At 46.1% G+C, this 213,659-nt stretch overlaps 3 protein-coding genes and 1 pseudogene across 22 annotated transcripts; 2 read left to right on the plus strand and 2 right to left on the minus strand.

The window, feature by feature from the left end:
• Positions 1–67,516: 67,516 nt before the first annotated feature.
• Positions 67,517–75,020, minus strand: NEURL3 (neuralized E3 ubiquitin protein ligase 3). Its single transcript, XM_003941270.3, has 4 exons — positions 74,762–75,020; positions 70,321–70,806; positions 69,256–69,327; positions 67,517–68,310 (listed from the first exon to the last, which is right to left on the minus strand). Exons 1-4 carry the CDS (start codon positions 74,787–74,789, stop codon positions 68,108–68,110), a joined length of 789 nt encoding a protein of 262 aa, XP_003941319.2. The 5' UTR covers positions 74,790–75,020; the 3' UTR covers positions 67,517–68,107.
• Positions 75,021–93,043: 18,023 nt separating this feature from the next.
• ARID5A (AT-rich interaction domain 5A) lies at positions 93,044–119,779 on the plus strand. Of its 4 annotated transcripts, none has more exons than XM_010352021.3 (7): positions 93,044–93,147; positions 114,563–114,678; positions 116,512–116,656; positions 116,948–117,000; positions 117,367–117,464; positions 117,743–117,902; positions 118,251–119,779. In XM_010352021.3, exons 3-7 carry the CDS (start codon positions 116,602–116,604, stop codon positions 119,457–119,459), a joined length of 1,575 nt encoding a protein of 524 aa, XP_010350323.1. In that variant the 5' UTR covers positions 93,044–93,147; positions 114,563–114,678; positions 116,512–116,601; the 3' UTR covers positions 119,460–119,779. The 4 variants fall into 4 exon arrangements, with proteins under 4 accessions (XP_010350323.1, XP_074259623.1, XP_003941320.1 ...); XM_003941271.4 differs by lacking the exon at positions 93,044–93,147 and adding an exon at positions 103,305–103,412; XM_074403522.1 differs by lacking the exon at positions 116,512–116,656.
• Positions 103,530–107,635, plus strand: LOC141585310 (uncharacterized; annotated as a pseudogene).
• Positions 119,780–138,949: 19,170 nt separating the features above from the next.
• On the minus strand, positions 138,950–208,213 carry KANSL3 (KAT8 regulatory NSL complex subunit 3). 17 transcript variants are annotated; one of them, XM_074403573.1, is made up of 23 exons: positions 208,113–208,213; positions 206,725–206,989; positions 200,787–200,957; positions 188,350–188,442; positions 187,307–187,397; positions 186,993–187,178; positions 180,704–180,835; positions 180,041–180,157; positions 179,711–179,812; positions 179,533–179,604; positions 178,315–178,389; positions 177,986–178,143; positions 176,777–176,840; positions 176,141–176,341; positions 175,785–175,941; positions 174,212–174,289; positions 172,594–172,785; positions 172,052–172,130; positions 171,533–171,663; positions 170,064–170,173; positions 169,441–169,663; positions 168,969–169,102; positions 138,950–162,573 (listed from the first exon to the last, which is right to left on the minus strand). In XM_074403573.1, exons 2-23 carry the CDS (start codon positions 206,937–206,939, stop codon positions 162,553–162,555), a joined length of 2,802 nt encoding a protein of 933 aa, XP_074259674.1. In that variant the 5' UTR covers positions 206,940–206,989; positions 208,113–208,213; the 3' UTR covers positions 138,950–162,552. The 17 variants fall into 17 exon arrangements, with proteins under 17 accessions (XP_074259674.1, XP_074259637.1, XP_003941321.1 ...); XM_074403536.1 differs by having other exon boundaries at positions 138,950–166,907; XM_074403556.1 differs by lacking the exon at positions 138,950–162,573 and adding an exon at positions 166,816–167,346.
• Positions 208,214–213,659: the final 5,446 nt, after the last annotated feature.

Below are 213,659 nucleotides of genomic sequence, written 5' to 3' on the forward strand. Positions count from 1 at the left end.
CCATTGGTCTATATCTCTGTTTTGGTACCAGTACCATGCTGTTTTGATTACTGTAGCCTTGTAGTATAGTTTGAAGTCCGGTAGTGTGATGCCCCCTGCTTTGTTCTTTTTGCTTAGAATTGACTTGGCTATGCGGGCTCTCTTTTGGTTCCATATGAAGTTTAAGGTGTTTTTTTCCAGTTCTGTGAAGAAGGTCATTGGTAGCTTGATGGGAATAGCATTGAATCTGTAAATTACTTTGGGCAGTATGGCCATTTTCACGATGTTGATTCTTCCTAACCATGAACATGGAATGTTTCTCCATCTGTTTGTATCCTCTCTTATTTCGTTGAGCAATGGCTTGTAGTTCTCCTTGAAGAGGTCCTTTACGTTCCTTGTTAGTTGTATTCCTAGGTACTTTATTCTCTTTGTAGCAATTGTGAATGGCAATTCGTTCTTGATTTGGCTCTCTTGAAGTCTATTACTGGTGTATAGGAATGCTTGTGATTTTTGCACGTTGATTTTGTATCCTGAGACTTTGCTGAAGTTGTTAATCAGTTTCAGGAGATTTTGGGCTGAGATGATGGGGTCTTCCAGATATACAATCATGTCATCTGCAAATAGAGACAATTTGATTTCCTCCTTTCCAATTTGGATACCCTTTATTTCTTTTTCTTGCCTGCTATTTACGACAAACCAACAGCCAATATCATACTGAATGGGCAAAAACTGGAAGCATTCCCTTTGAAATCTGGCACTAGACAAGGATGCCCTCTCTCACCACTCCTATTCAATATAGTACGGGACTTCCCTTTCATACAGGTATGTTCCCTTCCCTGAGCACCTTTAGCTAATAAAGCTGTGTTTTCTCTCACAGCCATGGCTGGGGAGAGTGGGCAGCACCTGTGGGCCGGTAAATCACAAACAGATTTCTTACACTTCGCAGTTGCAGTTTTTTGTTGTTGTTGTTGTTGGTTTTTTTTTGTTTTTGTTTTTTTTTTTGCTTGTTTTGATTTTAGTTTTAGTTTAAAACTCTTCTGAGGCAGGGTGTGGTGGCTCAGGCCTGCAATCCCAGTACTTTGGGAGGCTGAGGCAGGAGGATCACTTGAACCGAAGAGTTTGAGACCAGCCTAGGCAACAGGCTGAGACAGAGTGAGACTCTGTCGCTGAAGAAAAAAACTTTTTTAGCCAGGCATGGTGGTACAAGCCTGTGGTCCCAGCTATTAGGGAGGCTGAGATACAAAGATGGCTTGAGCCCAGGAGGTCAAGGCTACACTAAGTTGAGATTGTGCCACTGCACTCCAGCCTGGGCAACAGAGCCAGACCCTGTCTCAAAAATCAAAAACCAAAAAACTGGCTGAGTGCAGTGGCTTATGCCTGTAATCCTAGTGCTTTGGGAGCTTGAGGCCAGAGGATTGCTTAAGCCCAAAAGTTTGAGACCAGCCTGGGCATTGTGGCAAGATCCCATCTCTACAAAAAATACAAAAGTTATCCAGATGTGGCAGCATGGGCCTATAGTCCAAGCTACTGAGGAGGCTGAGGTGAGAAGATCACCTAAGCCCACGAGGTCAAAGCTGCAATGAGCTTTGTGATTACACCAATTCATTCCAGCCTGGGCAACAGCAAGATCCTGTCTTGAAAAAATAAAAAATAAACACAACTCTTCTGGTTTCTGTCTTATTTCCAGTATCTTTAAGTTTGGGTTTGTTTTGTTTTGATTTGTTTTTTTATACACAGAGTCACACTCTGTTGCCCAGGCTGGAGTGTAGTGGAATGATCATAGCTCACTGTAATCTTGAACCTCTGGGCTCAAGTGATCTTCCTGACTCAGCCTCTGGAGTAGCTAGGACAACAGGCACATGCCACCATGCCCAGCTATGTGAAAAAAAAAAAAAAAAAAAAAAAAAAGGAGTCTCTATGTTGCCCAGACTGATGTTGTATTCCCAGCCTCAAGCAGTCCTCTTGCCTTGGCCTCCTAAAGTGTTGGGATTACAGGTGTTAGCCACCATACCTGGCCTTTAAGTATTTTTTTTAATCCAGTATTTTAGTGTTTTGAGAGCCCCCAGCTAAATCGGGGTTCCGGTACCACAGTGCCTACCAACATTGCCCTAACATGAAATAAACAGGAGTAGGATATGGGTGTTTACACTGTGCCTTTCGTGGGATACTTCTAACTGTGGACAGCGTACTGCCTAGTAGTCTGACCCATGACCAGGTGTCCCTCACTGGGAAACTTGTTTAAACTGGCAGACACCCTGTGGCTCTCTTGTCTGAGTCATGTCCAGTGACTTGCCTGCCTGTTGCTCTGGTGCTAAGAAGCCTGACTTTGTGTTCTCCCTGGCATCCTGGGGAAAACTTGGCCTGGGGTAGTCCCTGGTTCTTCAGATGGAGGGCGCAGTACTCCAGCACAATCAGAAACAAGCTCAAAGATTTATTACTTTCAGATCCTGGGCAGGGAAGGCACAGTGAGTCAGGAGGATGTCTCCTGTCCCTGGCTCACACAAAGCAGGAACAAAGGGTCAGGCAAAAAGAGACAGAGAGAGAGATAGTGTGTGTGAGAGAGAGAGGGGCAGGCAGCAACTGACAGTATGTATAACTGTCAGTATACAGTTACGGTATACAGTATAACTGTTAGTATACAGCAACTGATAGTATGTGTAAGGAGGCTCATTGGAGCCGCGAGTATAGATAAGGAAATAGGATGTGGGTCACCGTAAGTTCACACACAAATGCCTTAATGGCCCATTAAACAGAAGCAGCAGGAAAAGTGGGGAGCTCCCAGGTGAGCGAGCTGCTTCTAAGTTCTTACCTCTGGTCACCTGCCTGGACTGTTTTGGTGTGGTGTTCTAATGCCTAGGGAGCAGCCTTTGTTGTGTCATTCCCATGACATTTATCACTGTTTGGGGATTTGCATGCTCACTTCACTCCTGCCTCTACCAAATGGTCACTCTCCACCAGTTGTGTGTGTGCATTAGCCCTTGCATGTGTGTGTATTATCTTGCATTGCTGAAAAATAATACCTGAGACTGTAATTTATAAAGAGGTTTCATTGGTTCATGGTTCTGCAGTTTATAGGAAGCATGGCACAGGCATCTGTTTAGCTTCTGGGGAGACCTCAGGGAGCTTTTACTCACAGTGGAAGATGAAGCAGGAGCATACATCTCACATAGCAGAGCATGAGTAAGAGAAAGAGAGTTGGGAGCTGGGTGCAGTGGCTCACAGCTGGAATCCCAGCACTTTCGGAGGCCGAGGTGGGCAGATCACTTGAGGTCAGGAGTTCAAGACCAGCTTGGCCAACATGGTGAAACCCCGTCACTACAAAAAATACAAAAATTAGCTGGGTGTGATGGTGCCCACCTGTGGTCCCAGCTATTCGGGAGCCCGGGGCATGAGAATCACTTGACCCTGGAAGGTGGGGGTTGCAGTGTGCCAAGATCACGCCACTGCACTGTAACCTGGTGACAGAGCGAGACTCTGTCTTTAAAAAAAGAGAGAGAGAGTATAGTGTAGAGATGCCACACACTTTTAAATGACAAGATTTCGTGTGAACTCAGTCACTATTGCCATGACAGCATCAAGAAGATGGGGCTAAACCGCTCACGAGAATTCCACCCCATGGTCCAATCACATTTCATCAGGCCCCATCTTCAATATTGGAGATTACAATTCAACATGAGATTAGGTGGGGTCATGTATTAAAACCGTATCAGTGTGTGATTGTGTGTGTGTGTTTCCCACTGCACTCAGAATCCAAGCTCGGGTCGTTGACCCCCACAACATCAGGTGGTCTCCCCCGACCCTCTCCCCTCCTGTCTGCTACGCCTCCCAGCTCTTCATCCTTCTCCTGCACACTGACCTTTTATATCTGTCCCTGGAGCAAACCAAGCCCATTTCCGCCTGCTGTTCCCTCTGTATGGAACGCTGTGTTTCCAGGTTTTCATTTGTTGACTGGGAGAAAAGGCCACTCTGAGAAAGAGAGATCTTAAAAAACTCATCTTCATCATCACTTCCCAAGGTGGCCTTTCCTGACCTCCCAACATATCCCCCATGTCCCTCTTACCTCAGCCTCTTGTATTGCCTCCATGGCCTTATTGCTATAAAAAATGATCTCAGTCGTTAACTCCAGAATAGCAGCTCCCTAGGGGAGGGAGCTTGCCTACTGTACTGACCGATCTCTAGCCTCTAAAGCAGTACATAGTAGATACTCAATAAATGAGTAAGCGATCCCTTTTAAAACAAAAGACAAACTATGGCAATTAATTAGCGAGCAATCATATGACATAGGGTTGGAGGTGCGGGCTAAGTACTCTCAAAAGTGCCTAACAGTGCAGTGCTGGACCAGACCCCTAGCCACTGTACGCCTGTTTCCTCACCACCAGACAGACATAATCATCCCTGCCTTGCTTGCTTCACAGGCCTAATGTGTACTGGAGTGCTTTAGAGAAAGTTGAAACTGTACAGGTATCAAAAAATGTCTTCTAGAAGAGCTGCTCCAATAATTCTGTGGACATATGCTCTTTCTTAATCCCCTGCTGAAGCAAATCGGAAGTTCATTGCTTCCTACTAGTTTGCTACGAATTTGCTATTCTGTAAGACCAAGACCCCAGGATGCAAGACCATCTGATTCAAGATCAGAGTCCTGTGTCTCAGCGATGATTCTGTTTTTAAGCAAAGCAGAGCCCGTCTGCTCAGCTGCATGCCACGTGTGCTGGATGCACTGTGGATGTCTGACTAGAGACACAAGTGCTCCCCTCTGGGATCAACTGTCCCCAGAACCCTTGTCCTTGGATTCTTCAAACAGTCCTGAGTTCACCAAATTTTATATTTTCCATAAAAATGACTTATGGAATTAAAGGTTGTGATTTCATTTGTATATCTTTGTAAGATTTCTCACATGAGTAAATCCTCAAATCAGTGGAGAAAAACCTTTGTTAGATTAAATGGAACAATATCATGTTTGTATCTCCCTAGTGGAACTGCCAGGCAGTGACTCTGTCAATGGGTTGATATCTCAACACTCTGTTCATTCTAGACTCAAGCTCTCTTTTCATTCATGACATCCCACCACATCTCTGCTGTGACAATTCAGACTTTGTGTGGAGCGGCAGTGGGCAGTGATGGTCGCATTTCCAATGAACATAAACTTTCTTTGTTCCATAGGGATGGTAGCTGGAAACTTTCCTTCAGAGGTGCTGCTAAACAAGCTTATTTTATTTTTTCCCCCAGGAAGGGAATAGAACAGTCTCCCAAATTGCCCTGCTTTTTGGGAGGCTTGGGGACAAACTGTTCCAGGTTTTCTGACCCCAAGTTCATAGTAGCATTGTTCACAGTAGCATTGCCAAACAGTATTTTTTTTTTTTTTTAAAGGCAGGATCCTGCTCTGTCACCCAGTCTGGAGTGCAGTGGCACAATCATTGCTCACTGCAGCCTCAACCTCCTGGGCTCAAGCAGTCCTCCCACCTCATTCTCTCAAGTAGCTGGGACTACAGGCATGAGCCATCACGCCTGGCTAATATTTTCATTTGTAGAGATGGGGTTTTGTTTTGCCATGTTGACCAGGATGGTCTCAAACTCCTGGGCTCAAGCGATCCACCTGCCTCAGCCTCCTGAATTGCTGGGGTTACCGGTGTGAACCACTGTGCCCAGCCAAAATCTTTTTGCTGTCATCAGAGATGGTTTTCCCTGGATGAGGACAAGCAGGATTCATTTACAACTAGGGTTCCTCAAGTGAGATATAGTGACACTTCCTTAGAAATAAAAATATTGCAGGGCTGGGCATGGTGGCTTATGCCTGTAATCCCAGCAATTTGAGAGGCCGAGGCAGGCAGATCATCTGAGGTCTGGAGTTCAAGACCAGCCTGATCAACACGGTGAAACCTAGTCTTTACTAAAAATACAAAAATTAGGTGGATATGGTGGCGGCCACCTGTAATCCCAGCACCTGGGAGATTGAGGTAGTAGAATTGCTTGAACCTGGGAGGCAGAGGTTGCAGTGAGCTGAGATTGCTCCACTGCACTCCAGGCTGGGTGACAGAGCAAGACTCTGTCTAAAAAAAAAAAAAAAAAAAAAAAAAAGTTGCAGAACCAGAAAATGGACTGTCCTAGAAGAAAAAGGTGAAGGAACAGAGCTGACATCCCTCTTCTAGTTGAAGGATTTATTAGGAGGAAAGAATGTGAGACTCTCACAGTGCCCAGATGAAATGCGGCCACTGTGGAAGAAGAAACGAATCACTGAAGCTGAGACACTCTGCTACCCAGTGGATGTCACTGCCAAAACACATGAGAAGTGCTACTTTCTGTCAAAATGGAAGCTCAGTTAGGGGAATGATCTACCTCTGTTCTTACAGGTAAAATGAAGGTACTGAATGAATGACATTGCCTTAAAAGATTCTCTCTGGTCTCAGTCATCTCCTATCAGCTATGAGTCTAGTTAGGAGACAAGAACCTGTGATTTGAACAGATAATTAATTATAAAGAATTGTTTACAGGTACAGAGTTCTTGACCACCGAAAGGACAAAACGGGAAGTCTAAGGTTTCAGGGAAGTAGCAGTGGCTGGAAGAAACCACCACCTTTAGGACTGAGAAACTCAGAGAAGAGAAAGATTTGGAGACTTTCAAGAGAGGCTCCATAGGGCTGAAACACTGATCCCGCTGCTCAGCTGGTGCTAGTGTTTTCAAGGAGCACAATGAAGATGGTTCTGCGAGTGTTGGGAAATCTGCAAAGTGCTGCAGCAGGAAGGAACTGGCAATGCCAGGGTGAGGAAGTGTTGCAAGGGCACGCTCTCTGGGGTGGGAAGCAGACAGGAAGGGTCAAGTCCCTTTTCCTCCTGCCCCACAGTCTCAAATACCTCTTGGAGTAGCCTAACAGGGAGTGTCTGGCAAAACAGAAGAATGGTTTGCAGAGCCAGATCCAGCATCACCCAGTGGAGAAGAGTAACTGAGTTTGGAGCTGATCAAAAGTGACTTAATAGGTGGCACCAGAGAGGTCCCATCTGTAAGGCTGCCCCTGCTGTGGGCTTCTAAGACTCTTCCTGCTTTTTACTGTTTTTGAAACAGTATTTACTTATATTTGTTTACCTACTGTCTTGGTTCATTTGTGCTGCTATAACAGAATACCAGAGACTGAGTCATTTATAATAAATGGAAATGTATTTCTCACAGTTCTGGAGGCAGGCAAGTCCAAGCGGGTTTGGTATCTGGTGAGAGTCTGGTCTGTGCTTCCACAGTGATGTCTTCAATGCTGCATCCTCCAGAGGGGAGGAACACGTATCTTCAAACACAAAAGAGTCAAAGGTGTGTGGTAAACTTGCCCTGTTTTAATGACTCAGGATGACAGCATCACTCCATTCATGAGAGTGGAGCTCTCATGGCCTCATCACCTCTTCACCGGTCCACCTCTTAAGACTGTTACATTGCCAGCCTGGCCAGCTTGGCGAAACCCAGTCTCTGCTAAAAATACAAAAATTAGCCGGGAATGGTGGGGCACACTTCTAGTCTCAGCTACAGGGAGGACTGAGGCAGGAGAGTCACCTGAGCCTGGGAGGTGGGGGTTGGAGTGAGCTGAGATTGCACCACTGCACTCCAGCCTGGGTGGCAGAGCAAGTCTCTGTCAAACAACAACAACAGCTGTTACAATGGCAATTACATTTCCAACACATGCTTTTGGGGAGACACATTTAAACCATAGCATTGTCCCAGACCCCAAAATTCATGTCCTTCTCACATGCAAAAATACAAGTATTCCATTACAATATCTCCAAAGTCTTAACTAATTCCAACAACAATTCAAAAGGCCAGAATCGTGTCTAAATCATGTATGACAGAGACTCAAGGTGTGATTCATCCCGAGGCAAATTTCCTTCCAGCTGTGAATCTGTGAAATTAAACAACTTACCTACTTCCAAAATACATGGGACAGGTATTTCCATCCAAGAAGGGATAAACAGGCAAGGAAAAGGGGTAACTGGCCCCAAGAACATCCAAAACCCAACAGAGTGAACATCAAATCTTAAGGTTCAGTAGTGCTCCTTGACTATTTGTCCTATCTCCTAGACACACTGAGGTTAGGGGTTGGGCCTCCAAAGCCTCAGTCAGCCCTACCTCCGTGGTTTTGCTGGGCTCAGCCCATGCAGCAGCTCTCATCGGTCGAAGTATCCGGCCTGCAGCTCTCCCAGACTGGTGTGGCATGCTGGTCTCCCAGCTCTACAGTTCTGGGGTCCTGGGGTAGCCCCACCCCATGGCTCTTCTAGGCCTAGTAGGGGCTTTTTGTGGTGGCTCCACCGGAGCAGCCGTTCTCTGCATGGGCTCTGAGGCTCTCAGAGGCATCTTTTGCAATCTAGGTGGGAGATGCTGTAGCCCCACAGCCTGTGCACTCTGCCTGCACCACGCACATACCGCCCAGGCTTACAGGCTTGTGCCGTCTGGAGCAGCAGCATGAGCCACACCTGGGCCTGCTTGAACCACAGCGGGGGTGGCCAGGGGTGCTGTCCTGGATTGCATGGAGCGGAGACTTGAGGCAGTCCTGGGCAGCAAGCCCTTTCTGCCCTCAAGATCCTAACATTCTGAGTCTGACAGAATGGCAGCCAAGATCTCTGAAGTGTCTTTGGGGTCATTCTCCCAGTGTCGCTGAGCAGCACTGGCTATAGCACATACTAATCTCCTTGTCACTTGGCCATAACCCTGATAATCTTTCTTGAACGTGCTGCTTTAATCTTTAAATGACCATGTTGTGAATTTTGCACATCTGTCTGTTCAGCTTCCCTTTTAGTTATAAATTCTGCCTTTAAATCACTTCTCTTTTCTTGCATCTTACTACATGCGGTTACAAGAAGCCACACTGTACCCTGAATGCTTTGCTGCGTAGATATTTCTTCTGCCAGACACCCTAGTTCGTCTTTCTCTTTTCTTATTTTTTTGAGAAGGAATCTCACTGTCACCCAGGCTGGAGTGCAGTGGCACGATCTTGGCTCACTGCAACCTCCGCCTCCTGGGTGCAGCCAATTCTCCCTCTTCAGCCTCCGGACTAACTGGGACTACAGGCATGCACCACCATGCCTGGCTAATTTTTGTATATTTTGGTAGAGATGGGGTTTCACTATGTTGGCCAGGCTGGTCTCAAAGTCCTGACCTCAAGTGATTCACCTGCCTCAGCCTCTCAGATTGCTAGAATTACAGGTGTGAGCCACCATACCTGGCCATTATTTCTTTATTTTTGAGACAGTCTCCCTCTGTTGCCCAGGCTGGAGTGCCCTGCTGTCATCACAGCTCAGTGCAGCCTCTATCTCCTGGGCTTGGCCTCTTGAGTATTGGGACTGCAGGCACATGCCACCACACTTGGCTAACTTAAAAAAAATTTTTTTTGGTAGAAATGGGGTCTCATTATGTTGCCCAGGCTGATCTTGAACTCCTGTGCTCAAGTCATCCTGCCTTGGCCCCTGAAAGTCCTGGGATTACAAGCATGAGCCCTCATTCCCAGCTGAGTTCATCATTCTTAAATTCTGCCTTCCATCATGGTCTCAGGCATGAACAAAATCCAGCCAAAGTTATTTGTCACCTTATCACAAGAATGGCCTTTACTCCAGTCTCCAATACCTTGTTTTCATTTCTGTCCGATGCCTCATCAGAATTGCCTTTGCCCTCCGTATTTCTCCCAGCCTTCTGTTCACAAACACTTAAACAATCTCTTAAAAGTTTCACTTTCCCTACAGCTCTTTTCCTCTTCTGAGCCCTCACCAGAATTGCCGTCAACACTCTATTCATGACAGTGCTGCCTTTTCCCCGCATTCACTTCAAAACACTTCCAGCCTCTACTCATTACCTGCTTCTAAAGCTGTATCCACATTTTTGGGTATTTGTTATGGCAACACCCCACTTCTCTGGTATCACACACTCTCACTCACACACACCCTCACACAGACTCACACTCACCCTCACACATACTCATGCACACTCACGCACACCTTCACTCACACATTCTCACACTCACACACTCACATGCAAGCACACCATCCTTGCTGCGTCAGGTGCTGAGCTTTCCCAGGGGCCTGCTCTCCTGCCCCTTCCATCCTCCACTGGGCAGACCCTGCTCAAGGCTGGGGAGCCAGCCCCCCACTTGCATCTGCTGCTGTTGGAGGGAACTCTGCCCCTGAGACAGGCACAGGGATGCCTCCCCCTTCCCTGTCACCTACCATGGCCCATGAGCCCCTGCTTCTGACCTTCCTGAAATGCCACACTGTGAAGCACAGGGAAGGATGCTGGGGCAGAGGCTGCTATCAACTCATTACCAGCCCCCTTTCTTCCTCAGCATCAGAACTCTGGAATGTGCCCAGATAAAGACCGCACCGCCCAGATAACCTTGCAATTAGGTGTAGCCAGGTGATTCTGTTCTGACTTGTTCCAGTGACATGTCAGCAAGACTGAGAAAAGTACTTCAAAAGAGCCCATCCTTCCCCGCAAGGACTGTGTCCTTCCGGGGTCTAGGATGCGGGTTCCAGGTGGAGCCCCAGTGGCCAGCCCGCATGACAGCGAAGCAACCTCATGAAGGTGACCTCATGAAGCCATGTGCTACAGACACAGAAGATACAGAAAGAGAGAGTCTGGGTCCCTAACACCTATGAGCCACGGGGCCAGCCTTCCACTACCTATGACAGGATTCTTCCATATAAACAAAATAAGACAAACACATGTGTGATCAAACCAATGTAACTTCATCCTTTCTGTTAATGCAGCTGGTTTAATCCTCCCTGACACAGATGGAAACAGGCAGTTCACCCCAGGGGAAGGAGCAAGCGCTGCTCTCCAGGTAGGAGGCCATGCAGCAAAGGGAGAAGATTGTGGGTGAAGACAGATGACATCAGGGGGTGGCAAGGAGATGGGGAGACTGGTACTTGTCCCTCACCAACGCTGGTGGACAATTTGGTAATATTTATAATATAAATGCACACTCCCTCCAACCCATCAATTACATTTCTAGATTTTATTTTAGAGAAACATTCATCCAGATGCACAGAGAGGCTTGTAAAGAATGTTCTTGGCAGGGCACGCGGCTCACACCTGTAATCCCAGCACGTGGGGAGGCCAAGGTAAGAGGAACACTTGATTTTGAATATTTCAGACAATGCTGTGAAGCATATTCTTTTTTTTTTTATTCTTTAATTTTTTTGTACACTGAAGCCATATGTGAAGAACATTCTATATCTCTTTGGGGTTAGAACATCTCTTAGAATATTCTTTGCAGCATTGTTTGAAATACTCAAAATAGCTGAATGGTTACTGTTAGGGAATTGTTGAACAGCCATACTATGTATAATATGCAGCAGCTAAAAGCAAGCTCCTGAGGTGGAAAGGCCCCAAAACACACTATTTTTCCCTTTTTAAGTGAAAAAAACAAAAACAAAACAAAACAAAAAAACAGCTGTAGAAAGCATACCATTTATGTAAGAAAAACAATATACACACTATATACTTTTGTATATATATATAGGTTATGAGCTGAATCATGTTCCCAAAACCATGTTGATGTCCTAACTCCAGTACCTGGGAATGTAACCTTATTTGGAAATAGGGCCTTTGCAGATGATCAAGTTAACACAAGGTTATTAGGGTGAGCTTTAATCTAATATGATTGGTGTCCTTATAAAAAAGGGGAACATCTCACACCCATTAGGATGGCTACTATCAAAAAATTAGAAAACAAGGTTGGTGAGAATGTAGAGAAATCAAACCCCTGTGCAATGTTGATGAGAACAGAAAATGGTACAACCACTATGGAAAACAGAATGAAAGTTCTCCAAAAAATTAAAAATAAAACTACCATATGACCCAGCAATTCCACCTCTGAGTATGCATCCAAAGGAATGGAAAACAAGGTCTTGAAGAAATATTTGCACACCTGTGTTCACTGTAACAGTATTCACAATAGCCAAAATGTAGAAGCGACCCAAGTACCCACTGAGGGATGAATGAGCAAAATGTGGTCTATCCATATAATGAAATATCATTCAACCTTAAAAAGCAAGGAAATGTTGACACATGCTAAAACATGGATGACTCTTCAAGACATGTTGAGATAAGCTAGTCACAAAAAACAAATTCTGTGTGATTCCACTTATACGCAGTATCCAAAATAGTTAAATTCACAGAGACAGAAGAATGGCGGTTGCCAGAGGCTGGAGGGAAAAGGAAAATGGGGAGTTAGTGTCTCATGGATACAAAATTTCTGTTTTGAAGAAGAAAAGGGTTTTGCAGATGGATGTGGTGATGGCACAACAATGTGAATGTACTAAATGCCACTAAACTATACACAAAAATAGTCAAGGCCAGGCGAAGTGGCTCGCGCCTGTAATCCCAGCACTTTGGAAGGCTGAGGTGGATGGATGACGAGGTCAAGAGATCAAGACCATTCTGGCCAGCATGGTGAAACCCCGTCTCTGCTAAAAATACAAAAGTTAGCTGGGTGTGGTGGTGCACACCTGTAATCCCAGCTACTTGGGAGGCTGAGGCAGGAGAATCGCTGGAACCCAGGAGGCGGAGGTTGCAGTGAGCCAGGATCATGCCACTGCGTTCCAGCCTGGTGACAGAGAGATATTCTGTCTAAAAAAAAAAAAAAAAAAAAAAAGTTAAGGTGGTAAATATTATGTTACTCAAATTTTATCATAATTAAACCATAAATTTTAAATGGGGAAGTTTGGACACAGAGACAGAGACACACACAGATGGAAGACAATGTGAAGACACAGGAAGAACACCATCCACAGGCAAGGAAGGCCGGAGGCATCCAGAGGCTGGAGGCTGGCCTGGAACAGATCCTTTTTTTTGCGACAGCATCTTGCTCTTTCACCCAGGCTACCATGTAATGGCATGATCTCGGCTCACTGAAACCTCTGCCTCCCGGGTTCAAGTGATTCTCTTGTCTCAGCCTTCCGAGTAGCTGAGACTACAGGCACCCACCACAACACCCAACTAATCTTTGTATTTTTAGTACAGATGAGGTTTTACCATGTTGGCCAACCTGTTTTCAAACTCGTGACCTCAAATGATCCACCCACCTCAGCCTCCCAAAGTGCTGGGATTACAGGTGTGAGCCACCGCACCCAGAAGGAACAGATCTTTTGCTCAGAGGCCTCAGAAGGAACCAACCTTGCTGCCACCTTGACCTTGGACTTCAGCCTTGTAAACTGTGAGACAATGAATGGTAAGAAAATGTATTTTTGTTATTAAAGTCCTCAGGCTGTGGTCCTTTGTTACAGCAGCCCAAGCAAATGAACACAATTTGTATGGATATACATAGGTTCCTCCCAAACAGCCAGGACTGCAGGCATGATCCATGGCTCCCAGCCCTATATATTTCTTTTATTTATTTATTTATTTATTTTTTATAAGAGATGGGGTCTTGCTATGTTGCCCAGGCTGGAGTGCAGTGGCTATTCACAGGCATGATCCCACTACTGATCAGCACAGGAGTTTTGACCTGTTCCATTTCCGACCTGGGCAGTTTCACCCCTCCTTAGGCAACCTGGTGGTCCCCTGCTCCCTGGAGGTCACCATATTGATGCCGAACTTTGTGCAGACACCCGATCAGCATAGCGTACTACAGCCCAGAACTCCTGGGCTCAAGCGATTCTTCCGCCTCAGCCTCCTGAGTAGCTGGGACTACAGGCATGCCCCACCCCACCTGGTGGCCCTATATGCTTCTATACAGAGTGTGTCCATTTGCTTAGGCTGCTGTAACAGTGCCTTGCCTGAAATGCCTTTGATAACAAATCTTTGGCTCAGGAGTTTGAGACCAGCCTGGGCAACATGGTTGAACCCCACCTCTGCCAAAAAAAAAAAAAAAAAAAGATAGTCAAGCATGGCGGCACATGCCTGTAGTGCTGGCTTCTTAGGGGGTTGAGATGGTGTCACAGGATACTTAGGGTGTTGCTTTTCTGGCTGGAAACCTCTGTGGCTGGTGGAGCCTGGGCCTGAGTTTTGCTCAGGCTTGCTGAGCTTGTTCCACCCACAATGTCCTGGCAGGCTGTGCTCATCTCACACTACTGACTTGGATCCCATGTCTCCAAGGGCAAGCCAGGAATGGAGTAGCAATGGGTATGTGAGCGAGTGAGCATGGGGTCCAGCCTCTGCACACAGTCAGGCACACTGGCTGCTGCAATGGGGTGGGCAGCTCTAGGTGCCAGCATGGCCATGGCTGGGCCAGGTGCACCACAAACAGTTTCCATGACTGGCATTAGGCAATGTGGTGATGCCCAGAAGCTTGGAGACTCCAGGAATTGCAGGGCTCCAAAGAGGGAGTCACAGCCCTGGCTCAGGCAGCTCTCAGGTCTGGGCTCCCTGAAGGGCCACAGCTCTTCTCTCCTCTTCTCCCACAGAGTGGTGACCAAGGGATGTGTTTCAGTCCTGTTTGTGTTACAGCTCTTTCAGCCCTACCATTCAGCAGGTCCCAAGTTTTGTCCCACGCCCAGGAAAAATGAAGTGCATGGGCAAGTGGAGAGTGAGCAAGGCAAAGAGGAGATTTGTTGAGCAACAGAATAGCTCAGAGGAGACTCTGGAGTGAGTAGCTCCTCTCCACAGGCAAGTTGTCCTGTCAAGTGTTCAGCTCACAGCAGAGAGGAGACCCTAGGGTGGGTAGCTCCCTTCTGCAGGCAGGTTGCCCCATTGCCTCTGTAGCTCTCAGTAGAGAGGAGGCTTTGGAGTGGGTAGCTCTTCTCTGCAGGCAAGTCATCCTGTCATCTTCCCAAGTCTGGCTGAATCCGGAGGTTTTTATGGGCCTCAGAGGGGAGGAAGTGCATGTTAATTGGTCCATGGACATCATGGGCGGAAAAAGTGCCATTAAGTTCCCCTTCCTCCCCTTGGGACTGGCAGCCTGGCCCTCAGGCTTCAGGCCTTCCCCAGCCTGGAGGTGAGGCTTCACCAGGGACCCACCCTTTTCTGCCCTGGAGCCTGTCTGCCTCCTTCCGCTTTCTATGGTGCCCATGCTGTTTGTGCCAAGGGGCACTTACAGGCCAGAGCCCAGCTCCCCTCAGTGTCCCCTTGGCCTCCCTTCCCTACTCATCAACGCACAAAGTCCAGAGGGGGCTGAGGCACCAGGGGGTTGGTGTTTCAGTGCTGCCCCAAGCATGCGCACACCTGGCCAGGCTTCAACAGCACCCAGGCTCAGCCTCAACCTTGCTCTGAAATGAGAGTAGGCACTGGGAGCAGGGAGAGGCCAGGCTGTGGGAACAGACCCCTCCAAGCCTGTGGGGACAGCGGGGGCTTCCTGGGCCCCCAACAGTGCAGAGATGTCCAGGTCTGCAGCCACAGCTTGGGCATTTGCAACTGCACCCAGGAGGGTGGGGCTCCTGCCTGCTCCCAGCCCCCAAGAGCACAGGGAGGGCCAGGTCCACAGCTGAGACTTAGGCAGCTGTGGTTGTGCCCAGGGAGCTTCCACCCTGCTAACTCAGAAGGGGTGGGGCTCCCCCTTGTCCCCAGCTCCTGCTGGCTCCATGGAATGTGTAGCCCTGGCCACACCACCCCTCTGTAGCTGGCATCTTGGCAGCGGCTGATCCAGTGGGAGGATTGCCTAAGCCCAGGAGTCTGCAGAGAGCTGAGATCACACCACTGCACTCCATCCTGCGTAACAAAGTGAGATCTGGTCTCAGAAAAAAAAAAAAAAAAAAAGAAAGAAAGAAAGAAATATACAGAAAATGGCTGCAAGACTGGATCCCTTTGAGGGGGACCTGGATGAGTTTAATAAGAAGGGAGAAGGCCTTAATAAGAATGTCTTATTTGTATAACTAAAAAGAAAATGTTAAGACACATTTTTAAAAGAAACGAGATTCTTCATCTAATTTAATCCCCATCTCATCCCTCACAACCAAAGCAAGAAAACTGTGGCCACATAGCAATTTCTCTCTCTTTTCATTTTTATTTTTTGTCAGAATAAAAGGTGTCAGCATTGCTCTGGCCACTGCTCTTGGTTAACACATGCGAATTCCATGCCTGTAGTGTCTCTGATAGGAATCCTGCTTTCCAGGATATGCCCCCTGCTCCATCCAGGGAGGAGTTCCGCCTATTGTTTAAGACCCTCCCTTTGTTTAAATTCCTGGAGATTTTGCTGGAAGGAGTTGAAGGCAGGTTTCCTTTTGTAAGAGGCCATCCAGGCCACAATCTCAGACACCCCAGCAGAGGCCGTATCTCCCCCACTCCCTGCCCACCGAGATCCAAGAGGCTTGGACTGCCAAAGATGCCATTTCAACAAGGGGAGCATCTGAATACCATGTGGGCTTTGACAGGGAATAAAACAGGGTGTGAAACCCTTTTGTCCAACCCTGACTTTGGCAGGTTCTAAAACAGGTAGGTAAGCGTTGTAAAACTGCTGGCTCTCCTCAGGCAGCCTCCTCTTCCTTCTTTGCCCATCTGGTCCACAGGCTCAGGGAAGGTAACCAGAGTCCCCGCTCCAGCTCAGCCCAATCTGATTGGCCAAGCCAGTCACAGTGGCCCCATTCCCCTTGTCCATGATTGGTTTACAAATGGGCATGTGATACAGCTCTGGCCAATGAGATGTACAGAAATGTCTGCTGGGGATAGTTTCTTAAAGAAACTCACAGTGAATCTTTCCCGGGGAGCTGGCTGTCTGCGTGGGCCTGCAGCTGCCATCTGGCAGGCATGGGAGGTGGGGCCAGGCTGCATGCTGAGGATAGCCACGGGGAAAGGACCCTTTTTTTCCCTCCTGTTTTTTGTTTTGTTTTGTTTTTTTCTTTTACTGTACATTGATAATTTATAATTGTATAAATTGTTGGGGTACAAGGTGATGTTATGATTTATGATTCTCTTTTTAGAGTTGGGGGGGTGTCTTGCTCTGTCACCCGGGCTGGATTTCAGTGCCATGATCATAGCTCACTGCAGCCTCAAACTCCTGGCCTTAAGCGATCCTCTTGCCTCAGTCTCTCAAGTAGCTGGGAGTACAGGCATGTGCTACCATGCCTGGCTAATTTTTTATACATTTTTTTTTTTTGTACATAAAGGGTCTTAGTATGTTGCCCAGGCTGGTATTCTGACCTCAAGTGATGCTCCCACTTCAGTTCCCCAAAGTGCTGGGATTATAGGCATGAGCCTCCGTGCCCATCCATGATTTACGATTCTTTTTTTTTTTTTTTGAGACCGAGTTTTGCCCTTGTTACCCAGGCTGGAGTGCAATGGCGCGATCTTGGCTCACCACAACCTCCGCCTCCTGGGCTCAGGCAATTCTCCTGCCTCAGCCTCCTGAGTAGCTGGGATTACAGGCGCGTGCCACCATGCCCAGCTAATTTTTTGCACTTTTAGTAGAGACGGGGTTTCACCATGTTGACCAGGATGGTCTCGATCTCTCAACCTCGTGATCCACCCGCCTCGGCCTCCCAAAGTGCTGGGATTACAGGCTTGAGCCACAGCGCCCGGCGCGATTTATGATTCTTAATGGTACCAAATTGAGCTACTAAAGTTGCCCTGCCTCGGGGCTGCCAGTGATGTGGGATGACAAAGCCTCCTTGTTTAGGACATTGGAACTGGGTTTCCTGTTGCTAATGGCTGCAAACGTCTTAACAGATATGTGAGGAGACCACCTCCAGCTCACCAAATCCACCCCTCTTCTTTCTTCTCAATAATCAATGTGCATTTGCTATTTCGTGCATGCTGTGCTTCCTACCCACCAGCTCTTGCTCCTGCTTAGGTGGGGTGAGCCTCCTCCCAGCCAGTTACTGGAAACTGCCAAGGAGCGAATTGGAGCCTCTCACCCAGTTCTCATCAAACACAGGCACTTCTTCTGAGAGGACGGCAGAGGGCGCATATTTAGATTCTGTCCTGTGAATGAAGCTCGCAGCACAAGGTTCCAAACTGCAAGTCAACAGTTGGCATGAAGTAGCTGCACTGGCAGCAGGGGTCCCTGCCGCCTGGGGCTGTGGGCTGCCATCCTCTGGCAAGCGCTGGCTTTGCTGCCAGCTCTGGTGACATGGGCAAGTCACTTCCTGTCGTCTTGGCCCCTGGCTCCTCACTTGTAAACACTGGGGTTGAATGGGCCTCTTCCAACTGGCTGGGTTTCATTTGTTGACAGAAAACAATGGTCCCAGTGTGCCAGCCAAGAGCAAGCCTTTCACACCCAGACTCAGCCTCAGGCACTGCAGGGGCCGGCTGCCCCAGAGTGGCCTGGGAACAATGATGTCAAATCTGTGACATCAACACCCACGCGGAAAGGACCCAGTCCTTTCAGCCTCTCTGTCTCTCTCAAGCTGTAATGAAATGGTTGGGGTTTTGTTTTGTTTTGTTTTTGTTTGTTTGTTTGACACAGAATATTGCACCATCATCCAGGCTGGAGTGGAGTGGCTCGATCTCAGCTCAGTGCAACTTCTGCCTTCCAGGTTCAAACGATTCTCTTGTCTCAGCCTCCCGAGTAGCTGGGATTACAGGTGCCTGTAACCTTGCCCAGCTAGTTTTTATATTTTTAATAGAGATGGGGTTTTACCATGTTAGCCAGGCTGGTCTCGAACTCCTGACCTCAAGTGGTCTGCCCACCTTGGCCTCCCAAAGTTCTGGGATTACAAGTGTGAGCCTCTGTGCCTGGCAGGAAATGGTTATTTGGAAGGATACAAGTGGTGTAACCACAGGACCAGACCAAACTGACTCTACTCTGTTGATAAGAGAATGTCAAGTTACCTTGTAGGTACAACTGAGCCAAAATCGCAAGTCATATAGCCTGGGCATGCACAAGAGAAAAAGCTTTGACCTCAAACAACACAGGAACAAATGATTCCTTCCTGCAGAGCCAGCAGGACTGGGGCACGCCCCGAACCTGAACACTGGAACCCTTTCAAAAGCAAGGGGTCCGTGGGCCTGGAAAATCTGGGGCTAAAATCTACCTCAACAGACCTTACCGTAAATGGTCAAATTTGAAGCCCTCCAATCAGACCCTGCCAAGCCAACATTCCTAAATACTTCCCCTTGCCCTCTGAACCCTTAGAATATGCCCCACACCCTAAATTGGAAAAGGAGATTTGAGCTGTGCCGCCTGTTTCCTTGCTAGTCTGCCTCACAATGAAGCCTTTCTTTTCTCAAAGCTGGAGCATAGTGTTGGCTTTTGTGCAGTTAGGCAGCAAGCCCATTTGCTGGGTAGCTGGAGTGAGTGTACTGAGACAGTAGAGACAAGACATGGCTTCAGCTCACTCCCACTACAGCATTCCCACGGATCACAAAACCCACAAGACCACCTTGCTGATGCCGTAATTTTAACCATGCCATTTACTTAAAGAACTCTAGCCAGGTACAGTGGCTCATGTCTGTAATCCTAGCATTTTGGGAGGTCAAGGTAGGATTGCTTGAGTCCACAAGTTTTAGACCAGCATTGGCAACATGATGAAACCCTGTCTCTCCAAAAAAAAAAAAAAAATTACAAAAATTAGCTGCACATAGTGACAGACACCTGTAGTCCCAGCTACACTGGAGTCTGAAGTGAGAGGATCACTTGAGCCCAGGGAGGTCAAGTCTGCAGTGAGCCATGTTGGTGCCATTGTACACCAGTCTGGGAAACAGAGCAAGATCCTGTCTCAAAAAAAAAAAAAAAAAAAAAATTCTAGGAGCTGGTCTTAGGAGATAACCAAGGTTGCACAGCATCCTATCCCAGGAAGGAATTCTGAACAATGGATTTAAAGTCTTGTTGCTGCCAGCCAGACCACCAGGTGGCCCACTGTTATTAGTGGGTCATGATTATCCTGACCCTGATAGCCATGGCAATCAGATATGCTGACCCGCATATCCTACCCCTTGTGAGCTTTGACCAGCGTAGCCTGCACCCCCTACCTCTGATGTCAATTCCTATGCTTTGTCTAATAAAAACATCTCTACTGGCTCTTTTTGGAGAGTCAGTCAGGAAATTCTCTTTCTGTCTTTGTCTTTCTCTGTCTCTGTCTCTGTCTTTCTCTGTCTCTGTCTCTTTCTCTGTCTCTCTCTTTGTCTCTCTCTCTCTCTCTTTGTCTCTCTCTGTCTCTCTCTCTCTTCTCTCTAGTGCTGCCTCCCTTATGTCCAGGCATAAGCTCTAATAAAGTCTCATCTGGGAAAACTCTTTTGGCCTCATCTTAATTTCTATTGCATTGAGAACCCAATAACCTGTGGTAGGTAATCGTCCCTTCTCCAGCTTAAAGCAGGCCCTGCCAGTGGGAGTCCTGCCTGCACCCCCCGCCCCCGCTTGGGTGTATGTCCTCAGCTCAGCTAGCCCAGACAGGTGTCCTGGGGACTCCCTGCTAGGCAGGCACTGGCCTCCTGCAGTCCAGCTGCCTCCTGCTCTCAGGGATGCCCCAGCCAGATCCCAGCCCAGCAATCCGGGGTCCCCAGCCTGCCACCACACCCTGGGCTGCCTCCCACTGTCTGGCGTGCTCCTGGTTGTTAACGCATGGCATTGACAGGGATTGTCTCTGTTACGGGTTGAATGTTTGTGTTCTCCTTGAAGGAAATGAGAATATTTCATCCCAAAATATACCTTTTTGGCTTATTTTGAGATGGCTATTCAGAGAGGCTGCAAATACAAGAAGAGCTTTGAAAAACTGCCTTTTTTTTTTTGTGAGGGAGAGTTGTACCTGTAGAGAAAGTCTACGTTAGTGAAATCAACGGCCAGGCTTTCTCTCAGTCACCTGTAAGCAAATGGGTTCCGAGGTGAGAGTGCTGAGGGAGCGCCAGGGATTATAGGAATTTAATCAGCTTAAGCAATCAGCCTGTTTTTCGTTTGTTTGTTTGTTTGTTTTTTGCGACAGAGTCTCGCTCTGTCACCCAGGCTGGAGTGCTGTGGCATTACCTTGGCTCACTGCAACCTGTGCCTCCCAGGTTCCAGTGATTCTCCTGTCTCAGCCTCCTGAGTAGCTGGGACTACAGGTGTGCGCAACCACGCCTGGCTAACTTCTGTATTTTTAGTAGAGACAGGGTTTTGCCATGTTGGCCAGGCTGGTCTTGAACTCTTGATCTCAGGTGATCCACCCACCTCGGCCTCCCAAAGTTCTGGGATTACAGGCGTGAGCACCACACCCAGCCTGTTTTACAGCCTCCTGCCCTGCAGCCTGTTCCTTCCAAGCCCTGTTTAAAATGCAGTCACCTACTTGGTTCAAACCGGCTCCCGACAGACCCTAGCAACTTAGATGAACCCAAGTGGCCTTTCTTGTTACCATGCTAAAGTCTCCATCCTGGCAGGGACTACAGCTCCATCACCATCATATGCAACCTATGTGCTGGCATGAGGCTCACTACATCTGTGATGCTGGGACCTCTCCTCCACATGCAAGGACGCATCCTCTCCCCTCTGCATCGCCCTGTGAAACCCTCCTGTCACTTTCCCTCATGGGACACTGCCTTGGGGAAGACTCCCAGGGTCCTCCCTACTTGGGCCAGGTAATAAAACTTCAATTGATCAAAACCTGCATTTTCATGGAGTCATTTGTTACTTGCCAGGCAAAGGAACCCAGTCTTGGGGGTAACACCTCCCTTATCTGAACCTAGGAAAGACTGACTCATAGGAAAAGGACACTAAACTCTGACCCTTTTAAAAACCTCATAGAGGCCGGGCGCGGTGGCTCAATCCCAGCACTTTGGGAGGCCGAGGCGGGTGGATCACGAGGTCAAGAGATCGAGACCATCCTGGTCAGCATGGTGAAACCCTGTCTCTATTAAAAATACAAAAAAATCAGCTGGGCATGGTGGTGTGTGCCTGTAATCCCAGCTACTCAGGAGGCTGAGGCAGGAGAATTGCCTGAACCCAGGAGGCGGAGGTTGTGGTGAGCCGAGATCGCACCATTGCACTCCAGCCTGGGTAACAAGAGCAAAACTCCATCTCAAAAAAAAAAAACAAAACCTCATAGAGAATATTTTACTAAAGGCCACTATGTATTCTTTCTGAGGGCAGCTCTGAGATTACCTGGGATATTTATCTTTTTTTTTAATTTTTTGAGACAGGGTCTTGCTCTGTTGCCCAGCCTGGAGTGCAGTAGTACAATGAGAGCTCACTGCAGCCTCAAATTCCCAGGCTCTCAGGATCCTCCCACCTTAGCTTCCCGAGTAGCTGGGACTACAGGTGTACACCACCATGCCCAGCTAATTTTTAAAAAGTTGTTTTCAGAGATGGAGTCTTGCTATGTTGCCAGGGACCTGGGTTCAAGCGATTCTCCTGCTTCAGCCTCCAAAGTGTTGGGATTACAGGCATAAGCCACCATGTCCAGCTGAGGGATATTTTCATCCACACCACAAGACAGCCTTTGACACACTTTCCTATAACCTGTGATTCCACCTCTGTAACCTCAGGATGATGTAAAAACTTCAGTCACCTGGCCCCTCCTTTGAGTCTTATATTTTGAGTATGTCTCTTGTATTCATACACATGTCAATAAATTTGTATATGCACACCAAAAAAAAAATAGTATTCCTTTTTTTTTTTTTTTTTTTGACAGTCTTGCTCTATCACCCAGGCTGGAGTGCAGTGGTGCAATCTTGACTCAATGTGACCTCTGCCTCCCGAGTTCAAACGATTCTCCCACCTCAGCCTCCCGAGTAGCTGGGATTCCACACCCGGCTAATTATTGTATTTTTAGTACAGACAGGGTTTTACAATGTTGGCCAGTCTGGTCTTAAACTCCTGACCTCAAGTGATCCATCCACCTTGGCCTCCCAAAGTGCTAGGATTACAGGCATGAGCCACTGTGTCTGGCCCTTTTTTCCTATTGGCTGTCTTTTGTTACAGAGGTGTTCCAGCTAAGAACTTCTGAAGGTTGAGAAAATAAATTATACATTGTTTTCTCCCCTTCACCTCCAAATTCCTATGTTGATGCCTTCACCACCAATGTGACTGTATTTGGAACTAAGGCCTATAAGAAAGTAATCAAATGAGGTGAGGTCATGAGGGTGGGGCCCTGTTCTGCAGGATTAGTGACCTTGTAAAAAGAGACACCATGAACTGGGCACAGTGGCTCTCGCCTTTAATCCAACACTTTGGGAGGCCAAGGCAGGAAGATTGCTTGAGTCCAGGAATTTGAGGCTAACCTGGGCAACATGGTGAAACCTCACCTCTACTAAAAAGTACAAAAATTAGATGGGTGTGGTGGCATACATCTGTAATCCCAGCTACTCAAGAGTTGAGGCACAAGAATCGTTTGAACCCAGGAGGTAGAGGCTGCAGTGAGCTGAGATTGCACCACTGTGTCAGAGGGGTGTGAACCAGAGCAACTCCATCTTGAACAGGAGCAGGGTGAAATTAGGCGGAACCCTACTGGGCTGCATACCCAGGCATTCTAAGTCACAGGAGGAGATAGGAGGTTGGCACAAGATACAGGTCATAAAGACCTTGCCAATAAAACAGGTTGCAGTAAAGAAGTCAGCTAAATCCTACCAAAGATGGCCACAAGAGTGACCTCTGGTCGTCCTGCCTCACTGCTACACTCCCACCAGTGCCATGACAGTTTACAGATGCCATGGCAACGTCAGGAAGTTACCCTATATGGTCTTAAAAGGGGAAGCATGAATAATCCACCCCTTGTTTAGCATATCATCAAGAAATAACCATAAAAATGGGCAACCAGGAGCCCTTGAGGCTGTACTGTCTATGGAGTAGTTGTTCTTTTATTCCTTTAGTTTCTTAATAAACTTGCTTTCACTTTGCACTGCCACTCACCCTGAATTCTTTCTTGCACAAGATCTAAGAACCCTCTCTTGGGGTCTGGACTGGGCTGCCTTTCCTGTAACAACTGCAGTCCAGCCTGGGTGACGGAATAAGCCCCTGTCTCTAAATAAGTAAGAATTAAGAAAAGAATAAGCTTCTTTTATTCCTTTTTGCATTTCTGCTTTAAGAGTACCACTTTTAGAGGACAAGAGCCAGAGGCCTGGTTTGGACAGGGTGTGTAGTTGGTGAAAATCAAGGGACAGGCTCTGACTGGAATGGGGTGGGTGGTTGGGCCCAAGCCCAACACTTTATTCCTTAAGATACGATACTCACTGGCTCCAAGTGCTGGGTGCTGTATACCCAGCAGACACACGGGTCCAGAAGACAGAGTTACAGGGAGGTTTAGAGGAGCAAGTAGACAGGGGAATGGGGCAATGTCCGGGGCTGGGGGTCAGGGGGGCCATTCCACTGAAGCAAACATAGTCCCGCTGATTGTTCCCCTAGGATTGGCCAGAGCAGCCCAATCTTAGCATTCTCTTCCTGTGACCCCATTAAGAACTTGTATAGTGGTTATAACACATGTATTAGATGAGAGACTAAGTATGCCACCCCAAAATATACTTCTTTGACATATTTCAAGATGGATATTCACAGGGCCTGCAGGCACAGGGATAGCTGTGAAAAGCTGTCCTTTTGTAAAAGAAATTTGCATCTCTAAAACAAATCTACATTAGTCAACAGCGGATGCAAGCAGTGGCTTTCTCTCTCTCTTTTTTTTTTTAATTGCATTTTAGGTTTGGGGGTACATGTGAAGAACATGCAAGATTGTTGCATAGGTACACACATGGCAGTGTGGTTTGCTGCCTTCCTTCCCCTCATCTGTATCTGTCATTTCTCCCCATGCTATCTCGTCCCACCTCCCCACCTCCCCGTCCCTCCCCCATTTCCCCCCAACAGACCCCAGCGTGTAGTGCTCCCTTTCTCTAAGGTCCGCTTATCTGTCTCAAGTCAGAGCTAGGAAGGATCATATCACAGAGAGAGACTAGGTGCCTCCCCAGAGACTGTCGTCACAGGCCATCACTATTCTGCAGGCTCTTTGAGATTACCTGAGACTTTAGCTGCATAATAAGACTTTTGGGTTTTTTTTTTTTTTTTCAGACAGAATCTTGCTCTGTCACCCAGGCTGGAATGCAGTGGCATGATCACAGCTCATGAACTCCTGTGATGTCAATGTTCCAAACTCAGAAATGAATCTACCCAGTAGCCAGCGATAGCTACCACTAGTTTGGCTTGATTCTATCCCTGGTCTTAGAATGTTCACATGTATTAACTCATTGTGTTAGTCCATTCTGTGTTGCTATAAAGGAATACCTGAGACTTGGTGCTTTATGAAGAAAAGAGGTTTATTTGGCATATGATTCTGCAGGCTGTACAAGCAGGGCATCAGCATCTGCTTGGCTCCTGGTGGGGCTTCAGGAAGCTTTTACTCATAGCAGAGGGCGAAGGGGAGCAGGAGTGTCACATGGCAAGAGAGAGAGCAAGAAAGAGAAAGGAGGTGCTAAGCTCCTTTAAATAACTAGCCCCCATGTGAACAATAGAGAACCCACTTATCACCAAGAGGATGGCACGAAACCATTTATAAATGGTCCACCTCCATGATCCAACATCTCCCACCAGGCCCCACCTCCAGCACTAGAGATCACATTTCAACATGAAGAGCTGCAAGGACAAATATCCAAACTATTATCACCCATGAACTCACAATATTCCCAAGATGCAGGTGCTGTTATTGTATTTATTTTCGGTTGAGAACCCTGAGCCTCAGAGGGGCTAAGTAACATGATGGAGGTTGCATGGCCAGCAACCCCGGATATGCCACTTCCTAACTATGTGCCCTTAGCTGCAACAGGGTATGTATGTCATAAGCCTGTGAGGATAAGGCTAATTCAGTGCCTAGCCCATAGTTGGTGCTCGCTAAATGCTAGTTATATCATTATTGCAGGTGGCTGCAGGATCAAGTTCAATAGGTGGACTGTGAGAGCAGGGGACTTTTGGACTATCTGTTTCAAAGAGGCCTACTAAGGCTTGCAGGTTGGGCAGGTCATTTTCCTCTGGGCACCTTCCACTGGGCTTTAAAGACCACCTCTGTTTGCACCTTTTCACTCTCTCCTCTTTCTCATGCCCCTAAGGGCTCAGCCTCCCAGCTCCAGCCCAGAGCCCAGCCCATGCTACTTCCCATCACCTCACTACACTGCTCCTGAACCTGACAGCCTTGACCTCACCTTCTGGAACAGCTGCTCCCCAGGGTTTCCACCTTTTTGTATCTTTTCTCTGCTTAACCTCCCTCTGGCAGAGTTCCAGTTTCAGGCATTCTTGCTGCCCAGCTCCTGGCATGCCACGGGTAGCCTTAATAACAGCTTCATTGGGTGAGTAATTGGGAACATGTGCACTGAGAAGTCAAGCCTTCCCACCACTGAGGACAGTTCAACCCTCATGCACGCTGAGATTTCCACTTCCCTGAGATCCCACCTCCCTGAGGGCCCCAACCTCTGGCTGACATTTCCTCTGTGGCCAGAGCACTTGACAGCACAGCCTGAGAGTGGGCACCATGTGCTTCTCTGAACATTGTGCTGCACACACAGTAGGCACTAAATGAGTGTATGCTGCAGGGACTGAAATGTAATTGGATTATAGAGAGCATAAGCTTCCTTAAGCCTCTGATACGAGTCAATTGCTAGGACTCTGGCCGTTGGCTGTCGTGTTCTAGGAGGAGGTTGCTGAGAAGTGCGGATGTACAAGGAGCTTGACCCTGGAGTGGGGGCCGGGCAGGGAGGGGACCCAGTGGAAAGAAAGGAAAATGCCATGGCACAGCTGCCACTTACCTAGGAGCCTGCGCTGCTTCTTCAAACTCCTCTAGGATCTGTCTTGACTTCACCAGCAGCTGTGGCATGACCTGTGCATTACCCATTAACAGATAGGAGATTGTTAATGTCAATTACCCACTAACAATTACTCAGCCCAAACTGCTAATGGGTTGGGAGCACACATGCCTGGTACCTAGTGGCCTGAAAGGGCACTCAGTCCACGCAGAAGTGGCATTACCACCTCAGACCACTCAGCCAAGCTTCAGAGGCCCCATCTCTATTAGCTACATTGCAGGGATAAGGAGACATGTCTGGGGGGTTGGGGGTCAGGGGTTGTGGGCTGGCCTTCCTGATATAATTTGGCTCTGTCCCCACCCAAATCTCATCTTGAATTGTATGTAGTTCCCACAATCCCCATGTTTTGGGAGGGACCAGGTGGAGATAACAGAATCATGGGGGCAGTTTTTCCCATACTGTTCCCTTGATAGTGAGTGAGTTCTCTAGAGATCTGATGGTTTTATAAGGGGCTTCCCCCTTTTGCTCAGTTCTCATTATTTTTCCTGCTACCCTGTAAAGAGGTGCCTTCTGCTGCAATTGTATGTTTTCTGGGTCCTCACCAGCCATGCAGGACTGTAAGTCAATTAAACCTCTTTCCTTTGTAAATCACCCAGTCTCAGGCAGATGCTTATAGCAGTATGAAAACAAACTAATACACTCCCCAACACTGGAAGCTCATGCTCAGACACCCCCACCAGCACTTCTAGGCACTTGTAGACTTCTATTCAGCATCCATCCTCCAACAGTGACTGTGCTGTGGGTGGACATGTCCCTGAGCACAGGGACACTTTTTGCAGGGTGTCTGCTGCATGGATGCATGGACTAGGGTGGTCAGGCATTTTCTTGTGAAGCCCTTTGTGGTACAGGACATAGTGTAGACTGGGATAGGCCATGGGCGAGGGCTGGAGCCAGCTTGCCCCACCCCACCAGTTTCCCGAAAGGAAATCCAAGGAGTCCAAGAACTCCAAGATTTGACTCAGCCTTCCAGGCCAGATAATGGCATATTTGTCAAGGTGGAAGGAGACAAACATATTTCAATAACTCGTTAGGTAGATAGAACACTTTTCAATGCCTAGACCTAGAATGTGTGGGCCTGGGCCCCACAAACATTAGGAGCAGGGATGAATAATTGTGTGACTACCAGCTAGGTAAACAGTAACCGGTGCAGGCAAGTTACTGCTCTTTCCTGTACCTCAGCAGCCTCTTCTGTGAGTGGGGTTTGTTGAAAGGATCAAGTTTATCTTTGTGAAGTACTTAGCACAGTTCCTGGCACAAAGTACATGCTTGGTGAATGTTTATTATTGTTATCACAGTGGATGCTGAGATCAGCCCAACACCCGACTTCTAGGGACTCCACATGGTGGATATGGGACTCTGGCCTTGAGTCTACCTCACTGCGAGCCCAGGTTACCAGAAAAGTCCTGCATATGGGAGAGATGAGAGATGGGGACCACAGGGAGGTAGATTGGAAACCCTCTAGGACAATGAGGCCAATACAGAAAAGTAGATTTGATAGGATTGTTTACTTCTTATTTCTATCCCCCATGATGTGATGAGTTGGGGGTTTGCCTCTCTGCAAAATGACATCCTTGGTGATGCCCTGATCCCAGCACAGTACTCAGCAGCACTCCACCGACAGCCTCTGCCACCTGGGGGCTTGGAGGTTGTGACAGTGGGAGGCACTGGTTCCCCTGGGCTGGGACAGTCCTGCCCAGGACTGAGGCTAACGCAGTGCTTTATGATCTCTGAAGGAGATGCTAGCAGAAGGTATTCTGTACCAATAAATTATAGCTGTAAGGCCGGTTGCCTCGCCGGGAGTCAAACGGACACATCCATCCCTCTTCACGCCTGATAACTACGTCATCACCCAAGCTCGTTATCTGGCCTCACCACATGGCTTCACCTGCACCTGCCTCTGCATACCATGCCCAAGCTTACACTCAGCACTAAACTATGCATCCAACCCCCAGCCCGCTACTGAAAAACCCTGCAGAAAAATTTTTAAAGAAGCCCACCAAACCCTGCCCGGTAGCAATCTGCCCTGTACGCCCCCTGCTGGCCCACTTACCCTAGGTCCCTCCCGCCTACCAATGGCAACTAGCCCCATGTATTTCCTGCTTCTCAACAGCCAATGGAATTGCTTTCGTCTTGTCTCCCCAGTCACCAATCAATTGCCTTCCCTCCCCATAAAACCCCATGCCCTGAACAGCTGGGCATGACTTCTTTGGCCCCTTCCTGGACCACAAAACCTCACTCGGGAGCTGAATAAATTAGCTTCTCATTTTCTTATACTTGCCTCAGTTTCCTCATTTTACCTCGGCAATAAACCTTACAATAGCCATGCCTAATTACAAGTCATAGTTCCATTGTATAAAGTCATGTCAACCACTGAATTAGCAAATACAGAGCCATCACTCCTAGGGGAAATACAGAGGTAGGTTCCTGCAAGCCTCTGGTCACATTTTTGTCAACTGATTAACACAAAATCTTGTTTTACGTGTGTTTCTGTTGAAACACACCTTATTTACTATGTATTGTTGATTTATTAACATTGAGCTCAATAGCCAACAGTACTATAAATCAGGCCTGAATGAAGTTTACTTAAGAGATGTATTTCAGGGGTTCTGGCAAGATGGCCAAATAGGAACAGCTCCAGTCTGTAGCTTCCAGCAAGACCAATGAAGAAGGTGAGTGATTTCTGCTTTTTCAACTGAGGTACCCTATTTATCTCATTGGAACTGGTTAGGCAGTGGGTGTAGCCCATGGAGGGCAAGCAGAAGCAGGGTGGGGGGCGTCACCTCACCTGGGAAGTGCAAAGAGCAGGGGGCTTCCCTTTCCCAACCAAGGGAAGCCGTGAAGGGCTAAGGGGCTGTGCTATCTAGGCCAGATACTACACTTTTCCCACAGTTTTTGCAATCCACAGACCAAGAGATTCCCTCATGTGCCTGCACCACCACAGCCCTCAGTTTCAAGCAAAAAAATGGGCGGCTGTTCAGGCAGACACTGAGCTAATTGCAGGAGTGTTTTTTTCATACCCCAGGGGCACCTGGAACCCCAGCAAGACAGAACTGTTCACACCCCTGGAAAGTGGGCTGAAGGCAGAGAATCAAGTGGTCTCACTCAGCAGGTCCTACTCCCATGGAGCCCAGGTAGCTAAGAACCACTGGCTCAAAATTCTTGCTGCCAGCCCAGCAGTCTGAAGTCGACCTGGGACGATCATGTTTGGTGGACGAGGGGCATCCAACTACCTCTGTAGATTTCTCTTCACTGAGCAGAGCATCTCTGAAAGAAAGGCAGCAGCCCTAGTCAGGGGCTTATAGATAAAACTCCCATCTCACTGGGACAGAGCACCTGGGGAAAGCAGTGGCTGTGGGCACAGCTTTAGCAAACTTACACATTCCTGCCTTTCTGCTCTGAAGACAGCAGCAGATCCTGACAAGGAGGGTTCTCCCAGCACAGTGTTTGAGCTCTGTTGGGGACAGACTGCCTCCTCACGCGGGTCCCTGACCCCCATGACTTCTGACTGGGAGACACCTCTGAACAGGGGTTGACAGATACCTCATACAGGAGAGCTCTGGATGGTATCAGGCTGGTGCCCCTCTGAGATGAACCTTCCAGAGGAAGGAGCAGGTGGCAATCTTTGCTGTTCTGCAGCCTTTGCTGGTGATACCCAGGCAAATAGGGTCTTGAGTGGACCTCAGCAAACTGGAGCAGACCCACAGCAGAGGGGCCTGTTAGAAGAAAAACTAACAAACAGAAAGCAATAACATCAACATCAACAAAAAAAGGACCGCAACACAGAAACCCTCTCCAAAGGTTATTAGCCTCAAAGATCAAAGGTACATAAATCCAGGAAGATGAGAAAAAAACAGCAAAAAAAATGCTGTTCTCCTCCAAATGATTGCAACTCCTCTCCAGCAAGGACACAAAACTGGAGAGAGAATGAGTTTGACAAATTGACAGAAGTAGGCTTCAGAAGGTGGGTAATAACAAACTCCTCCAAGCTAAAGGAGCATGTTTTAACCCAATGCAAGGAATCTAAGAACCTTGAAAAAAGGTTAGAGAAATTGCTCACTAGAATAACCAGTTTAGAGCAGAATATAAATGACCTGATGGAGTTCAAAAACACAGCAAGAGAATGTCATGAAGCATACACAAGTGTCAATAGCTGAATGAATAGAGCAGAAGAAAGGATATCAGAGAATGAAGAACAACTTACTGAAATAAAGGGTGAAGACAAGATTCGAGAAAAAAGATTGAAAAGGAAAGAACAGAGCCTCCAAGAAATATGAGGCTATGCAAAAAGACCAAACGTACGATTGATTGGGGTCCCTGAAAGTGACAAGGAGAATGAAACCAAGTTGGAAAACACACTTCAGGATATATTCCAGGAGAATGCCCTCAATGTAGCAAGACAGGCCGCCATTCAAATGTAGGAAATAGAACACCTCTAAGATGCTCCTTGAGAAAAGCAACCCCAAGACACAGAATCATCAGATTCTCCAAGGTTGAAGCAAAGGAAGAAATGTTAAGGGCAGCCAGAGAGAAAGGCCAGGTTACCTACAAAGGGAAGCCAATCAGACTAACAGTGGAACTCTCTGCAGAAACCCTACAAGCCAGAAAAGAGTGGGGGTCAATAGTCAACATTTTTAAAGAAAAGAATGTTCAGGCTGGGCATGGTGGCTCACACCTGTAATCCCAGCACTTTGGGAGGCTGAGACAGGAGGATCACCTGAGGTCTGGAGTTCAAGACTAGCCTGACCAACATGAAGAAACCTCATCTATACTAAAAATACAAAATTAGCCAGGCATGGTGGCACATGTCTATAATCCCAGCTATCGGGATTATATAGCTAATTGGGAGACTGAGGCAGAAGACTCACTTGAACGTGGGAGGTGGAGGTTGCAGTGAGCTGAGATTGCACCATTGCACTCAAGCCTGGGCAACAAGAGTGAAATTCTGTCTCAAAATAAATAAACAAAAATTTTCAACCCAGAAATTTTCCAGCCAAACTAAGTTTCATGAGTGAAGGAGAAATAAAATTCTTTACAGACAAGCAAATGCTCAGGGATTTTGTCACCACCAGACATGCCTTACAAGAGCTCCTGAAGAAAGCACTAAATATGGAAAGGAAAAACCAGTACCAGACACTACAAAAATACACCAAAATATAAAGACCAATGACACTACGAAGAAACTGCATCAACTAATGGGCAAAACAGCTAGCATCATGATGACAGAATCAAATTCACACATGACAATATTAACTTTAAATGTAAATGGGCTAACTGCCCCAATTAAAAGACACAGACTGGCAGAGAGATCCAAGATGGCTGATCACTAGCAGCTCGGGATTGTAGCTCCCAGTGAAAGTGCAAAGAACGAGAGGATGCCACACCTTCACATGAATTCTTGTTGCTCTGGCACCAGGAGATTCCCAGCGGAGGAGCCCCACGGGTTGCTAGCACGACTCTTGTGATTGGCGAGGCGGTTTTGCCGGCGCCTCGGAGCGTCGTTTCTTGGTGCAGAGTCAGAAAAGCACCATCAATCTTAACACCACTGATTTAGTCGGCGCTGTAGGTTGCTCAGATTTCGGCGCTGAGAATCAATAAGTTGGACGTCCACTCAGAAACCCCATTACAAAGATGGTAATTATAAAGACCACAGATGGATAAATCTACAATGAAAGGAAGAAAACAGCCAAAAAAGGCTGAGAATACCCAAGATCAGAATGCCTCTCCCTCAGCAGAGGATCACAGTTCCTCATCAGCAACGAAACAAGGCTTGATGGAGAATGAGTGTGTTCCAATTACAGAAGCAGTCTTCAAAATGTGGATAATAAGAAACTTCTGTGAATTAAAAGAACTTGTTCTAACCCAATCCAAAGAAACTAAGGACTTTGAAAAAAGGTTTGATGAAATGTTAACAAGAATACACAATTTAGAGAGGAATATAAGTGAATTGATGGAGCTGAAAAACACAATAGGAGAACTTTGTGAAGTATGCACAAGTTTTAACAGCCGAATTGATCAAGCAGAAGAAAGGATATCAGAGGTCAAAGACCAACTCAATGAAATAAAACAAGAAGACAAGTTTAGAGAAAAAAGGATAAAAAGGAACAAGCAAAGTCTCCAAGAAATATGGGACTATGTGAAAAGACCTAATCTACGCTTGATAGGTGTACCTGAATGTGATGAAGAGAATGAATCCAAGCTGGAAAATACGCTTCAGGATATTACTCAGGAAAATTTTCCCAACCTAGTAATGCAGGATAATATTCAACTCCAGGTAATACAGAGAACACCACAAAGATATTCCTCAAGAAGAGCAACTCCAAGGCACATGATCGTCAGATTCACCAGGGTTGAAATGAAGGAGAAAATACTAAGGGCAGCCAGAAAGAAAGGTCAGGTTACCCACAAAGGGAAGCCTATCAGACTTACAGCAGATAGCTCAGCAGAAACCCTACGAGCCAGAAGAGAGTGGGGACCAATATTCAACATCCTTAAAGAAAAGAACTTTCAACCAAGAATTTCACATCCAGCCAAACTAAGCTTCATAAGTGAAGGAAAAATAAAGTTTTTTGTGAACAAGCAAGCACTCAGAGATTTCATCACCACCAGGCCTGCTTTACAAGAGCTTCTGAAAGAACCACTACACATAGAAAGGAACAAACAGTATCAGCCTTTCTAAAAAATACCAAAAAGTAAAGAGCATCAATATAATGAAGAACTTACATCAACTAATGGGCAAAATAGCCAGCTAATATTAAATGGCAGTATTAAACTCACATATATCATTATTAATTCTAAATTTAAATTGACTAAATTCCCCAATCCAAAGACAGACAGGCAATTTGGATAAAAAACTAAAACCCATCGGTATGCTGCATCCAGACCCATCTCACATTCAAGGATACATAAAGACTCAAAACAAGGGATGGAGAAAGATTTACCAACCAAACAGAGAGCAAAAATAAATAAATAAAAAGCAGAAGTTACAATTTTTGCCTCTGATAAAATAATCGTTAAAGCAACAAAGGTCAAAAGAAGCAAAGAAGGACATTATATAATGATAAAAGGATCAGTGCAACAACAAGAAGAGCTAAAGATCCTAAATACATACGCAGCCAATACAGGAATACCCAGACATACAAGACTTATAAAGAGACTTAGACTCCCACACAATAATAGTGGGAGACTTCAACATTAATATTAGACAGATCAATGAGACAGAAAATTAACAACGATATCCAGGACTTGAACTCAGATCTGGAACAAGTAAACGTAATTAACATTTATAGAACTCTCCACTTTAAATAGACAAAATATACACTCTTATCAGTACCACATCATATCAACTTAGAAGTTAAAACAAAATGTTGGTTGGCTCCTTGTTTGTTATTCTCTTCCCTCATTTTCTTTCATGTCTTCATTATTAAGGACAATTATAGGCATACCCATATTTAGATTGCATTCTAGCCCGGACGATAAAGCAATACCCCCATTCTCTCTCCCTCTTCCTCTTTCTCTTTCTTCTTCTTCTTTATTCTTTTTCTTATTATTCTTTTTTCTTTCTCAAAAAAAAAAAAAAAAAAGACACAGACTGGCAAATTGGACAAAGAGTCAAGACCAATTGGTGTGCTGTATTCAGGAGACCCATCTCATATGCAAAGACACACATAGGCTCAAAATAAACGAATGGAAGATGATTTACCAAGCAAAAGGAAACAACAACAACAACAAAAAGCAGGGGTTGCAATCCTAGTCTCTGATACAACAGACTTCAAACCAACAAAGATGAACAAAGATCATAATGGTAAAGAGATCAGTATAACAAGAAAAGCTGATTATCCTAAGTATATATGCACCCAGTACAGGAGCACCCAGATTCATAAAACAAGTTTTTAGAGACCTACAAAGAGACTTAGATTCCCACACAATAATAGTGAGAGACTTTAATACCCCACTGTCAATATTAGACCTATCAAGACAGAAAATTAACAAGGATATTCAGGACTTGAACTCATTTCTGAAACAAGTGGACCTAATAGATATCTACAGAACTCTCCACCCCAAATCAACAGAATATACATTCTTCTCAGCAACACATAGCACTTATGCTAAAATCGACCACAAAATTGGAAGTAAAACACTCCTCAGCAAATGCAAAAGAAGGGAAATCATAACAAATAACCTCTCAGACCACAGTGCAATCAAATTAGAACTCAGGATTAAGAAACTCACTCAAAACTGCATAACTACATGGAAACTGAACAACCTGCTCCTAAATGACTACTGGATAAATAACGAAATTAAGGCAGAAATAACAAAGTTCTTTGAAACCAAGGAGAACCAAGAGGCAATGTGCCAGAATCTCTGAGACACAGCTAAAACAGTGTTTACAGGGAAATTTATAGCACTAAATGCCCACATCAGAAAGCAGAAAAGATCTAAAATCAACACCCTAACATAACTATTAAAAGAACCAGAGAAGCAAGAGTAAACAAATTCAAAAGCTAGCAGAAGACAAGAAATAACTAAGATCAGAGTAGAAATGAAGGAGATAAAAACACAAAAAAACCTTCAAAAAATAAATGAATCCAGGAGCTGGTCTTTTGAAAAGATTAACAAAATAGACCGCTAGCCTGACTAATAAAGAAGACAAGAGAGAATAATCAAATAGACACAAAACAAAATAATAAAGGGGATATCACTACTGATCCCAAAGAAATACAAACTACCATCAGAGATTACTACAAACACTTCTATACAAATAAACTAAAAAATCAGGAAGAAATGAATAAATTTCTGGACACACGCACCCTTCCAAGACTAAACCAGGAAGAAGTCGAATCCCTGAATAGACCAATAACAAGTTCTGAAATTGAGGCAGTAATTAATAGCCTACCAACCAAAGAAATCCCAAGACCAGACAGATTCACAGCCAAATTTCACCAGAGGTACAAAGAGGAGTTGGTACCATTCCTTCTGAAACTATTCCAAACAATAGAAAAAGAGCGACTCTTTCCTAACTCATTTTATGAGGCCAGCATCATCCTGATTCCAAAACCTGGCAGAGACACAACAAAAAAAGAAATATCCAGGCCAATATCCCTGATGAACATTGATGTGAAAATCCTTAACTAGATACTGGAAAACCAAATTCAGCAGCATTTCAAAAAACGTATCCACCACGATCAAGTTGGCTTCATCCCTGGGTTGTAAGCCTGGTTCAACATACACAAATCAATAAACATAATCCATCACATAAACAGAACCAATGACAAAAACCATATGATTATCTCAATATGTGGGTGGGAGACCCCATAAGTGTCCAGGCAGGAGTCACAAGTCTCAGCCTGTTCCCATATAAATGATGAAGAAGAAAATAACTAGATATATAACTATAGTAGTTATTCATAGGTGATTTTAGTTATTCATAGGTAACCATTAAGATATATGTACTCAGCATAATCTTTTACTAATGCCTCTCAGATCTTGAAGTGTGAACCTAAGGTGACATTGTGAAAGAAGTGACCTAAGGCAAGACGCTCTAAGCCCTCTGTCACCCGCATGTAAGGGCTGCTGGAGTGCACCTTGGCTGTGCGGCTGCGCCAGCACTGGGAAGGTGCCTGCTGTTTAGCCAGCTGTGGAAGGAGTTGTCCAACATGCCTCCTTCCCTGGAGGAGCTAGGAGAAAACTCTGCTCCCCCAAGCTCTTGCAGTAGGCCTGATGGCTGTCAGGGAGGCCCACAGACATCCGGGGGCTTAATTGTCTCTATGTGGTTCTGTGCTTCAGGGGTTACGTTCCACATCCACTTTCCGGTTCTGCTTCTGCACCTGGTTCCTTTTTTCTTAGAAGAGATAATCAGCAAAAGTAACATAAATCTGAATGTCTTTGTTCTTTCTTGACAAGTATGGAAAAAGTGCTGATGCATTATGCTCCTTACCTCATCTCGGCTACCTGAAAGTCCTGGGCCCCCATCCCTATGACACATGATGTATAATTTACCCTATCACTGGCCACCATTACCTCACCCTACCTACCCTGCCCTGCCCCCTGCTGGCTCAATAAAACACTCTGACACTCAAAAGTCAGAGTGTTCAGGCACTCGGGGGCGACTGCTGGACTCTACGCTTTGGTTGGCTGTGGACCCTTGGGCCCAAACTCTTTTATCCCTATCTCTGTGTCTTGTGTCTTTTATTTCTGCAGTTTCTCGTCTCCCCAGCAGTAGAGAGGGGCTCACAGGACACGGTAGGGCTGGACACTACATCAATAGACGCAGAAAAAGCCTTTGTTAAAATTCAACACCCCTTCATACTAAAAATTCTCAATAAACTAGGTATTCATGGAACATATCTCAAAATAATAAGAGCTATTTATGACAAACCTATAGCCAATGTCACACAGAATGGGCAAAATCTGGAAGCATTCCCTCTGAAAACCAGCACAAGACGAAGATGCCCTCTCTCACCACTCCTATTCAAAATAGTATTAAAAGTTCTGGCCAGGCCGGGCGCGGTGGCTCACGCCTGTAATCCCAGCACTTTGGGAGGCCGAGGCGGGTGGATCACGAGGTCGAGAGATCAAGACCATCCTGGTCAACATGGTGAAACCCCGTCTCTACTAAACATACAAAAAATCAGCTGGGCATGGTGGCGTGTGCCTGTAATCCCAGCTACTCAGGAGGCTGAGGCAGGAGAATTGCCTGAACCCAGGAGGCGGAGGTTGCGGTGAGCCGAGATCGCGCCATTGCACTCCAGCCTGGGTAACAAGAGTGAAACTCCATCTCAAAAAAAAAAAAAAAGTTCTGGCCAGAGCAATCAGACAAGAGAAAGAAATAAAGAGAAATAAAGGGTATTCAAATAGGAAGGATATCAAATTATCTCTGTTTGCAGATGACATAATTGTATTTTTAGAAAACCCCATTGTCTCAGCTCCAAAACTCCTTAAGCTGATAAACAACTTCAGCAAAGTCTCAGGATACAAAATTAATGTGCAAAAATCACAAGCATTCCTATACAACAATAATAGACAGGCAGAGAACCAAATCATGAGTGAACTCCCATTCCCAATTGCTACAAAGAAAATAAAATACCTAGGAATACAACTAACAAGACACATGAAGGACCTCTTCAAGGAGAACTACAAACCGCTGCTCAAGGAGATAAGAGAGGACACAAACAAATGGATATTCCATGCTCATGGATAGGAAGAATCTGTATTGTGAAAAATGGCCATACTTCCCAAAGTAATTGATTCAATGCTATTCCCATCAAGCTACCATTGACTTTCTTCACAGAACTAGAAAAAACTACTTTAAATTTCATATGGGCTGGGCGCGGTGGCTCAAGCCTGTAATCCCAGCACTTTGGGAGGCCAAGGCGGGTGGATCACGAGGTCAAGAGATCGAGACCATCCTGGTCAACACGGTGAAACCCTGTCTCTACTAAAAATACAAAAAATTAGCTGGGCATGGCGGCACGTGCCTGTAATCCCAGCTACTCAGGAGGCTGAGGCAGGAGAATTGCCTGAACCCAGGAGGCGGAGGTTGCGGTGAGCCGAGATCGCGCCATTGCACTCCAGCCTGGGTAACAAGAGCGAAACTCTGTCTCAAAAAAATAAATAAATAAAATAAATAAATAAGTTTCATATGGAACCAAAAAAAGAACCCATATAGCCAAGCCAATCCTAAGCAAAAAGAACAAAGCTGGAGGCATCACACTATCTGACTTCAAACTATACTACAAGACTACTGTAACAAAAACAGCATGGTACTGGTACCAAAACAGAGATATAGACCAGTGAAACAGAACAGAGGCCTCAGAAATAACACCACACATCTACAACCATCTGATCTTCAACAAACCTGACAAAAACAAACAATGGTAAAAGGATTCCCTATAAATGGTGCTGGCAAAACCGGTAGCCATATGCAGAAAACAGAAATTGTACCCCTTCTTTACACCTGTTACAAAAATTTACTCAAGATGGATTAAAGGTTTAAATGTAAAACCTAAAACCTTAAGAACCCTGGAAGAAAACCTAGGCAATAACCTGCAGGACATAGGCATGGGCAAAGACTGCATGAATAAAACACCAAAAGCAATTGCAATGAAAGCCAGAATGACAAATGGGATCTAATTAAACTAAAGTGCTTCTGCTCAGCAAAAGAAACTATCATCGTAGTGAACAGATAACCTACAGAATGGGAGAAAATTTTGCAATCTATCTAAATGACAAAGGGCTAATACCCAGAATCTACAAGGAACTTAAACAAACATACGAGAATAAAAACAAACAACCCCATCAAACAGTGAGTGAGGGATAGGAACAGACACATCTCAAAAGAAGACATTCATGTGGCCAACAAACATATGAAAAAATGCTCATCATCACAGGTCATTAGAGAAATGCAAATGCAAACCACAATGAGATACCATCTCACACCAGTTAGAATGGCGATCATTAGAAAGTCTGGAAACAGCAGATGATGGTGAGGATGTGGAGAAATAGGAACACCTTGCACTGTTGGTGGGAGTGTAAATTAGTTCAATCATTGTGGAAGACAGTGTGGTGATTTCTCAGGATCTAGAACCAGAAATACCATTTGACTCAGCAATCTCGTTACTGGGTATGTGCCCAGAGAATTATAAATCATGCTACTATAAAGACACATGCACACGTATGTTTATTGCGCACTATTTACAATAGCAAAGACTTGGCACCAACGCAAATGCCCATCAATGATAGACTGGATAAAGAAAATGTGGCATATATACCATGCAATACTTGCAGCCATTTAAAAAAAATGAATTCATGCCCTTTGCAGGGACACGGATGAAGCTAGAAACCATCATCCTCAGCAAACTAACACAAGAACAGAAAATCAAACACCACACTTCTCAGTCTTAAGTGGAAGTTGAACAACGAGAACACATGGACACAGGGAGGGGAACAACACACACCAGGGCCTGTTGCGTGGTGGGGGTAAGGGGAGGGAGAGCATTAGGATAAATAACTAATGCATGTGGGGCTTAAAACCTAAAACACTGGTTGATGCTTGCAGCAGACCACCATAGCACATGTATACCTATGTAACAAACCTATGTTCAGCAAATGTGTCCAGAACTTAAAGTAAGAAAAAAAAAAAAAAAAAAAAAAAAAAAAAAAAAAAAAGACACGTATTTCATCCCAGATTTCCTGCATGTAACAATATTAGATAGAACTTCAGCACTGTGCTTAGGGGACTTCTTTATCCTTTTTTTTTTTTTTTCACTTTTTTGTAACAAGGTCTCACTCTGTTATCCAGACTGGCCTTGAACTCCTGGGCTCAGGTGATCTTCCCATCAGATTACAGGCATGAGCCACCATGCCTGACCTTTATGGGCCATTTTTAAACAGTAAATCACAAAAAAAAAAAAAAAAAGCAGAAACGTGAGTAAATATGACACTGACTAAATCAGGAAAAGCCACTTTACTGTATGAGCTGAAAGAAGATGACGGAGAGGGACGCCTAGTTTGACTTCAGCTGGGAATGGCAATGAATTCAGATTTTTCTCTGCTATGCTAATGGCCATGATAGTGCCATGATTATTGATTTGGGGTAACAAATTTTGTTGAGTAGGCATATTTACAATTATGGAATCTGTGAATGATGAGGACTGACTATGTATTCCCTTCCTCAAATCTCTGTAACCACATGCACACTCCCTTAAAGGAGTCTTCCAAGAGTTTTCAGAGAGGAGGCTGTGTGCTGGAGGTGAGGACATGAGGCTGCCCTCCAGGAGGGGTGTCTGGGGGAAGCAGAAGCAAGACTGGACCATGATGAAATTTCGCAGACAGGATAGGAGGTATTGTGCCTAAGGGAAATTAGCAAAAGCAGACAAGGAAGGGAGCCTAGCTTTACTGAACATAAGCTTGCTATAAAGAAATTAAAACAGTGTGATATTGGCAGAGGAATAGACAGACAGGGGGATAGAGCAGAGAACAGAAATAGATCTAGTCCCTAAAGTAATTTGACAGATAACAAAAGATTTTGGGTTCAGGCTCCTCGGTCAGCCCAGAGCCTGCAGAGGCCAGGCCGAGGAACCAGGGTCGACTCAGTACTGGAGGCAGGTTCTCCCCAGCCTCAGGGGCTGATCTGTGTGTACTAATCAATGGTCATCCCTCCCACTGTAGCTCAGGAAGGCTCTGAAGGGTTGCTTCAGCTTCAGAGCTCCCTGTGTAGCCGCTGAGGCCTCCAGGGAAGAGAACCCAGCCTGACTTCTCCCTCTGCACAGTCCTGTCCCTGCCTCCTCCTACGACCAGTGTGCGTCCCCAGAATGCTCTCTAATAAACCTTTACACACTAATCCCTTTCCCAGTCTATTTTTCCAGAAAACCAAACCTATGACAGGCTCAGTCTAGGGTTTTTTGTGTGTGTGTGTGTACCCTTCATGTATTAGTGACCTATTGCTGTGTAACAAATTACCCTAAAACTCAAAGGTTTAAAACAATAAATATTTATTATCTTGCACAGCTTCTGTGAGTCAAGAATTTGGGAGCAATTTAGCCGGGTGCTTCTGGGTAGGGGCCTTGCATGAGAATGCAGTTGAGATATGGCTGGGGCTACAGTCTTCTCTCTGAAGACTTGATCAGGATCTGTGGGCTCACTAACATGTCTGTTGGCAGGAGGCTTCAGCTTCTCTTCATGTGGCCCTCTTCACAGGGCTGCTTGAGTTTTCTCATAATATGACAGCTGGCTTCCCCAAGGGCAGGTAATCCACGAGACAGTGGGGAGGAAGCATCCATGCCTTTATTGACCTAGTCTTGGAATTTATGCCCTGCCAATTCCCTCTGGTTGATGGAGCCAATGCTCTTCATTGATGCTTTTTAAATTCCAAAATTGAAAACATCCTAGTAGCCAGTGAAACCAACCCAAAATGTACAGAGCCAAAGCCCATCACCTCCATCGAGGCTGGAGTGTAGTGGTGTGATCACAGTTCACTGCAGCCTCTACCTCCCGGGCTCAAGCAATTCTCCCACCTCAGCTCCCGAGTAGTTGATGCTACAGGTGTGTACCACCACACCTGTTTAATTTTCTTTTTAAGTTTTTTTTTTCCTTTTTTTTTTTAACTCGCAGAGCCCCAGCTCTGCTCTGAAGAGATAAGTTCTCATTATGTTGCCGTGGCTGGTCTCCAGCACCTGAGTTCAAATAATCCACCCGTCTCAGCCTCCTACAAACCTTTTGGATAAGGCTTTCTCTCCTGTGGACTTCTGCTGGGCTTGTAGCCATAGTTTTGCATGAATAGTTTTCCAAGGCACAACCTTTAACCACCTAAAAAAGTAGTTCCAGCATATCCTCGTTTGCTTTCTTTTAGAGACAGGGTCATGCTATGTTGCCCAGGCTGGCCTTGAACTCCTGGTCTCAAGCAATCCTCAGGCCTCAGCCTCCTGAGGGAGTTATAGGCACATGCCATCACACCTGGCTTCCAGAGTCTTTTTTTGTTTCAATGCAGTTTAGCTCTGCGAATATCTTCTGGGGTCTCTAGCAAATATCCCATGTGTTCAAAGAACTGGAAATTCGAATGGTTCCTGGCTCTATGGAAGATTTGAGAATTATTTGGCATGCAGTCATTGTTCTTTCCCAGGCAGTTGGTTTTTTTTTTTTTTTTTTTTTTTTTTTTTTTTTTTTTTTTTTGGTCTGGCTTTGTGGAGTTTTCACCTTACGCAGTCACATACTGATATTCAGCCAAAAGCTTAGGTGACCCCTATTAGTATTTCTGGAGCTTTTTCTCCATCTGGATTCTTTGTCTCTGGTACTCTGCTTCCCAAATTCTGACCTCCCACAACCTCGCAAAGCCCGATTCCATTATCCTCTACTCAGCAAGACTGCCGCACTTTGCTGGGGTTGCCCTTTCCATACTACGCTCTAGAAACTGCCTCCAGGTTGGAAATCGGAGGTCGCAAAGCTCACCCCATTTGCTTTCTTTCTCTTCTGCCCGGTGTTGCTCAGCCTCTGCAGTTGTCCTGTGTATTTTATCCAATTTTCCGACTGTGCATTTCTATTGAAAAAATTACCAAAGTGTCCATTGAGATATGGGTCAGGACTTTTCTATGTACTTATGTCAAAGGACCTGGTCCAATGACAGAAGTGGTAAGTGGGAGGGTTTTCCCATGGCCTGAAATAGAACTTGCTTTTGGACAGAGAGGCAGATTTGGGTTCAAGCCCCAGCTCTGCTCTGTAAAGAGTTTGTGGCTGAGGGCAGTGGAAGAGACTCTCTGAGCCCTCCCCTTGGTCCTGAGGTCAGCTCTGGCCCCACTCTAGAGTGCTGGGCCATGGCGCTTCAGCCAGCACTGGGTTGGGCTGCTCCTCTGTCCCTAGTCACTGGGTGAGAAGGAGGCAGTTCTGCAGTCGCTAGAACCTCCATGATTTTTTTTTTTTTATTTTTTAGATAGAGATGGGGTTTCTCCCTGTTGGCCAGGCTGGTCTCGAACTCCTGACCTCAGGTGATCTGCCCACCTTGGCCTCCCAAAGTGCTGGGATTACAGGGGTGAGCCAACGCACCCAGCGGGTATTTTTGTTTGTTTGTTTTTAAGATGGGGTTTCACCATGTTGGTCAGTCTGGTCTTGAACTCCTGACCTCAGGTGATCCGCCTGCCTTGGCCTCCAAAATGCTTGGATTATTAGTTTAGTTTTGTTTTGTTTTGAGATTGAGTCTTGCTCTATTACCCAGGCTGGAGTGCAGTGGTGCAATCTCGGCTCACTGCAACCTCCACCTCCTGTGTTCAAGTAATTCTCATGCCTCAGCCTCCCAAGTACCTGAGATTACAGGCACCCGTGATCATACCTGGCTAATTTTTGCAGTTTTAGTAGAGACAGAGTTTTACTATGTTGGCCAGGCTGGTCTCGAACTCCTGACCTCAGGTGATATGCCTGCCTCAGCCTCCCAAAGTGCTGGGATTACAGGTATGAGCCGCCACACCCAGCTGGAAAAAAAAAAGTTCTTTATTGATGCCTTTTAAATTCCAAAAATGAAAGCATCCTAGTAGCCAGTGAAACCAATCCAAAATGCACAGAGCCAAAGCCCATCACCTCCACTGAAGCCAATGCCTGACCCCACTCCCCAAGTGTTGTCTGCACTTGGTGGCAGACAACATTGGCAGCCAAGGCTGTAGGACCTTTCTCCTCACTCACCTACATGCAGAGAACTCTCGACACCTGTGGGATGGTGAACGGCTGCTTTAACCAAAATTGTGTGTACACATATGGGTGTGAGTGTGTGGTGTGTACACATATGTAGGCACGTGTATGTATAAAACTGCCCCTTGCCCATGCCACTGGACAGTGTGTGCCATGGGCTTTGCTACCATTAGTAGATATAAAGTCATATATTTTTATTTCTCTGAGCTTATGTTTACTACATGATTTTACAGAAATTAAAATATATGATGTATACTTTGATCTGTCAACCGTGAAGTCTTTTTCTTTTTACCTGCCCGCCCCTTTCCTTTCAAGCCTCCCCTTCCCTCCCAGCTCCCACTCCCCTTCCTTCTTCCCACCCTCTCTCTTTTTTTTCTTTTTCTTTTCTCTTTTTTTTTATATGTCTCATGAGATCTGATCCACCTTCTCTCTTTTATAATTTTTCTTTTCTTTTTATTTTTAGCAGAAACGTGGTCTTGCTGTGTTGCCCAAGCTGGTCTTGAACTCCTGAGTTCAAGCAATCCTCCTGCCTCAGCCTCCCAAAGTGCTGAGATTACAGGCATGAGTCACCTCACCCAGCCCCCCCCTTCTCTCCACTTCCTTCCTCTCTCTTCCATTTCTCCCACCCACATTGCCTCACTCGACACATGTAACCTTGCCCATATTCTTCTAGAACCCACTCCATACTGATATAATCATGTGAGACTTATATGCCCGCATGGATGTGTGTGTGTGTGCTTGTGTGTGTACACAGACATACATAGGAAATTTTGGCCCTTATTTGTTTTACAAAAGAGGAATTCTATCAAACACACGTCTTTGCAAATACCTGATGGAAAGCCTACAAGTTAAAAGCAGAGCTCCAATTGTTTCATCTCATGGCTGCCTGCTGCTCCCTGTGAGGATGCATTTCCATCCACCCAGCTCCTCACGGAGGAGCACTCCCTCTGTGCTCAGCCTCTATTCACAGTGCTGCCTTTGACAACTTTTTTCGTGTGTTCTGATATGCTGGTGTGTTTGTTTCTAGAATTACAACAGTGAGGAGTATGAGTATTTTTTATTTTAGTACAGGTTGCCAAATTGCTGTTTACCACAACCTGAAGCAGTGCCATGTAAGGGGACAAGTCCAGCCAAGTGCTCATGGCTGCCCTCCATAATAAGTGATGCGGGAGCCGGGCGCGGTGGCTCAAGCCTGTAATCCCAGCACTTTGGGAGGCCGAGGCGGGTGGATCACGAGGTCGAGAGATCGAGACCATCCTGGTCAACATAGTGAAACCCCGTCTCTACTAAAAATACAAAAAACTAGCTGGGCGTGGTGGCGCGTGCCTGTAATCCCAGCTACTTAGGAGGCTGAGGCAGGAGAATTGCCTGAGCCCAGGAGGCAGAGGTTGCGGTGAGCCGAGATCGCGCCATTGCACTCCAGCCTGGGTAACAAGAGCGAAACTCCATCTCAAAAAAAAAAAAAAAAAAAAAAAAGTGATACGGTATTGTGACTTTAATTTGCATTTGTCCAACCACCAATACATTTGAGAATGTTTTTATAGTTCAGTGGCCATTTGAATTGCTCTTCTGTAAATTTTCTATTTGTGATATTTGCCCACTTTTTAAAATTGTGTTGTCTTTTCTTGCAAATTTGTAAGAGTTCTTTGTATACTACACACTATATTCTAGAAGATGATCCTTTGTCCTCTGGATTATGAGATAGTATTATTAGATGGTATTTTCCCTATCTGTTTCTTTATTAACTTTGCTGATGGTATTCTTTACCATGCAATGTTTTAAAATTATTATATAATCAAACATGTCTGTCTTTTCTTTTATAACTTCTGAATTTCCTATTTGGGCTTTTCTTCGGTTTTGCTTTGGTTTTGTCTGTTTTAACATTTATAACGTTATCTAGAATTCAGTTTGGAATTGTGGGGTGTGACAGGGTCCAGTTTATTACCTTCTGATGGAGAGACAGGTTGGCCAGGCCCATTGAGAGGACACACTAGCTTTTCCCTCTTACTTGTAACACTTCTTTTTTAATACGTTGATCTAGCATGTACTGGAATCCCTTCCTGAACTGTTTCATCTGGTCCAGAATCTAGTTGTCTCTTCCCACATAGACACTATATTTGTTGGTTACAAAATGTCCTCATTTGGTTCCCCTGGCTGCTGTTTTTCATGTGTATCTTGCAGACCTTGGTCATTTATTCACCCATGCAAAAATATTCCTATGCAAGACTGTGATATGCCTTCCATCTATCTGTTCAGATTTTCTTTGATGTCCTAAGGCTGGTTTGATAGTTTTCTTCCTAGGGTCCTTTCCTTTCAGACAAATGTCCGCTGTCTACAATTTCTTTCCTTAAATCACTTCAATAAACTTTTATTGAACACAAATAGTCAGATGGAGCCCAAAGTTGCAGCGACTGCGATGCTATGAGCCTGCAGGCTGGAGGGAAGGGGCAGAAGAAAACTGGGGAGGCAGGATGGGAAAGGGCAGGGCACAGGAGACTCCCTGAGGGGCCTGCGCAGAGTTCCAGTCCCGAGACCCACCGTCAGAGGGCGGTACTAAGAAGGGTCTGTGCGGGCTTCCAGGTCCCTGGCAACCGGCTGGTCACTGTCTTCGAAGATGGGTAGAGGGCGGCCTTGGGTCACTGTAGACCGGGGGCAGGAGACAGAGGCCTGACCACCTCGCCCCAGGCAGCTGTGCCGCACCCAGTGTGGCCCAGAGCAGAGGTGCCAGCGGTGCCCGTCTGAACGCAGGGAGTGTGGGAACCGGGTCCAGGCGCCAGGAGAAAGCGCTTCCCTCCAGCCGCGGGCCAGGAATCCAAAGTCGGGTGCCCAGGAATCTGGGGCCGCGGCCTGAGTTCAAAAGGCCCCTCCGCTTATTCCTGTGGAGCAGCTAAAGTCAGACCCCAGGGAGTACATGGATTGGCAAAATCGTATCATTCAAAAGGAATAGAAAGGGTGCACAGTGCCCCCTGCCCCCATTCCATCAACTCAGAAGTAAAAATTGTTTCTGACCTTTGTCAGTCTTATAGATGAAAATGACTACGGGAGTTTTAATTCTCATTTTCTCTTACGAGTGAGTTCTGGCATCATTTCATGTTAAAGTCCTTCGTAATTATCATATGATCCAGCAACTCCACTTCTAAGTATATAGACATCCAAAAGAATTGAAAGCAGGGACTCGAGCAGATATTTGTACACTCATGTTCACAGCAGCATCATTCATAATAGGCCAAACAAATGTGGACGTGACCCAAGGGTCTGTCTGCAGATAAACGGGTAAACAAAACGCGGTACAGTAGTCCACCTTACTCGCTCACGACAGTTCCGTGGCCCCCGTGGATGCCCCAAACCATGGATAGCATTGAACCCTATCTACATACCCAAGGTGTTTTTTTTTTTTTTTTTCCTTTTTTATGTGTGTGTGTATGTCTCTGTGTGTGTAGAAACGGGGTTCTTACTTTGTTGCCCAGACTGGTCTCAAACTCCTGGGCTCAAGAGATCCTCCCACCTCTGCCTCCTAGAGCACTTTTCAGGATTAGATGCCTGAGCTACAACAGCTCTGTTTATTTTGTATACATACATCCCTATGATAAAGTTTAATTTATGAATTAGGCAGAGTAAGGCATTAACAATAATGAATCTTAAGTAGAACGGTTAAGTAAAACAAGGATTGCTTGAACACAAATGCTGCAGTACTGAGATTGCCAATACGGTAACCAAGCCCAGTACTAAGTGACTAACAGGCAGTGGCGTGGACATGGGAAATTTTGTCACACTACTCAGAGCAGCGAGAAATTTAAAACTCATGAATTGTTTGTTTCTGGAGTTTTCTGTTTAATATTTTCAGACTGCAGTTGACCTCAGGTAACTTAAACCATGGGAAAAGAAACCCCAAAAAGTGGGTAACTGTTGTATATACATACATGGAGTGTTTTTCAGCCTTAAAAACAAATGAAATTCTGAAACATGCTGCAAACATGGACGGACCCTGAAGACATTGTACTAAACAATAAGCCAGACACTAAAGAATAAATATTGTATGGCTTCATGTATATGAAATATCTAGAATAGGCAAATTCACAGAGACAGATTCATGGTTGCTAGGGATTGAGGGTTTGGGGGTATAGGGAATTGTCATTTAATGGATACAGAGTTTCAGTTTGGGGAGATGAAAAGTTCTAGAAATGGATAGCAGTGAAATGCAATATTAATATATTTGTACTACAGTATGGATATATTTAATGCCACTGAATTTTATACTTAGAAATTGTTAAAATGGTAATTTTACATTATATATATTTTACCACAATAGAAAAGAAAATTAGCTATTTAAATAAAAATATTAACAGATTAGGCATGGTGGCTCACATCTGTAATCCCAGCACTGGGGAGGCTGAGACAGATGGATTGCTTGAGCTCAGGAGTTTGAGCCCAACCTGGGCAATATAGTAAGACCTGTCTCTACTAAAAATAAAAATTAAAACATTAGCCAGGCATGTATGTGCCTGTAGTCCTAGCTTGTGGAGCAGGGGTGAACGTGTACACAGTGCCCAGGGCTGCCACCTACAAAGCTCCTGTCGTGCAGCTGGCTGCCACCTGAGGGTGCACACACGCAGCAGTGGATCCCACCAATTGTATCAGGCGATGGTGTCATAGTCAGTGGGTTGAATATTATGAACTGTAGCAATTATAGTTAACTCCAAAATACAAACAGTTTTCTATAACATGTTAACCCTTATCATTTCCTTTGACAAACCTACATTGTAAACACCTTAAGATAACTTTTGGGTTAAGGGTATCAAAAGACAAAATTACAACTAATTTAGCTATGGATTTAATTGGCTTTTTGAGATTCATAAATTGGAGCAGCCTGCATTCTGCAAACTAGTATGGGAGTTCCCACTGGGTGATGAGAAGTAGAATAGTGGGTCTTGTAAGATGGGAACAAGGAAATAGGATTTTAAAAAGCTGATTGATTAACATTGGGTTTTTTGTAAGAGTTAAAACAGAGGAGACTCCTTTATTAGGCTGGCTCAGGTAGACTGAAATCTGCTTTCAGGAAAAGCTGTTCTGTTTGGGGATCTATCAGTCTGCTTTCTTAAAGTTTCATTTAGATTATGTGACATTTAACATGAGTGACTCCATTTTGGTTAAGTGTGGCCTGTTGGGGCCTAGCACAGGAGCTCAGTCCAAAACAGGCTCCCATAATTTTTGTTTAACAGGATTACATCTGATAAGAGAGTAACAATAAATCCTTCTTATTGACTGATTTATCATTGTCCCATGCAAAGTTCTTCCTTTGTTTTATTTATTAAAATATAAATATGTGTTTTTTGAGTAGTGCAATCATGGCTCACTGCAGTCTCTGCCTCTTGGGTTCCAGCAATCCTCCCACGTCAGCCTCACGAGGAGGTAGGACTACAGGCGTCCACCACCACACCAGGCCAATTTTTTATTTCTTGTAGAGATTTTGCCATGTGGCCCAGGCTGGTCTTGAGTCCCTGGGCTCAAGCGATTTATCCTCCTCAGCCTCCAAAGTCTTGGGATTATAGGCATGAGCCACCATGCCTGGCCCTTTATTAATATATTTATTTGCATTTACCCCAAATCCTTTTTCATTCTCTCCATAGACAACCGCTCCAGTGTCTTTAATGTGTATCCTTTGGCATGTTTTCTGGTCAATGTTTTGTGTACATGCATTTTTAATTTATGACAATAACATTGTGCTATGTATTTAACTCTGCTTCTTATTTTTTCTTTTTTTCCCTCCAGCAGCATGTTTTCAAGATCCATTTATGTTGTTCTGTGCATATCTAACCTGGGGGCTGTCCACCTTCCCCCAGCAATGCCTGGATATTCCTACATCCCCACAACCCCAACAATAATTTCATTATTCAGCTTTCTAATTTTTGCCAGTTTGTAGGTGTCAGGTAATTTCCTCATTGCTCTTTTAATTTGCCTTTTTGTGGCTGGGCCCAGTAGCTCTCGCCTATATTTTCCAGCACCTAGGGAGCTGAGGTGGATGGATCACCTGAGGTCAGGAGTTCAAGACCAGCCTGGCCAACATAGCAAAACCCTGTCTCTACTAAAAATACAAAAATTTACTGGGTGTGATAGCATGCGTCTGTAATCCCAGATTCTCAGGAGGCTGAGGCAGAATAATTGCTTGAACCCAGAAGGCAGAGGTTGCAGTAAGCCAAGATTGCGCCATTGCACTCCAGCCTGGGCAACAAGAGTGAAACTCTGTTTCCAAAAAAAAAAAAAAAAAAAAAAAAAAAATGAAGAAGGAGAAGAGGAGGAAGATGAGGAGGAGAAAAAGAAGGAGGAGGAGGAGGAAGAAGAAAAGGAGGAGGAGGAGAAAAGAACAAAAGGAAGAGGAAGAAGAAGGGAAATTATTTGCCCTTTTCATATTAAACTAATGAGTTTCATCATATCTTTTTATGTTTACTAGTCTTTAGGGTTTTCACTTGGACACCTGAATATATCCTTTGCCTATCTTTCTGTTGTGATTTCTATCTTGTTCTTGATGATTTGTAAGAGTTCCTTTTTGTTCTAGACCTGCACTGTCCAATAGGGTAATCACTAGACAAATATTTAAGGTAGACTAGGCTAGGATATGATATTCAGGAGGTTGGGTGTATTAAATGCATATTTTCAAGTTACAATGGGTTTATAAGGACATAATCCCAGCATAAGTCAGGGAGCATCTGCAAATGTCTTTTATTAAAATTTTAAAGTATTTTATATACACATCTAATATATTCTTAGTTAATTTTTTGGTACTTCATGGTTTTGCAAATGTTGAAAATTGTATCTTATTTTTTATTAAAACTTTTAATTGACTATCACCAGCACTAGTTGATCTTGAATGCAGCAAACTTGCTGAAGAGTCTTCCTGATTTTAAAAGTTTGTCTGTTGATTTTTTTTCCCCTAGGGACATGTCATATCATTTACAAATAATGATAGTTTATTCTCTTTCCTTTCAATTCTTATCAATTTTATTTCTTTTATTTTCTTATTAATGCTGTTGGTTAAAATTATTTCTGATCTTTATGAAAATCCACGTAAAATTTCTCTACTAAGTATATTATGTGCTGTAGGTTTTGACATTACAGCTTTTATAAAGTTTAAAACAGTCTTTTTTTATTCTTAGTTTGCTCAGAGTTTTTAATAATGAAGTGTATTGAACTTTATTAAATGATTTTTCTATACTGATATATTAGCACTTTCTATTTTATTTTACATTTTTTCAGATAGAGTCTGACTCTGTCAGTGGCATGAAATCGGCACACCCATTTGCTTCAAAGGTATGGAACAAATATCCTTCCTCACAAATATTTTAAGTGAAATGGCACCCAATACACCTGTGTCCCTGCTGAGGTTCCACCAAGCTTCGTTTATATTTTATCAGAACTTGGTTAAGGTTGGATCTGGAAATTCCTAGAGATAAGGACATAAAACAAATAATGTTTTTACTCTAAAGTAGCATGTTAACTTTCTGTTATTCCAGAGTGAGCAAACAGACCCAGGAAGCCTTATGGATGTGGCCCTGCTGATTTCCAGAAGATAGCCTTCTGCCTGGTCCTTCTAGTCAGTGCAGCAGATTCGATCAAGAAGGACTGTCGTGAAGGTCCCCAAGGAGTACCCCAAAGACAGATGGCCTGGTTTCTAGTCACCAGGCAGGAATCAAAATTTCATCTGGAAGCCTGGGCACACTGACTCACACCTGTGATCTCAGCATTTTGGGAGGCCATGGTGAGCAGATCACTTGAGCCCAGGAGTTCAAGACCAGCCTAGCTAACATGGTGAAACCCCACCTCTAGGCCAGGCACCGTGGCTCACACCTGTAATCCCAGCACTTTGGGAGACCAAGACAGACAGATCACTTGAGGTCAGGAGTTTGAGACCAGCCTGATTAACATGGTGAAACTCTGTCTCTACAAAAGATAAAAAAAATTAGCTGGGTGGGATGGTGCATGCCTGTAATCCCAGCTACTTGGGAGGCTGAGGAAAGAGAATTGCTTGAACCTACGAGGCAGGGGATGCAGTGAGCCAAGATTGCACCGCTGCACTTCAGCCTGGGCAACTCCTTCTCAAAAGAAAAGAAACCCCATCTCTACTAAAAATACAAAAATTAGCTGGGTGTGGTGGCATAGACCTGTAGTCCCACCTACTCAGGAGGTGGCTGAGGCACAAGAATCACTTGAACCAGGTGGGCAGAGGTTGCAGTGAGCTGAGATCGCACCACTGCACTCCAGCTCAGGTGACAGAGTGAGACTCAGTCTCAAAAAAAAAAAAAAATTCACATGGAGCCAGATGGGCCTGAGTTTTGTGGTGGCTCCTCCTCTTACAGTCATGTCAATTTTCCTCCAGAATAGGGGACAGTTGTGAGGATGAAATGAGAGTTTGAATGGAAAAGGCTCAGCACACAATAGGCACCGTGTTCCCATTTCTTCCTTCCTGTTGGCTCCTAGCCTCGGAGACAGGCACAGGTGGTCCCCAGCCCACCTGGCAGCCTCGCCCCTGCCCCTGGGGAGCCCCTTCTTTCCCTACCCAGAAAGCACACAAATAAGCCCTCCTGGCCTGGTGCCTCTGACGTGACTCAGCTGAAGAATTCATGACTAGGTCATGCCCCTCCCAAATACCCCATCTTCTCCCATGACCCTTTTCCAGGTTTTGTTGGCATGAAGGACCTTAAAGCCAGAGAAAACCACAAGAGAGACACAGACACTGCAACAACAGCAATTAAATATCTAAGGAAGATGTGGCCTTCCAGATGGCAAAATAGAATTAATCAGCAAATACAAAAAATGGTGTTGGAAGAAGCTAGCGATACAGCAGGAACGACACTCAATGTTTTGCACTTGTTTAATGCTCACAGTGTCATCAATGAAGGAGGTATTATTGTCATCCCCATCTTACAGATGAGGAAATCAAGCCGCAGTGAGGTGACTTACCTCGATACTTTAACCTGTACAGTGGGGATGATGCTGAGTGTGGGTGTGAGCATCAGATGCGTAACTACACGTAAAGGGCTTAGAGCAGCTGGTGGGCTGGAGCAGGGATCTATCTGAAGCACCCTTCTGTGATGTGTGCTTTCCAGTTAACATGATATTTCTGAGATTTGTCTATGTGACACTCATAACTCTAGCTCATTCACTGTGTGACCACATGGCAGTTTATCCATTCTCTTGTTGGACACTGTAGGAGTCGGGTCTTCCCAGAAGCAGATACCAAAGCAAAGTTACAAGACTGACGGGAGGAAATGCCTGTGAAGGATACCAGGGAGTGAGCTGGAGAATGCTGCATTCAGATGCCTGGGAAAGAGAGGGGAAGGAAGGAGGTGGATAGGAAGAGTCTAGGACTGTGGAGCCGTTCTAGGAATGGCTGAGTCCTCTAGACAATGTCACCATTAGAGGCATCTCACATCCCCCAGGAAAGGGAATGCCCCAGTACTGCCACCCTGCACGTGGCACTTCTACCTGGTACTCCCATGTCAAAGACTAGGAGCAGTACTGGGAAGCATAGCATCAGGAAGGATGAGGCAGCAGGAAGCTCAGGCAGGCTGGCTCTGTCAACTGCGCTCCTTACAGCAGGAGTCTGAGCAGGGCCTTTCTAAAGTGGCCATGGGCATTTGGACTGTTTCACACTTCTCTCGGCTTTACCCCAAAGAGTAGGGGTGACAGCTGCTCTCACTGTGTGCTGACAGAATCGAATTTCTGTCATACATTCACTAGGGGTGAAAAATCATACATTCATTAGGGGTGAAATAGCTAGCCTCAGGCCTCCAAGAGGCCAGCCCCCAGCCCATTCCCCTAAGAGGTCCCACACTTCCTGACATCTTCTTGTGCCTGGGAGAACACCCATTTGCTACTCAGGTATGGGACCCTCCCTCCTCACAAATATTTTACCTTACGGTAACCCAAGGGCCTCCCCGCTTTTAGCCAACAGTCATATCCTCTTAGTCCCCATTAAGGGAAAGGATGGGCAGTCTGTTTCCTCCAATGTAATACTTGGTGCTATGGTTGAATGTCCCCTCCAAAACTCATGTTAAAATTTATAAACATTGTGGAGACCTTAAGAGGTGGGTGATTAGGTCATGAAGACTCTGCCCTCAAGAGTGGAATAATATTGTTATTGCAGGAGAGGGCTAGTTATTGAGGGGGTGGGTTCCTGACAAAAGGGTGAAGTTCGGTCCCCATCTCTCCTACCCTCCACCTTGCACCTTGAGATAACGCAATATGAAGGTCTTTGCTAGATGTCAGTGCCATGCTCTTGGACTTCACAGCCTCCAGAGCCATGAGCCAAATAAACACCTTTCCTTTATAAATTGCCCAGTCTGTGGTGTTCTAACAGCAAAAAATGGAGTAAGACACTTGGACTCCTCCTTTCAAGTCTTGTCAGCCCAGCACTGCACATGGTCTAGGGGGACAGGCAAGCCACCAAAATGTATTTGATCCTTTAAGTCAGCAGGATCCAAGAGTATTGGAGGGAGTCAGTAGGGCTCCTGAACAGAAAGCCAGGGAGATATTTTGGGCCAGAAATGGGAATTAGGAAGTGCCCTCCTCTCGTGGTCAGTCTCCATCTCAGTCACTTTTTGTGTCCAAGTTGGCCTTTCTTTTGTTGGGAACTTTGTGGGGGATGGGGACCACCCCAGTGATCTCCCTTCATGTCAAGCCATAAATGGCTCTGCTCCAGAGAGAAGGGAGTCTTGGCTGGGATTCAATGATTCCACGTCTGGTCCCACCCATACCATGGGCCGCTGTATGGCTGCAGGCAAGTCATACAAAGCCTCTGAGCCCATTTTCTGGCTATAAAATGAAAATGTCACCACCTGCTGTGCCCTTCCCACTTCAAGCAGATCTGAGAGAAACAGGCTGGCTGTGCCAGAAAACCACAGAGGCACCACCTCCAGATTCACATGGGGACCCCACCACCCATTCCTTCAAAGGAAGGGACTGGGGAGCAGGGCAGCTGGCAGCAGACGCTGATCGAGTGTGCAGGTCTGTGGAGGAAGGGACGGTGCACAGTTCTCTTCCCCCTGCTTCCAGGCTTGGAGTCATCCCCAGCAGTGGGGACCCCCCCGCACCCCCCACCGTAGACTTCTTCCAAGCGGAATTTCTTAAACAATTGATCAGCAGGCAGGAGGTCAGGGCGTGAAGGGCAGGGGTAGGGAGGGCAAAAGGAGTGCCAGTCAGGGCGTAATGCTGGGGAGGCCCCATGAAGACAGCACACTGCGGCCCTGTGTGTGATGGGGGCGGGGGCGGGGAAGGTGACATGGTGGACCCGGTCTCCCCTCCCTCCTCCGGCTGATCCAACAGAAAGCCTGATGTGAAAGTCTGGACAAGGGAATTTTCCCACGTCTCCAGGAAAGCCCCGCAGCAGAGCCAGCCCGGGCAGGCTTCCGCTTGCTGCGCGCTGAGGATCCTGAGGATCCCTGGTTGCAGTTCTACTTTCCTTTTACTGCGTGTATGCTGCCCTCGTGGTAATGATTCATTACACACTCCCTCCATTGTTTTACCCCAGTGACCTCGCGTCGAGGGAACTTGTGAATCTCAGGCTTCTAGGAAAGAGAAACTTAGCCGCAGCCTGCCTCTCTCCCATCCTGCGTTACAAGCACTGTGCTGACGGGGCCCCCGGCAGATCAGCCCTCCTGCAGCCACAGGGGTGTCACGGGCACTGCCACCCACCCGGCCGGCAGAGCGCTCCTGGGGCAGGCCCGCCTCGCTCCCCCCTCGTCTCTCCCCGCCCCTTTTGCTTGGGCCAATCTGGCCTCCTCGTAGTCCCCCCAGCACACCCTGCCTTTGCCATCTGCATGCAAGTGCGGCGCCTGCTGTCTGCAAGACCCGCGTTCATTCCCGTCTGCCTTCCGAGGTCCTCTGCAGGACCAGCCCAAAGGCATCTCCTCTGCAGCTGTTTCTGCTCCCAGGGCTAATATCCCCTTCCTCTTTTTTCCCCACCCACCAGCACTTCTTTGCCTATTTTGGAGAGATTTTGTTTTGGATAAATTTTAAATTGAGATGTAACTCACATTATCATAATATTCATCTTTTTTAAATGCACAGTTCAATGGTTTTTAGTACTCTGTTCACAAATATGTGCAACCATCAGCATAATTAATTTTAGAATATTTTTTTTTACCCTAAAAAGAAACTCCATATCCCTTAGTTGTCACTCCCCGTTTCTGCCTCTCCCCAGCCCCTGGAAACCACAAATCTGCTTTCTGTTTCTGGACTTGCCTATCCTGGACGTTTTATACGGATGGAATTGTGCATATCTGGCCTTTGGTGACTAACTTCCGTCTCTTAGCCTAATGTTTTCCAGGCTCATCATGATGTAGCCTGAATAAGTATTTCATTCCTTCTTAAGAACCAAATAATATTCATTTCCACTTTGGGGCCATTACGAATAATTCTATCAACACTTGTGTACAAATTTTGTGTGGAATTGTGTTTTCAATTGCCTTGGGAATATATGTAGGCGTGGAATCGCTGGCTCATGTAGTCCTTCTGTGCTTGGGTTTTTGAGGAGCCACCGGTGTTTTCCAAATGAACTATTCTTGGCTTTTTAGTCAATATATTAACTCATTCTCTTTGTTAAAAAAAAAAAAAAGAAGAAGAAGAAGAAGAAGAAGAAGTCCCCAACATGCCAGTGAAATGTAAAAGTCCTCTCAATCACATCCATCCCACTCCTTTTCCAGGGTCACTTCTCTTACCCTCCTGTACCCTTTGCCATTTATATGCCAACACACACACACACACACACACACACACACACACACACACATTATTTGATGCATTTTTATACTCACAATGTTTACTGTAGGCTACATTCTGTGTGTCAGAAATAGAGTGATATCATATTCCTTGGGCTGGATGCAATGGCTCACACCTGTCATCCCAGCACTTCGGGAGGCTGAGGTAGGAAGATTTCTTGAGCCCAAGGAGTTCAAGACCAGCCTGGGCAACACAGCAAGACCCTGTCTCTATGAAAAGTTTTAAAAATGAGCTGGGTGTGGTGGTGCCCACCTGTGGTCTCAGCTACTTGAGAGGCTGAAGTGGGAGGATTGCATGAGCCCAGGAGGTGGAGGCTACAGTGAGCTATAATCACAACACTGCACTCTAGTCTGGGCGACAGAGTGAGACCCTAGTTCCAAACAAGCTAAAGTACAAATACCAAAAAATAAAAACTTATTCCTTGAAACCACAGCACAGTGGTCTACAATATGAATAAACCATGGTCGATATAACCACTTTCCTACTGGTGAATATTATAAAGTTTGTTCCCAAGTGTTTTCCTGTCATGAGAACTGCTGCCAGGTCATTCTAGCAAGCAGCGAGTGGCTTCCTGGAGTAGACACTGGTGAGCAATGGTGTATGAATAGTTTACATTTTAGTAAATAATGCCTCCAATATTTGTTTAATCAGTTTCTTTTTGTTTGCTTTTATTTTTGTTTTGAACAGAGTCTCTCACTCTGCCACCCAGGCTGGAGTGCAGTGGCATGATCATAGCTCTCTGCAGCCTCAAACTCAGGGGATCCTCCCACCTCAACCTCCCAAGTAACTGGGACCACAGGCATAGGCCACCACATCTGGCCAATTTTTTAATTTTTTGTAGAAACAAGGTCTCCCTATGTTGCCCAGACTGGACTTGAACTCCTGGGCTTAAGTGATTCTCCTGCCTCAGCCTCCCAGAGTGCTGGGATTACAGGCCTGTGCCACCTTGCCCAGCAGTGGAAAAGCTTTCTAGCTGAAACTTTATACCCTTTCACCATTTCACCATTCAGCCAACTTCTATTTTGTTGGTATCTTTTTGCTTTCTTAATTTGTTCTTCCTAGGTTCTAGCAAAGTTTATTCCCCATGTTTATTGACCCCATATGTGGTTGGACTGATTTCCCCATATGTGATCTTGGACACTCACTGCGAGCTATTTGTGCTTTTCTTATTGATTGTAGGAGTATGTGTTTTGTAAGTTTCAACATCACTCCATTCTATTATAAGTATTGAAAGGTCTCTACTTCCCACCTATTATCTTCCTTCTTGGTTTTATTTGTGGTATCTTTTGTCACACAGAAGCTTTTAAAAAATTTCTGTGTAATTGAATTTATCAATCTCTCCTTTATGGCTTTTAAAAATACATGTGGCTGGTCGCTCACACCTGTAATCCTGTAATACTAGGATTTTGGGAGGCTGGGACAGGAGAATTACCTGAGATCAGAAGTTCGAGATCAGCTTGGCCAACACAGTGAAACACTGTCTCTATTAAAAATACAAAAAATTGAGCTACAGAGAAAAAAAATATTTAAATTTAAAAAAAAAAAGCCCTTGCTAAGAGTTACAAAAAAAAAAAAGATTTAAATTAAAAATACAAAAATTAGCAGGTGTGGTGGCAGGTGCCTACAATCCCAGCTACTCAGGAGGCTGAGGCAGCAGGACAATTGCTTGAACCCAAGAGACAGAGATTGCAGTGAGCCAAGATCACGCCACTATACTCCAGCCTGAGCAACAGAGCAACACTCTGACTCAAAAAAAAAATATATATATATATATATATATATATATATATGTACATATATATAGTCTTTATTCTGCTCCATTGAGCTATGATTGATGCATAAAATTGTATAAACAGGTATACAATATATATAGTGAAGTGATTACCATAATCAAGCTAATTAACATATCCATCACCTCATATAGTTACTTACCATTTTGGGAGTGTAGTGAGAACATTTAAGATCCACTATTGTAGCAAATTTCAAGTATACAATACCTTATTATTATTAACTATGGTGGCCATGTTGTACATTTAGGTATTCAGAACTTACTCATCTTGTATCTGAAAGTTTGTGCCCTTTGACCAACATCTCCCCATTTTCCCCACTCCCATCTCCTGGTAGCCACCCTTTTACTCTCTGTTTCTATGAGTTCAGCTTTTTCTGTGTCTGGCTTATTTCACTTAGCACAATGTCCTCCAGGTTCAACCATGTTGTTGTAAGTAAAGGGATATATATATACATATACACACATATATATATGTATTTGTTTTATATATATTATATATAAATATATATATTTATTTAATAATATATATTTAACATATAAATATATATTTATATAATATATAAAATAATATATGCATGTATAATATATATTTATTTTATATATTATTTTCATATATAAGATATATATTGTAATATATAATATATATTCTATACAATATATATTTATTGTGTGTGTGTATATATATATATATATATATAACATTTTCTTCTTCCAGTCATCTATCAATGGACACTTAAGCTGTTTTCATATCTTGACTATTGTGAGTAATGCTGGAGTGAACATAGCAGGGCAGCTGTCTCTTCAATATCCTGCTTCTCTATCTCCTTTAGACACATACTCAGAAGTGAGACTGTTGGATCATATGATAGTTCTATTCTTAATTTTTTGAGGAACCTCCATACTTTTTTTCTATTTTTTTAAGGCATGCAATTGGAATGCACTGTTTTTCATAATGACTGTAGCAGTCTGTATCCCCACCAGCAGTATATAAGGGTTCCTGTTTCTCCTTATCCTCACAACCATTTATCTTTTGACTTTATGGCATTAGACATTCTAACCGCTGTGAGGTGGTATCTCATTGTGGTTTTTATTTGCAATTTTCCTGATGATTAGTGATATTGAACACCTTTTAATATATGTATTTGCCATCGTTATGTCTTCTTCGGAGAAATGCCTATTTGGGTCTTTCACCGAGTTTTAAATCAGGATATTTGTTTTTCTAATACTGACTTCTATGAGTCCCTTATATATTTTGGACATTAATCCCTTATTGAATATATGGCTTGCAAATATTTCTACTGTTGCCTTTTCATTTTGTTGATTGTTTCCTTGTTATGCAGAAGCTTTTTATTTTGATGCAGTCCCACTTGTTTTTGCTTTTGTTACCTGTGGTTTGGATGTCATATTCAAAAAATCTATTCTTCTAGGAGTTTTACAGTTTTGGGACTTGCATTTAAGTCTAATCTATTTTCAGTTGATTTTTGTGCATGGTGTAAGATAGGGTGCAATTTTGTTCTTTTTCATGTGGATATCTAGTTTTCTCCATGCCATTGATTGAAGAGACTGTCGTTTCCCTATTGTGTATTCTTGGTGCTTTGTTGAAGATAAGTTGGTCATATATTCATGGGTTTATTTCTGGGCTCTTTATTATGTTTTGTGGGTCTATTTTTCTGTTTTTATGCTAGTATCATACTGTATTGATTACTATACCTTTGTAGTATAATTGAAAATTAGAAAGTGTATTATCTCAGCAGGTGCAGTGGCTTACATCTGTAATCCCAGCTATCTGGGAGGTTCAAGTCAGAGGATTTCTTGAGATTAAGCATTTGAGACCAGCCTAGGCAACATATTGAGACTGCATCGCTACAAAATAATAATAATAATAATAATAATAATAATAAAGTAAAGTAAAGTAAAAAGCCAGGCATGGTAGCACATGCCTGGAGTACCAGCTACTTGGGAGGCTGAGGCAGGAGGATGGCTTGAGCCCAGGAATTTGAGGCTGCAGTGAGCTCAGCCTCAAATGGTTGTGCCAGCCTAGATGACAGGGTTAGACTATGTACTTTTTTTTTTTTTTTTTTTTTTTGAGACGGAGTTTCGCTGTTGTTACCCAGGCTGGAGTGCAATGGCGCGATCTCGGCTCACCGCAACCTCCGCCTCCTGGGTTCAAGCAATTCTCCTGCCCCAGCCTCCTGAGTAGCTGGGATTACAGGCACGCACCACCATGCCCAGCTAATTTTTTGTATTTTTAGTAGAGACGGGGTTTCACCATGTTGACCAGGATGGTCTCGATCTCTCGACCTTGTGATCCACCCGCCTCGGCCTCCCAAAGTGCTGGGATTACAGGCTTGAGCCACCGCGCCCGGCCGACTATGTACATTTTTAAAAATCCTTTTATCTACTGGTTGCTTAGAGAGGAAAAATAAATGAATAAATAAATAAAAGTTTTAAAATTGAAAAAAATCCTTTTATCCCCTTTCCTGACTTGTTGGACTGTGGGAATTGAAATTCTATTATTTTTCACATGATTCAGAATTTATATATTCTATTTGTAGTTCTACATTTTGTTTGTATGTTCTTCACCATACAAATTAAACTTATTTTTTTTTCTTTCACTTCTATTGTTAAAAATAACCTGTTCCAGGCCGGGCTCGGTGGCTCACGTCTGTAATCCCAGCACTTTGGGAGGCCGAGGAGGGTGGATCACAAGGTCGAGAGATCGAGACCATCCTGGTCAACATGGTGAAACCCCGTCTCTACTAAAAATAGAAAAATTAGCTGGGCATGGTGGCGCATGCCTGTAGTCCCAGCTACTCAGGAGGCTGAGGCAGGAGAATTGCTTGAACCCAGGAGGTGGAGGTTGCAGTGAGCCGAGATCGTGCCATTGCACTCCAACCTGGGTAACAAAGAGAAACTCCATCTCAAAAAATAATAATAGTAATAAATAAATAAAATAACCTGTTCCTGGCCAGGCATGGTAGCTCACATCTATAATCCCAGCACCTTGAGAGTCCGAGGTGGATGAATCACCTGAGGTCAAGAGTTTGAGACCAGCCTGGCCAACACGACGAAACCTTGTCTCTACTAAAAATACAAACATTAGCTTGACGTGGTGGCGGCCACCTATAATCCTAGCTACTTGGTAGGCTGAGGCAGCAGAATCCCTTAAACCCAGGAGGCGGAGGGTACAGTGAGCCAAGAGTGCTCCATTGCACTCCAGCCTGGGCAACAAGAGCAAGACTCTGTCTCAGAAAAATTTTTAAAAATTTAAAAACCCTCTTCCTGATAAGAAAAGAACCTTATCATGCTTTTTATTCCCGCCACTCCACCCATGTTGATATCATCTGTGGTTTTCATTTCAAATTATTATTAATTTTTTACAATTAACTTTTATTAAGATTCAACTTTTTTGCTTTCAATGCTTACAATCATACTACTTTTTCTTCTTTTTTTTCTTTTTTTCTGAAGTGATTCCTTCAATAATTTGTATATAAAGTATCTGTTAAATGGTAAACTTTGACTCTTTTTATACCTGAATATTTCTTCATTTTACTCTAACATTTGAATAACAGAATCGCTACTTGTAGAATTTTACATTTCAAAATTATTTCCTCATCAAAATTGAGACTTAGATCTGTGCATAGGCCAAAGACAGTGGCTCATGCCTGTATGATTTCGGCACTTTGGGAAGCCAACACAAGTGGTTTACTTGAGCCCAGGAGTTCAAGACCAGCCTGAGCAACATAGCAAGATCCCATCTCTACTAAATATTTAAAAATTAGTCAGATGTGGCAGCATGTGCCTATAGTCCCAGCTTACTCTGGAGGCTGAGGTGGGAGGATCACCTGAGGCCAGGGAGGTAGAGGCTGCAGTGAGCCATGATCATGCCACTGCACTCCAGTCTGGACGACAGAGTGAGACCCTGTCTCAAAAAGAAAAAAAAAAAAAAGATATGTGCATATTATTATAGTAAATATGCTTCAGTTAAAGAAAATCCCCCTGAATTTTGAAGGTATTGTTCTATTGTCATTCTGTATCTAGAATTGCTGAGAAAGAGCCTGCTGATAATGTGATTCTAATTCTTTTGTATGTGATCTGTTTTGGGTGTTTTTTTCTTCTTGGGCTTTCTGTTTATCCCTCGTGCTCTGAAATGTCACCAGTATATGTCAAAATGAAAGTCTTTTTTTCACTTATTCTGCTCTGCAACTGGTGGGCTTTTTCAATCTGAAAAGTGGTGTCTTTCTTTAATTCTGAGAAATTCTTCTCTTATCCTTATTTTCATTTTTGGTAGAGATGAGTGATTTATATGTTGGCCAGGCTGGTCTTGAACTCCTGGCACAAATGATCCTCCCACCTTGGCCTCCCAAAGTGCTGGGAATAATCCCAGTTAGGCACAAGCTACCGTGCCTAACTCTAATCTTTCTTTGAATATTCTCTTTTGTCCATTTTCTCTATTTTCTTCTTCTGGAATTCCTATTGGTTGGTTATTTGAACTTCATCTATTCTCTTTATCCTCTTTTTTATATATTTCATCTCTTGTTAATTTTGGAATGCATTCTGGTTGATTGCAAATTGTTAATGCATTTTTCAGCTACTTACTTTCTGCTACTCCCTCTATCAAAGTTATTTTTATTTTAATGATCAAGCTTCTAATTCCAAAGGTATCTAGATTTTTCATTGCAATATCCTTTTGTATCTGATTATAGTTATCCTAAAACCAAGTTTGTATGCTTTATTAACCCTATTTTTTCAGGTATAAACTTTTTTTGTCAGTCATTTCCCCCATGATATTCCCTTTTTTCAAATATTTGGCTTTTCTTGGCTCTGAGTTTACCTTTGGATCTGAAATTTCTTGTTAGCCTAAGTGGCCTGCTTGCAGAAAGGGGTAGGACATGCAGCCATGACTTGGTGCACTTGTGTGAAATGGAATGAAGAAGGGACAGGATGTGCTGCTGGAAGGATGAGCCAACGGTTAGCCTTCCAGATTTGGAAGCTTCCTGTTATCATTGGGAGCTGTTAGTCCCTGGGGCTTCATCTTGCCTCATACCCAAGTGTTCACCTCTCACTGCTCCTGCCCATGGAAAGACACCTCTGTGACTCACTGTGTGGCCTAAGGTGAACATTCATGGCTGTCCATTCTGTGAGTCTCAACCAGTCATGGTCAGTAGGTCATGGACCACCTCCTGCTCCCGGTTCACAGTTCTGAGTTTGAAGCATTCCTAGAGCTGCTCTCACCTTTATGGCAGTCCTCTCCCCAGCATGATTTCCATATTTAATCTGATCCCACCCGTTTTCCATCTTTTATTGTGGTTTGTTCACTAGGTGTTCCCTATATTGTTTTATAGGAAAGAAATATGTTTGTTTAAATCATTCTGAGCAATTTATAGAGACTTGGAACAAAAGGAAACAACTACATGTGCTCAGTCTATCATCTTGAAATGGAAGTTGAAAAGCTCTTAGTATAGACTATCCTAACACTTACTACATTGAATATAATTATTTGTTCCCCAATGTTGCTCCCAAGGACATAGCCAAGTCTGTGATCATACTAGGATATCTCCTAGAGTCAGATGTTTCATTGTTCTTGGAATTAATTTGATGAATGAAGAAATGATAGCTCAGTGTAGTTATAATGAGAATCTTAGCCTATCATTTATAAGATGATTTCTTCTACCTGCCCCTCAGTTTTCCGATCTATAAAATTAGAGAAATGTTAGAGATCATTCCTTTCACTTCAGTCTTAAGGAATCCTGCATTTCTTGTAGAGCACATGTACTAGCAATTAATTCTTTGTTTTTGTTTATCGGGGAATATCTTAATTTCTTCTTCACTTTTGAAGGACAGTTTTGCTGGATACAGAATTTTCGGTTCACAGTCCTTTTCCTCCAGTACTTATATCATTTCACTGTCTTCTGGTCCCCATGATTTCTGATGAGAAGTCAGTTGTTATTGAGGATAACTTGTATGCAATTAAGTGATTTTTTCCTCGCAGCTTTAAAGATCTCATTGTCTTTGGTTTTTGGCAATTTGACTATGATATATCTCAGTGTGGATCTCTTTCAGTTTATTCGTCTTAGGATGGAGGCAGAGTAACACATTAGAGTGAGAACAAGCTTTTAAGTAATCTAACTTGTAATTTATCGAGCTTTTTGGATGTATAGATTAATATTTTCAGAAAATTGGCCAGGTGCAGTGGCTCACGCCTGTAATTCCAGCACTTTGTGAGGTTGAGGTGGGTGAATTACCTGAAGTCAAGAGTTTGAGACCAGCCAGGTCAACAAGGTAAAACCCTGTCTCTACTAATATAATAATATATTATATTTGTATAATATAATATATATATCTCCTTCTAGAAAATTTGAAGATTCAGGCCGGGCGCAGTGGCTCAAGCCTGTAATCCCAGCACTTTGGGAGGCTGAGGCGGGTGGATCACGAGGTCGAGAGATCGAGACCATCCTGGTCAACATGGTGAAACCCCGTCTCTACTAAAAATACAAAAAACTAGCTGGGCGTGGTGGCGCGTGCCTGTAATCCTAGCTACTTAGGAGGCTGAGGCAGGAGAATTGCCTGAGCCCAGAAGGCGGAGGTTGCGGTGAGCCGAGATCGCGCCATTGCACTCCAGCCTGGGTAACAAGAGCGAAACTCCGTCTCAAAAAAAAAAAAAAAAAAAAAAAAATTTGAAGACTCTTTGGACTTTATAATTTCTTTCTTCCCCTTTATCTCCCTCTTCTTTGGTGCATTTGACAGTGTCCCATAGGTCTTCGGGGCTTTGTTTATTCTTTTTTCCTTCTGTACCTCAGACTAAATCATAATTATCTCTATTAACCTGTCTTCAAGTTCATTGATCCTTTCTCCTGCCAGCCTAAATCTGCTATTGGACCCCTCTAGTGAATTTTTTACTTCAAGTATTATACTTTCCAACTCCAGATTTTCTATTTGGTTGGTTTTTAAATAACTTTTTGTCTTTCTGATAGATTGATATTCTGTATTTGGTGAGACATTATTGACACACTTAAAAAAATTTTTAGACATGGCTTCTTTTAGCTCACAGAACATATTCATAATAGCTAACTTAAAGGTTTTGTCTAGAAAATCCAGTATCAAGGCTCTCTCAGGGACAGTTTCTAGTGACTGATTTTTTTTTTTCCTGTGCATAGGCCATACTTTCCTATTTCTTTGCAGATCTCATAATTTTTCTTAAAAATACTAGAGTTTTTTAGGTAATATAATATAATTTGGAAGCCCTAAAAATCAGACACTCACCCCTCTAGGGCTTGTTGTCATTGCCAGTTTGTTGCTGCTGTTTCTGTGGGGGTTTTGTTGGTGGTGGTGTTGCTGTTGTTTTCCGCTCCCCCCCCCGCCCCACTTTCCTGGACTAATTCTGTAAAGTCTATATTCCCTGAAGTCTCTGTTCAGTTAGCTTAGTGGTCAGTTAACGATTGGACAGAGATTTCCTTAAATGCCTGAGCTAGCAAACCTGTTGACAAGGAACTCTGTTTGTGGGTTCAGGCACACCTTCAATGCTCAGGCAGTTTCTAACTTGGTCTTACTCTTCACTTCCTACTTGTACAGGGCCTCAAGGTCAGCCAAAGTGAGAAATTGGAGCCCTCTTAGGTCTTTCCTGAGCAAGTGGACAGCCTTGTATAGATCCCCTGGAGTATATCATAACTTTCAAAGTTCTCTGTGGACATCTCACTTCACAGATCTCCTTTTAAATCTCTGGCCAGCCTCTTGTTTGCCTCAGCTAGTGTCACAGACTTAGGCAGCTGTGATGTAAAACAATTGAAACTGATTATGTTTGGCAAATGTCCCAGGGATAGGGATTTCTCATGGAGAGGGTCCCAAGTAGGGTTAAAGAATGACACGCCCTGTAAATGAAACTTTTCCAGACAATGAAGATGTAGGTCAGATAGTGACAATAGTCTAGGGATGGAGCTTTCTGAGGAGCTCCCAACTCAGTCTGTCGATCCACCCTGAGAGGCTTCAAGGCTGCTGGTTTTCAAGGCGACTGTGGAGCTGGAGGCAGAGGGACGGGAAAAGCTAACACCACAAACCCCGTTGTTCTTGCCAAAGCACAGGAGTTCATCTTGGATAAGCATCCTTCGGATTATCAGTAGCCTCTGGTTAATTTCTAGAGTTCTAAAAAAGTTGATTTTGGTAATTTGCCAGTATTTTTGTTGTTTTATGGGAGAACGGGTTTACAGAGGTCCTTACCCCTCCATTCCAGAAGGCCCACCTCTGGTTAGAGATCTTTTCTAAAATCAGTCTTGCTAGATGTTACCTAATAAGGTAGTATTCACTGGAATTGGGATTAAAGTACTGCCCTCACACTGAAGCTATCTGGGCACAGAAGGGAAAAAGAAGACACTTAAAAGATGAAAAAACTTGCTTTAGGACCCACAGAATTATTCCAAAGTATCGGGGTGATTGGACCCCCTTGGTAAACGCCAATGGGCTGCCAGGTCTCACATGAGGTCCTTGACAACAGATCCAGTACACTCTTGGGACCTTCCCCTGGGAGAGGCCTTTTCCAGGGAAAGGGTGCTGCCATTTTTTGGTCTTTCTTCCAAGTTACAAGTTGCATATTCATGCTCCTCACAACTTACCAACCAGAAAATTATCCATTTTACAGATGAAACTGAGGCTCACAGAGGTCAACTCACATGCCCCAAGTCAGAGCATTTGTGAATGGTAGTGAGGGGATCCTACTCCAGAGTGAAAAGTACTCAGGTGTCATCAAATCCAGCCTCCTGACCCCCTGTTTGGCTATGCGGTGGGCAGAAAGGCAGTCTGTGGAGGTGCCCGCACCTTCGGTTTTGAGCACAATAGGTTCAGACCCCTTCATATATTCCTCTCCTTCAGGAGTTGCCTCCCCACCGGCACAGAGCAGGGAACAAGAGCAAAGTTACAGGCACAGCTTTCCCCTGCCAGACACCTGCTGAGGTGGGCTCCCAGGTCAACTCCTGCCTTCAGTCAGGGGCCAGAGTCTCCAGACAGTGCCCCAAAATTAAAGGTGGCAAGGGAAACAGTGGTCGGGACTTGAGGATTGGGATTATAAGACTACCCCCTTCATGTGCTTGGTCTATGGTCTTGAGTGCCCAGAGCCCCACCCAGGCCACCTACAAGCCCAGTGTGGGGACGAAAGAACAGCATGTCCCCAAATGCTGCATCATCCTGAGCAGCCTACTGCTCCTATCCCACTCCCAGACCGCAAGCAAGGGGACATAGTCACTACAAAATCATTTAGGAAAGACAAACTTTATTTTGATGTCTCAGAAATTGGCAAGGCAATTACCACAGTGACAATACACTTTCATGTTTTAAATCATCTTCAGATGCCTGGTCTCACTGAGACCTCACGACAACCCTGAAAGGCAGGCAACTACACATCCACCCTACTGGGGACTTGCGGGAGGCAACCCAGCTTCCACATGGAACTTTACACATTCCACGTAGATACCTCCTGCTTCAGGTCCAGGTTCTTCAATACCCCAGGACGTACAGGACGTCACCAGACACAACAGATACCTGAACTCCCTCCGCTGTAAAGCACAGGATTGGGCCACCCCATCTCTAAATGAAGCACCCCATCAGAAGGATAGTTCTGGCATGGACAGAAAGGGGTTTTTCCTTGCTCTCCTGTTGGGAAACAGGTGGAGGGAGCAGCCCTCTCTCTGACGTCCGCTCTCTGACACACCTGTTGCTGATCAGCCCTTCTGACTCTTCCCCAGAAAGAAGGCAGAGCTGCGCCTCCTCCCTCTGCAGGGGCTGGACTCAGATCTAGTCCCAGGCAGCCACTCACACCGGGAAGCCTCCTTCTCTCATGAGCCCTCCTCAGTCCTCAGAGCAGGAGGACCCCGTGCAGGGGCTACCGCCTCTATCTGCCAGCGGCACACAGGGCACTTGGCCGTATCCCTGAAGACCCGCCAGGCACAGTAGCTGCAGAAGTGTGTGTGGCCACAGGGCACAAGGCAGGTGTTGGCAGCGTGACAGAAGCAGATGGCACACTCCTCTCCTGGTGTGGCTGGGAGAGAAGATAACATAGGTCAGGGCACGTGGGGGAAGGGGTGGGCAACCCACTCACAATGTGACCACAGAGAATGACAGAGAAACATGCAGCTGTATTTTGAAGAATATCGCCTAGTGAGAAAATGCTTACAGTGTAATCAAGTGAAAAAAAGGGGGAAGAAAGCCATAATGTGTGTGTGTGTGTGTGTGTGTGTGTGTGTGTGTGTGTGTGTATAAAATCAAATTCCAATTAGAGAAAAGGAAAACAGAGCACAGACAAGTACCCATGTATACACATGTCTGTATCAATGACCAAAAATACTGGGAAGAAATCCACCAAAGAGTTAATGGGTGACTTCTTTTTTTTTACTTTCCTCTTTATTCTTTAATTTTTTATTTTATTTTTTTGAGACAGTCTCACTCTGTCACCCAGGCTGGACTGATCACAGCTTGCTGCAGCCTCAACCAGCTGGGCTGAAGTGATCCTTCCACCTCAGCATCCCAAGTAGCTGGGAACACAGGCATGCACGACCGCACCCAGCTAATTTTTGTACTTTTTATAGAGACGGAGTTTTGCCATGTTGTCCAGGCTGGTCTCAAACTCCTGGGCTCAAGCCATCCTCCTGCCTCAGCCTCCCAAAGTATAGGAGCCACTGCACCCCACCTATCCTTTCATCTTGATTTCCATCAGCAAAGCATTTACGATGAACGTGGATGACTTTTTAAAGTAAGAACAAAATAACACTGTCTGTTCCTGAATGTGCTCTTGTAACTCATAGAATGGGCCAGTGCTCTTGAAGGTAGACCTGCCAGGTTGCTTTTAGCTTTCTAGTAGGCAAAGCCAGATCTTTTGACCCAAAGCCTATGAGAGACTGGAATGAACAACCAGGGCATGGGGCTTCTCCCCCTACTCCAGGTGCTGGATTCCTGGGGAGTCCTTGGTACTTGGGAAGGCACTCACCTTCTGGCTCAGGCACAGTCTTGTTGCTGAGGTCCCACAGCATGGCTGTCAGGAGCCGGCTGTCTGTGGAATCTGAGACAGAGGGAGACACTTACGTCCAGGACGGCAACCCCAGGTGCCCCATCCCACTCCTGGCCCCACAGCAAAGTGTCCAGTCTCCCTTCTTTCCTGGGTTACAAGGCTGAGCCCCTATCCCCAAATTTTAAGACTCTGTCCTGGTCATCCCTTCCCCAGCTTAACCCAGCTGAGAATCTGAGAATCCGTGGGGCTGCAGATTATTTCTCCTGAGCCACCCTTCCTCCAGGCCCTTCTTCTTTGCCCTCCAGCTGCTGCCTGAATGGAGACTCTTGGCTGAGCCACATTCCCAACCCAGATGGGCATCACCATCCCCCAAGAGCCTGGACAAACACAGGTTCTGGGGGCCCACTCCAGACCCAGCAAATCGGGTGCTCCAGGTGTGAAGGGCTGGCAGCTGTGGCAAATAAATGATTTTAACAAATCTGCTTGCAGGAGGGAGGGAGCGGACCACCACCCAGACAAGGAATGTCAATATTTCTTGTTATGGGTATTATTGCTTCTCTGCGCTTCCCTGAAATCTACTTGCCTATGGGGTGGCTAGAGGGACAGCTCTCCTTTCCCCACCCACTGACTGAGAAACTCAGCTTTCTCCCTGCAGGCACTCTCCATGCACACCTCTAGACCCACCTGTGTGTTCCCTTTGCTTGCCACCTTTGTCTCTAGTGAACTCCTATTTAGACTGCAAAGCCCAGCCCAAGTGTTTCTTTCTTTGTAAAAGGAGGTGGGCACTTTAGCAGATGTTTGGGTTAACAGATGTTAGGAGTGCTGGTCCTATCTACTCACCGTTCTTAGGGACAAGACTGCCCTCCCTACGACTGAGCCTTGTCTATCTGATGTCTCCAGTGCCCATCTTCACAGCTAACACTGGATAGCGGCTGATGGAATAACTGGATGTGAACCTTCTTCCCGTGGCTCTAGATTGGTGTGGGGTGCCACTGGAGCCCCCATCTCCCCACCTCCCCTGCAGGGTCCCCACGGTCGCCTCACCCAGCAGCTCGATGGCCTTGGTGGTCCCGTACACGTCCATCACGGCCCAGAGCGGGGCACCCACTGGCACACCCTCGCGCAATAGGAGCCGGCAGCCAGCGTTGACCTTGGCGAAGAGGCGGCCGCGGCGGTCCACCCAAAAGCGGACCACGTTCCCCGCAAGCGCGCAGCCCTCGGGCAGCACGGCCGCCCAAGTCGGGCTCTGCTCCTCCAGGTCTGGACACATGAAGGGTGGCAGACTGGGCACGGACACGCGCGCGGGGTCTAGGCGCGTGAAGCCCACGCGGAGGCCGCCGCACCAGCCTTGTTCCTCCTGCAGCACGCGCAGCGCCACGCGCTCGCCCAGGCGCACCGGCCGCTGGCTGAACACGATGCCATCATGGAACGTGGCTCCCCTGTGTGCGGTGCAGCCACTCGTGTCCAGACGCACTTGTGTGCCTTTGGCCTTGGCATGGAAGCGAAGTGCCTCTCGGGGAGCCTTGGCGTCTGTGGGTTGGGGATGGAGAGTGTCAGTGCTGACTGGGTCTAGACCCACCAGCTCCCCAGGGAGCCTCCAGTATCTCAGAGTCCCCCACACCTCGGAACCACCTTGACCTTCCCCTAGGGACAATTTCCACCTCTCTCTGTTCCTGTAGGGATATTGAGGAACTAATGCCTATTTGTGATCTGCCTGCAACCAATCTAGTAATGGTTATCATTGTTCAACAGAAAGAGGAGGGTTAGTCAGGCATACATATCTATATGTTTGTTATACACATTTTTGGGGTTTTTGTTTTTGTTTCAGAGATGAGTTCTTGCTGTGTCGCCCAGGCTGCTCTTGAATTCTTGGCCTCAAGTGATCCTCCTGCCTCTGCCTCCCAAAGTGCTAGGATTACAGGTATGAGCCACTGCGCCCAGCCCATACATTTATTCTACATGTTCCTAAAAATAACGGAAGAGGAGACAGACTGACTCGCTGACTGTGGTCCACCTTGGGAGACCATCTGCTGTTCCCTCTCTGTTTGTCTCTCTGGCTTTCCCATAGAGAACTGCATCACTTGTGAATGCCATGGCCCCCAGTAATGGAGTTGTCTTTGTCCTGGGAGAGAAAGGGGTCTGGCTGCTCCCCCAAGGTGTGGGTGTTGGCTCAAGAGGGAGTCCCAGGCTAGCCCCTCAGAATCCTAGGTGGGGTCCAGCCTGGCTCTGGTATGGGCTCTGAAACCAGGGGACTTCCCACACACAGGACTCTGCCTGGTGGTCAGACGGGGAAAGCACCTCACTGAGCAGCCTTTCCTCTCCACTCAGCCTGCAGGAAGCTGGCAGGGCTTCCTGCCCCACAACTGCCTTAGCCGGCCCTGCCCCTCCCTTCCTGGCCCTGCTCTTTCTGAGCTGGGGAAAGGAGACTGGCTGGCTGCTTGCTGTTGAAAATTAAAAGGTGAAATCTATTAGAACTTGAGCTAGAACCCAGCTTACAGGAGCAAGGCCACTATCCTCCCAGATCAGGTCACACTCCCCTGGCAAGCAGGCACTCTGACCACATATAGGTTTACACCCTCTATCGGAGCCCAGGGCCAGGAGGCTCCATCTGGTCAGGCACCAGGACACCTTTGTGGTGAGTGACTCTGTCCCTGACTTCCACAGGCCAAAGGTAAGACTACCTGAAGTGACCTTTCAGCAGCATTAAGGACCAGCTTTCACTGTGGCCTTGGGACTCTCTCAGAGCCCTGTGTATCCACATCCACCCCTCGCCCGTGCCCCACCCATGCCTTCCCGTGATGCACTCATCCTCCCCTGCCCCCTCCCATCCTGGCAGGCTTGCCCAGCTCCGGTGTCTCAAGGCTGCACCTACGCAAGGAGAAGTCCTGGAGCAACACCCATGGAGAGCCCGAGCCAGGCTGGGGGCCTGATGTCAGTGAACCTGTCCTTGTACCCATGGTTGAGGCTGCTCCATGGAGGGCAGTGGGGCACCAGCTGGGCCATGGCTGACACCCCCATTCCAGACCTGCCCTGCTGCTGGCCCAGGCAGGTTACTGCCCTCCGGTGCACAGCCTCCTCACCCACAAACAGCAGTGATGTGCATTTCCAGCAAGACCAGGCATCCTGGGACACCTGTCTGGAGTCCTGTTCACTGCCTGCCTGGCCAGGCATGGGGCTGGGTGCCAGGGCAGGTAGGGGCTCTTGGCATAACCTGCCACAATCTAGGAGGGCAGAGGCCAGCCCTTTGGCTGAGTCACGGCCTATCCCTGAGATGGGAACTGGAGAGAAGCCTTGGAGTAGGCTTCGCAAGAGACCCAAGCAATGGCCCTGGACAAGGGGCCATGCCAGAGAGGGTGGCTGGCATCCGAGACCTCTCCACAAACTGCCACACCCAATCCTGCTGCCATCCTGAGAGGCAGATGGTGGGCAAGCTGCCAGTCCCACCCCATAGCAATCAGGGGCAGAACTAGGGTCCATGAGTTCTCCCAGTCTCACCCAGTGCAGCTCCTACAGGGAAAGGGGCACCCATTGGGTCAGGAGAGCTGGAGCCCTGTCATCATGCTCTGCACCGTGGGCCACGATGGAACCAGCAGAGATGAGCCCGTCCTGGTTGAGGATGGAGTTTCCACCCCATCTTCTAGGCAGGTGCCTGGGACAGAGGCTGGCTCCATGCAGGACTGGCTCTGGGGGCAGGGAGGGGTGGAGGACAGGAGGTGACCTCACTGCTCCCTCTACTTCCTGGAGGGAGTAGGGAACTGGCTAGCTGGAGGCAGTCCAGGGAGGATGGGAACTCCCCCAGAATGGCCTTTAGGGTACCAGAGGCCTTGGGAGCCCTTGAGAAGCAGGCCTTGCCTTGGAGGAGAATTTGACAGTTTGCAAAGCTTCCCCACTCCCTGCCTCGGAAGCCTTTGCAGCAGCCCTGTGTGGAGCTAAGTCCTCATGTCACCAGGGCTGGTGGGTGCTGAGAGGACAGGGTGGCTGAGCAGATCACTAGAGGCCAGAACACCTGAGCAGTCTCCTCTGTGCTGCTCACTCAGGCTCCGCCCCCTATCTCTGGCGCCCCTTTCCCCTCCACCCCACCCCTACCTGGCAGAGGAGTGAAAGGCCCCTTAGGGCACAGCCTCTTGTCTTTGAAGACTCTTGGTCTGTCTATATGGTCACGTTGGCTATTCAATGTGCACCACCAAGGCTGAGTGGGGCTGAAACCCACCCTCACCCTGCCAGCTCGGCAAGGGCCTGGAGGACCATGTCTACCTACTTCAGGCAGGGCTCCGTGCCTGGGTCTGGAGCAGGATCTGGGTGGCCTGACAGGTGTAATCGACACCTCCACTCCGCCTGCCTCCTTCCATGAGGCCTGCAGGGGTCCTCCCACCCTTTGACCTGGGCAGCCTGGGATACCCCACTCCCAGGGTGGGGAGTGGTGGAGGTGGGCATAGGCCATGTGTGGCTCTCCAAGCAGGCCTCTCCCTAGCAGCTGGGCTAGCACAGGGTTCAGATCACCCCAGTGCTCAAGCACCCTCACACTCAGAGGCGGTTGCTCTTTCTATGGGTTCCATTTTCAGGCAGGACCCTGAGCTCAGAGAAGCAGAGTGCCCTGCCCATGGGGGATCTCTCCAATTACTCCACCTGCCCTGGGGTCCCCATTGCTGAGGGGTGAACTGCTGGCCAGCAAAAAAAGGCCTTTGGGGTGTCTCTACTCCAGGACATTCCAGATTCTCTAAGCTCTTGGAATTTGAGTGGGGCAGGGGCACCTCCTTGTTCAGCAAGAGCATTTAGGGATCTCCATCCTCACCACTCCTCCAGGCATCAAGCATTTTGGAGTGCCAGGCACCCCTAAGCACTTTGCAGCCTCTTTTCAGCCTCATTCCACCTTCGGGAAAGTCCTCAGAGCTTGGGAACGCTGTGCTAGTCATCCATGTTTTTGCAGCCAGAAAGTGGGGGATCCGCACTCCCACGCCAACCTCCTTTAAGGCTCGTCATTTCCCTGCCAAACACAGTTGCTGTGACAGCATCAGTGGCTCTGGGCACAGCCAGCTGCTGGTCTGTGAACCTGTGGTGCCCACCAGGGGACTGAGGGCCCTGAGCCCAGGCTTCCAGCTTTTTACCTGGGAAGGCAGGTCTAGAGATACACAATTCCAACCGCTGGTGCTCAAAGACCAGGTCCTCCATCTCCTGCCCGCACATGGTTCTTCCGCTAAGGGACACCTGTGGCTTCAGGTGAGGCTCACAGAGAAGCTTTGTGCCTGTCACTCTTTTGATTTGTGCATTTGATTTGATAAAGATCCCTATAAGCCAGCAGGCATCGTCCCAGACTGCAGATGTGGAAACTGAAGCCCGCAGCTCAACTAGGCAGAACTGGGACCCCGCCAGCCCCCTAAACTTTACACTGACCACACCTCTACTCCAGCAGTGACATAGAGCGCCCTGCACTACCTGTACCCCCGGTCCAGAGACCAAGCTCCAGCCTCGCAGGAGGTCTACTTACTGGCCTCGAAGCAGAGCTGGGCACCCATCAGTCCAGGGTCCTCGGGCACAGGTCCCCAAGTCTAGAAGGAACTGCCTGGAGAAGGCCAGTGGACAGGTTTCCAAAGATTCAGCAGGTCTGCTTTTTATGGCCAGAGATCATGTTACAAGTTTGATGATTAATTCAATGGTGCTGTCACGAGTTACTATATCCAGGGGATTTCCCGATGATTTCTCCTGACCTGCTGTAGCTGGCCAGCCTCAGAGAAGGAAACAGGGACTGGGGACATACCTGGGTATTTTTTATGGTAGCCTTCTCTTTCGCTTCTGACCAATGTCAAGCTGGCTGTGCATTGTAATGGTCCAAGGATGTTAATAAATACCTAGGCCCAGCCCCACCCCCAAAGACTCTGGCTCCACTGGCCTGGGTGGAACCCAGGTATGTGGAGTTTACAAAGCAACCCAGATGATTCTGATGTGCAGCCAGGGTGGAGATTCACTGCTGCAGAGACCCTGGCACACAGAAGATTGAGTAATCTATGTTGCTGAAGCAACTGAATTACATTTGCTGCATTCCAGGGCCTGCAAAGTTGTGACCCCCCAACAGAGAGGAGGGGTAAACCAGACAGAAGAGGAGAGGAACTGATGGTCCCTCCAGCCTTACTAGAGCTAGAATTCCATTTTCCCAGAACCACTACAAAATGCAAATAGGCCCACAGATGGTCACACCAAATGTCTAGCTCCCAATGTGTTAGCACTGGAAAGAAGGCAAAGATATTCTGGCTTCTCCATTTTTATTTTTGTTAGGGAAACTGAGGCTCATGGAGGGAAGGTGGCTTACTCTAACCTAGTGCTTCTCACTCACATCACAGTGTACTTTCAAATCTCCTGGGGATCATGTTAAAACGCATTGACTCAGAAAGCCTGGGGCCCTATCTGGGATATGTGGACTCAACTTTTTTTTTTGAAACAGGGTCTCAATGTCACTCAGGCTAGAGTGCAGTCGTATGATTATGGCTCACTACAACCTCAAACTCCCAGGCTCAAGCAATCCTTCCACCTCAGCCTCCTGAGTAGTTGGGACCACAGGTGCACCCCAACATGCCTGCCTAATATTTTTGATTTTGTAAAGACAGGGTCTAGCTATGTGGCTCGGGCTGGTTTCAATTTCCTGGCCTCAAGCAATCTTCCCATCTCAGCATCCCCAAATGCTGGGACTCCAGGTATGAGCCACCGCACCTGGCCAAGTGGACCTCACTTTAGGTGGCAAGTGCCTGGTGGGTTTGGAGCCTTGTGAGTGCCCTGACCCTCAACCTGTGGGCTAAGCCCTTCCCAAGACCCCAGATCAAGGCCACAGTCAGTGACTGCTCTGGACTCTGCTAAGGGATGGCTAGTGCCATGTGTGTGCTCCACGTTAGTGTGGGCTGCCTTGGGTGATTCCCCAGAGTGCTGGAGCGGCGCACCTTGTTGATAAACCACATTCTCTTAAGAGAGGTATGTTTGGCATCTCATCAGAGAAGTCAAGTCTGAGCCTTGGCCCAAAGCCAGCAGGCTGGGGTGGTGTAGTACCATCAGCGGGACCTTGGGCCATGAGGCAGCTCGGGGGAAAGGGGGTCATTCTGAGGAGCTAAAGCCTGCCTAAGGCCTCACACCCAAGGGGCAGGCATGCCTGCCACACACTCCATGTTTGTTTATTGAACAAACTGCCAGGGTTCAGGACATGCCACCCCAAAATATGTCACTTTGGCACTTGAGAAAACAGCAGAAGCAGGAAAGCCTCTCTCATCTTCCTTTCGCCCAAATTCCCCGAAGTAGGCTATGAGGTCATGAGGCCTATCCTTACCTCTGAGGATTCGGGGACAGAAAAAAATCTGAACAGGGCTGGCCAACTCTCCTCGGTTTATTACCCCTTCCCCCTTTAGCCAATCACTTCTTCATGATGCCCACTCTTCATGAAACCAACACACAAAAAAATACAGACATTCCCATTTCTTTGGGTCTTCATTTCTGAAGGTCCCGTGCCATGTAAAATTTGCATGAACTAAATTTGTGTGCTTTTCTCTTGTTGACCTGTCTTTTGTCATGGGGGTCCCAGCTATGAACCCAGCCACAGGTGAGGAAAGATTCTACTTTTCCTCCCGCAGAATGCTACCATTCTTTTTTTTCTTTGTTTTTTGAGACAGAGTCTTGCTCTGTCGCCCAGGCTGGAGTGCAATGGCACGACCTCGGCTCACTGCAACCTCCTCCTCCTGGGTTCAAGCGATTCTCCTGCCTCAGTCTCCTGAGTAACTGGGAGTACAGGCAGCAAGCCACCACACCCAGCTAATTTTTGTATTTTTAGTAGATACACACCATGTTGGCCAGGATAGTCTTGATCTCTTGACCTCGTGATCCACCTGCCTCGACCTCACAAAGTGCTGGGATTACAGGCAAACCGCTGCGCCCGGCCCAAATGCCACCATTCTAAGTCCAGAACTTACCTGATAGTCCTCATGGCAGCTCCTCAAAAAGGTTCTGTTTATTATAATCATTTCCATTATATACGTGGGGAAACTGAGGCACACGATAGTTAAGTGGCTTGGTCAGCTCACTAGGCAGGACATGACAAGCCCAGATTTGGCCCAGGCATTGTGGCTGGTGACCGTGTGCCTTGCCGGCTTCCAAGGCCCTCGCGGCGAGAACTCAGTCCCTTAGGAGCAGCCCCCCCATTAAGAATGTCTCCCCCACTGGACTGCGCGGGTGCAGAGCAGGAGCTTTGTAGACAGGCCTAACTGCCTGCTGAGTGCGAGGTGGAGGCTGCCTATCCTATCCTACACCACCCTACCACTCTGCCCCAACCACCGCCTCCCCCCTACTACCCCCTCTCCTTGCCACCACCTCCTCAGCTGCCACCCCCTCCCCACTGCCCTGTGTGGCCCCTCGGCGCCCTGGCCGACCGCCCACAGCTCCCGCAGCCCTGCTGTTCTGGGCTCCTACCACCCCCTCCTCCCTTACTACTACCCCTCCTGCTACCCTCTCCTCCCCTCCCCTACCCTCCAGTGCCTCCAGCCCTGGCGGCTGCCAACCTTTGCTCGGAGAGGGGCGGGCCTGTGCCCTGGAGCGCGGGGCGGCCTCGGCCGGGCCGGGACTGCGGCGGCCCCTACTGGCGGCGGTCGGTACTGCCTGGGAGCCCCCAAAGCCCGGCAAGGCGCCCCAGGGGAGGTCAGCGGCGCCGAGGCTCACAACACCGCAGCTCCCACACACCCCGCTCCCAGGGTGAGGGGTCGCCTCACCGGGACCCCTCCGCGGCAGTCGGCCTCGCTTGCCCAGAGTCCCATCACTACACACGCCTTCAAGCAGGTCATCTCTCAAGACGCCGGCCGCGCTCCGGGAAGAGCCGGGCAGACCAGGAAGCCACCGCTGCCCCGCGCCCGCGCCAGCCTGCGGCCCAGCGGGACCGGGAGCCCAGCCCAACCTGGGGCACTGTCAGGCAGCCCGGTCCCTCGTAGGCCCTGCCATTAAGGCCCTGGGAAGCCTACCTATGACACTTGCCTGCCCTCATCGGTTCCCCGCCGGGTGGAAATCTCAGAGGGCAGTGGCTGCCCTGCCTAGAAACCAGCCCCAGAACATCAGGGCCGCGGGCGTTGTGGGCTGTAGGCCAGGGCGTGGAGGGGCCACACGGGGAAGTGTTTTGGGAGCTTTTGCACAAGGCACCACTCCGCCAGCCTCACGGCCCAGCCACGCCACGCGCGTGAACCAGGTGTGCTGGCCCAGAGCAGCGCTCTGCGCAACAGCCCCAGCCTGGAAACAAGCGAATGTCCGCTGTCGGGGGTGGGGGAGAGGAGGGGCGGGATGGGGGAGGGCGCACCGCTCAGATCCCCTGGAATGCAGGGCCCATTCCCCAGAGGCAGCGGCCACTGTCCCCCCCACACACGGCAGCCCTGTCCGCGATCTCTGTCTCAGAGGCTGCTCCCGGCCCAACGTCCCACACGCATCAGCAGGTCCTAAACTGCCATAGATGCACGCCATTTAATACTGTGGCAATGAAAACAAATTACTGCTGCCTGCAACGACGTGGATAAACCTCACAGCCGTGAGGCTGATGTGAGGAAAGACGCAAAGAACACCGCGTGCTGCCATTCACAGAAGTTCCTGCAAAACCCATCCGTGGTGTTCGAAGCAGGACAAGCCTCCCTTTGGGAGTTAGTAACTGGCAGGGGAGCTGGAAATGTTCTTCACCTTGATTGGGTGGTGGTTACACAAGTATGTAGACGTACAAAAACATCCTTCCAGTCGGACCCTCAAATCATATGTAAATCTCATCTTCGTGGCATGTTAGCTAAGCCCTTCCAGCTCTAACAATGTCATTCTGACGGAGCTGGTGAGTCAGGGAACATCCACTCCGCCTGGGAAGACCGGCTCTGGAGGCCGGAGGGCTTGGCCAGCACTGCCGCCCAGTGGCCGGCAGCGGAACTGACCGCGGGCCTGATGCCAGGGCGGGAATAGGCCACAAAGGCTACTCCAGGGCTGCACCTGTGTCCTGGGCGCCGCCCTCAGCCACCAAGTCGGCACACACACACGCACACACACCCTGCCCACGAGCACCCAACAACTCTGGTGGTCCACCAAGCCACCAGAGTTGGCTTGGGTCAATAGCTGCAGCCCCCACGGGGCCTTGGGGGTGGGAGGGAGGAGAGGGAGGCCAGCCTGTAGCACAGTACCAGCCCAGAGTTATTAATAGGTCTGGGCTATCACTTCGGCCCTGTTCCGGTCCTCCTGGGTCCTAATTCTGCCGGGCCCCTCCATGGCCTTCGTCCCTCCGGGTCCTTTCCCACCAGCTCGGGAGCGTCCACTGGGCATGAATGGGGAGCCTGCCAGAGAGGTGAGCTGGGGAAGGAAGGCACAACTTCCAGGCCTGGCGTGGCTGCTCCTGCCTGTGTGTGAGGGAAGGGTCAAGGGAAAGGCATGCCCTCTCTTCTTTTGGTTTCCCGTTTTCTTTTTCCCTGCGCCCCCTCACCCCACACACAATTGTCAGGGTGTCTGTCCTGGGATGACAGCTGGTACCTGCCCTGGTGGTGGCTGCCCTGTGCGGGGCGTGTGTGCATGTATGTGTGCGTGTTCAACAGGAATTGGTTTGGCGCCTGCTATGTGCCAAGCACTGTCCCAGTTCTGCGTTACCAGAGAATGAAGGACACCCCATCCTCATCCCTCAGCCACTTCGTGCATGCCATGGAATTTATGTAAGTGCTACAAGAAGGCTGAACTGAGGGCTGGGAAAACCAGGGGTGTTGTGGGGTTGTTATGCCAAGGGAATGGGAGGTTTTGTGGAAGAAGTGATATTAAAATTAAGCCCTGAAAGGTAAATAAGATATCAACAGTCAAGAAAGGCATGAGAGACATTTCAGGGAGAAGTAATGCACGTGCAAAAGCACAGGAATGGAGACATGACCATGCTGTATGGTTGTATCAGGTAGGATTACGATTGCTTGCATGTAAGAGAATGTCCAAAAGGTATGTTCCTTTCTTTTTCACATAAAATAAGCTGAAGATAGGCAGTCCAGCTGGTCATGATGCCTCTGCAGCCATAGGGGACCCAGGCTTTCTCCACCCTTCAGTTCCACCATTCTAGCACTGGCCTCAAGGTCACTTCATGGACCAAAAGGGCTGCTGGAGCTCCAGCCAGTACATCAGAGCTCCAAGTGTCAGGGGATAGAAAGACCCAAACGGGCGCTCCTCTAAGCTAAGCCAGCTTGCAATTAAGCTGATTTACTGAAGGCCTATGTAATGCTTTCATTTATAGCTTATTGGCCAGAACCTTGTCACATGGCCACAGCTAGCTGCAAGGGAAACTGAGAAATGCAGTCTTTATTGGGAAGAGCAGCTAAAAATTGGGATTCTGTCATTACAGAAGAAGAAGGAACTGGATGTTGGTGGGCAGCCAGCATTGCCTAGTCCAGGGTAGAGGGGAGCAGTGGTCTTTCAGCGTGTGGGGAGGGGGCAGCAAGGCAGCCCAATCACAGGGGCTGTGCTGAAGAGGGGCTGAACTCTTCTGTAGCAAATAGGGGATTGCTGAAAGATTCTGAGCAGGAGCCAAGGGTCGAGGAACCTGGAGCTGTCTGCTTGGGAGAAAGAACCATCGGGCAAAAATGGAAGGGTGCATGGAGGGGAAGGGAAGTGTAAGGAGGTGATAAGGGCATGAGGCAGGGAAGGGCACTCCAAGAGAGCCAAGGCCAAGCCTGGCGACAGTGGGAGGATGCCAGGGCGCTGGGGAGGGACACAGATCTGCTGAGGATAGTTTGGGAGGAACACAGGAAGCACCAGATAGTTGTGTCTGAGGCCGTTGGTAGCCATCAAGTCAGGTGGCTCAAAGGCAACTGAGAATCCAAGTGGAAGCTCAGGCAAGAGAACAGCACGGGGACATAGATCTGGGAGTGACTGGTCGTGCAGTGGTGGCTGGGATCAGCCAGGCCGGGATCCAGTCGTCCAGCCAGAGGACTCTGATGGACCTTTCGGGAAGGAGAACAATGGAGTGACTAAGTGCATACATTTTTGAAGCCGGAGCTGGGTTCAAATCCAGACTTCACCACTTAATAGCCATAAGCCCATGGGCTGGCTGACAGCACTTTCTAAGCCTTAATTTTCTCATGTGCAAAATGAGAATGAAGAGGCTTGCTGTGCGTGCTGACAGGAGGGCTGAATGAGTAATAAGTAGTACATTTCCACACAGGAAACTTCCACTAACCAGTAAATACCCGCTCTTACCAGTAAAACTCCCCCTACTGAAGAGGACATCAGTGCCTTTCTTGGGGCCATCACTGTTCCTGACAGTCCTCTCACTGCTCAGGCGAGATCACAAGCACTATGCCAGGGCCCTGAGCCCTCCAACCCAGCATGGCTAGGGCAGCCCCTGGCTCAGCCTCCTGCACAGGGGCACCTGCAGCCGCAGACAGGTGGGCCAAGAGAAGTGTTATGCCTCCTGCCAGCAGGGAAAAGGGGCCATAGAGGGCCATGGCATGCCCTTTCCCTTGAAGGGCACAGTCAGGAAGAGCACGCATGCTCCAAACTTCAGCTCAAATCCCATTGGCCAAAGCTTAGTTGTGTGGCCACACCCAGCTGCAAGGAACTGGGAAGTGTAGGCTTTATTCTGGGCGATCATGTGCCCAGCTAGATAGAAATTAGAGTGGTCCAATATTACAATAGAGAAGGAGAGAATGGATATTGAGGGAAACAGCAGCTGTAGGGTGCAGGGAAAGAGAAAGGGCATGACATCACGGGTGCAGGGTGGAGGGAGGCTCTGAGCGCTGGAAGACCCCATGCTCTTGGGACTCGTGTGCTGTGTGCTCATCATCTGGCACTCAGCCTGCAGGAACTCCGTTATGGAGGCACTGGAGGGTGGGCAGGGAAACTGTGGTAGCTGAGAACCAGCTCTGCTGGCCAGGAGGACAAATTGCCAACTTCTCCAGTAGAATTTTTCCAGATCCCTGGACGTTCTTCTGGTTCCTCACCAGAGTCAAAATAGCGCAGAGAGGAAGAAAATATCTTCCTTCCACTCCTCTGAGTTTTGCCTATTGTCAAAGCTCATTGCATTGTCATTGTCTCTACTGCCCAGGCCTTAGACATAGTCCTTCCTCCACAGGCAGGGAGTGACCATTCCCTAGGTCTCCTGACACCCCCTCCACCCTGGCAGAGCTAGGGCCAGATGTCCCCTGCCGGAGTGGACTCCAACCCCTTCTGTCTCCTGAGAAGCCTCTCTTCTCCCCACTTGATTTTTTTTCTTTTTTTGAGATGGGGTCTCGCTCTGTCACCCAGGCTGGAGTGTGGTGGCATGATCTCGGTTCACTGCAACCTGCAACCTCTGCCTCCAGGGTTCAAGTGACCTGTGCAAGTCACTCAGTCTTTCTGAGCCCAAGTTCCCCATCTGCAATGCACCTAAGTCCCCCAGCCAGTGAGTGGCAGAGACCCCACTGTGTTGCTGACTGTGCTAGGCTATTTCTTGGTACTTGCAAAGGCCTGGCACATCATGAGCTCCCAGTGTGTGCTGACTGTCTGGCTGAAAGGATCAATGAGGCACTGAAGTCCCCTGTCAAGGCACAAACCAGGAGGTAAGTGCTTGTCCAGTCACAATGGAAGGAATGAATTGCTTGATATCACTGCAGAATCACTTGAACCCAGGAGGCGGAGGTTGCAGTGAGCCAAGATCAGGCCACTGCACTCCAGCCTGGGTGACAGAGACTTCATCTTAAAAATAAGATAAAATAAAGATCAGGCTCCTGAGTGAAATCTCACAAGTCCTTTGAAAATGTGCAAAACAGCAGTACATATACTGGACAACATGTATCATTTTTAATCCACACTGCCTTGTTCTCAGGTTTGTTCTAGATCATCCAGGTAGTTAAGTCAGAGGCTACTGGATGAGTATGGGGCTGCAGGCTTTGGACGAAACTGCAGATGCAGCATGCATGTGTTTGCGGGAGTCACTCCAAGTGGAGCCTGCAGGGGAGTGCATTAATCGAGTGGAGTGTGCTATTTTTGAGCTGAAATAAGGAGACTTCCTGGATCCTCTGGATCCTCTTTCTTAATTCGGAGAGAAGCCCACTGCCTCCTCTTCAAGGGCTCCAGGGACTCCAGGGTGGGTGGGGTCAGTAAGGCTCCCTGTATTAGTTCATTTTCATGCTGCTGATAAAGACATATCCAAGACTGGGCAATTTACAAAAGAAAGAGGTTTTTGGACTTACAATTCCACATGGCTGGAGAGGCCCCACAATCATGGTGGAAGGGAAGGAGGAGCAAGTCACATCTTACATGGTCACTAAGGTCACTAAGGTCATCCCAAATTCAAAAGAAGAAGAATTAGATTCCATTTCTTGATAGGGAGGTATCAAGGTCATACTGCAGAAGAGCGTGTGAAATGGGAGATACAGTTGCTTCTATCTTTAAAAAATACAAATTGCCAGCCGGGTGCGGTTGTTCACACCTGTAATCCCAGCACTTTGGGAGGCCAAGGCCGGGAGATCACAAGGTCAGCAATTTGAGACCAGCCTGGCCAACATGGTGAAACCCCATCTCTACTGAAAATACAAAAATTAGCTGGGCGAGGTGGCAGATGCCTGTAATCCCAGCTAGTCAGCGACTGAGGCAAGAGAATCACTTGAAACAGGAAGGCAAAGGTTGCAGTGAGCCAAGATCATGCCACTGCACTCCAGCTTGGGTAACAAGAGCAAAACTCTGTCACCAAAAACAAGCAAACTGCCACAGTAAACAAAACAAATTATTATAAACCTGAGTAGTCGTTGATCTGGGCCTGATGACTTGAACCTGTAATCTCAACTATTCAGGAGGCTGATGCTGGGGATTACTTGAGGGCAGGAGTTTGAGACCAACCTGGGCAACATGGCAAGACCCTGGATCCTACAAAAACATTTAAAAAAATAATAAGCTGGGCCTGGTGGCATGTGCCTGCAGTCCTAGGAGGCTGTGGTGGGAGAATCCTTTGAGTGCAGGAGCTGGAGGCTGCAGTGAACTATCATCGTGCCACTGCACTCCAGCCTGGGCGACAGAGAGAGAACCCCAACTCCAAAAAGAAAAAAAAGTCATGATTTACACCAATAACCACAATAATGAATAATTTGGAATGTTAAAAATAAGATGAAAATAAAACATTAGATGATAATACATGGAAAATGGGAGGTGTGTGATTGGAGTTGAAGCTTTTAAGATCCTTGCTTGGGAGGGCCATAATGATATAGGCCAGGTAGAATGGCTCATGCTTGTAATCCATCACTTGGAAGGCTGAGACAGGAGAATCTCTTGAGGTGAAGAGTTCCAGACCAGGCTGAGCAACGTAGCAAGACTCTGTCTCCACAAAAAAATTTTCTCTAAACTTAGCCAGGCATGGAGGTATGCACCTATAGTCCTAGCTACTTGGGAGGCTGAGATGGCAGGATCCCTTGAGCCCAAGAGTTTGAGGCTGCAGTGAGTTATGATCATGCCACTGTACTCCAGCCTGAGTGATGGAGTAAGTCCTATCCCTTACAAAATAAAATTATATTAATTAAATATATTCATTAAATATAAATAAATATATTCATTAAATATATTGATTAATTTATCCTTTGTTAAATTAAATACACATGACAGAAATATAAGTTAGCTACTAAAAGAATCAAAATATGATGTATAATTTTCAGAGCAGTATAAGGAAAAGGGGTAGAGATAAAGAAAATTCGATCAATATAATAGACACTAGCAGGCCGGGCATGGAGGCTCTCCCTATAATGCCAGTACTTTGGGAGGCCAAGGCGGGTGGATCATCTGAGGTAAGGAGTGCAAGACCAGCCTGGCCAAAATGGTGAAACCCCATCTCTACTAAAAATACGAAAATTAGCTGGGTGTGGTGGTATGCAACTGTAGTCCCAGCTACTCCAGAGGCTGAGGCACAAGAATTGCTTGAACCCGGGAGGAGGAGGCTGCAGTGAGCCAAGATTGCATGGCTCTCTCAGCCACTCAAGCCTGGTTGAGAGAGCGAGAATCTGTCAACAACAGCAACAAAAAAGACACTAACAAAGGGAGGAAAAAAGCAAAGCAAAAACATGATAAATATAGACTGGGCACAGTGGCTCATGTCTGTAATCCCAGCACTTTGGGAGGCCAAGATGGGTGGATTACTTGAGGCCAGGAGTTCGAGACCAGCCTGGGCAACATGGCAAAAGCCTGTCTCCATCAAAAATAAAAAATTAGCCAGATGTGATGGCATATACCTATAGTCCCAGCTACTCGGGAGGCTGAGGCAGGGGAATCACTTGAACCCAGGAAGCAGAAATGCACTCCAGCCTAGGCAACAGAGTAAGACTGTCTCAAAAAAAAAAAAAAAAGAAAAGAAAAAGAAAAAAAAAGAAAAGAAAAGAAAAAAAAGAAAGAAAGAAAGAAATCGAAATATAAAAATAACGAAAACTGCAGAATTCAATACAAATATATAAATAATACATGTAAATTGACTGGATTTTTCATTTAAATAACAGCTTCTCAGATTGTATTTCTTAAATTCTAGCTATATGCTATATGTAAAAGATACACCTAAAACATAATGACACAGAAATATTGGGAGTATTTATATACTAAGCAGATACTAACCAAAAGAAAGCTGGCCGGGCGCGGTGGCTCAAGCCTGTAATCCCAGCACTTTGGGAGGCCGAGGCGGGTGGATCACAAGGTCGAGAGATTGAGACCAACCTGATCAACGTGGTGAAACCCCGTCTCTACTAAAAATACAAAAAATAGCTGGGCATGGTGGCGCGTGCCTATAATCCCAGCTACTCAGGAGGCTGAGGCAGGAGAATTGCCTGAACCCAGGAGGCGGAGGTTGCGGTGAGCCGAGATCGCGCCATTGCACTCCAGCCTGGGTAACAAGAGCGAAACTCCGTCTCAAAAAAAAAAAAAAAAGAAAGTTGGTGTAGCAATATTAGTATTAGGCAAAATAAACTTTAAGGCAAAAGTCATCCCTAAGAAAAAGGTCTCATTATATAATGATAAAAAGAATAAGTCACCAATAGGATAAAACAATGTTGAACCTGCTTGCAACTAATAACTCTAAAATATATACAGCAAACAGGTACAGAACCACAAGAAAAAAAAACTGTCAAAGTCACCATCATACTGAGAGACTTTAAACAAAGGGTTATCAACTCCAGACCTTCACGTTAGAATCACAGATGCTTTAAGATTATAATCGGTCCTTTAACGTGATCTAATTCTAGACATAATTTCTTCATCTGCCAGTCTGTGTAAACTGAAGGAGGCAGTACAGAGCTTTGTCCTCATGCTGGCTGAAGAACTGCACACTTGTTAGGCAGCAGAATGTGCATGGCCAGATGTTTTTTACTAACATAGTCATTTTTTTTTCTGCCACAAATACATGAGCCTCAAAGAGTGGCAGCTGTCCTAAACAGATTTCTTTTAAATCTGCTGGAGCCCCTACTTTACACTTAGCTCCTTAAGATACTATATTGCAGTAATCTGAGTTTTTTTCAATGAAATCGTATTTCTCAACCCATTCACAGATGCTTGTATGTGTATTATATGTTCACATATTATAAATTAGCAAAGGTGAATGCTTAAAAAATGTTTTATCTCATTCGACCTGTGGTTTACAGATAAGGAAACAGATCCAGAGAGAGTAATGAGTTTCCCAGAGCCTTAAGGCTCCTGTAGTGATTGAGAGGCATCAGCACCTGTCCCCTGATTCCACCTCAGCCTTACTCCACCTCCCCAGAAGAAAAACAGGAAGTGACAACAAGGAAGGGGTGAGGTTTACACCAGGAAATTCAAACTCCCGAAAATCCCCAGCTGATTTCTACTTACACCTCATTGTCCGGTACTAGGTCCTAAGCCTACCCCTAATTCCTGCGTCAGCCTCCCGAACAACTGGGACTACAGGCACGTGCCACCATGCCCAGCTAATTTTTTGCATTTTTAGTAGAGATGAGTTTCACCATATTGACCAGGCTGGTCTTGAGCTCCTGACCTCGAGATCCAACCACCTCGGACTCCCAAAGTGCTGGGATTACAGGCATGAGCCACTGCACCTGGCCACAAAGTGATATTTTCAATACGAATAGCAAGAATGCTTTTTGCACAACCTCCTCCACCCTGGCTGCTATAGTTTGGATGTGTTCCCCCAAAATTCATATGTTGGAAGCTTGTCCTCATTGTGGTTATATTAAGAGGTGAAACCTTTAAGAGGTAATTAGGTCATGAGGGCTCTGCCCTCCGGAATGGATTAATGGTATTGCACAAGAAAGAGTGAGGAGTTATCACCAGGGTGGGCTCCTAACAAAAATGATGAATTCAGCCGATTTCCTCTCTTTGTCTCTCCTGCCCTTGCTTTCACCTCTGCCTTCTGTCACAGAATGGCCCTCACCAGATGCTGGCACCATGCTCTTGAATTTCCCAACCTCCAGAACAGTGAGCCGAATAGATTTCCATTCTTTATTAAGTTACCCAGTCTGTGGCATTCTGTTACAGCAGCAAAAAAAGAACTAAGTGACCAGTGACACTGTCTCTGCACACAGTACGTGCTCAGCGTGTGTGTACTCTATCAAACAATACAACATTTGTGCATCCCGCTCCGTTCTCTCGCACCCTCCAGCTTCTGGGTGTGCAGGAGCTCGGGCACCACGGTGGACCTCTATGTGCCCCAGGATGCTGGCTCTGAGTGGACAAAAGTGAGTCTAAGGGGAGTGGGACACCTTATACTACTGCAGGCCCTGTCCCAGTGTGGCAGGCCTCCATATGAAGGCTGCATGGGGGCCTGGGGTCGGCTGTGGGGAGGAAGAAAGAGAAACGGAGAGGCAGGACTGACTGAACTGGAGGGAGAAAGAAGAGGGACTGAATACTGATGAAGTCTAGACATAGCCTTTGTCCTCATCCCAGAAACCAAAGCCTACAGTGCTCTGCCCTCAGTCTGCAGGGCTCTGCTCAGCACGGCACTGGCTGCTTCTCTCAGCAGCCCTGAGCAAAGGGCAGGAGGCAGGTTGTAAGCCTAGGAACTGCACCAGGCTGACTTTTCACACACTAGTCTCATTGCAGCTTCACATCATCACCAAAAGGTAAGTAATTCCATTTTACAGGTAAGGTGAGTAAGGCCCAGAGATCGAAGTGGCTTACCCAAGGCCATCTAGTAAGGGACAGAGCTGCGGGTTGATCTGACTGAACTCCATGCTCTTTCACAGGACTGTGCCTCTGACACAGGGAACCGGTAGGCACCCAGGCCTCATCTCTGAGCAGACAGCACTGCATCTGTGGGGGCAAGGCAGGGGCCCTGCAAGGGGAGGTGCCTGGTTGCCACCCTCCCCATCTGTGGAGGCCTCCTCCGCCTCCACAGCCAGCAGGAGCAGTTTCATGGAGCTGGGGGATCCTATGGGCTCCCACTTCCAGGCAGCTCCTCAACTCTTCAATTTAGACAGATTTGGGGGCAGGTCAAGAAAAAGCTGCCTAGCAGGCTGGGGGCAGCAGCTCACACCTGTAATTCCAACACTTTGGGAGGCCAAGGCGGGCAGATCACTTGAGGTCAGGAGTTTGAGACCAGCCTGGCCAACATGGTAAAACCCTGTCTCTACTAATTAAAATACAAAAAAAAAAAAAAAAATTAACTGGGTGTGGTGCATGCTTCTGCAATCCCAGCTACCTGGGAGGCTGAGGCACAAGGGTCGCTTAAACCCAGGAGGCAGAGGTTGCAGTGAGCCAAGATCGCACCACTGTACTCCAGCCTGAGTGACAGAGCAAGACTCTGTAAAAAAAAAAAAAAAAAAAAAAAAAAAAAGGAGGCCAGGAGCAGTGGCTCACACCTATAATCCCAGCACTTTGGGAGGTCGAGGTGGGTGTATCACCTGATGTCAGGAGTTCAAGACCAGCCTGATCAACATGGAGAAATCCCATCTCTACTAAAAATACAAAATTAGCGGACTGTGGTGGTGCATGCCTGTAATCCCAGCTACCTGGGAGGTTGAGGCAGAATAGCTTGAACTGGGGAGGTGGTGGTTGAGTGAGCCAGGATCATGCCATTGCACTCTAGCCTGAGCAGCAAGAGTGAAACTGTCTCAAAAATGAGAGCGAGAGAAAGAGAGAGAGAGAGAGAGAGAGAGAGCGAGCAAGCGAGAGAGAGAAGAAAGAAAGAAAGAAAGAAAGAAAGAAAGAAAGAAAGAAAGAAAGAAAGAAAAGAAAGAAAGAAAGAAAGAAAGAAAGAAAAAGAAAGAAAAGAAAAGAGAGCGGGCTTCCTAGAATGCACCAGGATTGCTTGAACCCAAGAAGCAGAGGTTACAGTGAGCCAAGATCGCACCACTGCACTCCAGCCTGGGCAACAGAGCAAGACTCTGTTGAAAGAAGAAAAGGAAGAAGAAGAAAAGAAAAGAACAGAACTTCCTAGAATGCACCAGGCCAAGACTAAGATCTAGACGCCTCCCCAGCACTCCCAATCCCCCTATAGTTGCTGGGGATCCAGAGCCTGTCCTGCTCTACCCTGGACCAGGATGCCCTGCCTGACTTCTCAGTTGCCAGGGTGCCCCCTTCCCTGTCTCTTTCCTGGCTGGCCCTCTGGCAACAGAGTGGGTCCTGTGCTGTGCAGGAGGTATGCGTGACACAGTGTGGGGTGAAACAGAATCCCAGGAAGGCTGAGCCCAGGCACTGCCATTTATCTGCTAACCCTTTCCCAGATGAAGCACAACAAACTCAAAGAGAATGTATGGGCTCCAGACCAAAGGTCCTTGGTTCATTGCATGCAGCTCTCATGGCTGCAACGGCTTTTATGAGAAAGCAGCAAATCATAAGAAAACTATCTCCTTGGGAGGACTCAATTGGGACAGAAACTGCAGATGGATGCCAGATGTGCAATGGCATCCAAACCAGAGTCCCAAATCCCCACGAAAATCCTTGGTTGACTCTCCTGTTCCTTTGACCAGGTAATAGGAGTCCTAACAGCGGTAGTGATGGCTCTATTTCTAAAGCACGCACGGTATGCTATGCACTGCTTTTATTTCTAGCTCCTTTCATTACCTAGAGAGGCATTGCTCTGCACATTTCACAGATAAGGAAACTGAGGTTACTGAGGTTAGGTAGCTCGACCAAGGTCACGTATTTAGAAAGTGGTGGAACTTTTCAAAACACTAAGTTGGGGAAATGCTCATCATTTGTAGAAAAATTTTCAATAAGGCATAAGAACACAGGTTTCCAGTTAACCCTCAGTTACCCAGAAAAGTGAATTCCCCAGAACGCCCTGCACATCGCGTATGCCTGTGTATGTGCATGCAGTTGAATATTCTGATTAGCAGAGCTCATGATAAACAGGACAGACTACAGGGGGAAAAAAATATTCAGAAACCAGCAACCAAATTCTCTGAATTCATCGCGTGCTTGGAGATCCCCAGGTAAAAGATTAGCAAAACATACCTTGTTCCAAGTAACTGGCCAGGGATGGAGTGTGAAGCAGCCGCCACCACTACTAGGGGAACGGGCATCCATTGAAGTCCCCTCCCCACCCCTAACGCCCTCGGGCAGCAGATCCAGGGTTGCCAGGCCACCACCCTCCCCTGACTGCAGTGCAGGCACCAGACCCTGCCCCACCCCTGATCTGCAGTGTGGCCTCGAGCACACCACTTTCCTCTCTGGGCCTTGGCTTTCCTGTCTGTAAAATCAGGGCACAGTGATAAAGGGCTCGGAGGGAAATCTGATGGATTGGTTGATGATCCCAGGCTCCCGCCCCTTAGGAGGGCTCCTCCCTCCAGAGGGCTCTTGGACCTTAGGGATCCCAGGTGGGGGCCTTCATGGGAAGCAGAAATGATCTCTGAGACCTCTGCAGGCTTCTGTCCTCCCGCCGCAAAGCTGAGCAGGCAGCCTGATGTCTCAGCCACCCCTCATTTCCCTACACCCTTCAACAGGGTTAGAGCTCCTGTCAAAGCTTCACTGCTATGCAAGAAGGCAGGATGCTCTCCCACATGGAGGTGCGCCGAGACAGTCCACGGGACACGTGCGCACAAGCCCAAGTGTGATCAAGCCTCTCCACACCACCATCATGGCATTCTAAACAGGAGCTCAGAGACCTTCTGGGCCAGATCTAGGACAGCCCTTGCCAATCCTCGGTGACAGACTGGTGTCAGGGTACCAGGGCAGTGAGGACTCCCAGAATGTACACAGTATGGCAGGACCCACTCGGCTCCCTGTCCTTCCTCCAAGTTCCCACTTGGCATCTTAAAATGGAGATGGAGCCAGACACAGTGACTCACACCTGTAATCCCAGCACTTCAGGAGGCTAAAGTGGGTGGATCACTTGAGCCCAGGCATTCAAGACCAGCCTGGACAACATAACGAGATCCTATCTCCATGAACAATTTTAAAAGATTACACAGGTGTGGTGGTGCATGCTTATGATCGTGGCTGCTCAGGAGGCTGAGGTAGGTGAATCACTTGAGCCCAGAGGTCCAAGGCTGCAGTGAACTGAGATTGCACCATTGCGCTCCAGCCTGGGTGACAGGGCAAGACTCTGTCTCAAAAAAAAAAAAAAAAAAAAAGAGAGAGAGTGAGAGATGCTCCCAGCTTTCTTCTGGGAGCGAGGTGCTCCCTCACCCCTTGGGATTAACAGTCAATACAGCCCCCTCTAAGCCACTTATGATATTGACATACTTCAGTATCAGTGCTAGTGACTGCTCCAAGCCCCAGCATGGCTGGGACCACCCTGGTGCCTTCCTCCTCTTAAGACTCCCCAGCAATGTGACAACTGAGGGACGGGTGACAGTAGGTCAGGAGCTGTGATGACCCAGCTCTGCCAGCCCACTCCGTAGCATCACGCTGTGCCAGGGAGGCAGGGATTGCAGGCACCTGCATCCTCCTCACATGCTCAGCTGACCCTGAAGGTCTCGGAGCTTAGCTGTGTTCGGTGCCTGTCCTTGTGTGTGGTGGCAGCAGCCAGGCTGTGTGCAGGGCTGTGTCACAACGTCTCACTGTCTGCAGGATTGTTGCCTGTGACAGCAGCTGTGTGCCTGGCCCTGCCTGGGAGCTCAGGGGGGTCCTGCTTACAGGGCGAATTTTGTGCTGAGACAGCGTGCTGGGCTGAGAGGCCAGGTGTTCTGGGCAGCCCAGGAAACCAGCCCAGCTGTCAGCATCTCCTGCCCACACCTGTCCTGAGGTCAGAACGAACTTGAGTCCAGCAGGCTCCCAGAACCATACAGCTTCTGTGCCTGCAAAGCCTGGGTCCCTGCTTCAGATTGAGGGGAGTAGGGACCTGAAGAGAATGCATATGGGCACCTAAGACTGGACTCGGGGATTGGGGGGGCAGATGGGAGCCCCTGGGCCTGCCCCACCCATGCCACCCTGGTAATTCCGCCTGAAACAAATGATTAGCCTCTTTGTATGGACCAATGTTCTCTCTGGAGCATGTTCAGTAAAACCCTGTTCATTTGGGCCTTACTGTGACCTCTAGGATGCTGGCCAAAGGGCAGGCACCAATGGGGGCAGGTAACAGGGGTGTTGAATCTGCTGAAGTGGTTCTTTCTTTTCAAGTTAGTTTCAAGTTGGTCTCTAGAATGCAAGCTCCTCTAATGCGTGGCCCAAGAGCGGCCTGCGGCCCAACACAAATTGATAGGCTTTCTTAAAACATTGAGGTATTTTTGTGATTTTTTTTTTTAGCTCACCTGGCTATCGGTAGTGTTAGTGTATTTTACATATGATGCAAGACAATTGTTCAACTTCAAAAGACTGGACACCCCTGCAATAAGACGGCAGGCCCCTCTAAGAGTGGGTGGAGCCCCCAGCAGTGTCCAAATGATACGTCCGGAGAAACTTCACTTGCGGATGTGTGCAGGAATGTGCGTGCTGCTGGAGCAGGGGCCTGAGGGGTCAGCCCAGAGTCCTGAGAACCCGGGAGAGCAGGGCCCGCTGGGACAGGTAGGGGAAGGCCTAGGGGGGGCGGGGGGCGCGACGGTCGGGCTGGCAGAGCCTGCGGGACTGGAGGAGGCGCCCTCCTCTCAGCTGCTCTTCCTGCTCCTTTTGGTGGCGAGGCTGTGTGGGGCCTGGGGCTTTCGGCCGGCCCGAGGGGCCGGCGAGGCTGCGGCCGTGGAGCCCCCTGCCTGGCAGCCATTTGGGCCCCAGAGAAATATCGGCGCTTTGGCTAACCGAATTATTCTTTCGGTTTGAGCCAGCTCCCTTTTTTGAGTCAGATCCGGCGCCAGCGCCAGAAGACCGCTTTCTGAAACCCTAGCGCGTTCCTGGGTGGGGGTGGGGTGGGGTGGGGTGGGGGTGGGGTGGGGTGGGGTGGGGGTGGGGTGGGGGGACGAGGCTGAGGCGCTGTGAGCCCTCCCAGCCCTGCTTTCCCCCGCCCCCAGCCCGGTGCCGCCCCCTCCGCCCCCAGCCACAGCCCAGAAGCTGGAGCCGGTGCCCAGAAGGGCCAGGCAGCCCGCAGGGGTCGCTCAGGGCTGGGGCAGGGGCTTGGTCAGCTATGCTCGTGCTTAGAGCACCAAAATAGAAAAAGAATGCTTGGAAAGAATTTGGTTTCCCAACGAGCATCGAAAATCGCCGTTACGGGAAAAGTCAAACTCTTGAGGGACTTCCTTAACACTAATCTAATTGTCCCGGGTTGTTTTTATTTCTCATTATGCTGGGGGGATGAGCATAATGATCTTTTTCAGGGCTTAAAGCCCCCTCCACGGTCCCTGGGGGGCCTCCGGCCTTGGTGCCTCCCCAGGACACCCTGATGTCTCCGAGGCCCCATTTCAACTCCCTGGGGTCCCGGGCTGCCCAGCTGTTATTTTGCAGAATTTCTCTCCCACAGTGTCACCAGTAGTTCTGCTTATGGCTCCTGCCACTGAGTCACAAGGGGAGGAGGGGATTTCTGAGCTGTTTCAACACTTACCCAGAATATTAGGGGTTTCAGGCAGCCCTTGTTTATTTAAAAAAAAAAAAAAAAAAAAAGAAGAAGAAGAAGAAAAAGAAAGACCCAAAGCCAACAAAATATGACACACATGTACAGAAGGAGGGAAGGCCGTGGGGGTGGGGGCCTATCTGTTGAGCTGGGGCTGGAGCTGGAAGTCAGATTTCCTGTCTTTGCTCCCCCAGCCCAGGCCCACCCCATGCCTTCTGTTTCATCCAGGGCTGTAGAAACCAGCTAATGTTTATGGAGCACTTCCTCCCACCAGCGGGCACAGTTCTGAGCTCTTTGTGAGAAACAGCTCATCAAATGCCCGTAATCGCACCAGGAGGCTTGAGGGCTGTTACTGTGCCTGCGTTCGTTTCATAGATAGAAGACAGCACAGAGAGCTCAAGAGCGCTGGAGTACTTGGTTTTCCTGTGGAGAAAAATTTGTCCATCGCTTTGGCACAGAATCTGTACCAAGGCAGATTCTGTTCAGCCAAGGCAGGCCTCGAAGTCCCCAGAGTCCAGCTACGGGGTGCCCAGAACCTCCCTCCAGCTGAGACAAGCTGGCTATGGGCTTGGGGCCTCTGAGCTCCCTGGGGAGCTGAGGGTGTGCTGTCCTGGAATCTGAGACCCACACTGTGTTCACTGCCCCCCGCCAGGATCCAGCAGCAACAGGAATACCCAGGAAAGGGGCTGTGGTCTGAGATGCCAGCTTGCAGCCTGAGGGAGGGTGTGATTCCAGCAAGACTCCAGCAAGGGGCGCGTGTGAAGTCAAAGCGCAAGCATCCAGAATGTGCTGCCTTTGACAACTAGGAAATGCTAACCCCTGGAGAAGGAAAGGCAGTTGGTGCCTGGTGATAGAGGCAGACGTGGGATGGGGGTGGAGGTGGGTGCCTGCCTTCTTCCTCTTCCCTCTCACTTCTCGGTGCCCTTCATTCTCCTGTGGATCTTCATTGAGTACCTACTGTGCACCTGCCCTCAGTGGCCTCTCACTTTCTCCTCTTCCTTCTCAATTCCTTTACCAACTATGAAGCCTTTTGAAGCAACTGTGAGACCTTGGACAAGCCCCTTCCAACTTAGACCCTCCGTTTCCTCTTCTGGGGTAGCATTGGACAGGGCTCTGTGGCCCTGTCAGCAGTGTGGTGTGGGCAGACAGTAAAGACCACTTCTAGCTGGAGAAGAGAGGCTCGGGAGCTGCTAGCCAGTCACACATTGGCATGGGGCTGACCACAGGAGCACACGTGCCACGGCGGAGATGTGTGCTGAGACCCCTGGGTATCTATAGCCTCAGGCAGGCCCTTGAAGGATGAGCAGAAACTCACTAGGTAGATGCAGTGGGAACTGTCAAGCCCAGGAAGGCTCCTCCAGGCCTGGAGGGTACAGCCAATGCACACACGCAGCACCAGGAACAGCATGGGCACTGGGGCTCAACCCTCCCAGTGTGGCTATATTGCCAGATTTGCCAGAGAAGGGGGATGCCAAGCTACCTCCATGTCCAGAACTGTCCTCACCCAGGTCCAAGGCCCAGAGAAGCCCCTCCATGCAGCCGTCTGCCTTCAGCCGTGACCAGTACCACTCAGGCAGGTCTAGAAGAGCCTGCTGAGGCCAAGGCAGAGAAGGAAGGTAGTTTTAACAGAGCAAAGTTCCTTGGCCTGCTGAGGCCAAGGCAGAGAAGGAAGGTAGTTTTAACAGAGCAAAGGTAGTTTTAACAGAGCAAACATGGCTGAAGACACCATGGCACAGGTGGGCAGCTGGGGTGAGGGAGGAGGGCTGGATAACCATGTGTCCTCTTCTAGGAGTCCAAGGCAGGCCAGGGTGCCCCAGATGTGGGGAAGAAAGCCTCAGGGCTTCTTGCAGGCTCTCTGTTGAGTCACAGTGTATACATATGTTTGTGCAATCCAGTGTGTGAGCTGTGGGCTCCTGGCATGCAAGACCCATGCATAGATGGACAGGCGTGTGTACACAGGTTTGCACATTCACACCTAAGCCTGCAGCAGCAGAAAGGATGCACAGCAGGTGGGGGAGAATGAGAGCTCTTGGGGTGTAGACAGGACCACTTAAACCTGGGTTCACCTTGGGTTTTCCCTGTCAGCTGCTGTTTCCAACAAAGGCAGTTGGGATGTCAGGCAGGGAGAGCAGCCCTGCCGGTGGCAGGTGCAGGGTGGATGACACCAGTATGATGAAAGCAAGGACCTGGGCTTCAGGTCCAGGCTGTGGTGTGGGGAAGCCGCAGTGAGAGTATGAAACCTCTGAGGATCTGAGTTCTTGGAGCCAGCGGACCCCAGACTATTGCAAGGCTGAAAGCTTTAGTTTTCATATTCACCAGGTCCCATGAGTTCATCTGGGGAGGAGAAATTAGAGCAGTCCCTCCCCAAAACCCTAGGCTTCCAGTATCAAAAGGGTTAGTGGGGCCCACTCAGATGGGAGATGAGTCACTGTCCTCCCCCTCAATTCCCCGCTTCATGCTCAAATCCTGGCCAGAGCCTAGGACACTACCAGGGACCTGGAGGGACTTTGCAGCTGCTACCTGAAGACCTGGAAAACCAGAAGCGGAGCGGGCGGGGTCTCAGGGCCCAGCCCTGGGCCATCAGGGCAGCGCCTGAGGAACACAGACTCTACCTAGGAAGTTCCGATATCGCTGGTGGAGGAGGCTGTTTTCCTTGGGTAGCCTCCACAACAGAATGGCCACTTGTTGAACGCTTATGCTATTTCTCACCCTCATAGTAATCTTGCAAGTATTGCTAACACCGTTTCACACGGGAAAACTGAGGGTTGGAGACAGTGAATAACCCGTCCCAGGTCACACCACCTGCAAGGGAGGGTACCCAGATTGCAAAGCAGTCCCCTGGCTCCAGAGCCAGAAGGTTTCTGTTCTCTGGACTGGCTGAGAAGTTCCCGGGGAGGCATGGACCTCTCCTAACCTGTCACTGCAGGAGTCGGCATGTGGAAGGAGCCTGTCTCAAGTGTTCAGTGCCCGCCACCAGAAACCTGACTGATTCTATACTGCCTAGAGATGGCTGGGAGGCCATTGAGGAGTCTCCAGGCCTCTTTAGGGCTACAGAGGGTGAGATGGTGTCTGTGTCCTGCTCATAGCTGAGAGCCAATTTACACTGTGAGTCCTGGCTCAGAGGGTAGGCATTAAAACGAGGCTAAGGGCAGCTTTTTTTTTGAAGTCGGGGTCTCGATCTGTCACCCAGGCTGGAGTGCCCTGGTATGATCATAGCTCACTGCAGCCTCGAACTCCTGGCTCAAGAGATCACCCTCCCACCTCAGCCCCTGAGTCGCTGGGACCACAGTGCTGTGCCACTGCCTCCCACAAGGGTGAGCTTTGTGATCAGCCAGCTCTCCACAGGTCATCACAAGCCTGCCCACAGGACAAGGAAAGTGGCAGTCACCACTGCCCCTATAAGCCTGGCAGATTCCCAGTCTTGTGTTCTCCAAATACTGAAGGGAAAAGGGAGAGATGGAAATTAAGGCATCACCCCTTACGACGTTCCAGTTACTTTAGAGGGAAATTGGCACCTCTCCAGAGGTTTGGAGCCCCCTCTTTCCCCTCCCAGTGTCCCCAAGCCGGTCCCCAGCCTTTCACTCTGACGGTAGACCTGAAGCTGTCAAGATAGCAACTTGACATCTTAGGAGGGAGGAGGGACCCTGAAGAAAAAAAACAGCTGCCCCCAGTAGGAACAATGATTCTCCCAACAGCAGGCAGCACCAAACTTCCCACAGCACCCTGAACAACGAGGTAAATTGAGGCGTGGCGGGCCATGCCCCCTGCCCTCATTAGCTGGATGCCAGCCCCCACCTTGAACCCAGGGCTCAGCTGGCAGGGCCCCATGTGCAGCCCCCACCCGGGGCACGGCCCAGTGGTAGAGCATGCCAACCACACCCCTTCCTGGCCACGCTCCCGCCGGGGGCCCTGGAACCTGCTGCTCCCCCTCTGATGTAAGCTGATATTTTAATTCTCTTACAAGGAATGGTGTTTAGAGAAATGACTTAACCGGATTACTCATCGTCTCTAATGACTTGGCCCAACTCCAGCGCTATTCCTAGACTTGACGCTTGAGGCTTTGATTCTTTCTCTCTTTCCTTTTGCTCCTTTTTTTTTTTAATACCAAGAAATTACAGCTCAGCCTACACAGAGGCCCAGCCCCTACACGCCCTCCTTGCATGGCATCCTGGGAGATGGAGTTCTCTCCTGGCCCCAGGCACACCTCCGTCACCTGGGGACCCCACCCCCAGCCCAACCCCTCGCCCCTCTCCCGCCTCATCTTGGCCCAGTGAGGGAGTTGGGTAGGGTCTGGTTGGCGGAAGTCATTTCACTTCTACATGCTTCAGTTTACTCTTCTGTCAAGTGGGAGGGTCATCTGACATACAACAGAGAGTGGAAGGGTCGGCTTGAGACCTTATTTTAAGTAATAGTGCCACACAGACCCAAGGGTTTTTTTGTTGTTTGTTGTTTTGTTTGTTTGTTTGTTTTGAGACAGAGTCTCTCTCTGTCACCAGGCGCCAGGCTGGAGGGCAGTGGCATGAGCTCAGCTCACTGCAACCTCTGCCTCCTGGGTTCAAGCAATGCTCCTGCCTCAGCTTCCCGAATAGCTGGGATTACAGGCACGCACCACCATGCTCAGCTAATTTTTTTTTTTTTTTTTTTTTTTAAGTAGAGACGGGGTTTCACCATGTTGGCCAGGATGGTCTCAATCTCTTGACCTCGTGATCTGCCTGCCTTGGACTCCCAAAGTGCTGGGATTACAGGCGTGAGCCACACCACACCTGGCCAGACCCAACAGTTTTAAAAGATTCCTTGTCTGGTGCATTTTGTGCTGAGCTCCAGTCAAGACTCACATGGAGCTTAGTTACCTTGACCCTGGGACTTACCAGTGCCTGGCCCTCACCCAGTCCAAACTTACTCCTTCCTGTCTGTGGACAAGCCTGCACTGGTTCTCAATAGTAATAAGGGAATAGATATAGTTACAGTGCCCATTTCAGAGGGCTAGAGTGACATTGAATGAAATACTCCGTGCAAGATGCTTGGTGCAGCGTGTGTTAGGGTCAGCCCTGGTCCAAGGCATTTTCACCCCTTTCAGCACCAGGCCTTGGTGGAGTCACTGGAGCAGGGACTGATTCTTAGTAGCCTGTGAAGTTGGCAAGGGCTACATCTTCTGCTCCACAAGGACTGGGACTTTGTTCTGGTTGTGGCTACATCCCATGTCTAGCTTAGTGCTGGCACATAGTAGGACCACACGACGCATGTTGGATGAGTGGGTGACTGAAAAAAATGGAGTGTTAATCCCACTTTCCAGAATAGGGGACTGAGGCCGTGAGAGTTTTAAGTGACTTGTCCAAAGCCACACAACTGGGCTGTGTCTGAGAAGAGCTGAAAACCCCAATTTTCTCTCCTTGCCCTCCGTTCCCCTCCCCCAGGGGAATTCAGCTTCCATCCTTCAGGCTCAGGAAGTTCAGAACCATGAGTTTCTATCCTGCTGGGACGTGGCAGGGAGAAGTGAGGCAGAGAGGGGAACCCAGCCCAGCCCTGGCCCAACACAGGAAGTCGTTCCAGATTGGCTGGAGGTTGGAGGGAACCCAGAGCCAGGTGCAGATGCAGCTTCCCGTGTGGACAAAGCTTAGGAAGATGGTTTACACCAGCCCTGGGGTACAGTGGCCAAAGCTCTTTCAGGCCGTAAGTTGGCCCTTGATGATCTGGGACTCACCACCACCTCCTCAGTCCCTCATCCCCAGCAGTTCCCCAAAGGCCAAAAGCTATTCTTGTCTTTTTCTAAAAGAGACATTTGAAACCATGAGCCAATTTTTTCCATTCCTGAGCTTGGGTATCATCTATTTCGGGCATTTGTTGTTTTCCATGAGTTGCAAATGCTGCTGTGAAGCCAGCCTTTCCTGGACAGCTAGCACAGGGAATGAGGAGTCAGGCAAGCAGGGTGGGGCCGAGTTAAAAATACTTCCCTGCTTCATTTCTCCTTTGAAAACAAAGCCCTAGGGGCTTTTGGCAACTGCTGAGCCTGGGAACTGAGCTTCCCAGGGTAGAAGACTGGCTGTGCATTGTTTCCTGAGGGCACTGGATGGGTTTGCGGGTCCCAGAAGAAACAACAGCACTGATTTTGCTGTGTGACTTCGGGCTTAACTTCGAGTTTGCTTAACCTCTCTGGGCCTAGTGGCCTCCTTTTTAAAATGAGGCCAAGTGGACAGATGATCTTGAATGATCCCTACAGCTCTGAGAGCTTCAGGATGAGAACCACCCCCGGGGCCAGATTTTCTTCCTAGAAATGTGCCAAGAAGAGGTGCTAGGGCATAGAGGCGGGATTTAGATGGCAGCTTTTAGCTCAGTCTCTGGGAACACTTTGTGAGCTCCTTAACCCTGAAACTGTTCTAAGGAGGTCTATAATGTTCTCAGCAGGATTCATGTAATCACAAAAAGATTAAATGCTATCAAGAGGAGATTAAATACACTGTCTTGGGCACAAAGCCCAGCAGTTCCCAAAGAAGCAGATCTGTGTTCTAGCAAGGAATGTCTCTAAGATCTAGTGGTGATCGAAAAAGCAAGTTTCAGCCAGGCGCGGTGGCTCAAGCCTGTAATCTCAGCACTTTGGGAGGCCGAGGCGGGTGAATCATGAGGTCAAGAGGTCGAGACCATCCTGGTCAACATGGTGAAACCCCGTCTCTACTAAAAACACAAAAAATTAGCTGGGCATGGTGGTGCGTGCCTGTAATCCCAGCTACTCAGGAGGCTGAGGCAGAATTGCCTGAACCCAGGAGGCGGAGGTTGCGGTGAGCCGAGATCGTGCCATTGCACTCCAGCCTGGGTAACAAAAGCAAAACTCGGTCTCAAAAAAAAAAAAAAAAAAAAAAAAAAAAGCAAGTTTCAGAATGGAGCAATGCGAATTGTATTGTTTCTTTAAACACACACAAAAAACAAAGCTATGTTTTTCTATACCACGGATGCATATATATTTAAGAAAATGCATAGGGAAAGTTCTGGAAGACTTCACTCAATCTGATGGGTCCTTACCACTGGGGCAGGGAGGAAATTGGATTTGGGGTAGCCTCAGAGAGGGATTTACTTGCATGTTTTTACAGGAAGAATGTGTTTATTAATAAGTGGCTTGTTTTTCTTATTACTGAGACACACAAAGAGACACCAGGACATTGAGGGGCTAGGTGACCCTCTCTGTAGGCACAGGGGCATCCTGGCTTGGGATCCTGTGGTTGGAAGGTGCAGGAGGAGGGTGGCTGGAGTGGAAGTGTGTGACATGGAGACTTGAGCAATGCAAGTGTTTATGCTTTTAGCCAGATGAATGGAGATGTCTGTTTTCCGCAGGATTTATTGGCCGTTGTAAATTACTTTCTATTGCAAACAGTTGCCTCAGGAAGCAATTAAATTTAGATCCTATCATTCCCAGGCTGGCACAGGCAGGTGTTGACTTGCTGAGGCTTTGCATAACAGCCTCTGTCTGTCAGAATGTGCCCAGCTGCCCAGACAGCAGAATAACCCTACCTCATGGTGGGATGAGCTGCTGTCTTATAAGATAGTGAGTTCCTTGTCAGTAGGGGTATCCAAACCACGAGTGAGGGATTGGCCTAGATTGTGACCCCAGGGGCCACATCCAGACCTCCCTCTCCAACCTTGGACATAGTGCCTGTCAATCAATGCTTCTAGAATGGACAAAGGTCCTTCCTGATGGCATCCCATCATAGTGTCTTCGACCACAGCCTTAGCTCTCCTGGAGGGGAGAGTGGCTTGTAAACTTGGAAGTGGTATGCATTGTTATAATTACCATTATAATTGTTCTAGGCATCTATTACCAACTGTACAGCCAACCCATTACGAGGTAGACAGGGGATTTATCCTGAAGAGCTCACAGTGTTGTCTGCTGTGGACTAAGCCTGCAGACATCTTCCAGGCCAGGATTTCAGGTTCACCAAACTACATCCCTGGTCCACTCATTTAGTGTAAGGAGGAGCACCAGTATGACAAGTGGTCAGTAATGGGTGCAAAGAGGGTGGGGGGGATGCCTGAGTCTAACTCTGGCTCCAACACCTACCAGCTGAGTTACTTAAGTTAATCTATCAGACCACAGTTTTACCCTATAAAATGAGGACAGTGATGGTGTCAAGTGCATAGAGCTATCATGCATATTAAAATTCATCAACAGGCTGGGCGTGGTGGCTCATGCCTCTAATTCAAGCACTTTGGAGGCTAAGGCGGGCAGATCACCTGAGGTCGGGAGTTCAAGACCAGCCTGATCAACATGGTGAAACCCTGTCTTAAAAAAAAAAAAAAAAGAAAAAAATTCATCAACAAAGAATTTTGTGTAGCTTCTATGTGCTAGGAACAGGATTCACGTCCTAATTAGCCACCTGCTAAGACTGAAACCCTGACCTGCTGTTTCCTCCACTTTGGCCGCCACAGGTCCAAGTTACTGCTATAGCTGGCTGGGCACCTCCTCCTGCCTCCACTCATACTAGGCCTCATTTCCACCTCCCACAGCCTGAACTCATGCCCTCTCTTTGGACTGCTCAGCTTGTAGCTTCCACTCTCTGTCAGCATTACATATGTGGACATTGACTATTACTGGCCGGCCTAGGATTTACTAGTTTGGTCCTTGTCTAACTCACACTAACCACCTCTCCTGTTTGTTGTTGTTTTGAGTTTTTTTTTTTTTTTTTTTTTTTCTTTTTTGAGGCAGGGTCTCCATCTGTTGCTCAGGATAGGGTGCGGTGATGTGATCAAAACTCACTGCAGCCTCTACCTTCTGGGCTCAAGTGATCCGCCCGCCTCTGCCTCCGCCTCCCAAAGCGAAAGGATTCCAGGTGTGGGCCTCGCCTGGCCCTCTATGTTGGGCTGGGTGGGAAATGGGAAATGCACAGGGCCACTTTCAAATCAAAGTCAAAAGCACTTTGCTCACTCCACAGAGACCTCAGTGCTCTACTGAAAGCAAGTAGGATTTTTCCAAACTCTAGTTTTGCCTCCGGGAAAACTGAGGCACAAGGTAGCAATGATTCCTGGGAGTCCTGCCTCCGCCCCTCTAGGAAAGGAGCCCATTCTAGGGGCCCCACTTGGAAGAGAGGGCGTGCACTACAACTCCCAGAGGTCCCTGGGCTCAGGGGGCGGTCCCGGTACGAAGGAGCCGAGCCCACCAATGGGAGCCCACAGTGGGGCGGGGCGGGGCTGCCGGGAGGCGACCGGCGGGCGGCACCGTGAGCCAGTAGCTCCAGGAGCGTGAGGTCTGCACGGCTACGCGCTGAGGGTCTCGGGGCGGGCGCCGCTGGACCTCGCCGGGCCATGGGTAAGCGGCTCTGCGGGCGGCCTTGGCCGGGGCTCGGCGGCCCTGCAGGGAGGGCCAAGGTGCCGGCGCCGGGTCCCCCCAGTCCTCGTCGCCGTCGGTGGCGCCGTGGGGGGCGGATAGGGGCCCAGGGTGGGCTTCGGGGCGCGGGCCCAGGGGAGCAAGCCTGGCCCGTGGTTTCAACGCCGCTCGGCCGGCGCGGAAGGGATGAGGCTGGGCGTCCGCGCGCGCTTCGAGAAAAGGAAAGACAAAAAGTTTTGGCGGCCGGGGGCTTCCCGGGCGTTTATCTCGAAACTCTTTTCGCCGTCTCTTGCCTGAAATGTGCCGAGCCCGGTACGTCTCTGTCGTCCCACTTCCTGCTGCGGTTTCCACCTCGAGCTGGGCTCAGCTAATTTGTTGTGACAGCTGTCGGCAGCCGCCCCTCCGCCCCGTGACATCCCGCGGGTTTCAGAACCGCGGCGCCGCCGGGCACAGGCGCCGGGTCCAGGGCGCGCGGCGCTTTCCTCTGCGGCCGCCGTTTCCTGAAAGGGGCTGCGCGGGTGTGAAGAACTTGCTCAATGCGCTTTGAAGGCTCGACTGTTCCTCTTTCGACAGCGGGCTGCGCCGACGGTCCGGGGCGCCCGGCTTCTCGCCCCCTGTCTCTTCTCTCCCTTTCTCTCTTTTCCTCTCGGGTCTCTCCGCGCACCCACCGCAGCCCCTCAGGAGAGGGGTCGCTTCCCTGCTTGCTCTCCTCTCCTGTCCCTAGTGTGTCCCCTTCTCTTCCCTTGGTCTGAAAAGGGACGGGCTGGCGGCCGGGGAGCTCGAGGGGTAGGGGGAAGAGGGCAGGAGCGCAGGCTTCGAGCGTGCGGGAGGTTCCTGGCTTCGCGCTTGGCCCGAAGTGTCCAGGAGTCGCCCGGGCCAGGGTCGCGTCACCCTCCAATCCGCGCCGACGTGGTAGGGCTTTCGGGATGCAGGACTCCCGAGGACCCAGGGGGTCCCGAGGCACTGCGGGGCCAGTGCCCCTTTGCTTGCGGAGTCTTGGGCCAGCAAGGAGGGCTCTGCGAGCCCCAAGGGAGGACAACAGGTGCCTCGCCCCACCCAGGCACCATTGGTGGAAGCCCACACGCATGGTGGCGGCTCTGTGACTACAGGGAACGCCAGAGCACAGGAGGGGTGGGAGATGGGGGCTCGAGGGCTTCACCCCACAGCAGAGCTCAGAGCCCAATCTAGGCCGTAGGGACCCGCCTGGGTCTTAGAACTTGACGTGGCAGAGATGGAAAGGGCCTCTGAGAATCTGCCTCTACAGTAGGGAGACATCTTGGACAAGTCACCTGGCACTTCTGAGCTTCTGCCCCCAGTAGGTGCAATGGGAACACAGGAAACCACCTGGGGAGCTCTCACTGTCAGTCACCACCAAACGTGGCCCAGACTCCGTGGGGAGGGACAGTGAGGGTTGAGCCCCATCCTGGAATAGGGGCTTTTAGGACATCCCAGACCCCGGTAAGAGGGACAGGGAGAGTGGGGCTTGGAAGTTGGTAGCTTCACATTCAGCGTCCCCCGCACCCTCTTCCCTTTCTTTACCCTCTGGTGGCACTTGTGGCCTCAGCTGCCCCCAGACCCTGTCTCTCTCGCCCTCCCTCAAGCTGAGGTACTGAGGCTGGGATGTGGCTTGAGCTGCACCTGTGCCCTGGTGGGGATGGGGGTGGGCCCCAGGTCCATCGCGTTTCTCCTCATTGCTGGCTTCAGCTTAGCCGTTGGCAGGCCTCCCCTCCCCAAACTGCCAGAGCAAGCTCCGCGGAGACTTGGCCTGCCGCCCCTCCCGGGCCGCCGAGTGGACCCGCCGCTTCGCGGCTTCAAAGGCTGTCTTTGTTTCGCTCCAGCTCAAGCTCAGAGAAACTTAAGCCAACAACCTCAGCCGAGGGGGCGGGGCGGAGTCTGCCAGTTGTTATTGAGGCTGCTGTTACCATTATTGTGGTAATTGACGCAGTGTTCCCAGTCGGGTAACTTTTCATGAAAGGAAGTGTCACTTCCTTCCCATCACACCCTGGGTGAGTGGGGCGGGCAGCAGAAAGCGGGGAGGGAGAGATAGAAGGAAAGAGGTGTGTGCCTCCAGCAGACCCTTCAGCTTGAGAGCTGTGTGGCCTTGGACTAGTCACTGCCCTTCTCAGAGCAACAGGAGTCTGTAAGTCCAGTGCGCTCATCCTGCTGCACCAGGAGGCTGATGTTTCCAGAGCACTGGCTGGGCAGTGAGGTGCCTTGGGGAGGGAGCAGGACAGGCAGCCCTCTGATCTTCTCACTGAGCTTGGCTGTGGTTTGTGGGGGAAGCCTCCTTTCTCTTCTCGATTTCTTCTGCTGAGAACATTGGGTGCTTTGAGTCTAGCATGCCCATCTTGTAGATGGGGAAACTGACATACAGAAGCAGTGACCAAGAGGTGCAGCCATGAGATGCTACAGCCCCTTGGCCTATCTGTCCTCTTGGTCCACTCTCATCTGCTTCCAGCCTGATGTCGGCTAGGGCAGGGGACCAGCTGACTTCCCCACATCCACCCACTGCCCAGTCCCATAGCTACCTTCTAGTCCTGGCTAAGCCTCGAGAGACATCGTAAGTTTGTTTTCAGTGACTCTCACCCACTGCCCCCCACCTCCACTGCCTTCACCTTCCTGCCTTTGCATATTTCCCCTTTGCCAGGTTGACTGATCCCTGGCCAGAGCTGGCCCCCTACTCTCTCAGGTAACAGGTAGTAGTTTTTTAAAAGGAATCTCAGTAGGTATCAACAGGTCTTTCTTCCTCAAGATTATGGAGATAACATCCCTTATTCAAAGATGGTGGGGCCTCTGGGGCCCCCTACACCCAGGCCAGGGAAGTTGATTCACAGGGTGAGGGGGCTGTGCCTCCCACTGACCAGCTCTGACCAGCCCCCTCCCATCCCTGACCCTGGATGCCTTAGCAGTCAACACAGACCTGCGCTTGTTAGCAGAGTGACAGGGATGATGCTCTGGGAAACTGGGTATCTACTTGGGGGGGTGAGTTTGTACCCTCTGAACGTCGATAAGGAACTTGAGGTCGCCCTGCTCCCATTAGAAAGAAAAAAAAGCTTTGAAACTCAGGCATCAGCATCTCACAGGAGTCACACTACCCTAGTTCTGAATCCCAGCTCTGCCGTGGATTAGCTGCGTGGCTTCAGGCAAGTTACTCAACCTCTCTGAGCTTCAGGCATTATATCTGTTATGTTTGGATGGCTGGGAAGATTCAACAAAGCAGTGTTGTATGAGATGCCTAGCCCATGCCAGCCAGGGCACTGATTTTAGTCGGTGGAGCATGTAACTTGAGAACAAGTAGACCTATGGGAGCATCCTCTACTGGAGGGAGTGACAGACTCACCTCTTCACTCCTGTAGTTTTAGGGTCTGGAAGTTGAGCTTAACTCAGACAGGAGTCATTGAGTTGGAAAGAAATCAGACTCATAACACAGGAAGAGCCTCAGGCAATCCTCCTGTCCAGCACCCTGCCACACCCTCTCTCTGCGAAGTGAGGGACTGGGTCACTAAGAGCCCAGGCTCATTTTCTGGTGCAGCCACCTAGCCTGCCTACGCTCTCTTCCCAGCAGTGAAATGAGGAAATCGCAGGGGGCTTGTGGAATGAACTCCTACCATTATCAGGGCTTTTCTAACACCATTTTCTAACACAGCTGCACAAAACTCAAGGAACAAACTAGGAATAACCTCCCCAGGAAAGCATAGGGGCTTTTTAAGAAGGAGCTTCTGAGGACTGAAGAGGAAAACCTGAATTATGGAGACATACGGTCCTGAAAAGAAAGATGCAATGTTGTAAAGAGATTATTTCTCCTCAGAGTAGTTTCTAAATTTAAATGCAATCAAAGCCCTAGTAGTAGGGGTTGTTTGTGTTTTTGTTTTGGAGATGGAGTCTCACTCTGTTGCCCAGACTGGAGTGCAGTGGCCTGATCTCAGCTCACTGCAACCTCCATCTCCTGGGTTCAAGCAATTCTCCTGCCTCAGCCTCTTTAGTACCTGGGATGACAGGCTTGTGCCACCATGCCTTGCTAAGTTTTGTATTTTTAGTGGAGATGGGGTTTCACCACATTGGCCAAGCTGGTCTCAAACTCCTGATCTCAAGTGATCTGCCTGCCTTGGCCTCCCAAAGTGCCAGGATTACAGGAGTGAGCCACCACACCTGCCCACCCACCTCCTTTAAAAAAAAAAAAAAAAAAAAAAAAAAAAAAAAGAGAATGTAACAGAATTATCCCAAAGTAGATGGAATATTTTTAAAGGACAAGTAATAATATTGGGCAACTTGCCCTCTAGATCAGACATCCCCAAACTACAGCCTGCAGGCCACATGCGGCCCCCTGAGGCCATTTATCCAGCCCCCCGCCGCACTTCAGGAAGGGGCACCTCTTTCATTGGTGGTCAGTGAGAGGAGCACAGTATGTGGCGGCCCTCCAATGGTCTGAGGGACAGTGAACTGGCCCCCTGTGTAAAAAGTTTGGGGACGCCTGCTCTAGATAGTAAGTTGTTTTATAAATCTACATAAATTAAAACAGTGTGCACAGGTCCTAACATTCCACAGTGGATGAAACAGAATAGAAAGTCCAGAAATAGTCCCAGATGTGTTCCTTATAAGCATCGATGTTGTGAGGAAAGTAGCATTTCACACCACTGGGAGAGAAGGCCACCAAGCCATAACTGGGACCCCCTAACCAGTGGGGGGAAATATGGCTAGGATCCCTATCCATCCTGTAAACCAGAATAGATTTCAGATGTGTTACAAGTAAGTAATGAGACAATAATCGCCATCGTCATCGTCATCATTGCTTGCTGGATGGAGAAACTTGAAGTCTGGATGACATTCTTATGGGGAGCAGTTTCCTTTTTTGCATTTGATCCCCCACTCTGTTACACATAAAACCTGCAAGGCATTATGCCAGGAAGGGATCTGCACACCCAGGCTTGGAGCAAGACAGTAGTGCAGTGGGTCACGGCAGCGGCAGCAGCAGTGATCAGGGCAGTGGTTTCTCCTACCTCTGCGGGCTGAGTGGGGCTGGGAGATAGGGCCTTCAGCTCCATAAGTCTTTTACCTCCTCCGCAGAGCCAGGAGAGGGCCCACCCCACCGCACAGGTCCTACCTGGCTCCCAGCTCCCTACCTCCCAAGGCAGGACCTGCTTGGCCCAACATCTATGGCAGTGAGTGGTTTCAAGCTTTTTTTTTTTTTTTTTTTTTTTTTTTTTCCATAGCAAAACCTCTTTTACAAATGCAACCCTGATCTGTGAATGATCAGGAAAAGGGAGGGATTGGGGCAACCAGGGACAAGACAGAGGGCACCCTGGAGACCAAACAGGGAGAGGACTCTACCTTCTCGCTCATCTAATGCTGCAGAAGTTGGGGCCCAAACGCCTGCAACCCAGAGGGCCCTGGCAGCACAGAGTACTAACCCTCAGAATGGAGACCAAGTTCATCTGGGGACTTGGCTGGACACAGAGATAGAATGTTTCCCTTTGTGGCTTAAGGCAGCAGCTCTAATCCCTTTCCCATCTGGGGTTAAACAGCTTGGATTGGTGACCTCCTTTCCAGGTAACACGAGCGCCCGACGCCAGGAGATCACCATAAAGTGTGATCCCCAAGTGTGGTCCAGGCAGAGCTCACAAACTCTGAACCACACAAAAGGGACTAGGGCCCCTCTGGCCCCATGGCTCGCAACCGGGATGCCCTAGGGAGCTTTAAACTGTGCTGCCCTACCTTGGACCTTAAATCAGACTCTGGGAGTGGGGCCTGTGCATAAACATCTTTAAAAATGCTCCTCCAGCCGGGTGCGGTGGTTCATGCCTATAACCCCAGCACTTTGGGAGTCCGAGTCAGGTGGATCATGAGGTCAAGAGTTCAAGACCAGCTTGGCCAACATGGTAAAACCCTGCCTCTGCTAAAAATACAAAAATTAGCTGGACTTGATGGTGCGTGCCTGTAATCCCAGCTACTTGAGAGGCTGAGGCAGGAGAAGCTCTTGAACCCGGGAGGCAGAGGTTGCAGTGAGCCAAGATGGCAGAACTGCACTCCGGCCTGAGCGACCGAGCAAGACTTCGTCTCAGGGGGGCAAAAAATAGTAATAAAAATGTTTCTCCAGGTGATTCTGATGGGCCCTGTCTAACCACTGTATTTTTCTGAAGCCCAAGGGGCAGCGACTTGCCAGGGTCACATAGGAAGTCTGTGACTGAGAAGCCCCTGTCACACCAAGGAAGACATGGAGAGAGTCCTTCAATGCTGAGGATCTGGGGTGGCAGGAATGAGGGGAGGGATGTGTGAGCTGAGAGTGGCAGGCAGGAGGAGAAGAGCCAGTGGAGGAGGTGCTCCTAGACCTGGAAGACTTCAGGAATTCGTGGATAGCTAGCAAAAAACTCGAGGATCTTCCTCTCCCATTTCACAGCAGGGAAGACTGAGTCGCAGAGTCACAGAGGACTTGGTTGGAAAGGCATCAGTCTGATGGGTCACTTGTTAGTACCCAGGATTTCTGGAGACCGGTGTGTCAGAAGCCAGCCTAAGAGGGAGGGCCTGGTCTCTTTCTCTTTGACAAGTCTTAGGATTGGTTTCTCTCCAGGCTTACTTGGACTCTTCATGAAGGCTTTTCAAATGTTGATAACCACAGCGGTCACTGGACCAGAATCAGACCCTGTTTTGAATCCTGGTCCCCCAGAGTGGCAAGTGACTTAACCAAAACCATTATGGCTTCAGATATCCCCTCTTTAAAATGGAATTCCTCCAGGACTGAGCGAGAAAATGTACAGGCACACCTTGCTTTTTTGTGCTTTGCTTTATTGTACTTCACAGATACTCCTTTTTTCACTCATTGAAGGTTTGTGGCAACCCTGCATCAAGCAAGTCTATCGATGCCATTTTTTTCAACAGCATGTGCTCACTTTGTGTGTCTGTCACATTTTGGTAACTCTTAAAACATTTCAAACTTTTTAATTATTATTATATCTGTTATGGTGATCTGTGATCAGTGATCTTTCATGTTACTCTTGTCATTGTTTTGGGGTACCATGAACTCCACCCATAAAGACAGTGAACAAAATTGCTAAATATTGTTTGTTTCACCTGCTTCATCAACCAGCCATTCCCCATCTCTCTTCTTCTCTTTCTCTTTTCTGGCCTCCCCATTGCCTAAGGCACAACAATATTGAAACTGGGCTGATTAACAATCCTATAATGGCCTCTAGGTGTTCAAATGGAAGGAAGAGTTACAGGTCTTTATCTTTAAATAAAAAACTGAAAATGCTTAAGCTTAGTGAGGAAGGCGGGTCAAAAGCCCAGATAAGCCAAAAGCTAGGCCTCTTGCACCAGTTTGCCAAGTTGTGAATGCCAAGGAAAAGTTATTGAAGGGAATCAGAAATGCTATTCCAGTGAACACACATGGTTAAGAAAGTGAAACAGCCTTATTGCTGATAATGGAGAAAGTTTGAGAGGTCTGGATAGAAGCCATAACATTCCCTTAAGCCAAAGCCTAATCCTGACCAAGGCTCCAAATCTCCAATTCTGTGAAGGCTGAGAGAGATGCAGAAGAAAAGTTGGAAGCTAACAGAGGTTGATTCATGAGGTTTAAGGAAAGACGCCATCTCCAATGACATAAAAGTGCAAGGTAAAGCAACCAGTGCTGATGTAGAAGCTGCAGCAATTTATCCAGAAGATTCAGCTAAGATCATTGATGAAGGTGGCCATGCTAACCAGAGATTTTCCATGTAGATGAAATAGCTTTGTATCAGAAGAAGATGTCATCTAGGACTTTCATAGCTAAGGAGAAGTCAATGCTTGGCTTCAAAAGATTGGCTGACTCTCTTGTTAGGGGCTAATGCATCTGGTGGCTTTAAGTTACTCATTTATCATTCCAAAAACCCAAGAGCCTTTAAGAATTATGCTAAATCTACTCAGCCTGTGCTAAAAATGAAATAACAAAGCCCAGATGATAGCACATGTGTTTACAGCATGGTTTACTAGGTATTTTAAGCTTACTGGTGAAACCTACTGCTCAGAAAAAAGATTCCTTTCAAAATATTGCTGCTCATTGACAAGGCTACTGGTCACCCAAGAGCTGTGATGAAATGTGCAAGGAGATACATGTTGTTTTCATGCCTGCAAGCACAACATCCATTCTGTAGCCAAGGATCAAGAAGTAATTTCAAGTTTCAAGTCTTATTATTTAAGAAATACGTTTTGTGGCCGGGCGCGGTGGCTCAAGCCTGTAATCCCAGCACTTTGGGAGGCCGAGGCGGGTGGATCACAAGGTCGAGAGATCGAGACCAACCTGGTCAACATGGTGAAACCCCGTCTCTACTAAAAATACAAAAAATTAGCTGGGCATGGTGGCGCGTGCCTATAATCCCAGCTACTCAGGAGGCTGAGGCAGGAGAATTGCCTGAACCCAGGAGGCGGAGGTTGCGGTGAGCCGAGATCGTGCCATTGCACTCCAGCCTGGGTAACAAGAGCGAAACTCCGTCACAAAAAAAAAAAAAAAAAAAAAAAAGAAATACGTTTTGTAAGGCTATAGCTGCCATAAATAGTGATTCCTCTGATGGATTTGGGCAAAATACATTGAAAACCTCTGGAGAGCATTTAAGGAACATTTGTGATTTGTGGGAGGTCAAAATATCCAAGCATTTGGAAGAAGGTAATTCCAGCCTTCATGGATGACTTCAGGGGGTTCAAGACTTGAGTGGAGAACTCACTGCAGATGTGGTAGAACAAGCGAGAGAACTAGAGTTAGAAGTAGAGCTTGAGGATGAGACTGAATTTCCGCAATCTCATGATCAAACTTGCGTGGATGAGGAGTTGCTTTTTATGGATGGGCAAAGAAAGTGGCTTTTTTTTTTTTTTTTTTTTTTTCTTGATGCAGAGTCTTGCTTCATCACCCAGGCTAGAGTGCAGTGGTGAAATCTCAGCTCACTGCAGCCTCTGCCTCCTGGGTTCAAGGGATTCTCCTGCCTCAGCCTCCCAAGTAGCTGGGACTACTGACACTTGCCACCACAGCCAGCCAATTATTGTGTTTTTAGTAGAGACAGTGTTTCACCATGTTGGCCTGGCTGGTCTCAAACTCCTCACCTCAAGTTAGCTACCCACCTTGGCCTCCCAAAGTGCTGGCTTGGATTACAGGCATGAGCCACTGCACTCATCCTAAAGTGGCTTTTTGAGGTGGAATCTACTCATGGCAAAGATGCTGTGAACATTGTCAAAATGACAACAAAGGATTTAGAATGTTACATCAACTTAGTTGATAAAGGAGCAGCAGGGTTTTAGAGGATGAACATCAGTTTTGAAAGAAGTTTTGCTATGGATAAAATGCTGTCAAACAGCATCACGTGCCACAGAGAAATCCTTCATGAAAGGAAGAGTTGCCAGGTGCAGTGGCTCACGCCTGTAATCCCAGCACTTTGGGAGGCCAAGTTGAGTGGATCATGAGGTCAGGAGTTCAAAACCAGCCTGGCCAATATGGTGAACTCGGTCTCTACTAAAAATACAAAAATTACCCGGGTGTGGTGGTGTATGCCTGTAGTCCCAGCTATTTTGGAAACTGAGGCAGAAGAATCGCGTGAACCAGGGAGGCAGAGGTTACCCTGAGCCAAGGTCACAACACTGCACTTCAGCCTGGGCAACAGACCAAGATTCAGTCTGAAAAAAAAAAGGTGTGTGTGGAGGGGAGAGTTAATGAATATGGCAAACTTTATTGTTGTCTTATTTTAAGAAATTGCCACAGTCACCCCAGCCCCAGAAACCATCACTCTGATTAGTCAGCAGCCATCAACATGGAGGCAAGATATATGAGCACCTGTCAAAGTGGGACCACTCAATGGCCAGGGCTTCTACCCCGTGCCTCTGAGTACTGCTGGCCCCTGGCTCATGCTAGTATGGGTTTCTTCTTCCCAAGTAGATTCTTTTTCTCTCTGGATGGAAGGGAAATCTTACAGATTCCCAACAATAAGGATTTTCTGGGCCGGAGTGAACCAAGAGTATGGGACAGTTCATACTCAATTAACAAAAGGACAAAGGACAGAAAGAAAAGATTGTCAGACATGGGTTCCTGGTCTGGTATCTGCTGCCAGCCTGCCATGTGACGGGAGGCAGTTTCCAATGATTGTGTTTTTTGCAGTGGCGGAGGTGTTGCATTTTTGCAACCATCAGCACGTGGTGGCTCTTAGTAAAATAGAGCCCATGGCTTCTCCTGCCCACCACGCAGGGTTGTTGTGAGCCTTGCTCATTCCAGCTTGGCACCTGCTGTGTGGGGCATGGGAAGCCTCACTGAGCTATCAGGGAGCCCTGGGAGCCACAGGCAGATAAGCCAGGATGCCAGGATGGCTGTGAATAGCCAGGGGCAATGGAGGAGCTGCCTGTGGCCAGGGGCTGGAGGAGGCCACCTAGAGGAAAACACTTGTCAGCAGAGACATTAGAGGCCACCAGGACTCTTGCAGGTCAGGGGGGCATGTGGCCTAATTAGAGCAGTTAGAACTCTGCAGATTCTCAGGGAAAGGTCAGATGTTCCCGAGTATTCCTGGAGGAACTACTACCCAGAGACCCTCTGTGGTGGTTTGGGGCCACAGCCATGGGATCCTTTAGCTCTCCAGTGAGGCTGAGCTGCTTTGGAATTCTGTGTCTGAGCATGGTTTTTGGAGACAGGATTTCCCCAAGCACCACAGCCCAACAACCCCAGCCTCCTCTGACTTGACCTCAAGGTGGTTTTGCGTTTCCTTCAAAGATGTGGGGAGATAGCTGGAGCAGAGGAAAGAAAAGGGGTGTAGGGTGGATGCAGTGGTTTGGGGAGTGGGAAGGTGGGCGTGTGTGTGTGTGTGTGTGTGTGTGCGTGCACGTGCACGCGTGCAGGATAGCCTGTGTGCAGCTAGGGACACACCCCTTCCCCCTGGCCAATTTTTTTTTTTTTTTTTTAATAGAGACAGTCTCACTATGTTAGCCAGGCAGGTCTCGAACTCCTGACCTCAGGCAATTGCCTGCTTGGGCCCCCCAGAGTGCTGGGATCACAGGCATGAGCCCCTGCACCAGCACTCTCTGGCAACTCTGATTGGAGGTGGGGAGATTGCTGTTCCTCTCTGCCTACATCTCATGTGCTCTCTCCCCACCCCTTCCTCCTTCCTTCTTTCCTCTCCCCTCTCTTCTTGCAGCAGCCCCTGTCAAAGGGAACAAGAAGCAGTCCACGGAGGGTGATGCCCTAGACCCACCTGCATCCCCCAAACCTGCTGGTGAGCAGAACAGGAGCCAGAACCCCATCCTGCTGGAGGTGAGTTGAGTGACTCCCTGGGCACTCTTCCCTGCCACCCTCACCTGTGCTTCGCGTCCAGGTGAATCTGGACACTCCCCAAGCTCTCAGGAGTTGAGACATGTTCCTGTCCCGGCCCTGCCTGGCAGCCAGGGGACTCACTTGTCATCTGTGGCAGAGAGTTTCAATCTTGGTTTTTGTAGCAGAACCCTTTTTTCAAATGAAGATGACCCACCACCCTGATCCATCCATGAAACAGACAAAAGTTCCAGCCCATGTTGTAAAACCACATTCACATCTGTTCATCCCGATGCATAAAGTGAGCATATAAAGTCGCTCCATGAGACCAACAAGGCTGTTTCAAGGAGTACAGAATCTGAAGGGGGTGCTGCAGGCGGCTTTTTTGGAGCACAGTTGGGCTCAGCTTCCATTCTTTTCGGCCATTTGCTTTGGTGGCACAGTCTGGAAAAGTATCCCAATTCATGCAGAAAAATGGTTGCAAATGGTAGTCATCTTTAGCAGCTTGCCTGGAATTCAGAATAGAGGCCTGGAGGAGCAGATTGACTTGAGCAGTTGAGAGAGAGCCTTTCTTCTGAGGTCTGCACAGACCATCCCCGGGCCCCAGCATGCTACGATTTCATAGGTGACATGTGAGTTTGTATGTTGTTTCTTCTCAGAGGTCTTTAATACCTTAAAAACACTGCACTATTATAGAAGCTATTTACAACTAAAAAAATTAGTAAAAACACTGAAATAAACTTGAATCTATTTAATTAATTAATTAATTGAATTTTTTTTTTTTTAGACAGAGTCTTACTGTTACCCAGGCTGGAGTGCAATGGCACAATCTTGGCTCACTGCCACCTCTGCCTCCTGGGTTCAATGATTCTCCTGCCTCAGCCTCCCAAGTAGCTGGGATTACAGGCAGGCACCACCAGGCCCGGCTAATTTTTATATTTTTAGTACAAATGGGGTTTCAACATGGCCAGGCTGGTCTCGAACTCCTGACCTCACATGATGTGCCTATCTAACCTCCCAAAGTTCTGGGATTACAGGCATGAGCCACGTGCCCAGCTAGGTAAAATATTTTTGGAACACTTGGCTCTCTGCACTGTTCTAGTCCAGATGGTTTGTGTCCTGGAAGCCGTCTGTTCTCTGAGCAGGAGACTACCTTGTGCCAGGGTAGGGGTCCTGGGCTTTCAGCCCCAACCCACTGTACCCCTCTACCCTGAGCCACTTGCTGGATGAATGGCATCAGCAGAGATTGCCTCTCTGGGACCCACAACAAAAGTCCTGTGTTCCTGACACCAGTGTGCAGTAGAGGCCCAGAGCTTCACCTCCCCGTGCTCAGCATGGCAGTCAGGGGCCACGCAGAGGCTCTGGGAACGTGGGCCTGGCAGAGTGACCCCACAGCGCCAGAAAGCATCAAGCACCTCTGTTCCTTCAGCTTTTCCCTCAGGACGGCCCCAGGGACACTGAGCCCTGCCCTCCAGGAGCTCCTAGTCTGACAGAGGAGCTGACACAGATATGATAAATCAAGAGCAAGACAGAGAAGTGACCCTGGTCTGGAGAAGGCTGGAGACCGCTCCCTTGGCCTCTGGAGCCAGCTGCTCTGGGGTGCTCAGCCTCTGGGGAGGTCCTGGACTCCAGCCCCTGTCTTGAGGCACTGAGAACTGACACCTGTGCCTGCCGAACCCAGGAACAGTCACTCCCTCCCAGAACAGTGGCTAGGTGCTCTCTGGGAAACGGGTTGGGGCAGGTACTTTATTCCTCCTGCAACCAGTGGTTTCTGCACATCCCCAGCAGCCAGCCACCAACTGGAGCCCATCCCAATGCCTCCTATTCTCTTCCCAGGACTCCCCCGAGGCAGGCGGGGAGCGGGAGGAGGAGCAGGAGCAGGAGCGGGAGGAGGAGCAGGCCTTCCTGGTCAGCCTCTACAAGTTCATGAAGGAGCGACACACACCCATCGAGAGGGTGCCCCATCTCGGCTTCAAGCAGAGTGCGTCCCTGGGGTGCAGGCAGGGAGGGGGGCCCAGCAGGGGACCCCGCCCAGGCAGGGCATCAGGCAGGCACTCCCATTCTGGGTAACCCAGGTTGCAGACAGAAAGGAGGCTTCCCTCCGGGCCGCCACTGGGCCAGTGGTACACAGGGCATAGCCTGCCTGTCCGTTGCAGTGGCCCTGGCTGGTGTGTGCTGGTCTGTGCCTGCCTGACAGGGCCCTAGGAAGGGGTGGCAGGCTGCCCCCACTTCCCACAGAGACTGACTGCTGGCCTGCCCCTCTCTCCCCCAGTTAACCTGTGGAAGATCTACAAGGCCGTGGAGAAACTGGGAGCCTATGAGCTGGTAAGGAAGGTACCTCCCTATCCTCGTCAAACTCCATCTTCTTGGGGTGAGCCTGCAGCCTCTGGACAGAGGAAGAGCCAGGATCCCCTGTCCTGCCCCTGCCTCCCCACCTCTGCCACTGGTACTCTGCTGCTCAAAGCAGCTTTTCCAGCCTTCCCCATCTGTCCTGCCTGCCCTGTGTTGGGAAAACTGCTTCAGCCAGCAGTCTTTAGCCCTGGGAGGGAGAAAGGGCCGGCTGCTGCTGGAGCCACAGAGCAGCTGCCAAACTGCAGTCCTTGCTGGGTCCCTGCAAAGGGGGCCGGAACTGGGAGGATCCTGCCCTCAGGGGGCGCCCGCCAGCCACGCCCTCACGAGGTGCCCTTGCAGGTGACTGGGCGCCGCCTCTGGAAGAACGTGTACGACGAGCTGGGGGGCAGCCCGGGCAGCACCAGCGCGGCCACGTGCACACGCCGCCACTATGAGAGGTACAGTGGGGTGGGCCGGGTGCTGGAGGCCACCTGCCCTCTGGGGCCTTGGCTGAGCATGCCAGGAGTGCCAGGTGGACTCTGCCCAGAGCGGGCGGGGTGTGAGCCATCCTTAGCTTTTAGTGCTGCAGGAGGCCAAGCTGGCTGGGCACAATCACCGAGGGAGCTGAAGCTTTGGGGCCAGGAGAGGGCCTTCCTTGGTGCTTAGGGGAGGCCACAGAGGCCCGTGGAGGGAATGGGAGCCGGCCTCCTGGGGGACATGCCTGGCTCCTCCCCAGGCTGGTCCTGCCATACGTGCGGCACCTGAAGGGGGAGGATGACAAGCCGCTGCCCACCTCCAAGCCCAGGAAACAGTACAAGATGGCCAAGGAGAACAGGGGGGATGATGGGGCCACTGAGAGGCTGAAGAAGGCCAAGGAGGAGCGGCACGTGGACCAGGTAGGCCTACGGCTGGCTGGAGCCACCCTGTTCCCTGCCTCTTCCAGTCCCACCCCACAACTCCCTGCAGCCACAGGACTGTCTGCTCAGAACACACAGAACCTGCACCCAGGTCAGGACTTGCAGGGTTCCAGGTTCTCCACAGACGGTTGTGCAAATGGACTCTGAACTCCAGCCTGCGCCCACCCACCAGGCTCTGTGTCCTAACTCAAGGCTGTGTCCACTCAGAGGACAGGGCACCTTTGAAAAATTCTGCGCAGAGGCACTGCAGGAAAGTGCCGCCTCCTGCTCCCCAGGTCAGGATGCACAGATCATGCAGCCCTGAGGCATGGCTTTCTCTCATTCCAGATGATGCCAGGAAAGACCAAAGCAGATGTCGATAACCCAGCACCGCTTCCTAGCCAGGAGCCCCCCAGAAACATTACAGAACAGCAGGGCCAGGCCTCTGCATCTTCCATGTCCTTTGTGGGTGCCAGCGGCTGCCCTGAGGCCTACAAACGGCTCCTATCCAGTTTCTACTGCAAGGGGACACATGGCATCATGTCACCACTGGCCAAAAAGAAGCTTCTGGCCCAGGTGAGCAAGGTGGAGGCCTTGCAGTGCCAGGAGGAGGGCTGTCACCATGGGGCAGACCCCCAGGCATCCCCAGCTGTTCACTCCCCAGAGAGTCCTCAGAGCCCTGAAGGGCTGGCTGAGAACTCCAGGCACCGGCTGACCCCTCAGGAGGGACTGCAGGCCCCGGGTGGCAGCCTCGGGGAGGAGGCGCATACGGGACCCTGCCCGGCAGCCCCCATCTTCACGGGCTGCTTCCATACCCACCCCACTGAGGTGCTGAAGCCTGTCAGCCAGCACCCCAGGGTCTTTTTCTCCAGACTTAAAGATGGGGTGCTATTGGGGCCTTCTGGCAAAGAGGGGCTATCAGTGAAAGAGCCACAGCTGGTATGGGGCGGGGACACCAACCACCCTTCTGCATTCCACAAAGGTAGCTCCAGAAAGGGCAGCCTCTACCCCAAGCCAAAAGCCTGCTGGGTATCTCCTATGGCCAAGGTCCCGGCCAAGAGCCCCACGCCCCCATCCACATTCCTCAGTAGCCCAGGCCTTGGCAGCAAGCGCAGCCTGGAGGAAGAGGGTGCTGCCCACAGTGGGAAGAGACTGCGGGCTGTGTCTCCCTTTCTTAAGGAGGTGGACGCCAAGAAGTGTGGAGCCAAACTTGCGGGATCTGGCCTGGTCTCCTGCCTGCTGGGCCCAGCCCTGGGGCCTGTGCCCCCAGAGGCCTACAGGGGTACCATGCTGCACTGCCCGCTGAACTTCGCTGGCACCCCGGACCCTTTGAAGGGCCAGGCTGCACTGCCCTTCAGCCCCCTGGTCATCCCAGCCTTCCCAGCCCACTTCCTGGCCACTGCCGGCCCCTCACCCATGGCCACTGGCGTGATGCACTTCCCGCCCACGTCCTTCGACAGTGCCCTCCGCCACAGACTTTGCCCAGCCTCATCTGCCTGGCACGTACCGCCAGTCACAACCTATGCAGCACCCCACTTCTTCCACACCAAGCTGTAGGCCAGCCCATGGTGTTGCATGTACTGTGGAGTTGGCCAGAGCCCGTGATGGGTAGGTGCTGATGCCAGGGGGCTCTGGACTAGTGCCCACTACCCAGGACACCTAGGCCATGACCCTGGCTGGGCAGCCTGGCACAAGCAAAGAAGGAGGCAGTGGGAAAACTGGGTTTGTCTCAAGGCAGCAGCCTGAGCCCAGGAGCAGAGGACCCAGTTGTTGTAAGGCTCTGGGAGAGGGTGGGCAGCTCCCACTGCCCCAGAGTGGAGCTCAAAGCACCTAGGTTGCCCACAGAAAGTCCAATAAAAGACACAAATGTGAATCGACATACTCCTGAGGTGTGTGTGATGTGGACGTTTGCAACGGTAGGTGAGGCAGGGGTGAGCTTGTGCGTGGGGCTGCCGTTAGGGAGCCAAGGAAGTGGACCTGGACACCACCATCCAACTCAAGAGCAGGCCCAAAGCAAACCCCAGCCTCTGCCCACATTTAGTCAGCCTCTGACACCATCCTTTGCCTTCAGTCTGCTGTCCTAGCTGAGCCTCAGGACTGCTTGTTGCCTTCCTCATTGTGGAGCTGGGGATTGGAGGCCCTGGGAGGGTTGGTGACTTGCCCAGGTTCCCCTGGCAGGAGGGACAGGAGAGGGCTGTGCAAGGACTCCTGTGCTCCGAGCAGAACCCCAGGCTGTTACCAGTGCTCCCGGGGGGCTTTGGGGCATGACCAGGAAGCCTGAATTGGTCTGCCTTGGTGGGGGATTCAGACTTCTGGGGCTTGCAGCCGAGTCCTCTCTGCGGCCCCTACCCCACTTGCCTGACCTACACGGATGGATGGGCCAGAATGGCCACTGGATTGAAATCACTGGAGGCGCCTGGAGGGAAAGGGGAACAAAGGCGCTGGTCTGGGCGTCTGCATCAGTAACAAGCCCCTGCAGTTTCAGATGTGGTTGCCCCAGGGTAGTTACAGAACCGCTGTGGCCTGACACCCTCCTTCCCATAGACTAGATGGGAACAGGGCCTTGGCTCAGGAGGAGGGAGGGCAGGCTTCTTTCAGAGGCATCGTCCCCTCCCTCCACAAGCAGCCTATGCCCAAACAGCTTCACATGTAGTCCTGGAAAAACCTGTGCCACCAACCTCGGGTGGGACCCAGTGCTTCCCAGAGGCCCCAGTGCAGTGCCCTGGAAAAGCCGGGGCTGTTGCTGGCCAAGCAGAGGACAGATGTCAAGCTGCAGGTGTGAGCAGGTCAGCAGGTGCCTCCAACCTGCACCACTGGAACTTGTCCTGCCCTCTGGGACTGGGGCTGCTGGAATTGTGATCTCAGGCTGTGGGAGGGGCCCACATAGTTTGCAGGTAGGGAGGCTGAGGCCAGGAATGGGAAGGGTCTTCCTTGTCCAAGGCCACCATCCATGAGGACAGAACCCAGGCTAGGGAACGTGCAGCATGCCCAACACCAGGGTGTAGTTGGTCAGGCCAAAAGGGCACCCTATCCAGCTTCTGCCCCCAGCTGCCTCTTTCAGGAGCAGCCCGTGGAGGGGAGCTCAGGTGTCCTCCAAGCAAGGCTTGTGATGGGTGGAGGGCAGAGAGTGGTGGTCCCTGCTGTTGAGAGCACTCAGGCTCTGCAGGGACATCTGTCAGCCTTCTGCCACCTTCATTCTGAGAGATGCCAAGATGCCAGCCTGAGCACCTGCAGTGACCAGCTCTGAGCTCCTGACTGCCACATGTACTCATGTGCAGCTCACTCTCTGATCTGCAGAGGCTCAGTGACTGATAAAGAATGGGGAGGGACTGGCTGTGGTGGCTCATGCCTGTAATTCCACACTTTGGGAGGCCAAGATGGGTGGATCACCTGAGGTCAGGAGTTCGAGACCAGCCTGGACAACATGGTGAAACCCCATCTCTACTAAATGTATAAAAATTAGCCAGGCATAGTGGTGACTGCCTGTAATCCCAGCTACTTGGGAGGCTGAGGCAGGAGAATTGCTTGAACCCGGGAGGCAGGGGTTGCAGTGAGCCAAGCTCGAACCATTGCACTCTACCCTGGGCAACAAGAGCGAATCTGTCTCAAAAAAAAAAAAAAAAAAAAAAAAAAAAAGGAATGGGGAGGGGGCTGAGTTCTGCCCACCCTCCAGGCCCTGAGCGCTGAGCCACAGGTTATTGAGGTCAGATCCCCTGGATAAAGGGGAGGTGACCCTGTTGTGTGCAGGGTCCTGCCCAGGATGGGGCAGGGTCGCCTTCATCTGCAAAGTAACATTGGCCTGGCCCTGGCACAAAGATGGGCAGGCGGCCGGGAGGCAGGACTTGGGCGCAGACGGCTCGGAGCCGTGATCACGGCGCCCTCTTGAGTCCGATCTGGAGAATGCGCTTCGCGTGAGACGTCGGTCTTGGGCCGGTGGGCGCCCTGGGCAGGACGCAGGGGGCCCTGTTTTTGCACAGATGCTAAAGTAGGATGTAGTCATGCTTCCAGGAGACCCTGGGCCCAGTGTCCCACAGCCCTGTACTAGCTTTATCCGACTCTCTCCCCTCACGGTTCCAGAGGGTAGCGTCCCCGCTCACAACTGGCCTGAAAGGTGGGGTCCGGCTATTGAGCAGAGACTGAGGACAGGGACCAGGGCTGGAGACCTGAGGTAGGGAGGCGGGGAGGGGTTGAGAATGAGTGATCTCAGACTGAAGCACGACCCTGGGGCCTCTGGGAAGCACCGGGTCGACCTGAGGTTGGTGGAACGGGTTTCGGCAGAACCAGGCCGCCGGATGGGTGCAGATTCGGAGTCGGGGAGAGCGGGGTTCCACCGAGGAGGTGCTCCTCCAGGAGAGTCTGGCGCAGCAGAGTGGGACAGACAGCTGAGGCGAGTGCAGGGAGCGAGGGCAGTGGAGAGGTGACCTGGAGTCGAAGCTGGGTATGGTGGTGGGCCTGACGGACTGCAGTGGGCTCCAAGAACTGCAGGAGTCAAGGAGGTTGTCTGGGGATAAGAGGGCTGGCTGACATCCCTGCTGTACCTGGGTGCACTCGTGGGAGTGAGTGGAAGAGAAGAGGTCAAGGAACGAAGAGGCTGGGGCATGGGAAGCCTTGGAGTCACCTCCTTTGGGCCAGGGTTAGGCAAGGAGTGGGGAGGTGGGGCTGGAGTCCACAGCAAGGCCACGATGCAGGGGCAGCAACAGGGGCTGGCAGCACCCCCTACTTCGGGACAGCGTGGAGAAGCGGCCTGCACTGGAGGGAGCTGAGGGAGCAGTCTCAGGGTGGGCACAGCCATGGGCTGACAGGTGAGGGAGTAGAGGGGCAGCTGGGAGCACCCAGGCATGGAAGTGGGAGACCTCCGCTGCTCAGCAAAGGTTTGCACTCAAGATCAGCAGGTGGGCATGGTGCGATCTCTCATGCCTATAATCCCAGGACTTTGGGAAGCCAGGGCGGGTGGATCACCTGAGGTCAGGAGTTCAAGGCCAGACTGGCTAACATGGCGAAAACCCATCTCTACTAAAAATTCAAAAATTAGCCAGGCATTGTAGCACGTGCCCTGCAGTTCCAGCTACCTGGGAGGCTGAGGCAGGAGAATCACTTGAACCCAGGAGGTGGAGGTTGCAGTGAGCTGAGATTGTACTACTGCACTCCAGCCTGGGCTACAAGAGTGAAACTCTGTCTCAAGGAAAAAAAAAAAAATAGACCAGAGGCTGCTGACAGTGGCCTGAGATGTCTCTAAATGTTGATGGGTTTTTGTTTTTTGTTTTTTAAGAGATGCAGGTCTTGCAGTGTTACCCAGGCTGGAGTGGTGCTGTGGCTATTCACAGGCAAGACCAGCATGCATTGCAGCACCCAAACTCCTGGATTCAAGCAGTCGTCCCGCCTCAGCCTCCCGAACAGTTGGAACTACAGATGCACGCCATGGCAGCCAGCCAAATGTTTTTAAATAATTGCCAGAATTTAAAAATTAGATTTCACATAAAAAATGTGGCTATCAGGCTTCTCTTTAAAAACCAGAATTTCTAGCCGCATGGGAGCACTTCCTAGAGCTGAGTAGTTGCTGCTGCCCTTTGGACAGGGTGACCTGCCTGTTCACCACAGTTGCCCCAGCTCCTATGTCCACAAACCTGAGAGACCCAGCCCTTCACCAACTGCTCGGGCTCCCCTGTTCTAGCTAGAGTCCTGTTGCTGCTCAGACAATAGGTGGCAACTTTTGAGGTTCCTTCCCACCTTGGGGTTTCTTGGCTTCACACTCAAAATTGCCACCACCTGGTGGGCCTTGTCAGCCCTCAAAGGGTCAGTGGATACAGAGGGAAGCTCAAAGAGCTGAAGCCAGAACACAGGCCCTAAGGCCTGACTCCTCCATGGGATCAGTGTGTCTGTAACGGTTTTCAGGCCCCTTACTGGCAAGCAACAGAAACAAACCCCGATCCAGGCAGGAGGGAGCCTGAGTGACTGAGAACTGCAAGACGAGCAGAACCCCCAGACCACAGGGGGTGAGGGCAGCAGCCCTGCACCCCTTCTAACTGGCACTGCCATGGGTGAGCTGGAGCCAGCTCCTCCTGGCCCAGAGAGCGCACTGCAGGCATCATTTCCCAGCCCTCTATTGACACCTGCTGGGAGCTTGAACCAGCTGAGGCAGGAGTACCTACAACCCCCAGATACTAGCACATGCTGGCCAGGTGTGGTGGCTCACACCTGTAATCCCAGCACTTTGGCAGGCCAAGGTGGGTGGATCACCTGAGGTCGAGAGTTCAAGACCAGCCTGTCCAACATGGTGAAATCCCATCTCTACTAAGAATACAAAAAGCAGCCGGGTGTGGTGGCACGAACCTGTAATCCCAGCTACTCGGGAAGCTGAGGGAGGAGAATCGCTTGAACCCAGGAGATGGAGGTTGCAGTGAGCCGAGATTGTACCACTGCACTCCAGCCTGGGCCTCTGAGCGATACTCTGTCTTGAAAAGAAGAGAAAAGAAAGAAGAGAAAAGAAATCAGCATGTCATACATATCAAGGCTCTCCCCGCCCCCAGCCAGGGGTCAATCACCTAACAGTAGGCACTACAGATTCAGCTCCAACTGCCTTCCCTCCCTGGGGTCCTGCTCCAGGATACACTGTGAGGGGAGGATCTGATCGGAGGCCTCTGCTTACCCAGTAACCTCTGAGGCCGTTACGTCAGAGGAAGCATATCTTCCAGGTAGACAAAGACAGAAGCTGCCATGCTGGGTGACGCCAGGTGCGTATCTTTCTCTGGGCCTCCGTTCCCTCATCTGTGATATGAAAATGAGTCACTCCTACCTCAAGAGTGGTGGGCATTTAATGAAAGTGCTCTGTAAACTAAAGTTCTGATGAATGTGAATCATCACCTCCTTCCCCATCAGCAGCTCTGCTCTGCCAGCCTGACGGCCTGCACCCTGCCCTTTACCTCACTGCTTTTTAACATTCCTGACCTCCCACCTGGCTTCTGACTCACAGTCACACTGAACTTTGTATCCTGTCTGTGTCTGGATCAAGAATGGCAAGTCAGTTCCCCCCAGGTATCAACTTTGACTGATGGTGGCTGTCTGCCATTGGGGTTGACTCAGTGTGACAGTGATGCAATTAATTAGTAATGTCTGCCAAGGCCACAGGCAGTGGTGTGGAGGCTCACCTGCCACTTAGCTACCATCTGTGTCTGCATGCATGATGATCTAACCGTGCCTGATGATGGGCTGTCTGATGTAAATCCGACCTCACTGCCACATCTTAGCCACAGCTCCTGTGCTGAGCTGCCTAGTTTCTCTCCCACATGAGAGAGGGTTGTGGAGGAGGAGGTCTTGGGCTGGGCAGTCAAATCCTGGAAGTCTGGGTTGGAGACCCCTTGCCCTTGAGCTACAGAGTTTGATGCCTGGGTAGTCACTCAAGGAGGCTGCCCCTTGGTAGAAACCCAAGTAGGCTGTCCAAAAACCAGAAAGGTGTTTCCACAGCAGCTGGAGAGGGATGATCTAGGATCTGCACCAACAAGATAGAGTAAAAGTGGAACATTTCTGGTGTCATTTGTAGAGTAACTGCACTGCTTTTAGCTGGGCCCTTTGGCATTGAGTATGAGGATAATCAGTAGATATAAAATTTTTAAATCATTTCAAGGCCAGGCACAGTGGCTTATGCCTGCAATCCCAGCACTTTGGGAGGCTGAGATGAGCAGATTGCCTGAGGTCAGGAGTTCGAGAGTAGCCTGGCCAACATGGTAAAACTCCGTCTCTATTAAAAAGACAAAAATTAGCCAGGCGTGGTGGCAGGCGCCTGTAATTGCAGCTACTTGGGAGGCTGAGGCAGGAGAATCGCTTGAACCCAGGAGGCAGAGGTTACATGAGCCGAGATCACGCCACTGCACTCCAGCCTGCACAACAAGGTGAGACTCCATCGCAAAAAAAAAATAAAATAAAATAAAATCATTTCAAAATCCAGCTCTGATCAGCTCATCTCTCTGCATAAACCTGGTCCATGACCTTCCATTGCCCTCAAGTTAAAACCCAAATGCCTCAGTCAGGAAGCCTCTTCATGGATTCTGCTTCCTTCCCCAGGATCCTGGCTCACATCCATCCCACCCCCTCCCACCCACAGCATCCAAAGCCCTGCAGTTTCTGTCTGGGCTGATCAATGAGGCCCCACTCCAGCTCTTTGGCCTGCCTGACTGTCCCTCAGCTCTAGAAGGACATGCCACACCTTCTACCTGAAAAATATGTCACTGCTCCCACTTTTCATTCCAACCTCTCAGAAGTTTCTTCCTCCAGGAAGCTTTCCTGGCTTAGGTACCCATCCCGTGTGTCCCCACAGCACCCAGTGCTTCTCCATCTGCCACTGTGGACCCATGACTTTCTGCATCCCTGCCTCCCCTGACTGTCAACTCCCTGAGGGCAATTTGCAATCCCCGTTCACTATCAACCCCAAGTTATACTTAGTTCCATACAACAGGGGTCCCTTCCTTTTTTTTCTTTTTACCTAAATTTATTTTGGTACATGTGCCCACTAGTGACATTCAGAAACACCCTGGTATTCCTGCACATCCCAGTCGTTCCCAGAGGGTTCCTGCATGCTCAGGAGGCAGCCCTAGGCTCTTTCCTACTCCATCTGCCCAGATGTCTGTGGTCCTGGGGAGGAGCAGCTCTTCCCACCAATAACCTCGGCCACATTCCCATCTGCCTTTGGAGAAGAAAGAGAACCTGCCCCTGATTCTTCTTTCAGAAATACAGCCACGCCCCAACCCTTCCCTTCCGCACCCTGCACACACACATAGGACCAAGTAGGGACATTTAATAAGGTTTTATTAAAGTTTCTGGAAAGTGGTAGAAGGGACTCATAATGACACAACCTACAACTGCTTCTTGAAGCTGCCTCAACCCCACCCACACAGCACATGTCACACCCAGTTCCTGATGTGGGTCCGCATCAGGGTCTAGACCTCCAGACAAGACTTGCAGCTCCAGGAGGCTCCATGCCTTGGAACTCACTACTCAGAGCAAGGACAAAGGCTCATTTTCCTCCTCCACCTTCACTGGGGGGCTTTTCTCTAAATCCTCATTTCCAGGATGAACCTCCTTCCTAGCTGTTGGTTGGCAGCACTGGACCAATGGTGAAAATGCTTGAATATCTCCTCTGCTGAGAAGCAGCCATCCAATCCAAATGGTGGGTTTGGGCTGACATCTGCCACTCCCTCCCAAAACTTCCCAAAGTACGCTGAAGTCCTAACCCCCAGCACTTCAGAATGTGACCTTATTTGGGAATAGGTTTGTTACGGGTGTAATTAGTTAAGATGAGGTCACAGTGGAGTAGGGTGTACCCTCATCCACCATGACAAGCATCCTTGTAAGGAGACAGCCGTGTGAAGACATGGACACAGGGAGAGTGCCACATGAAGACAGGACTGGAGCAATGCAGCTGCAAGGAATGCCTGAGATTGCCAGCAAACCAGCCGCAGCCAGGAAGAGGTGAGGAAGGATTCCCTCACAGGAGCATAGCTCTGTCAACACCCTGGCCTCCAGAACTGGGAAGGAAGAAATATCTGTTGTTTTGTTTATTTAATTTTGAGACAGGGTCTCGCTCTGTTGCCCAGGCTGGAGTGCAGTGGTGTGATCTTGGCTCACCGCAGCCTCAACCTCATGGGCTCAGGTGATCCTCCCACCTTAGCCTCCCAAGTAGCTGGGACCACAGGCACGTGCCACTATACCTGGCTAATTTTGTGTATTTTTTTAGAGATGGATATCTTACTATGTTGCCCAGGCAGGTCTCAAACTTCTGAGCTCAAGCAATCCACCCACCTTGCCCTCCCGAAGTGCTGGGATTCCAGGCATGAGCTATGTAACTGCCTCTGTTGTTTTAAACCCCTGGTTTGAGGTACTTTGTCATAGCATCCCTAGGAAACAAATGCAGTGGTATTCAAGGGACAACATACCTGTTCAGGATGAACATGCATCACAATCAACACTGCTTTCCAGGAGGCAACGAGAATGCACGGAGGCAGGACAATAATGTTGGCAGCTTAATATTTATTTGGTACTAACTTTGTTCCAGGTTTGGTGCTATGCAAGTCCCAGGAGTTATTTCTTCTCACAACCTTCTATGAGAAAGTTCTGTTCTCATCCCTGGATTCCACAGGATGAGGCTAAGAGATTGAGCTGCCCAAGGTCACTGGCAAGAACAGGGGCAAGATCTGAACCCCGAGAGCCCAATGCTTCATGATGCTAAGATGCAGGGACCATGGGTCGAGGACAGTGGGATAGAAGGAGATATCAGAGAGGGACTTTGGATGGTCTGGCCATGGCTAGAGCCTTCGCTTTCCTCCAGTTTCAGTTTGTTGGCAGGATTTGCCCTTTTCAGTCTGTCTTCAGTTTCTCTATTCTGCTTCTCTGAGGAAGAGTTGAGGAGGGAACTGCTGGTGCGTGCAAGTGTGTGTGTGCTATGTGTGTGTGTGTGTGCATGCATGTGGCCCACACCTGTATCAGAATGTAGCTGTAGCATCAAATAAAAGATTGCTTCAGCAGGGCACTGTGGCTCATGCCTGTAATCCCAGCACTTTGGGAGGCCAAAGCAGGCAGATCACCTGAAGTCAGGAGTTTGAGACCAGTCTGGCCAACATGGCAAAACCCCATCTCTACTAAAACTACAAAAATTAGCCGGGAGTGGTGGGGCATGCCTGTAACCCCAGCTATTCAGGAGGCTGAGGCAGGAGAATTGCTTGAACCCAGGAGGCGGAGGTTGCAGTGAGCTGAGATCGCACCACTGCACTGCAGCCTGGGTGACACAGTGGGACTCCATCTCAAAAAAAAAAAATTGTTTCCCCCATTCCCCTTCTTACCACATCCTCATAGTTCCCAAACCAGAAAACTTGGGGACATGGTTTGACAGAAATTCTCTAGTTTAGGAATTGAGTGATGTGAAAATAAAAAGGAAATATTTTCTTTCTCTCTCTCTCTCTCTCTCCCTCTCTCTTTCTTTCTTTCTTTCTTTCTGAGACAGAGTCTTGCTCTGTTACCAGGCTGGAGCACAGTGGCACAGTCTCGGCTCACTGCAACCTCCATCTCCTAGGTTCAAGCGATTCTTCCATCTCAGCATCCCGAGTAGCTGGGACTACAGGTGTGTGACAAATGCCCGGCTAATTTTTGTATTTTTAGTAGAGATGGGGTTTCACCATATTGGCCAGGATGGTCTCAACCTTTTGACCTTACGATCCACCCACCTTGGCCTCCCAAAGTGCTGGGATTACAGGCGTGAGTCACTGCGTCCGGCTTACATTTCCTTTCTTTTTAAATTACAAATATATAGTGAGATGCAATTTAAAAAAAAACAGTGCTATACATTGCTGATGAGAGTATAATTTACAACAGGACTTATGTATATGTCAAGAGCTGTAAAAATATTCATCCCCAAACTATATTTATATCTTTGTCCTGGCTGGATGCGGTGGCTCACGCCGATAATCACAGCACTTTGGGAGGCCAAGGCAGATGGATCATGAGGTCAGGAGATCAAGACCATTGTGGCTAACATGATGAAACCCCCTCTCTACTAAAAATACAAAAAATTAGCTGGGTGTGGTGGCATGCACTTGTAGTCCCAGCTGCTTGGGAGGCTGAGGCAAGTAAATCATTTGAACCTGGGAGCAGAGGTTGCAGTGAGCCGAGATCACACCACTGCACTCCAGCCTGGGCCACAGAATGAGAATCCATCTCAAAACAAAACAAAACACACACACACACACACACACACACACACACACATTCATCCCATTTGATGGTGGTCCCATTTCTAGGAATTTACTGTAGAAAATGATTAGAGATGTTTAGCAATGGAAGAAGGAGTGCAGAGGTGACCACCAAGTCTCTGGTAAGAAGACTGCATTTGTGGTGTTGAAATTATGAACAGGAGGACTATGCAGGAAAATGGAAAAAAATATATGTATACACATTCACAGCATATATCATGTGTTATTTCTATTACTTTTAAAGTGAGCATTCAGTAGTATTCATTGAATGCAAGCAACAAGAACCATCTGAATAATTTAAGCTAGAAAAAGGGGATGTGTGGAGAGTACAAGGTGGCTCATGGTCTTGAAGGACTGAAGGAAGATCAGGCCTTGGAAAGCACAGGCCAGATCTGTGCATGGAGATGGAGGGGCAGGGATGGGGCCAGTCTCCTTGGGGAGGTGGGGTTAGTACAAATTGGCACACACCGCCTCTGCCCTGTGTCCCTAGGCTCACAGAGAGTAACTAGACATTTGCTCAGGAGCATTGCTGGGGACAGTGTGGCAGAGTCTGCCAACTGTCCATCTCACATCCATTTCCCACTTTGCCCTTGCTAACAGAATCCCAGCTTGGTTCAGAGCATCATCCCAGGTAACAGAAATGAGTGGTGGAGGCCTCATATGGTTTGGCCAATTATTAACAGTTCTGTCCCCCACTTCTCCTACCACCTTAGCAGCTAGGAGCCGCATGGCCCAGCTCCAGCCAGTGAGTTGTTATGGACCAAACTGCGTTCTTCACAGTCAGATGCTGAAGCCCTAACCCCTAATATGGCTGCATGTGGACATAGGGCCTTCGACAAGGCAATTACACTTACATGAGATCATAAATCAGGTTAAATGGGGCCAATTCTGATAGAAGTGGTGTCCTTATAAGAAGGGAAGACACCAGAACTCATTCTCTTGCACATGAGCAGAGGAAGAAGCAAGAAGGCATTTGTCTGCAAGCCCGGAAGACAAGCTTCCTCCAAAACCAACACTGACAGCATCTTGATTTTACATGTCCAACTTCCAAAACTCAAAAAATAAGTGTCTACTGTTTCAGTGTCTGGTATTCTATTTGGCAGCCTGAGCTATTAGTGCAAGATCTAGGAAAAAATTTCTGGGAGGGACTTCCGGGTTTCAGGGAGCTTTATCCCATGGAGAATCACTCCCTGGTGAGTGCAGGGGTGCATACATCCTAATCAAGGAACCTCCAACACTCACCCAACTGGATTTCAAAGCTGCCATGGACCAGTGGCACTAAGGTGCCTCTACATTCCCTTTTTTGAATCAGAATGCCCACTGCAGTTATGCTATGCCAGTCCCACCACTGTGGTTGAACATGTCAGGGACAGATGAAAATTCCTTTTAGTTCACAAGTCTTTGGATGTAGAATAACTATACTTGAGAAATCATGCCCAAGAAGACTCATCCACATCTAGTGACATCTTTAAATAAATGATGACATCCTGGATTTTAAGCCGATGCTATAAAAGGTAAGCCTTCTGATGAATCTTTAAACATGGTGAGTATATTCTGTAAATGGGACTGAAGGCAGAATAACAGCCTCCTAAAGATGTCCACATCCTAATCCCAAGGACCTATATTAGGGAACATGGCAAAAGGGAATTCCAGTAGCGGATGAAGTTATGGTTGCTGGATATGAACAGACTATCCTAGATTGCTAAGATAATAATGCGTGGACCCAATGTCACACAGGCTACGTAAGAGTGGAAGAACCAGGCAGGAGAAAGAGACTCAAAAGGCAGCAGACGAAGGACTTGACCCAGCGTTGCTGGCTTTGAAGACAGAAGAAGGAGCTACATGCCAGGGAATGTGGGCACCTCTAGAAGCTGGAAGTCAAGCAGATTCTCCCCTAGAGCGTCCAGAAGGAACACAGCCTTGCTGACACCTGATCCTAGCCCCGTGAGACCCATACTGGACTTTAGACCACCAGAACTGCTATATTATAAATTTGTGTTGTTTTAGGTCACTCGGCTTGTGGTAATTTAGTAAAGCAGAAATAAAACACTAATACAGAGAGGGATGTGAATAATCTGTGGCCAGAGGGCAGACTGTGGTAGCTGAAATATGCCCACAAATTCTTGTACTCCTTTCAGAAAGTGAAGCCTAATTCCCTTCCTCTTGAGTGTGGGCTGGAATTAGTAGCTCATCTAATGAACTGATTCCATAAGGCAGAAGTGATGGTGTGTGACTTCTGATACAGGTCACAAAAGGAGCAGCTTAATGAAACAGTCTGGACCAGCTCCCCAGTGCCACCATGGGTTCAGAAATGGATGTACTGACTTAAGGACAGTCATGTCAAACAAAGACCATACCAACAGCTTACAGAAACCAATGAGTGATTTAGAAATGCTCAGAGGGATCTGATGAACGGTTTGTTTTACAACTTATATCACTTGACAAGCAGCTTTATAAGGAATAGTTGTCCCTCAGTATATATAGGGAAATTGGTTCAGGGACTCCCCGCCTATACCAAAATCAATCCATGGTCAAGTCCAAAAGTTAGCCTTGCAGATCTCTGCTATATCAACAGTCTGTCCCCTGTAGAGGTAGGTTTTGCATCTTGAGAATGCTGTATCTTCCACCCGTATTTGGTTGCAGATAGGGAATCAGTAAATACCTAAAGCCAACTATATCTGTTGAAAAAAATAAAAATAGAAGTGGACCTGAGAAGTTCCAACTCATGTTGTTCAATGGCCAACTGTGTTTATATTATTCAGAAAATAAAAATATGCTGGGCGCGGTGGCTCAAGCCTGTAATCCCAGCACTTTGGGAGGCCGAGGCGGGTGGATCACAAGGTCAAGAGATCGAGACCAACCTTGGTCAACAAGGTGAAACCCCATCTCTACTAAAAATACAAAAAATTAGCTGGGCATGGTGGTGCATGCCTGTAATCCCAGCTACTCAGGAGGCTGAGACAGAATTGCCTGAACCCAGGAGGTGGAGGTTGCGGTGAGCCGAGATCGTGCCATTGCACTCCAGGCTGGGTAACAAGAGCGAAACTCCGTCTCAAAAAAAGAAAGAAAGAAAGAAAATAAAAATATATTTTCATATTTATATTATCGTTATTACATATTTGACCATCACTCTTGTATAAATATTTATTTGCCAAACTCCTTAATCCCCTTCCTTTCATTCTAAGCACTGGTCTCTGTGCACAGAATGCCAGGAACAGACCAACACAAGCTGTCGTGAGAAGCAGACAGAAAAGCTAGCTGTTTCTCAGTGCTAGACTGTGAGACAACACAGGACTAATGTAGGAATGGAATGGAATGGAGAATGGAAGAGAATGGAGAATGGAATGGAATGAAAAGGAATGGAATGAAGAATGGAATGGAATAGAATTGAATACAATGAAGAATGGAATGGAGAATAAAATGGAATGGAATGAAACTGAGAATGGACTGGAATGGAATAGAGGATGGAATGGAATGGAATGGAATAGAGAATGGAATGGAATTGAGAATAAAATGGAATGGAATGGGATGGAGAATGGAATGGAATGAAATGGAGAATGCAATGGAATGGAATGAAATAGAGAATGGAGTGGAATGGAATGGAATGGAATAGAGTGGAGAATGGAATGGAATAAAATAATGAATGGAATGAAGAATGGAATGGAATGGAATGGAAAATAGACTGGAATAGAATGGAATGGAGAAGGAATGGAATGGAATAAAGAATCGAATAGAAGGAAATGGAATGGAGAATGGAATGGAATGAAGAATGGAATGGAATGGAATGGAGAATGCAATGGAATGAAAAATGGAATGGAATGGAATCGAGAATGGAATGGAATGCAATGGAATGGAGAATGGAATGGAGAATAAAATGGAATGGAATAAAGAATGGGCCGGGTGCAGTGGCTCAAGCCTGTAATCCCAGCACTTTGGGAGGCCGAGGCGGGTGGATCACGAGGTCGAGAGATCGAGACCATCCTGGTCAACATGGTGAAACCCCGTCTCTACTAAAAATACAAAAAATTAGCTGGGCATGGTGGCTCGTGCCTGTAATCCCAGCTACTCAGGAGGCTGAGGCAGGAGAATTGCCTGAACCCAGGAGGCGGAGGTTGCGGTGAGCCGAGATTGCGCCATTGCACTCCAGCCTGGGTAACAAGAGCGAAACTCCGTCTCAAAAAAAAAAAAAAAAAAAAAAAAAAAAAAAAAAAAAAAAAAAAAAAAAAAGAATGGAAAGGAATGGAAAATGGAATGGAATGGAGAATGAAACGGAATGGAGAATGGAATAAAATGGAGAATGGTTTGGAATGGAATGGAATGGAGAATAGAATGGAATGGGATCGAGTGGAAAATGGAATTGAACTGAATGCAGAATGGAATAAAATGGAATGGAAAATAGAAAGTGGAACGAAATGGAATGGAGAATGGAATGGAGTGCAATGGAATGGAGAATAAAATGGAATGGAATGAAGAATGGAATTGAATGGAATGGAGAATGAAATGGAAGGCAGAATGGAAAGAAATGAAATAAAATGGAGAATGGAAAGAAATGAAATGAAATGAAATGGAGAATGGAATGAAATAAAATGGAATGAAGAATGGATTTGAATGGAATGGAATAGAGAATGGAATGGAATGGAGAATGGAATAAAAAATGGAATAAAATGGAGAATGAAATGAAATGGAGAATGGTATGGAATGGAATGGAGTGAAGAATAGAATGGAATAAAATCGAATGGAGAATGGAATGGAATGGAACTGAATGAAGAATGGAATGAAATAAAATGAAAAATGGAGAGTGGAATGGAATGGAATTGAGAATGGAGAGTGGAATGGAATAGAATGGAGAATGGAATGGAAAGAAAAGGATAATGGAATGGAATGGAATAAAGAATGGAATGAAAAAAGGAGTAGAATGAAATAAAATGGAGAATGGAATAGAATGAAATAGATGAAATAGAGAATGGAATGGAATGGAAAATGTAATGTAATCGAATGAAGAATGGAAGGGAATAAAATAAAAAATGGAATGGAATGAAATGGAATAGAATGAAATGGAATGGAATGAAAAGGAGAATGGAATAAAATGAAATGGAATGAAATCGAGTGGAGAATAGAATGGAATGGATTCTAATGGAAGGCAGAATGGAATGGAATGGAATCGAATCGAATGGAACAAAGAATGGAATGAAATGGAAGGGAGGAAGAAATGGAATAGAAAAGAATTGAAAATGGAATGAAACAGAGAATGGAATGGAGTGGAGAATGGAATGGAATGGAATGGAACGGAGAATGGAATGGAATGGAATGGAGAATGAAATGGAATAGAATGGAATTGAAAATGAAATGGAATGTAGAATAGAATGGAATGGAGAATGGAACGGAATGGAATAAAATGGAGATTTGAATGCAATTGACAATAAAATGTGATGGAAATGGAATGGAATGGAGAATGGAATGAAATAGAATGGAATGGAATGAAGGATGGAATGGAATGGAATGGAGAATGGAATGGAATGGAATGGAGAATGGAATGGAATGAAATGAAAAATGGAATTGAATGGAATGAGATGGAGAATGAAATGGAATGGCGGATGGAATGGAATGGAATGGAATGCAATGAAGAATGGAAAGAAATGGAAAGGAATGAATGGAGAATAAGATGGAATGGAATGGAGAATGGAATGGAATGCAGAATGGAATTGAATGGAACGAAATGGAGAATGAAATGGAATGAAATAAAAAATGGAATGGAGAATGAAATGGAAGATAGAATGGAATGCAATGGAATGGAGAACAGAATGAAATTGAATGAAATAAAGAATGAAATTGAATGGAATGAAGAATGGAATGGAATGGAGAATGGAAAGGAAGGGAATGGAATGGAGAATGGAATGGAATGGAGAATAAAATTGAATGGAAAAGAGAATGGAATGGATTGGAGAGTGGAATTTGAATGGAGAGTGGAATGTAATAGAATGGAGAATGGAATGGAATAAAATGAAATAAAAAATGGAATGGAAAATGGAATGAAATGCAATGGAATGGAGAATGGAATGGAATGAAATGGAGAATGGAATGGAATGCAATGGAATGGAGAATGGAATAAAATGGAATGAAATAAAGAATGTAATTGAAAGGAATGGAGAATGGAATGGAATGGAAAGGAATGAAGAATGCAATGGCATGGAATGGACAGTGGAACTGAATGAAATGGAATGGGAAATACAATGGAGAATGGAATGGAGAATAAAATGAAGAATGGAAAAAAGAATGGAATGGAGAATGGAAAAGTGAATAAAATGGAGAATGAAATGTAATGGAATGGAGAATAAAATGGAATGGAACAGAGAAAGAAATTGAATGGAGAATGGAATGGAATGGAAAATGGAATGGAAGAAAATGGAAAATGGAATGGAATGGAATATAGAATGGAGAATGGAATGGAATGGAACGGAATAAACAGTGGAATGGAATGGAGAATAGAATGGAATGGAATAGAGAATGGAATGGAAGAAAGAATGGAATGGAATGCAATGGAGAATGGAATTGAATGGAGAAAAATGAAGAATGCAATGGAATGGAACGGACAATGGAACTGAATGGAATGGAGAATGGAATGGAATGGAAAATACAATGAAGACTGGAATAGAGAATGAAATGGAGAATGGAATGGAATAGAATAGAGAATGGAACAGAATGGAGAATGGAATGCAATGGAACAGAATGAAAAATGGAATGGAATGGAACAAATTTTAGAACGGAAAGAAATGGAACAGAATGAAGAATGAAATGGAATGGAGAATGGAATGTAGAATGAAATGAAATGGAGAATAAAATGGAGAATGGAATGGAATGGAATGGATTTTTAACAAGAAATGGAATGGAATGAAGAATAAAAAGAAATGGAATGGAATGGAGAATGGAATGCAAGAGAATGAAGAAAAAAATGGAACGAAATGGAGAATAGAATTTAATGGAATGGAATGAAGAATGAAAAGGGAAAAAACGGAATGCAGAATAAAATGGAATAGACAAAAAAATGAAGAATGAAATAAAATGGAGAATGGAATGGAATGAGGAATGGAATGGAATGAAGAATGGAATGGAATGGAATGGAATGGAGAATGGAATGGAAACTGGAATAAAATGGAGAATGGAATGGAATGGAGAATGTAATGTAAAATGGAATGGAATGAAGAATGAAATAGAAAGGAGAATGGAATGGAGTGGAGAATGGTACGGAATGGACTGAAATGGAGAATGAAATAAAATGGGATGGAATGGAGAATGGAATTGAACAGAACGGAACTCAATGCAGAATGGAATGGACTGGAATGGAGAAAGGAAAGTGGAAAGGAATGGAATGAAGAATGGAGAGTGGAATGGAATAGAGTGGAATGGAGGAGGGAATGGAAAGGAAAAGAGAATGGAATGGAATATAGAATGGAATGGAATGCAATGGAAAAAAGAATGAAATAGAAAAAAATGAAGAATGAAATAGAATTGCATAGATGGAATAGAGAATAAAAAAATGGAATGGAGAATGGAATGAAATAGAATGGAAAATGGAATGGAAAAGAAATGGAATCGAATGAAATAAAATGGAGAATGGAATGGAATGAAAAGAAATGGAGAATGAAATGGAATGGAACGGAATGGATGGAGTGTAGAATGGAATGGAATGAAATCCAACAGAACACAGAACAAAATGGAGTGTAAAGGAATGGAATGGAAAATGGAACGGAATGGAATCGAATGGAACGAAGAATGGAATGGAATGGAATGCAGAATGGAATTGAATAGAATGGAATTGAAAATGGAATGGAATGAAGAATGGAATGGAATAAAGGATAAAATAAAATGGAGAATGGAATGGAATGGAGAATGGTATGGTATAGAATGGAATGGAATGGAGAATGGAATGGAATGAGATGGAATGGAGAATGGAATGGGATCGAATGGAACTGAATGCAGAATGGAATGGAATGAAATGGAGAATGGATAGTGGAATAAAATGGAATGGCGAATGGAGAGTGGAATGTAATAGAATGGAATGGAGAATGGAATGGAAACGAAAGGAGAATGAAACTGAATAGAATAAAGAATAAAATAGAAACAGGAATAAAAAGGATAATGGAATAGAATCAAATAGATGGAATATAGAATGGAATGGAATGGAATTGAGAATGGAAGGGAAAAGAGAAAGGAGAATGAAATGGAATAAAGAATGCAATGGAACAAAGAAGGGAATGGAGAATGGAATAGAAAATGGAATGCAAAGGAGAAGAAAATGAAGAATGGAATGGAATAGAGAATGGAATGGAAATTCGAATGGACTAGAATGTAGAATGGAATGGAATGGAGAATGGAATAAAATGAAATGTACATCCATTTAATCATTTAATTCCATTCTCCATTTCATTCCGTTTCATTCTTTATTCCATTCCATCCTCCATTCTATTCCAGTCCATTTCTTGTGCCATTACATTTCATTTCATTCTCCATTCCATTCCATTCCATTTTGCATGCCATTCCATTCCATTCTGCATTCCATTCTCCACTTCATTACACTCTCCAGTCCATTCTATTTCATTTTATTTTATTCTCCATTCCATACTAAATTCCATACCATTCTTCAGTCCCTTCCATTCCATTCTCTATTCCATTCCATTTCTTTCCATTCTCCATTCCATTCCATTTCATTTCTTTCTCCATTTCATTATTCATTTTTTTCTGCATTCCATTCCATTCTCCATTGTATTTTCCAATCCATTCCATTCTTCATTCCACTCGATTCCATTGCCCATTCCATGGCATTGCATTCTGCATTCCTTTCCATTCCATTCCATTCTTTCTTCCATTCACCATTCAACTCCATTCTCCATTCCATTCTGTGCCATTCTCCATTCCATTCTCCATTCCATTCCCTTTTATTCCATTCTCCAATTCATTTCATTCTTTTTTCCATTCAATTCCATTCTGCATTCCATTTTTTTCCGTTCCATTCTCCATTCCTTTCCATTTCTTTTCATTATCCTTTCCATTGCATTCTCCATTCCATTCAATTAAATTCTTCATTCCATTCCATCCTAACCCATTCTTTCCATTCCATTCCATTCCATTCTCCATTCCACTTTATTCTATTCCACTCCATTCTTCATTTCATTCCAATCAATTCCATTTCCATTGCATTCCATTGTGCATTCCATTGCATTCTGCATTCCATTCCATTCCGTTCCATTATTTGCTCCACTCCATTCCATTCCATCCTCCATTCCATTTTAGTCCATTCTCCATTCCATTCTACTCTTTATTTTATTCTGTTCCATTCCATTCCATTCTCCATTCCATTCCAGTCCATTCTTTGTCCCATTTCATTCCATTGATTCTTCCATTTCATTCCATTCCATTCTCCATTTCATTCCATTCTATTTCACTCCATTCTTGATTCCATTCCATTTTCATTGCATTCTATTGTTCATTTTATTCTGCATTCAATTTCATTCCATTCCATTTGATTCTTCATTTCATTCCACTCTCCATTCCATTCTATTCCATTCCATTCCATTCTTCATTTCGTAGTCCATTCCATTCCATTCTCCCTGTGATTTCATTCAATTCTCCATTTTGTTCCATTCCATTACATTCTATTCTTCATGCCATTCCTTTCCATTCTCCATTCCATTTCACTCTCCTTTCAATTCCATTCTCCATTGTGTTCCATTCCATTGTCCATTGCATTCCATTCGATTCCTTATTCCATTCTCCATGCCATTCCATTCCATTCTCCATTGTATTTTCCATTCCATTTTATTCTCCATTCCAATCAATTCGTGTCCATTCCATTTTATTACATTTGTCATTCCTTTCCATTAAATTCCATTCTCCATTCCATTCTCCTTTCAATTTCATCCTTCACTCCATTCTGTTTCATTCTTAATTCTGTTCCATTTTATTCTTTCTTTCATTCCATTCTCCATTCGATTCCATTCCATTCTCCAATCCTTTCCATTCTATTTTCCATTCAATTCCATGCTCCAGTCTATTCCATTCCATTCCATTCTCCATTCCATTTCATTCCATTCTCCATTCCATTTCATTCCATTCTCCATTCCATTCTTTATTCCATTTTATTTTTCATTCAATTCCATTCCATTCTCCATTTCATTCCATTCCATTCTCCATTTCATTCGATTCCATTGCATTCCATTCTCCATTTCATTCTATTCCATTCTGCATTCCATTCCATTCCATTTCATTCTCCAATCCATTCCATTCTCTTTTCCATTCAATTTTATGCTCCATTACATTCCATTCCTTTCCATTCTCCATTCCATTCTATTCTTCATTCCATTCAATTTCATTCTTCATTCCATTCCATTCTCCATTCCATTCTTTATTCCATTCCATTTTTCATTCCACTTTATTCCATTCTCTATTCTATTCCATTTCATTCTCCATTGCATTCCATTCCATTCTCCATTTCATTCCATTCCCATTCCATTTGATTTCATTTCATTCTCCATTCTATTGCATTCTATTCCATTCTCCATTCCTTTTCATTGCATTCTCCATTCTATTCCATTCCACTTCATTCTCAGTTCCATTCTCCATTTTATTTCATTCCATTCCATCCTATTCTCTCTTCCATTCCATTCCATTCCATTCCATTCTCCATTCTATTCCATTCTCTATTTCATTCCATTCCATTCTACATTCCATTCCATTCCATCTTCCATTCCTTTCCAGTCCTTTGTTCCGTTCCATTCTCCATTCCATTCTATTCTATTCCCTTGCATTCTCCATTCCATTCCATTTTATTTCCATTGCATTCCATTATCCATTCCTTTCCATTCTCTATTTCATTTCATTCCATTCCATTCTCTATTTCATTCCATTCCATTCTTAATTACATTGCATTCTCCATTCAATTCCATTTTCAATTCTATTCTATTTCTTTTCATTCTCCATTCTATTCCATTCCATTCACCATTCCATTCGATTTTATTACATTATATTTTTTGTTCCATTCCATTCCATTCTACATTTCATTCGATTTTATTCCATTCCATTCTTCACTCCATTCTATTCCATTCCATCCCATTCCACTTCATTCTCAGTTCCATTCTCCATTTCATTCCATTACATTCCATCCTATTCTCCATTCCATTCTCCATTCCATTTCATTCCATTCCATTCTCCTTTCCATTCTATTCTCTATTTCATTCCATTCCATTCTCCATTCCATTCCATTCCATCCTCCATTCCTTTCCAGTCCTTTGTTCCATTCCATTTTCCATTCTATTCTATTCCCTTGCATTCTCCGTTCCATTCCATTTTATTTCCATTCCATTCCATTATCCATTCCATTCCATTCTTTATTTCATTTCATTCCATTCCATTCTTTATTTCATTCCATTCTTCATTACATTCCATTCTCCATTCAATTCCATTCCATTTTTCATTCTCAATTCTATTTTATTCCATTCTCCATTCCATTAGATTTTATTCCATTAGACTTTTTGTTCCATTCCATTCTGAATTTCATTCGATTTTATTCCATTCCATTCTTCACTCCATTCTATTCCATTCCATTCCATTCCTTTCCATTCTATTTATTTCATTTCGTTTGATTCTATTTCACTCCATTCCATTTTCTACTAAATTCCATTGCATTCCATTTCATTCTCCATTCCATTTTATTCCATTCTTTATTCCATCTATTTGATTCTATTCCATTCTTCATTCCATTCCATTCCATTCCATTCCTTTTTCTATTCCATTCCATTCTGTTCTTTATTTCATTCATTTCCATTTTTTTCTTTCCATATTATTCTCCATTCCATTCCATTCCATTTCACTGTCCATTCTCCATTCCATTCCATTCTGCTCTCCATTCTCCATTCTGTTCCATCCCGTTAGGCATTCCATTCCATTCCATTCTCCATTTTATCCCATTCCATTTCATTCCATGCAGTTTATTTTCCATTCCATTCCATTTTCCATTCCATTCTTCATTCTGCTCCATTCTCCCTTCCATTCCATTCTCTGTTCCATTCCATTCCATTCTTCATTTCAATTTATTCCATTTTCTATACCTTTCTCCATTCCATTTCATTCCATTCTGCAGTCTATTCCATTCCATCCTTTATTCCGTTCCAGTCTAATCTCCATTCCATTGCATTTCATTTCATTCTCCATTCCATGCCATTCCATTCCAATCTCCATTTTATTTCATTATATTCCATTGCATTCTCCATTCCATTCCATTTCCATTGCATTCCATTGTCCCTTCCATTCCATTCTTCATTCCATTCCATTCCATTCTTTATTCCATTCCATTCTCCATTCCATTCCATTTTCAATTCCATTCCATTCCATTCCATTCTCCATTTTATTTCATTCTCGATTCCATTCAGTTCCATTTTATTCTCCATTCCATTCCATTCTTCATTCCATTCCATTCTCCATTTCATTCTTCATTGTATTTTCCATTCCATTCCATTCTCCATTCCTTTTCATTTCATTCCATTCTCCATTCCATTCCATTTCATTGCATTCTCCATTCCATTCTTCATTCCACTCTTCATTCCATTTTATTCTTCATTCCATTCTTCATTCCATTTCATTCTCTGTTCCATTTCATTCTCCATTCCATTCCATTCCATTCTCCATTCCATTCCATTCCATTCTTCATTCCATTCCATTCCATTCCATTCTCCATTCCATTGCATTCTCCGTTTCATTCCTTTCCATTCCATTCTCCATTCCACTCTCCATTCAATTCAATTCTCCATTGCATTCCATTCCATTCTCCATTCCATTTTATTCCTTTACATTCTCCATTTTATTCCATTCCATTTTATTCTTTCCATTCCATTCCATTTTTCATCCCATTTTATTATATTCTCCATTCCATTGCATTCTCCATTCCATTCAATTCCATTTCATTCTCCATTCCACTCTCCATTCAATTCTCCATTGCATTCCATTCCATTCCATTCTCCATTCCATTCCATTCTCCATTCCATTCCATTCCATTCTCCATTCCATTCCATTCCATTCTTCATTCCATTTTATTCCTTTACATTCTCCATTTTATTCCATTCCATTCCATTCCATTCTCCAGTCAATTTTATTCCATTCCATTCTCTGTTCCATTCCTTTCCATTCCATTCCATTGTCCATTCCATTCCATTCTCCACTTTATACCATTCCATTCTCCATTCCATTCCTTTCCATTCCAAACTCCATTCCATTCAATTCCATTCTCAATTCCAGTCCATTCCAATCCATTCTATTTTCCATTCCATTCCAATCTATTCTCCATTCCATCCCATTTCATTCCATTTTATTCATTTATCCATTTTATTCCATTCCATTCCTACCCATTCTCTGTTCCATTCTATTCTCAATTTCATTTCACTCCATTCTTTATTCCATTCCATTCCCTTCCATTCTACATTCCATTCCATTCTCCATTTTATACAATTCTCCATTTCATTCATTCTCCATTCCATTTCATTCTCCATTCCATTCTATTTTCCATTCCATTCTCCATTCCATTCCATTCTTCCTTCCATTTCATTCTCCATTCCATTCCATTTTCCACTCCATTCTCTATTCCATTCCATTCCATGCCATTCTCCATTTTATTCTTCATTCTGTTCCATTTTATTCCATTCTCCATTCCTTTTCTTTTCATTCTATTATGTTCCATCCCATTCTCCATTCCATTTCATTCTCGATTCCATTCTATTCCATTCTTAATTCCTTTCCATTCCATTCTCCACCCCACTGCATTCCATTCCATTCTCCATGCCATTCTTTCCCATTCTTCATTCTATTCCATTCCATTTCATTCTGCCCTCCATTCCACTCCAATTGTTTATTTTATTCCATTGCATTCTCCATCCATTCCATTCCTTTCCATTCTTCATTCCATTCCATTCTCCATTCCATTCCATTCCTTTCCATTCTCCATTCCATTCCTTTCTTCATTTCATTCCATTCCATTTAACTCTATTCTCCATTTCATTCTATTCTATTCCATTCCATTCTTCATTGCATTCCATTCTCCATACCATTCTATTCCATTCCATTCTCTATTTAATTTCATTCCATTCCATCCTCCATTCCAGTCCATTCCATTCTCCATTCCATTTCCATTGCTTTGCATTGTCCATTCCATTCCATTCCATTCTCCATTCCATTCCTTTCCATTCCATTCTCAATTCCGTTCCATTCTCCATTCCATTCCATTTTCAATTCTATTTTATTGTTCCATTCTCCATTCCATTGTTCATTCCATTCCATCCCATTCCATTCCTCGTTCCATTCCATTACATTCTGTATTCCGTTCGTTTCCATTCCATTCTTCACTTTTTTCCATTCCATTCCATTCTCCATTTAATTCCATTCCATTCTCCATTCCATTTTATTCTATCTTATTTCATTCCATTTTCCATTCCATTCTTCATTCCATTTTATTCCATTCTCCATTCCATCTATTCAATTCTATTCCATTCTCCAACCTATTCAATTTTTTTATTCCATTCCATTTGATTATTTATTCCATTCCATTCTCCTTTCCTTTCTATTTCATTCTCCATTCCATTCCATTCCGTTCCACTCTCCATTCTCCATCCATTCCATTCCACTTTCCATTCTTCATTCTATTCCATTCCATTATGCATTCAGATCCATTCCATTCTCCATTCCATCTCATTCCATTCCATTCTTTATTCCATTCCATTTCATTCTCCATTCCATTCCATTCTCCATTCCATTCCATTTTCCATTCCATTCCTCATTCCATTCTATTCTCCATTCCATTTTCTTCTGCATTCCATTCCATTCTCCATTCCATTCTCCATTCCATTCCATTCTCCACTCCATTCCATTCTTCATTTCTTTCCATTTCATTACATTCCATTCTCCATTCCATTCCAATCCATTCCACTTTCCATTCTTCATTCTATTCCATTCCATTATGCATTCAGATCCATTTCATTCTCCATTCCATTTCATTCTCCATTCCATTCCATTTTCCATTCCATTCCTCATTCCATTCTATCCTCCATTCCATTTTCTTCTCCATTCCATTCCATTTTCCATTCCATTCTCCATTCCATTCCATTCATTTCTTTCCATTTCATTACATTCCATTCTCCATTCCATTCCAATCCATTCCATTCCACTTAATTCCATTCCATTCTCCATTCCATTCCTTTCCATTCTCCATTCCATTCAGTTCCATTCTTCCTTCCATTCCATTCCATTCTTCATTCCATTGCATTCCATTCCATTCTCCATTTCATTCTTCATTCCATTCCATTCTATTCAATTTTTCATTCCATTCCATTCCATTCTATTCTCCATTCCATTCCATTCTTCATTCCATTCCATTTCATTGTCCATTCCATTCCTTTCTATTTTTCATTCTATTCCATCCCATTCTCCATTCCATTCTCCATCCCATTCCATTCCATTCTTCATTCCATTCCATTACATTCCATCCCATTCTCCATTCCATTCCATTCTCCCTTTCATTCTATTATATTCCATTCTCCATTCCATTCCATTCCATTCTCCACTCCATTCCATTCTCCATTCCGTTCCGTTCCATTCCATTCTCCATTCCATTTTTTTCCATTCCATTTCATTCCATTCCTTTCCATTCCATTCATTCAAGATGCTCAAATTCTGCCAAGCCTCCCACTATTTAGCCATAGCATCTCATAGTGGGGCTGTCCATCTTCTCAGAATTGAGGCTTTTAAGCTACCCAAGTCTCTTTTTTTTTTTTTTTTTTTTTTTTTTTTTGAGACGGAGTTTCGCTCTTGTTACCCAGGCTGGAGTGCAATGGCGCGATCTCGGCTCACCGCAACCTCCGCCCCCTGGGTTCAGGCAATTCTCCTGCCTCAGCCTCCTGAGTAGCTGGGATTACAGGCACGAGCCACCATGCCCAGCTAATTTTTTGTATTTTTAGTAGAGACGGGGTTTCACCATGTCGACCAGGATGGTCTCGAACTCTCGACCTCGTGATCCACCCGCCTCGGCCTCCCAAAGTGCTGGGATTACAGGCTTGAGCCACTGCGCCCGGCCGCTACCCAAGTCTCTTAACATCCATCCTCTACAAAGCACGTATCTATCTGTTGTGTTTTTTCAAGATCGTATTTCCTGCACTACAGTACCTTAACTCTCCTTCCTACCCTGCAGTGTAGTTGGGATCAGCTGATGTCCTCTTACATTACACTTCTACCTTCCCGAAATAAAATCCTAAATGTTTTCTTTCACACCTACAGTGTCCTTGAGATTTCCCGTAGGGTCCCTGGAAAATCACTTAGGGTTTGTTCTTTCATCTTTAAAAAAAATAAAAAAATAAAAAAATAAAAATAAAAAAAAGAGAGGTACTAGGAGTATTTCAGCTTAACAGATATGTTATTAATAAATTGTATGGGAAGGTTTTGAGTTAGGAGGCAGGATTAGACTCTGGAGGTGGAGACTTGGACAAGAACCAGATTGAGGACTAGCTAAAACAGGGCCAAGGTGAAGCAGCTCTCCCTAAGACATGCCCACTAATGTGCCACATCAGTTTATCACTTCCATGGCAACACTCAAGAGGTTACTGCCCCTTTCTGTGGCAACCACCCAATGACCCAGAAGTTACCACCCTTTTCTAGAAATTTCTGTATAACTCACCCCTTAATTTGCATATAATTAAAAGTGGATATAAATATGACTGTAGAAATGCCTGTGAGCTGCTACTCTGGCACACTGCCTATGGGGTAGCTCACTTTGTAAAAAGCAGCATTTCCACTGCTGCTGTGCACTGCTGCTTCTATAAAAGTTGCTATCTCACCCCAACGGCTCACCCTTGAATTCTTTCCTGGACAAGCCAACAACCTTCCTGGGCTAAGCCCCAATTTGGGGGCTCACTTGCCCTGCATCACTTTGTCAAATCAGAAGAGATGCTTTTATTTGGGTAGAGTATTTTTTATCTGTTTGTTTGAGACAGTCTTGCTCTGTCCCCCAGGCTGGAATGCAGTGGTGTGATCTCAGCTCACTGCAACCTCCACCTCCCAGGTTCAAGCAATTCTCCTCCCTCAGCCTCCCGAGTAGCTGGGACTACAGGCATCTACCACAATGCCCAGCTAATTTTTGTATTTTTAGTAGAGATGGGGTTTTATTATATTGGCCAGACTGGTCTTGAACTCCTGACCTCGTGATCCACCCCCATTGGCCTCCCAAAGTGCTGGGATTACAAGTGTGAGCCACCATGACTGGTCTTTTTTTTTTTTTTTTTTGAGATGGAGTCACTCTGTCATTGCAGTGGTGCGATCTCAGCTCACTGCAACCTCTGCTTCCTGAGTTCAAGCGATTCTCCTGCCTCAGCCTCCCAAGTAGCTGGGATTACAGGCATGTGCCACTATGCTCAGCTAATTTTTGTACTTTCAGTAGAGATGGGGTTTTGCCATGTTGGCTAGGTTGGTCTCAAACTTCTGATCTCAGCTTCTCAACGTGCTAGAGTTACAAGCCTGAGCCACTGTACCCAGCCTGGGCAGACTAACATAAAATTTTCAGAAATTTCTAGACAATCATCAACATCTTTGCTGTCTATGATATGTTGTTTATGATTCCTGGTGCTGCTTTGTCTAATATAACACAAAACAATTTAGCATTATCAGTTATAATTTGTAAGTTTTAAAAATATTAATTTGGTTGCAACTTTAATTCTCTAATTTGAATCTACCATCTTCTGGGCCAAGGTTTTTAACTGAAGATTCACATCACTTACTACGGAGTTTTATTAATATATAGGTATTTAAGACCTAATCCAGATTTGCTGAATCTCTTTCCTCAAGTCAAATAAAAACAAGCCCAGACTAAGTAAAGAGACTTTATTCGAAGGGTTATTGCAAGGGGGTGTGGTAAGGGACTATTGCCAGGGGGAGGTTGCTCTGACCATAAGATCTGCGTGTCTCAAGGGTTGGGCAAAGGGCTTTTCTTTTGTAGAGGAGAGTAAATAAGGCTAGAAAGATCCAGGTATGGGAAAGCAGAATGGGAGGGTGTCATGACATGATGGCAGACCCAAGAATGTCTTATCCCAAAGCCAGTCTATCTTTCTTTCCCTTTTTTTTTTTTTTTTTTTTTTCTGTCTTCTTGAGACAGTCTCACTCTGTCAGCAAGTCTGGAGTGCAGTGGCATGAATATGGCTCACTGCAGCCTCAACCTCCTGGGCTCAAGTGATTCTCCTACCTCAGACTCCTGAGTAGCTGGGTCTACAGGCATGCACTACTACACCTGGCCAATTTTTAAATATTTTGTAGAGATGGAGTCTTCCTTTGTTGCCCAGGCTGTTGTTGGATTCCTGGGTTCAAGGGATCCTCCAGTCTTGGTTTCCCAAACTGCAGGGATCAGAGGTGTGATCCATTGCACCTAGCCCAGTCTGTTTTCAGAAGTAACAGGGCTATCTGCTGGCTCAGGCTGAGGGTGAGCCAATGCTTAGGAGCCTTGGGAGAAGGAGAGAATATGAACCAAAGATTTTGATTTTATTTCCATTTGTTCAATGGGGACAAAAGAGTTCAGCTAATCATTTATGAGGCAAAGAATGGGAATTTGGAGAGTCTGTCTGACCTGGTCATGAGTAAACAAGGGGCATCTAGGATTCTTATCCAAGTTATATAGAGAAGGGTGGTCTTCACAATAAGCTGCTTCCTGGAAGGCAGAGTGGGGGGATTTCTCAGCCTTTGCCATTTTCCAGAAACTTAACATTGCCATTGGTATATTCCAACTATATATTTGGTTTATTTATGATATATTGTTGCTCAGGTTTGTTGTTTTGTATCTTGAGATTTTTTTTCCCTGAAAAGGTTATGTTTATTAATTTTTGCAAATTAGATGTAACATCTTTTCTTTGAAAATGGGGTTAATTATATTTGTAGACATTTTGCCTAATAATGTTTTGACTGACTTCATTTTATTTTGCATGCCCCAGAAACAGCAAATATTATGAGTTGCATTATCTTTGTAATGAACTCTCATCACACCTTTCACTTTTGATGATTATAAGCAATATGTTAACCACAGTCATTTTAAGTTTTCTCTTATCTACCAGTAGTGTTCTGTTTTACTCTGATACTTCTCTGAAAGGACTTGAAATCACCTACAGGTCAGGGTGCTTTGTCTTCAATAAAGGAGGACTGTCTCAGAGCTCTGTGGAAAAGGACTATGCCAGGTACCTTTGGGTACAGACTTCTGATGGCACTGCTTAAGCCACATAATTGGACTGAGTCAGGATTTCTAGAACTCTGAGAAACAAATGGATTCATGAGACTGCTAACCTAAGATTGAGCAGAGCAGGAATTAATGACATAGGACTGAATGAACTTATGGGAGATGGTTGTGGGTTTTGCTAGGAATATTGTTGTTTTAATGTTCTGTTTTCTGAATATATAAAGAGCTCCTTTATTTTAAGCTATCCATAAGTCATAACAATTTAGTAGACTATATTCTTGTAAACTAAAATGAACATTTGGGCATTGGTCTATTCTCACACTGCTATAAAGAACTACCTGAGACTGGATAATCTATGAAGAAAAGAGGTTTGACTCACAGTTCAGCAGGCTGTATAGGAAGCATGGCTGGGAGGCCTCAGGAAACTTATAATCGTGGCAGAAAGCCAAGGGGAAGCAAGCACATCTTACCATGGTGGCAGGAGAGAGAGAGCGAGCAAAGGGGGAAGTGCCACATGCTCTCAAACAAACAGATCTTGTGAGAACTCACTATCACAAGAACAGCCAGGGGAAAATCTGCCCTTATGATCCAATCATCTCCCACCAGGCCCCTCTGCTGACATGTGCTGATTACAATTTCACATGAAATTTAGGTGGGGACACAGAACCAAACCATATCAATTTGCAAATGTTGTATTTTTCCTTTTTTTATTAGTATTTTTTTCTTTTTTATTTTATTGCATTTTATTTTTTTAATTTTTTGTATCTTTTATTAGAGTTTTTAGTTTTCCATAAGCTCACACTGTACACATTTTATTACATGTATACCCAAATATTTCAATTTTGGAGTTATTTTAAATGATGTTTAAAAATTTTCTGTTTCCCAGTCTGCATTTCTACTATACAGAAATACACTTGATTAGAATAGCAAAATAACTCAATGAAGAAAAATCGTCTTTTCAGCTAATGAGGCAGAGACACTGGAATGATATTGGACTGTTGCTTTACACCATATTTTAAAAAACTCAAAATGTATTAAAAACCTAAAAGTTGGAAATAGTACTATAAAACTCTAACAGTTATGGCACCAAAAGCAAAGCCACCAAAAAAAAAAAAAAAAAAGAAAGAAAGAAAGAAAGAAACTAGGCTTTATGAAAATTTCCATTTTTGGTACATCAAAGGACACTATAATAAGTGAAAAATCAACCCACAGGATGGGAAAAATATTTGCAAATCATACACCTGGCCAGGTTCTAGTGTCCATCACATCAGAATATGTAAAGAACTCTTGCAATCTGTGGTAGACAGAATAATGGTCCCTAAACATGTCTGTGTCCTAATCCCTGGAATCTGAATACATTACATCACATGGCAAATGGGACTTTGGATATGATGAAGTTCAGGACCATGAGATGGGAAGATGATCTTGAATTATCTGGTGGGCCCAGAGTCATCAATGAGGTTCATAAAAGAGAGAAACAGTAAGATCAGAGGCAGAGAAGGAGATTTGACAGTGAAAGCAGAGGTCAAAGTTGTGTAGGCGTGGATGAGGGAGAGTGGGTAGCTTTAAGAGGCAGAAAATGTCTTGGTCTCTCTTTGAGCCTCCAGAAACTCTTCAACCACCATTCTAGAAGCATTCTGCTCCTTTGACAACCTGACTTTTTTGAACTTAAGGCCTTCACAACTGTAAGATAATAGAATTTTTTAAAGAAAGAAATACTCTTTTTTTTTTTTTTAATAAGAAAAAGAATAAAGAAGAGGAAGAAAGAGAAAGAGGAAGAGGGAGAGAGGATGGGGGTATTGCTTTATTGCCCGGGCTAGAATGCAATCTAAATATGGGTATGCCTATAATTGTCCTTAATAATGGAGACATGAAAGAAAATGAGGGAAGAGAATAACAAACAAGCATTTTAGGTTTGGGGGTACATGTGAAGAACATGCAAGATTGTTGCATAGGTACACATGTGGCAGTGTGATTTGCTGCGTTCCTCCCCATCACCTTTATCTGGCATTTCTCCCCATAGTATCTCTCCCCAACTCCCCACCCCCACTGTCCCTCCCCTATTTCCCCCCAACAGACCCCAGTGTGTAGTGCTCCCCTCCCTGTGTCCATGTGTTCTCATCGTTCAACACCCGCCTATGAGTGAGAACATGTGGTGTTTGATCTGCTCCTGTGTCAGTTTGCTGAGAATGATGGTTTCCAGGTTCATCCATATCCCTACAAAGGACACGAACTCATCGTTTCTGATGGCTGCATAATATTCCATGGTGTATATGTGCCACATTTTCTCTGTCCAGTCTATCATTGATGGGCATTTGGGTTGGTTCCAGGTCTTTGCTATTGTAAACAGTGCTGCAGTGAACATTCGTGTGCATGTGTCCTCAGATTTATAAGAAAAAAAACAAGCTCATTCAAAAGTGGGCAAAGGATATGAACAGATACTTTACAAAAGAAGACATACAGGAGGCCAACAAACATATGAAAAAATGCTCATCATCACTGGTCATCAGAGAAATGCAAATCAAAAATACATTGAGATACCATCTCACGCCAGTTAGAATGGTGATCATTTAAAAATCTGGAGACAACGGATGCTGGAGAGGATGTGGAGAAATAGGAATACTTTTACACTGTTGATGGGAGTGCAAATGGTGTATTTTTATTATTGCCTGGTCTTTCCAGAATTTGGAAACTCTGAGTATTCTTAATTTCATCGCAATGTAATTATTTGCACAGGCTCGATAAGAATCTGTCCTCCTTATTCACAGGACAGAACTGGAAAAATTGGTTATGCAACAAAGGCTTTTAAATCTTTTGTCGGGCCGGGCGTGGTGGCTCAAGCCTGTAATCCCAGCACTTTGGGAGGCCGAGGCAGGTGGATCACGAGGTTGAGAGATCGAGACCATCCTGGTCAACATGGTGAAACCCCGTCTCTACTAAAAATACAAAAAATTAGCTGGGCATGGTGGCACGTGCCTGTAATCCCAGCTACTCAGGAGGCTGAGGCAGGAGAATTGCCTGAACCCGGGAGGCGGAGGTTGCGGTGAGCCGAGATCGCGCCATTGCACTCCAGCCTGGGTAACAACAGCGAAACTCCGTCTCAAAAAAAAAATAGCAATCCGTGGTAATTCTTTTATGTATTCTGGGTATGTGTGTGCCCTTGGTCAAATACATATTACAAATATTTTATCTGAGTTTGTAATGTGTCTTTTTTTTTTTTTTTTTTTTGTGAGACGGAGTCTTGCTCTGCCACCAGGCTAGAGTGCAGTGGTGCAATCTGAGCTCACTGCAACCTCTGCCTCCTGGGTTCAAGTGATTCTTCTGCCTCCGCCTCCCGAGTAGCTGGGACCATAGGCATGCGCCACCATGTCCAGCTAATTTTTTTGTATTTTTAGTAGAGACGGGGTTTCACCATGTTGGCCAGGATGGTCTCAATCGCTTGACCTTGTGATCTGATCGCCTCGGCCTCCCAAAGTGCTGGGATTACAGGCATGAGCCACCGCGCCCAGCGTGATATGTCTATTCTTTTCTCACTTTTATTTTTAGAGATAGGGTCTTGCACAAGCTGGAGTTCACCCATGGTGCCCGGCGGCCTTGAATTCCTGGACTCAAGAGATCCTCCCACCTCAGTATCCCAAATTGCTTGGATTACAGGCATGAGCCACTGCACTCTGCCTACTTTTATTATTTTTAACTGGCACATAAATATATATGTATTTATGGGGTACAGTACAATATTTCAAGACATGTATACAATGTGTATGATCAAATCAGTTTAATTAGCATATCCATTACCTCAAACATTTCCTATTTATGTTGGTAATATTCAAAATCTGTCTTTCCAGGAATCTGAAAATCTATAATAAACTGTTCATTACAGTCACCCTACAGTTATAGCACACTAGAAGTTATTCCTCCCATCTATACTCCCTAATTCTACACGATCAGCTTTTTTAGTTCCTATACGTGGGTGATAACACACAGTATTTTTCTGTCCAGACCTACTTCACTTAACATGTCCTCCAAGTTCATCCATGTCACTGCAAACTATAGAATTTTGGTTTTTTACTAAGTAGTATTTCATTATGTATATATATCCCATTTTATTTATCCATTCATTTGCTGATGATTCCTATTATTCCAATTACTTAGATTGATTCCATATCTTGACTGCTGTGAATAGAGCTGTAATAAACATGGGAGTGCATCAATGAGTCTTTGTATGACAGATCTTCTGAAGCTGTGTATGCCTGAGGACATTCTTATCATGTCCTAACATTTAAATTCTATGTTCTGTCCTCCAATACATTAAAAACATTAATGACTTCTTGAAGCAAAGATTCATGTTGTGATGTCTCACATTAGTCTGATTCTGGCTCAAACTCTGTGGTGGATCTGCATTTTCTCTATGGAAGTCTTTAAGATTTTGTCTTTCGTTGGCTTAGGTAAAGGGTTCATGACCAAGAACCCAAAAGCAAATGCAACAAGAACAAAAACAAATAGATGGGACCTAATTAAACGAAAAAGCTTCTGCACAGCTAATGAAATAATCAGAGTAAATAGACAACCCACAGAATGGGAAACATATTCGCAAACTATGCATCCAACAAAGGACTAAAAACCAGAATCTCTAAGAAACTTAAATCATCAAGAAAAAAAATAAGTAATCCCATCACAAAAGGGGCAAAGGACATGACCAGCCGATTCTCAAAAGAAGGTATGCAAATGGCTAACAAACATATGAAAAAATATTCAACACCACTGATTATCAGAGAAATGCAAATCAAAACTACAGTGTAAAACCACCTTATTCCTGCAAGAATGGCCATAATTAAAAATTTAAAAATAAAAGATGCTGGCATGGATGTGGTGAAAAGGGAACACTTTTACACTACTGGTGGGAATGCAAACTAGTACAACCACCATGGAGAACAGAATGGAGATTCCTTTAAGAACTAAAAGTAGCCGGGCGCGGTGGCTCAAGCCTGTAATCCTAGCACTTTGGGAGGCCGAGGTGGGTGGATCACGAGGTCGAGAGATCGAGACCATTCTGGTCAACATGGTGAAACCCCGTCTCTACTAAAAATACAAAAAATTAGCTGGGCATGGTGGCACGTGCCTGTAATCCCAACTACTCAGGAGGCTGAGGCAGGAGAACTGCTTGAACCCAGGAGGTGGAGGTTGCGGTGAGCCGAGATCGTGCCATTGCACTCCAGCCTGGGTAACAAGAGCGAAAACTCCGTCTCAAAAAAAAAAAAAAAGAACTAAAAGTAGAACTACAATTCAATCCAGCAATCCCACTACTGGGTATCTATCCAAAAGAAAAGAGTCATTATATGAAAAAGTCACTTGCATATACATGCTTACAGCAACACAATTTACAACTGCAAAAATATGGAACCAGCCTAAATGTTTGTCCATCAACCAACGAGCAGATGAAGTGGGGGGTATGTATATATACACCCACATACCATGAAATACCACTCAGCCATAAAAAGGAACAAAATAATGGCATTTGCACCAATCTGGATGGAATTGAAGACCATTATTTTAAGTGAAGTAATTTAGGAATGGAAAACCAAATATCCTATGTTCTCACTTAATAAGCTAAGCTATGAGAACACAAAGGCATAAGGATGATATAATCGGGCTGGATGCGGTGGCTCATGCCTATAATCTCAGCACTTTAAGAGGCCGAAGTGGCGAATCACTTGAGGTCAGGAGTTCAAGACCAGCCTGGCCAACATGGTGAAACCATGTCTATCAAAAATACAAAAATTAGCCAGGCATGGTGGCGGGCACCTGTAATCCCAGCCACTTGGGAGGCTGAGGCACAAGAATGGTTTGAACCTGGGAGGTGGAGGTTGCAGTAAGCTGAAATTGTACCACTGCACTCCAGCCTGGGCAATAGAGCAAGACTCAGTCTCAGAAAAAAAAAAAAAAAAAAGATATAATCAACTTTGAGGACTTTGGGGTAAGGGTGGGAGGGGGGTGATTAAAATACTATACATTGGGTACAGTGTACACTGCTCAGGTGGCAAGTGCACCAAAAAATTTCCGAAATCACCACTAAAGAACTTATCCATGTAACCCAAAGCCACCTCTTCCCCAACAACTACTGAAATAAAATATAAAAATAAAAAAGATTTTCTTTGATTATAATGTATCTAGGTGTGGGTTTTCCTTATTGTTCCCAATTGAGACTCCATGTGAATGCTCTCAAACTGAAGCCTTTCAATTTTCTCTTAATTCTTGGAAATTTATCCTCCATTATGTAAAAAATTACTTATTTCATTTCAAGACTTTTAAAAATTGAAAAAAAATTTTGAGAGACAGGATCGCACTATGTTGCCCAGGCTAGAGTGCAGTAACTATTCACAGGCCTGATCAATGCACACTACAGGCATGAACGCCTGGCCTTAAGCAATCTTCCTGAGTAGCCAAGTTTCCCTTCATGATTCTTAGTTGTGTTCTACTATTACTTCTATCCTCTATACTTCTTGGCTTTTCTGACGCCTTCTGAGAGAATTCCTAATTCTAATCTTCCAACTCACTAATTCTTTAGCCACCTCCCTTCTACTTTTTAACCCGTCACTACCTTGTAGCTATTATACTTTCTATAATTAATATACTTTTGGGTTTTGTTGCTTTTTTTTGAGATGGAGTCTTGCTCTGTCACCCAGGCTGGATTGCAGTGATACAATCTCGGCTCACTGCAACCTCCACCTCCTGGGTTCAAGCAATTCTCCTGCCTCAGCCTCCCGAGTAGCTGGGACTACAGGTGTGTGCCACCACACCTGGCTAATTTTTTGTATTTTTAGTAGAGACGAGGTTTCACCATGTTGGCCAGGATGGTCTCGATCTCCTGACCTCATGATCTGCCTGCCTCAGCCTGTCACTATGAACAAACGAAAATCTTATTCTAAAAAAAAAAGTTCAAGTAACCCACTTAGAGGCAGGAAAATGAAAACACAAAAAATAGGACAGAAAAAAACTGAAATGGCCAACTTAAGGCCTAACATTATACATAATTACATAAAAGAAAACAGTTAAAAACTCTAAAAGAAATTGGTATAGAAGAAAAAATCGTATGCTACATGCAGTCTACAAGAAATTCACTTGAAATATAATGATATAGGTAGGGTGAAAACAGAAGAATAAAAAATATATAATGCAAACATTTAAAAAAGTAGAATGGCTATAGTGTGAAATAAAGTAGACTTCAGGGCAAAGAAAACTAACAAGAACAGAAGGACATTACATAATGATAAAAGGGTCAATCCACCAAAAAGACACAGCAGTCCTAAGTATGTACCAAATAACAAAACTGTAAAACATGTTAAACAAAAATTAATAGAACTGAAAGGAGACACAGACAATTCCACAATTACAGTTGGAAATTTCAACACTACTCTTTCAACTGTTGACAGAAGAACCTGACAGAAAATCAGCAAGGAAATACAAGCACTTGACAACGCCATCAATCAACAATTTTATCTACATTTATGGAACACTTCACCCAACAGCAGAACACATTTAAGCAGCCACAGAATACACAACAAGATAGACCACCATATCCTGGGCTATAAATCTCAACAAATTTAAAAGACCACAATGAGATACCACTACACACCTATTAGAATGGCTAAAATAAAAAATAAAAGAGGCTGGGCACACTGGCTCACCCCTGTAATCCCAGCACTTTGGAAGGCAAAGGCAGGTGGATTACCTGAGGTCAGGAGTTCAAGACCAGCCTGGCCAACATGGTGAAACCCCATCTCTACTAAAAACACGAAAAAGAAAAAAAAAAAATTAGCCAGGCATGGTGGCGTGTGCCTGTAATCCCAGCTACTCTGGATGCTGAGGCAGGAGAATCGCTTGAACCTGGGAGGCAGAGGTTGCAGTTAGCTGAGATCGTGCCATTGCAATTGAGCTTGAGCAACAGAGTGAGATTCCATCTCCAAAAATAAATTAATATATAAATAAGACAAGATAAAATGCTGGTGGGAATGCAGAGAAAATGAATCTCTCATACACTGATAATAGAAATGTAAAATTTACTCTAGGCCGGGCGCGGTGGCTCACGCCTGTAATCCCAGCACTTTGGGAGGCCGAGGCGGGTGGATCACGAGGTCAAGAGATCGAGACCATCTCGGTCAACATGGTGAAACCCCGTCTCTACTAAAAATACAAAAAATTAGCTGGGCATGGTGGCACGTGCCTGTAATCCCAGCTACTCAGGAGGCTGAGGCAGGAGAATTGCCTGAACCCAGGGGGCGGAGGTTGCGGTGAGCCGAGATCGCGCCATTGCACTCCAGCCTGGGTAACAAGAGCGAAACTCCGTCTCAAAAAAAAAAAAAAAAAAAAAAAAATTTACTCTAAAATTTAAACAGTGGCAGTTTATTTATTTATTTATTTTAAAGAAAGGTCTCACTCTGTTGCCCAGATTGAGTACCATGGCATGATTACAGTTCATTGCAGCCTTGACCTCCCAGACTCAAGCAATCCTCCCATTTCAGCCTCCCAAATAGCCAGGACTACAGGTACGCACCATGACACCTGGCTAATTTATTTACATTTTTGTAGAGGGAGGGTCTATGTTGCCTAGGGGGTTTCAAACTCCTGAGCTCAAGAGATCTCCCATCTTGACCTCTCAAAGTGTTGGGATTACAGGTGTGAGCCATCAGGCCGGGCTGGCAGTTTCCTAAAAAATTAAAAACTTAACATATGACCCAGCAATCACGCTCCTAGTCATGTATCACAGAGAAATGAAAACTCACATTCTCATAAGAAACTGCATACAATTGGCCAGGTGCAGCGGCTCACACCTGTAATTCCAGCACTTTGGGAGGCTAAGGGGGGCAGACTGCCTGAGGTCAGGAGTTTGAGACCAATGTAGCCAACACAGTGAAACCCCGTCTCTACTAAAAAATAAAAAAAAAAAATTGCAGGTGTACACCTGTAATCCCAGCTGTCAAGTCCAACTGGCAGACTCAACCACATGACAGATGAAAGACATACACTGACAAGGCTTGCAAGTCAGTGCAGCCAGGGGACCTCTGCCAGAGTCAGCAGCAGCCATGATAGGCTGACAATCCTCCCATTTATTTAGTTCCGATTAAATGACAAAGGTCTCAAGTAAACACCACATTGCTGAGCCCCTGAGTAGAGAGCCTGCTGATCAAAGGTCAGTCTTAAGATCATGTGAGTAAACAAGCTATTTAGATAAACTCCTCAATATTCCCTTGTTATTTGCGTTTTGCTATTAGCTCAAGGTAAGAGGATTAGGCTGCCTTCAGCCATAACTCTCTTCCAAGGCTTTTGCAAAACCTTCTAGCCTTCCAAGGTTTGCGTTTTCTATAATTTCTTGCACCATTCTGACCGATCTCCTACACCCAGATACTTAGGAGGCTGAGGCAGGTGAACTGCTTGAACCAGGAAGGCAGAGGTTACAGTGAGCTGAGATTGTGCCAGTGCACTCCAGCCCAGGGGACAGAGTAAGACTCTGTCTCAAAAAAAAAAAAAAAAAAAAAAAAATCCCTGCATACAAATGCCACAGCAAACTATGCTAAATCCATGCCATAAAATACCACTCGGCAATAAAAGGAATGAACTACTCACACACAACAACATGGATGTGTATCAAGGAAATGATACTGAGTGAAAACAAGACAATCTCAAAAGGCCATGCACTGTAGGATTCTATTTATACATCATCCTATTTAGAATGAGTAGAAGAGATCAGTGGTTCCTAGGGTCGGGAAGGAGATGGATGTGACTACAAAGGGATGGCATGAGGGAGATCTTTGTGCTGATGGAACCATTCTGTATTTTGTGGTTATAGCAATAAAATGACATAGAACTATACACATTGTACCAACTTCCTAGTTTTAATTTTGTACTACAGTTCTGTGAAATGTAAGTACTAGGGTGAAGGGTGTTATACTATACTATCACTGCAAGTTAAAAACATACATATCTAACAGCCTAGCAGTGTTTTGCTTTGTTTTGTTTAAATCCATCTACTTCTCCTTAGAAAAGTAATGATATGAACCACATTGACTTTATCTTCTGGATACTATGATTGGACTGAGTGGGAAGAGATAGGGAAAACCAACCCACAAGTGAGACTGAGCCAATCAGGCTATGTTCAGTATTTGAACTGAATGACAGAGAGCAGCCATCCACGAAGAGCTCTGCAGCTAAAAAGTCCTGTGACAACAGGATCAAAACTGGTTCCCAGCAATTCATGAGGCAAGGAGCAAAAACCGTGAGGATCTTGTCTAATGCCTAATGAGAGCTTAGGGATATTTTGGAGGTGAATGGATTTCCTCTTCTTGCAGCCATCAACCCTGACTAAAATGTGTGCTTGAAAAAGAGATAAAAAGGTAACAAAGACTTGTCTGCAGCATAATTTGCTATGGTCCTTTCCCCATGCTCCTGAAGTTTAAGACAGCTGTCATTTAACAATCTAATTGTTCATCTCATCTCACTTGACCTGACTGCTGAAGTCAGTGAGACTAGAGTTTGAGAGGGAGAAGGCAGCAAACCAGATGTCTACTAAGAATGGCAGCACAATGAGCCCAGGTATATTGGATACTACAAGTGGCGTACCCAAACTATTGCCTCCACCCAGAGGGCTCCAATGCCAAGTGTAGGGACCTGGAATTTAGGAATTAGAAGGAAGATCCTCCTGAATACAAGTTAACAAATAATCTGGAGGTTGGGATTCACTCATTCATCTCTAAATCTTTACGTATGGTGGGTGGAGGTACGGGATGTGCAAAGGGATACTGATCTTTCAGGATCAAGGTTGAGGGACCCCACCTACTGACTTAGGCTCAGCCAAGAGCCCCACCATAGCAACATCAATTACTTTTGGCCCGATGGGAAGTAAACTGAAAAGGTCACATGTAGGCCACCATCTCCTCACCTCCGGGGCTGATCTCCACTTCCAGTCTCCCGTCTCAGAACCCTAGCACAGTGCAGAGTAGAAAAGACACCAACATCAGACTGCCTGGGTTCCAGTACTGCTTCTGCCATCTCCTGCTGTTTGACCGCTCTGTGCCTCAGTTTCCTCACTTGTAAAAAGGAAATTACAGTATGCATCTCATACGACCTGGCATTGGTGAGGTGATGATCACTGGCATTACAAGATCTTAGCTCTATTTTCTGTGTCCACTTCATTGGGTGGTTGTTACTGGAATACACGAGAAGTCAACTGAAAAAAAGCTGAAGCAATCCAAATGCTTTTGGTGTTTTTAATTGCTTTTGCTAATTTAAGAACAGAACCATCACAGCCACTCAGCTCTATAACCCATCCAGCCCAAGACTGTTCTAGTTGTGGGGCCAAGAGTAGACAGGTCTTTCTACCTCAGTGACCTCAAAGCACAAGGATATCTCCATAGGGCATCAACATGCGCCTGTCATCCAAGAATTTAAGACCCTCCTGATCCTTCCAAATTTTCTACCAATAGTATCATCTTCTGAGGTTATAAATTCCAGGTCTTCTATGAAATAGGTAAAGCTTCCTTTTGTATTTCAAGAAATACAGTTTGCAAAGGGAACTGGAAAATATGACTCCAGGCCTCAACTACTTCATCTGTTACCCTATCCAAGGTGTAAAACAATCCATGTTCTCACAGCTCCCCTTCTTCAGTTGTGGAGTTCTTCAAGGTGGACAGACCATACCTCAGGAAGTCATCCACTGCAAGCATACTAGAAATTACCATAAAGGCAGGTCAGCTTGTTAGTTTTTCTTTGTCCCCAGCATACACTGAGCCAACAACTTAAGTCATGAATGGCTTGTTAGGGCTCTGTCTGTCCTAAATGATTCCTAAAAGCTTCACGTAGCTCATATAGTCTTACTGTCCTCTGCTCTTTTGGTGTGATACGATCCTACCTGTAAAGCTATCAAACCCCTGTGTCCTGGATGCCTCCTCCAGATTTCAAACCTTCCTCAAGTTTACTAAATACTTCCTGAATTTAAGAAATTTCAGAAAGTCACCAGCTAATGCAAAAAATAGCCTAATTCTGTGTGAATCCCTGTTGAGATCAGCTTTTCAGGTCGGGGAGGGAAGGTATGATGTTTAGGTTACCCTCTCCTATCACACACATCCCTCTGCCCGCAGTATCCTGACCTACCTTGCCTGAGACTCCAAGACACTATGCACTCCCTTCTGGCTGCCACTAAGACTGGCCAGGAAGGCTCCCAGATTGAACACAGGTGGGCTGGTAAAGATACATACTGTACTATGGGTCAGAACTATGGACTATAAGCCATGTTGTAGGCCCTTCCTGCCTACAGAAAAGGACACTGAATAGAGTTACACTTACGTTGCCTAATTTATTACCTTAACTGGAAACATTCTAAATGTGGGAGCCTGTTCTGGAGGATAGCTTCAAAACCAAATATAAAACTATCTTTGCACACAAGTGTTATGAAGAGATAAGCAGGGGCTCAGAGCTCCATCTTCTGTGACCACTTCTCCAGGGACTGCCATCTACAGGGCTCACTGGTATCAACAGTCCTGCATAGTAGAGTCACTGTCGATCATCTTCCCACTTCTAAGCAGGAAGACAAAAAGTCTCATGAAATAGAAACAAAAACACTGAAGCATGGCCTTCATCGTCCTGATGCCACAAGTTTCCTGGGATGGCCAAGATACTACCTTAGCTTGTTGTCCCTGCTTCACCTCCAGAGACCAGAGACACAGGATTTTCAGGAGTTGGGGTTTCTTTGACTTGGCAAATTCTTCTCTTTATCTCCAACTGAATCACTAGTTCCTTGGGTGGTAGAGCAGAGACCTAAGCCCAAACCACAGGGCTTCCTGGCACATCCTTCAAGCCACTTCCTTTGCTGTTCCATTCCTCTTCTTCAGCCTATCTGAACCTGCGGATTCTAAACTGCCCAAAGCATGGTAAAAGAGACAAAGGGGCCAGGTTTCACCTGGCAACCACCGCTACGAACATCTAGAGTAAGTCAAAGAGGCTGAAAAATGACAGCCTAGTTCTCTTTGCCTGTACTAACAAAAACCAGAAGTTTTCAGGTGTCAGCAAGCTACTCAGCATCTGGCATGGTTTCTAAGGTGGAGTTGCATGGGGAACAGTCTCCCATGGCTGCTCAGCGAAGGCAACAGTGATGTCCAAAACAAGCCCTTCTGGCTCTTAACCACCAGTTGGCAGGCCAGGATGACTCCAATCTTTAGCAAAGGGCTTTCCATTCTAAATCACGAAGCCCAGAAGTCTCAGACCACATGGATGTCTCCTCTCAACTGGGCACAGAGGGTAGCACACACCTCCAAAAGGAAACACCTTCATTATGCAGCAGGCGGTCCAATACTGACGTTTGGGTCAAACCACAGCTTAAGCAGGGGAAAAAGTGCCTCTGATCCATGCACAGCCAGATCTGCTGAGGAGGCTGGGGAGCCCAGGAACCAGATTTGCAGATCCTGAACGATGGTGCTTCCCTTGCTGGCGCCATATCAACTAACCTAACGGTTTCTATGAAGACTCAACAGCCCAACTCTGAAGACAGTTGGCGGAGAGGCAAAAATAACTGTCTTAAAGAGGTCTTCAGACACGTGGACAACTCAGCAGGACCACACATGTGCCCAAGGCACACCATGAGACAGCCATCACCAACTTGGTAAGGAGGACATATCACATGGCATCTTCAGGGTGCTGGAGGCAGGCGCTGTGGCAGGAGAGGTAGTGAAGAAGGGTCAAAGCTTTGACAGGTTATCATCACATTCAGACCCTTTAACCCAATTATTCCAACTCCTGAGAATTTATTTTAAAAAAGTAATTCTCAAAAGGAAAAAAGCTATATATACAAGGACATGTGTTCTAGCTGCCAAGTAGTTAACAGAACATGGATTCTAGAGTCAGCGATTCAGCTTTCCACTTTTTAAGGCAAGTGCCTATGTTCTCTGAGCCTCCTTTTCCTCGCCTGTAAGAAGTAGATGACAGCATCTACTTTCCAGGGTCACTATGAGGATTAAATGAAATAATCCACATAAAGCACTTCAGTGTAGTATGTGCTCAACTACAAAGGTCCCTTTTTATTATTACTATGCATAAGGACAGAAAAGATAGGCAGAAATAGGAAATAGGTGAGTTATAAAGGGCAACAGAAGGAAAGATTTCCATGACTGTTCTGACACTATCGATTATGAGGTCTTAGACGTGTAGGTGTGTGGAGGATACCATCAATGTTGAGCCCTGCAGCCTAAGAGTAAGGAACCAAGTAGAGAGGGTGGCTTTTTTCACCAAGGCTTTCCCCACTTTTCTAAATTTCACCCTCGGTAAACTCCTAAGAGGTCTCTGAGAATGCAGTAAGAAAGGGAAGGCCAGGCAAGGTAGCTCATGCCTATAATTGCAACACTTTGGGAGGTGAAGGCAGGAGAACTGCTTGAGCCCAGTAGTTGAAGACCAGCCTGGGCAACTTAGCCCTTCTCTACAAAAATTTTTTTTTAATTAGGTGAGCATAGTGATGCATGCCTTTACTCCCAGTTACTCAGGAGGCAAAAGTCACAGACTGCTTGAGCCCAAGAGGTTGACGCTCCAGTGAGCCACAATCACACCACTGTACTCCAGCCTAGGTGACAGAGTAAAACACTCTACTAAAAAAAAAGAAGAAAAAAAAAAATGGAGGAAAGATGGAAGGCACATGAGGAAAGAAATGAAGAAGAGTTTGACAATCAAAACCTCATGATTTCAATTCCAGCACTTTGGGAGGCTGAGATGGGAGGACTGCTGGAGCCCAGGAGTTCCAGACTAGCCTGGGCAATATAGTAAAACCCCATCTCAATAAGAAACAAAAACCAAACCTCATGGGTTCCTTTGCCCAAAGGCAGGGCTGTGCACAGATGATCACTCTATTCTGATTATGAATACAACTTAGAGTGAGCCAGCTCACTCACTGCAGCCTGCTGCAAGGCTACAATGAGGCCCATTACCATAGGCCTCCAGCTAGAAGTGCTGCCTGCCAGGCTGACAAGGTCCTGGTATGGCCAACAGGACAGAGACGAGAGAGATCTTATAACCACAGGCAGGGAGTCCATTTCCTGGACTCTGATGCAGGGCACAACAGTCTCTGTCCTCTTCCTCCCTGCAGCTTCTCAGCTGTGAGGAGTACACAATACTCCATTCCCATAAAGGAAACATATAGCAAATACCAATCAGCGTCAGAAACAAAACAGATAATTGCTTGTACAGTTCTTAGAGAAGTCTAGTTGGTGCTCACTTTTCAAATTCATTCCATCCATAAATCCTGCACTATGGAACCCCAAAACAAAAAAGGACTGTTTTTAAAATCCTAACAATACCATTATCACACATTAAAAAGGTTAACAATTCCATAGTATCAACAAATGTCCAGTTTTCAAATTTCCCATTGCCTCATAAATGTCAAAAAATGGGTAGTTTGTTTCTAAGTATTTATAACTTCACATTCCCAAAGCCTGAGGAGATTCTGATTCTGCCACCACAAGAGTCACTGACTTAAGCCAACTTCCTCACTTAACCAGTTAAGAAAACCAAAGCCCAGAGAGGCTAGGTGATTTGCCCAGGATCATAAAGCTGGCTGAAAAGAGATGACCTGACCCATAGTCCAATGCTCTGTCTGGCAGTCTGAACACTGAGTTAACTATTAGAAGCTTTTGAATCAGCAGGAAGCCTTAATCTAATAACAACCCCTTGCTTGTTAGAAAACAATCGCCACCTGACCCCTCCTAGCAATTACACACCCATTTTATTAAGATGAAAACTAATCTCATCATCAGTTACAATCTTTATTCTGATCTTTATTCTGTGCTTCAATTTAGCCACAGAAAAGGCTGATTGTCAATGACCTCTACTCTCTTCTCAACAATAACAAGTTTGCCCAGGCCATGGCAAGCTGAGACTGACCACCTAACACAGGATTTTTCCTTCATTACATGGCAGAATCTGTGTTCTAATTGTGCATCAACATGGCATCAGCAAAGGTGAAGACACCCTAAAAATAGGCCCAAATGGCTTTGTAGGTCACTTCTATCAAACCATCAAGGGAATGATCATTTCTGTACTATAAAATTGTTTTAGAGTACGAGAGGGGAAAAGCACTTCCCAGGTCATTCTACAAAGATTGAATTACCCCTTCTACATAACTAGACAAAAGAAAGCACACCACACACACACAAAAGTAGGGGGCGGAGGGGAAGAAAACTATAGGCCAAAGCCTGAGGAGGTTAATATAGATGCCAAAATCCTAAGTAAAATAAAACAGAATAGACATGCTTTTCTTTTGAAATACTCAGCTTCTTTCTTTTTTCATTTTGTTCTTTTGATAGGGTCTTTTTTTCTTGTATGTAAAATAAAAAGAATAGGACACACTGAAAAAGCCACTGAAACTGGAATTCATATCGTTTGATATAATATTAGGAAACCTATTAAAGTAACTCATCATTTCAACTGATTAAAAGGAAATGTTGGCCAGGCATGGTGGCTGACACCTGTAATCCCAGCACTTTGGGAGGTCGAGGTGGGTAGATCGTTTGAGGTCAGGAGTTCGAGATCAGCCTGGCCAACATGTTAAAACCCTGTCTCTACTAAAAATACAAAAATTAGCCAGGCAGGGCAGCTCAAGCCTACAGTCCCAGCTACTCAGGAGGCTGAGACAGGAGAATCTTCTGAACCTGGGAGGCAGAGGTTACAGTGAGCCAAGATCGTGCCACTGCACTCCAGCCTGAGTGACAGAGTGAGACTGTCTCAAAAGAAAACAAAACTACAGAACAGGCCCATGTGTGTTCAGTACTTTAGAATGTGAGAGCAGTGGATTTTAGATGAGTGGAGGAATGATGAATGGACTCATCCTTACCTCACTTAACATACAAAAGTGAACTCCAAGTGAACTATAAGGAATTAAAGGAAACAAACAAAAGCATTATAAGAAAACACAAAGAAGAGTTTTAGTATGGGATGACAGAAAAGTTCTGGAGATGGATGGTGGTGATAGCTGTACCACAATGTGAATGTGCTCAATGCTACTGAAATGTATGCTTGAAACATGGCTAAAGTAATAAATTGTATGTTATACATGCTTTACCACAATTAAAATCTTAAAAAGAAAAAGGATTACTTTTATATTTTTGTAATAGGGCTAGCTTTCTTAAGACACAAAACTTTGTAGCTATAAAGGAAAATATTCAAAGATTTTACTATATGAGAAATTTAAATGGCTGTATGATCCAGAAATAAGTTAAAAGGCATTCAATGCTTCAATATAAAGAGAAAAAAAAATGAGCCACTAACAGGAATAACATGCATGCAACTTTTACAACAAATAAAAAATTAACATCTGAATATATAAAGCCACTATAACACAAATAAAGAGTAAGACCAACATAAAAGACATACAACTTCATAAGTAATCAGGAAAATGCAGATTAAAACCATTTCATTTTTCACCCAGATTAATAAAGTTAAAACTACTGATTTACACAACGGATAAAAGCATATGGAACAGATATTTTCATCACCATCGGTAGAACTGTAAAGTAGCAAAACTTTTTGAAGGGCAGTTAGTGAGCAGCTGCCCAGATAACAAACGTATACATCCTCTACTTATTCTCTAGGCTAAAGAAATGCTCCAAGAGGTACATAAGAATAATAAGCAAGAGTGTTCATTACAGCATTTTTAAAAATATCAAAAACCAAGATAGAACCCAGTTATCCACCTAACAGGAGGTGGTGAAATACACCTTCATCCATCTACCCAGTGAAATACAGGCCAGCCTCTCGTGGTGGCTCCAGCCTGTAATCCCAGCACTTTGGGAGGCTGAGGTGGGCAGATCACGAGCTCAGGCATTTGAGACTAGCCTGGCCAACATGATGAATCCCCATCTCCACTAAAAATACAAAAAAATTAGCTGGTTGTGTCGGTGCGCACCTGTAATCCCAGCTACTTAGGAGGCTCAGGCAGGAGAATTGCTTGAAACCGGGAGGCAGAGGTCGAAGTGAGGTGAGATCCTGCCACTCTACTCCAGCCTGGGTGACAAGACCAAGACTCAGTCTCAAAAGAGAAAGAAAGAAAAGAAAAAGACATACTAGCCAGCCTCTGAAAAGACATAGACAGGGAAATGTGTCACGACATGATTTATAAAAAAAGGCAAGTTACGTAATAGTCCATACTCTGTGATCCTATATTTGTACAAAATAAATAACATACTTTGTGTAGGAAAAAAAAAATCTGAATGGATCCATAACAAGCTATTAATAGTGAACATCATCTCTAGGAATAGCATCACGGGAAATATTCCCTTTCTAAATTAATTATTTCTATAATGTTTGAATTATTTAAAATAAGCATTATCATTTTTATAATTAAAAAAGAAATAAAAATAAAAACATTTACATCCCTCTGCAAAAAAAAAGGTAGCTATGACCCCAATGAATGTCACGTGTTGATCTCTCTGCAGTATTTTCCCTAAAGAAGAGACAGAAGAGCTTTCAGAATGGCTCAGGAACTATCACCTGCACCCCAGTTCCCAAGCAGGTTGACGTGATGGAAAGGATAGGGACACATAAGGAAGGCCTCAGCTGCACACCAGATACTGAAGGAAAGCACACTCAATACTGGACTCAAACTGTTTTTGGGCCTAACTTCTAATCTTTTTTTTTTTTGAGACAGAGTCTTGCTCTGTCGCCAGGCGCCAGGCTGGAGTGCAATGGCACAATCTCCGCTCACTGCAACCTCCACCTCCTGCGTTCAAGCAATTCTCCTGCCTCAGCCTCCCGAGTAACTGGGACTACAGGCGCGTACCACCACGCCCAGCTAATTTTTGTATTTTTTAGTAGAGACGAGGTTTCACCATGTTGGCCAGGATGGTCTCGATCTCTTGACCTCGTGATCCGCCCACCTCGGCCTCCCAAAGTGCTGGGATTAGGATTACAGGCGTGAGCCACTGCGCCCGGCCCTAACTTCTAATCTTTGAGTGGCTCCTCAGATCACCGTTTTAAGATTAGAAACATCTGACTTGAAAAGGTCACAATGGAAATCAGATCAGCTAAGAAGAACTAATCATGACTTCCTGGATAAGACCTATAAAAACCTAGCTATGGCCGGGCGCGGTGGCTCAAGCCTGTAATCCCAGCACTTTGAGAGGCCGAGGCGGGTGGATCACGAGGTCAAGAGATCGAGACCATCCTGATCAACATGGTGAAACCCCATCTCTACCAAAAATACAAAAAATTGGCTGGGCGTGGTGGCACGTGCCTGTAATCCCAGCTACTCAGGAGGCTGAGGCAGGAGAATCGCCTGAACCCAGGAGGCAGAAGTTGTGGTGAGCCAAGATCATGCCATTGTACTCCAGCCTGGGTAACAGGAGCGAAACTCCGTCTCAAAAAAAAAAAAAAAAAAAAAAAAAAAAAAAAACCTAGCTATGCCCTAAAAAGACAGCAATAAATGCTAAGATATGGGAAGGCACACTGCTAGAAAGCCAATGTCAAATAAACAGCGCGGTAGCTCATGCCTGTAATCCCAGCATTTTTGGGAGGCCGACATAGGCACACCACGAGGTCAAGAGATCAAGATCATCCTGGCCAACATGGTGAAACCCCGTCTCTACTAAAAATACAAAAAAATTAGCCAGGTGTGGTAGCATGCACCTGTGGTCCCAGCTACTCAGGAGGCTGAGGTGGAAGAATCGCTTGAACCCAGGAGGCAGAGGTTATAGTGAGCCGAGACTGTACCACTGCACTCCAGCCTGGTAACAGAGCAAGACTCTGTCTCAAAAAAAAAGAGAAGAGTATTATACTTGGGGTCTGAGGCAGGAGGATTGCTTAAGCCTAGGGTTCAAGGCCAGCTTGAAGACTGCTACTCCCTTGAACATATGTAATCTTCACAATATCCAGGGAGAGACGTAGAAGAGGAGACTCAAAGAGGTCCATGATTCACTCAAAATTATAAAGCCACAAACTCCAGAGTCCAGATTTGAATCTCAACCTCGTCTTTCCAGTGCATGGGCAGCCCCTTCAATCAGCAAGTCAGCTGGTCCCAAACTTCCCAGTATTGAAGCCCACGTCCTCAGTCCTTTCTGGTAGACTCACCTGTGAGCTGGAGGGCAGCACCTGGGAAGGGGGTTCCTCAGATGGAGCTGCTCCTGAGCTAATGGGGCTCAGCGTGGTGATCCTGCTTGGCTGGCCACGAAGTGTCAGAGTGATGGTGGTGGGGACCTTCAAGCCTGAGATAAGGAGAGAGAAGCAGTATTTTTGAGTCACACTCTCCACCTTCTGCTGAGGTTTTCCTTTCCTGAAGAGTTTCTTCCCCACGTAACACAGCCCCTTGGCCTCCTCCCCAGCTGGGTCATCTATGCCCTATCAGTCAATCTGAAAGGCAACAGGAAACAGCCTATGTTCTCTCAACCTCTCTGAAGGATGGGTCCACAGAACTGAATCCGAAGGTCAATGCCAGGACCCTGTGGGACTGGGTTCAACATCATACCTTGCCCACATGAGATGGGAAGGTCCTGAGGGAAGATCCCAGATCTGGGAGTCCCCACAGTTCTCATGAGAGACTCACCTGATGCTTGGTTAGAGATCTGAGCCAGGCCAGGGAGGCTGCTTGCCAACTTAGCGAGGCCCCCATTGGTCAGCAGCTGGTGGATGGCTGTGGGCTTCCCACCAGGAGTGGCACCCAAGGAGGAGAGAGTGGTGGCCACAGGAATGGTACGGACAATGGTGCTGGTGCCCGTGGTGATGGCACCCAGGCTCTGCATGGGGGTAGGCAACTTCACACTGGTGGCCTGTGGGACACACAAGCCCAGGTGATCAGAAGCTGCTGCCCAACAGCAACGTTCGAGTTTGGAGGGCCCACAGCATATTATTAAAGGCTAACATATATTGAGTGCCTACTGTACATGCAAGGTACTCTTCCAGGCATTTTGCATATATTATTTCATTCCTACAACAACTCTATGAGGGAGGTACTATAGACCAGGAAACAAAAACAGAGTGGTCAAGAAACTTGCCCAAGGTCACACAGTAAGTGATAGACCTTAACCTCTGGGAGATCCCCGCTGTGTAGCTAGAAGGCTATTTGTCCTTGACCCACTGACTCCAAACCTAGTTTCCCTGCCAAAACCAACTAAGCTGAGGAGGCCTCCTCCCTACACCTGCCCAGCCCAGCAGATAGCAGACGTGCACCTGTGGGGCTGGTCCTGGGGAGGGATTTGCTGGAAGGCCAGAGGTCTTGCTGCTGATATCCTGCAAGCTGAAGCTGAGGCCTTGGAGGAGGCTGCTGGCTGATGTGGCCCCTAAGAGAGGACATAGCAGGAATCAGCAGAGACTCAATCACTTGCACTATCCCAAGAGCAGCCACATCCATCCACCCTCACCACCAACTAAAACATCAATGGTGCTTGCTCTTGAACAAACACTCTCCTGTCCTCAGAAAGGCCAGAAGGTCTCCCCAGCGAGGTACACACGCAATGGATGGCACACAGGAAAGGTACTATGCCAGGAACTGCCCTGGACTTGCTCTGCACCTGCTGCAAACCATTAGTCATACATTTTGGACCACTATGAAAAATCCAAGTTCCTTCCTTTCTTTCCAGGGAAGAATTTTTTAAGCCAAAAGAATTCTAAATACCCAACTTTCACTTCACCTCAAGCAATCAATGCAGTAAGGAAGTAGCTTCAAAGTAATAAGGAAGATTCTCTTAAACGACAAGGGTTTGTTTATTTCAGACAGAGATTCACTCTTGTTGCCCAGGCTGGAGTGCAATGGCGTGATCTTGGCTCACTGGAACCGCCATCTCTGGGATTCAAGTGATTATCCTGCCTCAGTCTCTCAAGCTACTGGGATTAAAGGCACCTGCCACCAAGCCCAGCTAATTTTTTGCATTTTTAGTAGAGACAGGGTTTCACCATATTGGCCAGGGTGGTCTTGAAGTCACTCCTGATCTCAGGTGATCCACCCACCTCGGCCTCCCAAAGTGTTGGGATTACAGGTGTGAGCCACCACACCTGGCCAGAAGGGTTTCTGCAATGCCCTGGCCCTGCTGGGCTCAGGCCTTTCAAAGCAGCATTAGGGAGTAAGACAAAGCGAGAGACAAGCACAGATAGAAAAATGTCTCATTTTGCTGATGCCCAGTATAGCACCATTTCCAGTTTTATTTAGTGAGATGTGCTTACAACAGCAAAATGAAACAATAGTTAGCCCTCAATATCTGTGGGCTTTGCAGCAGATTCACAGATTCAAACAACCACGGACAGAAACCTGTGGATATGGAATGCCTCTACGACACAATTTAATAAAAAGGACTTGAGCATCTGTAGATTTTGGTAGTGGCGAGGGTCCTAGAATCAATCTTCTGGATAAGGAAGGCTGACTATACATATATCTCCTATCAGCTATTTCTTCTTGAGAATACAGCACATGTAGACTGGAACATTTACTCACCTGCAGACCAGGACATTTACTCACTGCATTTAAGGCCAAGGGATCACTCTGCCCAAGCTAATTCCAGCTTCACGTTAAGAATCTATAACCACCCTGAGTCCCAGAGGCCCATCCTGCAGATTTTGCTCGAGGGATGCTTTCCCAGAACCACCCGCCAGCAGCAGACCAAAAATTTTGTGTTGGAAGGGGAGAATGCTGGGCCACAAGATACCTGGGAGTGAGCTGCCAGGAGAGGTGGCCACTAAGCGGCTCTGCAGTGTGTGCAAGGCACTGGGTGCAGTGCTGCTGGAGACCACTGAAGGGGCTGGGCTGGCTGAGACTCCACCTTCAGAAGCACTGGACCTGGAGACAAAGGAAGGAGCTCTGTTATTCAAAGTTCACAGGGCAGCAAGCCCTAGCAACACAGGCAGGGGGCAGAGTGGGGTCCAGCACAGCTTTAAGCAGCAGACACAAACCAAGAACCTTCAGCTTCTTTGTCCTATTTTCTGAACCTGGCCTCTAGTCTTCTAAAAGTCCTCAGGTCTTACAGCAAAAGCCAGGAGAGGCTTTGCAATCTTTAAGTAAAAATGAACTCTGGGTTGACCCAATAACAAGACAAAGATCCTAATCAGAAGGAAGTCACATTTCCAAAACTGATAGAATCCAGAATCCATCATTTTCCAAAGCACCAAATGAACCAGAAACAGAGTTAAGGGAAAAAAGGAATAGAAATAGATGGTCCGACACTCACTTGGCTGTGGTGAGAAGTCCTGTGAGCTCCTTGGCCCCTGCTGAAGACTGCCCAAGTGTCATGGTGATGGGCTTCCCACCTACAGATGCAAAACAAAAAACTCCAAGGCCCCTCGTCAGTGCTATTTGGCCCCTATGTTTCCAGTTTCCACACTTAGTCTAAATGCAAGATATTATGGACAAAAACTGGAAGATGAAAAAGATTAACTACAAAAGAGTAGGGAGAGTTGGGGTTATTTTTTCCTTCTATTTTCTAAACTTCCTTAAATATTCTATACCTTTAATTGAAACAAAAGAACAAAATATAGGATGCTTTGAATGATGGTGCAGCTTCCTCTCATAGTCTGCCTGACTGCTCCTCATTCAGATGGACTCACTGCCCACTTTACTCACATGTGCAGCCTTACCCCTTCTCTGCTTCAGGCATTTCTCATAATGAAGCCAAGGCTGACTGACATGCTGGTGAGTGGCCACCAAGGGGCAATGCTGTGTACCTGGGAGAGCTCAGTCAGTTCTCAATTAAACATAACAAGAGAAACTCACCTTCTGGAGCACTTCCTTGGGAAGGAGCACAAGGCCCTCCAGCTGTGTCTCCTTGGGAGATAAGGGACACCTTAATCTTCGGTCGCTTGGAGGTCTTACTGCCAGGAAGAGGACTCGAGGGATGGTGTCGCTTCAGATGGACCCTAAGATCCTCTTTCTCTCCTTCCTCCGCTGGTTCTGATGAAATGGGAACTAAGAGACAGAGCTGAGTTTAGATCTTTCACAATCCAAAAAAGCCCAATAGACACTCAGTCAATACCAGCACCAACAGAGCCATGTGTAGAACACACAGGAGAACCACCCTATGTACAGGGCCACCCCTCAGAGGAAAGTCTGGCCATGCTTCAGGCCCACTTCACTCAGGCCCCACCCAAGGGGCACCCCACTTTGCCCTTCTTAGAGGATGGTTCCCTTCCCATCCTTCATCCTGCACTGGAATCAGAAGGGAAGGGGCCCTGAGTTGGTGGGAATGAAAAGACAGAAGACAGCCTGACCCTGTCCAGCCAAGGTCAACAGCAACAACAACAACAAAAGTAGAGGACTCACCACAATGAGTAAACAGTCCTTCCCAGACTCAAAAAATGTGATCATCTTTCTGTCTCAAGCCCTCCCCACATCATCACACAGTTGGGGACATTAAACATTCTACAATAATCCATGGAGGAGCAGGTCATCCAGTCCTCTCTAAAAAATAAGAGTTTTCCAAAAGGCTCTCAAGAGTCCCACCCTGCCCGAAGAGCCCAGGGTTGAGGATCCACTTGCCAAATGGAGGAAATGAAGAGGACTGTCACCAGACTGGCTTTGAGTAGCTACTAGGAGAGCACCAGGCAACCTCACATCTCTGCCCACAAGTAACAGGGCAACATTGGCCCATGTCACAACCTAGTCCCCATGTGTACTACTACAGATAAAGGCCATCTGTTCACACATGGGCTTCTGCTTCCACTGAATCAAACAGGCTCATCATGTATACAGTCAAGCTTTTTGGACTCTTAAATTTATCTTTCAAGCTCCCTCAAAGATTCCTTCCTCTTTAAACCCGGAAGTCCACCCTGGTCCTCTTGTAGCAAAGGGAAGCAAAAACTGGGGTGGAGAGAAAGGCAGCAGTCACATGAAGAGGGAGGAGGGCTCCTGGCATGAGGCCAGTCAGGGCATAACCAGCTAGAAGGATTGCTTAGAGGACAAATGCACTGGCTAAAATCAGAGTAGGAAGGAGGGTGGAGAGGAAAGTAGTTTCAGGTTCTATGCTGGCATGTGGCTGGTAGGCTTATAGCCACCAGATAAACACAGGACAAGAAGTGGGGAGAAAAACACACAAGGAAACTGAGACTCACAGGCATACAAAAAAGCAGCAGAGCCAAAACCACAGTGAAAGAGAGAACCACACTAAGAGACAAAAAAGAAAAACACCATGAGAAGCAAACAGAAGAATGGAAAAAGGGCAAAGCCTACAGAGTAAGCAAAAGTGGTCAGCAAAACAAAAGAATACAAAGATAGAAAAAGATAAAAGAACAGGAGGAAACCAATCTGAGGCAGCTGAGAGGCAGAGATGGAAAAGAAATAAGGGGGTGAGGAGCAGAATGCAGTGGACGAGTAGGCAAGAAAGAGTAATACTCACCAAAGAGACAGGAGGAGGTGCCAGGAGGAAGAGCTTTCCTCACCAGCATATTTTGTTTCAGAAAAGCAGCAAACTGTGCTGGAATGAATCAGAAAGAATTATAGAATCACAGCCAGCCAGAGAAGGGAGAAAAAGAGAGGGACTAAGAAAAACATGAAAAGGTTGTAGAAAATGGCTAATAGGAGCTCCTTCTGAAATTACTGCATGGTAACCTGACTCTGCCATGAAGCAGGTCTGTAAAAGTATCTAAAACTGAATAGTACTACCTGCCTCATGGGGCCATGCCAAAACTCAATGAACTACATACAGCAAGGTGAATGCCATGAAGAGGGCATGGCACACAGCAAGGACTCCATATATACTCGCCATTAGCATTCCCTGTTTGCCCATCAGCTCTGTTAAGCCAGAATTCTAAAACTGCTACTCTCCCCCATGACACCTTGGGTCCCCATTTCAAACCCAGCTCACCAATTAGCCTTCCAAGACTCCTTAGATTCTCAACTAATCACCCCCTCCAAAAGCGGAACAGATCGCCAGCTCTGTCTCCATCAAAAGTCTAAGGACACACTGCCCACACGGGACTTGGCTCTGGCCACCACTCGTGAAGATCCATGGCAGAGCATCTGTGCAGACCCTCGAGGCCTGGCCTCATTTCTCAACTTCTCCCATCCACTCACACTTCTACTCCTTGTTAGTACCATCCTCTTACAAGCAAACTCACAAGAGGTTTGGGTTCTTGTTCTGATCCTTTGGTTCCACTAAAAAAAAAACACAGGGAAAGTAAGCAGATGAGCCTCCTATCCCCTCTGTATCTGTCTGCCAGCCAGCCAGCTCTGGCTGCTGCTTCTTCCCAGGCAACCCCATTCCTGAGAAGCCCAGGTGACACATGCTCCTGGACACATCGTCAAGCATCAATGCCCAAGAAGCCTTACCTCAAGGCCACCCAACTGGATCAATGTGGTGGAAGAAGGACAGAGCCACTGTTTTTTCTTTCCCTACCCGATGAATTCTCTCCTTTTTCTATAGCTCCTTGCACTCACAGCTCTCCAAACTCTTACTTTCAACCATATGAATACTTCCCAGCCTCACCAGAAACCTACCTACAGAGAACCCTGATAAACTTCACTGAAAGTCTCAGTGGGAATCTTAACGCTTCAAGGGTCAAAGAAAGGGCATGATGCCAGGTGAGTTGCCCTAGAATCTGATGAGTAAAATCCATCATCCAGTACATATGACTGGAGAGCCCTGACTAGAGAGTGGCTGGCAGGGCCTGGAACAAGACATACTTCTCCAATTAGTAGGTAGAAAAAAGTTTAGATCAATATACGTGTTCATAAAGCCTAGTCTCCCCAGAACAGCAAGACAAAGCTGTAACTAGCGATCACAAAGCCCCACTAATTCAGAGCCCTTGGCATTCATTTCAGTAATTAATTTTGAATTTTACCTGCACAGAAGTGTGAGAAAGGGTGCCTCTCACATCCCCCTGAAAAAAGCTGTAGATATCAATACTGTGTAACTGCCATGTGACATGAACTACCAGACCCGAGAGGGACAACTGGCCAGGTGCCTATACCTTGAGCTTGTTTGTGGGTCAGCACAGCTTCTGTCCGCTGCACATGTCTCTTCAGCAGCTGAGAGCTTCCAATCTGACTGGACTTCTGGACAGACGTCACTGTGCTCACTTTGGTCTTGGGACTGGAGGTGGGGCTGCTGGACACACTGGAGAGATCCTAAGTAAGATGAGAAGGCCAAGAGATGAGCCAATGTTATTAGGATCTGACTAACAGTTGGCATGTCCCTCTGGAATTCCCCTTGTAGTAATTCACAGGCAAACGGCATTAACAAGATACAGGAATCCCCAGGAAGTTAAGGGAACAACTCTGTGGTGCTGATTCCCCAGCAAAAGCGCCCCCTCTCTGCTCACACTACCTCTGAGCCTGAGGGTGAGGCGGGCAGTTTGGTGGCTGGAGAGGCAGGTCGACTGCCCCGCTCGGGGACTTCAAAGGCCAAGTCTCTGCGGGCCACATCACGGGGCTTCTTCTTCTTCTCCGCATCCTGATCCCGAGGTTCAGAGCCCATGTGACCCTCAGCACGAGTGAGCACTCCAGTCAGAAAGTCCACAATCTCATCCTAATGTAGAGAGGAGCCAACCAACGCCTTTTAGCTCTCATCTGGAGAACAGGAACCTCTCACATAGTTTCCAACTAAAATAGATTCCCCCTCAGCTCTGGCATCCGGATGTGCCAGTCCTTCTCCACTCAAACAAAGCCTAGCACAAACCCCAGGCTTCCGAGCAACTGTGATTCAAGAAGACCACAAAGTGCTTTTGTCAGGAGGAGTTCTAGGGTGGGAACACTCCACCACTTTTCTAACACTCTTCCTCCAGATGCTTTGCTTACATTAGTTCACCACTGTCATTTTTCTTTTCTTTGCTTATGACTGAGATCTACCAGAGGCCCCAGTGGAGCCCTTCAGAGCCAAAGAGGCCACTACCAAAAAGACCAAACATAAAAGGCTACGGAAAGGAAAGCCTAGCTGAGAAAAGCACACAAAACAACTGTTTACCTGAATACATCTGTCCACCATGCTCTGAGTCAATCCTTCTGATTTCTTCTTTGCTTTGCTTATTCTAAGAAACAAAAAGGATGACATGTTTACTTCTTAAACATTCCATGGCATCCTACGAAAATAAGAATGTATTTCTTTTCTGAGTTGCTTACTTTCTAGGCCCAGAAGGAGGGCCACGTTAAGTCTTAGGCAGGTAATGCAACCTCTCTAAACCTGTTTCCACATCTGCAAATTGGGGAAACATAACATCTCATTCATGGAGTTGTGGAGACTAAACAAAATAACATATGTAAAGAAACTGACCAGGCATGGTGGCTCATACCTGTAATCTCAGCACTTTGGAAGACTGAGGTAGGCGGATCACCTGAGGTCAGGAGTTCAAGACCAGCCTGGCCAACATGAAACCCTGCCTCTACCAAAAATACAAAAATTAGCTGGGCATGGTGGCAGGTGCCATGCCTGTAATCCCGGCTACTCAGGAGGCTGAAGCATGAGAATCGCTTGAACTTAAGAGATGGAGGTTTTAGGGAGCTGAAATCACACCAGTGCACTCCAGCCTGGGTAACAAGAGCAATTTCCACCTCAAAGAAGAAAAAAAATAAAATAAAATAAAAGAAGCCAAGCACAGTGTCCAGGACAGTCCACTCCAGAATTTCTATACTTATAGCTTAATAGAGTCACTCTATCCAGAACCTGGGAGGCAGAAGTAGCAGTCAGCTGAGACTGCACCACTGCACTCCAGTCTGGGTGACATAGAGACTCCATCTCAAAAAAAAGTTAAAGGTTGTGAAAGACAAAAATGGAGAAACCCTATCAAATTAAAGGAGACCAAGGAGACATGGCAACTAAATCCAAGTGTGACCCTAGGCTGGATGCTGAACCAGAATAACATTAGGGAAACAACTGATGAAATGTGAGTCTGTATATTAGATAATAGTATCATGTTAATGTTAATTTCTTGATTTTGAGAATTATCCTTTGGCTACGTAAGAGGGTTAACATTTATAAAATCAGGTGAAGGGTATATGGGAATTTTTTTGTCCTAGTGTTGTAACTTTTTATAAATCTGAAATTTTAAATATTAAAAAAGATTTTTTTTAATGCTCTCTTTTAACTGAACCAGATTGGTCCATAGTTACATTACCAGCTTACAGGCATTTCTCATTGTAACACAGCTCTCTTGCAGCTCTGGGAGAATCTACCCACCTGAGATTATCATCAGCTCCCCCAACCACCACCAAGCTGTTCTCAGCTCGAATCTTCTCCCGAAAGTCTTCCATGGCTTCAGGGTGACACTGAAGGGAATTCTGACCAATGACAAAGAGGACTGGAGTCTTCATATCCAAGAGGGGATCATCTACATCCTAAAACAGGTACAGGTTTTAGAACTTGCTTCTTCATATTCACAAAGCACTAACCTGGAATCTCCGCTCAGGAGGATCAGCCATGCAACTCAGTCAACCTCAGCATCAGCTTGGACAAGGCATGCACTCCCACTGCCAATGACCCAGCACTCAGCTTCACCACATTCTTACCCCTCTGGGGCCATCCACGGTAAATAGAGGAAACCCAAGGCAGACAACTGCAGTGACATACTCCATCACTGACACCTGTAAATAACAGCAGCACAGTTTGTCTAAAGGTCAACTGAATTCATGGTACCTCAGCCTACCCAGAATCCAGCAGTGGTCCAGACCCACCAGAGAGTCTCTCCTCTTCCTTCCTTGTCCTAATACCGGGTGCATCTTCTGCCACAATGGCAGCAGTAACAGCACAAGACACAAGGTATGTCATGCCACAAACAGCCACTACCTAGAGAACCAAGGCCCCAAGAGGACCCCAGCAGGTGGCTGAACCATTAGATAGAAGGTTTAGTATTCCTACCATGTCACCCTCCTCAACTAGAGCCCTCTTGCTCCATTTTTCCCCACAAATGGTAAGTATAGTCAGAAGAACACAATGTTGCCATTAACCCTTAAGTGAAAAAAAATTTCTCTCTGTTGAACTTAATGGATAGCTACCAGACATCCTAGATTTCTTGAAGCAACTGCTAAGGCCCACCACTTGAAGCAGGGACTATGGGGAGGTAATCTTCCTCTCACAGCTATCATACTTGATTGGACTGCATGAAGCAAAATCGGGGCTATGGGACACATGAGGGACACTTACACAAACTGAAAAACACACAAATGTTTGTAAAATACTAAAAGATTCCTTGATGTCTTGGAAAGGGACTAAAATAAACACAGCATCAAATCAGTGCTATTAATATTTGCCAGCTACAATTATTGTTATTTTTCTATGTGGGAGAATGGTATAGTACTTATATTTAGAGAAAAAATGGATTTTTTTTTACAGATATATGCTAAAACATATATATATATATATATATATATATATATATATATATATATATATATATAAATGCTATGATATTTGGAATTTTCTTCAAAATAATCTGGGGGAGAAAGAAAATGAGCAGGGTAAGATGAAACAAGCCCAGCCAAGAGTTGATCACTGGTAAAGCTGGGTAAGGGTCCCAGAGGTTTATTATACTAAACCTGCTTTTGTTTCTGCTTAAAGTTTTCCTCAATAAAGTTAAAAATTTTTTCAACATTTGTCTTCTACAGTTTAAAATGCAATTATATAGGCAGTGCCTGAAACACAGTAAAGGACCCAGTGGTAGCTATCATGAGTAGTAGCAGTAGTATTCCATCCCAGGACAACCTCCAAATAAGACAGAAATTACTTACATGACAGGCCACCAAAGCTCCTGTGTTCCAGCCAATCAAGATAATGGGTTTGTGTGGGAAATGGCTGTGAATCTTCATAGGAAGAGAAAGACGACAGTAAGACAGGAGGCCGAAGATGGGTGCAGAACAAGCCCAGAATGCTGTGTGTACCACAATGAACTGAAATAGGGGCACTCACCTCCAGCACTTTGCTTCTCACTGCCCCAATCATATGCTCGAGACACTGCAGAACTCCTACCCCACTGCCATTATTCAGCAGATGGGTGGCTACGGGGATGACCTGAAGGAAACAATTAGCACCCACACCAGCAGAGATCAGTTTCAAATCTTTCCATTCTGTTTAACCTACCCTAAATCCTTTCAACCTTGGAATTCCACATAAAAGAAGGGTTAGGGGAGACTCCACATTCAAGTTATCCATTTTGATCCCCGACCACATATTCTCTTCCTCAGTCCTCCAAGACTATATTCCTGGCCAGGAGGGAGCTTTTCTTGCTCCTACACATACCTTGCCTAAGCAGGAGAGCTGAGATTGCCAGAATCGGTGGCGGCGCGAAGTGGGAAACACAGAGCTGGAGGGACCAGAGGAAGCGATGAGAATCAGCGGGGAGCCAGGGAGTTTGCTCTGAAGAGGAAGAATCACATCGAAAAACTAGTGAGTGAGAAGTGCTCTTCCATTAAATTCCAAGTATCCCAATACCTTTCTCATCCCAACCAATGTTCCTTTGCTTGTGAAATTATGTTAAGCACCATACAAAACAAATTATTAATAATAGTTAAAGAAGCTGGCCAGGTATGCTGGTTCACGCCTGCAATCCCAACACTTCGGGAGGCCAAGGCAGACAGAAATCATCTAAGGTTAGGAGTTCAAGACCAGCCTGGCCGACATGGTGAAATTCCATCTCTACTAAAACGCAAAAATTAGCCAGCCATGGTGACACATGCCTGTAATCTCAGCTACTCAGGAGGCTGAGGCAGAAGTGCTTGAATCCAAGAGGCGGAGGTTGCAGTGAGCCAAGATCACACCACTGCACTCCAGCCTGGGCAACAAAGTGAGATTCTGTCTCAAAAAAAAAAAGTTAAAGAAGCCATTTATCCTCCTGCCAAGGTTCTAAGGCTTGAGTGTAAATTTTTTATGTGCCATTGTTAAGTCCCAAGCCATCCAACTTACTGGTTTGTTATGAGAAAGCACCCCCACAGCAGGGTCCCAGGGCCTCTTCAGTAGGAGAGACAAGGCCTCAGCTCCTGCAGCCCCCGTCTTCGTGTTGGATGACACAAGCATCCGGTCAATCAAGGTTGGGATCTAGAAGAAGAAAGAGCAAAGATGATTCCAGTGTGAAACAGGAGACATTCCACCACCAGCAATCAAACAGGAGAACAGAGCCCCACTATGAGTCACAGACAGACTTCAACCAAGCCTCTGAAAACCTCCCCAGGAGCAAGAGTATACATAAATGAATGGCTGATAAGTATGCTCCCACCATGAAAAGTGAGTAAGTACAATTGTTTGGAAAGCAGTATGGATATGTAGCAAGCGACTTAAATGTATTCCCATCCCTCTTCCAACTTCTGAGAACCTTTCCAAAAGGTTTTTTTTACTTCTGAGAACCTTTCCAAAGAAAATGTATCAGAAACAAAAACACACACAAAAGAATGGGGAGAGTCATGCACAGAGACAAATTCACTGTGAATAATAACTGTGAAAAGCAATTTAATATATATATGTATATATAAGGGAGTAGTTAAGTCAACTATCTACCTAACTGGATATTAAAGATTATTTTCAAATATTTACAAGAATTTATTTTTATTTACTTATTTATTTTTTGAGACAAAGTCTCGCTCTGTCACCCAGGCCTGATCTTGGCTCACTGCAACCTCTGCCTCCCAGGTTCAAGCAATTCTCGTTCCTCAGTCTCTCAAGTAGCTGAGATTACAGGTGTGCACCACCAGACCCAGCTAGTTTTTTTGTATTTTTAGTAGAGATGGGGTTTTACCATATTGGTGAGGCTTGTCACGAACTGCTGACCTCAAATGATCCACCCGCCTCAGCCTCCCAAAGTGCTGGGATTACAGGCGTCCGCCACCACACCCAGCTTTCAAATATTTACAAGAATTTACAGTAACATACAGAAATAATTTTGCTAAAATGTTACAGGTAAAATAGAAAATATAAAAATTATCTCTACTCACAGCTGGGCTTGGTGACTCATGCCTGTAATTTCAGCACTTTGAGAAGCCGAGGTGGGCAGATCACTTGAGGTCAGGAGTTCAAGACAAGCCTGGCCAACATGTGAAACCCTATCTCTACTAAAAATACAAAAATTAGCCAGGCATGGTAGTGCACACCTATAATCCCAGCTACTTGAGGCACAACAATCGCTTGAACTCGGGAGGTGGAGGTTGTGGTGAGCCAAGATCACGCCACTGCGACTCCAGCCTGGACGACAGAGGGAAACTCCATCTCGAAAAAAAGAAAAAAGAAAAAAATCATCTCTACTCAGAAAAAAAGACTATAAGAAAATACACTGCAGGCATGTAGTACCAGCTACTCGGGAGGCTGAGGCATGAGAATAACTTGAACCCAGAAGGCAGGGGCTGCAGTGAGCCAAGATCGTGCCACTGCACTCCAGCCTGGGCAACAGAGGGAGACTCTGTCTCAAAAAAAAAAAAAAAAAAAAAGAAAGAAAGAGAGAAAGAAAAGAAGAGAAAATATGCCAAAATGTTAATAATGATCTCTATGGAGTTATGGGTGACTTTTCCTTTACAGATTTCTATGTTCCCTAAATTTCCTCAATGAGTATCAGTTGATTTTATCATTTTTTAAAATCTTCATTTTCTTCTAGAGTACTGCCTTCAAGCCGCGGTGTACTAAAGAAATCTGTTGCGCCGGGCGCGGTGGCTCAAGCCTGTAATCCCAGCACTTTGGGAGGCCGAGGCGGGTGGATCACGAGGTCGAGAGATCGAGACCATCCTGGTCAACATGGTGAAACCCCGTCTCTACTAAAAGTGCAAAAAATTAGCTGGGCATGGTGGCACGTGCCTGTAATCCCAGCTACTCAGGAGGCTGAGGCAGGAGAATTCCCTGAGCCCAGGAGGCGGAGGTTGCGGTGAGCCGAGATCGCGCCATTGCACTGCAGCCTGGGTAACAAGGGCGAAACTCCGTCTCAAAAAAAAAAAAAAAAAAGAAGAAATCTGTTATTATGTCCAAAAATATATATTCTGCTATACTATGTACAGTGTACTTTATCTCATGTTCTGTTTACTATCTACCAGAAATGCGGTATTACAGATATGCAAATATAGGTTTCAGGTATGTTGACGCTTACACTGAGAAGAAATTATCTGTGAATTCCATGCTACCCACAAAAGGTCAAAATGACCTAGGGGAAAGGAAAAATGTTTAAATATTAGAGGTAGTTTTCAGAAAAACAAAAAAGTTTTGAAAAATTGGAAAATAAAAAGCACTACAGTTTGATGCAAGTTGTAAAACTCCAAAAACAGCAGAAGATAAGTGGCTCTTAATTTAAAAACAGAGACACTAAAAGGATTTCTGCATGATAAATTAGAGGAATACAACCATTAGACTTTCTCAGTTTAACTCAGGAAACAAATATTCGTGCAACAACTGCTTTTACAAGGCACCAGGCTAGTACTGCATAGGAATTTCATCTACAAGAGGTAATGAAGACAAACACACAAATAATGGTGGGGAATGGGAACAGGGAAAGACTGGTAACTGCCATGAAAGAAACAGAATCCCAAATTGCTATGATTCAAACCACCCAACGGAGGAGAAGTTAAGAGGCAATTTCCATCTAAAGATACACCATGTGAAATAAGACAGGATCTTTGAACAAGCAGGATTCCAACAAAAGATGAGAGAAAGCCTTCCAATCAGAGACACCAGCAGCAAGAGGCAAAAACTCACAGAGCTTATTCCAGGAACAGGTGAACTAAAGTCAAGGATTCAAGTAAGGAAGGAGAAGGATGTAAAGCCAGTAGGAAAGGGTAAGACCAAACCACAAATAATCTTCATGTTCTTTGTAACTGACTCTAAAACTGTGAGCCACTGAACACTTTGAAGCAAAGGATCCGACCCTGGGTTAAAGCTTTATCTAGAAGTAGAGTACAACTATGAAACCAAAAAGCCTTGAAACTTGCTTCCTGTCAACAAAGGATTAATAATAACTGACTTTTCCACTTGGAGCTGGGAAGACCAAGCTTCCCTGGCCTTTCCAGCATTGCATTCACTCTCAACAGCCAACTAAAAGGCTCAGGTCTGTACCTTCTCTGCCCTCTTTATCATAATGGATCTAATGGTGAAAGTACCTGGATGAAAAGCATGATCCCATCCACCTGCACTTTAACATCCAGCAGGCACTTTAAAATTAAGCAAAATGATCCTATAATCATTTATACCCTTTGGGAAACAACCAAAGTTATCTGTGTGAATTTAAACATAGTCATGGGAAAGTAAGAGTCTGATGGTATAGTAATTACTGCAGATAGCACAGCCAAAAGCGGACATTGCCTCCAGTCTGAGATCCTTGCTGACCGGTGTACCAGTGAGCCTTCCACTATTCTAGCCAACCCACACCCTAGCATGGGAGGAAAGTACCCAACTATGCATACTATAGTCCCCTCAGTGGTCTGTCATGCTCATAATATCTGATATTCACATAGGATACGCCCAGTCAGTAACTTCAATAGGGCAGCAATATAAATTTCTCCTTAAAGGGAAATTATGCTAGCCCTGATGAGTGAGGCAGGGTCACCAGAGAACTGGGATCCTGGACATTATTACCAACACTCACCTCCTAGAGTGTATTCACCAATGTTACACTTTAACCATAGGAAGAATGCTGAGAATATGTGAAGATGCCAACAATACTCCTGGGCCACCACTTTCTGTCTCCCAGTATCGGGCATGGGTCCCACATTCTACCTGCCCACTACTCACCTCCTGGGTCCAGGGTTTCTATTACAGGGGAGCAGTACAAGAAAAAGTCTGGAACTCCCTTTTCATTTGTCTCTTTCTTCACTAGAAAACATGCTCCACCATAGAAGGGAGCAGTTTGTTTTGCTCACCCCCATGCCTGGCACACACAGGGCCCAAAGTAAGTATTAGTTAAATGAAAAAACTAATGTCAAATTTCCTACCATTAATATCATTAATGTATCTAGTCCTGAGTTTTATTTCAGCACTAAACCAGTTTTCTAACAAACGTGACACCCTTCAACTCAAAAATAGATTAGAAACATGAGTCTGCAAGTTTTGGGTATGTGGCTGAGGGCACATATAGGCCAGGCAACTTAACAGCAGCAAGATGAGCCAGCTTCCTGTAAAGCAGAAAGTAAAACTTTTTTTTTTTTTTTTTAAAGTCAAGAACTAAATCAGGCTCATGCCAGCAATTTAGGAGGCCAAGGTAGGAGGATTGCTAGAGGCCAGGAATTCAAGACTAGCTTATATAGCAAGACCCTGTCCCTACCAAAAAAAAAATTAAAAATTTAGCTGGATGTGGTGGCAGCACACACCCTCTAGTCCCAGCAACTTGGGAGGCTGAGGCAGGCGGATCAGTTGGGCCTAGGAGTTTGAAGTTACAGTGAGCTGTGAGCTGTGATACCAGCCTGAGTGAGAGGAAGACCCTACCTCCAAAGGGAAAAAAAGGCCTCAGACAACTTGGATTGATTCAATTTCTTTCTCTTCTCTTCTCCTTCTCTAGCTCTCTTTCTCTCTTAGAGACAGGGTCTCCCTCTGTCACCCAGGCTGGAGTGCAGCGGTGGAATCAAACTCACTGCAGCCTCCTCTCACCAGCCTCCTAAGTAGCTGGGACGACAGACGTGTGCCACCGTGCGGGGCTAATTTTTTTATTTTTAGTAGAGACAACGTCTTGCTATGTTGCTTAGGCTGGTCTCAAACTCCTGAGCTAAAGTGATCCTCCTGTGTCAGCCTCCCAAAATGCTAGGATAACAGGCATGAGCCACCACGCCCAGCCCTGAGACCATTTTGAATTGGAGCAAAACACCCCAGATATTTCAAGAACCTATGAGGGTACTACTTAAAAAACTGTTAAGAGTTACTGTGGGGCCGGGCGCGGTGGCTAAAGCCTGTAATCCCAGCACTTTGGGAGGCCGAGGCGGGTGGATCACGAGGTCGAGAGATCGAGACCATCCTGGTCAACGTGGTGAAACCCCGTCTCTACTAAAAATACAAAAAATTAGCTGGGCATGGTGGCGCGTGCCTGTAGTCCCAGCTACTCAGGAGGCTGAGGCAGGAGAATTGCTTGAACCCAGGAGGCGGAGGTTGCGGTGAGCCGAGATCGTGCCATTGCACTCCAGCCTGGGTAACAAGAACGACACTCTGTCTCAAAAAAAAAAAAAAAAGAGTTACTGTGGGCTGGCAGGGTGTGGTGCCTCAAGCCTGTAGTCCCAGCACTTTGGGAGGCCAAGGTTGGCGGATCACGAGGTCAGGCATTCAAGACCAGCCTGACCAACATGGTGAAACCCCATCTCTACTAAAAATACAAAAATTAGCCAGGCGTGTTGGCATGCGCCTGTAATCCCAGCTACTTGGGAGGCTGAGGCATGAGAATTGCTTTAACTCAGGAGGCGGAGGCTGCAGTGAGCCAAGATAGTACCACTGCAATCTAGCCTGAGGGACAGAGAGAGACTCTGCCTCCCCAAAAAAAAAAAGTTACTGTGGGCTCACTGCTTACTATGTGCCCCATTTTGTATTAAGCACCCTACCTGAATTAACTAATTAAATTTTCACAAAAATCCTAGATAGGTATTATTATCAGCCACATTTTAGAGATGACCAATCCAAGCTTATACAGCTAATCACTGACAAAGCTGAGATGAGCCAAGCAATCCGTCTCCAGCATCTGCATTCTACCACATTGAAGACAGCCTGATGCAATCACTGGTATCACCAAGAAAAAGTTTTAACTTTTTGTGCAATACTAAGTAAGAAAGCAGGGAAGTATGTTTGTACTGAATTATAAAAGTCTAAGTGTTGTTACTAAAGGCTCAAGCCCTGGCGAGCAGTCAAAGGGATCATAGCACGTTCCTGCTCTGCAATCTCCCAATGGTCCGAGCACCAAGGGTCTGTTTCTGTCATCTTTCTCAACAAACTCCTCCCTGGTAAACCCTTCATCTCCTTCATGGTAATTCAACTCAGCCATGACTCAAACCACAAGCTGCAAGGCTAGGAAAGCTAAATGTATACTCTGGTTTTCAGATCCCACACCTCATCCTGGAGCCAGCAGGGCTAAAAACGTTTACACCAGACATAAATGTGAAATGATACCCTACCTCCTAATTTTAATACCAAATCCATAGCTTTGGCCATGCCCTCCAGACCAACCACGATAATTAACTTGCCCAATCCTACGTCCTGAACCCACAGGAGAGGCTAGCTATCCCCAGGATGGGGCAGACACCAATCACAGCCTTACCTTCCCCTTCAGCGTCTGCAAAGCATCCAGGTAGGCCGCCAGCATGGGCAGACTCAAGGTCTCCACAAGGGTGGTGTGCAGCCACTGGATCAGCTTGGTGTCCCAGCTCACACTTGCCAGAGCCTGCCGCACTCTCCTCGCACACTTGTCCACAGCAACACGGCGCAGCACTGGCTCATTACAAGCCTGAAGGATGTAAGTGGAAGTGATAAAACATGAGGACTGCCTGGTTAGCAAGAGCGGGGAACAAGTCAGTCAGCCAGTGAGGCCTGAACTACGAAGAGCCTACTGTGGGCAGATTTGTGGTGTCTTACCCCTTCATTGGCCAAGCGGGCAAGCCGGTCAGACTGCAGGGCTTTGAGGATCTTGTTGAAAAGCTTGTTCTGGGCCACTGTCCAGCCAGTCCTATAAGGGAAACTCTGAGGAATTATAGTCAAACCCTGGGGACGCTCCCCATGTATGTATACCATATAAAGAAGATTATGCCACGTTTTATGTCACCACTATGGAAGAGTAAAACCAAGTAGTTTAGTCTAAGACCACTGAGCTAAAACCTAAGACTTAGATTCTAGTCCCAATCCTACCAAATTAAATCACTGCAGCACACACTTGTATACACACACACATGATAATATACACAGTACAAGATTAGTCATGAATAGTCTTTTAGCCTAGCAAAGCTAATCATTTATTTAGTAGCTAAAATAATCCCAATTGTAAACAAAAGCAGAGCACCACTGAACAGACATATTTGAATTTCATAAGTTTTATGTTTCACACAAAAAGGCAGACGGGATCGGCAAGCATTTTAATGTACTAAAATCTCAGACTAAGGTAAGAGGTCTATTTAAAATAGGCTTAAGAACAAAATATAGCAAAAATATAACCAGTAAAGAGGTTATTCTTCCCCGCAATATTCCACCCCACACTAATGTCTTCTCCATATATATTTTTTGTATTTTTTCTATATGTCACACAATCAGCAAATTTATTTTTGAGAGGCCTGTTCCACATAAGCGAATATATTATCATCCCAGCATATGACACTGGCATTCACACATCTACCTTATTGCTTACTGCTTACCTATTACTTATTGAGGCTTTATGCCTTGCAGACATCTATTCTACTGTTCTCATCTCCACCTCGTCACACTCAGTATACTGATATGGAGCTTATTATTGTCCCCCTTTACCCCACTCCCAGCAATCTTAATTACTCAGATGCTCTAACTCTGACTAGTGAACTTCCTAAAGATACCAAAAGAAAGGCAATTGAAGATGCTCAATTAATATTTGTTTACCTATTCTCCCTGCCATTAAAAAAAAGCTGATGATGGCCAGGCGCAGTGGCTCATACCTGTAATCCCAGCATTTTGGGAGGCCGAGTGGGGTGGATTGCTTGAGTACAGGAGTTCGAAGACCAGTCTGGACAAATGGCAAAACCCTAACTCTACAAAACATACAAAAATTAGCTGGGTGTGGTAGTACATGCCTGTAGCCCCATCTACTCAGGAAGCTGAGGTGGAAGAATTGCTTAAGCCCAGGATGTTGAGGCTGCATAATCATGCCACTGCACTCCAGCTTCAGTGACAGAGTGAGACCTTGTCTCAAAAAAAAAAAATTACGTGGGTGCTACACCCAAATGAGACCCTGGGATGGAATGAAGGTAGCATTTCAAATCAGTTGGGATAAGGTCCCTAAATTTAGGGCTGAGACAACCACTGGCCAATTGGAAAAAGAAAATCTGATACCTACACATCACTCTTTAAATCAAAATAAATTTCACATGGAATAAAAAAGAAGACATAAAAGAAAGAAAGAGAAATGCAAATACATTAAAATTTCAAACTTTAAGCCAGGCATGGTAGCATGTGCCTGTAGTCCCAGATACTTGGGAGGCTGAGGCAGGAGGAGCTCAGAAGTTCAAGTCCAGCCTAGGTAACATGTCTCTTTAAAAAAAAAAAAAAAATCAAACTTCAGAAAAGGTTTAAAAAAAAAAAGTATAAACAAAGTCAAAACACAATAGGAAAATGATTGCCATTTCATTAAAATAGAAAGAGGCTCTAGAAAATTAGTAAGAAAAAGCTGAAATACTCAAAGGGCAAAGAACACAAAAAGGCAGGTCACAAAAAAAGTCAAGTCAATTCTACCTCAAAATTAAACAGACTGGGCCGGGCATAGTGGCTCATGCCTGTAATCCCAGCACTTTGGGAGGCCGAGGCAGAAGGATCGTGAGGTCAAGAGATCGAGACCATCCTGATCAACATGGTGAAACCCCATCTCTACTAAAATATAAAAATTAGCTGAGCGTGGTGGAACACATCTTTAGTCCCAGCTACTCAGGAGGCTGAGGCAGGAGAATTGCTTGAACCCGGGAGGCAGAGGTTGTGATGAGCTAAGATCGAGCTACTGAACTCCAGCCTGGCACCTGGCAACAGAGCGAAACTGTCTCAAAAAAAAAAAAAAAAATTATTAAACAGGCCTGGCTCAGTGGCTCACACCTATAATCCCAGTACTTTGGGAGGCCAAGGAGGGCAGATCACAAGGTCAGGAGTTCAAGACCAGCTTGGCCAACATAGTGAAACCCCCATTTCTACTGAAAATACAAAAAATTAGCTGGGTGTGGTGGTACGTGCCTGTAGTACCAGCTACTTGGGAGGCTGAGGCAGGAGAATCATTTGAACCTGGGAGGCAGAAGTTGCATGGAGCCAAGACTGTGCCATTGCACTCCAGCCTGGGTGACAGAGAGACTCCATTTCAAAAACAAAAATAAAATTAAACAAATGCAGTCAATCGAGGTGGCTCATGCCTATAATCCCAGCACTTTGGGAGGCTGAGGCAGGATGATCACTTAAGCTCAGGAGCTTGAGACCAGCTTGGGTAAAAAAGTGAGACCTTGTCTACAAAAAATCAAAAACTTAGACACAGTGGCAGGTGACCGTAGTCCCAGCTATTCAGGAGGTTGAGGCTGGAGGATGGCTTGAGCCTAGGATATCAAGGCTGTAATGAGGTATGATCATGCCATGGGGTGACAGAGCAAGAACTTGTCTCATTATAAAAAATGCAAATTAATATTTTTCACCTATCAAATGGGTAAAAATTAGGAAGTTTAATAATTCTCTGTTGTTGTGATGGTGCAAAAGAACTCTCTATAATCTGCTGATCCGTTGATAGAAATATATACTAGTACAATCTTTTGGAAAAGCCAATTTGGAAAAATTGGAAAAGCTAAGTCAGATCATGTCACTCCTCTGCTCAAAGTCCTTCATTGGCACCAGTTCAATCAGATAAAAGCCAAAGTCCTCGCAACAGGCTGCATGGACTCTACTGTCTCTCGGATCTTACCATCCATGACTGATCCTCACTTACTTCAGTCATACTGCCTCCCCCCACAGTACCCTCCACTCCCCCGCCCTTGCACACACAATAGGCATTCTCCTGCATCACAGATCGGGGTCCTGCCCTTCACTACCTCAACCTGAAACAATGGCTCCCTCTCTCATCTCCTTCAGGTTGTTGCTCAAATGTCACCTTCTACTGAGGCTTGCTCTGACCTATCCCTAACTAACACTGTAACCCTCCAATCCTACCCTGGGATTCCCTAACCTGCTTTCCAGCTGTATCACTATCTCATATTCTATCCATGCTATTTACTTGTTTAGTTTGTTTCTCTCTGCCAGGGTGTAAAAGGCCAAGATGGCCAGGACTTTTGTTGGTTTTAAGTGCCATATCCTCAGCACATAAAACACAGCCTCATACATACTAGGGAGTTAAAACATCTACTGAATAAATAAATGGATGAATTATGTGCACACTGCATTCTAAGTTCTGTAAACAGCCAGGTCCATATCCAAACCCTCAGACTCCATATGATATTAATACTGAGGAGCAAAGACAAATACATGCACATGATTTACGTCCTTCACCACATCAAGACAAAGTGCAGGAATGCTGCTTGAAACAACACCAACAATCTCAATTTCTCTGGCTTCGAGGCATCCTTTCCATCAAATCCCACCCCACAAGACACTCTAATTTCTACAGGTCATTGTTCTAGGAACACCAACAATATGGCCCAGTGAGTACGCAGATGGAAGACAAATTACCCTTCGTTAACTGACTTTGTTCAACTACCTCAATATCCCTGGATACAGCAAATAACCTCTAGAAAGGAGGAAAACAATCATCAAACTCCTTTTCCTTCTGTAAAATAAAATACCCACCTATTACATCTCCAATTTTACAACTTAACCACAGTTACAGGATGCAGGGGAACCCTACCTAGGGGCAAGGGTTCTATCCCACTCTCTAATTAAGAGCTATGTGCCCTAAGTCTTCTTGTCATAAAATAGATATGGCTAGATTATCTCTAAGTTCCTTCTAACAATTAAAAAACTTCAGGTTAGTTATGATCACTCATGGCAGCAAAAGTTGAGAGCAGTCGAAATCCAAGATTACAGAAACAAAACAGGATGACTGCCTTCTTCAGAAGTGCCCTCCATCTTCAGAAGCCTTCCTTGTTAGAGCTAAATCCTCTCTTAACTGCCAAAGCCTCCTGCCCTTTTGTAATCCCCTTTTGGGTTTGCTAGAAGCAGTCTGAGGTTTCTTGGAATTATCCTTTTTCTTATTCTTCCCTAGTTATCTCGGCTTAACCTCTGCTACTTTATCAGGATTCAGTTTTTGTGGTTTGATATTCAGAGATTCTGGACTTAAAAGGTGAGGGGATGAAAGCTTCAACTTGATGTTGGGACTCAGGATGCCTTGGAACCAGTAAGGTTTCTTGAGACCAGAAGCTCCAGCCCCAGTGGTTCATTATCTTGTTTTCCTTCACATTAATTATTATTTTTGAGACGGAGTCTCTCTCTATCACCCAGGCTGAAGTGCAGTGGCTCGATCTCGGCTCACTGCAACCTCCACCTCCTAGATACTCCTGCCTCAGCCTCCCAAGTAGCTGAGACTACAGGCGCCAGCCGCCATGCCCGGCTAATTTTTGAATTTTTAGTAGAGATGGGGTTTCACCAGGTTGGCCAGGATGGTCTCGATTTCCTGACCTCATGATCCCCCTGCCTCAGCCTCCCAAAGTGCTGGGATTATGGGCATGAGACACCACACCCGGCCCCTTCACATTATTTAAATCCACAGCACACTCAAATGAGTAGTAACTCTCTTATGCACAGTGATTCTCAGATGGGCTTGAGAATTTGGTGGTGCTAGGAGACAGAGGATGCTTAGAAGCTGTTTGAAAAACCTCTCTGGAACCATGGATATATCTCCATGTTAATTAATATACTTCTTTGTTTTTTTTTTTTTTTTTTTTGGACGGAGTTTCACTCTTGTTACCCAGGCTGGAATGCAATGGCGCGATCTCGGCTCACCGCAACCTCCGCCTCCTGGGTTCAGGCAATTCTCCTGCCTCAGCCTCCTGAGTAGCTGGGATTACAGGCACGTGCCACCATGCCCAGCTAATGTTTTGTATTTTTTAGTAGAGACGGGGTTTCACCATGTTGACCAGGATGGTCTCGATCTTTTGACCTCGTGATCCACCCGCCTCGGCCTCCCAAAGTGCTGGGATTACAGGCTTGAGCCACCGCGCCCGGCCCTTCTTTGTTTTTAAAAGCTGGTAAGTTCTACCTTATTGGCGGACATTTAGGTTGTACATTTTTTATTGTGATTTATAAGTCACGGCAGTGACTACCCCTCCCTTCCTCAAATATATACGTATACATCTATCTATATTTTATTTTGTTATTAATTCTTGTTGTTGTCTAGCTCTGTCACCAAGGCTGGAGTGCACTGGTGCGATCTCCGCTCACTGCAACTTCTGCTTCCCAGGTTCAAATGATTCTCTTGCCTCAGCCTCCAGAGTAGCTGGGACTACAGGTGCCCACCACCCAGCCCAGCTAATTTTTACATTTTTAGTAGAGGCCAGGTTTCACCACGTTGGCTAGGCTGGTCTTGAACTCCTGACTTGAAGTGATCCACCCACCTCAGCCTCCCAAAGTGCTGGGATTACAGGCATGGGCCAACACGTCCAGCCCTATCTATATTTCATATACTCATACAAGTTATCTCTATAGGATAAATTTCTTCAAGTGGAAATGACCAAAGGCTATCTATGCTAAAATCTGGATAAGGCCCAGCATGGTGGCACACACCTGTAATCCAAGCCTTTGGGAAGCTAAGGCATGTGGATCACCTGAGGTCAGGAGTTCGAGACCAGTTTAGCCAACATGGCAAAACCCCGTCTCTACTAAAAATACAAAAATTAGTTAGGCGTGGTTGTGCAGACCTGTAATCCCAGCTACCAGGGAGGCTGAGGCAGGAGAATCGCTTGAATCCAGGAGGTGGAGGTTGCAGTTAGCTAAGATCCCCCCACTGCACTCCAGCCTGGGTGACAGAGTGAGACTCTGTCTCAAAAACAAACAAACAAAAATCTCTGTATTTCCAGTTCTGTGAAAATAATAGATATAAAGGACGTGTAGCATCTTGAAAGTGGTATTATATTGCAGCCTTACCTCCAGTAATCATGCTAATTTACAATCAACCAGGTTAAGGAACAAATACAGTTTTTCCATGTTCAACAATCTCGGGAGCCTTCTTAAAGCCTATTGATCACATTAAAAACTTTAATTCCAAGTACAGAGAATAAGGTATAATTTAGTAAACATCAGCAGCATTTCCAAAATTATCCTTTTATTATATAATGATGTTTTCCCTATTTGTTTTTCTTACTCTGTATTAACTCTGAGATCCAAAATGATGGGAGCAAGGAAAATGATGTGAATGCAAGGGGAGGAGGGTTAAAAAGCTATTTAGAAATTACTACAATAGTAGCCAGGCAAGGTGGCTCACACCTGTAATCCCAGCACTTTGGGAGGCTAAGACAGGCGGATCATAGGGTCAGGAGTTCGAGACCAGCCTGGCCAACATAGTGAAACCCCACCTCTACTAAAAATACAAAAATTAGCCAGGCATGGTGGTGGGCGCCTGTAATCCCAACTGCTCGGGAGGCTGAGGCAGGATAATCATTTGAACCCAGGAGGCAGAAGTTGCAGTGAGCCAAGTTCGTGCCACTGCCCTCCAGCCTGGGCCACAGAAGACTCCATCTCAAAAAAAAAAAAAAAAGAAAGAAATTACTACCGTATACCAATGAGAGCTGAAATTTAAAAACCACCAATCTTAAAAATCCAAAATTCCAGAAAAAGTTCTTAGGATTACTGCTGGATATGTAACCAAGAACTGAAACATGATCTCTGTATTCTGTCAGCTTCGTGGGAGGCTGGAAAATTAAGTGGGCAGGAAAAAAAAAATGATCTAAACCAAGATTAAGATAAAGAGCATGCAAGAGATATAATTAGGGAAAATTTTAAAAACAGAAGACAGAATTTTAAATACAAGTCTAAACAGTCAAATAGCTGATGGGAACTGCAGTGAGTCAACTTGCTCCCTCCATTCACCCCCCAACCCGCCTGTTCAATTTGAGGGCAAAAATGCCTTTTCTTCCATTCTTAGATGAGATCAGAGAATCTTTTGTTCTCCCTGCTCTGACTAAACCTGAATGATATGCTGACCTCTGGCTCATTCTATTCAAAGCAACCAAAATATAACATTGGTCCTAGAAATATCTGATATTTTCAAAGGTAATCATTATTTTGGATACTGTTTCAAAGGAGACTAATTCAACATTAAAATGTCTAAAGGACGTTTTTACCAGAAGTCAAACAAGGAGAGACAAAGAACATCAGATAAACTCAATAGTCATATTTTTCTTTTTCAGATTATATAATTCTTTGTCTAAACACTAGAATAAATGAAGGAATAAAGGAAGGGGAAAGAAAGAGAAAATATTTTATAGAAAATATTTTAGTATTTGCAGGCCATATAGTTTTTGCCATATGGTGGGGAAGGGGAAGGAGGAAATATAACTCAGACTTTGGACTTAAAATTTCAAACATCCAACCTAAGATTTATACATAGATACATACAATATTGAATATATAATTAAAGAAAGTTCTGAAAAGGAAAATGTGGTGTTTTTGGCTGGAATTCAGAAGTTCTGATTTCTAAGATAAAGTCTGCTTTCAGACACTACATTCTTTCACTGAAATGTTGGAAATGTTCTAAAATCCATTTGAGCAATGCTAAGAAGTAGCATGTGTCAGGAGAATTTTATTAAATGTCTTTCAAAAGCTGTGCAACTAATGAAACTTGGCATTTCACAAACATCTGGAGGGAAAAAAAAAAAAAAAGCTGGCCCAACATCTTCAGGACTGTATTACTATTCCAGCAACTAGAAATCATTTCCAAAGGTCCTGTAAGTAACATAACCATGGCACACAGATATAAGAACATGATCCAGTCAGCTCACTCTTCCTATAAGAGGCCAGACAGAAAATATTTTAGTGTTTTCAGGAAAGACGGTTTCTGCCACTACTCAACTTTGCGGTTTTAGTGCAAAAGTGGCCATGGATAATACTTAATGAATATGTATGACTGTATACCAATAAGTATTTATGAACACTGAAATTTTATTTTCATGTATCATGAAACAGTATTAATTACTTGCAACCACTTAAAAACGTAAAACCCATTCCATATGGTGGGGGAGGGGAAGGAGGGAATATAACTTGTTTTTGTTCACAAAAACAAGCAATAGGCCAGATTTAAATCTCTTCACAGTCGTAGTTAGACAACCCCTAAATACAAATCAGGCAGCAATATTTAAACCATTTCACAAAATATCAGCCATTAACAGAGAAAGCCAGAGTTGGAGGAAGGGAAGGGACAAGCATGCTTCTTTTTTTTTTTTTTCAGATCGAGTCTCACTCGGTCGTCCAGGCTGGAGTGTAGTGGCATGATCTTGGCTCACTGCAACCTGTCTCCCAGGTTCAAGTGATTCTCCTGCCTTAGCCTCCCAGGTAGCTGAGATTACAGGTGCTGACCACCACGCCCAGCTGATTTTTACTATTTTTAATAGAGACGGGTTTTTAGCACGTTGGTCAAGCTGGTTACAAACTCCTGACCTCAAATGATCCTCCCGCCTTGGCCTTGCAAAGAGCTGGGATTATAGGCGTGAACTACCACGCTTGGCCTATATACACAGTTATCTGAAGACAGTTTCTACTGCAATCATTCAAGGAGGAGGAAAAAAAGGCTCTTAACAAGGAAATTAAGGTTCTGCTTCCATATACAAAGAGCAATCAGTAAGCTCTCCTGGGAAAACCTCCAGACTTCTAGGGAGCCAACCTATACCATTCATGGAGTTCTTGATGGGGGAAAGTAATTTTACATGACTTTATACACAAAGAAAGGAAGCAGCAATTTAACAGTCAAGTCAGGGAAAGAATGGCAACATGATGATTATAATCAGAGCAGAAGGAACTGCAAGCTTCAAACAGGCTATACAGATTGAGGGACAGGGTCATAAAATGGTGATCTCTGAAACTGAAGCTATTAAGTTACCATCAAATAATAAAATCAGCTATGTGCAAAAGTTACCTACCAGAAGAGATGGTTTGTAAGCCTGCTGCCCATGAGAGAAGGAGGCCTCCAAAATCTCATCGGACACTAAAAAAAAGAACAATCTGAGATAAACTGAGCTTTAATGAATTATATCAATCTGTGGCAATGTCATAACAGAAAAATGGTGGTCCACATGGAGACTCGAGAAACGTAAGTCAAAGATAAGAATCTGTCAGTGAGGGCCGGGCGCGGTGGCTCAAGCCTGTAATCCCAGCACTTTGGGAGGCCGAGGCGGGTGGATCACGAGGTCAAGAGATCGAGACCAGCCTGGTCAACATGGTGAAACCCCGTCTCTACTAAAAATACAAAAAATTAGCTGGGCATGGTGGCGTGTGCCTGTAATCCCAGCTACTCAGGAGGCTGAGGCAGGAGAATTGCCTGAACCCAGGAGGCGGAGGTTGCGGTGAGCCAAGATCGTGCCATTGCACTCCAGCCTGGGTTAACAAGAGCGAAACTCCGTCTCAAAAAAAAAAAAAAAAAAAAAAAAAAGAATCTGTCAGTGTTTCTTTAAAGGACAGGCAGAAGGGGTACCCTGGCCTATTCTGTGGGCCCATCTTGCCTAGAGGAAAGATGTGCACATCCAGCTATTCTGCTGTGCCTCCTATGCAGACTCTCCACTCACTTATCCACTTCTGAAATAAAATGGTTTTCCAGACTTTCCTGCTGAGAAAAGACACTCTGGCCAGGCCACCCCAGGTCTCTTATGCTTTGCAGTTATATCTCTCCTTATAAATTAAGAAACTTGGGGTCGGGCTCAGCGGCTCACGCCTGTAATCCCAGCACTTTGGGAGGCCAAGGTGGGCAGATCACTTAAGCCAGGAGTTTGAGACCAGCCTAAGCAAAATGGCAAAACCCAATCACCATAAAAACTACAAAAATTAGCCAGAAATGGTGGTGTACTCCTGCAGTCCCAGCTACTCAGGAGTCTAAGGTGGGAGAATAACCTGATGTCGAGGCTTACAGTGAGCTGAGATCGTGCCACTGCACTCCAGTCCAGGTGACAGAGTTAAACTCTGTCTCAAGAAAAAAAAAAAAAAAAAAGGAAAGAAACTGGTATTCATAGTATTATTAAGTCTCTAATGACTGATAAGCATGAATCATCCACAAAAACCTCTTAATTATAACCATGGATGAACTAACAACAACAACAACAAAAATCACAAAGTTCTCCTATGTACTTTCTGAAATTGCAAAGGACAAGGTAGTGGAAAATACCACAAAGGGATACATAACCATATGAGGCCACCTTGATCAGCCACCACTAACTGGTCTTATTCTCTTTTTACTGCCCTTAATTAAGGGAGAAGGTGTGGTAGTTGAGAACACTGAGTTCTGGAGTCAGACTGCTTAGTTTGAACAAACTCATCTCCATCACTTCCTAATTAAGGTTTCTTAAACACCCTGACCTCGGTTCCTTCATCCTGTTAAAACAGAGATGAAGGGGGGATATATCGCCAAGAGTCATTGGGAGGATTAAGAGACAATGCGTATGAAGAGCTTGGTAAAATGTCTGGCACCTAGAAAGCACTCAACAAATGGTAACTCCTTTTTGTTATTATCATCATTGTTATTTTTTAGTATTACTAACTGTAGCAATGCTGATAAATCCTTTTGCTGAATATACTGACTCCAGCAATATTTCAGTAGTTGATCTTCATTCATAGCAGTTTACTCCCTTATCTGAAGCTCAAAAGAGCTTCTTAAGGCACTAAATTAATTCCAGTGCAAGACCCCAGCCAACTTCTTCACAAGCTTTTCAACCAAGGTGCAGCACTGCTCCTCCCTCAACAGCTGCTGTTTTGATCACCCAAGCATACCTGTTCAATCTCATTCCCAACTTCCAACCAGCTTCAGAAATTATGTCAATCACCTCAAACTTTCTACCCCTCTCTCTCTTTCTCTTTCATTATCATATGCAGTCTCCAAAATTATGGAAAGTTACCACCTACCAACTCCTGATGTAAGAAGTAACATTTCCTTATATATAGCACAGATACAAACAAAAACCCATCAAGAAAATACAAATTGAAACCACAATGAGATGCCACTTTATACCCAGGAGAATGGTTATAATTTTTTAAAAAAAGAAGAGGGCTGGGTGCGGTGGCTCACATCTGTAATCTCAGCACTTTGGGAGGCCAAGGCAGGTGGATCACGAGGTCAAGAAATCGAGACCATCTTGACCAACATGGTGAAACCCTGTCTCTACTAAAAAATACAAAAATTAGCCATGTGTGGTGGTGTGCACTTGTGGTCTCAGCTACTCGGGAGGCTGAGGCAGAAGAATTTGATCCAGGAGGCAGAAGTTGCAGTGAGCCGAGAGTGTACCACTGCACCACTCCAGCCTGGTGTCAGAGCGAGACTTTGTCTCAAAAAAAAAAAAAAAAAGCCGGGCGCGGTGGCTCAAGCCTGTAATCCCAGCACTTTGGGAGGCTGAGGCAGGTGGATCACGAGGTCAAGAGATCGAGACCATCCTGGTCAACATGGTGAAACCCCGTCTCTACTAAAGATACAAAAAAATTAGCTGGGCATGGTGGCACGTGCCTGTAATCCCAGCTACTCAGGAGGCTGAGTCAGGAGAATTGCCTGAACCCAGGAGGCAGAGGTTGCAGTGAGCCGAGATCGTGCCATTGCACTCCAGCCTGGGTAACAAGAGCGAAACTCCGTCTCAAAAAAAAAAAAAAAAAAAAAAGGAAGAAAATTAGTAAGTGTTGGCAAGGATGTGGAGAAACTGGAACTCTCATACACAGCTAGTAGGAATGTAAAATGGTACAGCGACTTCGGAAAACAGTCTGCCAATTCCTCAAAGGTTAAATTCAGAGTTATCAAATGATCCAACAACTCCACTCCCAGGTACATAGCTAAGAGAATTAAAACCTTAGATCCACACAAAAACTTGTATGCAAATGTTCGTAACAGCATTATTCATAATTGCCAAAAATGAAAACAACCTAAATATCCATCCACTGATTGATGAATAAAATGTGGGCTATTCATACGATGCAGTATCATTCAGCAATAAAAAGGAATGAAGTGCTGATACACACAACCACATGGATGAACCTTGAAAACATTATGTTGGGTGAAAGAAGCCAGTAGGAAAACACCACATAGTGCATGATTCTGTATACATGAAATGTCCAGAATAGGCAAATCTACAGGGACAAAGGACAATAAGTGCTTCCTAGGGACCAGAGAAACTGGGAGGAAATGGGGAGTGACTGTTAATGGGTATGGGGTTTCTTTTCGGGATGATGAAAATGTTTACCAAATTGATAGTGGTGATGAATATACAACTCTGACTATACTAAAAACCACTGACTGTACACATTAAATAGTTCAATTGTATAGTATATAAATAGTATCTCCAAAAAGTTTTGTTTTTTTTTTTTGGAGACGGAGTTTCGCTCGTTACCCAGGCTGGAGTGCGATGGCACGATCTCGGCTCACCGCAACCTCCACCTCCTGGGTTCAGGCAATTCTCCTGCCTCAGCCTCCTAAGTAGCTGGGATTACAGGCACGAGCCACCATGCCCAGCTAATTTTTTGTATTTTTAGTAGAGACGGGGTTTCACCATGTTAACCAGGATGGTCTCGATCTCTTGACCTCGTGATCCACCCGCCTCGGCCTCCCAAAGTGCTGGGATTACAGGCTTGAGCCACCGCACCCGGCCTTCCAAAAAGTTTTTATGTGATTAGGTAAATGTTTACCAAATGAACAGGGACAAATGACCCTGGGGGCAGTAAAAAGGCTGGAAACAAAACTAGCCAGTAAACTCATAAAAACAGGCTTCAGTGTGCCCTCCATAGACTGCAAATCTATTTTTAAAAGACACTCAAACATCTGTTAGCTTTTCATGTGACTTCACAAGACTTTGATCATCCTAGTTATAAACCATTTAAATACAATATCTTACAAATGTACACTCATTTTTTTGTAGTTTGGGTGACCCCCATATCATAATTTATATAACAGAAGCTACTACAGAGCTAGTCATAGCTATCAAATTTACTTATTTATTCAACATTAATTATATGCCTGCTGTGTGCCAGACAATGTCCTACTGTAAAGTATGCAAAGATGGCTGAGATGTAAGCCCTGCTCTCAAGCATCTCACACACAGCATGGTGAACTGAGTTACAATGTGAGACTTTAGAGAATACTCTTGACATGCGTTGCTGCAAATGAAATAAGCTCCTAATAAATGTACTTCAATGAAGATGATACAAAATAATTACAGGGCAGTGACCATCCTCCTGATAAGCAGCCTACCTGTTGACATGCTCCTCCCAGTCCTCTGGTGGGGGAGGGGCATCTGCATCAGTCCTGGCGAAGATGACATGCCGTTCACACTCATTCATCACGCTGCGTGCCTTCTGATTGTCATAGAGTGGCACAGGGGTTGACGTGACAGTCTCCACATCTATTGGGATGTCTGATTCACTGTAAACAGGTGAGGAAATAGGACCGGGCCACACATACTTCACAGGTATTTAACAATCATCTGGTTGACAAAAAATGTATCTTTAATACAGTCAGCTTTAAATTATGCATAAGCACATTATATTCACAAGATAATTTTGATCCAAAGTCATCTTCCCCACACCTGTCTAGATCTCTGCCCTCTCAGACATGATGGTATGTACTGGAAGAACACAAAGCCATTTTTAAAATGAGTCTACATTAAAAAATGATAAAAAAGATAAATATGGGCCAGGTGCAACGGCTCACATCTGTAATACCACCACTTTGGGAAGCCAAGGCAGGTGGATTACTTGAACTCAGGAGTTTGAGACCAGCCTGGGCAACACAAGAAAACCCTGTCTCTACCAAAAATACAAAAATCAGCCGGGCATGGTCGCACATGCCAGTGGTCCCAGCTACTAAGGAGGCTGAGGTAGAAGGATTGCTGGAGCCTGGGAATTCAAGGCTGCAGTGAGCTATGACTGCATCACTGCACTCCAGCCTAGGTGACGGAGCAAGACCTGGTCTCAAAAATAAACAAATAAATAAACAAATGACAAATATGGCCAGGCACAGTGATTCACACCTGTAATCCCAGCACTTTGAGAGGCTGAAGCAGGAGGATCGCTTAAGCCCAGAAGTTCAAGTCCAGTTTGGCAACATGGCAAAACCTTGTTCTACAACAAACACAAAATTAGCCAGGCATGGTGGTGTGTGCTTGTAGTCACAGCTAGTCAGGAAGCTGAGGTGAAAGGATCGCTTGCTTGAGCCTAGGAGGTTGAGGGTACAGTCAGCTGTGATTGTGCCACTGTACTCCAGCTTGGGGGTGACAGAGCATCTCAAAAAAAAAAAAAAAAGAACAAATATATTCCATCAGCAAGTTGATCTGACTCAAGCTAATATTTTTAAAAGATCACTTTCAATTTTTGTTGAGTAGACTATAGTTCAGGAGTGGAATTTAGAAGACCAACTCGGCAGCCATTGCAGTTGACTGAGATGGGCCAGATACCATGATAGCTTGTTTAGGGACAGGAACAGCACAAATGCAGAAAAGTGGCTAACAAGCTGATTGCCTAGACACTGTCCAATACAGTAGTTATAAGCCACACATGACTACTTAAATTTAAATTAATAAAATTAATTACTGGGCACAGGGGCTCACACCTGTAATCCCAACACTCTGGGAAGCCAAGGCAGGCAGGACGCTTGAGCCCACGAGTTCAAGACCAGTGTCGGCAACAATGGTGAAACCCCATCTCTACTAAAAATGCAAAAATTAGTATGTGGTCCCAGCTACATGGGAAGCTGAGGTGGGAGGATCAACTGAGCCTGGGATGCGGAGGTTGCAGCGAGTAGAGATCGCACCACTGCACTCCAGCCTGGGTGACAAGAAACCTTATCTCAAAAAAAAAAAAATTTTTTTTAATAGAATTAAATATTCAGTCTGGGTGTAGTGGCTCACACCTGTAATCCCAGCACTTTGAAAGGCCAAGGCGGGCAGATCACTTGAGACCAGGAGTTTGAGACCAGCCTGGCTGAAAACGCCGTCTCTACTAAAACTACAAAAATTAGCCAGGTGTGGTGGCATCCGTCTGTATTTCCAGCTACTTGGGAAGCTGAGGCAGGAGAATTGTTTGGACCTGGGAGGCGGAGGCTGTGGTGAGCCAAGACGGCGCCAGTGCACTCCAGCCTGGATGACCGAGTGAGACTCTGTCTCAAAAAAATAAAAAAACAAAAATAAAATAAAATAAATAAAAATAAAAAAAACAATCAGTTCCTCAGTGATATCAGCCACATTTCAAGTGTTCAATAGATATATGTGGCTACCAGTTACCATGCTGAACATCTCAGGTATAGAACATTTCTATTATTAAAGAGTTCTGTTAAACAGTGCTGGTCTAGTTTTAAATCCATGCAAGCTTTCTCCTTTCATTAGCAAGTCAACTGGTAGTTAATTATTAATATATACTTGTAAAGTCTATGATTTCCTTTCTGTATGATTATTTAAGACAGATAACCCGGAATGCACATGCCTTAGCTATTTAGCTCATTTTGTACAGAGCCTAGAAGAGAAACAAATATAAATGAACATCTAAATATCTTTCATATTTTAAAATGAAATCCAGCCTGTCGTGGTGGCTCACGCCTGTAATCCCAGCACTTTGGGAGGCCAAAGCAGGTTGATTGCTTGAAGTCAGGAGTTCAAGACCAGCCTGACCAACATGGTGAAACTCTGTCTTTACTAAAAATACAAATCAGCCAGGTGTGGTGGCGGGTCCCCGTAATCCCAGCTATTCGGGAGGCTGAGGCAGGAGAATCGTTTAAACCTGGGAGGCAGAAGTTGCAGTGAACTGAGATCACACCCAGGCAACAGAGAGAGGGGGAAGGAGGGAGGGAGGGAGGGAGGAAGGAAGGGAGGGAGGGAGGGAAGAAGGAAGGAGGAAAGGAAGGACCGAAGGAAGGACCGAACGGAAGGAAGGAGCGAAGGAAGGGAGGGAGGGAGGAGGGAGGGAGGGAATGAATCCTAGTGCCCCGAGGGTCTATCCCAACTTTATGATATGAACCAACTCTGTCACCCCGAATACTGTGCCAAACAAACTGGTCTACTGGCTATCTACCAAACTTTACGTTAACTTTTTGACCTAAGTGACCTTACTGAATTCATTTCCAAAGACTGAAATAATTACATCATTGTGAAATTGTGTGCAGCTAGATCTGGAGGTGGGCGAAAGAGCTGATTATCTTCTCTAGGCCAGATGTTAGACTAGATACTTGGATATGTGTACCTAAAAGAGAACTTTTGATTTCACCATCACAAACCTATCCCCCACCCCCGTTTTCCCTAAATCATGGCACCACTCAGTTGCTTAAGCAGAAATCTGTCATCCTAATTTTATATTTCCCTTTAACCCGGGTTCTAGCTCTGGCTTCCAATTCACCACAGCAGATTCTAATGACCTATTCACTCCACCTATGAAATACATCTCAAGGCCATCTGATTTGTCCATTTGTACTGTTCCTGCCCTACACAAGATATCATGACTTCTGGCCCTTCTCAGTCTACTACAATGGCAGCCTGCAGCTGGTCTTGTAAGTTCTACTCCTGCACTATAATATACTCCACAAAAAAATCCAAAATTATATATATATATATATATATATATATATTTTTTTTTTTTTTTTGAGATGGAGTTTCGCTCTTGTTACCCAGGCTGGAGTGCAATGGCGCGATCTCGGCTCACTGCAACCTCCGCCTCCTAGGTTCAGGCAATTCTCCTGTCTCAGCCTCCTGAGTAGCTGGGATTACAGGCATGCACCACCATGCCCAGCTAATTTTTTGTATTTTTAGTAGAGACGGGGTTTCACCTTGTTGACCAAGATGGTCTCGATCTCTTGACCTTGTGATCCACCCGCCTCGGCCTCCCAAAGTGCTGGGATTACAGGCTTGAGCCACTGCGCCCAGTTCCAAAATGATATTTTTAAAGTATAAATTGTTTTGTTGCACGAAAAAAAAAACAAAAAGAAAAAATAATAAAGTAGAAATTGAACCCCTAGCTTAAGATCCTTCAGTGACTTCTCACCACTCTTAGAATCAAATTCCTTCTTAAGGTAACCTCTGCCAACTTCTTCCTACCTCCCACTTATACCCCTACTGCTATTATATTCTGGCCACACTGGCCTAAAACAGTTCTTAGAGCATGCCAAATTCTCACTTTCAGGGTCTATATATGGAGACAGAGATTATAAAAGGAAACAATTTTCTAAGTACCAAAAAAACCAAGTCCATGGAATCTCACTTGAAGAAAATGTCATGAGATGCGGACAAAGGAGTTTTAATGTCAGCAAGAAGCTAATATGTAGCAAAAAGGAAAAGACTTCAACTACTATTTAATGGAGCTTTTCACTTATGCCCTAGGCCAGAGGCATCAGAATTATGTTAAATTATTGCCTAAAGTTACAATTTTTACACCCTGTACAACCAAAAAAGCCAACAAAATTATAAAGTCATTCGGAAATGAAATAAAAAACACTATTCTGCATGTTTATTTATTTATTTATTTATCGAGATGAGGTCTCACTCTTGCCACCCAGGCTGGAGTGCAATGGCGTGATCTCAGCTCACTGCAACCTCCACCTCCTGAGTTTAAGCTATTCACCTGCCTCAGCCTCTTGAGTAGTTGTGATTACAGGCATCCGCCACCACGCCTGGCTAATTTTTGTATTTTTAGTAGAGAGAGGGTTTCACCATGTTGGTCAGGCTGGTGTTGAACTCCTGACCTCATGATCCACCCGCCTCAGCCTCCTAAAGTGCTGGGTTTATAGGAGTGAGCCACCACATCCAGTCTTTGGCATATGTTTAAAACACACTTAGCAGGCAGGGCCCAATTGCTCATACCTGTAATCCCAGCACTTTGGGAGGCTGAGGTGGGCGGACTGCCTGAGGTCAGAAGTTTGAGACCAGCCTGGGTAACATGGTGAAATCCCATCTCTACTAAAAATACAAACATTAGCCAGGTGTGGTGGCAGCTGTCTGTAATCCCAACTACTCAAGAGGCTGAGACACTGAACCCAGGAGGCAGAGGTTGCAGTGAGACAAGATTAAACCATGGCACTCCAGCCTAGCAAAGAGTGAAACTTGGTTTGAAGGAAAAAAAAAAAAAAAAAAAAAACAATAAACTTAGCCAGGTGTGATGGTGCACACCTGTAGGCTCAGCTACTTGGGAGGCTGAGGCAGGAGAATTGCTTCAACCCAGGAGCTGGAGGTTGCAGTGTGCCAAGATCGCACCACTGCACTCCAGCCTGGACCACAGAGCAAGACTCCGTCTTGAAACACACACACACACACACACACACACACACACACAGGGGTATCTCTTAACTCATTAGGTCATTAAGGCTTAATTTCAGAAGGCAGTGGTTCTAACCCCCAACAAAATTAAAACCAGTGCTTGAGGAAAGATTAAACATTAGGTCAGATTAAAAACAAACAGATAAAACTCTTCTCCAAAAGTTCACAAAATTATTAAGGGCATGATTTGATCACCACAACAGAATATGTCGATACATCTTGAAACATAATTAGAATGCCTTAAAGTACAAAAGAACTGACAAACAGGTTTATTTAGACCCAACATAACCGTATCACATATCAGGTAGTCAATTTATGAAACTTCCTTGCCCTGTAACATAGGCTGGTTGAAAATATCATTAGATCTAAGAAGGGTTTACATTAACCCATGGATAGCAGCTCCTTAACAAGGGAAGAGAAAAAGCAACGTCTTAGAAATTGGCTCCTAACCTTCATGTGTGAAGCCAAGAAAAGCAAAATGCATTACTATAAACAGGCTATAGCTGCCACTGTCAAGTAACCCAGAGCACTAGACTAATGTGATAAGGAGTCCTATCTTGTGTGGTAATCTTTTAAAAACCAACTTTTCAGTCTTTCTCTTCACCAATTAAATAACCCTCTTTGATCTTCCCCCTTTTCACACAAGTCCTATTATCTAAGTGGAATAAACTGTCTGTTTTACCTCTACTTATCTTGCTTTCCTAAATCTTGTTAGGTATCTCCTAGAGATGTCCACAATCAAGCCAGCTATCCTTATGCTGCTTAAGAGATGCCTGAATTTAACATCCAAATGCCTTATACAATCTCCCCCAGTCAATCCCGAGAAAATCCTCTCTAAATTCCCATCTGATCACTGCCCAGTGAGGGCAGCAGCAGCCCTTAGAAGCCCAAACTCACATGGTACTTTCGTGCTGCCGCCGGGGAGTGACAAAGAGCATGCGGGTGGGGCGGGCACTACTGGCATCTGGGTGGGCACTCCAAGGCTTGGCATAGCTATGATCCAGAAAAACCAGGTCCAGCTCCCGTTCGTGCACTGAAAGCTGGAAGAGCAGCGAGGTGCCCATGCGTCGAGCTGAAGTCTGGAAGTCCCTCTCCCCACCCCGGTGGGCCATGTCAGTGGAGGGACAGAAAGTCAGAGCATGGGTATCTGCATGCTAGTCACCTGCAGTGAAAAGTTTCAGTTTAGGTCAATTCCAATATTCTAAATTCCTCCCAATAGACACCACCTAACATGCTTACTTTTGTAGCCTACTATCATTCCTATTGAGCATCCATTCCACAGCAGACCTTTGGTGGGGAGGGTTCGTGGAATCCCACACCATCACCCAAAAACAAAACAAAACCTGAATTGAACCTTAGAAAAGACTGGAAAACAAAAAAAAAAAAAGCTATGGTGCCATGAGTTGCCCCATACTCAATTTCTACGAAACTGAAATTCGCTAACGGGAGAGCTCACCGACTCCACGGTTCAGAAAGACCTCGGGTGGACAGACACTAAACTTGCTGGGCCAGCACAACTTCCTAGAAGAGCAGGAAGGGTTCTGGCAAACAGGGAATCACAAATACGAATTCGTCGGAAGCTAAGGATCTCTGTTGCTTCACACCATCCTCTAACGATAATGTGAACAGAGCCGGGTCCGTAGCTAGAGCGCTGGGCACCCCTAAAGGGCAGGGCAACGCGGGCCTCAAGGAAGCGAATCCCAGTTCGGGCTCCATTTCCTTCAAGTCTCTGGTATTGTGTGAAACAAAAGTTCTGCAAGTACTTCGTAATATTCCAGAGTTTTTAAATATAAAAAATGCGAGCTCCCCCCGCAAAGCCTGTTGACAAAATGATCCCCGCGGAAGCCCTTTCGCCGGTGAGAGGCGCCCGGCAAACCGCCCGGGACCCCGCCTGCTCGGCAGGCGTTCCCGCCTCTGAGCCTCCACACGGCCCATCCAGGATACAAGGTTATGACTCGCATTTTACAGACGAAGGAGCCAGCTCGGGGGATTGAAGCGATTTGGCCAAGGTCATCCCGAGTTCGCGACGAGGAGGAGTCGCCTGGCCCCCGCCTCCCGCCCCCCGCTCCCCGGGGCAGGGCTCGGCGTCCGCGTCACGGCGGCCCAGACGCGTCCCCCGCCCGCCCCGGGCCCAACATGCCGGAACGGCCCCGGCAGCCGGTCCCCAGCCCAAACCCCCGCATGCCACTAGAACCCCGAAGCTCTCGCCAAGACCCCCGGCCGTCCCAACGACGGCCGCGACCCCCACGACCCGCCACTCCCCTCGAAGCCTACACAGCTCTCACCCGCGGTCTTCAGGCCGCGCGCTCGGCCCGGGCCGGATTGCCACGAGCGTGCGCGTTAACGCCTCCTCGCCCCAGCGCTGCGGGCACCGAGTAAAACGCGGAAGCGGATCACAGCCGGGGAAGGGAGAGACCGTGAGCTGCAAAGCACGGTACAGACAGTTTCCGGCGACTTAGTCCGGAAGCGGAGCGCCGAGAACGCGCAAGCATCTCGGAAGCAGAAAGCATCTAGACTGCAGAGCGAGGGCAGAGAAGGAAGCTGGCTTCTACGGCCCTAGTTCTCGCCGCTCCCACCGTATTGGTCCTTTGTGCCCTTTGGGAGGTCGAGCACCCAACTGTCCATCTCCACCAGGGCAGCCCCCTGAATTTACTCATTAAGAATTTACCTATGTGGCTCACGCCTGTAATCCCCTTGCCTTGGGAAGCGTAGACGGGAGGATCTCTTGAGCTCAAGAGCTTGAGATGAGTCCGGCCAACATGGTGAGACCCCCGAATCTACCAAAAAATTTTAGAAATTAGGCGGGTATGGTGGTGGCGTGTGCTTGTAGTCCCAGCTACTTGGGAGCCTGAGGTGAGAGGATTGCTTGAGCCTGGGAGGTCCAGGCTGCAATGAGCCATGGTCGCGCCACTGCACTCCAGCCTGGACAACAGAGTGAGAACCTGTCTAACAGAAAAAGAATTTTGGTACCCTAGGTTGCTTTATATGATTAACTTTACTATGTGTTTTGTGTAGAGAGAGTAGATCCTCAAAGTCAGAGACATTAACCTTTGTATCCTCCAGAGAACATATAGTCCAGGACATAGGTAATTGTTCAAATGTTGACTGATCAATAACTGGTTATTCGGTTGACTGACTGACAGCAGGACAACAAGAGACATGAGACACAAGAGCAAGAGATATGATTCAAGATGAAAAATCTCAGCCGGGAATCGTGGCTCATCCCTGTAATCCCAGCACTTTGGGAGGCCAAGGTAGGAGAATCACTTGAGCCCAGGAGTTCAAGACTCCATCTCTACCAAAAAAAAAAAGAAAAAAAAAAGCTGGGCAAGGTGGCATGTGCCTATGGTCCCAGCTACCCAGGAAGCTGAGGCAGGAGGATCACTTCAGCCCTGAAGGCCCAGGCTGCAGTGAGCTATGATTGTGCCACTGTACTCCAGTCAGGGTAACAGAGGGAAACCTTGTCTTTTAAAAAAAAAAAATTACTTTAAAAATAAAATAATAAGAATAAAACAAATAAGTATTAATAATTTTTTTAATGAAAACCCTCTTCATATCCACTAAGATCTAAAAAACAATGACAATGAAAAAGCAAATGCTAAAAAGCGTTAACAAATATGTGGAGAAATTAAAACCATCAGGCTTGCTAGTTAGACTGTAAAATAGTACAGCCACTTTGGAAAACAATCTGGCAGTTCCAGAGTTAGCATATGACCCAGCAATTCAACTCCTAAATTTGTGCCAAGGAGAAACTGAAACATATACACACACAAAACGTGTACAGGTCAGGCACTATGGCTGACGCCTGTAATTCCAGAACTTTGGGAAGCTGAGGCCAGTGAATTACCTAAGGTCAGGAGTTCCAGACCAGCTTGGACAATGTGGTAAAACCACATCTCTACTAAAAATACAAAATTAGCCAGGTGTGTGACACATACCCGTAGTCCCAGCTACTTGGGAGGCTGAGACAGGTGAATCACTTGAACCTGGGAGGCAGAGGCTGTGGTGAGCCAAGATTGCACTACACACTCTGCAGCCTGGGCAAGACAGAGCAAGACTTTGTCTCAAGAAAAAAACAACAAAAAACACGTCGGGCACGTGGCTCATGCCTGTAATCCTAACACTTTGGGAGGACGAGGCAGGCAGATCACCTGAGGTCGGGAGTTTGAGACCAGCCTAATCAACATGGATTAACCCTGTCTCTACTAAAAATACAAAATTAGCCTAGCATGGTGGCACATGCCTGTAATCCCAGCTACTCAGGAGGCTGAGGCAAGAGAATTGCTTGAACTCAGGAGGTGGAGGTTGCTGTGAGCTGAGACCGTGCCCTTGCACTCCAGCCTGGGCAACAAGAATGAAACTCTGTCTCAAAGCTTCCACTATATATATATATATATATATATATATATATATATGGCAAATATATATTTTATATATATTTGCTATATATATGGCAAATATATTATATATAATATAAATATTTTATATTATATATAATAAAATATATATTTTTATATATATTTGCCATATATATATATATAGTTTTGTTTTTGAGACAGAGTCTTGCTTTGTCACCTAGGCTAGAGTGCAGTAGCACGGTCTCCGGTCACTGCAACCTCCAGCTCCTGGGTTCAAGCAATTATTCTGCCCCAACCTTCTGAGTTGCTGGGACTGCAGGTGTGTGCCACCATGCCCAGCTAATTTTGTATTTTTAATAGAGATGGGATTTCACTATATTGGCCACGCTGATCTCAAACTCCTGACCTTTGAACCTCCCACCTCAACCTCCCAAAGTGCTGAGATTACTGGCAGCTGAGATTGTTTAAATTCACACACTTGTAGTACCAGTAGTCCCAGCTCCTTGGGAGGCTGTGGCAAGAGGATCGCTCAAGCAAGCTTTATTAAATCGAGCCACTGAGATTTTGGAGTTGTTCGTTAGCCAGCACAACATAGCCTATCCTGACTGATACACCCAACCAGAAAATCAACTGTAAGGGCAGAATAAAGATATGTACAGACATACAGGCCCGGCACAGTGGCTCATACCTGTAATCCCAACACTTTGGGAGGCCAAGGTTAGTGGATCATGAGGTTAGGAGTTCAAAACCAGCCTGGCCTGTCGTGGACCGTCCGGACGGGTAGGCACGTCTGCCCGGGGGTCTCTCGACCTGCAAGAGGGTCCCAATACCTGGAAGAGGGAGTGCGCCTGAGAAAATAATAAAGAGAAAATAATAAAGACAGAGAGAGAGAAAGCGAGGCGTCTGGAGGGCTGATAGGCTGTGCCTAAACAGCAAATTTTATTTTTCAAAGGCCAGGAATAAATACACTTTCTTGGCTCTGGTTTACGTCATAGTAAGAGGAATGTAAATGTATGCCTCACATGGCCTATACAGTAGAGAAGTCAAATAACAATGGTTGCAAGACGAAATGTAAATGTATACCTTACATGGCCTATACAATTGAAAAGTCAGATACACAATCAGTGGTTGTAAAAGGTAACAGAATTTCCTGTAATCACAAAGCTTGTTTGCATCCAGACATTATTCCTCCTGGCTGCAGGTATCTCCGGTTTGATCTTGTTTTAGAACTGAGATGTGAAAAGGTTTTCTGGTTTTGCTTATCAGAATATCTTTTAACCGGATTCTCCTTTGTCTACTCCTAACTCAACTCAATTTCCCCATTCAGGAATCTCTGAGTCAGGAATCAAAGCCATCCCTTATGGTGGCATTTGCTTTGTAAATATCGACAGTTAAACCATTATCTAGGGTGCAAGGCAGTCTGGTAAGTAAGGTTTAAGGATTATTCTTAAAGTCATAAAAAGGTTAAAAGCAGGAACTGGTTGCCGGCAGGGGGTCACTCGGTCTAGCAGCAATGCATAGTTTTAGGCCCAAACGATATTGTGGTTGATATTAGAAACTGATCATTCATCTTTCAGTTCCTATATTCCGGATAGCTCGACTGCCTCCAGTAGGAAACTGTGTTTGGGATCAAACTCACCGTATAGTGAGACTCACGCCTTTTAGGGGTCTCACACGGGAGTGTTCCCCACACTGGCCAACATGGCAAAACCCCGTGTCTACTAAAAATACAAAAATTAGCCAGGCGTGGTGACAGACACCTGTAATCCCAGCTACTCGGGAGGTTGAGGCAAGAGAATTGCTTGAACCCAGGAGGCTGCAGTGAACTGAGATGGGGCCATTGCACTCCAGCCACAGCGACAAAGGGAGACTCGGTATCAAAATATATATATATATGTATAGACACACAAACATTCAAAACATTCAGAAAGCTACTAAAAGCTGTGTTCCACAAAGATGAGAGGGTAAATTGAGAAGACGGAAGGCACAGGACCTGAGAAACAGGGTCTAACACAGGAAGCAGGGGAGGGATTCTGAAGGTGATGGCAAAGAGTATCCTGGGACAATAGCTGTGCTGCAGGGCTAGGGGATAAGAGAAGGCCAGGAGGGAGAGCCCCAGGGAAAACAATAAAACTGGGAAAAGCCTCACAGATTTGAAAAAAATCAAGGAATGCTATTTAAATGTGCTGTTTAGAAATACAGAGTTTAGGCCGGGCGCGGTGGCTCAAGCCTGTAATCCCAGCACTTTGGGAGGCCGAGGCAGGTGGATCACGAGGTCGAGAGATCGAGACCATCCTGGTCAACATGGTGAAACCCCGTCTCTACTAAAAATACAAAAAATTAGCGGCATGGTGGCACGTGCCTGTAATCCCAGCTGCTCAGGAGGCTGAGGCAGGAGAATTGACTGAACCCAGGAGGCGGAGGTTGTGGTGAGCCGAAGTCGCACCATTGCACTCCAGCCTGGGCAATAAGAGCGAAACTCTGTCTCAAAGAAAAAAAAAAAGAAACACAGAGTTTAATACCATAGAAATTATCAAAAATAGAGCGGCCCCTACCCCACCTCTCCCTACCCTTAACTCTGTCTCCTGGGTGCTTGTTTTGGGCCAGGATTCTACTATTTCTCTATTTATATTCCCATTCGCACTATAAACAAATTTGTATCTTTTCTCTGCCCCTTCCTTTCCTCAGCACACTGTGTTTATAATTTTGTTTAATTCTTTGCCAATTTAGGTGATAAATGGTATCTTATTGCATTTTTTGCTTATTAATGATTTTGATTTTTTTTCCTTTTTTTTTCTTTTTTTTTTTTGAGGTCTTGCTCTGTCATCCAGGCTGGAGTACAGTGGCGCATTTTGGCTCACTGCAACCTCTACCTCCCGGGTTCAAGTGATTCTCCTGCTTCAACCTCCCAAGTTGCTAGGACTACAGGCACTTGCCACAACGCCTGGCTAATTTTTTGTATTTTTAGTAAACGGGGTTTCACGGTGTTAGCCAGGATGATTTCCATCTCCTGACCTCGTGATCCACCCACCTCAGCCTCCCAAAGTGTTGGGATTACAGGTGTGAGCCACTGTACCCAGTGAGTTTGATTTTTTTAACATCCTTTTTGGCTTTTGAAACCAATTTGGCAAAGTGATAAATTGCATCTCATTGTATTTCTTTGATTATTAACAATTATCTGATAAGAATTTTGCCTTTGTTTTCCTTTGGTATAGTCATCTTTTTCTCATTAAGAGCTTGCTCTAAAACAGCTATGAAATAGCCTTTTGGACATTAAGTATATTTTGACTGTTTTCCTTGCTTTGATATTTGTCTTTCAGCTTTAAGGTATAATTTCTATATAGGAATTTTTTATTTTATACAATCAAATCTGTCAGCTTTGACCCTCTTTTACAGGGTCTTTTGTGTCATGTTTAGTTTGAAAAGCTATTCACAAAGCGAAAAGCACTGTGTTGTGTTTAGATTTCAAGAAAA

Source organism: Saimiri boliviensis, chromosome 1, assembly GCF_048565385.1.
Source record: "Saimiri boliviensis isolate mSaiBol1 chromosome 1, mSaiBol1.pri, whole genome shotgun sequence".
NCBI lineage: Eukaryota > Metazoa > Chordata > Mammalia > Primates > Cebidae > Saimiri > Saimiri boliviensis.

Coding starts and splice junctions, on each gene's coding strand:
- NEURL3 (XM_003941270.3), bottom strand. CDS start 74,789: ATGGGTGCCCAGCTCTGCTTCGAGGCCA. Junction 70,807..74,761: donor CCAGCTCTGCTTCGAGGCCA/GTAAGTAGACCT, acceptor CCCAACCCACAG/ACGCCAAGGCTCCCCGAGAG. Junction 69,328..70,320: donor CAAGGCCATCGAGCTGCTGG/GTGAGGCGACCG, acceptor CCTCTGTCTCAG/ATTCCACAGACAGCCGGCTC.
- ARID5A (XM_003941271.4), top strand. Junction 114,679..116,511: donor AGAACCCCATCCTGCTGGAG/GTGAGTTGAGTG, acceptor TTCTCTTCCCAG/GACTCCCCCGAGGCAGGCGG. Junction 117,001..117,366: donor AACTGGGAGCCTATGAGCTG/GTAAGGAAGGTA, acceptor GTGCCCTTGCAG/GTGACTGGGCGCCGCCTCTG.
- KANSL3 (XM_074403536.1), bottom strand. CDS start 206,939: ATGGCCCACCGGGGTGGGGAGAGGGACTTCCAGACTTCAGCTCGACGC. Junction 178,144..178,314: donor CCGTGGATGGCCCCAGAGGG/GTAAGAATGTGG, acceptor TACCTGTTTTAG/GATGTAGATGATCCCCTCTT. Junction 172,131..172,593: donor CCAAGGAAGTGCTCCAGAAG/GTGAGTTTCTCT, acceptor TTGCATCTGTAG/GTGGGAAGCCCATCACCATG.